Source organism: Zootoca vivipara, chromosome 10, assembly GCF_965207765.1.
Source record: "Zootoca vivipara chromosome 10, rZooViv2.hap1.1, whole genome shotgun sequence".
NCBI lineage: Eukaryota > Metazoa > Chordata > Lepidosauria > Squamata > Lacertidae > Zootoca > Zootoca vivipara.
Window position 1 is genome coordinate 6,949,315 of NC_142593.1, and position 288,358 is coordinate 7,237,672.

Consider the following 288,358-nt stretch of genomic DNA (forward strand, 5'->3'; position numbering starts at 1 on the left):
TGCAGACAGACCGTAGCTGTCAAGTTCCCCCCTTTTTAAAGGGAAAATCACTTATGCTGAATAGGCTTCCTCGCGAGAAAAGGGAAAACATGACAGCTATGAGCCAGACACCTGAATGGGAATACAGACAAAATGGCTCTGTCCCCTCCTTTCATTACACAGTGTGATCCATAGGAAGCTTCTCCAGCTAAGAAACTAGAAGGAGGAAAACCGAGAGAGTATCATAAATCTCTCCGCTCGCTCACTAAGCATAGAAGGAACCAAAGGACTAATGAATATGTAATTATTCACTGGCAAAATCTGGCAATTAACCAGCTACTTCTGTTTCCTTTGTTCACTGAGCCAGGGGCCCACCTGCTTCTCTCCCACCCAGATATATTTTTGACATCCTTTCCTATTAGAATTCTGAACCAAAATTAAACCCATCTCACAATTGAGCCTTGTTGCTGAGGAATGCTCCCACGTCATCTGTGTCATGACAACAGATGATAGAAACACAGCTATTCAGGATTCAGAGTGTGTATGTTTTTCTTTCCCTCCCTCCTCCCTCTCTTCCCCCCTCCCCCCCCCTCTCTCTCTCTCTTAAAACAGCTTTAAAAAGACTGGATAACAAAAGTGATTACTTAGTGATGCTGTGCTGAGCTATCTAAAGCAAGGGGCAGGTAGACAGGAGACAAAAATAAGGTAAAGTGGGTGACACTTCCTGTTGAGTTGCGGGGGTGCAAGAAAAGGCACTTCCAGGGGAAAGAAGGTGGCCAAAGAATAGGGGTGCAAGAGGAAAGAAAGAAAGAAAGAAAGAAAGAAAGAAAGAAAGAAAGAAAGAAAGAAAGAAAGAAAGAAAGAAAGAAAGAAAGAAAGAAAGAAAGAAAGAAAGAAAGAAAGGTCATTAGAGGAGAGAAACACAGCCAAAGCTGGGGAAGATCTAGCTATGGTAGAAGTGTCAGTATAAACATTTCAAAATATATATTTTTGGCCATGTGGGCTGGGTGTTTTTTAGTTCTCTGTCAAAGCTAGGCAAGAGGCGAGCTTATATATGTATAGCCATTTGCTTGCTTGAAGGTGATTAGCAATTCTGTGGTGAGAAACAGTTAGTTTTTCTCTGTTTAGGAAACGTGCAATTCAGTAGCCTTGGAAAGATACGGGGGAACATGCCCACCTTCTGCTCTGCTCACCCTGACCACTAGGGATGTGCAAATTTGTCAATTTTAGTTTCAGCCCCACATATGGTTTTATAAAATCAATCCTCCAGGTTACAAACACTTGGATAAGGACCCTCAAAAGGACCAGAACCTCTGTAGCAGACGCTTGTGATAAACTTTTGGATGCTGTCACAACCTGTTTCTCCAGAAGCAAAGGAATTTTTGGAAAACATTTTATTTTTAGGAAATTTAAAATTTTAAGAAAACATCAATGCACCAACATTGGTTAGTTTGAGTACCTTTCCAACTTCGAAAGCAAGCATAACAATTCCCTCGGTAACGTTGGGGTTGCTTACTCGCATTGCAGTCATCACGCCTTCGTTCAACTCCAATTTGTTCAGCTTCATTCACCTGTCAGGACTTCCAAACTCTGATTTAGGGCAAATTTCCCTACATTATTGATGAGACCCAAGCCCCAAGATCCAGGTGCTCTCTCACAACGATGTCATATAGATGTTTAACAACACTGGTGAGAAGCCGTTATATGTCAATCCTTCTTTTGCAGAACTAAGTTCACAAATAGAAATGATAGAAGCATATGGGGCATCAGGCCTGATTGGGGTAATCGGATGTTGAAGTCAGTCTAAACCAGGGGTAGTCAACCTTTTTAGACCTACCGCCCACTAATGCATCTTTCTTGATGGTAAAATTTCCTTACCGCCCCCCAGTGTTCGATGGAAGGATTCAGCTTGTGCCGTAGAACCCCCTACCACCCATCTAGAATCCTAGTGGGCGGTAGGGACCAGGTTGATAACCCCTGGTCTAAACGAAGGTTATTTTCCACAATAGAGAGTGGCTGATCTTTTTCTTGGCCTCCAGGGTCCACATGGGAGTTGTAAGACTGGCCACCAGTGTGGGTACGGCCACCCCGTATTCTTGCATGCACACACAGGATGCCCTAACCCACCCACCCCCAATCTGATCCATGCAGATGAGCTGAGAAACTAGCTTGTAACGCCATTCATCAAATAAGTGATCTGACCCCCAGGGAAGGGGTGATTTGGATCTCCATCAGAGTGCAGGACTAGGTGGGAAGATTTAAACTTCTCAGTGTACCCCAGCGCTGTGTCTGCTTTACACCCCCCCTCCCCTTCTTTTTGCTGTTGCTGCCAAAAGTCAGTGAGATCTCGAAGGGAAATTTGCTGCTTGGGCTCACTCAGGCCTGCAGGTCAGAGGTTAACCACCACAGTTCTACAATCTCAAAAGCTACGAAGAGGTTTAACCATATCAACAGGGAAACGTTTCCCTATAAGCCCTGAGGAAAGTCAAATTATTCATCAGGGCCATCTATCTCAGTCCCATATAACCAAGTCAGGACCTAGGCTGAAAAGAGTTTTGGGGAGGTTGCGTCATCCAGAAATGAATGAAGTTGCACAATCACCGTCCCTAAAAAGGAAAGGTAGGATATTGGTTTAAAATTGAGGTTTGCATCTTGTCAAAAAAATGTTACAGCTTAGGAAGATAGACATCTGCTTTAATTCAGGGGGCACCTACTGTCGAATGATTTCTTTAAATATTAAGGTTTATTATTGTTTCACAAGATGTGTATCTCTTTAAAAGACAGAGTGAATATCATGACCTAGTTTTACAGCTGTGAAGCAGTATAGCAGGTGCTATTAAGTTGTGTTAATTAAGCTTTGTCAGCAATTGGGTATAGTATATAAAGACCAGCATGCACCTCTCTCAGTACCCTGGTGAATGGGTGGGTCTTAGATTTAATGTAAGAGGAATTTTTGTTTTTGTAATTAAAACCAAGCAAAAGATATTTTTATTTTTTATTTTTTATTATTTTTAATGAAGTTACGTGGTAAGTGCAGGTTAACAGTTACAACATTTGTTCGAAAGGATCAGGTTGGAATGCTTTTACAAAAAGAGCACCAGGGGTGGAGGAGGAAGGTTTGACCTGTAAAGCTGCCTTTTCAGTTAGCACTCCATGTCTGAAGTGCCGCTATGCACGAACACTCCTGTACGTGGTTCTCTGCGCTGTTGTCATTTGGGGGGTATTGCAGGAATCAGCTTCACGCTCACTTGAAAACCTGCCTGCTTACTTGGTCTTCACATCGGAGTTCCAGGTACAGGTCATCTCCTTCAATCCAGTGGGTCCAGCCTCTGTTCTTCTTCTCTCCAGTCTGGACACAAACAATCTTGTCGCCATCCCAGTTAACCACACTCTTGCATTTTCTATTGTCCAAGCCTTTGTTGTCTTCTTCAAACTCCTCTCCAATCCTGAACTCGACTAAATAGCTGCGGAAAGTGCTGGTTGTGCTGATGGAAAACGAGTCCCCATCTTGTTTGAAGACCTTCTGAGGCTTCAGCATTTTGGCTATCTTGCGAGTGGCAAAATCGATACCTAAGGCCACCATGTAGCCTTCAAAGTTGTCACTGCTGACAAGGTTCCAGGTGCCACTGAAATCAACAGGCATGGCTGAAGTAGACAAATCTAATATGTATAACACCAAAGCTAGCTGAACCTCTGCTGACCCTCCTCCAGCAAAAGATATTTTTGTGTTTCTTCATTGTTTCCTGAACGTGTGGTCTCCCCAGCACGCTTTCTGCAGCGCAACTAATCTGCTAAATACACAACATCTACCATCCTCTACAGAACAACTTATTATCCTAACTGGTTGGTTTAAAGATGCGCCATGGCTCTGTTATGCCTTTTGGAGTGCAAGGTGTTGGTAGTTAGCTCTCAAAATAGCTGCAAAAGCTGGGAGCAGAACCTGGGTTCGTGACTCCATTCAGAAATCCACTCATGCTTCCATACAAGTCATTATGATTTATTACAAATTGTTCTGGGTGCAATTAACCTCTATTCTCTTCTGTCACCGATCCAATTGATGAGAATGGATTTGATTTCTAAACGCTTTTAACGTGATAATTTTGAAACAGCTTTTCCTTTTACATCTGCGCAAAGTTAAAACAGCCACAAGAAAGCGCAAGCAAGTTGTGATGTAATGATGTGGGAAATGAAAACAAAAGCAAACTGTACTGGCAAAGACATAAACTGGATTCGACTCCAGTAATTAAATGCGAGCAGTGGAAGACGGAGAGGAAAACCAGAAAAACATGTAAAACAAATTGCCAGAAAAGAAAGGGAGAAAGATAAATGAGGAATAAAAGGCCAAAAGATTATAAACAAAGCATCATTATATGAAAACAGGAAGACTGTTTTCTCTCACTTATCAAATTGTACACAAGTATAAAGCCACTTTTCTCTTTTAAGGGTAATAAGATTAAGGTCTCATGTAAATATAACTCAGTGCCTTTTTATATAAAATACTAGCTGGCCCTGCCACGCATTGCTGTGGCTCAGTTTGTTAGGGGGACTATCAGAGTCCCCCTGTTTTTCATGTTATGTTTACATAGGTGCATCCCTGTGTCTCTCCTCAACCTGTACCGATCCATTACCTATCCCACTCTCCTATTCCACCCCCCTCACCCCACCCAGGGAAGGGTTACCTATTTGGGCCCCCTATTCCGCCCCCCCCGGGAAGGCCTTACCTATCCCTGTCCGCTATTTCAACCCCCCCACCCCATCCAGGCCAGCCTTACCTATCCCTGCCCTGTATTTCAAACCCCCCACCCCACCTAGGCAAGGCTTTACCTATCTCTGCCCCCTATTCACCTCCCCACCTAGACAAGGCCCTAACTCCACTCAGCCTAGTCTGGCGGTGGCACAATCTCTGGAGTAGGTACGGGTTGTGGAGCGGCCTGCTCCGTGGACGGGGTGTGATCTCCAGGGTGGGCAGGGGTCCCTGGGGAGCGGCCTGTTGTTGGGATGGCCTGCTCCCTGGTGGTGGAGATATCTCCGGGGCGGGCGGGGACCGCGAATTGGCCAGGATGGGGAGTGGTGTGGTCTCGGGGCGGCCTGCTCCCTGGCGGTGGCGGGATGTGCCGGGGGGGACACGGACTGTAGAGCACTCTGCTCCCTGGATGTTCCGGGTCTTGTGGGGGGGGTGAGTGCACTGTTCTCGGGGCGGCCTCTTCCCTGTCGGGGGTCCCTGGGGAGTGGGCTACTCTTGGGGTGGCCTGGTCCCTGGCAGAGGCCTGGTCTCCAGAGCAGGCTGGCTCCTGGGGTGGTGGGGCTGGATGGGGAGTGGGCGGGATTGTGGCAGTATTTTTGTCCTTTGTATGTTGAGTGTCCACTGGAGGGCGCACTTTTTGTACAGAAATCCAGGTTTCTACCTGTCCTAGGTGTGTCATCTGATCAATGTAAGTGGATAGAAACACTCCCACGTAACAGGAAATCGCTTTATGCTAAGTCTGTCCATTGTTCCATCTAGCTCAGGGGTTGGCAAGACATGGGCCAGATCACTCCCATGGAGATCCTCTGTGGGACGGGCCAGCGCAGTGCGATGCCGGAAATCACGTCTGCACATGCCCAGATGCCGGAAATCGTGCCTGCGCAGAAGCGATTTCCGGTGTCTGGGCATGCACAGAAGCAATTGCGTGTCGAGGTCCCCAAGCCATCCTCAAATAAAACACAATTCACACAGAATTTTTGTTTAAGATTTTTGGCATAATTTTTTGGCCACAGCTTTATTGATTACAGAATGTGAGTGGTTGCTTAGATATTGGTTCGCAACTCTCTGTTCCCACCTAGAGGTAGGAACAGAACTGACATCCGAAAGCCTGCGAAAGTCAATAAGAGAAAACATTTTTGGGGAGAGAATAGAGCTGGGTGCCAGGCCCTCACCTCTCCCCAAATGCTCCCAGGGGCTCTTGCCCTTGACAGGGGTTCAGACAAGGGCATGGTGAGCCCCAGGAATCCTTTAATGGAATACTCTTGCAGTAGCAGCATTAGAGGGGCAGGCACAGCCAACCATACCCCCTCCACCAACCAAATTTAACCAATGTCATGCCAAATTTAACCAATGCCTTACAAGTTGTGACGTTTTGCTACACCGTAGGCAAAAACCAATTGGCACCGGCCAATCAGCCAAATGGAAACATTCCTACCAGGCCCCTGCCCCAAAGCAGACGACTCCATGACAGCCATAGCAAGGTCAATGCGAACAGCCCTAAATATAGGGAGGGTGGGAGGGTGATCTGATGCGTGCAGCAAAAAAAGGCAGCTCAACGCTAAATTGCAATATCAAGTTCTCCCCAATGACCAAGAGATGCCCAATAAGATTCGTGGCCATCCAAACTAACCTGCCCAGCAAGAGGGACGTCTTGTTTGCTCCCACTGCAACACGTGCTCTCCATGAAGGAGAACACGCTTTTCCGGAGCCGCGGAAGAGAGTCCCCGTGCCGCGCTGTGCCGGTTTAGCGCAGCCCACGGGAACTCGCCAAGTGGGCGGTTCAGTTTGGGGACGGCTCATGGGCCGGTTAAGCGGCCCTCATAGGCTACTTCTGGCCCATCGGCCTTAGGTTGCCGGCCTCTGATCTAGCTCAGTACGGTTCACACTAACTAGCAGCCGCTCTCTGGGGGTTTAGGCAGGGATTGGAAGTAGGTCCTTCTGCATGCGAAGCAGATCCTCTCCTCCTCATTTAAGCAGGGGGATGTGATTCCAAAGTAAGCTGGCTCCTTTACAGAGGGAACTCCTCTATTTGGAGTGCTGTCTGCTCCAAGTCCAGTTTAAGGAGAAAGAATCATAAGAGTCCCAGAAACGTGGGTCATCTTGTACATGGAATATAGCAATTAAATATATAAATAAATATGGTACTTGCTCTGGCAGTCGCAGTTCCTCGCAGTGGCAAGCTGGGGGACCTCCATAGTCTGCTTACCTCCCCCCCCCACTCAGCCCGCCCTACAGCTGGGAGGGAGGCTGTAGGCAGTTCGTTTTTGCCCTGCAGCGTCTTTGCGCAGCTCTGCAAACTCTGCAAACTAAGGGGGAAGGGGGGGGAAGGCCGCCTGCAAAGCGGAGCTGGCGATCGAAGATATTTCTCCCCTCTGTGCCTTTCGCAAGGAGCAAAGGCACAGAGGGGAGAAATATCTTGATCAGCAGCTCCGCTTTGCAGGCGGCCTTCCCTCTTCCTTTACAGAGTTTGCATGGGAGCCTACGGAATAGCGGGTGGGCGGCGCAACGTTACACAAGAGGAGCCGCAATTTTTTTTTTGCATTGCTCCTCTTTTGTAGCGCCTGCCCGCTATCCCGTAGCCTCCTCCACCTATGCAAACTCTGTAAATGAAGGGGGAAGGCAAAGCGGAGCTGCCACCATTAGACAGTCACAGTACTGTACCACAATGTCACATAGCAATAACATTTACAGTAAACTTCACATATAAAGAAAGTTCACCACTCCCCCCTAAAAAAAGCTCATGGGGAACCCCCCCCCAAAAAGCTCAACAGCTCTGGGCAATCCTCCTCTGTTGTTGTTTAGTCATTTAGTCGTGTCAGACTCTTCGTGACCCCATGGACCATAGCACACCAGGCACTCCTGTCTTCCACTGCCTCCCGCAGTTTGGTCAAACTCATGTTCGTAGCTTCGAGAACACTGTCCAACCATCTCGTCCTCTGTCGTCCCCTTCTCCTTGTGCCCTCCATCTTTCCCAACATCAGGGTCTTTTCCAGGGAGTCTTCTCTTCTCATGAGGTGGCCAAAGTATTGGAGCCTCAGCTTCACGATCTGCCCTTCCAGTGAGCACTCAGGGCTGATTTCCTTCAGAATGGATTGGTTTGATCTTCTTGCAGTCCATGGGACTCTCAAGAGTCTCCTCCAGCACCATAATTCAAAAGCATCAATTCTTCGGCGATCAGCCTTCTTTATGGTCCAGATCTCACTTCCATACATCACTACTGGGAAAACCATAGCTTTAACTATACGGACCTTTGTCGGCAAGGTGATGTCTCTGCTTTTTAAGATGCTGTTCCTCCTCTAAAGCTGCAGAAAAGCTGTGCCCCACCCCCATAAAGCTCAGGGTTTCTGTAATCATCAAATCAAGTTTAAATCCAAGCTCTAGGCTGTAATATTTGTAATGAGAAAGGTCTTGCTTTCTGATATTTCTGGGGGCTGAAATGGGGATCAGAGGGAATAATGCTGTGATGCCCCAGCATGCACTCACACCACCTGCTGTATTGTGGGAGCTGTTGTCTCCCAGCATGCACTGTGGAGCCATTACTGTAATTTTTTATCACTAACCCATAAAAATGTCAGAAAATAATAAAAAAAAGTGAAATATACTCGGAGTCAAGAGTGAATTTCATGCTCTTTATTCAGCTCATAGTCATCAAGGAGGAGAAGAGAAGACGAATGGCTCTTTTCCCCAAACCGTCTGCTTATATACATTATTTACACAATGGGCCTTGCGTGATTGGCTACTTCAGGGCTACACCTGTGGGCCAATTATATTGTGGATTGACTTCTGCCTGCAGCCTGATTGGCTGCTCCTACAGGCCAATCAGGTAGCAGATTCACTTCTGCCAGCCGCCTGATTGGCTGCTCCAGCAGGCCAATCAGGTTGAGGATTCACTTCCACCTGGAGTTGGATTGGGTAGCTCCCGCTGATTCTGAATCCTATTGTTCTAGGATTCAGCTCAGTACATAACACCCCTCCCCTCTAAGTTCCAGTCCTGCCCGGGAAGTTGCATTCGTAGTCCCCAAGGTCTGCTGGCCGCCTCCGTGTGCGTTGTGGCCTGGGGTGTTCCTTGGTCAGGGGTTCTGGTTCTGGCTCGTGTTCCGAGGCTGCTGGCTGTGCCAGGGCTGTCTGGTCTGGCGCCACTGAACCACTAGGTTGTAGCTCTGGTTCCGGTGTCCTTCCAGCCTCGGGGCGCCCCTCTGTGCCTACTGCTTCTGCTTCCCCTGCCCACCCCTCTCGCTCTACAGGCCTCACTGCCCTGCTGTCCCCTTGGGACCCCTCTGTCCCGCTCTCCTCCCGGGTTCCTCCTGGGAATCGTCGCCGTAGCTGGTCGCAGTGGCGGCGCCAACATTGCCCCCCTTCTGTTAGTACCTCGTACGACACGGGACCGGTCACCTTGGTGACTGTGGCGGGTACCCATGCTGGGCCTGCCCCAAAATTCTTTGCATACACTGGGTCCTGGGCCACAAATGTCCGGGGGTTCCTGCCTTTCCCCACCACTACCTCATCCTGAGCTCTGTCGGGGTGAAGTCGGTCCAGTCTAGTTGCAAGGCGCCGGCCCATTAGTAATTCAGCTGGGCTCCGGCCCATCGTTGTGCTTGGGGTGCTGTGCTGTGCTAGAAGAAATGCGGCAAGGCGGTATTCCCAGTCCCCTTGTGTCATGCGGCGGAGGCTGTCCTTGGTGGTCCGCACCATGCGCTCCGCTTGGCCATTGGTGGCAGGGTGGAATGGTGCTGAGCGGATGTGGCGGATGGCGTTCTGCGCTGTGAAGGTCTGGAACTCCTCTGACGTGAATGTGGTTCCATTGTCCGAGACGAGGGTGTCAGGGAGCCCGTGGGTCGCAAACAGCTTACGTAGTACCCGGATGGCCGCCGCCGTAGAAGTGGATGGTACCAGTGCGACCTCCAGCCATTTGGTGTAGGAATCCACCACTATGAAGAATGTTTTTCCCTGGAAGGGGCCAGCGAAGTCCACGTGCAAGCGTGACCATGGATGTCGGGCGGACTCCCAGGGCTGGACTGGGGCCCTTGGGGGATCCGGGCGGGATTCTTGGCAGGTCTGGCAGTGTTGGACCCAGGCCTCTATCTCTCTGTCAATCCCCGGCCACCACACATAACTCCTGGCAAGGGCCTTCATCCTCACTACCCCTGGGTGTGTCTCGTGTAGGGCTGTGAGGACCCTTTTGCGGAGGGGCTGGGGAACAACAACCCTGCTTCCCCATAACAGGCACCCCTTGTGGGCCGACAGTTCATGTTTGCGGTTTGTGTAGCCAGCGAATTCTGGCCCGGGGCTGCTGCTGGGCCATCCTCGCCACACCCAGTCCAGGACCCGGGAGATGACCCTATCTTTTGTGGAATGGTGCGCAACGTCTTGTGCCTGAATGGGTCGGTCGGGAAGCAGCTCCAGGGTCATAACCTCTTGCGCAGGCGCTGGGTCGGGGCCTGTTTCTGGTAGTGGTAGCCTGCTGAGGGCGTCTGCGTGGCCCATCGCCTTCCCAGGGCGGTGGATTAGTGCATACTGGTAGCCGGCAAGGAAAATTGACCACCTGAGGACACGTGGAGACAACACTTGGGGGGTCTGCTTCTCAGGAGCAAACAGGCCAAGCAACGGCTTGTGGTCAGTCACTATGGTAAAGGGCCGCCCGTACAAGAAATCATGGAATTTTTTTACGCCCTTCACGATTGCCAGACCCTCCTTGTCAATCTGTGAGTAGTTTCGTTCGGCTGCAGCAAGCGTCTGGGAGAAGTATGCCACCGGCACCTCTCTTCCATCCAGGAGTTGGTGTCCCAGGACAGCGCCGATGCCATAGGGAGAGGCGTCGCATGCCAGCACCACTGGCAGCCTCTCGTCGAAGTGTGCTAAGACCGAGTTCGAGACGAGCAAGTCCTTGACTGCCTGGAATGCGGCCCTTTGTCGCTGGCCCCACACCCAAGGGGCCCTTTTATCTAGGAGTCTGTGTAGGGGCTCCGCTACCGCTGCCTTATGGGGAAGGAAGGCATGGTAAAAGTTCAATAGTCCCAAGAATGACTGAAGTTCGGGCTTGCTCTTGGGCGCTGGGGCCTCACAAATGGCCCGTACCTTGTCACCGGTTGGATGGACCCCTTCTGCGTCCACCTTAAATCCCAGAAAGTCCACCTGCGGCACTCCCAGTAAACATTTTTCCCGCTTCACCTTGAGGCCCGCCGTCTGGAAACGGTGCAGGACGGAGCGGAGGCGGTCCTCAAATTCCTCTGGTGTGGGCCCGGCGATCAGTACATCATCGAAGAAGGGGGTGACGCCAGGAATCCCTTTAAGGAGAGAGTCCATTAGATTCTGGAATATGCCTGGTGCCACGCTAACGCCAAATTGCAGCCGCTTAACTCTGAATGCCCCTCTGTGCGTCACAATCGTCTGAGCCTCTGCTGTGGCTTCGTCCACAGGCAACTGTTGATACGCTTGGGCCAAGTCCAGTTTGCCAAAGATTTTTGACCCAGCCAGGGTGGCGAGGACATGGCTGACCACTGGCACTGGGTATGCATGGGCCGTGAGAGCCTTGTTTATGGTGCATTTGTAGTCTGCACAGATGCGGACCGAACCGTTAGGCTTGACGGGTGTGACAATTGGAGTTTCCCAGGGGGCGTTGGGCACCGGCTCCAGCACTCCTTGCTCCACGAGCCGGTCCAATTCCTCGTCTATGCGGGGTTTCAGGGCGAACGGGACCCGGCGGGCCTTGTGCCTGATGGGTCGTACAGCGGGGTCTAGCTGTAGGGCAATGGGGGGTCCTGTATATCGTCCCAATGCCCCATCGAAAACCCCTGGAAACTCTTTGCATATGGCGTCCACGTCCACTTGTAAGCTAGTGCGGTTCACCCCGGTAACGGCTAGCCCCAGAGGTCCAAACCATGCCAGTCCCAGTAAGCTAACGTAGGGGCCCTTAACTACCAGCAAGTCCAATTGTTGCTTTCGCCCTCGATATTGCACCCTGAAGGTCCCCACCCCCATAGTAGGGACCTTACGTTTCTGGAAGTCCCGGAGGGTGAATGGGGCCGGCCTTAGTTTGGGACCCCCATTAGGGCACAGTTCCCTTAATGTTCGGGCCGAGATTATGGATAGAGTTGAACCCGTGTCCAGCTCCATGCGGCATGGGGCTCCCTCTATCTGTACCTCTATATAAATTTTCTCTGTGCTGGGATGGGGCAACTGGAATACCTGGTAGTCCGTGATCTCCGTCGAGTTGCCTTGGTGCATGGTGCCGTGTGACCTGGGGCTCCTGGGTCGGTCATCTGATGCTTGTCGACGGGTGAGTCGAGCCCGACACACCCGGGCGATGTGTCCCAATTTTCTGCACTGCCTGCACTCTGCGTTGCGGAAACGACAGGTCCTCCTCTTGTGGTTCTCCCCGCAGCTTGCACAGTTCCCTCCTTCTCGTCGAGGCTGCTGTGGTGTGTGTGCTGCTTGAGTGCGCCGCTGTACTCTGTGTACTTCCTCCCTGTCAGATTCGGATTCGTCGGTGAGGTCTTCGTGGTAGACCCTCGGTTGGGATGGCGGGGCCGGTCGTGCCTCTTGCGTTGACCTCTCGGCGGCTTCGGTTGCCAGGGCTTCCTCCAGAGCAATCTGGAACGTGAGGTCTTTTTTGGCGTAGAGGCGTCGTTGCAACATCTCGTCCCTCAGGCCACCGACGAGGCGGTCACGAAGCATGTTCTCCAATTCTGAGAAGTTGCATAACCGGGCGGCTTGGCGGAGGGAGGTCACAAACCCAGTTATGGTTTCCCCCGGGGCTTGCCGCTTTGCGTAGAAGGCATTTCGGCAAGCTACCACCGAGGGCTGTGGTGAGAAGTGCTCCTTCAGCCGTTCCATTATTGTTTTGTAAGAGACGGTAGCGACATCTCTAGGTGCAAGGAGAGCCCGGGCGATTTCAAACGTCTCCTCTCCACAGACGCTGAAGAATGTTGCCCTCTTCATGGCATCGTTGGTGACTTCTTTCGCTTGCAGGAGGAAGTTGAAACGGGCGGCGTACCCTTCCCAGTCTCCTGATGCTGGTTTGAATGGCGAGAAGCTGCTGTCGGTTGCCATTCTGGGTTCCTTGGGTCCTGGAGCTGAAGCCTGGATGCACGGTGCGATGCAGTGGTGCAGCAGGTGGCGGTGCTGCGGTGCAGTGCGTGGTGGCGGTCAGCTCAGCAGGATCCCATCCTCGTCGCCAGTGAAATATACTCGGAGTCAAGAGTGAATTTCATGCTCTTTATTCAGCTCATAGTCATCAAGGAGGAGAAGAGAAGACGAATGGCTCTTTTCCCCAAACCGTCTGCTTATATACATTATTTACACAATGGGCCTTGCGTGATTGGCTACTTCAGGGCTACACCTGTGGGCCAATTATATTGTGGATTGACTTCTGCCTGCAGCCTGATTGGCTGCTCCTACAGGCCAATCAGGTAGCAGATTCACTTCTGCCAGCCGCCTGATTGGCTGCTCCAGCAGGCCAATCAGGTTGAGGATTCACTTCCACCTGGAGTTGGATTGGGTAGCTCCCGCTGATTCTGAATCCTATTGTTCTAGGATTCAGCTCAGTACATAACAAAAAGACTGGCGTATTCTGCAATATTCAAGTTAAAAGTAATCAATTATGCAAAACAACATGGAAATAAAGCTTCAGAGAGAAAGTTTGGACCGCCTCCCACTGAGTGCATGGCTATGAGAACACGAACCATGTTAGCACAGAAAATGCCAAAAGCTTATGAGGATAAAATTCAAGCGTTTCACTCCTATGTCATCAAACTCCGGAAAACATATGCTTTTGAACCAAGTCAGATTGCAAACATGGATGATGTGCCTCTCAGTTTTGATGTGCCTACAAACAGAACCGTTGACACGAAAGGGTTCAAAACAGTGGCAATCAAAACAAGTGGTCATGAAAAGACCCACTATACTGCTGTACTTTCATGTTGTGCGGATGGTACCAAACTGCCTCCTATGCTCATTTTTAAGAGGAAAACTTATCCTAAAGAGACCATACCACCTGGCGTTATTGTCCAAGTTCATGAGAAGGGATGGATGAATGAAGATTTGATGGCTATTTGAAGAAGCCAGCTCTGCTTGTGTATGATCAGTTCCGTGCACATTTAACGGAAAAGACAAAAAGGGTTGCAAAGGATTTGCAAACACACCTAGTCGTTATTCCTGGTGGACTTACAGGTCAGCTACAGCCACTAGATGTTTCAATCAACAAGCCATTTAAAGCACTGATGAAAGAAGGATGGAATAAATGGATGCAAAAGGCAGGTAATAAGTTGACACCAGTGGGAAGAGTGAAAAAAACCAACCATTACTGAGGTCTGCAAACAAGTCATAAACTCATGGAGTGCAGTCAAGGAAGAGGTGGTTGTGAAATCCTTCAAGAAATGTGGAATCAGCAATGCCATGGATGGAACTGAGGGTGATCTCATATATAAAGACAGTGACTCAGAAGACAGAAGTCATGCAGAAGAGGTTGAAGAAAGTGGTATGTCTGGAACTGAGAGTGATGCATAGTTTTTTAGTGTTACCTACCTGTATGCACTCTTCCGTTTGTGCCATAGTTTTATATGCATATTCACTAACTACCATATTACTAGTTACAGGTAGGTAGCCGTGTTGGTCTGAGTCGAAGCAAAATAAAAAAAATTCCTTCAGTAGCACCTTAAAGACCAACTAAGTTTTTATTTTGGTATGAGCTTTCGTATGCATGCACACTTCTTCAGATAAACTTGAAACAGAAGCAACCAGACCCTTATATATATTCAGAGGGGTGTGTGTGTGTGATGGGAATGGGTGATGGGCTGTAAGAGTGGTAAACGTGTTGATGGCTGTTAACGACTGCTGATTACTGCAATAGGTCCTGCGGGGGGAAAACAAGGGCTGAGGCTAAAGAGAGCTTGATCATGCATAATGAGATAAGAATCCTATGTCTTTATTCATCCCAGGTGGCTCCGTGGTTTTAAGCTCCGTGGTTTTACCATATTACTGACACTTAGGACCTCTGCAAAGGTTCCATTGATTTGATTTTGCCTTCTGTTGACTCTCTATGCCTCTGTGAGGCAAATGTGACATTATCATCCTTGCTGGCCCTATGGCTGTTCTTATACTGCATGTTATAATGCCGACTAGCCCCCCAAAATAAAAAAAATACCTACCATAATTACAATACTAAATATTGTAAAGTTGTTCTGTTTGATGTTTGAATATACGGTACTAAATATCCTGGTGTTTTGAATATTTAATAAAATATCCAAGTTGTTCTGTTTGGTGTTTAAAATATTTATTTCTTAATTTTGGGCTCCCAAAATAGGGGTCATCTTATACATGGGGGTGTCTTATACACGGAAAAATACAGTAAGTGGCCACTCTATTCCAAACAGGGAAGATTTCCCCAGTCACAGTCTTCTTGGATACTAGGCCAAACCGTCTGTTTCTGCTGGATATTAACAGAATGATGAACTGCAGCAGAGTTCCCGTCTAATGAGATTTTGTTTATGAAATCCTTTAATAAAGCTACAGAGAGTATATTTTTGTTCCCACTAGCTTCCAGCTCTCCTTTGAAAGGCAAAATTACCACAATTAATAATACTCTGTTTTGCTCTATATAATTCCTGCAGATTGCATTCTTTGTTCTGCTGTTTATCATCTGGAATTTTTAGTGTGTGCGCATCAACTTCAGATCCATCTCTACACCCACTGGTGCTCTTTAGAAACAGAATACATTTCATGGATATTAAAAATAGTAAATGAATCCCATGTTTTCTTCTTTCTACAGCGTTTTGTACCATGTAAAAGAGATGAAGCATATATATTTTTTACTGCCGTCTTGGCACCATGCCTCTTATATAGGGATAACACACACACCAAATTCACTTTTCTCTACTTTATAGCTGCAAGCATTATTTCCTTTTTAGGTTGCAGAATTTTCACTCTAGGAATTTCCACAACAATGTGCATTTTGACCAATTATTATGAATGTACGAAGCGACCTTTTAATGGCACAGACCAATGGGCAATCTACTACGATTGTCTGCTATGACTGGCAAGGGTTACCAGCTCTCCAGTGTTTCAGAAAAGGATCTTTCTTAGCCCTATCTGTAAATGCCCAAGGCTGAAACTGAGATCTTCTGCATGTAAAAAATGTGCCAACTCCTAGAGGCCAAGGTCCCTTTGGGCTCCCCAATAAAATATTTGAGGGGGCCAGCCATTCAAACGGGGTGGGAGTGTGGGTGTGCGTGCGTCAAGTCTTGTGATCAATTATGTGAGATGTGACTATTCTGCCTCCCCCCAATATTTTATTCAAGATGGCACCCCTGGCTCCACCACTAAGTTTCACTAAGTTACACCTTCTTCCCACAATCTTGTTCTGTCATACGGGTTTAACAGTCAGGGCATTGAATCGTTAGGTGGTTTTTATTAAATGTTCATTAAATGTTCATTGGCACTCATGCTTCCACAAAACTTAAGAAAATCACCATTTTGACTTAAGAAAATCACCATTTTATAGTTCAAATTGGGGAAAATAAATACAGTAAATGGACAAAAGTACAAAGAACACGCATTACACTGGGGAAGGAAATGATGCCGCCATTGGAGGTGGTAACAACAAAACTGACCAATCACCGTGCTAGATTCCAACTCCTACTTCACACATTAAACGCTCACTTCCATCTGAGACTCAGGAAACACCATGACAGGAAATGAGCCACCATCGGAAGAAACTAAAATTTTTAAGAAATTTAGTTTCTTCTCGCATTAGATTCACAAAGTGTTTAGGGGTATGTGTACCCCTGCGTCCCCCCATAAAAAAACCCACTGCTGCATAGAAGCCTTTAATCATAGAATTTCCTTTAGATTTACATGGTTCAGTGTTTTGAGGTTTTTAAATGTATTCAGCTGTAATGAAGTATGATCATACTTGCTGCATAAAGCCAAGATATTTCCTGAAATCTGAAAGGCTTAGGAAATTGGTTTTCACATCTCTTCAAGCACTTGTACTGACAAAATCCAGCAGTCCAAAGCCACATGCACGAGAAATACTTTACTGCTAAAGAATATGATCCATCTTGTGTTTTGTTCAGCCATAAAGTTAGAATTTTATAAACATAAACACAGAATCATAGAACCGTAGAGGAATATTTTGCCCACCGTGGGGCTCAAAACCCACGACCCTGAGATTAAGAGTCTCGTGCTCTACCAACATCCTAGTATTAAGTGTTAGAAGACACTTAAATACTGAGTTGGATCCTGGCTAAGGCTGCAATTCTAACCCAATTTATCTAACCCAATTCTAACTCATAATAAGCCCCGTTGAATTCAGCTTCTGAGTAGAAATGGTAAAGGATTGAACTGTGCTAGTTAGCTCCCCTTTGTTCCCTTAAAATCAGCGAGACTGAAATCATGGCTAACTTTTTCAAACTGATTTAAATGGGACCCAAGAGCAACTAGCTTATTTGGCTCTAACCCACTGTCTTTATATTCCCACATATTATTATGGCGTACATGACTACTCACAAGATTTGGCATGAAGAGTGGCGAACGGAAGGGGACTTTGTCACATTAATCAACAAAGGACAGACTGACAATATATAGAATCTAGAAGGCTTGACGTTTACTACAACCCTGATAACGATGCTTTATTGAGATATATAATGAATTACACAGCAGGATCCTTGGGGGGGGGGATAATACTTATTTGCAGAAGAAGACCTCTGTATCATTTGTCTTGTTAGCAAGCATATGTATAATTGCAGAGCAAAAGCACCCAGATTGTCAGCCAGCTTGATGCTAAAATCTGCATTCAGAGGTGAAAATTCTGCAGTTGTGGATTTGCAAGCATGGCATTTTGTGAGTAAAATCTGAAGTTTGCAACCTAGAAAATGAAAATTTAAGAGGCAACATTTCCCCTCCTGAAACCTAAACTACCTTTTTATTTCCATAGCAAACAAATTGTATTTCCAGTATATTTCTTTAAATCTGTCAATGTGGATTCCTGATGTTCACTGAATGCAGTCTGAAACTGTAGGAGGAGGACTCTAATTGGTCAAGCTGAGCCTCATAGGAACATAGAAAGCTGCCTTCTACCAGGTCCATCTATCCCCAAATGATATTCTCCAGGGACTTGGGTGGAGAAAAACATTTCCATCACCTGGTACCTGATCCTTGCCTTAAACTGGGGAGGCAAGGAATTGAACCTGCAAACTAGGTGCTTCACTACTGATCAGTCAACCTTCTCTCATTTTTAATTTTTCATTAACAACCTGGGAGCATGCATGCTACTTTGGGAAGAGGGTGGTTGCACCTTCACATATTTTAGAGAGATAAGTGACCATAAATCATTTATTCCATTGTAGGCCCATGGAACAAGAGATACAATGCCAAATTGAAGAGGGTAGAGGTGAAGGTGCAGAGATGCCCCAAGCTAACCAGTTGGTTCGTTTTCTTTTTGATATTGGTGACATTCCATGGGAATACTATGTGCAGTTCTGACTGCCCCATCTCAAAAAGGACATAAGAGACTAGAAAAGATGGAGAGGGGGAAACCCAAATGATAAAAGTGTTGGCACATCTTACCTTCAAAGAAAGACCCAAGCATTGTGGCAACCATGTATCCCTTATTCCTCTCTCACAATACCAAGCCACAGAGTTACTCCATGACACTGATTAGGTTCAGAAAAGATAAAGGAAGTACTTCTTTGCATAATACAAATTGATGGAATTTGCTACCACAAGATGTGGTGATGTCCACAAGTTTAGATGTCTTTAGAAGGGGAACAGACAAAAGTTCCCTTCATGCATAATCTGCTTTACACCCAGAAGAGGCCAGGGGAAGGTGCTGCAGGTCCATCCCCCACATCATGTGGCAGCCTGCCTCGGTGTCCGTTCATTGAGCATGTGCATCTGAGCAGGAAGCCTTCAATCATACAGCACTATGCATATAGTCTTCCCACACAAGTCTTTCTCTATTCAGCTCCATTTGCCCACAGTCTTAGTATCTTCATTTCCCCTGTTGTTTCCCCACTGTCTATTTTTAGAGTGTAAGTTATATGAGGACAGAGGCCTATCTTTGCCTAGGGCCCGTAAGGCTCAATGTACATGGATTGCATTGAGGACAGAGATGTATGTATACTTTTGCCTAGATCACTGTAAGAGTCTCTGCAACCAATTGTGTTGAATTATTGTTACGATCATTGCATAGAAGCAGTAGAAATGTATTAGTAGTAGCAGTACTTCAGTTTAGGAAGATGAATGAACATAGGCAATTGAGCAGTGTTGGATCAGCTGTTCGGCAGTGGAATTTGCTACCAAGGAGTGTGGTGGAGTCTCCTTCTTTGGAGGTCTTTAAGCAGAGGCTTGACAGGCATATGTCAAGAATGCTTTGATGGTGTTTCCTGCTCGGCAGGGGGTTGGACTGGATGGCCCTTGTGGTCTCTTCCAACTCTACGATTCTATGATTCTATGATCTGCTTTGCAGTGGAAAGGCCTTTCTTTGCTTGAGACGGCTGCTGCAAGCCAGACTTGACAACACCAAGTTTGATGGACAAATAATCTGACTTAGTCTGAGGCAGATTCCTGTGTGAGGTACTCCTGAATACTGGGGGATTTTTCCTCAAAAATAACTCTGTGAATGTGGACCTTAGGGCTCTTCTGCACTGCTCTGAAAAATCCACATTTTTCAAATCTGTTTTGTACATTGTAGCTCTCTGTGGTTCCGTACCTATTCGAGTTGTTTACTTTTCTTGCATTCCATTGTATCTGGACCACTCAGGGTGCCTATTTGTATTTCAGATCTAGATTCTAGAGTCATGTTGCTTATTTAAAAAACCCCACCCTTCACAAGCAAACCATAAAACCCACTGACATTCTCTTCTATCCCTGTTTCTAGCCTGCAGCCGTTACTGACAACTCAGTCTCAGGCACTTCTACTCAGAAGTAAGCCACACAGAATGCAAAGGGACTTCATCTTAGGTAAATATTGTTACACACAACCCCCAGTCTGTGAGCGGTGTGAAATTTCAGGGGTTCCGGGCGTGTTTACCTGGGGTCTGGGTTTCCTTTTGATAATGAGGCACATCAGAGACTGTGGTATCTTTATGATCTATGGTTTATTTGCATATATATACAACCTGAGCCTATGATGGAGAGGTTCCATGCCACAGCCCTGGATTCAAACAGACACCAGCCATTGTGCCCTATGACTCACTATCCAACTTGCTAACTCTCTAAGCTTCTAGCTCACATGGCTTAAAAATTCTCACCCCTAATCCTTGCCTTTTTCTGTAGAGTGAAAGCCAGCCCCCCTCCATTTGCCATCACATGCAAAGTTTAGTGGCTCATCTCCCAGGCTATCACACCATGAGGAAGTTAAAAGGTAAAGGGTCCCCTGACCATTAAGTCCAGTCGTGGACGACTCTGGGGTTGCGGTGCTCATCTCGCTTTACTGGCTGAGGGGGCCAGCATTTGTCTGCAGACATGTGGCCTGGTCATGTGGCCAGCATGACTAAGCTGCTTCTGGTGAACCAGAGCAGCGCACAGAAATGCTGTTTACCTTCCCGCCGGAGAAGTACCTATTTATCTACTTGCACTTTGATGTGCTTTCAAACTGCTAGATGGGCAGGAGCAGGGACCAAGCAACAGGAGATTAGCATTGTATAGCACAATGTTTAATATGCACAGGTCTGTCTTAATGCACAGTGTCTTACACCCAGTCTTAATACTCCAAGCACTGATTAAATTCTAACCTTTGCTTGATCCGGAGATTATAGTGGTCTGGCACCCACAAACTCATAACATTATGTTTCTCCCTGTCTGCTGCCTTGCTTCATGTTCGCAGGCACCCAGTGGCAGGTGTGAGCAATGGCACAGAGGAGGAGTTAGGGGGAAATGGGATAACCCCAGTACTGCGATATGGCAAAGACACATTACGTAGCACAGCAGAATGTAATCGTTTTTTTAAAAAAACCTTTTCAAATTACTACTGATTAGTTGAAAGGCAGATTTTAGCTTCAGAAAAACTGATATGTCACCCAGCTAGTAGAAACAGCAGGTAATTCCTACTCCCCAAATGAAGGAACAAGCAACCTACACAGCCCTAAATTGAGGCTGGAAAAAAAACAGCAACAACTGTTAGTGCCAGAAAATGTGACTTAGAAAACACTAGAGGGCAGTGAATACTGTGCACTGTATCAGAGTCTCCAATGAGCTCTCCATGCACGTGAAGTTACCAAATTCCTTATCTTCAGCAAATGCCAGAGAATGACAAAGAACAGTCCCTTTCATTTTGGAGAAGGGACAAAGTGTGCTCACAGGAGTTTACCGAACCTTAAAGATATGCCACATTCATTGTGCATCACTGTTCTTTTCAAGCTGAATTCCTATGTGTCTGTCTTAGGACATCCCTTTCAGACATCAAAGGGGGCTCTGTAGCAAAGCCACACACAGTGAATGCCAGCAGACAGATGCAGGAGAGACCTCAGAGTTAAAGTCACCTGTAATTACAGAGGCTGTGGGATCAAACAACAGGATTGTTTTAAAAATGCTGCCAAAAAAAGGGTCAAATGAGTAAATAAATAGCCACAGGGAGGCATTTGGGGAGAGGGTGTTTCATTGATTAGCTCTTAAGCATTTGGCAGATATCTATCGATCGCATCTATCACAGCCTTAGAGTCACAAGAGGTGCTTTTCAGTTGCACACAACAAAACCCACAGAAGAAAGGCGATTATTAACTCCCATCTGCTGGACGACGGCTGCTGCTGCTGTAGGGAGAGGTTTTGTTCCTGCAAGCTATGAATATTTGCTGAGAATTAAAATGCTTGTTTACCAATTGCATCCTATATCTCATTATATGTTGGGACACGGGTGGCGCTGTGGTCTAAACCACTGAGCCTAAGGCTTGCTGATCAGAAGGTCGGCGGGTCGAATCCCCACGATGGGCTGAGCTCCGGTTGCTTGGTCCCTGCTCCTGCCAACCTAGCAGTTTGAAAGCACGTCAAAGTGCAAGTAGATAAATAGGTACCGCTCCAAGCGGGAAGGTAAACGGCGTTTCCGTGCACTGTTCTGGTTTCGCCAGAAGCAGCTTAGTCATGCTGGCCACATGACCTGGAAAAACTGTCTGCGGACAAATGTCTGCTCCCTCGGCCAGTAAAGCGAGATGAGCGCCCCAACCCCAGAGTCATTTGTAACTGGACTTAACTGTCAGGGGCCTTTACCTTTACCTTATCTCATTATATAGCTGTCTCAGTATGCAGATTTATTTTTAAAAGAATACTGAGAAATGTTTATAGGAAACAATCCTATGTAGCTACCACTAAAAGAAATTGGGATTGGGCTGGGGAATGGCAATTATTGGTGCAGAGATCCCCGGGTGATCATTGATCGCCCTGGGATCACATGTGAGCAGCTCCTTGCTGAAGGCAAGCAACTCTAGGTTTGGACAGTGCCTGAATGGGTGACTTCCAAGGATTTACTACATGTTTACATGATGGAAGAAAGGTGGGAAATAAATGCAAGAAAGATAGAAAAGATAGAAACAATGGTGCAAATTCAAACAGGAAAATCAAATAATGAGGGATGAAGTGTTGAAATAAGCAAAAATCTGCCCTTATGGGGTTCTCCATCGGTCAGAGAATATAACAGAGGCCAACCAGAGAATTTTGAGAAGCAAAGCCTTTTATTTTTGCTGTTGCAACAGGGTCCTTCCCCTCACGCAGGAGAACAAGGAAGGAACCCAGAACAAAAGAGAACCCCTCCTTTTATCAGTTTTCCCACCACCAAGAAACACCCCCAAAATACATCATTCCTACATCACAGCTACATAAACAATACCTCACAAAAAGGGAGGGTTCAAGGTAGAAATCTGGGCACCTTTGACACCTCTCCTGGTCCTCCTCTTACCCCTCCCAGGTGTGAATTCCTAAACACAAAGGGAAATTAACAGTTTCCTAAAAGTTGATCACTATCTTTTGTTCGGAGGAGCCTTCCACTGTGAATGAGATGGCTAGTAGTCTGGTACCATTGATGGGGAAATGTCCAGTTGGCAGAGCCTCTGGCTTACAGGATTATGGCTCCCAAGTTGATAAGTCATGTGGAAATGTGTGTGTGATTCTGGTCAAAGAGAGTCAAAATGGTGTCAGTCAGGCCTGTCTTCCTGTGCTGTTTCAGACATGTGCCTGTACATTCATGTACATGTTTATAAACAATTATTATATAACCTTAAAATTTGCAACAGTGTGAGGCAGTGGTCATGAAGAGACAAAGGGCTCATCCATACTGGAGTTTAATGTGCATTTGAGGCTCCTTGTGTCTCTATTTTTATTTTTGCAGGTTCCACACAACAGTCTCCTCATCCAAGTGGCAGCATGAATTTCTCCTCCAATAAATTCAGATTTTCTTGATCCATGGATAATCTGACAAGGAAGAAAATGCAATATAAAATCACATGTGAACTAACTGAGGATGCTGTGAAGCACGTTGTGTGGGCAGGACTTTTTAAAACCTGTTTTCCTCAGTGTCGTCTATCACCACACCCCCTACTTCCATCAATACAAAGGAAAGCATGCAGCCTGCCCTTTTCCACAAGTTGTTGCTGAAGGCATGTCTGCTACAGGCATTTTTATTTTTTACTTTGAAAAACTCCTTTGCACAGAAGTATTGAAAAGGAAATAGAAAATTGCCTCTACAGGTACAAGCAGCAGAAAGGGGAAAGGGGAGGAAATGAAGCAGTAGCCTTTTACAGGAATGACTCGTTGCCTGTCGTTAAGCGATACACATTTTATTTTATTTTTAGTCCTCTTTTGTGCAAATGTGGTATATAAGAAAACTTGCATTTAAAAAAATAATAATAAGAAGGTGCACTGGCAGATTTTGGAAGCATAAAATTAAAAGCACACATGGGTGAATAACAGTGACCAATATGTGTACAAATGTGGGCACAGCGGAAGAGAAAAAGGAGGTGCCCAGACCGATCACACAAAAGCTTTTATTTTTTTGTTGACACTGGGGCTGCTTAAATGATGCCCAGCCATTAAAAGAACAAACAAACAACTGCTCAATAGCCTTCAGCATTTTAGAGGAATATGAATATTTCTACGTTGAGAAATCGGACGGCAAGAATGTCTTTAAAAGTCAGAATTCATATGAATAGCAGGGATGAAGAACACCATGCTATTCTTCATTGCTGTGTGATACACGCTAAATATAGCAAGTAGATAAGCCGTGGGGCAGGGAGGGGGGAGAGAAAGTTCAGCGCATCTTTTGTAAAGCCATAGCAGATAAAAGTGGCAGAAGTGTGAAGTGAGCCCATGAGCCAAGAGGGCAACGGCAATATGGACATAGAAGACATCTGAAGGCAGCCCTGTTTAGGGAAGCTTTTAATGTTTAACAGACCATTGTATTTTAATATTTTGTTGGAAGCCACCCAGAGTGTCTGGGGAAACCCAGCCAAGATGGGTGGGGTATAAATAAATTATTATTATTATTATTATTATTATTATTATTATTATTATTATTAGGGAAGGACTGGCCGTGCCAATAACCTTGTGGAAAGAATATTCAGGGTGAAAATATAACCAGTAATAACAAGCTTTTTTATATATAAAAGAATAGAAATGGTTTATTGACTATCTACAACAGATAAAAGACATTGGCAGGATCATTGTAATAACCTGCAGTTTCAAAAGAATACATAATCAAAGTAGATGAGTAAAAGGATTTAAGGAACTGCAGAAAGAGGAGGAAGGAAGTCGAGGTTTGCAATGTTAGAACTACTGTTAAACTATTGAAATGTATATAAATGAAAATTATAAATGAAATTATAAAAAAGAAAAAGAAAATATAACCAGTAGTTTTTTTGTACCTACCTGTAATTAATTAAAAGGAATATAAAGCAGAAATATCTGTATGCAAATTCCATTTGTCCATCCAATTAAAGGGAAAATGGAATATATATAAGGAACCACCTGATTCCTTATTTCACTGTCCAGTCACTGTGCTCTCCAGGGGAGTCACTGTTAGTGGTCCGCCATGGCCGTAGCAGGAGTTGTTCAGTATTGGGGTCCCAGTTCTGCGGAACCTCCTCCCAGATAAGATTTCCGCTCCCGCCCACCCCCACCCCGGGAACTTCCTATGCCAATTGAAGACCTTTTTATTTCAGCAGGCATTTTAAGTAATTTATCTGATTTTATGGTTAGCTTTAACAGCCTTTATCTTTATTGTATCTTTTTAACCCCACTGTGGCTGGATCTAGACACATCAAAGAAGCTTTTCCATTAAACGTGTTGTAAACTCATACAGGGAAATCCGATTGGGAAATACAGGACTCCACAGCGCCACCTGGTGTCACAGTGTTATATCACATTTGGTGACATCTTTTATGCATTTAATTGGAAAAGCCTGTGAATGCCCCGCCCCTGTTCTGCCCTTTTAGTGACCTCTTTTATGACGTTTCCGGGTCACTTCCGGGTTTGGAGTGATGCATGTATATATGCATAAATGGGGTGTTGCTTTTAGAAGCTGACTGTAGACAGATACTCCGGTGAACATTGTACTGTTTCTATACTGGAAATAACTTTAATTAGGAATATCCCTAAGGACACCAAAGTAATACTGGGCTGTGAAGTTACTGTGGAAGGTCAGATATCAGAGCTTACTGATGGTAAGAGCTGTTCAACAGTGAAACAGACTCCCTCCAGAGATGGTGGACTCTCCTTCCTTGGAGGTTTTCAGGCAGAAGTTGGATGGTCATCTGTCTTGGATGCTTTCGTTGAGATTCCTGCATTGTCACTCCACAATTCTATGATTCTAGGACACCTTTAAAAGCATTCTTACTCTACTTCAACAGTCATGGCTCCCCCCCCCCCAAAAGAATCCTAGGAACTGTAATTTGTTAAGGGTGCTGAGAGTTGTTAGGAAACCTCTTTCAGAGCTACAATTTCCAGCACCTTTGACCAACCACGCATGGTGTGGATGTGGCCTACACAAGTGACCTTTTGACACCATTCAACTGGCTGCAGTACATTTTTTCAAATCAGCATTGATGCCACATACTGGGAGAGGGTTGTATCTACTTCTGCCACTGGTTCAAAGCCACACACTGGGCTTGCTTGTGTCCCCCACCCCTGACATATACCCAACATGGTGAGGGAAAAGGAGAACCACGCCTGCCAACTTCACCCTTGGCATGGGAGAACTCTCAGCCCTGACATCCACATGATGGGCAGAACATCAGAAAGAAGTATCTGTACACATCGACCACCTGTGCTCTCAGGAATCCTAATCATGCAGGAGTGCATGATTCTGAAGAAGTGTGCATGCACACGGAAGCTCATACCAATGACAAACTTAGTTGGTCTCTAAGGTGCTACTGGAAGGATTTTTTAAATTTTGTTTCGACTACATTAGACCAACACGGCTACCTACCTGAAACTAATCATGCAGGGTTCTGGATGGTGTGCACAGCCTGAATATATACACTTGTACACACATTCTGCTTGACATGGATGTCTGTGGCATGTGAACACTGGGATGGGAGCAGGAGGCAGAGTCCCCCTTCTCGCTTCACACATGGATTACATGCACTGAGTGGGAACTGGAGAACTGCCCTAGGTCCTGGATTAGCAAAAGACTATAATTCCTGGGTCTAGAGGCTTTGTTGCCAATGCAACAGGCCACAAAATCAACCCATAAAGGAGCTATAAAGAGGGATATGCATGAGAATAGCAGGTATGAGTCACCTCTGTGAATATTCATCTGTTGGATCAGATATCCATTTAGATGCGTTGTTCTCCTCCCAAGGAGCCCATTGTGTTGAGGTCTGTTACAAGACTCTGCCAGAAATATTCTTAGGTGTACAATAACTATATTGTGATTTGTCTGGCATAGAACAGAGTTGTTGTTTTTTACAGATGTTCCCTTTACTGGCCACTTGTTCTTTTATGTTGCTCATCATGTCCTTCTTCCCTACCTGAGGCCCTCTAAGCAATCCTGTTGTGCTGTAAAGATTCTAGCTGTGTCTTTTCTTGCTGCATAGTAGTTCCATGTAGCTGCAAGTACCGTGCGTGATTGTGCGTTCGTCTTATTCAGAAAATCAAGTTCTCTAGGAAGGAGCCAGACAGCTTTTAACCCATTGACCAGAAATGAGAAAACATGCACTGAAGAATGGACACTAAGAGAAAATGATGATCAGCATTTAGGTAGGGTTGCAGCTACAATATGCCTGTTGTCTTTGTCCATGGAGTTTTCTTGGCAGGGATACTGGAGTGGCTTGCCAGTTCCTTCTCCAGGTGGATCACGTTTAGTCAAAACTCTCCACTATGACCTGTCCATCTTGGGTGGCCCTGCATGGCTCAAAATTGGGAAAGGAGTACGACAAGGTTGTATATTGTCTCCCTGCTTATTTAACTTATATGCAGAATTCATCATGTGAAAGGCTGGACTAGATGAATCCCAAGCCGGAATTAAGATTGCCGGAAGAAATATCAACAACCTCAGGTATGCAGATGACACAACCTTGATGGCAGAAAGCGAGGAGGAATTAAAGAACCTTTTAACGAGGGTGAAAGAGGAGAGCGCAAAATATGGTCTGAAGCTCAACATCAAAAAAACCAAGATCATGGCCACTGGTCCCATCACCTCCTGGCAAATAGAAGGGGAAGAAATGGAGGCAGTGAGAGATTTTACTTTCTTGGGCTCCTTGATCACTGCAGATGGTGACAGCAGTCACGAAACTGACCGAAGGGCCAAATTGACCGAAGGGCCAAATTTATTACCAATGTTGGGGAGTAACAAGTCAAGCACCTTTTGGGTTTTCAGTGACTTCTTCAGGTAGAGGCTGCATAGCAGCCATCTCAACCTCCCCTTCTCACTTTCAGGAGCAATTCAGCAGGGAGACAGGGAGGCATGCTCCATTCATTTTCATTCTCACCCCATCCTGGAGAGAACCTTAAGTGAGATGAACAGCAAAGCTGCAGGTGAGTGGATGGAGAAAACACAGAGGCTTGTATCCAATGCAGGCACTAAGCATCCTGTCAGCACAAGGATTCCCACTTGTGCAATGGGCAGTGACTATGGGCAGCTCCCATTTAAAAGACTAACATTGAACCATGACCTACGGCTGTCGGTATTTTGTGGGAGGAATAATTCAAGTGCACACTGGAAATTTTAAAAACTAAGATGAACAACAGCCCTATTTATCTGCAGCTAGAAAACTGACAGGAAAATATGGGAGATGTACAGATGATTAGTGGAAAGACATATAAAAAAATCCCCAGAGCATATCAGGACGAATGGTTGTTGCTGTACTGTATAACCACTCTGCAAACAAATTGGGACGAATGCACAATAAAACTGGATATAGTCTAACTTCCTTGTGAACTTTGTGTAAGAAAATTAGGATGAATGTTCAACTATTAGATCGTCTGGAGGAACGATCCTGCAGTTTCATCTGTTCTCTCTGGCACATTGATCTATTGGTTGGTGGCTCATGATGGTTCATCTTATAGGCCAATTGTGCAGCAGGCAGTTTGCACTGTGTGTTTTCCTCCCTAGTCAACATCACGAAGAAGAGATTTCATCTACAGGACACAAGATGGAAATGTGAAATGCTGTGCATATTTTTGGCTGTGGCCAGGCTAAGCAAATGAGAAAATATGGCTCACATGATTTATTTATATAATTTATTAGTCACATTTCCTCAGTAAGCCCATGATGAAGGTGACAGACTGATAAATTATATCTTAAAAAAACAAAAAAGCTAAAAACCTGCACTTGGGTGCATAGCAGTGATTCAAGCTTTAAAGAACTTGGGGGAACTTGTCCCAAGGCCCTGTTTTAGCAACCGAAGTACTTGGCTATCCTGTTTTGCTTTTAATGGAAATTGCTTTTAAAAAGCTCATTTTATAATGTGTAAGATGTCAGGAAAACCAATATAAATGTTATTGCAGGAGGAAACCTGCTTCAGTTCCCATGATTACACTTTAAAGCAGCTGTGCCCCTTGAGAACAATTGAGAGATTTATTTCTCTTATAAATCCTAATTTTATGAAAAGATCATGGTTTCCTTAAATAAAAAGGAATTTGTTGAAAGCTATAGGAGGAATGGCCTAAATTATATTGTTATGAATTTGTGGGGAAGTAAGTAAGTTGCATGCAAGATCCTTCTAACCCCTGGATCCAGCCAGGGCCGTCTTAAGCATGTCGGGTGCCCGGGCGCCGTGGTGCACAGATTGCTCCAATGCCCCCGCCCCGCTTCTTGCCGCGGCTGGTAGGCAGGCGCAGCGTGGTTGCCGTGCGGCTCCCCCCTGCCGGCCCGGCGCCCTGGCGCCCCACGCCACCCAGGCTACCCCTAGAGCCGGCCCTGGATCCAGCAAGTGTTAAAATGTAAGCCAGGCCAGCTTCCTGTGTTGAGGTGATCACCTGGGTGATGGGCCATTATGGGAAACAAAGGTAAGGGACTTTGTGTGAGACGGTAAATGGGTGAGTCAAGGTTAGTTAGAAGGATGAAGCAGAGTTGAGAGTTGAGTTGGAGTGATGTGACCTAGAAGAAAACCAGCAAACTGGGGGGAGAGAGAGGGGGGGGGAGCCACGTTTGAGGGCAAAGTTTGATTTCTGCTTGAGTCCAAGTCCACAAGACCCTATTGGAGTGTTAATGCGGCGAATCCTTCCATCACAGGCTTAGGTTACATCTGTGTGTAAATAAACCATCTATCCTAAAGACGCCACAGTCTCTGCTGTGTCTCATTTCCAAATGAGAGTACTTGCTTCTACTGGGTTTTATATATATATATATATATATATAGAGAGAGAGAGAGAGAGAGAGAGAGAGAGAGAGAGAGAGAGAGAGAGAGAGAGAGAGAGAGAGAGAGAGCGCTTTGGATCTCTGGTGGCACCTTTTCATTCCCCCCCCCTCTCGCTTTAAACTTCTTATTCATGTCTTTGCTGCTTCTGCATTGGCTCTGCAGTTTTGTGCACATGTAGTGCTACTTCACGTTTGGAAGTACTCAGAGTTGGAGCTGAGCGGGTCAGACAGGGCCAATCAATGCAAAATATTTCCCTTTGGGACTGTCTTTGTGAGTAGAATGCGTGGATCACTCTAAAAGTGGTTCTGTGTGGCTTTCCCTGGTACATTTTAGAAGTTATGGAATAAAGGATAAAGGTCTGCTGTCAACATCAGCTAGCAAATCACACAGGAATTCAGCAAGTACAAGAAGATCTTCATATTCTGCCACCAGAAAGCCTGACTTCTGTGTTACAGATGACAGCAGCAAACCTCAGCCGCACACCAAACAGAAAACAAAGTTGGTAGCGGCCAAGTATGAGAGAAGATGGGTAACAGATTAAAAGAATGCATATGTCTTGGTTTTGGAAAAAGTGATTCAAGCAGGGGTATTAATGGCATTGAATTCCAGTGGCCCTGACATATGCATTTGGTCAGACAAATGTTGGTTTTCCAATAACATTCTTTGACTTTAGACTAACTTGCCAGCAATTTGCCAAACTATAAAATCACAATACCGCTTTTGACAACTCTTGAAGCAACTCTTGCACAACATGAGTTTCAGACAGTGTGGTGCAATCCACTTTGCTTGCTCCTGATTTCTGACAGATTCATACTCTGCTCTGCAGAATATAGTGATATACAGTAGGCATTGGGAAGCCAGGAGGATCCCTAGGATCCAAGCATGGGACAAGAGAGAGTTCTCAGCAAAGTATTAAAATCACAGAATCACACAGCACAGTGAAGTGTGAAGAATAATAGGCTGTTAGACCTTTTAAATATTCTGTTTAGTCTGCTTACAGTGGTTCCCCTGTTTCAACCTCTCTCATGATGAACAGACCACACCATTTAGTAAATTCAAATGCTGTACTTACAAATTCCAAAGGTCAGATTCACACATTATTCCATGCAGCAGCAACTAAACTCAGGCAGAAATCTTGGGGTGCAAAATATAGTGAAATAGCTCTAAGCACACAATCTGAACTAGTAGGGAGCAATCTTAAATTCCTTCCTTCCAGGCAAGGGGTGTTACCCAACTGAGTAGAGGAATATAATTCTGTGGTCTTAACCCCTTCATGCAAGAAGGCCAATTTCAAAAAGCTTAAGGAGCTACTGGGTGAGAGACCATGGTCAGAAATCCTCAGAGAAGGTAGTCCAAGATGGATGTGAGTTTGTAAAAGGAAAAATACTGAAGGCTCAAATACACATTGCTACTATAGTAGCTGGTTGAAAAGTTGGCAGACATTGGGAGGAGAGGAAGTGCTGTAACGGCATCTGTGTGTTACGCAGCCATGAAAAGTCCATTAGACAGACGCATGAACTCATCCAGAACCCCCATGCAAATATTCCCTTAGTTATAATATATGCCTGGCAGGATACAGCCATCTTGTGAAGGAGTCTAAACACACTCACATCTTTGAACTCCAGGAAGGCCCTAGACTAGTTTGCGGTGGGGAGCAGCAGCAACTAAACAATGAGAATGACCTTGGGAAGACAGGAATTTGCTACACATACTTTCCTAAAATCAGGGGAAATAATGCCAGCAATGTTTATTTTCTTATTGAAATTGGCTTCTAATGCTCCCAGATGTCCAGGATTAAGTAATGAATGGTAATGGGAACTGCTCTTGTCCAGGTCATCCTTTTCCCTGGATGAATAATGTCAAGAAAAACATTACAGAACATGCCGGCCTTATATGCTTATACTCCCGCAATAGGGCAAAATAAAGGTTTGTGGGAGCTCCAGGGCAGTTTCTCTCTCCCTTGTATTAGAGGGCTGCCTAGAACAGAGGAAACCCTTAACCAATTTCTGTGTCTGTGTTTATAAGGCTTTCTACACCATACATGAAGCGGGCCAATGTGAGACAAAATTCTGCAGCTCCTGACTGACTGCAAGAAAGTGATGTACAGTGGGATAGACAGCATGTCACCCTGGCTGCCCACATGCCTGTCAATACCTCCTATGACACCTGTTAATGGTTTCAGTAAAAAATCTCCTCAAAAAGCCACAAAGCATGAGAGACTGTTTGCTCTTCTTGCACTGAACACACAAACTGTTAAACATGTCAAATTTCACTGGATACCAGCATTGGAGACCTTCTTATCTCTTCTGAACAGAGGAGAGGGGCAAAGAGCTTCTCTTTGTGAGGAAGAACTGCGGGGGCAAATGCTGATGGCTTTCCCCCTTCATGTGTGTGGGAGCAGGCTTATGGAAGCCATGCCCACCATTTTCTACTTTACTATTATTATTATTTCATTTCTTATTTATACCCCGCCCATCTGTCTGGGTTTCCCCCGCCACTCTGGGCGGCTTCCAGCAAATAACAAAATACATTAAAATATCACAGATTGAAAACTTCCCTAAACAGGGCTACCTTTAGGTGTTTTCTGAATGTCAGGTAGTTGTTTATCTGCTTGACCTCCGATGGAAGGGTGTTCCACAGGGCGGGTGCCACTACCGAGAAGGCCCTCTGCCTAGTTCCCTGTAGCTTTGCTTCTCGCAGTGAGGGAACCGCCAGTGTCCGGGCAGAACGATGGGGGTGGAGATGCTCCTTCAGGTATACAGGACCGAGGCCGTTTAGGGCTTTAAAGGTCAGCACCAACACTTTGAATTGTGCTCAGAAACGTACTGAGATGTGTCAGCCATTTTGTGTTATACCATGGCCCCACAGCAGTAATCTTTTGCTCTGTCATGCCATAGTGGCAGCCATTTTGTGATTGGCATTCACAGCACTCAAAATTATATATGCGCCCACTGGATCAAACATATTGGTGATCCCTGGTTACATATTATTGTCAGACAGTTAGGAGAGATCAGGAGATAAGAAACAAATAGTAATGGGGCATGGAGCTATTATTCTATGCTCCCTTAATGGGGAGGGATTAATCTTTCTGTTTTGGTTTCTCTCAATCTCATATATGCCACATTTCCACATCAGTTTGCGATGATATTATTATTATTATTATTATTATTATTATTATTATTATTATTAGAACCCACACACTTCATGAAAATTCATCAAAGTTTTGGTGCTCATTTTCTCGAATACAAAAGGTTCAGACACAATTTTGTCTAATATCCACATGTTGCAAGTAATATTTCTTAATACAATGCAATTTTGTATGTTATTTTCTCACTATATGTACTTTTGCACACACTTTCCCCCACTATATGAATTTTTGTGCCCATTTGTTGGCGAAATGTATCACAAAATTCAGAAGTGTGTGGATTTTTAATAATAGTTTGACTAAAAGTTGTGCCCTTGCTTATGTATTGTTTTGGAAAGTGCAAATTAGGTAGGTTTGAATTAAAATGAGAACCGGACCCAATTTCAGTCCTGTTTCCAAGTGAAAACATTGTGCAGTAGGGCCTTTCCCTCCTTTCTTCTTTCCAACACCCCCAAAATTGGCTCTGAGAGAACCCCCAGAACAGCATACAGGGGGAGAACATTGTTGAATTCGATCCAAGTCCTTCTGATTCCAAATCATTCAACAGCAGCAAGTTTAAAAAACAACAACATCTCTCTGCCATGGCTGGCCTAGTGTTAATTGCTTGCCTCAAAGCTCCTTGCCTGTAAAATCTGAGTATTGATTGGTTGCCCTTGATCAGATCTTTATGCAGCCCTGCTTGCTGCTCTGCAAGAAGAGGAATAACCAGGCATCAATATGACATTAGAAATAGCAGCATTCAGACACCGGCGGGGGAATGCTGCAATCTCACAAGACACTCTGTTGCTGACATCGAAGTTGCCATTCTCTAGCTTGAAATTGCTGAATTACTCAAGAGGGTTGATTCCATTTGATTAGGCTTGAATGAAGTCAATTGTTTCATGTCCCCCGCAAGGGGTGTTAATTAACATAGCAGAATTAGGATGGGTTTTGTGATCAGCAATTACTGCTGTTGTGACCGGTCTCTTTGTTTATCTTGAAGTTCACAAAGGACTGTCGCAGGCTGTACTTTTGCATTTCATTCCCATTTTCCCACCTCCCCTGCATCCCGTCCCCATGTATTTTGACATATTTTGTATGGTGTGTGTGTGTGTGTTTATATATTACAGTTATATTTTGGCCTTCCTCCACGGACTTGAGGAGGCAGGCATTATTCTCCGCCCCTTCTTATCCTCACCACAACAACCTTGAGTCACTCAGTGGGTGGAGTGGGGATTTAAACCAGAGTTTCCACAGTCCTAACTTGACTCTTTAATCCATCTTGGAGTCTTTTTTTTTCTAGGCCAAAAGCCACATTATCCCACAAGAATGTTTTCAGGGGGTACACTGAAGTTTTGGGGGGTGGCCAACATGTTGCCCTCCAGATGTTTGGATCACAACTCCCTCCAGCCCTACAGCCAATAGTCTGGGGAGGGTCCTGAGGGCCGGATAAAGAGGACTAGGGGGCTGCATTTGGCCCCACAGGCTTGAGGTACGCCACTGCTGCCCTAATCCAAGGGATTTATTTTTGCTTCTCATATTTAGCATTCAAGAGCCATGCTACTTTTGTGTTGCAGACCATATTAAAAGAATGTTTTTCCCCCACTCTCTTTATCCCTAGGGACTTTACCTTTCAAGTAGGTTAACAAATGCATTTCTGGATCAAGAGGGATATTAATTTGCAGAGTTTTATCATTAAAGAAATCAATTGCTGACACTGTTTGACCTCTGAAGAAATCCACCAATACGTGATTTTGCAAATCTCAGAACAGGGAGCCAATTGCTTCACCTCACTGGCAATGTGCTACCTGACAGTCCATTGAGCGAGGGCAGAATTTGCTATAGGACAGCCAGTGTAGTCTGATAACCTCCCTCCATGCTATTCCCTCCTTTATCAGTTTTCTCGACTCTGTCAGTGGATCCCTGGTGGAGTCATCGAAACCCATCAATTCTGAAGCTGATTTTTAACTAGCGGCAGAAAGCAATGCATCTGAAGTAACCATAGAAACCACAGCAACTAGGACACAGCTGAAGGTTGCCATGTTTTGTTCTACCTCCCCCCCCCTTAAAAATGTTCCTCATCCAAAGTCTTTTTTCGCTTGCCATATAATTTCTGCTGGTTTTTTTTAAAAAATAATAATGCACGGCACCCTACATAAAACCACCAAAAGAAAAAAAGCCCTGTGTTCGCAGGCTGCCTCTTGTGTTGTTGTCCAAGCAGCAAAATTGTGGGGACGATAATGACTTGCATCTGGTGGTCTCATATGCATTCACATTTGCTTCATTGAATGATGAGTGTTCCTCTCCCAACCACATGCAAGAACTGGATGTCTCCCTCCCAGATTACAAGACATTGTCAAACTTGAAGGAGAATGTCATATGTTATAAACATGAGCACAAGCTCGCCTTAAAAAGGCCTTCACTTTTTGAAATACAAGAAGACGGCTCTCTTATGTTCTCCTGGTTTTTCTGGGATGTGATGGGAGTCTATTGTTGAGCTGAAATTACCACCTGCTCCCATAGCCCCATTCATAGGTCATGAAAGTGGGGTTGAACATCAGTCTCCAGTGCTTTCTTCAGGGGAATAAGACATATACAGTGGTAACTCTACTTACAAATAACTCTACTTACAAATGTTTCTACTTACGAATAGAGCTCCGTCCGCCATCTTGGATGCGGTTTAGATAGGATTTTTTCTACTTACGAATTTTTAGATAGGGTTGCTTCTACTTACGAATTTTTTCTCCCAATGCATTCCTATGGGATTCGACTTACAATTTTTTTCGACTTACAAATGTGTGTTCGGAACACATTAAATTCGTAAGTAGAGGTACCACTGTACAGTAGAACCTCAGCTTACGTTACCCTCGAGGAACGTAAACTTTGGGTTATGAAAGCGGCAAACCCGGAAGTATTTTTCCAGGTTTCGCCGCTCATGCATGTGCAGAAGCGTTTTACGCTCCGTGCGCATGCGCAGAACAAGCACCTCTGGTTGCGGAAACCTCAGGATCCGACCGGAACTCTGGAATGGATCCCGTCCGCAACCGGAGGTACCACTGTATATATTATAATGTTTATTTTTTTCTCCAATTCATAGAGACCTTTCTATATGGCAGTTGCATTCAGGGTGAGACACAGCTATCATAGGCCTTGTGGGATGGGGGAAGAGAAGTTTTCAGTGCTCAAGTGCTTACTCGGACAAGTGGGGATGACCTGCCTCTGCTTGTTCTCGTGTCAGACATTATTTCTCTGCCTTCAGGGACAGGTGTCAGTCCTGCTATCAGCAATCCAGAGGGCTATCATGCTTCCACTCCATGTGCTGTTCCAAGTGAGGTATTATGTGGAGGGAAATATGGTGGCTCCCTGGCAGTGGCCAAGCTATAGTTTTGAAGGGGTGAGAAGGACACAGCAGCTTCTGTCACTTCTCCTACCTTCCAAATTTTCTATAACTTCTTTCTGTCTTCCTAAATATCCTCCTCTCTCTTTTTCCTCTGCTCCCTTTTCAAATAAAAATACAGTGGTGCCTCGCTAGACGAATTAAATCCGTTCCACGGGCCAATTCTTATAACGAAAAATTCGTCTAGCGAAACCCATAGGAATGCATTGAATTTTATTTTATTTTATTGCCCATGGGAACGCATTAATTGAATTTCAATGCATTCCTATGGGAAACTGTGATTCGCTAGACAAATTTTTCATAAAACGAATTCGTCTAGCTAGGCAACCTCCGCTCGAAAAATCCTTTCGTTAAGCGAAAAATTCGTCTTACAGGGCGTTCATCTAGCAAGGCACCACTGTATATTATTTTGGGCAGCCCTGGGTGGGGCTTATTTTCCTGTATCAGATTCCACTCCTAATTGTCCTATTAATTTTTCTGAGTCAACTGATTATATGTGATAGAACTTGAATTTTTGCTAGTAGCAAGTAATGGAATACTTTAAATAATTGACAGTTTGCTGCCCTTTAAAGGTTCCCAAAAAGCTGCCACCACACCCAGCCTAAACTGGGCCCTGTGTGAAATATTTTACCTCAGAAAAAGGTACATGGGATTAAGGATTAGGCTTTAAAGCATGCTCCCAAATCAACCCATCTTTTATCAGTATTGAACCTCTCTCTCTCCTTCCACAGCAAGATAGTCATGATAGTGTGAGGTGGAGTGGTGGGAGTTATACTGTTACTGAATAGCTTGGCTTCCATTGGTGCTGAATTAGGTAGTATTTGATGAGCTCCTTCATCATTTGATGGTGTGTCCATTTTCTCATCCCTATTTGGATCATGTCCCCAGGTCATTTACAGATCACCCAGGTGGTGCTGTGGTTAAACCACTGAGCCTAGGGCTTGCTGATCAGAAGGTCGGCGGTTCGAATCCCTGTGACGGGGTGAGCTCCCATTGCTTGGTCCCTGCTCCTGCCTACCTAGCAGTTCGAAAGCACGTCAAAATGCAAGTAGATAAATAGGAACCGCTACAGCGGGAAGGTAAACAGCGTTTCCATGTGCTGCTCTGGGTTGCCAGAAGTGGCTTTGTCATGCTGGCCACATGACCTGGAAGCTGTACGCCGGCTCCCTCGGCCAATAATGCGAGATGAGCACGCAACCCCAGAGTCGGTCACGACTGGACCTAATGGTCAGGGGCCCCTTTACCTTTAAGCCCTCTGAGATGTATTCTTGGAGACGTATTTTGCAGAAAGTGTGCACAGCATCAGTCTAAGGCTCATGCAGTCCAATCTAATTTTAGGAAGGACTGTGGAAATATAACCACAAAAGTAGGAAGCTGAGCTGGCAGCAGCAAAAAGGGAAAGAAACGGAAACCACAGAAAGGAGGAGGAATTCTCTAGGATCCAAAACGTCTCCTCTGCCCCAGACAATGTCCCACTGGGATCTTCATTTTCTGAACCATCAGCAGTCAGCAGACACATTTTCAAAGCTGTTAGTAAGGCACAGAACATTTGTTTTGGCGTTCTATTGAAAACAGTTGCGCGCCTCTCTTCATCCAGTAGATTCCAGGGCGGTGAACAATGAGCATATAAATATATGTCATAGAAAACACTAAAATGTACAATAAAACCACAGTGCCGATCACCATACGAAGCGGCAGGTTAAAAGCATTCAGTAGGCATTACATGAATTAAAATGCCTCGGAATATAGACATGTCTTAGACTGGTGTCCCCCTCCCAAAAGTGTAGCGGAAGCGTATCTGTTTAGTGCATCCAACACATGGAAAACATGGCAGTTCCGAAAGTGCCCCCCCCACCCCAGAAAAAGACAGAGATCCCAATCCAACTATGTCCACATGTAGCAGCCAAACAGTGGACAGCTGTGGGTGTTGCTGGATCGGGAGAAGCTCTGGAAATTGGGGAGGGGCGTGGGGTTCCATTTTGCAAGTAATGGTAGCACTGCCTGCGTTAGGAGCCTGTTCTGCTTGCCTATTTGGAAGCAAACGCATATAACAGGCATACAGTAAGTCTCCAATGCTTTCTAGCTAGATCCTGTGGAATTCTCATTGCTGAAGGAAATTTGTGCTGTACGATGATACACCGCTGCAACAGCTCAGCGGAACTCTAGATTTGTTGTTGTATCGGTTATATAGACTTACTGAACTCACTCACTGAGCAGAATACGTCATGTGCTGTCAGTTTTCATTCCAGGTATCAGAGTTACAAGTAATCAAAACCTTACAATTTGGTTTGGGGGTTGTATGATGCAGATGAGCAAGGTTGCTATGATGATAGGTAAAGGCAAAGGTAAAGGGACCCCTGACCATTAGGTCCAGTCGTGACCGACTCTGGGGTTGCGCGCTCATCTCGCATTATTGGCCGAGGGAGCCGGCGTATAGCTTCCAGGTCATGTGGCCAGCATGACAAAGCTGCTTCTGGAGAACCAGAGCAGCACATGGAAACGCCGTTTACCTCCCCGCTGTAGCGGTTCCTATTTATCTACTTGCACTTTGACGTGCTTTCGAACTGCTAGGTTGGCAGGAGCTGGGACCAAGCAACGGGAGCTCACCCCATCACAGGGATTCGAACCGCCGACCTTCTGATCAGCAAGCCCTAGGCTCAGTGGTTTAACCACAGCGCCACCTGGGTTCCTGATAGAGGAATGCCTAAAGGTAAAGGGAACCCTGACCATTAGGTCCAGTCGTGGACGACTCTGGGGTTCCGGCACTCATCTCACTTTATTGGCCAAGGGAGCTGGCGTACAGCTTCCAGGTCATGTGGCCAGCATGACAAAGCCGCTTCTGGCGAACCAGAGCAGCGCATGGAAATGCTGTTTATCTTACCTATTTATCTACTTGCACTTTGACGTGCTTTCGGACTGCTAGGTTGGCAGGAGCAGCAGGGGTGTAGCCAGGATCAAAATTAGGGGGGCAAGGGGCGGGGGCAAGGGGCGGGAGGGGAGGGGCCACAGTGGAAATGTGGGCAGGGCCATGTGGGGACAAGGGGCGGGGGCAAGGGGCGGGAGGGGAGGGGCCACAGTGGAAATGTGGGTGGGACTACGTTGCCTGCGCCTCCCCGGTCTTCTGAGGAGGCGGCCCCAGGCTCCCGCTCCAGAGTCGCGCAGGGAACGCGGGCCTGTGGCTGCGTCCTCCGCGCCTCCCAGGTCTTCGGAGGTGGCCCCAGGCTCCCGCTCCCAGCGCGAAGCTCCAGAGTCGCGCCGGGAACGCGAGCCTGTGGCTGCCTCCTCTGCGCCTCCCAGGTCTTCGGAGGAGGCGGCCCCAGGCTCGCGTTGGGAGCGGGAGCCTGGGGCCGCCTCCTCCGAAGACCTGGGAGGCGCGGAGGACGCAGCCACAGGCTCGCGTTCTCTGCGCGACTCTGGAGCTTCGCGCCGGGAGCGGGAGCCTGGGGCTGCCACACTGCTGCGCCCCTCAGCCTTTGCTTCTAGGGGGGGGCAATTGCCCCCTCCTGCCCCCCTGCCTACGCCCATGAGGAGCAGAGACCGAGCAATGGGCGCTCACCCACTCACGAGGATTCGAACCGCCGACCTTCTGATCGGCAAGCCCTAGGCTCTGTGGTTTAGACCACAGCACCACCCACATCTAAGAGGAATGCCTACTGAGAAAATATTCCAGTTCGTAGTCTACGTATTAGTAATCTTTGAACTGAATCACATTGTAATTTTCTAAAATGAATGGGTGACATGAATGCTCCAAACGAGCCTGAAGTCCTATACCAACTTACCTGGGAGTAAGCCCTACTGAAGTCAGTGGGGCTTGCTTCTGAGTAGGCATGTACAGGATTGTGCAGTCAGCTCAGCTACCTTTAAGGGTGCATCTAAACTGGTGCCAGACAGAGAGGATTTGGGAGGTATGGCTTCTCTCATAATCAGGCATTTTGGGGGTAGGGATTTGGCAACCTAAATAACATGGATCTCCATTTCATTAGAACTGCCTGCTACACTCTGTTCTCCTCATAAAAGCAGAATCTTGCTGATGTGAAGCACCAGACGGGAAGATACTGCCACCTAGAGGAGGAGATGCATCAGTACATATCTGCAAAAGAGTCATTATGTTAAAGTCATAATACACTTCAGAGATTTTATTTTTTAAAACGTATTTTTATTAACGATTTATTGGCCTACAAAAGTATGTGCAATGTCTTTTTTCAAGTTACATTTTCTAGAGATTTGGAACCACTTTTGTCTTGCAATAATGTGCATTAGGAGTGGGGGACAATTCTGTCATAGGCAAACATGTCGACTATATCCTGTCATAACCCAAACCCTGACTCACTCTGCGATTCAAGCAATGCTACTGTTATTGGAAGCTATTTGACAGGGCCTGTGGTATCTCTGATAGCAAAAGAACATCCCTCTCCCCGAGCCCTAGATTTGAAGCAGTTTTAATAGGCTCTTTTTCTTTGTATTTCAGATGAGCATAAAACATGTGTATCACCCTGTCTTACCACGTAAGCAGCCCTGTAGCCTGAGAAAAAGAACCACAGAAAAAATAGCGAAAGCTTACTGTTTTCTTTGAGCAGTGCTGTCATTCAAGAACTGTTTTCATATATATAATTGCTTTTTTAAAAGTGATGTATATAAATATTCAATCATCACATTCAAGAACTGTCTTTATATTTATAATTGCTTTCTGAAGCAATTAGGCTTCCTAAAATTGTTTTTATATATGCAATCATCATTTTAACTGTTTTTGTATATGTAACTTTTATATATGTTAATATATTGTGAATTGCTTCAGGATGCCTCAAGGGAAACTACTCATAAATAAAATAAGTATTAACAACTCTAATAAGAACATTTCCTTCTTTGAAAAATGTGTGCTCTCCCTCTTGCCCAGCACCAGACTACGCATGTCCTTTAATAATTTTTTAAAAAAGAATATAAAACAAGATTCTCTCACAAGCAGGTCCGGGTTCAGGCAAGACCCTTTCAGGAAACACACAGGGAGTGTACAAAAACACACACACTGCTGCTGAATGGCTGGGACTACAACTACCACCCGAACTATAGCAGCATGGGAGAAATTATCCCAACTGATCCCAAAATGATCGTCTTAATTCTACAAAAAACAATGTTCTGACTCTTTAGAGACTTGGTCTCATGATTGACCCATAGCTGTCAAGTTTTCCCTTTTCTCGCGAGGAAGCCTATTCAGCATAAGGGAATTTCCCTTGAGAAAAGGGAGAACTTGACAGCTATGGATTGACCAGAGAGCTATTAAAGATGATTTTGTCGAGAGTTTTCTTCCTCCCCGCTCCCTCGCATGTTCTATGCAAAAGTGGTCATGAGAAATAGGGTAGGCCCAGAGTGGCCATGGCCTTACATGATATATTGGAATGAAGAAAATACTAGCTTACAGTGCAGTGCTGTAATTGTCTGTACAGAAGTAAATCCCACGAGACATATTCCCACCTAAACGCTTATAGGATTGTAGCCTTAGGCAGGCAAATACCATAATGAGACCAGTGAGAGCCGGAGAAAATGCACATTGTGGAGCCAGCAGTGAATGCCTATTGCACTAGACTCTAGAGGGGGGGGGAATTGCTTAGTGGGAGGCCAGAGGGACAGTTTTTATTTCTTACATTAATAGATTTCCTCACTATCTCTAACCTTTGGCTTCTGCAATTCTTTTGCATCAGTTTCAGAGCTCCAATGACAAAAGGATTGTGAAAACAAAGAAAATTCATCTTTGGGTGTTTAATTCACAATGTCCTTCCCCAAATTTTTACTGTTATTGAACAGTCAGTAAAGTAAAACTTTAAGTACTGATGGTTAACTTCAAATATATATCTGTTTAAAGTATCAAGTGAAACCAAAACAATACACGCACAAAATGCAGGACAAATGAGAGGCATTAAAGATGAGCATAACTTACTCATTAAGGAGAAGAAATGTCTGTAATGTTTCAACACAAAGTACAATGGAGCACATTTATTTCATGTATTTGTACAAAAAAGCTTTTCTTCCTTTTTTGTTGCCCACCAAAGGCATTTTTTATTATTTGTTCATTTTTCGCTGGTTATTTATATATTTGTATCCAATTCAGTGAGTATAGTCCAAAGGTTCTATCCATCTATTAATTTTGAAATAGATTTATCAAGCTGAAGAGATCAGTATTTTATATACAGTGACAGGTAGGTAGCCGTGTTGGTCTGAGTCGAAGCAAAATAAAAAATTCCTTTAGTAGCACCTTAAAGACCAACTAAGTTTTTATTTTGGTATGAGCTTTCGTGTGCATGAAGAAGTGTGCATGCACATGAAAGCTCATATCAAAATAAAAACTTAGTTGGTCTTTAAGGTGCTACTGAAGGAATTTTTTTATATACAGTGGTACCTCTACTTACGAATAACTCTACTTACGAATATTTCTACTTACGAATGGAGCTCCGTCCGCCATCTTGGATGCGGTTTAGATAGGATTTTTTCTACTTACGAATTTTTAGATAGGGTTGCTTCTACTTACGAATTTTTTCTCCCAATGCATTCCTATGGGATTCAACTTACAATTTCTTTCGACTTATGAATGTGCGTTCAGAATGCATTAAATTCGTAAGTAGAGGTACCACTGTATTAATGGAATAATGTCTAAAAAGCTACAAGCAATGAAAAACAGCCCAACAGGCAATGGCAATGAAGCTGCCTTTAAATTTTGGAAATGCATGGGTATTTGGGCTTATTTTCTCTCTGCATGGTATATGCAGAAATACACAGAAGAGGGAACAGTTACCACATCTATAGCAGTAGACCGCTTATGTAGACTTGTGCCTTCTTATAGGATATCCACTTTAAATGCATGCATCGACAAGAAAACTACAGTGGTACCTCTGGTTGCGAATGGGATACGTTCCGGAGCCCTGGATGAGCAGTATGTAACCCGTTTCTGCGCATGACGTCATTCGGCGCTCCTGCGCATGCGTGAACCGCTGAACCCAGAAATAACCTGTTCCGTTACTTCCGGGTTCGGTGCGTTCGTAACTCGTGTTGTACGCAACCCACAGCATTCGTTTCTAGAGGTATGACTGTACTGTAGATTCATGTTGACATGAAGCAGAATTTGAAATGTATCAGATTCATTGCTCTTCGAGTTTAACAGAATTACAAAAATGTCTTAGTAGCAAGAACACTAGTAATCTGTACAATGTCTTTGAAAACATGCCCAGATTTTCTCACTTTAAAGATTCTTTACACTCTCCACACAGCAAAAAGAAAATGTACTGAAACCAGATGATAGTATTTTTTTTTATTATACACTTACTTGATAAATAATATATCTGCAGGGGCATGCACAATAATATTGCCACAATTTATCATTACAGCATTACATTGAATAATTATTTTAAAACCTGGGCTTCCTGACTTTTCTACAAATGTTTTTGTTTTGACAGCCCAATTTGAGTATTTGCTGCCTTTCGTTAGCTAAGAGAAGTGTAGTATTTCGCATGATACAGTGGTACCTCGGTTTATGAACACAATTGGTTCCGGAAGTCTGTTCATAAACTGAAGCGAACTTTCCCACTGAAAGTAATGGAAAGTGAATTAATCCGTTCCAGACGGGTCCACGGAGTACTCATCCTGAAGCTTACTTAACCCGAAGCATGGGTGTAATTGGTTCCGGAAGTCTGTTCATAAACTGAAGCGTTCATAAACTGAAGCTTAACTTTCCCATTGAAAGTAATGTTAAGTGAATTAATCCGTTCCAGATGGGTCCGCGGCGTTCGTAAACCAAAACTTCGTAAACTGAGGTGTTTGTAAACCGAGGTTCCACTGTACTAACATCTGAAAATTGGCACAAATGGCAACCTTTGCCTGAGAGGTACAATACTTTAAAAGGAAGATTCCAGCATTCATTAAAATGTATTACTGGAAAGATACACAATTTTCTCTCTTAAATTCAGGAAGTCCTCAAAAGTTAATAGGGAAGTACAACCCAAATCTATATACTTGTACCATTTCAAGCTTGCATCAAAAATCACTTTGTAAAATCAAAATTAGGTTAAAAGGCTTTTATAAACACAGGGATTTATTCCATAACATTCACAGATTGCCTGCAAGATTGTTAAATCCTCATAGATCAAGGAGATGGGGAAAAGAAATGAAGTACTGCCAACGTAATTTATAAAGCCCCATGTTCACAAGTTGTTTGTTAGGACAATGCAAACAGCAAATAGGTACAGAATAAATTAATTCTCATTTATCTTTATGGGAATATATCCCCATCATCACTTCTATAAGTCACAAAAGGGATGGATCAAGGTTCTGATCCACAGTTTTACTGAACAACAGAGCAACAGATACTGGTTGAGTGTTAGCTCCTCATACAACTGTTGAGGAGAAGGGAATGCTGGAGCCTGGTTGCGAGGATGTTACTGCCGCCAGGAGGAGTCATTGCATGCCCCATCCTCCTAGCCAGAAATTTAATATCACCACTAGGAGAGTATTTCTGTATACCTGGGTTGCTGCAAAGCGTAGCAAAAGTGGCAGGTTGGGCCCTTAATATTTATACTGGTTTTGAACTACGATACTAATTCTTTGTTCTCAATATTTCTGTTCAAAGCATTTCATAAATTTATTCATTTCACCTTACAATGTGAAACACTTCCAAGCGTTTTTTAAAAAGATCATTTGACAAACATGCACGAAAGAATGCTTTGATTGTGCCATTTCTTTTTGGAAGTTTCCTTGGTAAGTGAAGGACCAGTTACAAAATTAAACCAGTTCCTCTTGACCAATAAGCAATTGATTTAATTTGCAAAAACAAAAACAAAACAAAAATGCAAACCATCTCCATTTCTAATGCTCCCCCCCCAAACCAGACAGGTGTTTGTGAGGGCGAACAGGTGTGTTTTATCTAGGAAGATGCAATGGGGAAGTAACACATGGAGTTCTGCCCTCTCAGTATTCATGTCTTGATACCAATTTTGCATCTGATTTGATCTACAATCTCAAGAAAGTAAGATGTGGGGTGGGGTGGGAGAGAAACAGCAGCTATAATTAGGTATACTCAAGACAAAATGAAAATTTGAGCATCTAGGATTCTAGGGCATCTGCATATTTAAGTACCACATTTAAATATTCTCAATTCTCATTTTAATTTCCTCTGAATCACACTGAATTCCAGTGGTACAACAAATAGGCATATGGAAACGCCATTCCAAATGGACACCAGGGGCACACACAATTAATTTTAGCTAAATGCATGTTAAATGAGGGAAGGACTAATAATAATAATAATAATAATAATAATAATAATAATAATAATAATATATTTGTACCCCGCCCATCTGGCTGAGTCTCCCCAGCCACACTGGGCAGCTCCCAATCAAGTATTAAAACAATACAGCATTACATATTAAAAACTTCCCTAAACAGGGCTACCTTCAGATGTCTTTTAAAAATAGGACTAAGGCATGTATCCAGCGACATTGCCCCATTTGTACAAGGACCTCCTCTTTCACAGCATACCTTTCCCCCCCTTCCCCGTGTGCCCTCTAATTCTGTTCTGTGGGTTCTTCCAAATCCACATATTCCAAACCCACAGGGAGAAGAGAGAGAGGCAAAGTCTTTTCATGAATGGGATGAGGATTTAACTGAATACAACCATAAATCACTAAACTGCTGTTATTGGTATCTGTCACTAAATATACATACAATTAATGTTTATACTTACTAATAAAACAACAGGTTTTCCCCAAGTTTCATATTTACTTCAGGAGGAAGATTACGAATGTATATTTAAAATATATAACTCCTGGAAGGCTTTGTTCTCATAAAAAGCAGGTGAGATGGCAACTGTATGTCTGGACCATACCACTTCAATCTACAATTGGGGGAGAGGCACACGACAGAAAGCTCTTCCATTAAAAAACAACACCACCAAATTGCTGCACATAGAATGCTATGCCATGAAGAACAGACTCCTGCCTGTTTTCAATGGTGATTTCCTGTGCTCAGTAACTGTTTTTATATGGAGAAGCTTGCAACCATGTGAGCTCCTACTTGTTGCATGAAATGGTATAGTACAGGCATAGATTGATGTGTTTGTAAAGACTATCAAAGCCTTTGCCTGGCAAAAGGAATTACTGTGCAAAACACAAATATTTTCTGAATTAGATATTCAGATACTAAAATCATGTAATCACATTTTATTTAAGGCTCAAGATATACATCACTCAGTACATCCATTTTCTTTCTCTCAGTTAAGTGCAAAACAAAAAACTGCAGAGCGAGCCCTGCGCTGTGTTAAACACAAATAGCAAAATATGGAGGGGGGAAGTGTCAGCACAAACACACACAAAACCAACAAAGCTGTGTTTATGTGAGTTTCAGAAGCCAGCTCAGAAGTCAGCATAATAAGGAATAAGGTGTAGCTGCTGCCTTCTGGCACACCAATAACTTCTTACTTAATTTTTCTGGTAATTATAAGGATGAACACAAATAGCCATGCAACAATATTTAACAGGCAATCAAGTGATAAAGCTCAGTGCTCAGGATAAGAACTAAATTCTTTAAATAAAACAAGTGTCAACTCATTTAAAAGCCAGAGACATTTATTGTTTTTGAACTGGACTGACTGCAGTTAATTTGCTTGAGCGAAACCTCAGGATTAAATACCCCTCCGTGTCCATCTTCCATAATCAATCCAGAGAATTTAATTTCTTCTTTGTGCTCCAAGGATGTCTCAAGGCAAATGCGTCCTTGTAATTTCAGAGTCAGAATGTCCTTCTTCTTGGAGACTGGGCTCATAGTCACCAGCATTATTTGCCAGCTCAACATCTGGCTCATCGTTGCTCTCTGCACTATAATCCACTTCTTCGAGAAAGCGAGGTTCATCTTCTTCCAGAACGTACGTAGTGGGGCTGTAGCAAGAACACCAGGAGAGTAGGCTTATCGTCTATTATGTTCAAGTGAAGCAGCTTCCCAGCATGAACATATTTAATGCAATAAAAAAACTAATTAGTTTTTCTAAAATGTGGCCAAGAAGCTCTGGACCAATAACATGATAACTATAGCCATTCATTCTATCATTCAGTGCCAAATGTTATACAGTGGTGCCTCGCTTAACGAATGCCCTGCTTAATGAAATTTCCGCTTAACGAAAGGATTTTTCGAGCGGAGGTTACCTCGCTAGACGAATGCGTTTTACGAAAAATTCATCTAGCGAATCGCAGTTTCCCATAGGAATGCATTGAAATTCAATTAATGCGTTCCTATGGGCAAAAAAAAATTCAAAAAAATTCAATGCATTCCTATGGGATTCGCTAGACGAATTTTTCGCTATAAGAAAAGACCCGTGGAACGAATTAATTTCGTCTAGCGAGGCACCACTGTATAGGAGATGCATTACCATTCTCCCCCAAAATTGGCAACAACAACAACAACAACGTCTTACTAAGCCCTTCATCAATAAAGATGAATCTTATCTTATATTAACAAAACATTCTGAACTCTGAATTTTCAAAACACGCAACACATAGACCTAGAAAGATGAAAGCCTATGTAGCAAAAAGCCATATGCATTCTTTCTATCCTCTCTGCATGTATCACCCCGGTGGCTCCACCTCTGACGCTGCACACTGAAAGGAAGGTCTGAAGGAGGATTCTTGCCTATTCTCTTGAAGCCTCCTGGGAACTGAGAAATCTGTGGGATCAGGGCTCCTGGTTGCAGGAAGGATCCCAAGCACATCCAGCTGGAGATGCGAAGAATCCGAGGCTGCAGCCATCAGTGATGGGGATGTGGGGGCTAGTCATGCCTGCCCGCTCCTCCATCAACACATTTTTAGGCAGACATCAGAATATCACAATTTTATACAGTGGATAACTGTCTCTTTCATAGCATGCCGAACTGCACCAACTAGTTTGTCAGAGCCACAGAACGGAAAAACAAACTAAAAATAGAAAAGTCATTTCTACAGAAACATAACAGAGGCTGGTGTTTATAACAAAGTTATTCCAAGTTTACTGAGATTTCAATGTATTTTTATTAAAATGCAGTCAAGTAAAGAAAAATAAGTAATGTGGTCTGCTAAGGAAACAGGTTTTGGAAATTCAATCAGAATGACATTTTCTACAAGACAAGTTTCTTCACTGAAGCTTTACCTTTCCCATGTGACAGAAGGGTCCCCCCCCCCCGCCCTACAAAACATTTTTGCAGAGCAAGTCAGGTCAACTTTCATATAAAACCTATTAAAGTGCATCACACAAAGACAATAGAAATGAAAACAGTGCATCACTTCACTGTGACAGCACAGCAAAAAGCTTTAAAGCAATTGAAGTAGGTGAGTGAAAGCAGAAAGTGGGAAAAGGGAAGCGTCCTCACATGTCTGAAGACAAAAGGGAAATCTCACCATTTCCCAGCCATGAGAATCTTTGCCCACTATCAATTCTAACAGTGAAATGTGGCACTAGACTTTATCAAAAATCAACCTCAAAACCTATCCAACAAAGATAATTTGAAACTTACCTCTGAAAGGAAGCTGGTCCTTTCATTTTAGGTGTTAAAATGATTAAAGAGCTGAGAAAGCCATAGTTAGGTACATGCTACAAAATGTCTGTCTGAAATTGTGTTCTTTACACAGAGATCCTGATCGAGATTCAGCAACCCAGGTTATGGATGCAGAGTGCTCTTTACATGCACACACAGAAAAACTGAAAAAAAAAAATTCCTTCAGTAGCACCTTAAAGACCAACTAAGTTTTTATTTTGGTATGAGCTTTCGTGTGCATGCACACTTCTTCAGATACAGTGAAATGGAAGTTTCCAGGCACTTATGTAGAGAAGGGGTGGGGAGGGGTGGGGATGGGGAGGGGGGATCACTCAGAAGGGTGGTGGAAATGGGTGATTGACTGACTGATAGCTGTTGATGACCGGAAACGACTGCAAATGGTTTTGCATGAAAAAGCAAGGGTGGAGATGGCTGAAGATCGCTTATCATGTATAATGAGATAAGAACCCGATATCTCTGTTCAAACCAGGTCCCTCCATGGTTTTGAGCTTGGTGATAAGTTGCAATTCAGCAACTTCTCTTTCCAGTCTATTTCTGAAATTCTTTTGTAGTAAGACAGCTACTTTGAGATCTTGTATAGAATGTCCTGGGAGATTGAAGTGTTCTCCTACTGGTTTTTCTGTCTTCTGGTTCCTGATGTCAGATTTATGTCCATTTATCCTTTGGCGTAGGGTTTGGCCTGTTTGTCCAATATAGAGAGCTGAAGGGCACTGTTGGCATTTGATGGCATACACAATGTTAGAGGATGAGCAATTAAATAGTCCTGAGATGGTATGTTGGATGTTGTTGGGGCCAGTAATGGTATTGTCTGGGTGTATGTGGCAGCAAAGTTGGCATCTGGGTTTATTGCAGGCTCTGGTACCAGTGTCCATGTTAAGTCTGGTGGTTGTATTATTGTGGGTGAGGAGTTGTTTAAGATTGGGTGGCTGTCTGTAGGCAATGAAAGGTCTTCCTCCCAGAGCTTGAGAAAGGGAGCTGTCATTGTCCAGGAGAGGCTGTAGATCTCTGATGATGCGTTGTACTGTTTTAACTTGGGAGCTGTATGTGATGACTAGTGGTGTTCTGTTATTTTCTTTTTTGGGTCTGTCTTGCAGCAGGTTCTCTCTAGGTATCTGTCTGGCTCTGTTGATCTGTTGTTTAACTTCATCAGGTGGATATTTTAGTTCTAAAAAGGTTTGCTGTAGATCTCTTAGGTGAGATTCTCTGTCTGTAGAGTTGGAACAGATGCGGTTGTAACGTAAGGCCTGGCTGTATACGATGGATACCATACCAAATAACGTAACGTAAGGCCTGGCTGTATACGATGGATATCATACCAAAATAAAAACTTAGTTGGTCTTTAAGGTGCTACTGAAGGAATTTTTTTTATTTTACTTCGATCCAGACCAACACGGCTACCTACCTGTAAACAGAAAAACTGGTTTGGATGCGTGTTGGGAAGAATGCTTTTCTTTCTCGGTCTATGTTACAGACGTCCCCCCCCCTCCCCACAAATGTGCACTAAAATCTGCCTTCTGCTGTAGTTATTTCATTTTAAATTCCCCGCCTCCAACTACGGTATTTCATATTTTTATTTTATCTAGAGGACATCACTGAGAACTGTTGCCTGGCAAGAGAAGACTTGCCTCCATCATGGACTGGATGAGACCCAGCTGTTCCGTCCACTATCCCTTGTCTCTCAGATTATCAGTGATGTCTGTTGTCTCAAAGGTGGAGGCAGAGGAGCAACACCAGGAAGGGAAGGGCAAGGATGAAAGAAGGAAATGTTAGCTGCATAAACCTGGCACCACAAGGTCACCATGGTATTCCTCTTCCTGTTACCAGATTTGAATGTATTTTTTATGGTAAGAATCTCTTGAAAACAACTTCATAAGTGGAATGTAAGTATTCTGAAACAAATAAACATTTAAAAAAAATTCCTTCAGTAGCACCTTAAAGACCAACTAAGTTTTTATTTTGGTATGAGCTTTCGTGTGCATGCACACTTCTTCAGATACAGTGAAATGGAAGTTTCCAGGCACTTATGTAGAGAAGGGGTTTGGAGGGGTGGGGATGGGGATGGGGGATCACTCAGAAGGGTGGTGGAAATGGGTGATTGACTGACTGATAGCTGTTGATGACCGCAAACGACTGCAAATGGTTTTGCATGAAAAAGCAAGGGTTGAGATGGCTGAAGATCGCTTATCATGTATAATGAGATAAGAATCCGATATCTCTGTTCAAACCAGGTCCCTCCATGGTTTTGAGCTTGGTGATAAGTTGCAATTCAGCAACTTCTCTTTCCAGTCTATTTCTGAAATTCTTTTGTAGTAAGACAGCTACTTTGAGATCTTGTATAGAATGTCCTGGGAGATTGAAGTGTTCTCCTACTGGTTTTTCTGTCTTCTGGTTCCTGATGTCAGATTTATGTCCATTTATCCTTTGGCGTAGGGTTTGGCCTGTTTGTCCAATATAGAGAGCTGAAGGGCACTGTTGGCATTTGATGGCATACACAATGTTAGAGGATGAGCAATTAAATAGTCCCACCCCTCCCCACCCCTTCTCTACATAAGTGCCTGGAAACTTCCATTTCACTGTATCTGAAGAAGTGTGCATGCACACGAAAGCTCATACCAAAATAAAAACTTAGTTGGTCTTTAAGGTGCTACTGAAGGAATTTTTTTTATTTTACTTCGATCCAGACCAACACGGCTACCTACCTGTAAATAAACATTTAGTACAACAATATTTTAAGCTCGTACTACCTTGTCACTTTACAATTGGATTCAATCAATTCATTTTCAATGTCAAAGAGTGTAGATGGCAGGTTGTATTCTAGTGGTGATGTCAACCTTTTCAATCGCAATAAACCGTAACAGAACTTGGCTCCCATCTCTTCGAGTTCACGTGTCCCAATTTGTAAGCCCTAATTAGAGAACAACATATTCACCAAGTGGTTAGTTTAATTATGTCTGGTGCTATTGCTGAAAATAACTCCTGGCACAGTTTGTCTTACGAAGAGATGCAAGACCAGCTAATTAAAGTATTAAAGCAAGGAATGCAAAAACGAATGCAAAACCAAAGTTAATATCTTTACTAGTGTATTTCAGCCCGTTCAATAAACGAGAGAGAGAGAGAGAGAGAGAGAGAGAGAGAGAGAGGGAGAAGCGAGCGGGGCTTCTCCGGGACGCACTGCCTGCGTGAGCGAAGGGGGAAAGAATCAGCCGTGAGAGGGGCGAAGGGAAAAAGCAGCCGTGAGAGGGGAAAGTTGCTTAAGGTGGTTTTCTGTGGCGGCGGGCGGGCGGTTTGTGTGTGTGTGTGTGTGTGTGTGTGTGTGAGAGAGAGAGAGAGAGAGAAGCGCACGGGTCTATCTCGCAGCCTCCTCCTCGCGCTGCTGCTTAGAAGCGAGTGGTTGGCGGCCGCAGGTAGGTAAACAGTAGGCAGAGGAGTTGGGGGGGAGAGCGCTCGCGTGTGCGTTCCAAGTCTCTGGTCCAATCCCTGTGTCCGTGGGGCACATGCGCAGTAGCGCGGAAACGGGACACACGGAATCTGGACGCAGAGACACAGGGACTTTATTATATAGGATTGGATGGGTTTGGGGTCCAGAGTACAAGCAATGATAAACATGCCATTCAAAAAGTATGCTAAACTGGCCACTTTATTTTGAAGAAAAAGCAGTTGCGGGACACCATTCTGAACATGCTTCTGGCCTATTTTTTGCTTTAAAATCTCCTCTGCTATTAGCCCCCAAAGGTACTGTTTACTGCAAAGCACATTCAGGGACAAATTACAGGCATGGTTGGGGTCCATTTTTTGCAAAAAAAAAACCTTTGCAGAGACACAATCCCGATCAGTGGCATGTCCCAGTTTGATACCTGACAGATTTTCCCCTTCCACTCCCCTTTTTTTCAGAGAAAGTGGCCATGCTGAACCATTTTTTTAAAAAATGTTTGTTTACCCTAATATGTGGTTTGGCCCTTAGATAATACATATTTCAAAGTGTTCAGGCAATGCACAAGATTACTTTTTCAGACTCATTAAATATACAGATGCCATTTTTACAATTCAGTTTTATTTTATACCTTGTACTTCCCCTGGTCACATCCACATAATGTGCTTTCCATGGTGTAACTCCTCTGAACACCTATTTCTCTCCAAACAACAACACGTGCTGTAGATTCCTTGGACTTTTCTACCACAAAACTGCAGCTGCTCATGCAGAATGCTGGCGCTGTCTGACTCAGAATCTTTGGAAGAGTCTAGAGGAAGGAAGTATTTAACAGCGCTGAAACGGTTAAAAAGTTTAGCAGGTACAATGTCAAGAAGCCACTGAATATTAAAAAGTGCATTACAGTACTTGGCCCACTTTCAATATTTGAAAAAGTATATAACCGGAGCTGAAGTTCTGTGGATTTCAGGCTATGTATTATTTAGATGCAAATAAATAAATAAAAATTAAGGATAGAAGAAGTTTGCATTCCAATAATTTATATTGAACCCCACCCTTCCCCCAAAAGCGAGCCCAGGGCAGTTAACAAATATATAATTATAACAACACAAAATACAACAGCAGCAAAAAAAACCTCCACTTAAAATACCAATACAAACACAGAAAACTTCCATAATAAAACAGCAGGATGGTTAGCAGAAAAATTATTATACCACGAAGACTTGGCAGAATAAAAAAAGTTCTCACCGTGTGCCTAAAAAGGAAAACTACACAAAAAAATGAGAGGAACTTTTGTGATGTAGTGGCCACTCACGAGAATACCACCCAGCTATTTTTTTTTTAGGCATTCCCTATTTACAGTTTGTACAACCAAATGGAAATCCATGATGTGAGAGGAACAGCAGTATGAGATACAACCCAGCGTGTGGAGGCTGTGATTTTATATCCCACTGCAATGATACCAGATGTCGAATGGAGGGGAAGGAGCTTCTAGCTTCATGAGAGTTGTCCAAACTGTTGAGGATCTGGCTTGCCAATTCTACAATTGTACTATAAATAGACTTCTATTCTTTATCCTTTATAATTCTGCTGTCATCATAAAACTTTATTAAAGCGTTCTCCTTAGTACACTAATAATATATTATTGGGGTTTTAGGCTATAGCTGTAGAATGAACAGACATAGAAAATTAATTAAAATATATTTACATATGATGCATATCAACTATAGAATATTTATCTGTCTATCCCCAATGCTTTAATAGTTTCTTACATGAAATTTTACTGGTTTTTTTTAAGGAAGCTGCTTTATGTTCACTTCACTAATTAAAAACCAGATAGTTAAATTTTCCAAAACAGTGGGTTGTATTCATGTTAGTCAAAACTCATCGAGTGGACCCACTGGAATTTGTGGATACTAACTTAGGTCTTTCAATTTCAATGGATCTCCTCTGGGCAAAATACTACTGGCATACTACTGGCAAACTTGAGGATTAGAAAAAATAAATAGAAATTATGAATCTGTTGTAGCCTTGTTTGGATTTTTAAAGAAACAACTCACCCTATAGCCAAGGTCTTCAACCACATCACCAGAGGCAGCACTAAGATTAGTATGCCACATGGTTTCCTTGATGCTGCAGCCATACATAAACACGTTTTTCTTGCGAGAATGACCATGATAATCACAAAAAACCTATGAGAAACAAATTTTTCAAAAGTTGTAAAAGATGCAACTTTCTTGTATCTGTAGTGGGGCAGAAATATTGTCTTTTTTTGTAAATAAATTTTATTAGTTTTCAAATATTCCCCCAATAATAGCCAAATTATAACAATATCAATTAGTTGGGGCAGAGATATTTTCACAAATATTCCAGCTCATCAATTATATACCATTTGTTCACTTTCTGTGCTGTCTTTTATTACTCTGTATGAATCCCATTTCTTCAAGGAGTCAAAGGCAACGTTCTGATGTAAGGATCCCAAGGTAATAAACTATGGTTTATTGGCTCAGGAGCTAACTGTACGCTCCTGCCTTCCCTCACATAAGCAACTTCAGTGAATCTATCTGTTTGCGCTTTGAGGCCCCCCCCCCCAGCCCACTCCCGAGAAATAAAGACACAAGGACACAGAGATTAAAGTTAATGTTGGTGGGTGAATTTAGGCCACAACTTTATTGATTACAGAATGTGAGCAGTACTGGCTTAGGCACTGGCAAGCGAGACTATAACTGACTTCCTGCCCGCTTTGCTGTAAGTCTGGCAAGGGTAAACTCCTGAAGAGGTAGCCTGGCCACCATGAACTGACTTAAGCACCTCAGGGTTCCCTGGGTCGTGGTATGGCCCTAGCCCCTTCACGGGCTTCGGACAGGACCCAGACCCCTGGATTCCTTTAGTGGAATACCCTAAAGCATGAAGGGGCAGGTGATGGCCACACCTCCCCTCCCCCATACACCGCTATGCCAATGCCTAACCGCCACCTTACAAAGTTGTGACGATTGCTGAGAGGTAGGAGAAAACCAAGTGTCCAAGCCAATCTGCCAAATGGAAAAATTCCTACCTGGCCCCCATTTCAAAACAGGCGGCTGAACAAAGTCTAAAGCAAGGCCAATGGGTCAGCCTAAAGGAAGGGAGGGAGGGTGGGAGAATTGCGACGCGAGGCAAAAGGGGCCGAGCTAGCCTCCCACCGGAGTTTAAATTATCCTGGTCATGCCCCCCAGGAGCCACCGGATTGGTGGCACTGGCGGTGGGGTGGCCGGAATGTTCCCCCAGCGTGACGCGGGATGCAATCCCGCCCACGCTGAGGGGAGGGGGTGCGCTCAGGGGGCCAGAGCGCAAGGCTGGGAAATCGTTAGTAAAATGTTCCCTCCAAATGAGGATATGAAACCAGGATCAGATCCTGCTTTTAATCGGGAACTCTTAGTCACAAATTCTCAGTTTGGTTGAGAGTTTCACAGGGTGCGAAAGAAGAGCTTTGCAACTTGGCCAGCAGAGAAACCACATGCCTTGCGCCCCTCCCACCTATCTCTCAAAACAAAGGGGGCAGGAGATCGGGGGAGGCTTGGAGTCACGGGTGGGTGGTGCGCCATTGCTCAGGAGGGGCACAACGTGCACAGTTTCTCTGCCGGGCAAAGTGCAAAGCCCTTCTTTCCCACTCTTCGATCCCCCCAACCACCCCTGCCTGCACAAAAACGATCTTCCCACCCCTCTAGCTGCATATTACTCCAGGAGAGCAGGGTGTCACATTTCCTGGGTACATTTAATGAAATCTGGGGACCTTCTGGGGACGGAATTTGTCCGGGAACAGATTTGCAAATCCAGGGACTGTCCCCAGGAAACGGGGACGTCTGGTAACCGTAGTCTACATATACAGTGGTACCTCTACTTACGAATAACATTGTCAAACTTGAAGGAGAATGTCACATGTTATAAACATGAGCACAAGCTCGCCTTAAAAAGGCCTTCACTTTTTGAAATACAAGAAGACGGCTCTCTTATGTTCTCCTGGTTTTTCTGGGATGTGATGGGAGTCTATTGTTGAGCTGAAATTACCACCTGCTCCCATAGCCCCATTCATAGGTCATGAAAGTGGGGTTGAACGTCAGTCTCCAGTGCTTTCTTCAGGGGAATAAGACATATACAGTGGTAACTCTACTTACAAATAACTCTACTTACAAATGTTTCTACTTACGAATAGAGCTCCGTCCGCCATCTTGGATGCGGTTTAGATAGGATTTTTTCTACTTACGAATTTTTAGATAGGGTTGCTTCTACTTATGATTTTTTTCTCCCAATGCATTCCTATGGGATTCGACTTTTTCGACTTACAAATGTGCGTTCGGAACACATTAAATTCGTAAGTAGAGGTACCACTGTACGCATGCGTGCATGCACACCCATTGGCCGCACACACTACTGACATGTGGCCTGTGGGGGTGGTGGCAAAGCGCCAATATGGCTCTTGGACCAACAACAGTTAGTCACTCCTGATCTACAGAAAACCACACCTACAGAAATGTCACATCTGTCAGAGGCTGCTAATAATACTGACCACATTTAAAAGCAGAGCATGGGATCTGCGGAGGTAGAACTAGAAGTTTCTGAGGAGAAACATCTGTCAAAAGGGTTCCCTCACAGATTTCATATTTTTTTTGAGGGAAGGGGCATTTTCATGCAATGCCAGAATGACTACCAATGCTTTTACTCCAGTGGAGTGAAGTGGGTGAGCACATGGATATGAACACTTACCAGGGGCAAACGTTTTATAGTAGCCAAATACTGCAGCAGGCCTTTGGCATGATAAATGGTGGGGTGCAGATCTAGGTTGGGGTTTTGCCATTGTCTGTTCAAGTCCTCCCCGCTTAAGGAACAGCGATGACTACAGGAGAAAGACATTCTCAGTAAGTTCTTACTGTCCCAAACAAAAAGGCTTCCCCCTCCAAGTAAGTTTGTGAGACAACTTTTGTGGATATTTTGTACAATTTTATTAAGACAAAAAAGGTGGCTCTTTAAAGTCTTGTTTTAACCATTTGATTTTTTAAAAAAAACAGTTCAGTGAAAATGAATCAAGATATTAGAAAGTTAGCCTGCTTGTATCAGTATTTGTCTAAACTGGTGGGAATCATTACATTTTGTGATAGTAAATTCCACAGTTTAGCTATGTGCTGCATGAAGAAGTGCTTAATTTTGTCTGTCCTGAATCTCCCACAATAAGAGCAAACTCCTATAGGCCGAGGTGCCTTTGCCCCCCCCCCAAAAAAATATTTGAGGGCACTGTCCCCCAAGCTGATGGGCATGACCATTTAAATGGTGTTTGTGTGCTACATCATGTGAATGATTATGTGGGGCAGGGCTTACCTTGGGCCCCCTCAATATTTTATTCAAGTTGGCACCCCTGTCACCCACATTTCAGATTCACTGGAAGACACTGGGTTCTAGTGTTATGGCAGGGAAAAGCCTATATACTTTTCCCACACCATGGATAATTTTCCACAAATCAAACATGTTCTCATTTAGTTTAGGAAAATGGCAAGTAACCCCAAATGCTGTAATCCTGCCTCATAAGCCAGTTGCTCCAGCCCCTGATAATTTTGGTTGCTCTTTTCAGACTTTTTCTAGCTCTACAATATCCTTTTTGAGGTGGGGCAGCCAGAACTGTACACAGTATTCCAAGTGTGGCCACACCATGGGTTTGTATAAAGTTATTCTGATATTATTTTTTATTGCTTTTTACTGATCCCTAACATGGAGTTCACCGCTGTTGCATACGGGGCTGACGTTTTCACTGAGCTGTTCATTGAGGCAAAAGGACAGGAGGTCGATGGCCTAAACTTGGTTTGGAAGTGCATAAGAAGCATTATCTTTGCTGCTGAATACACTTAAAAACTTACTTTCCATTAATGACCCCATCAGGATTAAGCATTGGTAAAATTTTAAAAATATAGGATTCTCGTAAACTTTGGGCAGCAGGAGTATTACTCATGAGATATTCCAAAGTTCCCTTCATAACCCAGCTTGCGTTAGTCTCTCCAGGATGAACACGAGCACATAAGAAAATATAAGGACGGTTTCCTAAAAAAAAAACCACACAGCACAAGCAAAACAGCATGATACAATCATAAGTCACAGCAGCTTATTATGAATAGACACATATGAACTAGAACATGAAATGCATATAATTAAAGCCCTTGAATGCATTAAAGTAGAATATATATATAAAGTGTTGAACAGGTAGATGTGGCTACCTGGCATGTTTAATTAGGCCCACAAATTATGCTTTCCGGAACATCTATATGCAATTCTTGTATCTTTTACAAAGCAGCCTACATTCAGGTATATAAATTCTCAGTGAGAAAGAAAAAAACGTACTTACTGAACTGACAGATATGTTCATAGTAATCTGATTCCGGCATGGCTGTTATAGTTACTATGGGACAGCTGTTTCCAGAGAGTGTCTCACATAAAACATCTTGTCGAAAATATATCTGCTGAGGATTGTGTGTGGAGTCCAGTTTTTTGAGATGCATCTTCATGACAAAAACAATTAGATCATAAGCCTACAGCCTTGTTTCATATTTTACCATAACTACAGGTTTAGCTTTTACTGTGTTTAAAAGACAGCAGACACCACCAGCAGTTCTAGAACTGTTTTCCACCAGTATATTTGTAAAACAATGCAGTTTTATTTCAAAACAGCATTTTTCTGAAGACCGTCCCCCCTCCCCCGACAGAAAACTGCTTCCTCTGTTATTAGGGGCCACTGTACATTGGTTGAATTTTTTGGGGGGACGGGGACGGGGACGGGGACCGGGACCTGCTTGACATCTGTAAAGTGTTATATGTATTCCTACATTTATGGACCATAACCTCTTGCAAACTAAATGTATTAAAGCTTATATTTATTATTTTTTTACCAACATCATTTTGTCAAATCCAGTCTCTAATCTGCATTGCTATGCGCCTACAGCTGAAACAAATCAACAAGAGTTGTGCTCTACATATGCAAAGTCCTGGTTATTCAGAATCAATACTAAACTTTTTACCACATTAGTTTGCAGGAGGTTTACTTGTAAACATTTTTTTTTTACTTTCCTAAACTTTATGTATGAATATTTCAGCTGTTTTCAAACAGAAAGTGCTTTTGCATCTAGCTATTTTTACTATCAAACCATGTAGTTAAAATACTTGAAATCGTTAAAAGTAAAAATGTGCATAAACAAATTATGCCTCCCCCTAAACTCAAATTAGCTCACCATTAAAGCTGAGTAAGTATATGGATAATGATAAGCAAAGTAACAAACATCATCCTTATGCTGGAAACTGACTGTGAAGGTAATTGTGTAGTAGGATTTTCCCTTCTGGCCACCAGCTGCAATGGAACTTCTTGAAAAGTGATTCCTAGAAGCAACATTTTAGAATTAGCTTAAAGATGCAATGCATGCTACAATTTATGGTAAATAATCTGCAGAGATGCATCACTCACTCAAGTATTACCTTTAGTACAAATTAACAAAGATTGAAATATGAATTCTTAATTTCTATTTTTAAATATTTATTGGAATTTTATTTACAACATAACACAACCCCCACCCCCACCCCAATACACAAATCCACCCTCGTTAAACGTGAACATAACATACAACAACGCAAACAACCAAATAAAAGACTTCCTTTATCCTGTACAGTGGTATCTCGGGTTACAGACGCTTCAGGTTACAGATGCTTCAGGTTACAGACTCCGCTAACCCAGAAATAGTACCTCGGGTTAAGAACTTTGCTTCAGGATGGGAACAGAAATTGTGCGGTGGCAGCCCGGCAGCAGCAGGAGGCCCCATTAGCTAAAGTGGTATCTCAGGTTAAGAACAGTTTCAGGTTAAGAATGGACCTCCAGAACGAATTAAGTTCTTAACCTGAGGTACCATTGTATCTGGCCTCCTTAGTTACTTCTTATAAACTGTTTCCTTTATGAATTATTATTAATATTTTTCTAATTATAACTTAAATATCCACAAAGTCTCCTGCAGACATTAATCGAAACAAGTCCAAGTATGTATTTTAGGGCACTGTTTCGTGAAGGATTTTCTGCATTTCCCCCATGCTTTTTGAAACTCTTGTCTAGTGTGATCTCTAATTGCCTCTGTTAATCTAGCCAGTTCAACATACTCTAACAGTTCTGGTTACAGGTAGGTAGCCGTGTTGGTCTGGATCGAAGTAAAATAAAAAAAAATTCCTTCAGTAGCACCTTAAAGACCAACTAAGTTTTTATTTTGGTATGAGCTTTCGTGTGCATGCACACGAAAGCTCATACCAAAATATAAACTTAGTTGGTCTTTAAGGTGCTACTGAAGGAATTTTTTTTATTATACTCTAACAGTGTTAATTGCTAATATAGTTAAGTTAGTTTTTCAGCCCATTTAATTCAATGTTTTATTTCCTCCATTTACAGTTATACTTACTTGTAGTAACAAATATCAGTTCCTACACGAGTCCACCAGGGTCTACCATTTAGTGCATCTTGAACAGAGTACATAAGCGGCTGCATACCTTCAAGCAAAATATATTACGTAATTCAACATGGTTGCATGTATTCAGTGAAGAAATGTACCCGTCTAGAGCATAGAGTTAAAGGAAAACTTAACTTTTTAATCAAGGAAATCTAATATATTAAAAAGTTATCATTCTGCATTCTGAATACGCCAAGATAATTTATCAACTAAGCTTGAGTGTCATTTTGATTTCTGATAGTCGATAAAACTCCGTTAACAATCCAACCCTTCAAAATATATATTTCTTTATCACTATGGGGGAAAGCACTGTGAAGGTTTTGTACATCTGAATGAATCCACATACTTCCTAGGCACTTCTTTTGAATAAGAGAAGAAAAGCAGGTCTTACCATAATTAAACTGACTATTTGTCTTTTCACAGTTGATTATATTAAATCGGTAGGCAACACCTGCTCGCATTCCGCTGGCCTCAAAGTAAAACCACTGGTGATAATGATTGCTGTTTATGTCAGAGTTCAGAATGAGATCATACTCATTTCTAAAGATGAACAGAAACAAGTCTTAAAATGAAGAACAGCTTCAAAATTAAAAACCAAGTAAAACAAATGAAAACATCTTACTTTCTGATCTGTATAACTTTGCGTAAATTTCCCGATTCAAATCTGGAGTTAAATTTCAGGACGTCTCCTTCATCTGGCACTGGACAGCTTAAAGAAATAAAATCACAGGGAAAGGAAAGTTATATTTATATTCATCATTCCAATTTTATACTATACTTTAAATATTGCTGGGTGCATAAAATGAAGAGGGTGATGGGAAATAACAGCTCCTCCTTACGATGGCTACAAATATCACTTTTAGTTATATGACCTTAATTATTCAGGGCTTCAGAATGCTGGTTTCTTTTGAATCTGATTCAACCAATAAGGCAGAGCCTACAGGAGTTTTGCTGTTGCTCGTCAGTAGGATTATTCTAGGGTAAAGAACATCAGCACAAGTGAAGTATCTATGCAATGCTCAGTTGTCATATAGCAGTCTTTCCCAGCCTGGTGCCTTCTAGATGTGTTGGACTACAACTCCCATCAGTCCCAGGCAGTATATGTCTGTGTTGACACAGCCACATGGAAGTTGTAGTCAAAAACATTTGAGGCTGGGAATGGCTGCCATACATTTTACCGGTACTTTCCCCAACATTTCTGGTCTTCTTACACAATACGGTAGCACAACCCACCATGATGTGTGTTCACCAGAGAATAACATTTCTCCAATCTTATTCTCACTGAATTTACAAAGAGTTTTGCAAAAACCTCAAACAGATACCTGTTATTTGCATAAATAAAATATCCAATTAACTCATTCAGGGATTTCCTTAAACCCAACGAAAATGTTTAAGAAGATGTTTAAATATTAAGAGTATTCTTTGTTTCTCTTGGAGTGACTCCCAGTGGAGTCAACCTGCTGATGCAATGGACCTCTTCTCACACAGATGTTGGGGGCCTCTACAGCAGACTGCAGGAGGGGACGTGCATAGCTACGCAGGGGAGGTAGAGGAAGGGGAAACCCTGTCACATCCATTCATGTGACGTTGGAATCACCCATAGAGATTTCGTTAAAAAAAGTTTCTTAACTTGACAAAAAATAATGGAATAACACATTCCATATAAACAAGAATATGGGAATATTTGGCATAATGAATATCTAAGCGTGCAGTTAAATCGGCACACATTAAGTTATTTAATTGCTTCAGTTTGCTACTCCACTGGCTAAAATTGGTGTTTTTCAAGTTTCCAAGGTGGAATAACTTGGAAGCTTTTATGGAGTTTGTCAAGGAGAAGACTAGTAAGAGGTAGAGAAAGCAAGCTTTTAGAAGTTTGTTTGCTCACTAACGCCAATCTTCACCTGCAGTGTGCATTCATAGGAGGGGGTTAGGTGAGCTCTAGGGAAGTATTTTCAATTCACATTTCATGGAACAATGCTGAGTTACTTTCCCAGAATACTCTGCAACACACAAGTGTTTCATTGCAGGCATAGAGAAGTTCCTCAGCTGATAAGGAGGCACATAATGGGTCACACGAAACTGCAAAATTTGAAACCACTTGAAGTAAATATAATACAGTAATACCTCGGGTTACGAACGCGATCCATTCCGGATCGCAGTTCGTAACCCGAATAGTTCGTAAACCGAACGCGATGGGCGCCGCCATTTTGCGCATGCGCAGATCGCGCGAACGCGCGTGTGCCGCTTCTGCGCACGCGGCGAAAACACTTCCGGGTTTGCGCAGTTCGTAACCCGAACTGTTCGCAAACCGAGGTGGTCGTAACCCGAGGTACGACTGTAGTGAGTTTTAGGTTCTTTTAATTGTTGTTTAAATACAAACAATTACAACTGATATTTTAAGCTTTAACTGCCTCTCATTTGAGCAGGAATTAACTCCCGAAACTTTACAACTATAACTTACTTATTTTCTCTAAACCAGACCAAAAGAGAACTTTACCTGTGAAACCTACCTGGGATTATCAAGGTCATACACAACTCTGTCTATGATATCATCAGGGTGAATCAGCCTTTCAATATCTTGGGCAATTTTTGTCCTATAAAATAAAGAGAGTCCTTAGCTCATGTTTCACAACGAGAAAGGTACAGCACCAGTTATTAAAAATATATCATAAGGTAAGGAAAGTCCATCAGATGAGGTATCTAATTTTGCACAGAATGCGATTATCTATCTGGGGGACACATCCCAATTATTTTCCTTATGGAGAGAATCAACCTGTACAGAAGACATCAGAGATTCAAGATCAAATATTGGCTTCCTTTTCCTTCCAAAGTGCATAATATCAGATATCAATTATTATTTCAATTAGTATTATTAGTTTAAACTAATTAAGTTTGAGAACAATTAAGTTATATTAGCAATTCATGCAATTACAGCTGAAGTAAATAAAATTTCAAAGAGTACTGTGCAGTGATTGGGTTAGTGTGCGAGCTTCTCACCTACGAAAACCTCTACTTAAACATGAGGTTATAAATAAAAAGTATACTTAATGCAAGATTAACCATGTGACACGACTATCATTTCTGCGAAAATAATTCTGTAATCCCACTCTGTGGAGCAATATATCTGGTGCTTTTATCTGCCATGTATAGAAGCTGTAAGAACTCTTGAACCAGATGCACAAGCATGTCCGTAACCATGTGCACAAAAGACACAAAATTCCCTACACAAATGTGTTGTCCATGTCAGAAAGAAATCTTCTTATGCCTCATGGCACAGAAAGCCTATACAGTTGGAAATACCTGCTCAGAAAAGTTGAACACCTTGGAAATTAGCTTTATTCAATAGCTAAATAGTAAAGAGTGAAAAGCACATACAATAATAAAAACAAAGAGGCAGATTTTGACATTGAAAAATATTTCTCAATTCCCATTCTGTGTCTGAAAATATATCCCAACTGGCCTTGATGTGGGATGTAGAAGTTGTGCCAAAACAGAATGGAGTTATTGTGTGGTAAGCTGACACATGTGAACAAAATGAAAACCTACTGTAAACTATCATTCAGAAGACATACTAAGCACAGGCACCAAAATATAGAAATGAGTAGTCAAACTAATAACTAACATCTAATTCACAGCTTCCCTCTTCTACTCTTTGTCAAAAGTATTGTTTATACAATGTCTAGATAGTACGTTTAGAATTGTTAGCAAGTAAAACCTAGGTACACTTGCCACAATTTAGTTTTTTTTAATGTCACCGTTTAGTTCATCTTAAGGACCCATCTGACGACTGACATTTTTTTAAAGATCCACTGCTACGGAAATTAGTCTTATTTTCTCCATCAAGCCTAACTAGACTCATATAAACTTGTTTCTTAAGACAAGCCTGATATTTAGCATTACAGGAATAATATAATGTAATAATAATGTATAATATAATGTAATGTATAATATAATATGATGTTTGGAATTATTCTGGAAATAATGTTTTGTTTGATTCAGTTCTTATATATTAAAATTATCTTAGAATATTTCTTTCTTTACAACTAAACAAATTCACTGACATACATATTCTAAGTTTGCTTCCCTGTTAATTTTATTATGCCTCAATATATTCTGACTTCCATATATTCTGCATATTGGTAAGTAACCCAGCTCGCACATAACACTAAGTCAAAGTTTGTTTAGCCAAAGTGTAATTTATTTTGGCAACAAACCACAATGTGAAACCATGGGTGGTGATTGGCTTATGAAGTACAGTTTGCTTTAACTATGGCTTGGCACTATGTCTGACCACAACAACTATAGTCTATTTGGCAACTCCACCTCAGGTACATTCCAGATTATAAAGGTAGATGGCAAGAGCGTGTGTGTGTGTGGTTTTTTTGTTTTTTAAAAAAGCTTAATTTGTTTGCTTCTCTGCAAGATGCCCCTTGGCTTGTTGAACAAACCATAGTTCAGCATTCTGTAAACACAGTCATTTTATTAAAATCGTTTCAGAGGGAAAGTAGGAAAAACACATATTTTAATGGAATAGTTTTGGCACATGCTTTAAAAGTCTACTTGTGACGCTAGTCAATTCATTTTTTAAAAAAATTATCTTACCTATTTTTTCTCAATACCAGAGACCAACATTATCTGATTTGGGGGTATTGCCAAGACCTGAAAAATAGCATTAAGCTAGACACTGAATATCTCTCAGTGGTCAAGTTGTAATTACACTTATTATTTTGGAACTTTGATTCTTTAGAGCCATGACTAACTAACAAACAGAAGCTTCAACACTTCCAGTACATCTTTGAATCTTTCACTCACTGAACATACAGAGCAAGGCAAACCAAATCTTTAACTATGAACATTGCTACATTTATCTGTAACTCGCACAATGTTAACATGAAATTCTCTGGCACCGTTACCAATGTGGTGCTGGAGCCATAGTTGTCACTGTATTTCTAATGGCACAAGAAATATGCAACAAGAAGCAATAATGTCAAACCAAAACTGAGGTGCGGAGGGCATCCCCATCGCATTTTTCTAGCTCTGGCCCTTCCAGTAGCAAATGGAACCTGATCTAATTTGTAAGGCAAACACTTCCTTTCAAGTAATAACCTGAGCTACAGTCCACCTTCACAATAATGTAATCCTTGTTGTAGTCAAATTCTAACCTTAAACACGGAACCAAGGATGACAGCGCAAAAATGTTTAAAGATTAGGACATCAGGACATTTGCATCTGGTGCTCTATGAACAAATGAAAGCAGGATCTTAGGGTTCCCCAAAGTCTTTCTGAGTGTTTTGTCAACAAATTGCCAGCATCAGTTGCTCTACTTATCTGCACAGCATGCTGGGACTCTGGAATGACTGTAGATTCTACGTAGCAGCACACCACAAGCTTTAGTAGCAATTCACACTGTGTATTAGAGCAATCCCGTGTGTTTTTGATATTATGGGAAAGGAAGGAAGATTTTGAAAGAGAAGAGAGAAACCAAGATAGTTTTTTTAAAAAAATGGATTTTCTGCCCCATCAATTTGGAATAAGGTTCAAGGAAACTGCACACACCCATTCACTGCCAACTATTGCCAAAAAGGAGTTCAAGAGACCCCGATGTTATGAAGGAGAAATATCCAATATTTCTTTCACATACATCAGAGTTCGCATGTGACTGCCAGCCATTCTCTTCTTCCTTGTGGAAGAAAGGGAATAAAGTTTGAGATTATGAAACACTTGGGAAGTCCAAGACTCTTTTTTTTTTTAAACAACAGCAGATCTTAGCATTAACATAGTACTTTAGCATGTTCAAGGCAATTTATATACATTAACCCAGTAAGCTATACCACCTCCCTGTGAAACGGGTTGTTGTTATAATCAAATACTGCAGATGAGGAAATTGAAGCTAACAGATTACTTAGGTCCATGGCAGAGTGAGAGCTAGAAAGGGGGCTTTTCCCAGCTCAGCTCACAGTTTGCTACTGCACCACATAATCTATCTCCTGCTTTATATACTTCAGAAGATTTATTTCAAGTTCTCAGTGGGCTTCATTATTGTTAAAGGGGGGAAGCTTAAGAGAAAACAGAATTCTGTATTCAAAAAAACATTTTCCCATATTAGCTAAGAGCAACAGTCTTAAAGGGAGTTCCCACTCATGGAACAGGGTGTTATCAGCTCTTTGCTTCCTCTGTAGCCCTTCTAAATCCCCAAAGACAGTTTCAGGGAGGTTCGCAAGAATTGTGGGGGATACAGGGGGAAATGGCATCCCCTGCACTGGCTCAAACTCTCTTCTATTCACAAAAAAAATCCTCTGCATTAAACCCAACACTATTTTATTTAGCTTTACTGTTCATTCACAGTAAATCGTAGCTTTAGATAATCCTTGAAACATGTTAAGAGAAATTGGAAACTCACCTCTGCACACCGTAAGGCCTTTCAAGAATAGGCTCTTTAAGCGGAGGTGGAAAGTGTCCGAAATAATCAGGATAAGCCACTTCTGAATATTCAGGAACAGACTTCGTATTTTTCACTACCTCAATGTAAAGTTCTGGGTCGTGGAGTTGTAGCTTATCAGGTACCTCGAGCATCACTTGGTCTCCCAGAGAAATGGAACAGGAAATTTCCTCCTCTTCAGGCTCTGCTCCAGAACAGCACAGCTTTCCCAGCTGGACAGACCGTCCTTCAAACAACACACTTCCACAGGGTGAAGAGTGTTGAAAAGGTTTATTACAGGCAACTTCACTGAGGCTAGTTTTACACTCTTTTTTGGTCATGGCCCTTGTACTATAAGAGTGCTCATTTTTGGAAGCATTTTGCAATGAAATTCTGTCAAAGTCTCTAACTATTTCATGGTTTAGGCACTGGCATGATGAAAACAATTTCTTGCGATCGCTTTGATTCTGTAAGCTATTGTCCGTGTTGCTATCACGGTTTACCAGACCCAAAAAGATGGGTCTTTTGTTACAGTCCTCTGTTTGTAGAGCAGGACCCTCCCTCACAGGAATTTCTGTTGCAGGGTTTGCTGGAGATGGCTCCTCTCCAGCAGTAGGGACAACAATAGACCCTCCTAGGGTTACATTGGGTGAAAAAGGCTTTGGTTCCTTGGAAACTAAGTCACACTCCTTAACATTAAGGAGAGAAGGGAAAAAGAGAAGGGAAAATCATTATTACAGACATTTAGACACTTGATTTAACAATGCATAAATAACACCAAAACTCCTGCCCAGAGACTTTACAATCTTAAGTTTTCAAAAGTGGAAAAATTAATCAGAAGGGAGAAACTTCCAGGCAACAGCAGCAGAATACCTAGAAGCGGAATAAAAAAAGGAGGAGCCAAATGCAGGTGAACCTGTTTGCAAGAACAAGCAGAATGTGAAAAAATGAGAATAAAGATGTATTTATAAAGAGCTTACACAATAATGCAGAAATGGAAAATGAATCACTTTACAAGCATAAGAAACAATTTAGCAATATGTACAAATAGCAAATACTGTATCTTATCCTACTTAGCATTTCTGAGAAGGGAAAGAGTAGATCCTGACAACAGGCTACATTCAGGGGAAGAGAAGACGCAGTAGGGGAGAATATCTCTGAGTCTGACAGCAAAGGGTATGTTGGACTTTGGTAGGACATGAAGAGCCCCACCTTTGGCAAGATCAGTTTGATATCTGTAGATTTAAAAATTCACTCAGGAGCTGCTTCCAGTAAGATGTGAAATAGGACAGGGGATGAAAAAGAAGTGGAGAGAAAAAGAAAGAGTCAGAAATATAAAGGTGCTTGGTGAAGCCTTAGGAACAAAATGGAAAAATAAGGTCAAAAGACCGTTAAAGTAGGGGAAATCATCAGAAAGGGACAGCACTCAGAAAGACATCGAGAGAACCAGGAAGAAAAAGTGTCACAGAAACCAAAGACAAAACAAATTAACAAAGGCAGCAGATAGCTGAAGAAGAAACAATTAGCTGGAAAAGGGTTATTAGAAATCTTGGTTACGGTGCATTCCATTAAGTGAAGGCCATTCATTCAAGGAGTCACGTAGAGAAGATGAAAGTGTAGCAGCAAAAGAAAAAGAGAGGTCTAATTAGGTGGTTTTTCTTTCAACAAGCCTGAAATCAGACGAGTAGAAAGTGAGCAATGTTATGAAGAAAAAGGAGGGGTATGCAAAAGAGGCATTCTAACAGCTTATGGGAGAGGCAGGTGCTGTTCCCTCCAGATGTTTCTGACTCCAGCTGCCATCATCCCTGACCATTGGCCCTAAAGACCTCCACTTTAACTTACAGAAATGTGTAGGTTTATTTACAGGCAGCAACCAATTCATGTGGGGGTTCTGTTCCTGGCCCCTGCGAGCACTGGTGCCCCGTCCTGCCTTCTTCTGGGTGCCAAAGGACCTACACATCAGCAATCTTGCATCAACTGCACACACCTAAAATGGTTTTTGCCTGTACAGTACTTACTGTGGCAATTAATTTTCTTTCTCCAGTTCAGTTGTTTGAATACAAAACTTTGCAAGCTTTGAATGCCGATTTGTATTTCAATAGAAGTAGCAGCCAAAGAAAACACATCTTAGCAAGACTCCTAAACTATGCTTTTATTATTATTATTTTAAAAAGATACCGATGTCTGTACCTGAAAGTCCTCTATAAGTTCTGGGAAGAACTGTTCATACATTTTCAGATCTTCCACTGATCGCCCCAATTCCTGCTTTGGTTTCAGTTTGTTGATATCAGTCTCTATGTCATCATTCTGTAGGGGAGGAAGTGAATTTGCATTATTAAAAGATTTGTGGGACACAAGATACTATTTCCAGTTTAAGGTTACTGAGAATGTCTAGTTTTTTCTTCATACTGCAAATAAGGTTCTTTTGCACCTCAATAGAAAATACACAAAAGCTCTTATTGACTGGCGAGCTGATACCGGAATGGATCCAAAAAGAAGGAATCTTCCTCCGTTCAACCCATTAAAATGATTTTACAATAAGATGCTAACATACTGGTTAATGCCCTGATTTGTTGGAAGCATTGTGATGTGTTGTGAGTAAAAATATACACAGTGAGCAGGTTCACATGTCATGCTAAGGTTTGGTTCAGTGTGATATGAACAAGCATGAGCAATGCTTTAGCTCACATGATCCCCCTTCTCTCTTCTTCTGCATGGCCGTGGCTTTCTCTTCTGCTCTTGTTAAGTGACAAAGAGTAACTGATATTAGGCATCTTGTTATGCTGGGGAATAGAGCCCTCTGCATGACGGGAGCATCTGATAAAGTTCTCCTAGTCTAATAAAGATCAAATGAAGAGAAGAGAAGCTTCCTTTGTCATGCACAATGATGTTGGGCTGTGGCTTCCATGTATATATCACTACCCCCCACCCACACAGTGAGAGTTCAGACAACGCGCATTTTCAATATGCATTGCTCAAAACAACACAACTCAACACCTGTCCCTTCCCCGATTGTTTCTACAATTACAGTGGTGCCTCGACTTACGAATTTAATCCGTTCCGAAGGCACCTTTGTAAGTCGAAAAATGCATAAGTCGAAAAACGCCATTGGAAACGTGATTTCCCATAGGAATGCATTGGAAACGGTAAAATTCGTGAGTCGAAAAATCCCTATCTAAAACCGACACGGTTTTTTCCGGATGTCGAGACATTTGTAAGCCATTACCCCCATTTGTAAGTCGAAAAATTTGGTTGTTGAGTCGTTCGTAAGTCGAGGTACCACTGTAATTCACAAGCATATTTATGGTTTGGAAAACACGATGCACGCACAAGCAATTTTTCTGAAAGCTAATGAAAATAATTGCGCAATATCTGAGTAGTAGGCCCTCAGTTCCACTAACCTTAAAATCTATGTCATCTTCATTATCATTTTCAATCTCAGACTCTGTTTCGGCGTCATCATTGTCATCACTTTCATCTACTACGTCATCCACTGTGATATAAAATGCTCTATAAGTAGGGCAGATGTACGTTTTCTACAACATGTACATCCCAGAAAAGAAATGATGCATGTGAAACTTTTCACTCTCCAACTGAAACCTAATACTACTTATGAAGTTAAATGCCATGAGACCACATGCTGCATATGTAATTACACAGATTCCCCCAATGTTACAAAAACAAATCTATTAGACATAAGAGGACATGAACAATGTAAGGTAGAACAGAACAGCCAAGGCTATGCAAGATATCGAAAGTTGTTCTCTGTATCATCCAGAGAGTAGAAAGAAATCTGGTAGCTTTTGCCCTTCTGAGGCACTCCAGCATCCTTGAATAGGGCGCCTCAAGTAGAAGTCCAGGGGAGTATAGAATAGACTTATGTAACTGTTCCTATTCAGTTATTTAAATATGAACAAATTTGGCAGTTTTAGAGCAAGGCCTTTTAAGGGTGGAATTACATTTATCTTGACAAAAGCATGTTCCAAAACCTGTACTAGTTGTGAGTCCTGGAAGACCTGCTCCCTGCCTTGCAGGCCTTTTCCCACCTGGCCTGGGAGGGAGGGGCCCTGATGGACTCCAGCTACAAAAGCTGAGGCTGCTGAACAGACTCTTCAGGGAGTGTGTTGCGGTGGGTGGTTGTTGTGGTTAGTGGGTTTTTTTGTTTTTTGTTTAGTATCTGTATGTTTAGTGAAAATTGTTCAATTTGGTTGCGTACGTTTTGATGTGTTTTATTTATTGTTTAGGACTGCATTTGTTATATTTGTAACTATGTAAATGTTTTTCATGTTATAAGCCACCTTGAACCTAGTTTTAACTAGGGAAAGGTGGCATACAAAGAAAATTATGTATGTGTGCATGCATGCATGTACCGTGTTTCTCCAAAAATAAGACACCGTCTTATATTTATTTTCCCTCAAAAAAAAAAACGGTGGCTTATTTTCAGGGGTTGTCTTATTTATTTTTTATTAAGTATGGTACAGTTTAACCTACAAGGTTAATCTGCCTATCACTATGGCTTATTTTCGGGGTATGGCTTATTTTCGGGGTATGACTTATTTTTTTTGAGAAACACGGTATTTGTGAGAAAAATAGCCAGTGGGCAGGAGAGGTGCTTAACCCATTCCATGGCCACCATTTCTACCCTTGCATTCCACTCAAACCCTCAGATGTTTTTCCTACCCCACTGCTTACTTCTGGTTTTGAAATGAGTGGTGAGATCTATACATCTGCCTGTTGGGGCACTGAAAACGGCTTGATGGATTAAATATTAAGCACTTCCCTCCTGCCTCTCCCCTACAAGGGTTCCAAAATGTATGGGCGGGGGGGGGGACCTACAGCCACATGCACAGCCTTCAAATTTAGCATGCGGGGATGGTCATTTGCAAGAAGTTTCAAATGTCTAACATGTCCAGCATCACCGTAATGGCCACTGGCAAAGGATCCAGACACACACACAGTCTCCACAAAGCTCTCATTAGTAACTGATCTTCTAGATTCAGAGTCAGAAGCATAAGTGTTGGCACATGAAAGTTGTGCAGCAAGCAACTATTATAGCTGTGGGTTAAAAGATAGTTCTATAAGAACTACATCCACAAGTATCTCTCCCTCTGTTGTTGGTCTTATGTTCAGACAGGCAACTCCCCATAGGTGAAGGGCAAAAAGCAGTGAGAACAGAACCAACAGCATGGAACTGGGTAAAGTAGTAGTATGGATAAATGGGGGAAGAGGCAGACAAGTAGTGATTGTTATGCCTGAATTCTACAAGCCTGCATTCTTTTATTGTTGGCCTTCTTTGTCTCTGAAAGCATGTGTCTTCAATTCATGAATGGCAGCACACCTTTTTATTTTAGATACACTGCAAGAAGACCGGTACACATGGTTGTACACTAGACCATACTCCCCAATGCACCCATCCATTGTCAACTTCAAACCTTAAGTGGATGAAGTGTGAAAGTACTTTCACTCATGAGATATACAAGCAAATTATAATTTTAATGTTTTGAATGCTAGATTAATAAAATGAATTCAGGATATACAGCACACATTTTCAGACTCATTCTTTTGGATCTGTCAGGTTTATTATATATTCTAAAGACTTCAAAAGGCAATGAACTTTGTTGCAAAACTTATCTCTGTGCAATAGATCATTTCATTATTTTACTTAATCAAAATGAAAACTGAGGCGTCACATTTTGATCTCCTATTTATGAGGCATAAATTTCAATCATCTAAATATATAATCTTTTCTTTAAAAGGGGGATATAAGGTTGTTGTTTTTTAAAAAAACCCAACAACATTCTGCATTGAACTGTGTAGTATTAAGACTTCAAAAGTAGGCTGCTAGAACAACCAGATAATTGTAAGCTTCTGTGTCTATGTTTTTTCCTAATTCTCATAGGAAAGCAGATATACACAAGACCATGATGTTTCAAAATTAAGCATACCTTCAGGAGGCAAACTATACAGCTGATACACTGGACCATTAACAGGGATGACAGGTAGTTGGAAATGGAAAGCACTTTTAATGGTTGGCAGTGGAAGACGGTTTTTAGGATAACATTTTCTCATGATTAGACTGGATGTGTTGACCAGTGGATCAAGCGTCCTTACTGCAAGGCATTCCTAGTACAATAAACAAGCATTATAAAACAAAGCACTGCATGTCAAATAATGTCATTGTTTGTGCACTATAGTTCTACTGTAGTAAACTGCTAGGAATAGGAACTCTTGAAGGAATCTCTTCATTTTATGATAGAATATTTGCCTTGATTATGTATTGTCATTACAGTGGTACCTCTGGTTGCGAACAGGATCCATCCCGGAGGCCTGTTCGCAACCTGAAAAGGCCGCATCCTGAAGCGGTGCATCTGCGCATGCACACGACGCAATTCGGCACGTCTGCACATGCGCAACAAGCAATTTAGTGCTTCTGCGCATGTGTGCAGGTTATGGACGCACCGAACCTGGAAGTAACCCATTCTGGGAATTCCGGGTTCAGCGCATCTGTAACCTAAAAAGACGCAACCTGCAGCGGACGCAACATGAGGTATGACTGTATTAATATACACACAGCTTCAAATATTCTAAGCAGTTCACACAGACAATATACAGAATACAATAAAAGACAGTTACAGATACAAATCACAAACTTCAGTATACAACAGAGTAAACTTAGAATGGAGATAAAATACAGTCTAATCAAGGCCTGAGAAAAAAATGAAAGTTTTCAGTAAGTGATGGGAAAATATAAAAATTTGGTGCCTGTGCAACACATACAGGGACAGAGCTCCAAAGAACAGGAACTGCCAACCCAAATTTCAGTGACACATAACTGCTAACTGGAAACTGCTAACTGCCACATAACCGTGGGGCTTGGAGATATCAGTAAAAATTGTAGCATAACTCTAGTGAAATGAACAACATTCATGAACTATTGCTCAAGTTGAAAGGGCGCCATAGCCCAAGGAAGCTGGGAAAGAACAAAGGTAAATCCCATGTCCTCCTGATGATACAAGGTTGAGATGCTGGAATTACTGAAGCACAACTATTGATGGAATTAAAATCAAAGTTCAAGCAGCAAGCAAGTTTTTCCAAGTGGGATGTTCAAGAATGACTGCAGTTTACCAACATACTGAGTGCAGAATGTTGCAAAGGACATATGTTCAGTCTTGGTTCAAATGCTTCTGCAAAAAGTCTATGACTGAATTCCTGATTACGTACATTAACCAACTTCAAGTAGGTCAAGGAGGCAATAATGTATACAATCCAATTTCAAGACAAATGGCCTTGCATAACTGTAAAAACTAGAACGTCATAATTCAGTTTGGAACAAATCAATAGCAGCCCAGGTGTAGAATCTGCTCCCAAGAAGATTGAGGGAAGAACTGCCATAACATTCTGCAGATATTTGCATTTCATTTTGCTGCTGCATTTGCAGTAGATAGAGGTGATCTGGTTCAGCCTTAGCACCAAGAACACTGCAGACATTGATGCCATCATACTGCTTTTAAGCACAGTCATACCTTGGATCTCAAACACCTTGGCTCCTGAACAAATCGGCTCCCAAAAGTGTTCTGGTTTTCGAACATTCTTTTGGAAGCCAAACGTCCAACAGGGCTTCCGATTGGCAGCAGGAAGGTCAGAAGCTGCACTTTGGTTTCCGAACATTTTGGAAGTCAAATGGACTTCCAGAACGGATTCCATTCGACTTCCAAGGTTCGGCTATACATTGAAAACAGTTTTTTGTCTCCAATTGGTTTAAATCTCCAGATGAGTCTCCCTCAAAAACTATCTGAAGTTCCTCGCTAACCCTTTCTAAGATACAATTCTTTAAAAAATAGCTTTAAAAGATTTTTTAATGTACCTTCTCTACGCATACTACTTCCCTTTCTTAAAATCCACCACCACCCTTTTTTTGAGCATGATTCCTTGCTAGTGATAAAGATTCACAGAGGACTAAACAGATTAATACAGAACAGGGATATCAATTGTTAAGAGATGAGGTGATTGGGTAATTAACTGTCAAGTACAGATTAATTTAAATTTATGTCAAAAGTAGTGGATGAGATTGAATGCATTTCTTGTGAAGTATGATGATTCTTCAGTTGATGAAGAATAGCAATAATACAACTTTTAAGATTTTACCCATGTATTGGGACATGCACACAGGCAACTTTGTATTATCATCTTAATGGTACATATAGATAGGCTTCGCTGTGGATTCATAGCAATATAAGCTTTTTAAACACTTACTTGTGAAGTGTTGTACAGAATTTTCATCCCATTGACATCAATGAATGCTTTTCTTCCCAACTTGATGTTTGTAATGCTCTTTATAGACTGCAAGATGCCCTTGCGGATCAACATGTGTCTATGCCGACTATCATGGCGATGCCAGTCGACGTAAATTGATAAAAGCATTTGGACATAGCCTCTGTCTACAGCTTTCCTTGCATTTGTTTCTTGGAGGGAAACAAATCAAGAGATCTCAAGAAACCATAAGCAGTTACAACATGCCAAAATGTACCAAAATATGTAAATCTTTTTTTTTTAAAAAAATGTCTTTTAGGATAAAATACATTTAGAAATGCATACACTGAGATTATCTTGTATTAAAATATGCACTTAAATATTTTTGCCCTACATATGCTTTTTAAAAAATCTTTGCTGATTCCTGTGATTGCTGTGAGAACAGGATAGAATGGACATATGAACATATGCAAAATTGGCACAGACAAGAAATAGACTTATCTGCCCATACCAAGCTATAGCCATGAACAGATATTACATACAGAAGTCAGTGTGGGGTAGCTATCAGAGTACTGGACTTAGACTGGGGACACTTGAATCAAATTCCCATTTAAGCTATTAAACTCACTGGGTGCCCTGGGACCATTTAACATTCTTTCATCCCAACCTAATTCACAGAGTTGGAAAATTAAAATGGAGGGCCAGGGTGAATGTACTGTATACATTTCTGAACAAACTGGAGAAAGTTTAGGAAACAAACTGTAATTTTTTTAAAAAAAACCAAACCCATCCATCAATAAAAATAGATATTGAAGCAATTCCAAATAGTATGATGAGTATTGCAAAACAGAGATTAATCCAAAGTGTGCCTAACTGATGTATGCGTTTTCTGCATATTTTGTTTTAATCCCTCATCAAAACAGCTCACTGATATAATAATCATGGAATTGCTGAGTCTTTCAATACACAATATTGGCTACTAAGCTGCAATTTTTAAAATGTTTATTTTCTGTGTAAACACCGGGTGACTGCCAGCAAAACTTTAATCTGCTCACATTCCATATCTTCTGAAATATTAAGGCATACACTTACTTGATTTTAGCAATGCAGTAAGGGTGTCTAAAGCAACTCTGTTAATATAAATATAAACAAACAAAAAACAGACAAACTATTAGATTTAGGTAACATTCCTGATCATTGATAAGCATCCTAACTCTGCATGTGACTGCAATCCTAAACATGATAATGTGTTGAAAATGAATAGTAATTCGAAGCTATTTTAATTTGTTTTATATTCCGTAAGTTTGGTCTACCTGCAACAGCAAGTATCTTTGGGGTAGTGTGAGTAGAATGGCTAATATGCACAAGAACAGGGCACAGAGCACATTCACATTCACCATGTTTTCCCAGCTGCCATGCCTCCCCTCCTTGCCCCACTCCAACACAAAAATTCAGCACAGTGGAAGTTTTTTAAAGCTTACTTTGCTCATGGGAGGACAGGGCAGAGGAAAAGAGGCCACAGACAGGATGGGGAGGGCCCGAGTCATATCCCACCCATGGGCTAAAAGTTCTCCACCCGTTTTGAAAGAACTTTGCTCCAGAAACACTGTCTGACAAGTTTGTTGACTACTTCAGCTATTTTGGAACTTTGCAATAAGACAAGTTCGCTGACTACTTTAGCTACTTTGCAACTTTGCAATACAGTCGTACCTCGGGTTGCGAACACCTCGGGTTACGAACAACCCGGGTTACGAACTTTGCAAACCCGGAAGTATTTTCGCCCCGCGCGCGTGCGCAAAGCGCAAAAATAGCGAAAATAGCGCTTTGCGCATGCGCAAAACAGCGGTTCGGGCCCTTTTCGGGTTACGAACTTTTCGGGTTACGAACTGCGACCCGGAACGGATCGCGTTCGTAACCCGAGGTACCACTGTACAAAGCTTTTCAACTTGTTTCTTATTGAATGACTTTCTGCTGTTTGGTTCCATTCATATCAACAGGGACTTTCAGAGACCTATAGGATTTGTTTTCATGTGAATTATAGTAGATAGGTTCAGTTACCAGCCTTGTTTTTGATATTACATATGTTGTAAATACATTCTGTTCATTTGAATTTGATCACGTGTTGCCCAGTTTTTGGTTTCATTTCAGTGTTTGCGACACAGGGGTTTGATTTGTTGCTTACCAGTTAACAAAACAGCAGCACAAAACAGCAATGTAGTATTAAAATAAACACAATATTTTATTAAAAAAATCAATTCAGATGTTCTACTTACTTCATAAGACTGGTGTTCTTTTTGCTAAAAGGACCAATTATCTTAAATATCAATTCCACGAGTCCATTCTTGCCCAAGGATACAGCATTTACAGCTGAAATTTTAAAAAAGTTACACCAAAGTGCAATGTTACTGATGTAAATGCTTACACTTGAAGCAAGGCAAATATAACCAATGCAAATATAATCAAAACACTGTCTTACCTATTAATATTTCACTAACTTAGCATAAAAATCCCAAAACTAAGCATTCGACTTGAAATTCTGTATGCACACGTCTAGTGAAGTTTCAGGATACCTAAATGCTACTTATATGTATAAACTCTAAGGCAGAACATCTGCTATTACACTGGAATGTTAACTATGTTTTGCAGATTACAGTATAGTACGAGTGTTGGCAAACTACACTACTTCAGTGCATTTGTTCACTTCCTACTCTCAAAATTTCTATGATCTGAGATGCTTTCCCATGCATCCTTACACCTGCACAGCCTAAGAATATCAGCAGAAATGAGTCAAGAATTGATAAGCAACATTTACTTTTGGGTTGTTACAAATATAACTGGACTCCGGAGATGTAAATACCAGGGGAAAAACTGGGTGTGTTGTTTATTTTTTTTGGGGGGGGGGGGAATGGGGACAGGTTTCTTCCATTATTTCTAAGGACATTTCCCCAACAAAAAAAATGGCAATTTGGGGGAACTGAAAGTAACTTCCTATGAAATATTTTTCCCTTTTGGAATGAGTGCATTAAAAAGGTAAACTGCTGTGTCCCATGTTATTCATACTCAGAGTAAACCTATTTAAAATATTAGGTCTTCCCCCCCTTCCATCACCCATAGGAGTGAGGTCAGCTGATTGGTAGGTGGGCGTGGTTTTTAAAAAGTGATGTCACAAGCTAAATTTGACACACAGGATTGGCTTGCCAACTGGAGGTTCTTCAGCCTGCTCTCCAGCATCAGGTATCTGCAGCTTGCATAAAACTAAGGCAATTACATTTTAGAGGCTGCAATTCTATGCTTACTTAGGAGCATGATCCAGACTAGGCGATACTTTTGAGGAAGCATGCACAAGATTGCATTTGGCATATTTATGAATGTTACAAAGCAATGCTCTATGCCAGGCATCCCCAAACTGCAGCCCTCCAGATGTTTTAGACTACAATTCCCATCATCCCCAACCACTGGTCCTGTTAGCTAGGGATCATGGGAGTTGTAGGCCAAAACATCTGGAGGGCCGCGGTTTGGGGATGCCTGCTCTATGCTAAGTTATAAGTAAGTTCACAGTGGGCTGCTCTGACCCCTTGAAGTTCCTCAGAACACCAAGCCACTCTTGCTTCAGAGAAGACATGGTTAAGTCATTTGTTTTCAGAACTCTGGAGCCCACTTCAACATGGGACCCTCCTACAGGCACCTCCTATCTTCCTGTGCTTGGGTTCCTCACTTCCTTTAGGCTTATTGCTGCATAGAAGTCACTACCCCTCCTTCCCTCATTACCATCCTCCTATATTCACCCCAGCAGCCTTCCACCTGGCTTTTAGGAATTGAGGTGAACATGACCCTACTTAGCCCATGCCCAAATGTGCTCATATAGTAAGCGTCAGAACCTATAAGGCTTTTCCTGCAGCCCCACCTCCTCCTCCTTCCTCTCACCCTGTCTTTTGCCCCCATGCCCACACTTCCTTCTCAGCGCTTCTGCTTTATCTTTGTATGATGAGAGAGGCTGTATGCCCTCCAACCTCGCCCTGTTTCGTCCTGGTGGGACCTCTTGCAAGCACTCAAAGAAGCACACTATCACTAATGCCTCCTCACAGTTGTAGTATCACCCCATTTAGGCCTATATGAAAGTAAGTTTCCATTTCCCCCTAAAATTGGTGGGGTTTTTTGGGAAAACGTTTTTTTTAAAGCTTCAGCATTTCTGGAAATTTTACTATGCTAGACACAACTCTTGCTTAATTGTGATTAAGGGAGTGGCCCTGGGCCAAAGGACCCTAACTCTAAGCCCCTCTCCTCCTGTTACTGAATTCCCCTTGTGTTTAACCACCCTTGAGGGTTACGTTGGCAGTAATTTAACACTGCCTAACACCAGTGCAAGTTTGCTGGCAAATCTTCAAGGGAATCCTGGTTATCATTAAGTATGGTTAATGTTAGAAACACAACATTTAACTAAGGTGGAGCCTTATATCAAATTGAATTCAATGGGGCAAAAGTACACATATGCAGAACTGAACTTTAAGACTGGCAAAAACTTCCTCCCTCTACCCACTAAAACTGCTAGATCTACATACCTAATCAGCAACGTTCCATGCTCAGGAGTTAGAAAGCTAACATACAGATTTTTATAAGAAAAGAGAATGCCTACTAGCTTTCAGCATTTACAGTTACAGTTAAACTTTTTATTGCACTAGCCATAGGCCATGGCATCATTCAGGAGGAGAGCAAAAAGACAACAATAACCATAAAAATAACCAGGCACCACACATACACTAAAACCACGGTCGCAGCTACTAAAATTATTTGTTGCATTAAATAGAATAGTAGAAGATTCTCAGGTAAGATACTAGCCTTCAGCACTAATGTAAATGGGAGATGAAGGTCCTTTGATCTTTCATATTAAACATCTTTGTAAACTGAGATACACTGAGAGAAGAATGTCACAGTACTTACAATTAGTTGAGTAGACTCGTAAAACTTGGAGACAAGGTAATATTAACCTTTGATTCTGCAAGTTCTGTTTCACTAGGTTAAGAGTTATATTTAAAGCACCATTAACTCTGGCTTTTACTCCAAATTTTTTATCTGGAAATTCAAAAGGAACAGCAGCAATATTAGAACCCATGCAAACTATAATCTGGGGTGGGGGGTTAGCTGGCCACAGCTTTTTAGATTAAAAAACGGCAGTACTTATTTACTTACTTATAACATTTTCTACCTTTCCCCCATAAGATCCAGGGTAGGTTACAATGACCTTAGTAAAGATATGCAACTTCAGCACATAGAAGCAGCTGAATAATGATGGCGGTAGGCACACCTCAGTGGGAGGGAGGTTCCACAATTTAGGGGTTGCCACAGAGAAATCCCTCTCCTCGGCCACCATTCCCTGAATTTTTTGGGGTGGTGGAACTACTACAGGAGCCCCATCAGGGGCTCATCTTTCAGATATTTGGGGGTCTAAGTTATACAGGGCTTTAAACATTGATGTGAACGAATGAACTGAACCGAGAAACAAACTGGCAACCAAAACAGGGAGACTACAGTGACAGAACCCACAAATCACACGACACGGGACAATTAATTGCCCACAGAAGGTGGAAGATAAGTTCATGTTAGTCTCTGAACAATATTCACTTGATTTGTTTCCCTTCCAGCCCCGTGCATGGGTCGATCTCAGTAACATAGTTTGGTACAAAGAAGGCCCTACATATGGCTATTGCTCAGTAGAACAGCCCAAGCTAAGTAGAACCCCAAGATTCAATTCCTGGCCATGGACTTTTTGGGAAAAGAGACCTGCACAACCTACAGCCAATCTGTGCAAATGATGCAAGAACCAATTTACTAATTCAGGTGCCTCAAGTGGCGCCCAGTTTAGCTTTATCTTGCCAAAACTGTTCCCCATATGAATTTGAAAGCCTCTTTCAGAGCCATGTGGTTAGAGTACCTTCAGCTTATTTTCCCACCTGGCTATCCATTTCCCCACTTCCACTACACAATCTCACTGCATACATCTAGTTACAGGTAGGTAGCCGTGTTGGTCTGAGTCGAAGCAAAATAAAAAAATTCCTTCAGTAGCACCTTAAAGACCAACTAAGTTTATATTTTGGTATGAGCTTTCGTGTGCATGCACACTTCTTGGCATCTGAAGAAGTGTGCATGCACACGAAAGCTCATACCAAAATATAAACTTAGTTGGTCTTTAAGGTGCTACTGAAGGAATTTTTTTATTTCACTGCATACAAACGGTATCACACCTGCAGTAGTCACTGGAAGGAGAGCAAGGTGTTGGCACCTCCCCACTCAGATCTAACACTGTTCTTCCAATGGTAGGGTGCAGTTTTGTGAGGAGGGAACCAGGCCCAGTTTGCATTGTGTGTCCAATCCTGAACACAATCAAAGTGAAAAACAAGTGGCTTGTGGGAATGTAACTATCTGCTCTCCTTAGTAGAACAGACCTGCAGATGAAGCAAGCAGTCACAGTTTTTATTGAACAGTGCCAGTAGCAGAATGAGTTCTGTTTTTGCAGGGGTTCTGAGCCTGGGAAAGCCACACGACGGCAGGTATAAGTAAAGCACAGGAATGCACTGCATGCTGTGTCAGCACTTTTCTTCCAGCTCCACAAAGACAACATGTGCAAGAGGATTTTAGTTAGGTTTGACTTACCTTTTGGGCCAATTTTTGCGAGAAGAGAATGAAGCAGCACCATTAATTCTTCATTTGGTGGGGATTCTTTGCTGACATTCACAAGCAATTGCAATAAAATCTGTGTCCCTCCTCTAGAAACAAGAACACTTGTTCTTCTGCTACTGCCTAGAAATAGAACGTAAGCCATCAGCAGCAATGCTAAGGTATTCAGATTTCACTACCAACTCTTACTTTTTAATAATATAAGTCACAGGTATAAGGCCACATGTATAAGGCCAATCATATAAAAGGCCACATGAAGTATTTATTCTCTTCATGGCAGAAAACCTTAGCTATGTAAGTGTTTCTAAACTATTTAAGAATATAATAATTCACATTTATTAGATAAAAGACACTGCAAGTCTAGACAGATGTTACAAATTTGCAATTCAATATAAAAGCACACCTGCTGCCACCAGCTCAGTTAGGATGTTCAAGATATTTAGTGTAGTCTGAAGATCTTGGGTATTCTGAAATGAACAGAGTATTTCTTAATTATCATATTATACCTTTCATGATACATCTATACAAATATGTATTCTTAAAGCACTGGGTTGGGGATCCTGGTGCCCTCACAATGTTGTTGGGATTCACAACTCCCATCTGCTCCACCATTATGGTCTACGGACAGGCATTATGGCAGCTAAAGTCTAACAACATCTGGAGGGGGGCCACACACTCCCTTGCCTTGACTTAAAGCTTTAAAAAGTACAAAAATTCCAGAATCAGGACCATGAACATAAATACAGTAATATTTTAGATCAGGCATAGGAAAACTCCAACCCTCCAGATGTTTGGGACTACAATTTCCATCATCCCTGACCACTGGTCCTGTTAGCTAGGGATGGTGGGAGTTGTAGTCCCAAACATTTGGAGGGCCGGAGTTTGCCTATGCCTGTTTTAGATATAAAAAAGGACAGCTCTATCTCTGACATCAATGACCTACATTAGGTTTTCAAATCACATCTTAACAGTGGCACTGGCCAATTAACCAAAACTGTCAATTCTTTTAAATGCCACAGATTTGGAATGCCATCAACTTTATGTTAAGTTTTGAATTTTTCATTTAAAAACAAGTTGCTATAGCCAAAATCTCTATCATCTACTTTAAAGGAAAGCAACAGACTTCTTAAGGGACCCCTGACCATTAGGTCCAGTCGTGACCGACTCTGGGGTTGCGCGCTCATCTCGCATTATTGGCCGAGGGAGCCGGCGTACAGCTTCCAGGTCATGTGGCCAGCATGACAAAGCCGCTTCTGGAGAACCAGAGCAGCAAAAACGCCGTTTACCTTCCCGCTGTAGCGGTTCCTATTTATCTACTTGCATTTTGAGGTGCTTTCGAACTGCTAGGTTGGCAGGAGCTGGGACCAAGCAACGGGAGCTCACCCCGTCACAGGGATTCGAACTGCCGACCTTCTGATCAGCAAGCCCTAGGCTCAGTGGTTTAACCCACAGCGCTACCTGGGTACTCTATCCCAAACAAGAAAATCCAGTGAACAGAGTGACTACTCTGACTGAGAAGCAAACTTTAGAAATTCAAACTGTGCAAGAAACTTAAGTCATACTGACCCACTATTTTACCATAAATTAGTTTCAAAAATAAAAATAGTACCTCTAAAGTTGATAGAATAACTTCTATTCCAGTTGAACCTTTTGCAGTCATTTCCTTCCTGATTTTTTCTGAAAGTTAAATACATGTGAGCACTTGATAAACCAGGAAACTAATTTCAAATTTTGTTGTTGTTGGTTAGTCATTTAGTCGTGTCCACGAAGAGTCGGACATGACTAAACGACTAAATAACAACAACAAAATTTCAAATGTGGGCAACCAGACAGTGGCTGCTGAAAAGCATAAAGTGCAATAGTAAAAAATGTTTTTAAATCACCAATGGTAATTACTTTAATTAATAAATAACAATCTACATTGCAAAAATAGCAGATGCTTGAAATTATTCCTTTTAACAATGACCACTCCCCCGGATCCCAGTGTGGCTCCCGGTAGTTCAGGCTGGCCTCACTCTCCCCAGGCTGGATATCTGGAGGTTTCCGCCTACCTCAGCCAATCGTCCAATCCCGCCTGGGGAGGTGTTGCCAGGGGATCTGCCAGGTAAGCGGAGGGACCGCCCTGCCCACACGACAGAAGGTGAATCTTACCTGCTAAAGGTCAGTTGGCTCCAGAGCTTCTCCCACCCTGCCCTCCCTCAGTTAAGTCCTCTTTTGCAGGTTAACCTCTTCTGCACAGGTACACAGGCGCTGCTACGTCAGGGCAGCTGTTGAAGGGCCGGAAAGGAATTTCCCCGCATTGGCAGGTTTTGCCTTTCCCATAGCAAAATGTCACAACTTTGGTGGTTTCAGGCCTTGGGCGGAATCATTTAGTCTATCTTCCTAAATGGGGGGAGGGGGCGTGAAGCGGTGACCCACCCACCCCTTGAGGCAGTGATCCCAGGGTTCCCCGTTAAAGGGGTCTTGAGGGGAGGCATTGGCTATACGCCGAGAGGTTGTCATTGCCCTCCCCTCCGACGGCAGCAAAACAGGGGGCGGGCTCTCTGCTTGAACATATGTTCTCCAGAGCCAGCCCAATCCCCACACATTCTGGATAACCCTGATGTCTCCCAGATCCCCGGCTGGGGACTGGGAAGGATAAACCCCCAATGCCTGAGCTAAGGTCTCCTTAACACCTGAAACTTAATAAAGTTGTGGCCAATTTCAATCCCATAGCACGTTGTCTCGAGTCATTATTCTGCTCGGGGGTCGCCTGGGGTTGGGGGGACTCCGCCTGCCCATGCAATGTAGTAATTCCTACCTATCCACACCAAAAGAAATTAAAGTAAAAGAAGACTAATATTAGGAATGAACCTCATTATAAAACGGGAAGTTTTTAAATACTGAGAATTCAGCTAGACTGGTAAAGAAAAAGCATGCATTATATATGTGATATGACATTGTGCCACCAGAGGGCGATGTGGAGTCCCATTTTTCTCTACCCGTTGCCCCAGTTTAAATTTACAACCCTTTAAACTGAAAGGCTTCTTTGATGTGTCTAAATCCAGCCTGAGCTAAGTGACTACATCTTCTAAGCAAGAAAAAAAGTGTTTCATTCTATGTATGCAAGTATACTGACTACAATTTACAATCAGAACATAACTCTGTACCATGACATATGGGATGACATAAATATATTATATACAGAACATATTCAAGAGTAAAGTGCATATAAATTTAAAGGCTGATTTCAATGTACAAATATTTACCTTGACTCTGAGCCAGCTGAAGAATTTTTGATGTAACATATCTGGTAGTTTCTGGTTCCACCAAACATTCTGTGTTGATTTTTTCCAGTTGCGACAGCAAACTCAGAATCCGAGAATTGTTTGTTAGACTGGAGCATATAAACATCATATTATTATTATTATTATTATTATTATTATTATTATTATTATTATTATTATTATTAGAGATTCACTTTAAAAATTGCATTTTAGGAATGCTTAACATTAGGGCGATGATCCAAAAATTAATAAATAGTTAATTACTCTCAGGTAAGAATGTAGCCTTGGTCTTCGTTTAAGGTTGACACTGGAAAAACAGGGTCCCTGGGCCTTTAAGGGCTGTATGAGAAGCAGATATTGAACAAGTTAAGCCCGTTCACAATCAGGGCCAGAAGCTGACTTCTGCTGATAACCATGATGTTGTTGGGGCAAGGGAGTAGCAATTACTGTACTGTCTCTAATTTTGTGTTATGCCATGCCACCCTATCACAGCCATTTGGTGTGATAGTACACCCCCTTGGCAGCCAACACCCTCTCAAAATTTGTGATGCATCCATTGGTCCAAAAAAGTTGGGTGACTCCCTGGCTTAAAGGTTCCACCAACTGAGAACAAACCACAAGTCCCAGTTATCCATTGTGACATCACACTCTTAGCCAGGGCTACCATCCTAGAATCCATTACACCCAGAATTTCTGATGGGAAAACAGGAGAAATCCTTCCTTTTGCCTTTTGACATTGCTGCTGCTTTCGAAAAGGCATGAAACTTCATCTTCTAAGACGTCCTGAAAGCTCAGGAGAGGAAGGGTAGACATTTGAATACTTGTTTCCGGTTTGGATTCAGGTCCTATTAACACCTTGGTTTCTATTCCAAGCCAGCCTCAGACAAACTTTCATACCATCTCTAGTTGAGACAAGAAGAATTTCCCATCTTGGCAGAATTTCAGTTCTGTCTAGTATCAAAAGGTCCATTAATTAATCCATTATGTAGCCTTAACATACCTCAAGAGAAGAAATATAAACTGCAAAAAAGTGGAAGTTTATTCAAGTAAATTTTAGCTTTATCAGGCAGCCCAGTGATTTACATTGGCTTCCAGATTGTGCTGCGGGAATGTGACTAAGCAACGTTTTTCATTTTATAATACATTTAATTAAGAATATTTATAACGGAAAATGTTTTCACTTTAAAGGAAAGTAATTCTACTCTCTGTCATGGATCCAGAGGCAGCTGTTTTTGAAACTCTCCAACTAAAATAGGTCAACTGGATTTCACACCAGGGGCAGACTCAAGTATCACTTAACATCTTGCTTTACCTGGCCTGAAATCCAGGTGGTGAGGATACCTCTGTGTTTACCTCTTTCTCTCACCCCAGTTCAGGACAAAATTCATTTTGCCTTGTCAGGCTAGGCATATGTCTCTGTGTTTTTACCAGTTGCCTTTAAGGCAGGGGTAGCTCACATGGTGCCCCCTCCAGTTGTTGCTGACTCCCAACTCCCACCACCCCTAGCCAATATTCACTCCTTGGGAATGAGTGAATAGAGAGGACCACAGGCTTCCCATCCCTGCTTTAAAGCAAGAAGATACTAGTACACAAAATCACCCATGGAGACAGGGCTGCACTGGACTAGTTACAAATAGCACTTTAGGTTTGTTTGTTTGTTAGTTAGTTTGAAAGAAGTGTTCATTTTGCATAGATTGAGATAATCATTGAAATGTTCACTGATCAGTTTCAACCCAGGATAGTCTTTTTAGGCAATCGAGTTAGTATGAGGTTGTCATGAATTCTAGACCTATTATCTGAAAACAGATTATTTTATTTACTGGAATGCTCAAATGGCAATACTCCTAACAAGTCCACTGAGTCATCATCGGGGCTCAGATCAGTCATGGATCTCTTGCACACTTTTACACACACACACCTCAACTTACCTCTAAGCATCTACAGTGTAACACAATCTGTAAGCCATTAATGACACCCAAAATGCGACTCCACTGGTAAAGTACACACATTATTTTTGGAGTGATATAATTATGTAACTTTCCTTTGCCATCACCTTTCTATAGTGACAACATGCTCCTGTTGCATTTAACTGGCACCATAAGCCATTCTGCTTGTCAGCTTACCATAAAGCTAGCTTATACAGCAAGAGACAATTTGTTATACACGTTACAATGAAATATGGTTAGCTGCAATAAAACTAAAAGGATATGGCACTAGTTTAATAAATACTGCCACTGTTGGTTTACCAAAGATATGATAAATTACTATTCTTTGTTCAGCAGCTTGAAAACAGTTCAACTGCAGTTAGAGTATGATTCTGTATTTATCACCAAGTTGCTCTAAGACAGAGATCGTCAATGTGGTGCCTTCCAGATGTTGCCAATAGCCAGGGATAGAGGGAGTCAGAGCCCACCAACATCTGGAGGGTAGTGTGCTGGCTATCCCTGCTGACATATGGCTGTATACTTCTAAGATGGCCCAGGAACTTGGTGGAGGTTGGGGTATAAACAAGCCTCATCTAAAATTCACAAAACTATTGTAGTAAGAGGCAGCCTCATACAGTGGTACCTCTGGTTACGAATGGGATCCGTTTCGGTGGCCCAGCCGTATCTCGAAAATTTCGTAACCAGAGGACTGCTTCTGCACACACACGAGCGGCAAACCCACTTCCGGGTTTGCCGCGGTCCTAACCCGATGATTCCATAACCTGGAGGTTACGCAACACGAGGTACCACTGTACCTCCTGCATAGATACTGCAGTAAAACATGCAGCAACACAGAAACTGATACACTGTCACACATTCAAATAACCAAGGGTCAGTGTAGCAGGTAAAAGCTACCTCAAGGTTCCAAGCTCTATTACATCACGTCAAAGCTGGCAACTTCGCACAACTGGCATAATTCTGATTACGAAATTGTATGTGCCACTTGCACAATTAAAACCGCTCACCAATTTGGCAGGATGACATCCATATAAACGTAGGTGTGTTTTGGAAAAAAAACCTCCAAACTATATATAAACACACATTATTATTATTATTAATCTGAAAGTGGAGTTGAGGTGGTTTAAACAGGCAAACTATTCTGAAAACGGGGTGCAGCTTTGTACATTTATAGATAAAATATTTTAAAAGTTTAGAGGAAGGAACATTCTCACTTATTACATCCTTCGAAAAGATTAATCTCTTCCATGTGATATATCGAAGTTTGTTTTGGGACCAACAACTAATAGTATAAGAAATAGGAACTTTCTAGAGAATTACTTTTAGGATACTTAGAGCACCAGCAAAACTTAAGTAACTGGAAACAGATACCCTGTTAGGACTAGTCTTAAAATAAATTGTTATGGAGATCCCAGTTACTCTCAAGGCTGATATGAAAATAAACTGAGCAGCTGGAAGCAAAAATAGATGTTAAATAAATAGTAAGTATAAATAAACGTTAAATAAATGGTAAGAATGTTTCCCTTAGTATTAACATCATTCCAGAGGCTTTCCCACTCACCGGGGATTAGTTCCTACAGGCCAAGGATGAGAGTTGTTGTCAGATGCTACCCACTTCCCAAGTGGTCTAAACATCCTGACTCTGATATGAATCCGAGTACCACGCCTCATGTTTGCATTATTTCCTCTAATAATGCCTTTGACCAAGCTATAAACTAAGTGCAACCTACGGCTTAACCATTTCTTACATAGTGACCTTATTCTAGAGCCCAACCCAGACACAATTGCATCCTAGGAAGTTACCACGGAAACCATTTTGAGTCATAAGGCTACAATTCCTCTAAGTTTACAACCAGAAACTTCACTCTCAGAGAGTTTTATTGAATTCAGTAAAAATAATTCTCGGATAAGCATAATAAATGGTTAAATTTATTTGCAAGCAAGTTTCCATTAAAAATATATGGGGTGAAGAATGGCCTCACAAAGTACCAATTCCAAAATAACTGGCACTTCAATGGATGACGTATTATATAAATTATATGTGGAGCAGTTTAATTATTTTAATCACATGTGCTTAGTCCTACTGGCATAATGTAAGCCCCACTTACATTCTTACATAAGAATGTAAGAAAAACTTGCTGGATCAGGCCAACATTTGGTTCTCTGTTCTCATAGCGGCCAATCAGACACAAGTAGAACCTGAGTACCAGAGTATTCTCCTTTCTAGCACCCGGCTAGTAGCTTTCATTTCCTCTCGTTCCACTGCACATCTGAACCATCTGGAGCTGATTTTGAGGGTGTGCAGGGAGCCTGAGCAGACAGAAGAGGAAGTTCCACTGCGCACACAGAAGTCTATTATGACAGCAGAGGTGCATCAATTTCCATTGTGTTTATTATATCCAAGTGAAATCATGGCTAACTGCAACTTCTAAGCATATGTTTGCTACTAACACAAGCCAGTGATAAGCTCAACAGTGATAAGCCCACATGCAAGATCATAGGAAGTGTCAGTTTATAGGATGCCATCACTAATTTCTAACCAGAAGTGTAGTATGTAAAGCAGTAAGGAAAGGAGGGGCATCAAAAGAGCAGCCGTCTGCTCATGCAACCCTTGGATCCAATCCAATCTCCCAGTTCACATACCGGTATCATGGTGAACACAAGTTAATGGTTTATCGCAAATGTTGAGGTGGTTCCCACTGTGATCCCTATAGTGAGTCTGTGACCATTGGTGGATTGCATGATAATCCCTATCTTAGCATCTACTCCAAACCAGGGATCATGGTATGTTTTGTTCAAACAAAAAACAATGGGTTATCGTAAAATTACATGGATAGCATATAAGTACTTGTATAATTCATTAAAATATCAAAGCGGCAATTATATGCACACAATAAAAACTAAATAAAATTTATAATTACAGGTCACCAACTATTACGGAAAATCTTTTTCTTTTTTCCCTTATCCTTTTCCTCCTCATCGGGGCACCACGCCCCTCAGAAATGGGAAATCTTTTTCTTAATCATCTGCATAAGCCTGATGGCTTTGTGTTCATTTACAAGCTATCTTCAAGGAATACAAACCTAGCTGTTGAAAAAAAAATCCTGCAAGTAAGATTAAACAACCTCTGCATCTCTCCCCAATCCCCTTACCTTTTTTCTGATGCCATTTTTATTTTATTCATCATGTAAAGTTCTTCATATCAATCTGGAAAGCTTAGTTCTTCACACCAACATCTTTAATGATCGGCAAAAATGAAAAAAGAAGAAGAGTGTGTAAGTATACTCAAATTCTAGTATAAGAATCAGGATGTTTGAGAAAACACAGGAGAAATAACACCATCTGCAGAAACCAAGATAGCCAGCAAATACAGCCTTATAAGGGCCTGGGAACAAAAATGTCAGGAAAAAATGTAGCTGTAGCCATTGGTTAAGTCAGGCATCCCCAAACTTTGGCCCTCCAGATGTTTTGGACTACAATTACCACCATCCCTGACCACTGGTCCTCTTAGCTAGGGATCATGGGAGTTGTAGGCCAAAACATCTGGAGGGCCGCAGTTTGGGGATGCCTGGGTTAAGCAAAAAGCAAAGGTGCCTGCTAAAGAGGGTGTAGCAGTGACAAAGATGGCAGAGACTGTGGGAAAAGACATGGATAAGCAATCAGTGGAAAATATTGCTAAGGAGAGTAATAGGAGACTATTGTGCCTCTTGGCAATAGGGAGGTTTTGCCATGCTGAAGTTTTTCACTCATTTCTGGCCCAAAATAGTAAATGTAAAAAATTGCAGCTCCGTACAAAATCCTGAAGAAAATTAGAACTTTTCATTCAGGAAATGCCATATGTAATATTTTCTGACCACCCCTCATAGAAGCTACTTGATATTAACATTACCCAATCAAATCAATCTATATAAATAAAAATGTAAATGTCCATCTGTACATAGCCAAAAATCTCTGAAAGTGCTTGACCGATTGCCTTGAAATTTTGACATAACATTGCATGCGAATTATATAGATGTCACACCTGTGACAGGTAAAAACATGATTTTGTGGAAAAACAGCGCCATCTGTTGGACGTCAAAGCAACAGACACTATAGTACATTCTTTACTCCCAGGACGCCGCAGGGAACACGGAGGCGTCGTTCCGATGCGAGCGCACAGAGGGTACTGGGAGCGGGTGGCTGGCTGCCCCCTCACCCGCTGGGGAAACTGGGCAGACCCTCCCCAACATGTCCATAAGGTATGCGAGGGGGAGAGAGAGGGCTCAGGGTGGAGGGTGACATCACGCGATGAGAATATGACGTCACCCGCCAGGGCAACAGAGGGAGGGGTGTCGTTGCGTCATGCGTTTGTCCTGGGAAACGGGGGCCCTGACGGAGCCACAGCAACGCGTGGTCCGGTACAGCTAGTTATATATAAGAAGCTATTAGTACCAAAAGCTTTTCCAAATTCTAGTCCATGTTTTCAGCGAAAAAATCCAGTTTTTATTACTGAATGCATACCTGCTTTAAAAGGAAAATGTTTTGCAGAATACTGAATTTTCCATCTTTGTGAGCAGCTTATTTTTTGTTAATAGGTGCTAGTATGTTCTCAACTATATTACTAAGTAAAATCAAAATAATTTATTTTGCTGGAATAATATGCTTTGCTTTCATAACCACCCATAATTTCTATTCACCAAAGATTTACTTATAATGGGGTCTCTAAACTCATTATTCTTTAAATGATTTCATAACAGACACCAAGTTGTCATTTGCTTGCATTTATCATTACTGGAAAATCAAGGTTTTCATAAATTGGAACTAAGAAGGTGCCACCCATGTGTTCCTACTAACCTTTTTAATGGATAAGTCCCTTTTTTTACTGGAGAAACATTACTTCAATGGTTGTGTACCAGGGAGTTGTTATCAGTTACGTACTCATCTCATTTAGTCTTCAGTCTACTGGGGGGGGGGGGAATCCGTGTTCTAGTCCAAAAAGTTCTTAGCTTACTTAAATCAGCAAAACTGGAGTTTATAAACTAAAGACACAATCAAAAAAAATATTATGTTGTACTGACATAACACAATCCGTCCTCAAGGCCTGGGGAGCTTCAGAAATGCCTGGGAACCAGATATCGTGCAATCTGCGTGCTCTGCATCTACTGGCTGCACAACCCCACTCTTTTGCAGGAAGAATTCTCCCAGGTCCTGCAGAGCATGTCCCTTATTTACTCTGATCCTTGATCCTCACTGTCAGACAAATTGCTCTGAAAGCAACTCAGTGCCCTCTGAGGATCATATCCTGGCCAAAAACAAACAGTATGGGTCTTCCTATGCCCTGTATATCACTGCCCCATACGGAAGGTTCATGACAAGGAAGTCAGTTGATATCAGACATTGATATCAGATGTATGGTTTCTTGAAAAATAAATGAGCTGTGAACTCAAATGTTTCCTCTTTCCTCACACTTGGCTTCAGAGGAAACTTCTTGGTTTATTAAACCACATGTTTGCCATGACAACCAAGCACAGAAAATGTGGTTTAACAAACCAGGAAGTTTCCTTTGCAGTCAGATATGCAGGGGGGAGGAAGAAGTGCTTAAGCTCCAAAGGTTGCTGGCCAAGAAATGCTCGACCCATACATGGCACTGTTTGGTAACATCTTTGGCTAGCCACCCTTTCCAGCTATATTTTTATTTTGGCTGTTGTGTTATAAAACCAATTCATGCTCCAAATATATCAAACACTGTTTTGCTTTTTATAGTATCAAATACTTAAAATCGCATTTCACTTTTCTAAATCATAAACTTCATTAAGACCTTTCCCAAAATAGACCAACTGTTTTGGAATGTATAGTATTGACACTTCCACATAGGACTAATAACATTTTAAAATGAAGGTGAAAACTGGAGATACAACACTCACCTGAATTTACTACAAAGTAAAACTTTAAAATGCAAAAACATCCACTCAACAGATATACCGGTAATCAAAATTCTGCAGTATAGCTAATATACAGAAAAATACTACAAAACAATTAAGCAGTTCCCACATTCAATCCCCAGCATCTCAAAGTAGGGCTGGGAAATAACTTTGTCTGAAATCCTGGACAGTCACTGTCAGTCAGTGTAGACAATACTTAGCTATATGAACCAACAGTTTGATTACCGGTAGATATAAACAACTTCCTATGCTCCCATAGTTTTTCCTTAGAAAACTCAACAAACTTGCTGTACCTGGAAGTGGATGTGCACAGTGCAGCTAAATGGGACGCAGCTGTGGGCAGTATAAGAAAGTACCATCCACCTTGGGCATGTCCCCAAGAAGCAAGTCTTAAGTGAGGCACTGGGGTGATGTCTGCTGTTTCCAGAAACTCTTCTTCTGAGACTTTTGTGGGTGAGCTGAGAGTTTGTTTGGACCCTGGGTGGGTGAACCTGGAGGCTGAGAGGGTGTGTCAGAAGGAAAATGAATTGCTATTGATTTAGATACATAAATATATAGAATTAATGTCTATGTAACTGTGTGCTTCTGTGATATTTTAAGTTTCTGTTGTTGCATCAATTTCTTCTACAATTTTTAACATATTAAGCAGTATAGAATAATCAATCAAAGGGCCCACAAGACAGACCCATAGGGCCTGACCTGGCTGATTTGAGGAGGAGTGCCATCAAGTATTTGGGCCTTACGTCATTTAGGGCTTTCAATGTTAAAGTCAACACCATGAATTGGGCCTAGCAGCAAATAGATAGCTAGTGTCTTTCATGAGGACTGATGTTATACTGCTTACAGTTCTTACATCATTCCCATTCCTTCCTTCTTTCTCAATTTTGCTTAGTCCAGAATATCTGTTTTCTGCCTAAAGAGGTCCTACAACATTTGCTATATACAAATATCAACACTCACCAATTCTCAGAGACCTTTTATAATTGTATCCGTAGCATGGGAGTCATTTTTCTATGACATTATTCCATGCTGCTGCTATTCAACAGCAAACATGGAGAATTAAGCATTAATTCTCACTGGGTAGCCACTGCATGAGAAGAACCCGTGAAATTTAAGGGCTTTAACCATACTCAGGATCAAACATTTCAGCAGAATAATGAGATGGAGACACAAAAAAGCATTTCTACATAGCTGCTGTAAGAAATAAAGGGCAAATGGCTCATTGCTCATATGATAATATAGAGGAATAAATCAGCTAAATCTCTGGCCAAATACAACATGAATTATCTTCTTGCAGCCACTCAGTGCATCAGTCTCACAGCAACATGGAGAAATAAAAAAGCCGCTTTTGACTTCTAGTGCGCTCACACATGCAAAATGACAGTAGATACCTTCCTGGAGACCTTTACATGGATCAAGAACCGTTATCTCAGACAGACACATCCTGTACTAGGGTGGAGTGAGCAAGCTGTCTTAGTGATAACCAAATGAAGCATGGTAAGACTCTCGCTTGTGCTTTTCCTCTAACTTTTTGAAAGATCTGAAGCTGACATGTGAAAAACACTATAAGGGAAATTCAGAATAATGAAGAAAAACAAGGTGGCATAAAATATCTCAGAGAACACAGTCCATTTGAAAAGGTAACCATCTCTCTAGTTGATTTTGACAGAATAATTTTTTAAAATGCTGAACAAATACATTTTGGCTACGGTGAGTTGATGGAAACTAAAATATTCAGAATTCCATAATCAGTTCATTTCAATGCTTATAAAATTAAACCCGTAACTACAGATGAACAAAACTGCCTATTGCAAACTGCAGACTTGACGCTTTCCCTCTGTTGGGACAAGGGGATGGGCTTAGCCAAGAGCTTAAGAGCTTTGTTAGCAATGCAAACCGTCTTGGGTGGTTGCCAACAAGTGATGCTAAAGGGCATAGGCCTAGTTTGTTGGTGTCCTTTTGCAATGCTTCTAAATCCCAAACGTTTGCAATCCTATATAATAATGTGCAAGTGTCTCTGCGTCCTGTCCCTGTGTCCGCGCTACTGCGCATGTGTCCCACGGACACAGGGACTGGACAAAGAGACTGCACGCACACGCTCCCCCCCTGCCTCCTCCAACCGCCGCTCCCGGCCGGACACCGCCTCACTGCAGGGCACGTCGGGGAAGGGAGGGTGGAGGCCGGCGGAGGTGAATGGCGGGAGGAAGGGCGCCTTTGAGGAGTCCGGTCCGGCTCCCGCAGCCGCCGCCCCGGAGCCCTATGGAGCCATCTTGGTCCTCCTCCTCCTCACAACCCTCCCTGGCCCGTGAGATTAGCGATGGGTCCGCGGCGACGGCGGGAGGCCGCGAAACAGTGGCGGTGAGGTAGGCGTTTGTGTCCCGCGGAGAAACGGGGCTTCCCGCCTTGCCAACGCAGGGCTCGCGGCCGCCCCCGGTGCCGCCTCCAGCCAAGCCAAGCCAGGCCAGGCCAGGGCGGGGAAGGAGCCTCTCCTCCCCGGCGTAGGTCCCGGGGTTCGGAGAAGCACTGCGCAAGCGCTTCTACGCACCCCGGGATGTCTCCTTCCTGTCGGCGGCTGGGGGAGAGGAAGGAAGGAGGAGAAAGGGCTGCTTTCTCCTCCTTTGTACCTGTCCCCCTGCCACCGACAGGAAGAACAGGTCCCGGGGTTCGGAGAAGCGCTGCGCAAGCGCTTCTCCGAACCCCGGGATGTTCTAGCGCCCGTTTACTCAACGGGCTGAATTACACTAGTAAGAAATAATGAAGGAGGTAAGAGGAAGCTTCTTTTTTTCCCCTTCCTGCTCCTCAAAATTACTTTGTGGTGAAGTAAGTGGAAGGCCATTTCCCCATGTTTTCCCCATTCAAAACAGTGGGCCCGAGAAACCACATTTTTTGTGTACCTTGGACCTTCCTTGTTTTGTCTTGGTGCTGTTCCTCTCCTACACAAGCAATGAGCTGCACAGGAGGCCCATGCAGACAGATGGACTGCACTGCTTTGACTTTACTATGAGGCTGTATCTAACAATGTTCTTCCATTCATAGAAGGCTCATGGGGTCCAGCAGACTCAGTTCCAGATAGCTGTTGATGAGCCCTCTGGGAAAAGTATAGATGGTGCTACATCAGACAGCAGTAGAAAGGTGAAATTTTTTAGAAATCTCGCTCCTCTCCCTTCAGTTCAGGGAAATCTCCAATGGACAGAAGTGGCTTCTGTGAACAGCAACTTTATGAGTTGAACCATTTTAATAGTATTTGACCTAATTTTAGTTGCACTTACAATGTAATTTCAAGACTGGCAAAATAAAATACAAGCAAGGAGCGAGTTATTGTTTATACTGTAAATACTTTAGAGAAAATTAATCAATTCCAATTTAAACATTTTACATTATAGTTTTACTACATAAATTCAATTTGAAAGTGTGTGCAAAAATCCAAACTTGTTATGAGAAAGTTTTGAAGGTCACACAAATATGGCTTATAGTTGCTCAAAGACAGCATCAGTCTTCCAAATCAGTTTTCCAGAGTCACTCAGGTTTGCAACTGCTCAAAATGCAGACCTTCAGCCAAACTGAATCTCTGTGCAAACCATGGGCTTCCTAGATCTTTGAGTCACTCCACCCTTTATCATTTGATTAGTCATTTTACCAAGAAGCTCAAATCTTGAACTCAACACCATTACGGGAAAATGATTGCAACCAATCTTATTATTCTGTCGGCCCCTCCAGATGTTTTGGGACTGCAATTCTCATCATCCCTGAGCACTGGTTCTGTTAGCTAGGGATGATGGGAGTTGTAGTCCCAAAACATCTGGAAGGCCGAGTTTGGGGGTGCCTGCCTAAGATCTCCAGCTGAAGCCCAGAAGGGCAGGCATTGATTCAAAGTGAAGCTTTTCCAATAGTGACACCTCATTTGTAGAAATTCTCAACTGCAAAACCTAGTGGGCTAGATCACAAAGCCCTTCTGAACCATCCTGTTTCAGGCGGCCTTTGGAAAATAGCATGATGAGACCTGGCTTTTCCTCTGGCTGTATATCAGGGGCTTGATTGATTCATAGTGAAGGCACAATCTGCAATCAGAGGTTTCTCCTATGGCTCACTAGAGCCACTTTTGTCTCCTCCCTTGCCTAGGCACACACAGAGAGGTAATGGCCATGGGAATGAAAAGCTTGTACACACTTCCCATATCCTCCGCACAAGCTTCTCATTCTCCAGAATACACAGCAGACCTGCACCAGGCAGAGTGGGTGAAGTGGCTGGGGGTATGGGAGGCTCACACAGGCCTGGACAAGTAGTAGTGACAAGAGGGTTCTATTTTGTTCTATGGGAGTTCCCACAACACGGGTGCCCGTGCTGCAAGTGGCTGGACCCACCTGTGCTTTACTGGCCGGCTCCCTTTTTCAAATGCTATCCCAATTTGCATTATCATATTGCCAGCGCAAACCACCCCCAGTTTCTCGTGGAATGGAAAAGCACAGGGGCCGAGAATAAATAAATAAATAAAAAATCAACCACCATTAAAACAACAGCCTCGCAGCAGCTTATGAGGCCACTAACAATTAATCAAAGTTTGCTTACTAAACAGGAGCGCCACACGGAAACTCCCGCATTGAAACGCCACGGGGCCAATTTCAAAGCTACCCCGGGGGAGAGCAGCCGTGGGAAAGAAGGGACGACCAACTTGTCGGGTACGGGATGGCCGTGAAGCCTTTCGTTAAAAGGAGGTTTTTCCCTGTGAAAAGAAGCTGCAGGGACCAACAAGGCAGCCGCTTCCCCCCCCCCCCATCCCTGCGCTAGGCGCCCCTCTCCTCCTCAGAGGGGTCGCCGCGACCTCCGCCCGCCAGGCAAGCTCTCTTTCCTTCCCTCACCTCCTTTTCGGCAAGGGCGGGCGCCGCTCCTCCTCAGCGCCCCCCCCCCCCTCGGCCTCAGCGTAGCCGCGCCCGGGCAGGTCCCGCGGCGCCGGCGGAGGCTCTCTCGGGCGGGCCACGGAGCGAGGCAGGTGAGCCGCGGCGGGCCGGCTCCGGACAACGCAGCCGCCGAAAGCCGCACGGAGGGAACCTCGGGCTCCGCCCCCAGCTCAAGCGGCGGCGAAGGACGCGGCAGGAACCTGTCCGCATCCTGGAGACGTCACCGCGCTCTCCGTCCCAACCCCACCCCGTCCGCGCGCGCGCACGGCCGCCGCCGCCGCGCGCTCTCTGTGCCCGTCCCTGCGCCCCTAAGAGTCGGAGGGCAAGTGGTTCTCCTGCGCACTCGCGACCGCGTCGGCCTCAGGCCGCAACTTCCTGGGAGCCAAAAGCTGGGTGGGCCTCCAGGTTCTCCTTCAGTTATAAATAATGTTACTTGTGAAGAAATAATGTAAATAAAAAATAAGGACTTAGGTTCACATGTGGTGGGGGGTGTAAATACCGACAGTTCTTTTGGCAAATATAGACAAGGAAGCATGGGAATGATTGTGGAATATAGACAGGGTGGATAAAAATCAGTGGGATTAAATAATAATAATCGGATTTAAAAATAAATAAATTGGATTTTTAAAATGAAATGCTTCTGGAGGAAAAATCTATTTAAATTGCATTATAGTCCAAAGGCTATTTATCAGGAAATAAGGATTTGTTTTAAGTTTCTCATCTGTGAGCTAAAACTCAGTCTAAGGTGGGTTTTTTAAAAAATAATAATAATAGTTTAACCACATCAGTTAACATGGTGTTAACATGGAGCAATATGCTATAATGTTACAATTTAAATTGTTTAAATTGTTATTAAGGAAATGATTCTTGAACATGATAGCCATGTTCAAATATATAAATGAATGTCATATAGAGGAGTGAGAAAGGTTGTTTTCTGCTGCTCCAGAGAAGTGGACTCAGAGCAATGGGTTCAAGCTACAAGAAGGAAGATTCCACCTAAACATTAGGAAGAACTTCCTGACAGTAAGAGCTGTTAGGCAGTGAAATTTGCTACCAAGGAGTGTGGTGGAGTCTTCTTTGGAGGTCTTTAAGCAGAAGCTTGACAGCCATCTCTCAGGAATGCTTTGATGGTGTTTCCTGCTTGGCAGGGGGGTTGGACTGGATGGCCCTTGTGGTCTCTTTCAACTCTGATTCTATTATTCTTTTTTATTTTTCTCCTTCCAATAAAGTACAGCAGAGAAGTTGTCCAAATATAAAGTTAACTTATAAACCTCACAGTAATTTCATACTGTATTTATCTGTCTATGTATTTCTAATAGTATAACCAAATCCGTAATTTTTGACATAAGTGTAAAAACTACTCTGAAAATATATAATTCCAAAAATGAAACCTTCATCTGGTTGTTAATATTAAGATTATACCAGCAAGAATGAGTCTTTCTGTAAAAATGAGAGAGAGAGATTTAAATCAAGTCTTACTGACTAGTGATTTAAATCGATTTGATTTAAATAAAATCCACCCAGAATATGGATAAAAAAATTTATAGCATGCTATGGTCCAAGAGAAAATTATATGAAAATGATATATCAATGGTATCTAACACCGAGTAAATTGGCAAAAATGTATAAATCTAAATCAAATAAGTGTGGGAAACGTAAAGAGAAGGTTCTTTTTATCATATGTGGTGGTCTTATAGTAAGGCTAAAGCTTACTGGGAAATGATATATAATGAATTGAAAAGGATGTTTAAAAAATGTTTGTAAAGAAAACCCAGAAGCTCTTTTGGGAATTATAGGGACAGAACTACCCAAACTGTATAGAAATTTATTCATATATGCTACTACAGCAGCAAGAACGTTACTCGCCCCAAAATGGAAAGAAGCAGAAGTCCCAGCAAAGGAAGAATGGATACAAAAACTAATGGAATATGCAGAAATGGTGAAATCAAGATAACAAACTTTTTATAAAAGAATGAAAATGGTTTATTGAATATTTACAGATAAATGGTAAACAGATAAGAACATTGGCAGGATTATTGTAATAATCTGCAGTTTTATAAGCGTATCAGGGCAGTCTCGAGCAGGTCGGACGCAAGGTACCCAAAACGTTAGTTCAAGATTATATACACCGGTATTTTAAAAAATATGGAGTTCAGGTTTTCAGGGCTGCAGAAAAATGTAATTTAAAATGTATGCCACTTGGAGTGTGGATCAGCTCTGACTGTCCAATAATGCTAAATATGCAATGCTACAAATTACACACTTTCTTCAAGGTCAATAAAAAAACCCTAAATGTAGTATTGTCTACTGTATATTCAAGCTGGTAGCAGCCCATAGCAAAACCTACAAGGCAATATGGGAAAGGAATAATATTCATATATAATAATAATAATAATTTTTATTTATACCCCGCCCTCCCCAGTGAGAGCCGGGCTCAGGGCGGCTGACATCAATAAAATTACAATTACAATAAAACGTAAAAGAAAAAAAACCAATTGATTAAAATGCGGATTAAAATACAATTTAGATGTAAGATTTTTTTTTTTAAAAAAAAACAGCCTCATTTTAAAATGGCCCAAATCAAAACCATAAGGGAGGAAAAACATAGTGGTCAGACTGAGTCCAGCCCAAAGGCTAGGCGGAACAGCTCCGACTTGCAGGCCCTGCGGAAAGATGTCAAATCCTGCAGGGCCCTGGTCTCCTGTGGAGAGCGTTCCACAAAGTCAGGGCCAATACTGAAAAGGCCCTGGCCCTAGTTGAGGCCAATCTAGCCACCTTATGGCTCAGGATCTCCAAAATATTGCTATTTGTGAACCTTAAGGTCCTCCGCGGGGTATACCAGGAGAGGCGGTCCCATAGGTACGAGGGTCCCAAGCTGCATAGGGATATATGACTTATCTCCTTTCAGAACATTGGAAAAAAGGGAAAGGCACAACTATATGGGTGCATATGATGTCAACGTTGTCCATTCCCAGTTAAACCAGACATCATTAAAATGTATAAAGCATCATAACCATACTCCTATCAAAATGTTCATTGGGTATGTAACATGATTAAGAATTTTACTGCAAAAGTAATAACAACATTTAAGGAAAAGAGGATAATTACAAGGACAACTTTATGCTATTTCTTTATAAATAATTGCATGCAAATATGAAAGTATCAGTGTAGTTTCACTTGTAGATGTGCTCTTGGATAAATGTCATAATTCAAGAGGTCATCTGTTTTATATTGTTTCAGGAGACATTAATAAAATGAATCACTATTCACATACGTCAAACTAAATTGGTCTCTTTCTGTGCATACATAAACAGAATGAGCAAACGTTTGGTGACTATCCAAGAGAGTATTAAGAGCACTTAAGCCTGTTGAAATTAATGGTTTTAAGTGTACTTGACTCTATTGGATTGTGGCCTTTATTTTGATGATGACAACTGGAAATGTTGAACCTCCTATATTGTGGCAGTAGACATTCCAAATTTAGTATTCCAATGAAAGTGGATCGAAACACAAAGTACAGCATGTAACAGAAGAAATGTTTGTGAACCACAATCCTGCAGTTTGCTTTATTTATCCTCTATATTTACACAACCATACCACCCATTCCTAAACACACATACTCCATCTATAGGCTTTTCTTCCAAATAAATGTATTTAGTATTGGAGTCTATAGTGGCTCTAGATTTCACAGTTAATAGCTTAACAAAAACAATTTTTGTATTCTAAAGTCCAGTCCTTTCTCCATCCATCTTAACTGCTTGTCACTAGGTGACACAGTTTCCTTTGTTGGAAGTCCTGTACAATTCCATACCTGCTTGCCAGAATGTAGGCCCCCTTGAACTCTGAAGTAGTCTTGTACAGGATCACACTGTCAGATGTTATTTACTGGCACACAGCATTAGCAAGTAAGGTAATGGCTATTCAAGTAAGGCAAAGATGAAGTGATTTGTACATTCATATACTGAGTTTTAATTGTCATCCTTACTGGGGCTAGGTCTTTGATCCTTGCCTTCATTAAACCCTTTTGGTGCAACTTCTGGCAGGAGGATACAGCTTATCTGGTGTCATTTCCATCTGGCTTCCAAACTGGTTTTGAAATGACTTTGGCAACTTTTGTGGATGGCATGTCCCGAGACTGAGTGCATCCTTTCTTATGCTTCTAGCTTTTGTCTGGAATGGGGGTTGGAAGCACCATGCCCGGTGGTTCTGTTCATATCTTACTGGTATATTTCAGAAGTTGCTCAGGGACTAATGCTCAACTCTGTGGCATTTACGCTACATGGTTCTGTATCATTGTCTTGTTCCCCAAGCTATCTATCATCCCTCCTGCTAGGGCCAAGGTTTAGTTTTGCTGCACCATCCATATACCGATTTCTGCCTTCATTTATTCTCCCTGCCTCATGGTGCTGCCGGAAGAGTCAATCATAGGCAAGACCAGGGTGGGCTTCAAGACCAAAGAGGGCATTAAATTTAGATGCTTATTAGTTTTTGACATTTGATAAGCTTCACAGCTTGTTTTTATGTGCATTGAACCAAAAGGTGACACACACTCTCAGCTTAGAGTTGCAGATTCAAGAGACAGGATTTGGTAAGAGTTAGATTTGATCATATTAAACCCTTTATTAGTTAAATCGATACCAAATAACAAAAAATCCCTATCTGATCTGTTGGCACATAACCAGGAAGTGATCAATGCACTCTCTTAGACCAGCTGTTTCTATAAAGAAACAACTTTTTTTTTAAAGGAGGTAAAGGTAAAGGTACCCCTGACCATTAGGTCCAGTCGTGGACGACTCTGGGGTTGCGGCACTCATCTCACTTTACTGGCTAAGGGAGTCTGCGTACAGCTTCTGGGTCATGTGGCCAGCATGACTAAGCCGCTTCTGGTGAACCAGAGCAGCGCATGGAAACACCATCGACACCGTGGTACCTATTTATCTACTTGCATACCTTACTACTGTATATTTAAATGCATCATCATTTTTTATTTTTATTATGGCTAAGGGCCTCCAAGGCTGGAAGTAGCTCAGGCCTCTCTGAATCTGAGGGCCTGGCTACCGGAAGCAGGCTTCCCCGTGCTTGCATGGTCTGTCTCGTCCTTACCCCAATTGTGAGATTCCCTGCCCAGACACAATCTCCTGCCATCTATGCCCAGTGATACTAATGTGTTTAGATATTACTACCGTAGTTTTAATTGCTATTCATGTCATCTTTACTGTACGTGCATTTACAAACTGCTCATTTCTGTTAGGGGCTTCTCATAATGTGTTATGGTGGCTTACAAATTTGACTTGAATGTCTGTATAGCAGAAAGACAGGCTATAGATTTATTTTAGGTTAAGAAGAATTACAGAGAGTATCCCAACCCATAGGAGATTGGAATGGTTTGACTTTGATTCTGAATGCTTCCTGAATAGGAAAAATGGCAATCTTTAAAAAACAAATAGAAATAATCTAGCCTTTGGGAATTAAAATGAACATACTAATAATAGACTGTGTAGCAGGTTATCGTCTTTCCCACGCTTGTACATTTTTCTTGGAGCCTTTATACACATTCCTCATAATTTCCAAATCCAGTATGCATAGTTGTTCTTCATACTTTCTACAGTTAAGAATTCTACACATAATTAACTATTGTTATTCATCACAAATTTTTTGGAAACTCATTTCTTGTTACCACGGTACATTAAAAATGATATTCCACATTGCAATTTATTAATACCATTAAAATGTCGCCAACGATCAAAAAATATAGAAATGGTTCATGGCCAACTAAAATAAAAGTACATGAAAACCAATACGATAAAATGTACATCAGAATTCACAAGTAACTAAAATGCAGTAAACTACTTCATGGGGACCAAAGGCTGAGTGAATGAATAGGTCTTCAACCAGTGTCAGAAGCACATTACCATCAGAGCATGCCTAATCTCTGAGGGGAAGTGATTCCATGGAATGGCTGGCATGGCAGAGAAAGCCCTCCCGCTAGTTACCAGAAGATGAATATGTACAGACTGCGGTATTGTTAGGATTCTTGCTCAGTGTTTGCAGTCATGGGATTGTTGTCTATCACATGACAGTGTATGTTTTCATTCCACAGAGTGGGAAGTGACGGAGACAGGATGTTTTGTGTTAGTTACTGTGTTTCGGAATGTAGGATTACTGGCCTTTGTTTTTCTTTCTCTTTGCTGTCTGATGTGAAAGAGGAAGGAGCTAATTCAGAATGCTCCGAGTGTATTATATGTAAATAAAGCAGATTAGCCAAAATGCTGAGCTACTGAGTCTGTTACGCAAACCGCCAATACTCTGCAGGATTGCAAGTGTGCCGATTCTTTTTGATATCAGTCGCTGTGATGTTTGGGCTGAAGAAAGCTTTTGAAGCTCCCAAACGATCGACCAGGAGGGAGAGAACATGCCAGTCGGGCATGTGTCTCTACCAGGGTCCTACACAAGAGTAGGGACGAGCCTAACGGGTATAACCAGGAGGGCTTCACTTACAGATCTCAGTGGTTGGGCAGGTTCATACGGAAGGAGGTGCTCTCTCAGGTAGCCTGGCCCCAAGTTGTTTAGGACTTTAAACAGCATCAGCAAAACCTTAAATACAACCAGCGCAGATCTTTCAGAACTGATTATCATATGCTCACATTCAGCAGCACTACCTAACAACCTTGTGGTGATATTCTAAGATTGCAAAACTCCACTACACTACTAGGTGGCTGAACGCCTCCCTTTTCGCCTACTTGGCAGGAAGGGAGACGTTCTGCAGAGCTTTGCTGCCAGTCCATCTGGATGGCGGAATGGGGGTGGGGGTGGCTCCCCTTGAGGGGGCCACTTCACCCTGTTTGGGGCTTGGGTCTATATGTATGACCCTTTGGATGAGCAGCAGCCTAGAATATTTCTTGATAAACAAAAAGCCTCTCCAAAGTGCAACAGAAGTGTGCACTTGTAAGTCCTTTTACTTTTCAATTATGCTTTGTGTGTTCTAAATGAGGTTACCGTATATATTTGTAGCTCTATATCAAGTTTAACTTTGCCTTTTTACATGACCAAATGGGATATGCAGCAAAAATATACAGAACTGCTACTGTAAGCATTTTATGAACACAGTTTATGAACACCTCGGTTTACGAATTTTCGGTTTACAAACACCGCGGACCCATCTGGAACGGATTAATTCACTTTCCATTACCTTCAATGGGAAAGTTCGCTTCAGTTTATGAACGCTTCAGTTTATGTACAGACTTCCGGAACCAATTACACCCATGCTTCGGGTTAAGTATGCTTCAGGTTAAGTACTCCGTGGACCCGTCTGGAACGGATTAATCCACTTTCCATTACTTTCAATGGGAAAGTTCACTTCAGTTTATGAACGCTTCAGTTTAAGTACTCCGCGGACCCGTCTGGAACAGATTAATCCACTTTCCATTACTTTCAATGGGAAAGTTCGCTTCAGTTTATGAACACTTCAGTTTATGAACAGACTTCCGGAACCAATTGTGTTCATAAACCGAGGTACCACTGTACCGAGAAGGAATTTAAATTGGTTTCTATGGTGCTACTGGACAATTTTTAGTTCTAGCCTCGTTTGCTGACTCCTGGACAGTGTTTACATTTGTCTATAACTTAAATTGCTTTAATTCAGTGGCATATTTCTCATTAACTCTTAGAATCCCTAATCAATTAGAGAACTTACTACTGAAATTAAAATTTATAAGATTTAGAGTTTACTAAGGAAGATATGTAAAGAATAGCAGAAGGAGGTGGAATGAGGAAGTCAATAGATTAGAAATAAGGGTTAAAAGTTTTTGTATTTTTGTATTTTTTGTACTTTGTATTTTTTGTGTTTGTATTTTTGTATGTTTTTGTTTGAAAAAATCTTTAATAAATACATTTAAAAAATAAATAAATAAAAATAAAATTTAACATATGACATCTCTCTAATATCCTTCAATTCAAGGAAAAGGTCTCACTAACTTCTCAGTTGCTAGACAGTTAAAAGTTAGCATATTATATGAGGCAATTTCTTCCCTGTTGCCTTACCTTGCACATGAGACGAGATGTGCTCTTGTCCACTTCATTGAAACACTCCAACTTTTGTCGAGAATAGCACCTAAGGTGTCTCTGTGTTTTTTTATTCTTTAACTTATTTTTAAATTAATTTTTCTTAATTTAGGAAGGAAGAAATAAAGGAAAAAATAAAAATAAAGATTGTTAAAAAAATGAAGAAAAAGAAATAATTATTTTGGTTGCATTTGTTCTCTGGTTATGTGACTTGTAACATAGTTGCGAGATGCCTTGGACACCTTTTGTGGTGGAAAATGTGGGCTTTAAAAAGTATATTTATCTGGTATTGTTCCCTCTAATTCAGATATCCAGGTATGAGTTCCATTGTCTGGCACTACACATATGCAAGAGGGAAGTATTGGCAGTCTTGGGGGACCCCCAAGGTATGTGGAGCATCCAAAATACAGTGGTACCTCGGTTTATGAACACAATTGGTTCTGGAAGTCTGTTCATGAACTGAAGCGTTCATAAACTGAAGTGAACTTTCCCATTGAAAGTAATGGAAAGTGAATTAATCCGTTCCAGATGGGTTGCGGAGTACTCAACCTGAAGCGTACTTAACCCGAAGCATGGGTGTAATTGGTTCCAGAAGTCTGTTCATAAACTGAAGCGTTCATAAACTGAAGCGAACTTTCCCATTGAAAGTAATGGAAAGTGAATTAATCCGTTCCAGATGGGTCCGTGGCGTTCGTAAACCGAAAATTCGTAAACCGAGGTGTTCATAAACCGAGGTTCCACTGTATAAGCTTTCGTGTGCATGCACACTTCAGGACAATTTTTTTTATATATTTCCACAGCTACCTACCTGAATCTAGAGGCTAGAACTAGCTGTTGAAGAGGAAGTACAATAAGTACAAATTATTTATGCTGTGCTGGATGGCCTGATAAATGACAATAAAGTGTATTTCTATGCTCTTAAGGATATCAGAGTTTCTGAAATGATATCAAAACTGACAGAGCTGGGCTGCAAGAACTCTATTAGCCCAAAAATGGAAGCAACAAGACATACCAACAATCAAAGAATGGCAGATGAAGATGATGGAGTATGCAGAAGTGGCGAGGCTGACTGGGAAAACGCGAAACTAGCGTGATCAAGCTTTCCAAATACATTGGAGCGAATTTGTACAATATTCGAAGGACAATTGTAAACAATTACGGTAACAACACTAGCAGCGTTATTGTAAGAAGACTTGTAATGTTAATGTTTATTACCATTTTACATTTCTTTAAAATATGTGATAAAATGAAGGAGAAAAACATAAACTGGAAAAGGTACAAATGCTATGACATAAAATTGGAATTATGAATATATATAAAAAATATTTTTTAAAATGTCCAGTAGCACCTTTTCGTGTGCAAAAGCTCATACCAAGAACAAAGTTAGTTGGTCTCTAAGGGACATGGGTGGCGCTGTGGGTTAAACCACAGAGTCTAGGGCTTGCCAATCAGAAGGTCGGCGGTTCGAATCCCCGCAACAGGGTGAGCTCCCATTGTTCCGTCCCAGCTCCTGCCAACCTAGCAGTTCAAAAGCACGTCAAAGTACAAGTAGGTAAATAGGTACCACTCTGGTGGGAAGGTAAACGGCATTTCCGTGCGCTGCTCTGGTTCGCCAGAAGCAGCTTTGTCATGCTGGCCACATGACCCAGAAGCTGTATGTGGACAAACTCCGGCTCCCTCGGCCACTACCAATAAAGCAAGATGAGCGCTGAAACCCCAGAGTCGGTCAGGGGTCCCTTTACCTTTAAGGTGCTACTGGACATTTTTTTTAAAAAAAAATTATATACTGTATATATTTCTACTGACTCAGAGCAACACCGCTACCTACCTGAATCTGGAATTATGAAAACCATCAAGCAGGATGGAGGGAAGTCGATAGCTCGCATGAGCAAATAATGAAAAGAGTTTCTTAAGGATGTATTTAATATTATAACATGGAAAACTTAATAAATATATATTAAAAAAACAACCCGACAGAGCTGGAGCCTTGGCCGCACCGTTAGGAGGAGCGAGGTATCTCTGCCCTCAGGTTTTACCACACTTCCAACCTTTCTCAGCTTCCTGCACCCCAGCCATAGGACCACCCTTGATCTATCGTCCTGGTCCGCCCTCCATTAAGGTCGCCCCTGAGCGAATGCGGCCCTCGAGACACCCCCCCTCCAAAAAAAAGCCTCCCCGCCCCAGGAGCCAGCCGCCATTCTCGCGCACGACACTCACCTGCAAGAGCGCCAGGAACAAGCCCGGGGCGATCCCTGAGGGGAGCCCGTCCTGCATCTCCCTCCATAAGGCGGTCAGGCGGGTGCGAAAGGACAGGAAAGCGCGGGACACCCGAGCCCCTCGCGCGAGACACGCAGCCCCGGTTTCCTCCAAACGCTTCCAGGCGCAGCTTCCCCTGACGCGCACCCCCCCCCCGCTCCGACAACGAACGACTTCGAAGGAAGCGACCCGGAAGTCCGGTCCCAATCTCTTGGAAGAATTTCTTATTTCTTATCTCTACGGCCAAAGGAAGTACGCGACATCCGGCGTCCGTCCAACAACGGGTTGGTTGCGGGGAAGGGGGCAGGTGCGCGCGCATGAGGAGGTGGGGAAGGATGCGATCCTGCGCACGCGCAGCAGGCGGGCCGGCGCTTTGGCGTTCTCTCTCTGGTCCGTGTATGAGAGTGGGAGGGGAAGCGGGTTCCTTCGGCTGTGCTGCGCGAGGTGAGCGACTCAGGTAAGGCAGCCGCGGAGAGCGGGGGGGGGGGGAGAAGGTCGGCCGCCCCGCCCCCCCGCTTTCCCTTTTCAGCCGTTACGCTCCGAGGCGGGACAGGGAAGTGGTCGTTTCGGGGCAGGGGAGCCTCATTCCGCCGCCCGGCAGAGCAGGTGGGAGGAGGCACCGCCTCAGGATTAAGACGGGCGGCTGCTGAGGCGTCTCTCCTCCAGCCTCCTTGGTCGTGGGGGGCGGTGTCAGCAATTAACACGCCACGGCCAGGTTTTAAAACTGGATCCCTCCCCCCCATGATAGTCTTAAAACCTCATTTAAAACAACAGTGACAGGACAAATGAGCACAGTTAGGCCCCTTTTGAAATAAAGCACTTCCATTCCTCTCCCCGGTTCCGAAGGACCAGGTTTGAATGATCTCTTTTTCTGCACCCCCCCCCCCCCACATCCTTGCAGGTTAAGATCATGGTTATGAAGGCTTCAGTAGAAGATGATGATTCGGCTTGGGAGCTCAATATACCTGAGAAGATGGAAAAGGGTAACACAAGCTGGATAGATATCACCCAAGACTTTGAGGACTGCTGTAGAGGTAAATTAAACCCCCCCAGAAAGGTTTTTCTCTCTGCACAAGTTGATGCTACCGGTATAACCTCAAAACGTCTAGAGGGCAGATATGATACATTCTCTGTAACTGAAAGATACTGTCCTTGTAATAATAATAAAAAAGGTGGAGTCTGTGTCAAATGAATTCTGCCGCCGCCCCTGCTGACTTGCCTCTGCTTTGATGGGGAGGCATGCCAGGTGGAAACTTAAAAGAGAGTTGTGGAGAGTTGTGGACTTGACTTGGACCAGTTTGAAAACTCCCTTCCCATTCCCTCCATCACTCTCTCACCCTATGTGTCAACGATCCACTTTAATTAGTGGCAGCAGCTGCTTTTTGCCGCTTGCTGAGATTAGGGGGTTGAAGCCCTCTTGGGGGCTGCCAAAAGGCTGTGTGTGTGTGTGTGTGTGTGTGGATAGTGGGAAAACTAGAAAGTTGAAAAATCAGGATTTCCCCTTTTTCTTGTGCATCAAAGGTCCAGAGCAGGCATTCCCAAACTGTGGCCCTCCAGATGTTTTGGCCTACAACTCCCATGATCCCTAGCTAACAGGACCAGTCGTCAGGGAAGATGGGAATTGTAGTCCAAAACATCTGTAGGGCCGAAGTTTGGGGATGCCTGGTCCAGAGGTTAAAATGGGTCCCCTGGCCCAGAGATTTTAAAAAATCAGCCATGCCAGATTCTGTTTCATGCAACCCTCTTTCAAAAATACTATACCGGTACTTTCTTCTTGGTTATTATTATGATAGAGGCACGAATGGCTTACCTTCCTCTTTTTCTGAGAAGGGCGACGTTGACACTAGATGTGTATATATGTGTTGAACCTGAGCCCTAATTTCGATGAATTGCTCAGTGTATTTTGGTAAAGGTAAAGGACCCCTGATAGTTACTGGTAAGTCCAGTCACAAAAAACTCTGGGGTTGTAGCACTCATCTTGCTTTACTGGCCGAGGAGCCGGCATACAGCTTCCGGGTCATGTGGCCAGCATGACTTAGCCACTTCTGGTGAAACCAGAGCAGCGCATGGAAACGCCATTTACCTTCCCACCGGAGCGGTACCTATTTATCTACTTGCACTTTCACGTGCTTTCGAACTGCTAGGTTGGCAGGAGCTGGGACAGAGCAACGGGAGCTCACCCCGTCGTGGGGATTCGAACCACCGACCTTCCGATTGGCAAGCCTCAGCTCAGTGGTTTAGACCACAGTGCCACCCGCATCCCAATTTCAATGAATTGTTCAGTGTATTTTGTTATGATTCATTAAAACCCTGGATTTAAAAGTTATTTTCTAAATATTGATTTATGCTTATTTATCTTCATCTTTCTACTTATTTCTCTGAGTCCTGCAGCTCAGTTTAAGGAGACAATCAGAAGATTCTACTTCTCTTTTAGATTAACTGCAGTATAATATGTCTTCTAGATCCTAAACTGTGGTTAGTGAAAATAAGCCAGAATTGAAAACTCATGTTGCTCACAAAGTATGGGGAAAATGTATGAGCCAAGGTTGGGGAAAGTTAACTTTTGTTTTAATATTAAACTGTAGCTTACCATTACATCAAAACCAACCCAGTTTATTTTTCTTTCTCTTTTATTATATACAGTATAATAATTTTTGTGAGTAGTTATGTAAAGTTTTTGAGTTGTTCTTTTTTAATTTCCTTGTAGAATTGAAGTTGGGCGAGTTGCTTCATGACAAACTGTGAGTGAACCATTAAAAACAAGTTCCCGTAATGTATTTCTCGCATCTTAATCTGAAACAAACACTTAGGAGTGTCTTCTACTGGTTTTTGTGGTGCTTACTTTTAAGCATGTGCTCTTGACAAATCTGTTAGCTATTTAAAGAACATTAATTAACATTGTTTTATGCTATCAATCTGAAAACTGTTTAAAGCAACCCAGAGCTTCAGCATTATGCACACTTACTTGTTGAGCTTGGGAGGACTTAATTCTGTATAAATATGGTATAGTCATACTTGCAGCTAATAACCTGCTCAGGAAAAAAATCTGTTTAGGACTGGGGTATTCGGTTCCTAGATAAACCAGATTCTTATGCCTCAGCCACAAACATGCTTAGTCAGAAATAACTATAGATAAAATATTAATCTCTGGAACTGTTTTAACTGGCCTCTTTCATAATTCTTAATTCTACTGCTTAGTTAAGTCCTTGATTTCTTAAAGCTTTGAAACCTCAGAAAGCTTGGGCACATAACATACATTTGTAAAAGTTTTGTAAATGTAGATGAAGATGATAATCATTCAGATTATGGAAAACAATTAAACCCATGCTCTATATTTGTTACATTTGTTCACTCTATTTTTTTCACTGCGGATATGACATTCACAGTCATTTCAGTCCATCTTATATGTATTTTACGCATGCATGGAATACCTAAGTCCGTTAGCAGATTTGATTTCAATGTAAACTCTGACATCTGCGGACATAGATGAAGTCTCCTCCCTGAGAATGCTAATTCCTTTACATCAGTGATAAGAAACCTCTGAGGCCCTCCAGATATTCCTGGACTACAGTTTCCATCATCTCTGACCGTTTGCTTTACTGTTGGGGTTGTTGGGAGCTGAAGTCCAAAAACATCTGTTGGGCAACAAATTCCTGATCCCTATACCAGGGAAGGACACTTGCCAGTGTCACAGTGGGACTTCTGTGTGGTCATGAATACGATTGAACTGCTAAGGTATATCCATAGTAATGAATAATCTTACTGCTTCATTAATTCTGAATTTAGCTGGTATTTTGCTTCTCAGTGTGTGGAATCTCCCAATTCCTTTCTTTAAAATGTTTTTGAAGACTTCATATATACGTTCTGCATCTTACTAGGGCATCTTACTATTCACTTAATTTAAGGTGATTACTCACGAGTTGCATGATACAAAATACATTGCATAAACTCTTTGATTTTATTTCACAGTATTTCACAGTTACGCCTTGAAACAACTTTTGCCTTATATATGAATTGATTAGTTCCAGCCTAGGTTTTCTTTTCTGTTTGTGTTGCTCTCCTTAGTTTTGGTCTTTTTGAAGCAATGTCTGCTATTGAAATGATGGATCCCAAGATGGATGCTGGTATGATTGGAAACCAAGTTAATCGAAAAGTTCTTAACTTTGAACAAGCTATCAAGGTTGGCACACTTTGTGTTTTTGTCAGCTGCTTGGTGATTTGTGAAAATGATTATCATCATTTAATGAACTCTAATATGCTAAACTTCAAATTTAAAGCAGTGTGTAATTTCAAGTGTTGGCTGTAAAAATACAATCCCATTTCACATGAGTGTAGCTCTGTTCCACTATTATTATACCCGGCCTTTTTCCTCAACAGGGACTAAAGGTGACTTATTGTTAAAACAGATACAGTTTAAAACACAGGGGATGGGAGCAATAATTTAAAAAAAAACAATTACCAGTAAACATCAAGACTTTCTATCTATCTATCTATTTGTGTGTGTGTGTGTGTGTTTGTTAATTATGTATTAAAACATACAAACCATTACAATAAAAGTACACATGGAGGGGAGGTTCTACAGGAGAAGGCAGAGAGGACTGTATGGAGTTACATACATTACTCTTGTTCCATCACACAGCACTACAAACTCAGCAGAAAGCTGCACACTGCTTCTAGAGTCTAACTTCCAATTTGTGCACATCACTTTTGCCTCCGTGCCCCCATACAGGTGTTTTTTGGGTAGACTGATGAAATTTAATTTGCCAATGATGGAAATTCATGTGTGCTCTCTCTCTCTCTTTAAGGATGGTACCATTAAAATTAAAGATTTATCATTACCTGAGTTGATAGGGATCATGGACACTTGTTTTTGCTGCTTGGTAAGAATATTATGTTTTTATGTTTGATTAGTATGAGTAACAGTACTCAAGGAGTGTTTTGATAGAAGTTCCCAGTCAAGTTACTAGTTAGAACAGCTTATCAATTTTAACTCTACAGAGTTTCTGAAGATGCAGTTCTAAACACAACTACTAGATTTCTATTTATGTGGGTAGGATTAAACATGTATAGGAGTGCACTTTGAATTAGGGTCCAGATTAGAGTTATGGTATATTTCCTCCAAACAAATAATTTTTAAAACATGGCTCAGTTTGGATAATCAAACTTCTGAAAAATGAAAAATGTACAGTATTACATTTCATCCTCCCAGATTTTGTTTCCTTTGCAAAAATAAATTTATAAATGTAAACTAACATTGGGTAAAATTCAGGAAAACCAGCCATGCATCACCCACTATGCTAGTGCATCCTATGGAGGGAAGGTGAATTCCAAGCCAGGTAGATTACAACCCTTACTGGTGCTCTTGTAATAAATAAGGCTGTGTTTGGAGATCTGACCTATTTGGCCCTGGTCTGTCTGCCAGGCCACAGCCTCCTACATACAAGTGCCTTGATAAGATTAGTAACAATCTCGCAGCTGCATTACTCGTGAAGAAACATCCCCTACACAGATCCTGACTGATGTCTAGATGCTTTCCTGTAGGACTTGGTAGGGCTTCCGTTGTTGGGCCAAGCTTAGTGTGCTGTTTTATACCTCGAGCATACCGGTATGTGAAAGAGCAAGTGGAAGGTCATTGTACCTGACTTCCTTTGGATTGCAGTTTTCTGATAGTGGTTCTGACGGGGCTTCCGTTTTAAGGCCCAGCTTATTGCGGCGTTTTATACCTGGTGAAAATGGGGTAGAGCAAGTTGGAAGGTTAGTGGGCCTGAAGTCCTTAAGAATTAATGCCATTTGCTTGGTGGCACCTCTTAAGTTGCCACTCAAAGTTCATTTGTGCATGAAGTTTCTACTCTCTACTCTGCCTAGGATTCCAGATTGCGTCCATGAGCCTTACTACTTTATAGAACCTATTTGGTGCCCAATATTTGTTCACTGAAGTATAACGGATGTAAGACACATTAATGACGTGAATCAGAGCATCTTTGTTTTTTTTCACGCGGTCTGTAGAATGGAGTAGGTAATATTCAAATCAACATTTTCCCACCTCTTTTGGATCGTGGAATTGAAGTTAAATATTTAGTTACTCTTTAGTAGAAAAAATATGAATTGAGTAACAGAATTGGTCCCCTGCCCTTTTCATTCTGTAAGCTTGATTTCTTTTTCAGATAACTTGGTTGGAAGGCCATTCTTTGGCACAGACGGTATTCACTTGCCTTTATATTCATAATCCAGACTTTATAGAAGATCCTGCCATGAAGGCATTTGCTCTTGGGATCCTCAAAATCTGTGATATTGCTAGAGAAAAAGTGAACAAAGCTGCAGTATTTGAAGAGGTAAGTCATTGTTCAGCTGACGATTTCTCCTGCCCATTATTAGTAAATACAACTTGCCTTGTACAACTTTTTTTTTAGTTTGCTGCTGTCTTCCAATTGTAGTTTCTGGTTTTAAACTCATAACTAGTTCTTTATTTAATAATTCTTTATTTCATTAAAAATTATATACCTTTCGATTGGTTTTTTTAAATCTCATTGCGGCTTACAAAAGAAATAAACAATGAAATTATCATTGGGAAACTGATTTGTTAAACAGCTTCCTGGGCAGCAGTGTTTTGTAACACTATGTCAAGGATAGGCAACATGATGGCTTCCAGATGTTATTGACTACAAGCCCCAGCATCCCTGATCATTAGCCATGTTGGAGTCTGTAGTCCAGAACATCTGGAAGGACACTAGACTGCCTATACATCAGCTATATTGTTATTCCAGGAAATTATATACAGCCTAGAATAGTTATCTTTGTTCCCCAGTACTTTGATAGAATGATGATTTTAACATTTTACTTTTTAAAATATATATATATATATTTATTGGGGTTTTTCTGACAAACACAAAACTGACACACCAAAATAGCAAAAGAAAAACAAAAAAGAAAAATTACAGAAAAACAAAACAATAAAAAAGAAAACTATCATTATATAAACTCATTTCATGACACAATTTCGACTTCCCCGTCCCTCCCTTTCCTAGCCTTTGTACTATCCCAATTTACACAGCTTTCAAATTATGACCATCTTACACACAATCATTATACTTTACAATTCATTTATATTAATCCCTTATTTTTTAAAAAAGAAAAATGTCCAGCTAGCTTTAATCAAATTTCACTTCCAATATACATCTCTTTCAAATTAAAACCATATTCTAATATATCATTATACCATCTTTCATATTTTACCAACTCTACTAACTTCCTTTAGCCTATTATTTTTCTTTAAAAATACTCTATCTTACTCGATCTAAAACTTATTTCTAACCCATTACAATTCCCATTACCCCCCTCTATCCCCTGGTTAGCAATTCCCTAATTGACAATCCCTCATACAATCCAATTTCAGACCATGTAATCCGTCCCATTCAAAATGCCTCTTCGCTCTCAACCCACACCATCTCTAATCCACTTCAACCCACCCTCCTCTCCCCACCCCTTCTTCTGTTGTTCCAATTTCTTAGCCCCCTTCCACCTCCATCTTTTCCTTTTCTTATCCTCCCAAGTGTCTTGGCTTTTGCCTGGTGTTCGCCTCCCTCCTCTCACTAGGAAGGCTCGGACCCAGGACATGTCTTGGTCCTTTACCACTGCTTGGTTGATTTTACCAGGAGCCTGGTCCCTCTCTCTCACTGAGGGATCAGCATCCTGGATTTTTTCTTCTTTTAGAGCATCCTGGTTGTAGTCAATGCTTTGTGCAACTTCTCTCACTAGTTGCACTGTTTCCACATTTTGTCGCTCTTCTTGTCCATCCTCTATTAAAACTTTAATGTTTTTAAATTCCAAAACCTCTGCATGTGGCTCCTGATTGTCTTTGAGAATAAGTTGTTGTAGTGTTTCAGTAAAGATCTGTGTATTTCTTCTGTATATCTCCAATTTTCCTAGCACTTCTTGGGCTTGTTCCAAGATACACTGTAACCAGTTCTTTTCCATCTTGTGACTTAATGTTTTAACTGGCCACGTCCTTTATCTTCTCATATTACAATATGGAGCTTGGGCTGCTGTGCCAGAGACAGTGCCTTATCCTTTTTGTCCACCAGGATCCTTTCAATCTGTGATCTAATATAATTCCTTTGTCCCAATTTTAAAGTCCGATCTTTCTTTCCAATTTCACAATCATAAAAAACCAAGTCCTCCTAACATCATCCACCCAATTAAATCTTTATTTCTTTATTTTTTCCAAGTTCAATAGTTCACTTAATAGGAAGCTTCCTCGGCTGGTGTCATCACAATGGCAGTTAATCAGTTTCCAGTTTCCTGTCCCCAGGGTACCAAAGGGCTCATTAATACACCTTATACGCTTTTACGGATTTCAACAAAAAATAAATTCACCTTCCCTTGGCTCCGCTGCCACAGGGAAGGGTTTCAGCTTAATTTTGAAAGAAAATCAGAGTCCCGTTCCAGCTCTGTTGCTGCAGGCTCGGTAGCTGCGTTGTGATTTTCTCGGTGTGGGGGGGAACGACCTCCGTTTCCTCTTTAAATTCCCCTCCCAGGGCCAAATTCTTTTGAAGTCCGAATCCAAGAGATGATTACTCACATGTCCATTTTATGTATTGGAGGTATCCACCGCTCATTTGTCGCCGGCACGGAGCTTTGCGCCTCAGAGGTAGCGAATTGACCCACGGCTCCGTCCCGCTCTTTCCGCTCACGGCGCTCCAAAAAAAGAGCTCAGCTGGGTGCCCCACGTCCCCGGAAAGCACAATCCGGGGGTTCTCCGGGAGGCTGTGGTGTTCCTGCAGCCTTCCCCCCCCCCCCTGTGGCGCTGGGGACCTCGGAGACCGAGAAATCCCCCACCGATCAACAATGGCGGTAAACCGGAAGTCCTCTTTTAAAGAATGGCAAACATTTTAACATTTTACACATCTTGCATTTTTTTAAGCAATCTTCTGAAATTATCTGTAGGCATAGCTTCCACCTAAAACTAGAGCCGGATTTTCAGTGTTTTGTGCATAAAGTTGTGAAGGAAGCTGTTGTTGTTGGTAGATACACCTTGATTGTAGCACTTAATTTTTCTTTTTTGTCTTTAGGAAGATTTTCAGTCTATGACGTATGGATTTAAAATGGCGAATAGTGTGACAGATCTTCGTGTTACAGGTAAGAGCTGAAACAATTCGGTCCCTTTTCTGGGAGAAAGTTGTGCTTCATAGGTTTTAAAGGATAAGGTTCTAGTCCTAGGATCCAGTTCCATCGAGCTCCATTGAACTTTGACATAAGTACTAATGCTCAGTCATTATGCACAGATGGTCAAGAAATTAGCTGTATTGAGATGGTCCTCCAAATGTTTTGTCTTATCAAAGCCAAGCTTGCCATTATGTCCAATCTTGGTTTGGATTATTTGAAATACAGTACCTTCAGAATAAGAATGCTGTCATTAAATTTGTGAAGGCAAATCAAAATAATAGATTTAGGGTTCTGAATTTTAATATTTTAAGGGCTAAGGAACCTATGGCCTTCCAGATGTTGTTGGGTTGCAACTCTGGTCATCATTCTTAATAGTGGGGAATTATCAAAGTTGTGCTTCAACAACATCTGGAGGGACACAGGTAACCCCTCCCCTATTTCGTTAGCATGACTGCTGCATGTAGCATGGAAATATTCACTTAGATACACAAAGGAGTCTGCCAAGTGGCATTTATGCTTCTAAACTGAATTCCATTTTTCCAGGTATGTTGAAGGATGTTGAGGATGACATGCAACGGCGAGTTAAGGTATATTTCTTTTGCTTTCCCCACCCCCTATTTTTTTATATATATAGAAATTTGTAGCACAGTTGTTGTTGTTGTTGTTTAGTCATTTAGTCGTGTCCGACTCTTCTTGACCCCATGGACCATAGCACGCCAGGCACTCCTGTCTTGCACTGCCTCACACAGTTTGGTCAAACTCATGTTCGTAGCTTCGAGAACACTGTCCAACCATCTCGTCCTCTGTCGTCCCCTTCTCCTAGTGCCCTCAATCTTTCCCAACATCAGGGTCTTTTCCAAGGATTCTTCTCTTCTCATGAGGTGGCCAAAGTATTGGAGCCTCAGCTTCACAATCTGTCCTTCCAGTGAGCACTCAGGGCTGATTTCCTTAAGAATGGATAGGTTTGATCTTCTTGCAGTCCATGGGACACTCAAGAGTCTCCTCCAGCACTATAATTCAAAAGCATCAATTCTTTGGCGATCAACCTTCTTTATGGCCCAGCTCCCACTTCCATACATCACCACTGGGAAAACCATAGCTTTAACTATACAGACCTTTGTAGGCAAGGTGATGTCTCTTTGTAGGCAAGGTGATGTCAAGGTGATGTAGCACAGTTAATGCAAGCTAAATATAGCCTTAAAATGGTAAAGAGTACAATCAAATGCAGCTAATATAAAACACAGAATCACAAACTTCAAGCTGTAGTTGCTGACTCTTAGTAGATCTGCAATATGAAGTAAAAATCTGGTGGCTCTTCATAAATTCTGTCATAACAAAATGTGTCTTAGGTTCTGACACCAGGCAGTATTTATAAATATAGGCCAACTTCACATGTACGAGCATCTGGCAAGGAGATCATGGTGGCTTTGCTCCTTCGTGTTTGTTTTGCTGCTGCACAGATCTAAGCCATTGTTTTGCTTATTGTGTTCTCTGAACCAATCTTTATCTTATGACTTGTCTTAGTGAATAAGGACATAGAGTGCTCTCATCTAAACAGATTACTGGGAAGGGATAGGTAATGGAAGACACTATAAACTACTTAATCCAAAAAATTCTAAGCAGTGTTTATAAAACAAAGATCTATAAATTATAGATACAGGTGAAACTCGGAAAATTAGAATATCGTCAAAAAGTGCATTTATTTCAGTAATGCAACTTATTATTTTTTATTTTTCCTTTAATTTTTACAAATGCTTTCTGTTGTAAATTCCACAGTAATAAATCAAATAGCTACAATGATACAAAAATAAACATCGCTATTACATTTCATTAATTACATTCCATTTATAATTGACCCACCTAACGACAAATAATTACAATTACAACAAATAAAGGCTTGACATATCTTGCTTTGCATGTCATGCATCTATCTCATATACATTGGTGTCACCTTTTTTAAGTTGCATTACTGAAATAAATGCACTTTTCGACGATATTGTAATTTTCCGAGTTTCACCTGTAGAATCAGCAAAATCTGAAAAGTGAAATTTGTCCTTTACTTAATATCCAATTAAATTGTTTCTAATGTGTGTGATTGTAGAGCACTCGAAGTCGACAAGGAGAAGAGAGAGATCCAGAAGTAGAACTTGAAGTAAGGATGGTTGCATGCTATTAAAGATTGTAAAAAGGTTACTTGGGCAACTTCTAGTGACCTAGAATATGCTCTAAAATAAAATATTTCTCATGAAACTACATGGAATTATGCAAAAAGACCAATCGCACGGTTGTTTATTTTTGTTTTGTTTTTTTACTGGGCTTGAATTACGTGCCAGATTATCTAGTATCTAAATATATATTAATCACATAAGATGCAATAATTTAATCTTATCAGTAGTAAAGTCCCAGCAAAACTCTTGTATATATGAATAGTAAATGTGCTTGTAGCATTTTGTCTAAACGTTATTTTTCTTGAAATTTGGAAATCATTAATTTTTGGATTGATTTTTCCCCACTATAGCATCAACAGTGCTTTGCAGTATTCAGCAGAGTGAAGTTCACCCGAGTATTACTGACTGTATTAATAGCTTTTACCAAAAAAGAGGTATGATTGCTACAGAGTGTTGCTGCTTCAAGCTTTAAAGGCAGAAACCTTGCTTTTCAGTGGCCTCCTATGGCTGAATAAAGATACTGGGACCAAAGAATGGTCGTGCTGGACAAGAGGCTGCTGTCTTCATGTCCTGCTTATGAGCATCCGAGGGGCAGGTTGATGGACAGGATGTGCCCTTCATCTGTCCCAGTAGCCGTTTTATGCCACACTAATGAAGCCAATAGGATTATTTTCTACTGGTTACATGGCTCATAGCTATCCATTGCAGCATGTATAAAACAAGCAAAGCTTTAGAGATAAACTTACAATTATATAACATATATAACATTTTTGTTGCATAATTTTGTTGCTTTGCGACTGGACCATATGGTAGACATTTATCTGTTGCTCTTGAAATACTAGTGTTATTTTATTACCTAGTGTCATTCACAGAGATTTTTAAATTGCTTTTTAAGACTAGTGCAGTTGCAGAAGCTCAGAAGTTGATGACTCAGGCAGCTGACTTGCTTTCTGCTATCCACAATTCATTACACCATGGCATTCAGGCTCAGAATGACACAACAAAAGGAGGTAAGCAATTATCTTCAGAAGTGTTCTCTGCCTTTGTTCTCTGTTAAGGTATAAAACCACTCAGTGGCCTGTTGCTATGCTCATCTAGGTTGATCTATTACTTTACCTTCTAGTTATTCTAGACATAGATGTTTTTATTGAAAATCTTTATAATATGTGGTTGTTCAGCTAATGCAGTCTTGTTCATAGCTGCAGAACTCTTGTCCACAGAATGTAAAAGTTTGCAAAATTTTGTGGATTAAGAATCATTCAGGCAGCTTCCCATCTTGTAAATCTCCAAAGGCCACTCTAAATAAATGGATATTGGAGCTATTTCAAGAAGGAGAAGGAGCTAGTTCACATGTCATTAGGGAAGTTATTCTAGTGCAGGGTTATGGAAGCTTTTTAGCCCAGTGGGTAAGATTGTTATATCTCCCACCCTTGTGGGCCAAGTGTGACAGATTGGCAGAGCTGCCCCCCAATCAATCACCTGTTGGCCCAAGGATGTCAGGTAATCCATATTGCTTTTCTTCAGAAGCTCCTTTCAAAGCACTATTGCTCAGCAATTTGAAAGGGGCTTTTCACGCACCACTGATTTGCGGTACAAACACCCTGTCTGCTGAACCAGGTTTTAAACTGCCCCACCCCCAGATGCTTGCCCCCTGCACATAGGTGGGGCGTGGCAGAGCTTTCGTGGGTATAGGCCACTTGGCAACAATCTCTTACCTCATTTGCCCTCTGAATGTTATTGGGTGATGCTATACCATGCTTGATGGCATAGACATCCCATGATACAGTCAGAAATTTGCATAGATGCTGTGAAAAAGCAATCATCTGGCTCTCATTGATAACAATTCACTAGCTGCGATTTGACAAATATGTGTTTTATTAGTGAATCAGTACAAGGTTCTTTCTTAGAACACCCCACTGATGAGTCATAATGGGCTGTGGCCCTCTTAAAAACTCATGGCCAAAATCCAGTCACGTTGCATGTAGCTCTGAGACAGCTTTATCCACACAAAGTAAAGTATATATTAATACACATAAAATGGTTTCCCTTCTGAGAAGAAAAATGCACAGTCATAATTCATAGTCACTTATTTATATACTGGGTTTTTTGCAGGTATGCTACTGCTCAAAGCAATTTGCAAAAAAAGAAGCTGTCTTAATACAACAGTACAAATAATCATAATACATAATAGCAATTACAATGCCACTAACAAGACTAAATTACCTTGAGCATATTATTTTTCTAATAGTCATTTTAAATTGCTTAATTGACAAGAAGAAATTGCTTAATATTTTGAATGCCTTGTTTCCCCCCCACACACACACCCTAATTTTTCCTCCTAGATGAAGATGTATGATACAGCACTTAGTTGGGATTAAGAATAGTAATTGAACATTTGCCTTTTTTTTAATAGATCATCCTATTATGATGGGTTTTGAACCCCTTGTTAATCAGAGATTGCTTCCTCCAACTTTTCCTCGATACGCAAAAATTATTAAAAGGGAAGAAATGGTCAACTATTTTTCAAAACTTATAGACCGAATAAAAACTGTCTGTGAAGTTGTCAATTTAACTAATTTGCACTGCATACTGGTAAGTATCGACACTGTTAGCTTTTTGTTCATAGGGACATAAGAGAATGTTACTTGAATAGCTCCTGGGACTTGTGCACAAATATCTGCATACTTTTTCTTTGATTTTACTTCTTGTTGTTTCACATACGGAATAAATGTAGAGGAAACTTAGAACATAAAACTTAGATTAAAACTAGGGAGAGAACCTTGGTGTGAAAACGGGTGTATTCAGTGGAGGCAGACAGAAGCGTTTCTTCTCACAGAAGACAGGTTTTTGCTGATTTCCCCACCACCACCCATGGCAGTCCACCTTGTTATATTTGTTATACAAATCCCCCCCCCCAACCCTCAGCAGCAGCTTTTCAAGGGGTGCAGGGAGTGTGGCTGCAGTATGTAGGGAGGGTCTGTGACAACGATGTTGGGAATCTGAGGCGAGATGCCCATGTAGTGGAAGTTGCCCTCAGTTCCAGTCATCATACAGAAGTAGCTTAAAGTCCAAAATCATAGTTTTGAACACTGATATATTCATACAGCTAATTATTATTATTTATTTATTTGTTCCCCAGCCACTCTGGGCAGCTCCCAATCGAGTGTTAAAAACAATACAGCATTAAATATTAAAAACGTCCCTAAACAGGGCTGCTTATTTCCTTGACATCTGATGAGAGGGTGTTCCACAGGGCAGGCGCCACTACCGAAAAGGCCCTCTGCCTGGTTCCCCGTAACCTCGCAGTGAGGGAACCGCCAGAAGGCCCTCGGCGCTGAATCTCACTGTCCGGGCTAAACTATGGGGGTGGAGATGCTCCTTGAGGTATTTGCAGATACAGATATATACAAGTTCAAAGTATTTATGTTGCTCCAGCAATTCAGGATGTAACACAGACTCCACCTCACTTCTCATGGCTGACCCTGACACACTAGGACTCTGACACAGACAGCACAAGACCCCAGACACAATGAGCTGATGCTGGCACTGGGCCATTGTCATAGCAACTGGCTTGGCTGACCTTGCACCTGTTGGCTTACAGTGGAACCTCGGTTTACGCCTACCTCCGTTTATGAACGCCGCAGACCCGGAAGTGTTTACATCCGGGTTCTGCAGCGAGCGAACGCCTCTGTGGAACGGATTGCATTCGCAAACCGAGGTACCACTGTATCTCATACGTGGGGTGATTTGTGCTCATGAAGGAAATTAAGCCCTTCCTCCTTTTCCACTTCCTCCAATAAACTGGGTGTCCAGTCTTGCACAGGCAGAAGTGCTTCCACTTCATGCCACTGCTGGCTACAACCCTATAGTTAATGCAGAACTCAGGGAAGTTTTTATTTTTCGTCTCATTCTATCTGCCAAAAATTTCCCCATACCAAATGGTGATAGTAAAACTCACCCAACTCTTTCACCACCATATGTGTTAGAGAACCAATACCCTCTTCCTTTCAACATTTTAATAGTATCTACATCAGCAAAGTGGTCAAGGAGTAGACAAACAAATCGAATTATAGGCATTTAGGAGGTTATTGTGGGTGACCGAGAGTCCTTTCTAATAGACTCATATTCAGCACAAAGCAGAATTTTATTTCTTTATGGTGTAATTCTTTGTGTTATACTAATCATAATTTTCCTCACATTCTGTTTATAAATTAGGATTTTTTCTGTGAATTTAGTGAACAGTCACCTTGTGTTCTTTCAAGATCATTGTTACAGGCAAGTAGAAAATGACATATACAGAAAATACATTTTAGGTGTGTGAAGTAACTGCGAAGTAACAAATTTACTGTTTGTTGCAGACTACTTTTCTTGTGGATAACAAAAAGGTATTTGGTACTCATCTCATGCAAGATATGGTGAAGGATGCCCTGCGATCTTTTGTCAGTCCTCCAGTACTTTCACCTAAGTGAGTAACAAAATCTAGTTTTGATATTGTAATTTATATTGTATATAATAATATGTTTACCTCATATCTCATTATTTAACAAAACCACACAGCATCTGACTAGATTCAGATAAATGAAAATTGTTCATGCTATGGGGTGTATAAAAGGCAATTCTTTGCAGGCTGTGATACCAGAATGGGACTTAGATGCTACATTCTACTGCATTGTAACTTGGTATGTGAATAATGGCCAATCATTTCCCTCTCCTTGAATGTCTGTAAGTAGGCCAAAAGAAGATTATATTTACAAGGGCTTCGCAATGGGGGGCGATGGGGGCGGTTCACCCTGGGTTCCATTGGGGGGGTGCCACTTGGCACCCCCACCCCTGTGGCTCCCAGGCCAAGCCTCCAGCCTCCCGGTCTGCTCGGCGCACCACACTAAGCGGACTTTTTACCAGGAGGCTGGAAGCTTGGCTTGGGAGTCACGGGGGGGGGGGGTGGGGGTGCCAAGTGGCACCCCCCCCCCACTGCGCCAAGTGGGCTTTGGGAGTTTGAAGTTGGAGGCGCGTAGCTTTGGAGGCGCGGGGGGACGGGACAATACCCTGCCATGTAACGACCCATGCGCAGCGCGATGCTGCGCATGCGTCGTTACGTGGCGGGATATCGCTGCGCCTCCAGCGCCAAACTCCAGATAAAAAGCCCTTGAGCTTGGCACTGGAGGCGCGGGGGTGGCGATACCCCGCCACATAACGACGCATGCATCGTTACGTAGCGGCGACACCCCCCCCCCCGGGTGCATGGCAGTTTGTTGCCCCGGGTGTCACGGCGGCTCGCTACGCCACTGTATATTATCTTCCTCATCAGGCAGTCCAGCATGACTACAGTTGTTCCCATGTGATGCCAAACTTTTAAAGAGGAACACAAAATGGTAGGTGTAAATCTGCAAGGAACACTTAGAACCTAAAATAGGTTTTGACTATTTTCCCACTCAGGATCATGCAGCTTTTTATACTATCAGCTACTTCATAAGAATGGAGTCATTAATGAACACAATCTCTCACTAGCTTTCAATGCTTTTGGTTTACACATCCCCTTAGAATGGTTCTGAGATCAATATTGCACAGCCATATTCATGATGGCAAGCCAACCCCTTGATTTTACATACAACACTGCAGGATTTTCATTTACAACCATTTTGTCTCTCCTAGATGTTGTCTATATAATAACCACCAGGCTAAGGACTACATTGACTCCCTTGTTACGCACTGTGTTCGGGTGAGTATTGATGGCATTACAGAATATTTAAACACTTATGCACATTAAGTATAAAAGATGGTATAAAGGTAAAGGGACCCCTGACCATTAGGTCCTGGCGTGACCGACTCTGGGGTTGCGGCGCTCATCTCGCGTTATCGGCCGAGGGAGCCGGCGTACAGCTTCTGGGTCATGTGGCCAGCATGACAAAGCCGCTTCTGGCGAACCAGAGCAGCACATGGAAACGCCATTTACCTTCCTGCTGTAGCGGTTCCTATTTATCTACTTGCACTTTGACATGCTTTCGAACTGCTAGGTTGGCAGGAGCTGGGACCGAGCAATGGGAACAATTCGAACCGCCGACCTTCTGATTGGCAAACCCTAGGCCCTGTGGTTTAACTCACAGCGCCACTTGCGTCCCATGAAAATGGTATATTTTCATGTAAAAAGAGGACTGTGGGACCAAATGTTCATCTAGTCCATCATTCTGTTCCTACAATGGCCAACCAGATGCCTATGAGGAGGGCAGTACTACTCTCTCGCTTGCATTCCCCAGCCATTGGCATTTGGGTGCAGGCTGCTTCTGCTCCGAGACGTAGTCCATGACTACCATGACCTTTGATGGCCTTATTCATTGTCTAGTCCCCTTTCTAAACATTCCAAGTTGGTGGCTGTTGCTACAGCCTATGCGCTGTGCAAAGAAGTACTTCCTTGTTCGATGATGGATAGAATGTTAAGGTTTTAAAAAGTTTGGAGAGATCCAAGCAGAGGTTTTCATAGTCTGCATGCTGAAGAGCAATCCTAACACAAACGTGCCCTCCTTCATCTGATACTGTCTTTGGTCTGTCATAGACCTATCAAAGAAAAAGTGTCTGCCAAATCCTACTTTTTATCCCTGTGATTTCTTTGCTAGACACGTGCAGAAGTTGTACCAAGTGTGTCCAGCTGCATCTAAAGCATCGTCTTTGAAATGAGTGGCATCTTTCTACACCTGTTTGTTTTGGCAATATGCAGAATGTTTGGCTCTGTATTGTCCAACCAGCACATAGACTCAGATAAATAGCACCCTGACTGCCTTAAGTCAGAACTGCAATTGAGCCAAGAACTCAACCAGGTTTCCTTTGTCGGTATTTCAAAAGGGTCAAGTTGGGCACTGATGGGCACAACAAAGTGTCAGCCTATCTCTGGTTAACTTAAGGAACGCAGCCTTATGATGTGTAATGCAAATAAAGTCTAGGGTGTGAAAATGAAGTACAAGTCTAAAAATTCACCAGACTTTCTTTCTTTTTTTCAGCCATTCTGTAGTTTGATTCAGATTCATGGGCACAATAGGGCTCGTCAGAGAGATAAACTTGGCCATATTCTTGAGGAATTTGCTACTTTGCAAGATGAGGTAATTCAAAGGCGGACACAATACTGTACAGAACGTAAGATCATGGACACTGCTTTGTAATTGTCTAATGTGTAAGCTGTGCAGTCAGCATTAGAACTTTGGACAGAGTTTCTAATGGCCAAGCTATCTGCTGCTGCTATTCCTTCCTCGTGCCTCCAGGACCCCATTTGCAGGCTTGCTTTGTTGTACTTTCCTTGCTGTTTCAAAAAGCATTTAAATTTATTCCAGATTTCATTGTCCAGGAATATTTACCTTTAACTTTGGGGGGAAATATTTTTTTCTTTACACATGGCCATACTATGTTTTATTGACAAGTGCTTTATCTCCTTAAAATGATGTGGCATAAGAAAGTACACAGGTGTATTAAAGTAGAGAATATGCACTGGGATTAGTGAAAGGAAAAGCATTCCACAGTGGGGGAATGTTGATTATAGTGGTTAAGAAATGTCTAGGTTACACAAAAAATTAATGTGTCTAAGAAACAAAGTTCTGGGGTGTGGCATCCTCTGGGAAACAGAGTGCTTAATTTAATACAAATTAGAATATTTTGAGCATGACCTGCTCCTTTGAACGCTTCTTCAATTTTGCTGTTTCAAGTATATGACATTCTTGTCATCTAGCTTCCAGCTCTGGATCTGGAATGTGACTGTGGGCATAAATCGTGACTCTTGTCAATATTGTTTGGCAATTGACAGATGTGATACTTGAGCATAACACCACTTCTTTCAACTTGTTAGGCAGAAAAAGTGGATGCAGCACTTCATAGTATGCTGCTGAAACAAGAACCCCAAAGGCAACACTTGGCATGCTTGGGCACCTGGGTCCTTTACCATAACCTTCGCATCATGATACAGTATCTTCTGAGTGGGTTTGAACTGGAACTCTACAGTATGCACGAATACTACTACATATATTGGTAAGAGGAACAAGTTACTTGGGAGCAGGGAGGAGGAGATATTGTTGTCAGTAAAAAACGATGCATCCTGTAGCACAGGGGTGGCCAACTCTCAAGAGACCAATCTACTTTCAGAATTAAAAACTGGCAGTTATCTACCCCCGTTTTTTAGGGGTTCAGCTCAAAGTTGTTGAGCTTTTTTAGGGAGGAGAAAATCCCCCCCCTTTTTAGGGGTTAAAAAAAGCTTTTGGGGATTAAAGGGGTAAAGTCACTCACAAGAATATCACTATGGATCAAAACAGCAGCACAGAGAAAGCTCCGTCTTCCCTTCCAGAGATCATAAAACAATGGAGGGCGAGGGGGCGGGGCAGGAAAGGGAGCCAGAGATCTACCAAAACCTCACAGGATTATCCAGTAGATCGCGATCGACCTGTTGGACATCCCTGCTGTAGCAGAATAGGCAGTGCACCATAAGTGCATTATTTGAACTGCTATTTATACTGTACAAGATTTACAAGAATGTACCATAAATTGCAAGGCTGCTTGTTGTAGGGCTGGGCAATATCTGGTTTGATATATCGTCAGGTAAATACAACAATATGCTGATGTATCATGATGTTTGAAATGTATCTCATCAGCTTCTTCCTCCCCCACCTTTTTTAAAAATAATAATTTTCTCATCACCAAAAACATTGCTCAGTCTGAGCTTCGACTTCCCCCCATCCCACTCTCTGGTGTTCCTAAATATTCACTTAAAACTTAGCATTTCCATAACAACCTATTTACCTTCTTTCCTGTCTAAATAAAAATTTTCCTTATTAATTGTAAACCAGTTCCACATACAGTATTAACATTACAAAATATTTTAACTCAAACCTACAAGCATATGTGTACAATGTTCTTGCATATATTGTATAAATTTAATCCAGTCCTTTTGGAACGACTCATCGTGCTGGTTTCGGATCTTCCCTGTCAGCTTTGCCAGTTCTGCATATTCCATCATCTTTTCAGCATCTTTTTCATTTTTTAATATATTTTTTTCCAAAACTCGTGAATTTTTATACATTGCCACCAACAGTGGTAATAGCTTCCCACTTTTTTATGGCACTTCCAACAGTTATTAGATTTTGTTTTATAAATTTTGGCCAATTTCTCTGGTGTTAGGTGCCATCTGTAGACAAGCTTCATCGTGTTTTCCTTAATCACTGTGCAAGCTGTAAATCTCATGCTTTCTATCCATAATTTATCCCATTGGGTTATATATATCGGTCTTCCTATATCTTGCACCCACTTTATCATTGTGCTCTTCACCTCCTCGTCTTTCAGCTCCCATTCCAATAGATATTTGTATAGCTTCACTAGTGGTTTATTTGTATTGTCTATTAATAATTCTTGCAATTTGGATTTGTTTTCTATAAACCCAATCTCTTTATGTTTTTAAAACACACTCTGTATCTGGTGATATTGGAGCCAGCTTGCACAGTGATTTTGAATTTGATGGTATGATTTTAATATAAATTGATCTTCTCCTTTAATTAATAACTCTTGATATGTTAGCCATTTCCCTCCTTTTGATTGGCTTCTCAATGCTGTCATTTCTAGCGGGGAGGCCCACCACGGTGTTTTTGGTTCTAATATATTCTTATATTCTTCCCATACTTTGAATAAAGATTTTTTAATTATATGGTCTGTAAATTCTTTACAATCTTTTTTCTGTTCCTGTAGAACAGGCATGTCCAACAGGTAGATTGTGATCTACCAGTAGATCACTTGATGTCTGTGGTAGATCACTGCTAGATCACTGGCACCCCTAAAAAAAAGCTCACCCAAAAATTTCCTCCTTCCTAAAAAAAGCTGAACTATGACCTGAAGCCCTAAACAAAAATGGGCCTCCCTCCCTCCTAAAAGAAGCTCAACAAGTTTGACCTAACCCCCCCAAAAAGGGCTTCCCTTCCTTAAAAAAAACTCAACAGCTTTGACCTGAACCCCCCAAAAGGGGGTAGATCACTCCCAGTTTTTAACTCTGTGAGTACCGTAGATCAGAGTCTCTTGGGAGGTGGCCACCCCTGCTGTAGAAGATATGTATGCCATCCTGAAATATTCCTAAAGCCTTCTAAATCCAATAATTCCTTATTTTCTAGCACCATCCAGTCTTTAATCCAACGGAGACATGCCGAAGCGCAATATAATTTAGCTTTAATTTATTTTCCACTTCTATCAGCAAATCTTTATATGTAGCCCAATCACTTCCCATATTTTTCTTCTTTACCGCAAAAGCTGGTGAAAGCCACCACGGAGTTTTGCATTCTAACAACGTTCTATTCCAAACCTCATAAATTGATTTCCTTATAGTGTTGTTTAAGAAGCCTCTATAAACTTTAACCTTGTCATACCACTAATAAGCTTGCCAACCGAATCTGTTGTCATGTCCTAAATCCAATACATCTGTATTGTCCAAAAGTATCCAATCCTTTAACCAGCAAAAACAGGACACCTCATAATAGATTTTAAGATCTGGCAGTGAAAATCCACCTCTTTCTTTCACATCTGTCAAAAGCTTGTACTTAATTCTTGGTTTCCCCCCTGCCAGACAAATTTTGAAAGTCTCTTTTGCCATATATTGAATTGCCCTGTTCCACAGATAATCGGGATTGTTTGAAATAAAAACAACAATCTCAGTAGCACGTTCATTTTCAGATTCTTCCTTAGGGTAGGAAGAAGCAGCCAAGATACATTGCCCAGCCAAGCCCCAATACCTCTCTGGCTTGTGTGCAAGCCAGAGGGACATCTTTAAACTGCTCAGCTGAGTTGAGCATGTCACGTGATAGCTAGAGGAAAGTTCCTGGTCTGTGCCTGCTCTGTGGTTTGCTGCCCCCTGCAGGAGGCAGAGGAGAGCTGGACCGGCAGAGCAACAGACAAGAGCATTCTCTGGCTTCAAGCAGTCGTCAGGGCAAATATTTTGAACTGGTTTATCACAATGTGGATTCAAAACTAGTTTTCAACAATCTGTCACCATATTACCGAGGCCTGGTATGTTGCTTATACTGAAAACCTGTTTTTGTATTTAAAGCATTTATGGTGGTGCTCCTCAACTACTCAAGAATGAGGTCTTGGCCATACCAGAAATGTAACCAAGATTCGCCTAAATTTAGTACTGTTTCTGCTGTAGGTATCTCTCTGAGTTTCTCTATGCATGGCTAATGTCAACACTCAGTCGTGCTGATAGCTCTCAAATGGCAGAAGAAAGAATAATGGAAGAGCAGCAGAAAGGCCGGAGTAATAAAAAAAGCAAGAAAAAGAAAAAAGGTATAGCTGCTTTTCAAATGTCTTGCAAGCTGGTTTTTATCACAGCTTATGTTTCTGTTAGAACACTTGAAATTGATGTTTTTCCTGTGTTCAGCCATCTAAATAAGGCTGTTGTTGTTCAATAGTTATTTCACTTATCTTCATATAGTATGAGTCTAATGTTTGTTACTGACCATTTTAAAATGTAGATTCATAAGACTGTTATGTGTGACTGAATGATGAAACTGAATGATGAAATTCAATATAACTACTTATAGTTATTTTCCAAAATTGGTAACCACTGAATAAAGTGTTTTATTCTCTGTAGTCTAGTTTAGGGATTACGGAACTAGATCTCACCAGTAGGCCAGATCCTATTTCTCCTACTACCCCACCCCCAAGCCAGATTTGTAAAGTGTGTGGGGGATCCATCTGTTAATCACCTTACATCCCCGTTGATTGAAACCTTACTAATCGGCTAAACATTGGCACTTCACTTTGATTGTTGGATAATAAAACTCCTAATTCATCTATCATCCTATTTCAGTTATTTATACAGCAATAGTGATCCCCCCCCCAAGTTCTTCTGCCCCTGAGAAGTCATAGCATGATATTTGTTGTGGCAACATGAATCTTGTAGTTAATTTTGGGTTTTGCAGGATAGGAGGTCTGTCACTTGCAAAAACTGCCTTAGTTGTTTACATTCTGGATTTTTTAATTCTGGTGAAATCAACATTACACGGTAAAATATTTCTGTTTATGAAATTTGCAGCTCGTCCTCTGAGCAGAGAGATCACCATGAGCCAAGCCTATCAAAACATGTGTGCTGGAATGTATAAGGTGAGTGATGTATTGTGGATTGTGGTTGTAAAGCTAACTTAAAAAAAAGAAAGAAATTTGGATACTTTTCAGAATTAAGGCAAGAAAGCTGTACTTGAACACTTCTAAATGACTGCATGTTTTCTTAAGTAATGCTATGTGTAGGAATAGTGCAAACATAGCTTAACTATGAAACAATTTCAGTTGTTGGGTAAATTGGATCCCAGACTAGTTAGTACCGTTCTTTCAGCTCAAAAGCTAGCTATGAGTTGGGCTTGGCAGAGGAATTTCTGCTGCTGGGAGGGAGAGAGCATGTGATCCTATAGTTTAAGAATGAGCAGTGTTCTGCCTGCATTCCGTAGCACTTCCAAATGAATTAGTGTGTGGATAGAACTATAGTCAGCGTGTTGTGCTGGTAAAAACAAAGATTATGATCCAAAGAAACTGTGTTTGTCCTCAGTTAAGATGGGATTCATTTTATATCCCAGATAGTACCTAAGGAAATGTTGGCATTCTTTTTGTTTTGTTTTGTGATGACAAAGCATAACTAGCACACAGATTTGTTCCATACAACTTGTATCGGAAGTTCCTCTCCTTAATACTGGCATAATTTGTCTCCAAGGTGTGAGACAGATTAGTAAATACATTTCAGTTGTAACACCTCTTTCAAGAGACCAATGAGTGGAAACCATATGTGTCACGTTTCATTGTGTTGCAGCTACATTTATTTTTCCTCTGGCACCTTTCTGGAGACACATGTGTCCGTATGTGCACCAGCACTTCTGTTGCTGATACACTGCAATAAGCAGATTTCTCATTCTGTGCATTTCTCTTCCCTTTTCCCTGTTTCTCCTGAAGACTATGATTGCTTTTGATATGGATGGCAAAGTGAGAAAGCCAAAGTTTGAGCTCGATAGTGAGCAAGTTCGATACGAGCACAGGTTCGCCCCTTTCAACAGTGTCATCACTCCACCACCCGTACACTATTTGCAGTTCAAGGTGAGCCACAAGAATATTACAGGACATGTGTATATTATATAGTTTCTTTTCCCTTCCTCTTGGATCTTTACCAATTTGATGGGTTTCCCTCCATTGTAATGGAGGCAGGCAATACTCTGTTCAGTAAGCAAGGCACATCCCAAGGTTCCTTCTTTATTTGCTTGCCTACCTTGGGGAAAGACCCTGATGTTGGGAAAGATGGAGGGCACAAGGAGAAGGGGAAGACAGAGGACGAGATGGTTGGACAGTGTTCTCGAAGCCACCAACATGAGTCTGACCAAACTGGGAGGCAGTGGAAGACAGGAGTGCCTGGTGTGCTCTGGTCCATGGGATCACGAAGAGTCGGACACGACTAAACAACATCATCACCTTGGGGACATGCCATAGTTAAAACCAAAGCAAATGAAATAAAAAGCCATTTCCCAAGTGTTCATTAGTTGCAAAGCATTCAATCTTTTAAAATTATTTAATACAGTAGATTGTTTAATAGATACAAAATTATTCAAGGAAGAACTAGGGAGTAAATGGGTAGAAACTATTTTGCTTCATTGTGCTGTCACCTCTGTGCCTTCATAAAGTGTAGCCTCAGTCAAAAGAAGGATCTTTCTGGGGGATTTTGGCTATTCTTAAAGGTTGCTTGTTTTTTTGATATTTAGGAAATGTCTGACCTAAACAAATACAGTCCTCCACCTCAGTCCTCTGATCTCTACATGGCTGCTAGCAAACACTTCCAGCAAGCTAAAATGATCCTGGAAAATATCCCTAACCCAGACCATGAGGTGAGATCCTTTCTAACATATTGCTAAGAATTGGGTGTATAAATTGCTGGCACTTGATTGGGTTTTTTTTTAAACGGTGAGCATTTAACATTGCTTCGGTTACAGAACTGGAATTATCTTAGTATGCAAATAGTATTGGGGATTGCAAAGTACATTCAGTGTGGCCAACTCTGCTAGTATATATCCTTATTAGCATCAAATGTATCTGGCATGCCCTAAAATACCTAAAGTCTGTTTGAGTTTATGGCAGAAAGGGATTCCTCTTTTAGGTTTCCCTTCAGCTGGCAAATGGATTGTAAAGTACCTTTTCTTCCTGTCTGTGAACTATATCAAACTTGAATATTTCTGTTTAGGTCAACAGAATTCTTAAAGTTGCTAAGCCCAATATTGTGGTCATGAAGCTGCTGGCAGGCGGTCACAAAAAGGATTCTAAAGTAAGCAGATTGTTGCTAAGTTAATATAACTGCTTTTGAAACATAGCATTGGACTATCAGAAGAGGTAGATGTATTGCAAATACGTCACATGCTAGTGGGCCATGATTAAATAGTATATTTTTAATGGCATACTCAAGAGAATTGGTACATAGTTTCAGTTAAAATGGCAGATACCAAACTATATTGGTGGGGCATGTTGCTGTAACAACTTAACAGTATAATCTTTAAAAATACATTTATTCTAAAGGACATTGTGCTATGTTGTAATACCTTAAAAGTCTTGATTGGGCTGCAGCACTTTACCAACTTACTTGAGAATTGAGCCCCATTGAACTCCATGTCCTGTTTCGTACATACACACCCCATCTCCACTTCCCAGACTAGTGTGCAGATTGGAATGTAGTTCTCTGTAGGAATCCTCATGCCGTATTTGTATGATGTGGCGAGGACTGATTTCAGTGCTTTTGTATAGAGGAAAGAATGGCTTCCCCCCCCCCCCCCATGCAGTGTCCCTGAAAGCCTCCCAGGATCATTGTATGGTTGAAAATGACAGCTCAGTGGGTTTATCATATGCTGCTATTCACAGAGCCAGTTTCGACCCCATTTTCAAAATGTGTGGCAGGAGCTGTGCTTTAGTTATTCCAGGCAGTTTGCACCTATGAAATGGGGGGAAAGAAAGTCATCCCTTGTATAGCAAGTACGTTAAAGACCCCAAAAGCAAACCCTAACAAAAAAAAAATTCAGAAAAAGCATGCACATAATCAGGATGTATTCAAAAGGCACATGAATTGGATAAAGACTGACCCATCCATCCCTAGCGCACTTGGCAGTGTATCTAATATTTGCATAAGTTCTGTAATTGAGAAGCACTATGTCTGGAAGAGATGATAAAGGGTGCTTTGTCTCACCTTGTTGCTGTTCATCTTCAGGGTTTTCTCACTCTTGGAATCCAAAATGCTTAATTAAGGAGTCATTTGGACATGCTTTAAAGTATCTTTCAATGCTTTTTCTTCTAGGTTCCACCAGAATTTGACTTCTCCCCTCACAGATACTTCCCAGTAGTGAAGCTTATTTGAGGCAAAGGATTAGGAGAACAAACAATCTATAATATGTACAACAGAGCTGCCTTGGTAGGCTCTTTTATACTGTGCTCAAAAGGGACATAGTTCACTTGGACAAAAGTACTATTGGGAGTAGCTTTATTCTGGCTTCCACACAGCCTGAGTGACAACTGCTGTTTTAAAGTGGTTTGTGTAATGTTTTACCATTGGACCTGATTTTAACAACTTCATTGTTAAAGCATTGTATGTTTTGGTTTTACTGCGGTTTTACCCATAAATCGTTTTTATGAATGGCTTTTGAATATTTGTAAGCATTTCAGAACACACTTGCCCACTTCAAAAGAACACTGTAGTAAGGGAGTGGTTATATTTTGATGACTAAAAAACAACTCTCCTCTGAAGGAACACTGGTAGGCTCTGCGGATGTGTATTAGGCCTCATATGAAATGTTCTTAACTCATGCACACGCAAAATTGCATTGGAGTTTTGCTAAGCAATAATTTGGAAGGCATACCCTTTTAGAGTGTAAAATCTTCAAAAGAAGGGGGTGAAATTTCTGGCCACTGGTTGAGTATTCTAGATAGATGTCTTTGGATTTAATTGCTGAGAGTTTGCATTCAGGACTTGACATTATTTGGCCAGCCTTTATACATACATGGTTGCACCTTCCTCTCCACTTGTTTTAAAGGCTGCCCTATACCAAGTTATTTCTGTAAATTTTAAGACTTGAAATGATTTGGACCACTTTTATTTGGTTAAGTAAATGTTCTGTGCACTGTTTTCATATTTCGGTTTTTGAAGCATAATACAGTTGGGGGGTTTGGGATTTTTTTGTTTACACATGTTTGAAGTATTAACGGCAACATTAAAGGTAAGGGTATGTCTATGCAAATAAAGAGCCAGCTAGTTTTATGGAATGTTCTGTAGAATACGTGTTTCCTTTTTCATAGCTTAAGTAGGAGACCTAAAATCTAGACACACTGTACATTTTGTTTCCCCTTGAAGTGGGTTTTACTTGGAATAAGACACCATCAACCAGGCTATTCGGGGTTTTTTATTCTTTAATTTAATCCACCATTGATCGAAATAGGTTTTCATTTCACAAAGACTAGGCTGTTTAATTGAAGTAATCAAAATCAAATACGTAATGGAGTATCTAATTGGTTAGCCTTGTGCTTATGCCACCAGTGGAAGGTGATTGCAAAAGAAAGGAGGCATTTTTTTTATTACCACCAAGCATCCCCAAGACAGTTCTGGAAGGTTAGGGGATTCTCCAGAGATTTTCAATAGCTGAAGGAGGGGATAGGATTTGGGGGGGGGGATCTACCCCCTGCCTCAAAGGTGCTTGTGAAAGGGCACCAACTGGATATAACCATTAGCTGATAAGCATGAAAAAAGATTATGGAGCAACAAACTTGTACCACATTTACTATGTGCCTGGTATTTTTAAGGGTCACCACTACGGTCAAGGATGAATTTGAACAGCTTCTATGACCTATACTGAGGCCACTGCAGTAGCATGCTCTTTCCTATTCGTGTGATAAGTACTGAGCTTTGCTTTGCATTAAGATACTTCATACGAAATAAGTCAATATATGAGGCTTGTAGATTCATCAAGTTGCAGAAAGATTATAAATCATGCTCTTGGCTACTATTATGGGCAAATATTTCAGTGTTTAAAAACTGGTTTATAGTGTATAACCCTATCGCTATCTTCTTTCTGGAGGAAATTGCTATGGAAAACAAGTACAAAATCCAGTAATAATTGGGAAGAACAGTCTTTCTTTGATAGCTAGAGAAAACAATGGGATTTCTAAAGCTAAAGTTTTAAGAAATTCCAGTTTTGGTAGCTAGACAACTTGTATTTCGGGGCTTTTTTGTCGCAGTTCAAGGAGAACCAGAAGAACAGGTACAGATTCCTTTTTTAAAAAAGGCTTCCTCCTGAAATGTTTTTATGGCACACTTCATAGGAATAGTAAGAACATTACATCAGGAGACAAGTTAATAAGGTCAGAAATAATTTAAATAAATTGATCCGCTTCAGTTTCACATTTCAAGCCTTGAAGGTTTCAAGCCTTGTCTCAGTGTTTGTAGTTGTTTCCTGCAACAACTCATTATTCACAGCCTCTGTTGATGCTCTTCGCCAAGCTTAAATAAGTGGTTTTGCATGTTGGAATCTTCAAGTTTCTGGACTGAAAAGAAGAAATTTTATGAAATCCTAAACACATAGAGTTTGGTTAATTAGATATTTAATCACAGAATATTTACACATAGACAACATTATGCCTGTCTATTGATTGTGCAAAATATACATATTTTCAACTGACGGTTTTTCACAACATAATGGCAGCTATCAGCACGACGTCCCATGTTGCTAAATCAGGACAAAGTTTGCTAAATACCCAGTTTGAAAATATTTGTTTTAAATGTCACTGAACTAACTAATAAAAAAATCTGACTGATCACTGTGCAAAATAGTTTTAAGGTACCGGTATTCTAGAATATGTATGAGAACCATGACCTTCGGAAAAGAAAACGCAGCACTTACCATTAAAGTTACTTTGGTTGTCAACAAGAGCAGCTTGCTTATCTGTTTCAGATTCCGCCTCGTTCATTTCTAAATTGTAGTCCACTATGTTATCCTGGTTTACTTTTTTGATTCCAAATTCACCTGCAAGGAAAAGGCAGAATAATTCTTTTTATGAATCTTGTTGAAGTAAAAGTTGCCTTTTACTGTAGACCATTCAAATATTTCAAATATTAACACCGAGCTTTCTTGGCACATTACAATCAATCAGTCAACCAACCAACCAGCATAGGCACCTTACATTTTCAGTAGTTAGGAGAGATTACTAATGGTTTTATTTAAATATTGTAATACCTGATAGTGCTCATTTGTCTCTTAACACCTTTATACCCCGGTACTCTTGCCACTTGATCATTTCTTTGAGATACAGGCAATATTTGCATTGGTGGCATGCTAGATCAAACATATTCTCATAGTCACCTCTTTATTTCTTCAAGTTGTCTGTATCATATCTGCTTACCAAAAGGTAAGGATCTTTTAACAATTAGCTAGGGGCTGGGTGGCAGGTCGTCCCTTAGGGCTTGGAATTAGGATAATCTATTTTAGAAACCTGCTGTGCCTTGTCAGTGCAGTAGAATGTGTTTTGGATGTGTAGCATACTGCCCTACTGCAGGATTCAGCACTCCCAAGAAAATTTACGTCCTCCTCACAAAATGTCATCTTAAAAAAATTATTTTGATTTTCTATGTTGTGAGGCCCCCTCAAGGCTTCCTCCACTGGGGGAAAAATACCATTCCTACAGGTCCAAGATGTTTGAGACCTCCCCCCCACACCCCCAAAATCTGTATTTAATAAACTGGCCACGCACACACTTTTGGCCTCTGACCCCTGGCCCGGCAACCCAAACAAGGTTAGCCACTCCTGCCCTATGATAACCTCTAACACAAAGAGGGAAAGTAGTATGTTCAAAGTGAAACAAGCCTACTACTAAACATTGTTTTGGAACTAAAGATGGGCCATTGCGCCACCATTTTGTTTCCAGTGGTAGATAGACAAATACTATACTTCAAATATTGTTTGACACAGTGCTACACCCAAAACATGCAGTTTTGTCAGGAGTGATAGATAATAATAATAATAATAATAATAATAATAATAATAATAATAATAATTTATTTGTACCCCGCCCATCTGGCTGGGTTTCCCCAGCCACTCTGGGCAGCTTCCAACAAAGATTTAAAATACATTAAAATGTCACACATTAAAAACTTCCCTGAACAGCTGATTTATTTTTCATTTTCTGTATATTTATTTATACCCTCAAATATGTCTTCCTGGACAGCAGCCAAGCCTTTATACTAACCAGTCTTTCTGGTCTCCTGTTCATCCTGCTGCAGGTCATCATTTAAAAGGTGCTCTCGTTCAACTTCTTCATCATCTGCTTTTCCATGATTGGCATCTTGATGGCGCATAGCTTCTGCCAATTCCTCTGCCTGCTTTTCTGCTTCAACTTCATACGGATTCTGTTCCTTTCCTGGTTCTGAGGGCAGTCCTTTGTTATCTGCGTTAAGCTTAGCAACTATTTGTTGGGGGTCCTGATCAACAGAGAGTTCCTCTTCCTTGGGTTCATTTTTATTGACAGCAAAAGCAGTTCCTTTTGTAAACAATTGTAAAAGCACAATAAGAACACAGTGCAAGAATGGGATTGGTATCAGAATTCAAATATTTAAATCTTAAGCTGCTTTTCCTTGCCTAACTTGTTTCACAGAATGGGCACAACACCTATTGAAACCAGAAGTCCGTGCACTCGGTTGGTTAAAGGAGCTTGTCATACAAGACACTTACGGAACACATTGTTCCAGTTCTGGAGACCATCCTGAGTTTCTCTTTTAATATATATTCATGGAGTGAGAAAGTATATGGATAGGAAAGATCTGCAAGGCATGCAACCTGGACCTAAACTTTACACTGACTCGAGGTCCTCCATGCCAAAACATTCTTCATTCATTAGGCCCCGTTATCCAGCACAGTCAAATCAAGTATAAAATGGAGGAAGAGGAGGTGTTGGCGAGGTACATGATACTGAGGGATTAAAATGAAACTGGCAATGTGTATGATTTTACTGCTTCCAATGGGTTATATAATAATAATAATTTATTATTTATACCCCGCCCATCTGGCTGGGTTTCCCTAGCCACTCTGGGCGGCTTCCAACAGAAAATAAAACACAGTAATCTATTAAACATTAAAAGCCTCCCTGAACAGGGCTGCCTTCAGAAGTCTTCTAAAAGTCTGGTAGTTGTTTTCCTCTTTGACATCTGTTGGGAGGGCGTTCCACAGGGCAGGCGCCACCACCGAGAAGGCCCTCTGCCTGGTTCCCTGCAACTTGGCTTCTTGCAACGAGAGAACCGCCAGAAGGCCCTCGGTGCTGGACCTCAGTGTCCGGGCAGAATGATGGAGGTGGAGACGCTCCTTCAGGTATACTGGACCGAGGCCATTTAGGGCTTTAAAGGTCAGCACCAACACTTTGAATTCTGCTCGGAAACGGGTTGTGCTCGGGTTGTTCCATTTCCAGAGTTTAGATAGTAACAGTTGACAAATAAAGAGAAACTTTCACCAAGTATATTTTGTGTTGCTTCATGTTTACTGGGCAGGGGTCTAGGAAACAGCATGATGGCGAATGACATGGGACTTTTTCACTCGGTAAAACCTCCCATTGTCCACACCTGCAGTCCCTTAAAAAGGACTCTGAATAAAGATGGAAAATCAGTAAATACAAAGCAGCAAGTGAACATATAGCACAGTTTTCTGGGCAAGCTGGATATTTCTCCTTAAGACCGGCAAGATGGGTGCAGGTTTTTATACCCCTCTCTCATGAGCTAGATGTTCAACATTCATCTCACAAATAGCAGCACACAATACACAATGACACAGTACAGGCATGACTCACCTGAGTCTATTTACCTGCTGTAACCAGATTTTACTACCATCCTCAAGGTAAGAGAAAGTTGGGTGGGGGTGTTAATCAAGGAGGTGTATCAATATCGGGGGGGGGGGGTAGAATTCCCAGGATCTGGAATCTCATTTGGGTTTGGGACACAGTTCCATCTCCAAAGGACAACTTGGGATAGGATATGTCAATGTCCAAACAGTATGCAGGGATACATGAGCAACAGAATGATCAACGAGAGAGGAGTGGAATGTTCCATGCAGTGTCAGGAAAGTAGCAGTGCCGTGTAGCTTGGGATCTAGCAAATTTCTCACCACAACAGTCAGCAAGCATAGTCTTGCTTAGGCCAGTTGGTTTACAACAGAGGTGGTTAACCTTTTTTGGACTGAGGGCCACGTACCAGCAGTAGGTATGGCCAATGGTTTGGTGTATATATATATATATATATATATATATATATATATATATATATATATATATATATATATATATACACACACACAGCTGCACACACGCATGCAACTATGTACATTTAGGAATGAATAAGTTTTATCTGCCATTTTGCCCTCAACTGGATGCTACTTCTCAATGTGCCGCTGCACTTAGCTTGAAAGCCCTTTCCCCCAAGCCTTAACTTTGTACGAGGGAGATAATGTTTGTGATTGTGGTAGTGGCTCCTATGCAGCCATTTGGGGGGTACAGTCTCCTTTCCCTCTATGCAAGCTACCAGAAAGACGATTATTCTGCATTAACCATCTGAACCAGGGGGCACCAAGCCAGCACTGCAAAGGCTTTTTTTTTCATTGGTGCAGCTGGGCAGGTGTCCTAAAGTCTGAGCTTTCATTTAAATAATCATCTGTAGTCCTCCAAGAAAGAAAGTTAAGAGGCAAAATGTGCAGGTACCTTCTGAAACTATTTCTGTACAGTGAGAGTTAAGTGTTGTATATTTTTCCTAATATTGAGGCGTGATCCCTGTTGATTAACTAGCAACTCACTGTGTGTGTAATCAACAATGTAGCACCATGTTGCAGGGGTGGTTGTCTCTCTTAAGTTTGTGTTATGCCACATTCCTCATGGCAGTCATTTTGTGGCTGGTGCTCACAGCGGTCTCTCCAAATTCAAAATGTGCACAGGGGTCCAAAAATGTTGGGAGACCCTTGCTCCACACAGTGGCCTATCAAGCAATAGCCACTTCCACACTACATGATAAAGGTAAAGGTAAAGTAAAGGTAAAGGGGCCCCTGACCATCAGGTCCAGTCGTGTCCGACTCTGGGGTTGCGGCGCTCATCTCGCTCTATAGGCTGAGGGAGCCAGCGTTTGTCCGCAGACAGCTTCCGGGTCATGTGGCCAGCATGACAAAGCTGCTTCTGGCGAACCAGAGCAGCGCACGTAAACGCCGTTTACCTTCCCGCCGGAGCGGTCCCTATTTATCTACTTGCACTTTGATGTGCTTTCGAACTGCTAGGTGGGCAGGAGCTGGGACCGAGCAACGGGAGCTCACCCCGTTGCAGGGATTCGAACCGCTGACCTTCTGATCAGCAAGCCCTAGACTCTGTGGTTTAACCCACAGTGCCACCTGGGTCCTGATAAAGATACAGTACAGCAAATGTGACTTAAGACCTTTCCTGCTTCTTGATGACCTTTGCAATGACACGTAGCATGGAATGGCATTATAAATAAGGAAGAAACACTCTTGTGTTTCCAAATGCCATGTGAGCAGCGACTGAGTTTGTGAAAAATACCAGTGCAGCAATGCCTTGCAAACAAAAGGGTCTTTGGTGTGGATTGCAGACGGGGGGGGGGGGAACCTAGCAGCAAACAGCAGAAGTAAAATGAGGCAACAAATCAAACTCCTGGAAAATGCTTTTAACCCAGCACCAGATTGCCCTGTCCAACATCCCCATCTTTAGCTGTGATCATATTTCATTCATTGGTGAATGAATCCCAACGAAAACCGAAAGCACATTCCTTTGTTTTACAGGCATCGCTTCAAGAACTGAACGCTCACACACCTACATATATTTCTAGCGTTGCTAAGGTCACAACATGACTAATGTGAAGATTGTAAACCGGAGAGCCTGAAAGTGATAGAATCACTGTTTCAACTTTGGCCAAAGTCACAACTTTGTATTGGGAAAAAAAATCTTTTTCATGCAAAGTTGTTCTGTGTTCAGTACTATTTGTTTTAGATGCTAACGCCTAATGAAGAGATTGGAAATTAATGCTAATCTTTGATACAACACTCTTACCTTTTTCTCTTCGATAATCCAGTTCTGCTACATTTTTTATGATGGGTGGCGTTGGCTTTGAGATTTCTAGTTTCAAAGAATCATCAGAGACGTAATGCTTTCCTTGAAGTTCATTTCCCTGTTTTGTCAGGTCTTGCTGCTGGAACTCTGTTGGCTCTTCAATATTTACCTAAAACAACAACAACAACAAAACAGCCCTACTTGATCCATACAATTCTTCAATGCAAATGAATAATCTACTATTAGAATTTTTACTGTGGTTACACAGCAAATTGAACGACAGTAAAACAGACAGCTGTTTTCCCTTCTTGTGGCTGCTTCACAAGCCTGCTATGTTTGGAAGAAGTTACATTTGACAATAGCTACATGCATATATTTCACTGCATGCCTATGGCCTGGGGAGCAGGTCCCATTAATTTCTAGGGGGAAGTTAAACAGTTTTCTCTCCTACTGAAATCAAAAGAGACTTAGGTAGTTTTCAGCTTTACCACATTGTGACAGGATCTGGCCAGATTTGTGATTGGATCTCGCCACATAATTGTCTACTCTTAAGAAAGGCCCATGCAGGGAGATGACAATTTTAATCAAGGCCACTGTATGAGGGGAGTCAGCCTCCCCATAACCCTATTAAGGGGGGGGACCCATAGAGCTGGGAAAGCAAACAAGCATCCTGTATGTTTGGATCAGGTCTGTGGCAGTGGGGTGGGGGAAAAACAAAGCCTTCTTCCTCCCCATGCCAGCTTTCAAAAGATTATTACATTAGGTGATCCAGTCACAGTTCTCTCATATAGTTGGCTTAGTGAGAGCGAGATGAAGGGCAGGTAATTTTGGCTTTAGTGCAAAGTGAACTTTGAAAGCTGTTTGGATACTTGTAAGCAATTTTATTTTTAAATGCATTCTAAAAACTCACTTTTTACGCTTAATCATTTCCTCAAACCTTCACAACTTTAAGAAAATGTACAAAGTACAACTTTTATGTGCCACTCCCTGTCCCCAATGGTGACAAATGATTTTAAGTCCACAAATAAATCTTAGTTAAGCAAGAGGAAGTTTTACCTGTTGGCATAGAATGGAGCTATACTATTTACCAAAAAAAAAAGAGGGTCAAAGGTTTTGAAGGAAGAAGGTGTCAGAAATCTTGTTCAAACAACGGACGTTGAACTGGAAGTTCCTTGTTCTAGTTCAAAAACTTAAATAATGTTACTGAAACAATGTTGATTACTTTTAAGTTGCTGCTGTAACTTAATCCAGTCACCCGACTGGGGAGTTAGATACCCTGTTTCTCTGAAAATAAGACGTAGCCATAAAATAAGCCATAGCAGGATTTTTAAGCATTCAAGGAATATAAGCCATACCCCGAAAATAAGACATAGTGATAGGTGCAGCAGCAATGCCGGCCGCGGCAGGAGGATGGGGGGGGAATAGGACATCCCCTGAAAATAAGCCATAGTGTGTTTCTTTGAGGAAAAATAAATATAAGACAGTGTCTTATTTTCAGAGAAACACGGTAAGCATGCCAAAGTTTTTTTTTAAATTAAACTTTATTACAATATACAACATTTATCACAGAGTAAAATAAACTTCACAATAAAAAATGATTATAACAAATATTACATTTGACTGTTTTCATTTCTGTTTTCATTTCTCTGAAATAGAAATAGCTTCCCCCCCCTTTCCCCCTCCCTCACAATTTCCCCTTACCCTTTGACTTCTCAGCCTGATCCGAACTTATCCTTTATTCTACCAGTTTAACCATTTTCTACATACCTTATTCTACCATCAACATTGTTCCTTTTTATTATATACATACATCATATTTTCTATCATCTATTTCTTTTCATCATTCCATTCCATACCTAATACATATAACTGAACCTTATATAGTGGAGATAAAATTGGAGTTTACTACCCTTGTTTTAATGTAGTCTGTAAATTTTTTTCAACTATTTTCAATTTCCTCCTTCTTTGTACCTTTAATTTCCTCATATTTTTTAGCCAAATTATAATAATTAAATAATTTTTCTTGCCATTCTTCTTTTGTCGGAACGTGAACATCCTTCCAATTTTTTGCTATTAAAAGTCTCGCAGCTGTAACTGCATAACTTAGGCAACAGCTATCTCTAGGGTTAACCTCTTTCGGCACCATTCCTAATAGGAATAATTTGGGGCACTTCTTGATCGGGTATCTCAATATTTTCTTTAGTTCATTATATATTAACTCCCAAAACCTCTTTATAGGTTTACAGTGCCACCACATATGAATGTGGGTACCTCCAGCAGATGTTGGTTGCTCCTGCGTAAATTTTTGCCAGTTTCGCTGGTGTTAAGTACCACCTGTTTTGCATCTTCATAATGTTTTCCTTTATGTCATAACATGGTGTAAATTCAAGGCCTTTCGTCCACAATTTTCCCCATTCACTCATTGTTATGGGTTTCCCTAGGTCTTGGGACCATTTTATCATATAATCTTTTGTTAATTCCTCCTCCGTTTTCCACTTCAATATAATTTGGTATAAATTTTTTATAAATTTATCCTTATTAATAAATAAGATCTCTTCTAATTTAGATATTCCTTTATCAAAGCCAATTTGTTTATCAATTTGTAACCTTTGGTTCACTTGAAAATACTGTAACCAGGAGGTGAAATGTCCTTTTACTTCCGCATATTCCTTTAGGTGCCAAATTCCTTCTTTATTTTCTATTAGCTGTCTATATGTAGGCCACTTTGTTTCCATATTTTTTCTTCTTACTGCCACTATCTCGAGGGGAGAGATCCACCAAGGCGTCTTCGGCTCAAAGTATCTTTTATATTTTTGCCATACAAGATATAGCGATTTCCTGATAACACTGAGCCGAAAACTACTCCTTTTTTCAATTTTCTCCCTCATCAAGTACTTGATGAGCATGCCAAAGTTTAGGCACTTCTAAACTTAAATGAGCACACTGGAATTCCAAAAGGTCAAGACAGCAACAAATGGAAGGAATATACATTCAAAAAATGGAGATGAGACGAGAAGTGTTGTATTCACCTTCTTACTACTTTGGGCCATCAACAATTGTAGTTGTTCAGCCCCACATAGAGGTCTGGATAATGGCCTGAATCGGTTCAGCCTGGTTCACCTACAATTTGTGTATAAGTACCCCTCTAAAACAAACTTTAAAAACTTACTTGATCATTTCTCTCTAATATTTTTGAACTATTCTTCATGTCTTCTGGTATCTCACTGCCTTTTTTGCAGGCTGCTTCTATCCTTTCTTCACATTGTTCTTTCAGTTCCTTCATCTGACTGATGCACTGAGTCCTTGAACCAAGCAACAAAATGTCGTTTGTAAAATGTGTTCTTTAAAACAGGAACGATCTGCACAACTTGAAACCCACGAAGTTAAACACAGCCTGTCAGACAGACACATACTCTTGCATTCTGCCTGCTTGACAACCTCCTTGTTTTTGTAGTCCTAGAGAGATCATGAACTGGAGGTTTATTGAGCCCCTGGCGGGCTGCTGTTCATGGGCTGGTGAGCTACCTTTGGCTTGTACAGTCACAAACTGTGCAGGCCCAGTGGTGGATTTATAGCTTTGCACAGTAAGTGCAGAATCAGGGCCCCGTGCTCCTGAGAGGCCTCCCATCTAGTAGTGTATATTGTTAACCGAGAGGATATATTTGAAACATGACTACCAACAATGTATTGCCAACTGCTGAATTCAAGTATTTTAGTTGGCTGCATTGCTTCTGCTTTTCGCTTCTCCTACTCCCTGATTAAAGTTAGTACAGGCTGGTCCATTAGGCAACTAGGGCTTAGTTCAAGCAATTGAAAAGTGTTCAAGCAATTTTTAAAAAGTTCCCAAAAATCTTAAAGCCGCACTTGTTCCTGTCTGACCCTAGCAGACATTTCTGCCAATCTCCTGAGACAAACAGCTCTCGGCACCACTCAGCCAATTGCAGGCCAATTGTTGTGATGATGACAATCCAGCTACATTAGCAGATATACTTTTCTGGTAGACCCAGGAGCCAGTAGAACTGAGGAGGGATGTAGGTAAGGCAAGTTAGAAATATCCTATATTTAAATGCGAAATTGTACCCAACCTTTGTCGTTTTGGTTTGTTCAGTACTATAAACCAAATTAAGTTCTTAGATTTGTGAGCCAGTGAAGCAAAATATTTAAAACAGCAAATCTGAATTTTATATTATTTAATCCCATTGACTTCAATGTGGGAAACATATTGTTTAAAATCTAAATAACTTGGATTGTGGCCATTTTGCCTATGCAGAAGCTGGCCAATCGTTACATACTTACATGTCAAATGTGATTTTTTTCTGAAGGTTTGTCTGGTTTTTCTTAAACCTGTAAATGTCAAGTTGGAGCCTTCCACATTCCTTCTGCAGACCTCTCAAGTTTTCTGAGTAAAAATTAAATTTTATTAAAAACAAACAGAAAAGCAGGAAGGAGAAAATAATGAACGATGAGTAGGAAAGAACATTCTTATTTCTTTCACCAATTATTCATAGTAATTAGATTAAAACACTGCTTCGGTCTTTTTGGTTTATGTGACCTGTGTAGCTCAAACATATGCATGTTTTGTAAATTCCACTACATTCAATGGAGTTTACTGCCTAGTAGTGTCCGTGAAATCCATACTGTGCAAGCAGACTTTCATTTGCTCACAGCGACTTCTCCTTCCTTCTCAAAATCTGGAGCAGGTTTGAGGGCAGTAGCAGGGGGGGGTAACAGAAGTTCTGGTGTGCAAGCAGAAGTCTATTCTGCTGGTGAACAGGCACAACTGAATATCACCCTATACACAAATTGATAAGGATTGCAGCCTTAGAAGTATTATTGCAAAGGGACCATGAAGCGATCATCCCAACTTCCATCTGCAAGAAGAATTTTCTGTTCACCTGAGTGCAGACCCACTTTTCCCTCCCCTACTTTTTCAAAGCTCCCCCTCCACACACACACCCAAAAAAGAAATAGCACTTTGGGGTTTTTTGTTTGCTTTTGCACTATAAAATACTGGGAGAGTATTGAAAATGCACATTTTTAAAAGAAGAGTATTAACCGTATTTTCCTCCATGTAACTCTGAGTTAATCTTTATAGACTTGCATGATTCTAGCCTGAAATCCAGCAGCCTATGACTTCCATTCCTATTCCACCTGGTTCTTTCCCCTTGAGATTTGTGGACCTCACCTCCTGCAACAATCTTTAAGTCCCTCACAAATCAGTGGGTTTTTTTAAGATGAAGGTTCTTCTCCCTGGATACAGTTATTTATTCCTTGATGTCTGGTTAAATAATATTTATTCATTTAGCTCTCTCATCAAAGTTCATATCATTACCTACTACATTAGAACTATAAAAAGGTAAAGGGACCCCTGACCATTAGGTCCAGTCATGACCGACTCTGGGGTTGTGCTGCTCATCTCACACTATTGGCAGAGGGAGCCGGCATACAGCTTCCAGGTCATGTGGCCAGCATGACAAAGCCGCTTCTGGCGAACCAGAACAGCACACGGAAATGCCGTTTCCCTTCCCGCTGTAGTGGTACCTACTTATCTACTTGCACTTTGAGGTGCTTTCGAACTGCTAGGTTGGCAGGAGCTGGGACCAAGCAACGGAAGCTCACCCCGTTGCGGGGATTTGAACCGCCGACCTTCTGATCGGCAAGCCCTAGGCCCTGTAGTTTAACCCACAGCGCCACCCGCGTCCCTGGCTATATTAACTATATTAAGTGCATAATTAGATGAGATGTTGGACAGCCATGTCTAGCTCTCTTTAAATTTTTGAAAACACAGCCATAAGTAGCCAAATTTGAAATGAGGCTATTGCACTGGGGATAGGGGGAGGAGAGAGGGAGCTAACATTTCTACCATGGAATTGATGATTATTCAATTTTTCCAAAACTATCCCCAATTGAGCAAACAGCAGCCAGCAGGAGCACCATGGCAATATTAATAAGAAAAACAGCATTGAGAAAGGTTTTAAAAAAACAAAACCCTCCCCCAGAAGGACAATCTTGATCTAATAAAAGCTACCTTTGTGGTAGCTTTTAGGAAAATAAAAAAAGGATTTCCTAGGTTGACTCAAGGCTCTGTCTTCAAGTAGTAAGTTTCTAGGTCCCACAGTTTTATACTGTCTCTGTTTAAAGGCGGGTTTACATTCTGAAACAGCTACAGCTGCCCCCATACTTTCCTACTATTCCAGCCTGGAGGAAAATGTATCAGTAGACATACAATGGGCAAAGGTATAAAAATAAGCAAACTTAATTGCTGTGCAAATGGTCCTTTACTGAGATTTACCTTTCAAATTCTGGATCAGTCTTTCATTTGTTGTAATGTTATTCATCAGCATTGCCTGAAAGAAACAAGGAATTGTTTGAGTGCTTGAAAAACAATGGTTTCCATTTCTACATTATCCCAGTCCTGTGCATTTGTTGCCTATGTTCAGCAGGTAAAGGTAAAGGGACTGCTGGTGGTAATTTCCTGGAGAAAGAACAGCTATATAAAAATAATCAATTCAGAACATACAAACTACTTCATTGTGTATCTGATCAAGGCTGTGCTGGACTACTGTGCGAATACAGAATTATAGGTATTAGATGGATAAGCCATGGTTTGCCCAACCCAGACTCATGTTTAGACTCCCCCAAACTACAAGCAGTACAAACCTTGGCATACAGCTCATGTTTTCCCTATTTTATCGATTGTATGACAAGCGTGTCTTGTTGTGTTTACAGTGGTGCCTCACTAGACAAAATTAATTCGTTCCACAGGTCAATTCATGTAACGAACTTTTCGTCTAGCGAGTCCCAGTTTCCCATAGGAATGCACTGAAACTTAATCAATGCGTTCCTATAGGCTCTGGGGGACTGGCAGCGGCATGCAACGGGGCTTCGGAGAAGGTCTCCGAAGCCCCGTCCGATGCCGGCTGTGTGCAAGGCGGCGGGGGGGAGAAGCTCTCTTCTCCCAGCCACCGCCTTGCCTGCCTCCCCCGACATGGAGCGCAACTTCGGAGGTCTCCGAAGTTGCGCTCCATGCCGGGGGTGCGGGGCAAGAGGCGGGGGCAGGGGAAGACCTTTTCCCGCTTCCGCCTCTCACCTGCCTCCCCCGACACGGAACGCAACTTCGGAGGTCTCCGAAGTTGCGCTCCGTGCCGGGGGTGCGGGGCAAGAGGCGGCGGCGGGAGAAGGTCTTCCCCCGCCTGCCTCCCCCGATACGGAGCGCAACTTCGAAGGCCTCCGAAGTTGCGCTCCGTGCCAGTGGTGCGGGGCGGTGGCTCCGGGGGACGGAGCCGAATCGCAGCGACCGCTGCTTGCTCCCGCCTGTCTTCCCCGAGCCAAGGGGAAGACAGGCAGGGGCAGCCGCCACACCGCCGTGTTTCGGCTCCGTCCCCCCTGGCAAAGGAAGATTAGCTGTCAGCTTCCCGCGCTGACAGCTGATCTTCCTTTGCCGCTTTCTATGGCTGCGCTTCGTAAGACAAAGCGGCGGTCATAGAAAATTTTGTCGTCTTACGAATGCCTCGCGCAACGCAAAACTCTTTCGTCTAGCGAGTTTTTCATTGTGCAAGGCATTCGTAAAGCGAGGCACCACTGGATTTTATGTATGAGCTTATAGCTGCAATAAAGGTATCTATCTATCAGCTCATGTTTTGCCTGGAGCAATAGAGATTGGCTTAGCTCCAGGCAGTTCAACAGTAGCAGGATGACCAAGCAAGGAACAAAATGGCTGCAGTTTTTACTATGAGCACCTGTGGCTTCACACTCTGGCATGGTTTGGCTTGGTGCTGCCTGTGAATCAAGGCCATTGAGTTGTATCCATTGGTTGCATGGGCAGAAGGTAGCTTGCCCGTCCAATCTTTCTCTTCCTCTTCTCCCCGATGTAGACACCAAGGACCCTCTCTAGAGCAGTGGTTCCCAATTGGTGGTCTGTGGACCCCAGGGCACCCATGTAACCCACCCAGGAGGTCCATGGCACAGTGGCACCTTTCACATAACAAAAGCTTGGCTTTTGAAAAAGGAGAGGTCTGCAGTACTTAGCTAATTGGTTAGCCACTGCTCTAGAGCGTTGGAGGACCCTCCTGAGTGTATGGTACGCAGTTGCAGTACAAAGGAATTGGCCAATCCTTCCATCCAATTTGGGGCAAATCCCCCTTCCCTCTGCAGTGGAGAAAAGGCACACCAGGTTGTGTTTGCAGGTACATTTGTATGCAGCCCAAGAAACCAACCAAAAACATCACAAGGGCACTTCCACAGCAGACGCTCTGCTAAAATATGTACATTTGCATGTACCTTTTCAGGATTTTTCTAGTTAATGAGGTTTTTCTAGGATGAAGTCACAGCTATGACTCAACCACTCAAAGGACAGTGTGCTACAATTCTTCCACCGTGGAGAAACGGCTAGTAACCAGCATTCAGACGGTTAATCCAATCTGCCAGTAGATGGAAATGATCCCAGCAAGCATGACATTTCACATCCCTTGCAATGTTGAAGGAGCTGCTTGTCAGTCTCATAGGTTGTCATACCATTTTCACAACACTCCACCTCAGTTTTCCTCTTACTTTTTTTCTCAAGAAGCTGCATCCAGCACAAGGTGCGTAAGTAATAATAAACTCTCTTTAAAATGTTTAAAATGCCTTTTTATTTTTAACCTCATTGTTTTGAATGTTGCGTTTGCCACCCTGGGCTCATTTGGAAGGGTATTCTTTCTTCAATAAAGAATAATTTAATATTAAATAGTATTTCTACAGTTTTAAGGCACCTTCCCTTTCACAGACAGCAACAATGGCAAGGCCCTCTCCATTACAGTGGGAAAGAGACAGTACTGGGATTTTTTTGACCCTAACAGAATATTGGATAAATCCGCAGTCTCTTTTGCAAAGAAAGACTTAGCAGCAGTTGGACAAAGGAGGAGCTGCAAAGAGAGGCCCAGAGCAGAGCGACAAGGATAATAAATAGTTCTTACCTTCTCATCCATGTGTATTTTGTTAGTGTTTTCCATCTGGAAGTTATGCAGGCTCTGAATTCTGTCAATCTGCTCCCTCTGTTTCTGCAGCTCTCCTTGGAATTCATTTTTTTTAATTTCTACAGCACCTCGTTCTACAGCCACCCGGCGGACTCTTCCTTCCAGCTCCATTATGCGGTTCTAAGGGGCAGCAGATACAAAAATTCAGAAGAGAATGTTTGCAATCTCTGCTGTAAATGCGTGTAATCAAAATCTAACTTCCCATTCTATGCTTGCAGAAAGCAAACTGGACACTGCACAAGTCACCTGTTGAGCCCATGCTAAATGCTCCTAGAACATGGGATAGGGCAAATGGTAAGGGGAAAAAATCTCTAGGAATATTGATCATCATTGCAGATGTGAGGAAAGATTCTTCTTCCTTGGCTCGGGGAGAGACAGGATTGTGTGTAGTTAACAGGGAGTGAGGCAAAACACTGAGTAGAGAGAGAAGGGACACAGAAGGAGCTATTTGCTCTTAAGTAGGAAGTAAGGCAGAAAATGGGCCAAGGGGCAGAGGCATTGGGGAGCTGAGTGATTTTTCCACACACCAATTCAAAACAGCCAGTCCCAACTTTTTCTCTGGGTCTGTGTTTATATATGTGTATCCATAGGCATGAGACAAACAGAAAGAGTTTTTTTACATTGATATAGCAGGCAGCAAGGGTAGCAGAAAGCTCCACAATTTCCTGGTTGAGCAGGATTCAATATTTAACTACGATAGTCACAACCTTTTCCCAAGCACTTCTCTATTCTCTCACTATTTGCTCTCCTGGCCAGCATCCAAATTCCTGTCAGGTGTGACTATTTGGAAACCCCGGCGTGCTTTTAAAACTTCAATAATTCACTGCAATTCTGAACAAAGGAAAACATCGTTGCTGATTCCGTCAAAGTGGAAAACCAATAGAAGAGGAATACGTACCTGCAAATCAATACTGCGGGAACTTGCAATCCAGTAATTGAATCCCAGAACTATTATACAAGCCACAAGGGCCGCCACTAGGAGGGGTGGAGACTTCATCCCGCGACGGCTGTTTCCTAGTCCCACCATCTCAAAGTGAAGATACTAATATCTGTTGATTGAAAAGAAAAAAAAGGCATATTTACATTTCCCTTTGCTGAACTTGCAATTGCATCTAAGTCACACCAGAGACACGAACAGCCCAGTTACAAGCTCAGAAGAAAATCCTGTTGATTTCAACACTTAAATCTTATAAATTCCAGTTCTTTTGTTCTACAAAGATGGATAAACAAAACACAAATATAATCTGTAAGCAAACGAAATAGTCTTTAAAAAGTCTCTACCATTTGCTTTATGTAGTATCCCCTATTAACATCAGTCAATAATTATTTTTTTAACTGTTCATGAAACCTTGAGATCTTTTAAAGATAAAGGTGGTAGAATGAATGAATGAATGAGACAGAAAAGGTTTTAGTTACTGAAGCTGATATACTTATGTTTGATCATCTTCAGTTGCATCTCCTTGATTGGCCCTATGGCAGCTGCTAGGGAAGAGGAGAGCTGCCTCAGCTGGAACACTCAGAGAGCAAAGTTGGGTAGGTCATGTCGTATCAGTTCTGAATTTAACACTGGAATTATCTAACACAGGCACCCCCAAACTTCGGCCCTCCAGATGTTTTGGACTACAATTCCCATCATCCCTGACCACTGGTCCTGTTAGCTAGGGATCATGGGAATTGTAGGCCAAAACATCTGGAGGGCCGCAGTTTGGGGATGCCTGATCTAACACAATAGAACTTCAGTTTTTGAACGCAATCCATTCCAGAAGTCCTTTCGGCTTCTGAAACATTCTCTTTCTGCATGTGTTATGCTTGCATTTGCATCTACTTTAGAGAAATATTTCCTTGCCATTTAGGCCTCACTCTCAACAACCGTGTGGCAACATGAGCAAACCTCCACTTCAACAAAACCTGCCATGCCCTGGAAGAAGCAGTGGTGAATGAAAGTTTAGGTTTAACAAAAGTTCTTACTGTCACCCATTACTATAATCCTCAGCACAAACATTATAGAAAATGTAGGAACAATTGTGTTCATTTATTGCCTGGCTTCTCTCTAAAATAAGATATCTCAAAACGCAACACAACCAATAGATTATACTAAAGAATAACAATTTACTAATGTGTTCAGTTGATTGCATTGTGTTAAACACACCATTAAAACATGATACATAATGGGAGTTAGCAAATATATAGAGCTGAATTAGTACAAGCCTCAATGAAATTAACAAAGCTTGAACTAAGTAAGCAGTATTAATATTCAATATGCTATCTTTACCAGTCAGCCAGACACATTTTTATCCATTCCACATTGGGTGGGTCTTCACAGAGAAGTCCCTTTGAGGCAAGAGCAAAGTGCTCCTTCTATCACTGCTGTGGCAAAGATTTCCCCCCTGGTTCAGATCACATATCTTTCGGTTTTTAAATTAGACTACATCTTGCATCAGGAATTATTAAGGCTGCTCTTTAAAACTGTTCAGTGGTACAGAATGCAGCTAATCAGCTTCTGGAAGGCAGGAAGATTAAAGGTAAAGGTAAAGGGACCCCTGACCATTAGGTCCAGTCGTGACCGACTCTGGGGTTGCGCGCTCATCTCGCATTATTGGCCGAGGGAGCCGGCGTACAGCTTCCAGGTCATGTGGCCAGCATGACAAAGCCGCTTCTGGTGAACCAGAACAGCACATGGAAACGCCGTTTACCTTCCCGCTGTAGCGGTTCCTATTTATCTACTTGCATTTTGATGTGCTTTCGAACTGCTAGGTGGGCAGGAGCTGGGACCAAGCAACGGGAGCTCACCCCGTCACAGGGATTCGAACCGCCGACCTTCTGATCAGCAAGCCCTAGGCTCAGTGGTTTAACCACAGCGCCACCTGGGTCCCTATCAGCTTCTGGAAGGCAGGAAGATTAGGGAATGCAAATTACAGCAAGGTTCCAAAGTCAGCCTTCCAAGCACAGACCAGGATGATAAACGTAATCTCTAAAGCCAAGGGCGGCTAATTTGTGGCCCTGCAGATGACAGCTCCCATCATCACTGACCATTGGCCATGCTGACTGGGGCTGATGGGAGTTAGGAATCCCACAATATCTGGAGGGCCACAGGTCAGCCAGCCCTAAATTGCCCAAGGACCTTGTTGTTATTGTTTAGTCATTTACTCATGTCCGAGTCTTCATGACCCCATGGACCAGAGCATGCCAGGCACTCCTGTCTTCCACTGCCTCCCACAGTTTGGTCAGACCCATGTTCATAGCTTCGAGAACACTGTCCACCCATCTCATCCTCTGTCGTCCCCTTCTCCTTGTGCCCTCAATCTTTCCCAGCATCAGGGTCTTTTCCAGGGAGTCTTCTCTTCTCATGAGGTGGCCAAAGTATTGGAGCCTCAGCTTCACGATCTGTCCTTCCAGTGAGCACTCAGGGCTGATTTCCTTAAGAATGGATAGGTTTGATCTTCTTGCAGTCCATGGGACTCTCAAGAGTCTCCTCCAGCACCATGGGCCCTACATACCTTGAATAGCAGAGCAACCTAGCAATAATAAACAAGTAGCTGCCCAGAGGAAATGGCAGGCATTATTTTTGCTTAGCATCATATTCTATTACTGGTACCACTTAAGACATATAGGAGAGACCTATTAGCATTGAATGCCTTTGCTTTCTCATACAGCTCCTTTCAGCAAGTATCTCAATCACTGCAAAGCCAGATAAGGAATGCCATGGAATACAATGAAAAGATAGTTCCACCATAACGTGTTCCTCCCCTTCCCTGGTGATGATAATTGTGTGACTGAGGATAGGCTGGTCCTTGAGCAACATGACAGGGTGGATGCTAATCATCACTATCCTCTCCAATGCTCCAAGGCAATCTTTATGTTCAACGAGGGACGCAGGTGGTGCTGTGGTCTAAACCACTGAGCCTAGGGCTTGCCAATAGGTCGGCGGTTCAAATCCCTGCGATGGGGTGAGCTCCCGTTGTTTGGTCCCAGCTCCTGCCCACCAAGCAGTTCGAAAGCAGATCAAAGTGCAAGTAGATAAATAGGTACCGCTCCAGCAGGAAGGTAAACGGCATTTCTGTGTGCTGCTCTGGTTCGCCAAAAGCGGTTTAGTCATGCTGGCCACATGACTTGGAACTGTCTACGCCGGCTCCCTCAGCCAGTAAAGCAAGATGAGTGCACAACCCCAGAGTCGTTCATGACTGGACCTAACGGTCAGGGGTACCTTTACCTTTACCTTTAAGATCAACAAGAGCCTCAAGGAGGATCTTGGTAATACTATGTCAAATATAAAAGGAAAAGGGATGAAGAGATACTGAATGCTTCTGAGCTTCATCAAAGCCAGTTCTGGAAGTCCTCCAAACAAAGTGTTTTTTTAAATAAGGAACACATCCTTTTCTCCCCTTATGATTTGTACTGAACCAACAGCGTAGGGCAGAAAGCAAATATTCCACATGAGTTAAGCCCGAACAACAATAAAAACTATGCAAATCAATTCTACTCTTGTCTACTGCATGCTGCAAATCATACTTGGAGGAAGTGATGCCACAAATAAATGCTATTTATCTGATGAATTATCTGAAAGTGTAATTCTGACAGCATACGGCTGGTAGACATTGCTTGCAGATGACTTGCTTCAGTTATCAGGAAAACCAGAAAGTCTTTCCCTAGAGGCACAGTTTCCATATGGTAGGAAAAGAGGCAGGACCGGTAAATACATGCTGAATCACTAAACAGAGAGACTCATGTCAAGAATGGATAAATCTCTGTGGGATCTGTGTAACACATGGCAGAAATCACTGGGATTTCTATTTTAACCCAAATACAGCAGGTTAATGTTTTGTTTATTTATTGCAGGCATGTCCAACAGGTAGATCGTGATCTACCGGTAGATCACTGGATGTCTGCGGTAGATCTCTGGTAGATCATTGGCTCTGCTCAAAGAAGCTGAACAACTGTGGCTCCCCTAAAAAAAAGCTCAACATTTTACCTCCTGCCTGAAAAAACTCAACAACTTTGACCCGAACCTCCCCAAAACGGACCTTCCTCCTTCCTAAAATAAGCTCAACATCTTTGACCTGAACCCCCAAAAGGGGGTAGATCACTGCCAGTTTTTAACTCTGTGAGTAGATCGCAGTCTCTTGGGAGTTGGCCACCCCTGATTTATTGAATGTATATAGCCACCAATCAATAAATATTCTCTGGACAGCCTTACACCAAAACATTCCTAAAATATACAAAAATTAAAGCAGATGAAAACAGAGGAAACTTCCTTAAAAACAGAAAGAGCATTACAAAAACGTGCAGCCCAGACAACAGTTTCCAACAATTCTGTGAACCACCCTGAGATCTTATGATGAAGGGAGGTATATAAACAAAAACAAAACAAAACAAAAAATGTTTGTAAGGAACAAGAGGCAATGTTGTTGCCAGTTCACAACCCTGAAAATAGGAGTATATTCCTCAACGCAGGAGGGGGAAAAGGGTGGCTTCTACTCCCTATTTCTGCCCTGGTCACATGGTCTGGCTCACTTCTGTCTGCTGCATAGTCTTCCAACTATTTTGAAAGCTATTTCTAGCTTTGAGTCCTGCTCAAATCAACAGGCAGGGAAAGGGGTTCAAATGACAGGAGAGGACAACTGGAGGAACAGTAAAGAAAAACCTTGCTGCACTGGGAAATTTAAGGTTTGCACACATATTTTCCTGGTTTGGGACTCATCCAAAACCCTGTGCAGTACTGATTGTATTCAAATAGGAGGTGACAGGATTTGTCCAGCTCAGATACCATATGTTAAATTTTAGCAGCTAAAACAAGCCACAGTGTACTCACTGGTCTCTTAAGATTAGGAACATGGGAAGCTCCTTATATCAAGTCCATGTAGTTCAGTGTTGACACAGACTGGCTCAGAGCAGCTTACAAAAACTAATACACTAAAAGGACCTAACAAAACAATATAAAAATAATTTCTTCAATAAGCAACATTCTGGGGGCATGCCTCCGCAAAGTGATGCCTAAGAAAGGAGTATGCTTTTTAACATAAATTGTTAAATTATAATTCGTGAATGATGTATATCTATATATATAAAATGTAGACACTGCGTGCGCGGAGGTAACAGCCTTGCACCATAACCGCTGAACCAATTGCATCAAATTAGGACAAAGTGTACCTTGCCCATCAGGGAGGGATCTGGCATAAAAAAATTATCAAAAAACCACACCTTTCACACCTAAAATAATAATTAAACGCAAAAAAGTGGCGCCCCTATTAGACATCACCAGCAAAAGCTCTGAAGACTCCAACAGCATCCAATAGAAAGACAGATTGCACGCTGCTGCCTCCAAAGCCACGCCACCAGATGACAACACAAAATTCCACAGCAACCAACTGAAAACAGGCCTTTTGCAGCAACAAGGACAACATTGCCCAACAGACTGGATAGGCCGCAGCAGACTAGGCCGCTTTCCAGACTACGCCAAGTGGAGGTAGGGGCCTGCCGGGGGGGTGAATAGGGGGCAGGGATAGCTAATGGGTCAGAACAGGGTGGGAGGAGACACAGGGATGAAACCTGCCCTCTCCACAGTATCTTGCCTCGGCTTTGCAGACTAGGCCACTTTCCAGACTAGGCCAAGTGGAGGTAGGGGCCTGCCTGGATGGGGGATGGAGGGCGAAAAGGTCGTAGGTTGGGACAGGGTGGGCCCAATCACAGGGATGAACCGGGGGTGGGGGGAGGAGAGACAGAACGGGGGTGGGGAGACATAGGGATGTGCCTATGTAAACATAACACACACAAAACAGGGGGACTCTGAAGGTGAGGGGAGTCTGAAGTGGGACTCTGAGGCTCCATTTAACAAACTGAGCCACCGCAATGCGTGGCAGGGCCAACTAGTAAGATATATGATCTGAATTATGGTTTGTTTGTTTATAGTTGTTCTTCAGTGCAACCTGAAGGTCTTTACCAAAATGTGTTGACCACTGTACCATTTAATTACATTAAATATTTTCAGTAACTACTTTGAGGCTTTGCTGCTTTTTGCTCGCTTGTTTAACCCAGAAGCCTGCTCTTTGTGATCCAAAGATAAAAAAATTAAAACCTGGGGTGTGTCAAGGGTTGCTAAAAGGAGCATTTACACACTATTTGCTTTAACAGTCAAGCTTCCTTTGTGAAATATAAATGGGATGTTAATGAGTAACACTTATAGTAGTACCGCTTTACAACCACAATTACAGTGGTACCTCGCAAGACGAAATTAATTCGTTCCACGAATTTCATCTTGCAAAGCTCAGTTTCCCATAGGAATGCATTGAAATTTAATTCATGCGTTCCTATGGGGGGGAAAAGAAGCACACACAAAAAAAGGTGCTGACTCACCCGCCACAGCCAGAAGTCCTCAAGGCTCTGGGGACGGGGAAGCAGGAGGAGGGCCTGCTCCTTCAGGCGCCGCCACTGTTCCCGCCACGGGCCACCTGGCGAGCCCCACTACTGCTCCTGCCGGATCCCGCCAGCTCGCCGGGAGGAGCCACGGAGGCCGCCATGGCGGGCAAGGCCGGAGCCGTGGAGGCCGCTGAGGAGGGCAAGGCCGGAGCCGCGGAGGCCGCCATGAGTACCACGCCGCCGCAGGAGGCAGAAGCGGCGGCCATGGACGTCACTGGCGGAGTTTTAAAGGTAAGCGGCGGCAGCTTCCCTTCCCCTTGCGAGGCTGCTTCGTCTTGCGAAGCACAGCCATATACGGCTTCATTTTGTGAGTCGTCAAGGCATTTTTGTTGCACAAGGCATTCGTCTTGCGGGGTACCACTGTACATACTTCTCTAACCAAACCAAGAATTTGGTGGTACTGTAAGTCATACTGAAATTGGTTATCTTTACCAAATAACTTTAAAAAAAAAAAAGCATCTGTCTTTTGCTGTATTATCAAAGATCCTGCCTGGAATGGATGGTTGCTTTATCAGCAACATTCCATTATGTTTGTTTGTCACTTTTATAAGCAAAACATCAGAAAAGAGTCTAATCTTGACAACTCAGAAAAGTAGTTGAGAAGTTTAAACACCCTCACCAAACTCTGCATATGGTTGAGGATGTATGTGCATGAGTGTGTCTGTGCAAGAGAGCATACATGCATGCTGTTCTACAAACTCTCCCCCCCCCATGTTCCCCACTTTTCCCACAGACCCCAGGGAAACCTTTGCTACTTTGTTTCCATAATTTGGGGTACAGTAGATTTTAGAGGCACTTATTTTACATATCCAACGCCTATCTATGCACAATGCAAAACAAGCACACACAGAGAGATAAGTTTTTGCGTGGAACCTAAATTAGCTTAAGAAAATTCCCAGAAGATCGCCATCTCTCTTTCTCCCTGCCGCCACCAACATCCCCTGAAGTCTTTTTTTTGGGGGGGGGTCACACACTCCTGAGGGGGGGCACTGATGGGCAGAAGATAGGGCAGGACTTTTCTTCCCTGAACTTTATCAAAATTAAATTATTGTTATGACATTTTGGGGGGGGGCGTCAGAGCCCCATAAACTCTACATTCAGGGAAGAGTCAGAAATTGAGCAAACTCAAAAAAGTACAGTACAGTATGTTTTTTTTGTTTTTTTTCAAGGGCTGGGAATAACTTCCTCATGAGGCCACCTGGTGATGGTGGGTCCTTGAATAAACTATTAGCCAGCCATTAGCCCCATAGGCATGGGACCCAGGTGGCTCTGTGGGCTAAACCACTGAGCCTAGGGCTTGCTGATCAGAAGGTCAGCGGTTCGAATCCCTGTGACGGGGTGAGCTCCCGTTGCTCGGTCCCAGCTCCTGCCAACCTAGCAGTTCGAAAGCACGTCAAAATGCAAGTAGATAAATAGGAACCGCTACAGCGGGAAGGTAAACAGCGTTTCCATGTGCTGCTCTGGTTTGCCAGAAGTGGCTTTGTCATGCTGGCCACATGACCTGGAAGCTGTACAGCGGCTCCCTCGGCCAATAATGCGAGATGAGCGCGCAACCCCAGAGTCGGTCACGACTGGACCTAATGGTCAGGGGTCCCTTTACCTTTACCTAGCCCCATAGGCAGAAGGCACAGAGGGAGAAGTTGCGAGGGTTACAGGAGGTGTGATGTCATCATGGGAAAAAGTGGGTTTTTTTGCAGTAGGCTTTTGAAACTGAGGTTAGAGAGACGGGGGATACTGGAAGGCACTGGCTGGAGGAGATGGGGGGGGGCACATGGATGGCTGCTGCTTTGGATCCAAGCTTGCTGAAGCTATTAGGGGCGCAAGAAGAAACACTCTTAGGCCATAATGTTCTGCATGCACATTCTCCACAGAAGGCTTTAGATGTAAATATGTGTAAAATAAACCCTATTTCCGAAAAAGACACTGGTCTCTGCTGTGCCTCTTTCCAAAGGACCACAAACCCTAGTTAAATGCCAAGACCCCTGGAAACTCTTGCTCGGCAGAGATTGGGGTGGCCTGAAACATTATGTTAATATCCAACATTATGTTAGTATCTAAAAAAGTGTAGTATAAACACCGACAACTGGGAAACACTGGCCTGCAAGCGCTCCAATTGGAGAACAGCCTTTACCGAAGGTGTCGTGGGCTTTGAAGACTCAAACTCAGGACGCAAGGGAGAAACATGCTAAGAGGAAGGCACGCTTGGCAAACCATTGCCATGATCAACTCCTGCCCAGAAACCCATGTCCCTACTGTGGAAGGACGTGTGGCTCCAGAACTGGCCTCTACAGTCACTTACAGACTCACCGTTCAGACCGTGTTCATGGAAGACAATCTTACTCGGCTACAAGTGATTGCCAAAGAAGAAGTTAATATCCAAGCCTTCATATATATTCCAACTGAAACCAACTATATTTGCCCATCAAAGCATAATAAATTACACTACAATAGTTCTGTTTTTTCACAGTCAACGTGTAGAGACCTGAAGTCGCAGTCTGCATGAAGTTTACTTCTAAGGGGACAATCCTGTGCTCAGTATAAAGTCAGCTGAGTGGTTTCCAGGATGCCACATTAGTGCTGTTCCACTGCCAGAGAAAGAGCTGCATCGGTTGGGCAATCTTATTCCCTTGCCTGTATCATCAACAGAAGGGAAGAAGTAAAAGCTTCTCACACGCCCTTCCCCTACTGCGCGCAGCAAAATGGCAGGGCAACGGAAGTGGCTATTGCCTTGCCTTGTAGGTTCATAAATATGCCGTGAGATTACTCTGTAAATGATTTAAACCTGATTGTTGAGTCATAATTTGCACACCGTCTAACAGCAGAAATAAAATAAAGCATCACTAATTATCATAATCACGTGCAGCAGTGTAATCCACCTATAGAATAATGCAACTCGCCAATAAATAACTCCCCCTCAGGTGTCACTTACTATTGATACTTGTTTGGAAAATGGGTATTTATTTGGCAATGTTTTTTTAATACACCTAGAGGGCCGTATAAAGGTGGTTGACTGCAGCCCACATGATGAGGGTAACTCGTCTTTATCATGAGAAGTGTTTGTTTCTGAATTGTTAACTTTTCCATGTACTGTACAAAATAATGCTGAATTGTTAAGAAATTCCCTGTCTTCTCAGGTGGTATTTTTTAAAGCTAACATTAGTGTCATCTTTAGTGTACTGCATTTCAATTCCTTAAAAGTACTGATACTAATATTATCGGGACAAAAAGAGAGGGAGATTAAGCAATGCACACAAAATAACCACCAACACTTTCAGTGTTTGCAACACAAGCATTTTATACCCAAATGAATAGCTAACTTAGCAGCAAATCAAGTAAAAACTAAAAAGGGGGGTAATTTTGAGTGAACTAATTAGATTTTTTTTCTATCTGCATAACTGCTGTACGAATAGCCCAACTGAGCAATCAGAAGTTTGTGTTTTTGTTAAAGATTAGATATACAGAAATTAGATACTTCGGTAGATATGAGAATCTGATCAAAGAGGAAGTACTTCAAAGATATCATGCAGCAATTCAACATTTTCAACTCCCCCGCAAAAGCACAAAGACATATTAAGAAATGTCACAACCTGAAAAACTCAGTATATACTACTGTATCTGAATCAAGAGTAAATCATTTAACCACAGGGTCTTAATCTCAAGACATTCCCTGGGCCCTCTTAAAAATCAACAAATGACTTCCGCTTAACTGGATTTGTGGCAACTTGAAATATCTCAAACATAAACCAGAACTGGGAATTATTCTGCATTTATGGGGTGACTTTTACAGTAAGTACAAGAGATCCCACAACCTACAGTACAGCAGTCTTCTTTCCATGCCCCTTTCAGAGGTGCCAACGTCAACAGTGGTCTCTTAAGAGTAGCCATGACTGAGCAAGTTTAATTTTCCAACCACCATGAGCTACTTCACTCCCTGGAAATGTCAAATTGCAACCTTCTCATGCCAAAAGTCTTTTTAAGGGGTGAGGAGCCATAATCCTGCTGGACTGCGTTTCTTGACGACTTTTCGATGGGCAGGAAAGCCTTCTGGGGAGACATTCCCAAAGCACAGGTGAGGCTCCCCGAGAAAGGGAAGGGCGCGCGTTCCGACTGTGCCCGCCCTATCCTCACCGTTCTCTCGTCTGGTGGGAGAGAGGGGGGGTCTGCTGGGGACACCTCGATTGGGGAGGGGGGCTGACCTCGCTTAAAAGCGCCATCGGAGCCCCTGGTAAAGGCAGACCAGAAGAACGCGGGGAGACTTCGGAGCGCGTCCCCACACCCCCTCGCTCCAAGTGGGAAGGTCGGGGGGGGTGGGGCGCAGGGAGAGGCGCGCCCAGGGGACCCTGCCGACGGCAGGGCAAGCGCGCGCGCCCTCTTCCCACGAACTTAGGGCCGCCCCGAGGAAGACCAGCGGCGCTCCTCCACGTCCCTTGGATCGTTCAACCGCGCGCGCGAGAGAAAGAGCCGGCCGCGCGAGATGCGCCTAGAAGCCCCGGCCTGCATGGAGACGCCTCCTGCCCCCCTTTCATTCCTAAGGGGAAGAAAAGGGCCTTTTTCACGCGCGGCGCTGTCCCTTCCTCGGGGAACGAGCGCGCTCGCCGTGGAACAAGGCAGGGTCTGAGGAGGCGCAAGACGAAAAGGGCCGCTGCTGGAGGAGGCGCGGCACAGATGCAAGCGCCGGGTTTGGCTCCTCACCTTCCGCGCTCCACGCCGCCTGTCCTCACCGGCGAGCCAGGCCCGCTCCTCCTCCCGCGGGCTGCCCTATGAGCAGCCGGGCGAGCGCAGCTCCCTGCCCCCGGGGAGAAGGCGAGGAGGAAGCTGCCCCGGCGGGTAAGGTTTCTTCTTCCCGGCGCCTTTCCAAACCTCCCCGCCTTCCTTTCAGTAGCAGCAGCCGCCGCCGCCCGGAGCGTCTGGCTGAGGAAGAGGAGGCGGCGGTGGGGAAGCCCAAAGGCGAGCCGGAGGAGCTGGCGCTGCTGCTGCTGCTGCTGCTGCAAGGAGGCACTGCGGGCAGAGCAGGAAGTGCAGCAGGCGGCAAGGAAGCGGCGGGAAGAGCTCCCGAGGTTGGCCGGGCAGGTTGCGCGCCAGGAGCTCTTCCCCACCCCCCTCGCCGCCGCCGCCCCCCCCGGCAGCTGCTTGTGCGCGCGCTCCGCCGGGAGACGCCGCGCGCCGAGGAGGAGGAACCGGCTCCGTCTTGCAGGCTGCACCTGCTCCCTCTCGCCCGCCGCCCGCTTCCTGTCTGGGGAAGAGGGGTCCGCGCGAACAAAGGCTCCTCCTGAGAAGGGCGAGACAGCCGCCGCTGGATCCAAACGACACGAGCATTTCTGGGGGTGCCTGCAGCGCTCAATAGCATGTGCGGGTGGTAGTGGGGGGAATCAAGTTACCCAATTTAGGGCGCACAGAAGGAGCATTTTATTAAAGGAAATGTGGGGGGGGGGAGAGACGCTTCCTCGAGAAAGTGCACAAATGCAATAGTAGTACGTAAGAAGGAAGGGCCGTAAGTGGTTTGCAAAAACGAAATATTTAGGTTTAGAACACAGTATAAGTGATCCCAACCGTTATTAACACACTGCAGCCGCCTAAAAGTTGCATGATACAGCAGAGAAAATTAGCCCTCAGTGATGCGTATCTTCATAAAATAAACATGAAATGGGATGGCTGGCAAAATTTCAAACTATGCCTTCCATGGGAAGCCTATTCCCAAACGACCCAAATGCTCCTAGTGGTTTTTTTTTCTTATGCAAGAACAAAGGGATCAAATCTAAGCTAGATGTTTAGTATTGCAGATCTGTTAACATAACCTTAGCATACCAGATTTGTTCAGCCAGTGAAGGGAACTTTGTTTTCCTTTTCTGTTATTTGCCTATACAGTGGTACCTCGGGTTACAAACACCTCGGGTTACAAACACTTCAGGTTACAGACTCCGCTAACCCGGAAGTAGTATCTCGGATTAAGAACTTTGCTTCAGGATGAGAACAGAAATTGTGCTCCGACGGTGCGGCAGTAGCGGGAGCCCCATTAGCTAAAGTGGTACCTCAGGTTAAGAACGGTTTCAGGTTAAGAATGGACCTCTGGAACGAATTAAGTTCTTAACCAGAGGCACCACTGTATTGGCAAGGAATACATTGATCTTATTTTATATATTGATTTTATTTCATAATTTTTATGCTGAAGGGAGAAGAAACATCTAATATTCCCTTCATCTTGTTAGATGCAGAGCATCACTATGTCAGGGATTAGATGCTCCCTGAGGTATTCTACTTTTCAATTTTGATTCTTACCTCTAGAGATACCTAGCCTGGATCTCTGTATCCCAAGAGAGTCTGAAATTATATTCTACAATTACTCAGAAGATACTTGCTCCTTTGGTACGTCAGTACCAAAACAGGAATGACATCTCAAGGCTGCCGGAAAAAGTATCTGTTTCTTCACATGTTCAGGTGCCTTTTACCAACATTGCATTAAACATTTTCACCTCTCCACAGTAGACAGGTCTAGTTAAGGTGCAAAAAGCCTATGGGGTTAAAAAATCTGCCAATGTGATAATACAAATGCCTTGTAGGTCGACACATGTTCCCTTCTGCAAGGAACCATTACATAATAATAATAATAATAATAATAATAATAATAATAATAATAATAATAATAATATATTTATACCCCGCCCATTCTGGGCGGCTTCCAACAGAAATATTAAAATACACTTAGGCGCTTATAGAAGTGCTGCTTCAAGCTGGTGGGCACCAAACAGATGTATAGCAGGCCTTGCACCTGACTTTTTAGGGCTCCTCCACAGCCTGTTTAATCATCCTGGTTTGCAAAGCTTACTCAGTGTTAGACTATGTCTTTACCAAGCATTTATTCTTATTTGTCTAGAGGGGAGTTCTAGGACAATGAGCATTCATCCTGATTTGCTTGCAGGCTGTTTGCACATCTTCCCACCAATTATTTGTTCATCCCACATTTTCAGTGCCTCTCCCCATCCCCAGATGCTCACTTAACTTTAGTAACATTAAGCATGGTACCTTTAGAATAGTTATTTTAAGGGTGCACCTAAAGCAGGAGTCAGCAAACGTTTTCAGCAGGGGGCCGGTCCACTGTCCCTTGTGGGGGGCCGAACTATATTTTTTTGGGGGGGGGTGAACAAATTCCTATGCCCCACAAATAACCCAGAGATGTATTTTAAATAAAAGGACACATTCTACTCATGTAAAAACACACTGATTCCCAGACCGTCCACGGGCCAGATTGAGAAGGTGATTGGGCCAGATCCGGCCCCTGGGCCTTAGGTTGCCTAAAGGTAAAAAGGGGTCCCTGGCCATCAGGTCCAGTCGTGTCCGACTTGGGGTTGCGGCGCTCATCTCGCTCTATAGGCCGAGGGAGCCGGCGTTTGTCCGCAGACAGCTTCCGGGTCATGTGGCCAGCATGACAAAGCTGCTTCTGGCAAACCAGAGCAGCGCACAGAAACGTTGTTTACCTTCCCGCCGGAGCGGTCCCTATTTATCTACTTGCACTTTGATGTGCTTTCGAACTGCTAGGTGGGCAGGAGCTGGGACCGAGCAACGGGAGCTCACCCTGTTGCGGGGATTCGAACCGCCAACCTTCTGATCAGCAAGCCCTAGACTCTGTGATTTAACCCACAGCGCCACCTGGGTCCCTTAGGTTGCCTACCCAGGACCTAAAAAGCAAGGGTATTGCTCCACTGTTCCCTTTGGAGGGGTAGATTTACTATAGCAAAACTCCCTCTGGCAAGGGGCAACCACATTGCAGGTGATTGCTGGAGGCAGCATAAAATAACATTTATTTATTTATGTATGGATAGTTTCCATCATCCCTGACCATTGGGCATGCTGGCTGGGGCTGACGGGAGTTGGAGACAACATAATCAGAAGGGCCATGGGTTCCTTATCCTGGTAATAGATGGAGCCAATGGGAAGCTGGCCAGTGTCGCGGAAGGCGGTCCCTGCTTTGCTCCACGCTGGTTTTGTGCGGCGCATGGGAGCCGACCGAGCAGGCGACGGGGGTCCATGGGCCGGTTAAACGACCCCCATGGGCTGCTGGTGGCCCATGGACATTGGGTTGCCAACCCCTGACAAAGCAAACAGGACTAGACACAGCTTAATTGATCCATTACTGACCTTTCTCTTGTAGCCTGGCCATAACCCCCCCCCCATTTCTGCCATCTGAGTGGCAGAAGCCTTGGGTGCAGCTGTTGTAACCTGAGTTAATGTATCAGCCAGTGCGACAACATCTCAGATGTTTGGATATCAGACCAATCTTACGCGGTTTCAAAGTGGTCTCAAAGGCCACTGACTTTAAGGGCCATAGCCTTAAAGGACACCAAACCGCATAGGATTCGGCTGAGCATGGGTGCAATCACAAAGCACAGCATTGCCTTCATAAGGCTTAAGAGAGCAAAGGTGGTTTCCGAATAGGAATGCCATGAGGCTGCTGCCATCTTGTGGCCATTTCAAGACACTATCGGTTCTGAGATTTGTCTCATTAGCCATTGCACCGTGACAGATGGTTTTATTTAACTATTCTATGCTAGTCTGGGAATCAGTTGTGTTGATTTATTTGCACTTTTTATTGTCTTTGCTCTTTGCACCTGCTTCTTTATATATCTGCATCACAAAGCAGATTGTTAGATTGGGCAGCAACACCTTAAAGGAAGATTCTCCATGGTTCTTCAAGTGTAAAAAAATGCATAATGAAAAATCATTAAATAACTTTTGATCATTAACAGATTATTAATGATAACTCTGGAACTTGATGGTTCAGTTGCAATATTAATTGCTTTGTTTCTAGTTTTCCAGTCCATCAGTAAGACGACAAAGTTACGAGGCCTCTCACTTCCAGGCTATATATTGCTTCCATCATGTTCATGACTCAAGGACTTTGAATAATATATTTGGGGGGTCCCTTAGAGGTCATTGAGCCCAACCCCCTACTCATTGCAAAGGAAACTTGCCTAGGTGGTAGAACTATTGCTCTGCAGCAGTTGCAATTGCATGAACAAGCTAGCATTGGAACTTCTCCCAAGAACAAACTAGTCAACGTGTTTGTAAGTGACGTGGCTGCTACATGGCAGTGTTAAGTTCTTAAAACAAACGCCTATATGTAGGGAGTAGGGCTGGGCGATATCTGGTTTTCAACATCGCAATATATCAGCAGCTAAATATGCAGGGACCCAGGTGGCGCTGTGGGTTAAACCACTGAGCCTAGGGCTTGCTGATCAGAAGGTTGGCGGTTCGAATCCCCATGACGGGGTGAGCTTCCATTGCTTGGTCCCAGCTCCTGCCAACCTAGCAGTTCGAAAGCACGTCAAAATGCAAGTAGATAAATAGGAACCGCTACAGCGGGAAGGTAAACGGCGTTTTTGCTGCTCTGGTTTGCCAGAAGCGGCTTTGTCATGCTGGCCACATGACCTGGAAGCTATACGCCGGCTCCCTCGGCCAATAATGCGAGATGAGCGCGCAACCCCAGAGTCGGTCACGACTGGACCTAATGGTCAGGGGTGCCTTTACCTTTACCTTTAAATATGCAATATGCTGATATATCACAGTGCCTCTTCACTTTGCACTTTTCAGTGCCCTCCTCATATATATGATGCTATATGTACATGTGGAGCTGAAGCTAGCTGGGGGGGAAGAGGGCAAGTCAGGGGAGGGAGGGCAAGAGGGAGAAACAAGTGGTTCTGTTTGGGGTCAGATTTTTGGCAATTTGATTCTCCAGAAGGGAAATGAGAACAGCAAACTCTCCCCTTGGTTGCGCAACTGCACTGAAGGTGGCTGCAGCCAGATCCAAAATATTTCTGAATGTAAAAAGGTGAGGTCTTTCAGTGATCAGGTGGCCCTACAGAGAAGTGTTAATAAACCAAACACAAGATTGCCACAGGATAGAGGCAGCAGCAAAGGATTATGCTTGGTCTAGGATGGCGGACCTGTGGCCCTCCAGATACACCTGGACCGCAACTCTCATCATCCTTGACCATTGGCAATGATGAGAGTTGGAGCCCCACAACATCTGATCCCCCGGTCCTGGTCATGGCAGATGCCAAAATGCCCACAGACACAAACTCAGCCAAGACTAAAAGGTGTTTAATGCCATTTCAGACAGATTTTCTCCAGACTGTCAGACACTGCTCTCCATTCATGAAAAGTCTTGGTTTTGTGCAAACAGGACAACCATATTCTCAGAAAACTTGAGAGAGTCGTCAACTATCCAGCCCTTAGGGATCAAGGGGAGGACGTACTCTGTAAACCTGGCAAATGTGGTTCCTGTGACTCCGTAGCTGTAAGACAATTTCCTCTCCACGCCAATTGTTTTGGGTTTCCGTTTTGCAATGCCTTTGTATAACTTCCACTGTAGATCTTTCAGGCAATCAAAAGTTACATAGCCTGTTTCTTAAAAGAGAAAAAAAGAGAGAAGAACATCAGATGCAAACATTGCTTTTATTATTCAAAAGGTTGGGGGGGGGTATGGCAGAAATGGATTAAAAAGCAACCATGGCCAGGCCAAGCCCAAGAGTGCCAAACATAGCCCAGGGAGGAGGACTGAGCATGCCGAATAGGCATGGAATGTTGAGTACTTGTTGGAAAACAAAAACAGAAATTGGGAGAAAGGGAAGGGAAGGAAGTGGCCTGGTTCTGCCATTTACAGCTTACATTATCCTGGAGGAGGTCATGTCTGGCTAGCTGAACCCCTGGAATAGGACCACTCCTGCTGAGGAGAGAGGATACACGGCAACATTTTGTTGCAGCTCCCACTTCCACTACTACCTCTGCAACAATTACTCCTACTAATTATATATTTGTATTTTCCCCTTCTGCCCAGTTAAGGGGGGACACTTTTACAGCTGATTAATTAATCAGTATATGTTTAGTAGGATTGTATGGCATGTTGGGGATGGGGCAGTACCTCTGGTGGGGGACACGTCGTGCTCTTCCTAGGGTAGGTTGTCCCCGACTGTGGCTCCTAGAAGCTGTCGGCACGCGACAGTGGCCGCACCCTGCGAACAGCTTCGACTGGCCGGCTAAACCAGATGAAGGTAGCTGATGGGTATCAGTGAGTTGGAGACTTCCCCTACATGTGAAGACAGGCTCCGGCAGATTGAGCAGACAAGACCAAGAGTGGGTCCAGCGGTCAAGAAGGTGGCTACTGCATGTACTGTAGAGGGAAATGAGGGGCAGATGGGGCTCGCCAACCTGTGAAGGTACCCCCATCTTGTTGGCATCTGTCTGCTTGAGAGAGACAATGGATTTTGCCTCTCGGAGTGAAATCAAACTGCTAAGTTAGCAGTAGTGAAGCGACCTCCCTGGGGCGCAAGCCTGTGCAATGTGTATGGAGGTCCTGGGAGACAGAGTTCTGTTCGAGAGATAGGGATGGAGGTGGGAAATAGGATTTGTCTGAGGGAGAACTGGTTCTGATTTGAGTGGAACATCCACAATGAGAAGACTATAGCAAGAGGAAAGAGCCTCGCAGCTTAGATGGGAAGACTGGGGAAAGTATACAGTACAGACAGGAGTTAACTGGAGGGCTGGGTTTGAGTCAGGAGAGGTAGAAACTGTGAGGATACTGTCTACTTAGGTCTCATTCCAGTCAGGATGGGAGAGTTCTTCTAAGAAAATAAGACTCCCAAACCAGTAACAAGGGGTGAGATGATTCCCCTGGGTCTATAATACTAATTGGAATACCTCAAGAATGGGATTGCTAAGAGAGTGGGTAACTGGGGGGGAAAGTGTTCCTCGCTCATGAAATTGTAAATTGTAGACATTCATTTAACGGAAGTACCATGAGGTGGGTCTGCTATACTTAATTGGGGGCAGTTAGTGGGGTGGATCCGCTACATATTAACTGGTGTTAGTGGTGGGATCCGCTACAGGGGTGCTTTCATCCTGGTAGCAATCAGGCCCAAATGGTTTTGAAAATCCACTTCATAGTCAGGGGTGTGGCAAGGGGGGGTGCGTTGGGGGCAGGCCGCCCCGGGTGCCACCCTGGGGGGGACACTCGCCCCCCTGACTCCCAAGCCAAGCCCCGCCGCCCAGTAAAAAGCCTTGCTCAGCGGCTTGCTCACGGTTTGCCGGCACCACCGGTCCAGTGCCATACGGATGGTGCCGGGATCCTCCGTTTATGATCTGAACTAAAACTTTAACATCCAGTCTCTGCTTGCCTGGAGACTTCATGTCATGCTTTTTCCATTGCCAGCCATAAACTATTTAATTTTCTATACTTTCACTTAATCCGACCCATTTGACTAGGCCAGTGATGGTGAACCTATGACACGCGTGTCAGACGTGACACGCAGAGCCCTCACTGCTGGCACGCGCCCCATCGGGCAATTCGCGCTGTTGTTGTCCCCCCCCCATTTGTTCTCCTGCTCCTCCTACAGCTTGTCTCCGCTACAGCTTGTCTCTGCTGTTAAAACCCGGATCCTTTTTTGTTGTTGCTGCTGGTAGCCAGAGATTGGTTTTTTTAAAACTTTCTGTGCTGTTTTTTTTTTTCTGGCGCTTTGGCAGACTATGATTGGGTGTAACAGTGTTCGTTTTTTAACCCATTCTGTGCTGGGTTTTTTTGGCACTTTGGCAGACTATGTCGGTGCTGTGTGTTAGTTCCAGCGAAGGTATTATTCGTTATTTATATCTGTTCCCTTCCCCCCCCCCAAAAGCACAGCAGCTTTGGAGCATCCCCCCAAAAAAGCAAAGCGACTTTTGCACACACACACCCAAAAACCTCCAAAACTTTGGTCAGCAGCTCCCCCCAAAAAGCTCACTTTGTGATAAATAAGGGTTTTTTGGTTTGGTTAAATAATTAGTTTTTGGTTTATTAAATACAGTTATATATTACAATTATACATTTTTGTTATTTAAACTATAAATATCACGAAATTATGGGTGTTTTTTCTCGAAGTGACACACCACCTGAGTTATGCTCGGTTTTTTGGCGAATTTTGACACACCAAGCTCAAAAGGTTGCCCATCACTGGACTAGGCTGTAAATTGTACTGGAGTCCAAGAGCTCCCTTCATTCCTACTTGTACATAACTGAATAAAATTTGCTAACCTCGAACTGTTGGTAGCCTATGAGTGGGTTGTTCTGCTAATGCAGGCCGAGACGGTGGTTTCTTCTTTTGCAGCTTCAGTGTAAAATACTGTATTCTGCACAATATCTCTCCCGAAAGACACTGCTTTTGAATGGCGGAAATTGGCAAGGACATGACCCTCTTGATTAAAACCAGGTAAGGAAGTAGGTGTGCTGGCGGCAGTTCTATGAGGTAGCGTTTCTGTTGCGTTCCAGAAATAATGCTTTTGCTTTTTAATTTAGACTGACTGGAAGGCACAGGTACAGAAGTATCTTTGGCTTCTTGGGAGTCCTTAGCCAAATCAGGATCCAGTGAATCTTTTGCCAAATCAAGATCCTGCGAGTCTTTAGTTGAATCAGGATCCCATGAATCTGGATCTTGTGAGTCTTTAGCCAAATCAGAATCCTGTGAGTCTTCAGTCAAATCAGGACCCTGTGAATTAGAGTCCTGTGAGTCTTTAGCCCAATCAGAATCCTGTGAGTCTTTAGTTGAACTCGAATCAGAGTCCAGAAAAGCTTTAATCAAATCTGGATTCCATGAGTCAACATCCCATGAGCCTTTAGCCAAGCCAGGATTCCAGGAGTCAGGATCCCAGGAGTCCTGTGCCAACTCAAGAACCCACGTGTAAGGATCCCAGGAGTCCTGTGCCAACTCGGGACCGCCCGAGTCTTTGGTCAAATCACGATCCTGTGATTCTTTATCCAAATCAGCACCATGTGAGTCCTTAGTCGACTCGGAATCACGTGCATCAAGATCCTGTGAGTCCTTCGTCGACTCAGAATCCCGTACGTCAAGATCCTGTGAATCTTTAGCCAAGTCAGTTTCCTGTGAGTCTTTAGTCAAATCAGAATCCTGTAAGTCATGATCTTTTGAGTCTTCAGCCAATTCGCGATCCTGTGAATCTGTGACCATAACAGGATACAGCAAGTCAGAATTCAATGAGTCTTTATCCTGTGAATCTTGAGCCAAATCAAGATCTTCCTTTATAACAACCTCTTCCTGAGATGCGCCGAGGTCAATGTGACGACGTTTCGTGACCTTCAAGGTTATGCCGCCTTCATGCTCTCCAAACTGTCTAATAGATTTTGTGATTGACCGGATGGCATGGAAAAGAGATGCATGGGACTCCATAAAAGGCAGCCTATCGACATGCTTTGCTTGCCCTTGTTTAACGCTTTTAGGGGTCATTACCAGTTCCGACACCTGCACACACAAAAAGACATGATGCCCTTATATCAAGCAATGGCCAGAGGCATGTAGTCATAGATTAAAACATTTCTACCCTACCTTTTGATCTATGGATTCTACAAGCCAGTTAAGGGCAGTGCTTGAAAAGAATGAAGACGAAAACCAATAAAACTGAATAAGCACAACAACACACAACGCAACAAATCGAGAAACGGCAGCAATATCTCAGTGAGCCTCGGAAGCTCTCCAGGAGAATGCTCCACCTTTGGTTGGAACCTAAAGGAAGGGATGGGAGTTCCACCCTTCTGGTGCCACGGTTAAAAAGTCTCTGCCCACTATGGTCACCAACCATACATCTGACCCGGGGGAGATATAAAGCAAGGCTCCTACCTACCCCTGTTCATTCGTCATGCTGGTTGGGGATCATAGAAGTTGTATCTCAGCATCATCTGGAGAGTATTCCAGGCTGGGAGCAATCAGGGTTCAGCTTATCACTTCTTTCAATGGTTTTAATGTAAGGAAAGGAAAAAGGAAACAACAAGCAAGTGTTTTTGTTCAAGGTCCCAGCAGCTCCCTTTATTCCCCCTTACCAATTTTCCACTCCTCAACAGCAATTCATGCCCCCTGAGGTGAAGGTTTTGTGTTTGTATACACTGGTGTCTGTGTTAGGATTCTTGGCCTGTGTTTGCAGTCATGGGATTGTTGTCTATCACATGATATTCCACATAGTGGGAAGTGACAGAGACAGGATGTTTGGATTACTGTGTTTCCGTGATGCGGGACTATTGTCCTTTGTTCTTTCTCTTTGCTGTCTGATGAAAAAGAGGAAGGAGCTGAAACTACAACTAATCCAGAATGCGGCAGCTAGACTGGTGACTGGGAGCGGCCGCCGAGACCACATAACACTGGTCTTGAAAGATCTACATTGGCTCCCAGTATGTTTCCGAGCACAATTCAAAGTGTTGGTGCTGACCTTTAAAGCCCTAAATGGCCTCAGTCCAGTATACCTGAAGGAGCGTCTCCACCTCCATCATTCTGCCCAGACACTGAGGTCCAGCACCGAGGGCCTTCTGGCGGTTCCCTCGTTGCGAGAAGCCAAGTTGCAGGGAACTAGGCAGAGGGCCTTCTCAGTGGTGGCGCCTGCCCTGTGGAACGTCCTGCCACCAGATTTCAAAGAGGAAAACAACTACCAGACTTTTAGAAGACATCAGGGAGGCTTTTAATGTTTAATAGATTGTTGTGTTTTATTTTTCTGTTGGAAGCCGCCCAAAGTGGATAGGGAAACCCAGCCAGATGGGCGGGGTATAAATAATATATTATCATTATCATCATCATTATTATTATTATTATTATTATTATTATTATTATTATTATCAGAATGTTCCAAGTTTATTATATGTAAATAAAAGTAATCTAGCAAAGATGCTGTGCTACTGAGTTTGTTACGCGAACGGCTAACACTCTGCTGTTCCTAAGTGTGCTAATGCCACTTGGTATCAGTCACTGAGATGTTTGGGCTGGAGAAAGCTTTTGAAGCTCCCGAACGATCAACCAGGAGGGAGAGAACATGCCAGTTGGGCATGTGTCTCTGCCAGGGTCCTACACGAGAGTAGGACGATCCTAACGGTCTGTTTCCGACATCATGAACAATTGGGGCTCTCCCCTTGATTTCTATGGGTACCCTTCGCTTCCATCTCTGGACACATTTAAAAATACCTCCTCAGGGTGAACCATGAAACAACCTGCCTAAACAACGAAATGAGTCTTCATTGGGCTGCTTTGGGGTTTTCCCCCTCCTTCATGCATTTATTCCTGCTAGATCTGTTTTTCCCCAGTGAAAAACTAGGCTTCCTGTACATCAGTGGCAAGCTTTAAAAGTAGTTTCTAATATATTTGCCTTCCTAAAAGTAGTTTCTAATATATTTGCCTTCCTACCATCCTGGCCCTGAACTGGAAATGCATAAAGGAGGAAACAGCCGTGCTAAGATCATTGTACCTGTGCCAAGCACAGTTGCCACAGATACTGTTCCAGAGAGGAAAAAAGCATGCTCTTTTAGAGATGAATTATCCCAGCGAAACCTGCTCTGGAAATGTCATTTTATGTTAGAAAGCTTGTGACAACTGTGATCATCTGAAAAGCACCAGATCAGGGGGGGGGGGGGGGGACTGGTGACTCTCCATAGATGCTGCTGAACTACAACTCCCATCATCCCTGACCACTGGTCCCACTGGCAATTCCTTTTTCTGCTTTTATAAATCTTCTTTTTAAAGGAAAAACATGAGAAGAAAAAGCTGCAGAACGGTCTGTTGCTTTTTCATTGTCAATCACTCACATTGCAGCTCCTCCTGGCTGGCTCATAATCCGGACTCGTTTCAGCTGCACTTTGCTGAAAAAGAAAACAATTGAGCTCTGGGAGGCAGAAATCTGAAACTCTCTCTCTTATAAAAGGCCTAAGATAGGGCTCCCCACTTTCACCTTTTAATTTAGTATATAGCATAGAGAGGCTAGCTAACTTGGATTACACCCAAGTATTTATTTTGACAAAGTTTATATACTGCTTGATTGTAATAAAACCTCAAAGTGTTTTGCAATAAGAATAAACAATAAAACTATCCGTTAAAAAAAACCCAAAACCAGTTGAAACCAACTATTTAAAATATTCAAAATATAATTAAAAGCAAAATAAGCTAAAACTGGATTTAAAACTGTGACAGCTTCTACAACACAAGATGCGGCAATATGAAACTCTCAGAATTAATGGTTGGTTTACTTCTCTGTATTGTTAGGCTCTTGCATTAATGGGTGTTTGCTACACTTTTAGCTATTTATTTAGCTATTTATTATTTAGTTATTATTTCTGAGATTTAGATCCCTCTCTTAACCATAGATGATCTCATTCCAGTAATAATATAGAATGCAATAAAATATAAGATGCAGTTAAAATCAGTAAAAAACAAAACAAAAAAACAACATAAAAAAATTCCTTCAGTAGCACCTTAAAGACCAACTAAGTTTTTATTTTGGTATGAGCTTTCGTGTGCATGCACACTTCTTCAGATACACAGTGTATCTGTGTAAGTGTGCATGCACACGAAAGCTCATACCAAAATAAAAACTTAGTTGGTCTTTAAGGTGCTACTAAAGGAATTTTTTTATTTTGCTTCGACTCAGACCAACACGGCTACCTACCTGTAAAAAACCAACAGTTATAATGGAAAAATAAAACACAGAGCAAAACACTGATCACCACCTTGCTGTGCAGGTCACCTGCACACATATTCAAAGCGAGTGGAAGAAGCTGGCACCCAAAGAGAGACAGCATTGGTGCCTGCCAAACCTTGGGGGCAGGAGGCTGGTGAACAACCAAGGGGCCATTACTCAGAAGGCCCTTTGGTGAGTAATGGGTTCTCTGATCTCATGTGTTGATGTTATTATCAGAAGTGCTTTCTTAGCAGGTCACAAAGGACAGGCAGGACAGTACAGGGGCAGGGGCTCCATTAGGTAACTGGCTCCCAAGCCATTCATTTTCATCTCTCCAATTGTGAAACATGACAGGTTTCACTCTATAAATGGTGCCATTTAGAATTAAGTTTGATCTGGAATTTGTGATTTTTTTTTAGATTTGCTTTATCATTTAAAGTCACCCAGAGAACTATCCTTACTTGGTGACTGATAAATAGAACTGATGAATAACAGATTTCCTAAGGAAAGCCTAACAATGGAGATGTTGCCAATTTTATCACTATAATCCGTGTGTGTGTGTGTGTGTGTGTGTGTGTGTGTGTGTGTGTGTGTGTGTGTGTGTGAAAACCTCTTTTTCAACAAATCAGTAATAATTCTGTCTCTTAGCCATTAAAGTTACAATCTCTTTTTTGAATTTAGTATCTACATGCTTTGGTTTTCATTTGTTTCCCAGGTAAGTGTTTTGTCTATTCCCCCCTGACTCTGATAAAATAAAAGACAAAAAAAAAACCAGAAAGGAAAGCTATAGATAAATAAAAAGATGGATAAAGTGGAAGCGACTGCAGAATTCTCTTTTGCTTTTTCATTATGAATCACTCACTTCGTAGCTGAAGGGAAATAGCTCATTCTTCTCCCCATCGTCTATTCCCTCGCAATCCTCAGCTTGACTCATCATGGCTGCACTTTACTGACAATACAAAACAACTCTGTTCCGGGGAGAAAAAGACAAAGAGGGATATGCAGACTTCTTGAGGGATATGCAGATGTTGTTACAAGGCCAGAGGAAATTTCTAGTTGCTGTTTCATATTCTTTTAAACGCAATGTTGGGTTTTCTTGACTGGGCTTAACATGTTGTGAACTGCCAAAAAAAAAAAAACCACAACCCAGAACTAGAGGGGCAAATAGAAAAATATAAGTGAATACCGTATATAAATAAATACTGACAGGGTTCGCGGATGCCAAAATAACTTGGCATGCCTTGGGTACACTACATCTTAGGGTAGCATGACTTGGGCAGGCCATCATTTGCTACCCTGCCTCTGGCAGCAAAAGGTTTGGTGCTGGCCCTGGCTGCTTACCAATTCAGGATTATGCTTCATGCATCTGTTGACCAATGAAAACCCATGCCAGAATACATTTGCAAGTCTTTAAGGCGCCAGAAAACACTTTTGTTGCATTTAATGCAAGAGATGGAAGGTTGCCTCCATTTCTCCTGATATGTTTGCTCAAAGTTTGCAGTATGATTGGAAGACATTGGCTATATTTTGAGCACTCTTCCTGACTTGCTTATGGGGAGGTTGTGTCAAGCAAGTGTTATCCCATTCTTTCCAGTGCATTTTCTCCTAACTGCCCTCATTGCTGAATGCCTGATTCTTTTTGGGGAGGGTAGAGTATTTGTCGCTCAAGAGTTCCAAGTCAACTTCAATCGCACAACCTGAATCTGCCAGTATGTGGCTGAATCCCACCTGTTTGGAAGTGTCCTAGCATAGGAGCCCCTTCTGTGAAATGCACCCATAATCCTCTTTCCAACATGTGCACAAAGGTACTTCCAGATGGTCTGCTTATTCACACAAAATTGTGTTGCTATCCCACCTATTCTAGCAGACCAATTATCCCATCAAAATTACAAAACATACTTCATGCAGTGCTCAGTTGAGGCAAATTAATGGAGGGCCTTCTGGTGGTTCCCTTGCTGCAAGAAGCCAAATTACAGGGAACCACAGGCAGAGGGCCTTCTCGGTGGTGGCACCCGCCCTGTGGAACGCCCTCCCACCAGATGTCAAAAAGAAAAACAACTACCAGACTTTTAGAAGACATCTGAAGGCAGCCCTGTTTAGGGAAGCTTTTAATGTTTGATGGACTATTGTATTTTAATATTTTGTTGGAAGCCGCCCAGAGTGGCTGGGGAATCCCAGCCAGATGGGCGGGGTATAAAAAGAAATGTTGTTGTTGTTGTTGTTGTTAACCTATCAATGGCTACTAGCCACAAAGGCTACGCTCTGGATCTGGTTGGCCTCTGTGAGAACAGGATGCTGGACTAGAGGAGCCTCTGGCATGATCCAGCGAGCTCTTTTTACATTCTAACCAACCTTATTTGTGGAATCTGAATTTGCCTCTATGCAACTGAATCCCTACCCCCCCCCAGTGCGCAATTGGCGACATCATCCTCTGTTTGGCTCTGTCTAGCACAGAGGTTTTCAACCTTTTTGAGTCCACAGCTCCCTTAGCCAACAACATTCTTTCTGTGCACCCCTGTGGGCAGTGATTTTTTTTCTTTCTAAAAAATGTTTAGGGGTACTCTCATTTTGGCTCAAGAAAATCACCATTTTATAGTTCAAATAGGGGAAAATAAATACAGTAAATGGACATACCCCCAGAAAAAAGCACTGCCTGTGGGGCTCAGGAGCCCAGTTAGGTCACACCTTGCCTGCAGCCTCTCACCCTTCTTCAAACCCCTTCCCTTGTGGATTGTTCCCTCAACCTCCACTCCTCTCCCCTCTCCTTGGGAGTCCTCTGGGCAGTCACTGCTGCCACCCCTGGTCTCTGAACTGCACCCCAACCCTGCCCCAAAGAGAGGTGCCTCCCATAGACACCATTCGCTTGTGGAGCTTATAGCCAGGGCTGCTGTAACCTACAGCTGTGCAAGCCTTTGGGAGGCAGAGACTCTGTGAGAGGGCATCAGAGGAGGGAGAGAAGGAAGGACAGAGGCTAGTGCCATCATTCAAGGCACCCCACGGTGCCATGGCACACTGGTTGACAACTACTGGTCTAGCAGTTTGGGAATGAAATGTCTCAATAACGGTTGTTTTAGATTTCTTTTGACCTCAAGTGCTCAGAAAAATCTGAGCACAATCTTTCTACAATTTCTACTTTTAGTTACAGTCATACCTCGGGTTAAGTACGCTTCAGGTTGAGTACTTACAGGTTAAGTACTCCGCGGACCCAGAAGTACTTACTTCCGGGTTCCACCGCACGCATGCGCAGAAGCTATCTGCGCACTTCACGCATGTGCAGAAGCGCTCTGTCGGCGCTTTGCACATGCGCGCTATCGCCGCTCGGGTTAAGTACTTTTTGGGGTGCGAATGGCACTCCGGAACCAATTAAATACTTAACCCGAGGTACCACTTGTAAATGTTATTTTTTTTCATCCACAATACTGTCTTATTTATTTTATAGTACAGTACATTAATTATTGCCTTCATTTTATGGCTCAATGGTCTCATTAGACAGTAAAATTCATCATCTGGAACGGATTGATCCACTTTCCATTACTTTCAAGGGGGAAGTTCGCTTCAGGTTAAGTACGCTTCAGGTTAAGTACGGACTTCCGGAACCAATTAAGCACTTAACCTGAGGTACCACTGTATTTTTATTTGAGGGGGGGGGGCCTCCCCCTGGCTACATGGGTGACAGTGAATCCTCCTGTCCAGTCTGGAAGCTCCCCAACTTTCCCGGCTGCGCTAGGAGTCTTCTTTATCCTTCACACCTGCCAGCCTATATATATATAAGCATCATCGTTACTCACAGGATTGATGCAGAAAGCAACTTCCAGGAACACCTGATATCTCGGACGAGGAGATTTCAGGGCAGGTGCATTTGGGTTGCTAGGAGACGGGGCGGGGGCGGGCAAAGGACGCTGCCTCCAGCGTTTTCAAAAGCCTTGAATCCTTGGACTGGGTGACGGGGCGGAGCCAGAGGAGTCGCGGCTGCAAGAAAAAGACGGGGAGAGTCGGCGCTGCAGAAGGCGCCGATCCACTTGATCCGCGTTGGGGTTTTACAGGCCCGAAGGGAACCCGATCGGAAGCAAATCGTGCTACCCAGAAGAGCAGCAGCGAGCCAGCAAGCGCTGCGAGGCCGGCAGCCGCGCCCCCGTCGGCGCGGGGAGAGGTTTTGCCGGCGTTTTCATAGTGACCCCATTATCACGCCACAACTTTTCCTGCCGGGCGGCGGGCGGCACCGAGGAATGACGCTCGGACGCGGGGAAGGGAATCGGGCAGGGGCTGCTGCTTCTTTCAAGGATGCATCTGCCGTCGCAAGGTTTCCGGGCAGCGAGCAGGGCTTTAGGAAACCCACCTGAGCGTTGCCCTTCTCCAAACGGAGCTCCCAGTGCGCCGAGTCCTGCCCGCCAAATGCAAGAGGCGCGGAGCCCGGCGCCTGCTATGTATCCACCGAGGAGGCAGGAAGCAGACCCGGGGAGTCGCAGCTCGACCGGCAAAATAGTTGCGCTGCGAGGGATCTGGGGATTCCCTTAAGGGCCAACCTTCCAGTGGAGAGGGCTTGTCCTTGCCGTCGCTACTTGCTGCGCGGGATCCCGAGCAGTGCCGGATTTATTTATAAGCTCTTGGGCTCCCCCCAAAAATTTAAAGGCCAAAAAAACCCTGCATGTTATAAGATTAAAAACAAATAAAATAAAACCTACACACAGCAAGAGTGTTTTGTGTTGTGTATTACTTTGATAAACTACACATTTTGTTATGTGCAAATGGCTTTAGATACCTATTAGGTCCATAAATTACCATATAGCATATATTCAGCACAAAAAGCAGCGACTTGTTGACAAAGGACAGCTGAACATATAAAAGGGCCTCATTATCTTCAGTAGCTTAGGGCCTCATCAAACTTAAATCCGGCCTGATCCCGAGTCAGACGTTTTAGATGCCAAAATACAACCCAGACCCAAAGTTTTGATGTTTATTTAGCTTTGCGGGTGCCTTATAAGCCAGGTTTGCCTTGAGGTTGGTGCTATGTCTTTATTAAATCCCTTGTTGTTGTTTAGTTGTTCAGTCATGTCCGACCCTTCGTGACCCCACGAATCCCTAGAAACCCTCAAATCTCTACACTGTAATACAGCAACCATGAGAACAAAGCAGCGGGAGATGGGAGTGCTGGGTTTCACCGTTGGCTCAGCTAAGAGATCAGCAACTTTTGGCTCTTCCACTCCTTTTAACTTTTTCCATTCTGACTCATTGTGATTGGGTTTCCTTTTTTTCCTCCTCCCTACCAACCAATTTTCCTTGAGTGTTGCTTTTAGATTATAAAATGGAAGGCAGATTGTCTTACAGATATTTGTAAGCCGTGCTGTGAGGAGCCTTGCTTTGGTTGAAGTGTAGGGTAAAGATCCTTAAAATAAAACAGAAATCTAAAAAATTCATTTAGGATTTGATGTAGAAACTACAAAACATGTTTTCCATGTTTAACAAAAGGTAATATTTATTACAACATGTCAACATTATTGCACATGTGATAGATGATTAATAATTACAATCGCTTAAGCTACTGCTAACAAAAAATTACTTCCAATTTGCCCATTAGGTGTTTAAATACAATGTACTTTCATAGTACTGAAGTGCACACTTTCATAAAACACAGAATATACAACATTTCTAAAAATATTAAGATGTAAGAGTACAGCAATACCATTTTTACACAGTACTGTCTACATTCAGTGTCCTCTCTTCATTCATTAAGAAGCAGTCAAATACTGGGGCTGTTCATATGGAATTTTTGATTGCACTAGCCCAAAATTTCCACAGGGTAGAAATGCAGCAGTCCTAAGCAAAGGTTCTAATAGTCTCAGACATGCTCTTAGTCACTGGCCTGGTTTGCACAATACATTAAGCCATGGTTTAATGCGAATTTCACACTGGTACACACTATGTAGTGTTTATTCTTCATTCCTGTTCCTGACACACCAAATGAAACAAGCCAGAGTCTAACTTCTTGTCACCCAAACCCAGCATCACAAGTTTCCTTCAAACCAACCATAATCACTAGATGAAAAGGAACCTTGGCGACTGCTCATTTGTTTGGGAGGAAACAAACCCCAAACCTGTTTAGAAAAATTTCTTGAGTCCTGAATCTTTCAACATACTGCTTCATAAGATGCACATGAGTTCTAGTGCACGAACATGCCAAGGTTGCACCGGCTTTCCCTCTTGTAAGCATTTTTTAAGTTGCACATTTGGTTAAAAAAGAGGCAAAGGACCCCTGGACGGTTAAGTCCAGTCAAAGGTGACTTATGGGGTTGCGACGCTCGTCTTGCTTTCAGGCTGAGGGAGCTGGTGTTTGTCCACAGATAGTTTTCCGGGTCATGTGGCTAGTATGACCAAACCACTACTGGCGCACAGAGGACCGTGACGAGTGCCAGAGTGCACGGAAACGCCGTTTACCTTCCCGCCGCAGAGGTACCTATTTATCTACTTGCACTGGTGTGCTTTTGAACAGCTAGCTTGGCAGGAATTAGGACAGAGCAATGGGAGCTCACCCTGTCCCGGGGATTCGAACTAGCAACTTTCTGATCAGCAAGCCCAAGAGGATCAGTGGTTTAGACCACAGCGCCCCCTGCGTCGGTTTAGTCATGCTGGCCACATGACCCGGAAAACTGTCTGTGAACAAACGCCAACTTGACCATCCAGGGGTCCTTTACCTTTACCTAGTTGCACATTTAATTTACTATGTAGGAAAAGCCTGCTTTGAGCCTTTTCAAGGAAGTCTGCAAGGCAGGGATTCCAGAGCTTACCGGTTTGCTCCACTGCTGAACTGTCCTCAGTCAAGATTCCTGCACTCCCAATGTTTAAACTAAATGCCAAGGCCTGAATGGGTAGAACTGTGGCAACTGATAAGGTTATTGCACTAGTAATCTTGCACTGAAACACATGTACCATACCATCCTCCCAACACTGCTTATCCCTTTCATATAAAGCATAGCGTGAATGCCTGTCTGTATAAGATAACTGCCAGTGTTAGAAGCCTTATGAAATACTGGGGTGAAAAAAATGGCTCTGTTTTCTCAAACTAATAAAACAGCCACCACCTTCTTATGTGCAACAGTATGTTAGCTGAAAGATCATATAAACAGGCCTTTTTTAAAAAAAAAACCATTCATAATATGAAACACAATCTCATTAAAATAAAAACAGTAGTATTATTTTTAAAAAAGAAATTACTCCTCCCTCCCTACCTGAGCAGTCGTTATCAAAATTCAAAGTTGGTTTTACAAGTAAGATGTTTTGTTCTTATTTGGTTGAAATTTGAAGACTTCTTAAAATTAACTCAGGCCACAGGCTGTTAGGGTATCAAAATCTCATCACCCAGAAAAAAATAGTGTCCTCTGCTGCTTGACAGGAACATAAAAATAAAATAAAATATCTAGACCTAGGAAATGTAGGGAGTGGTTTTAGAATTAGCTTCAGAATATTTTTAAACTGATTAAAACAAGCAATGTCAAAGATACACCCACAGACTTCTGCATTACCTTTTTTAAAATCACAGTGACTACATTGTTCCTTAAAATATTAGTGACTTTCCTAGTGGCAACCAAAAATTATTAATGCCTCTTAGAATAACATAGGATGGTGGGAGAGAAGAGGGGGCAGAATATCTGCGTGTGTATGCTGTCAGAAATGCAGATTAGATTGCAATCCTAACCCTACTTACTTGGGAGTAAGTCCCATTGAATTCAAGAGGACTTACTTCAAAGTAGCTATTGTTAGGATTGCACTGTGACTCACCTCAACTCTATTAGATCATATGCCCCTGAAAATTCAGACTAACATTTGAAGAGAAAGTACTAAAAATAAATACTCTGTAAAATTCTGATACATGCTAGGATTATTTTTGCCTTAAATATGCATTAATGCGAGGCCTACAGTACCGAAATTCCTTCCAATCCGAGATTTAAAAAGTAGCCATATGGCCTTAATACAATATTTGTCAGTCTTGCAAAGAACTGACAGGAGCTTTTTGCAGATTGAAATTTGAAGAGGTATCTTACAGTAAACCTAAGTGTTCTGAGCTTCTGCAGACCAATTCCTCTCCACACTCTTAAACCCAAAATATGCAAGGGCTGGAATTTAACACAGAGATTACACTTTCAAAACACAGTACTTTTATTTTCCTGGAAAGGGAGCCAAATATTACAAAGCCTAAAGATGTGAAAACACACACACCAAGTGATTACTTCAGAAAGCAGTTTTGTGGTCTTAAAAGTTATAGTCCTGGTGTTTTAAATGTTAAAGCTTTCTCCACAACCACACGTTCCTTTGATGTTTGGGTTATTGAAAACAAATTCACTGGACAGTTTGTCTTCTATATAGTCCATTTCAGTTCCTAGAAGTGTGAGTTGCGCTTTCTTTTCAATAAACACTCTAACACCTTGACAAAAAGAAGAAGAAACAATTATGAGATTTGAAAGAGAGCAAATTCTGGATTCCCCCCCCCCCCACTACGCAAAATATTTGTGAGCAGCTAATCCTTGTCCTAGATTACAATGCATGATGCATCAAGACACATTATTTCACCCAGAGACAGGCTACAAACACCTCAGGCCTGTTGCACTACAGTTTAATACTCCCCTCCACAAATTAGATTGTCTCCGGCTCTGGATTACTTGGCTTAACTTTGTACAGTGGATGCTCGGGTTGCGAACGTGATCCGTGCAGGAGGCACGTTTGCAACCTGCAGCGTGTGCAACCCACGTCTGCACACGCGCAGGTCGCGATTTGGTGCTTCTGCACATGCACGATTTAGTGTTTCTGCGCATGCGCCGAAACCCGGAAGTAACCCGTTCTGGTACTTCCTGGTTCGGCACGGAGAGCAACCCGAAAAGATGCAACCTGAAGCGGCTGTAACCCATGGTATGACTGTAGAACCATTGCATGGTTGCCCTGCTCTAACTGCAGAAAAAGTGCTTTCTTCATAATTCAGCATAATTCTAGTCAGCTTGACCAGATGCCACCTGTTAGTGATTTCTTTTCGATCTCTTTAAAATGTCTTGGTGGTCTCAATTCTGATGGACCATTTTTGTCATTTAAAGCGGTGATTCAAAGCATAATCTTAGAAGTGCTGCTCCAGTATGTGAAACTTACCACATAAGAAGCACATTCAAATATTGGAAATTTAATGGCTAGATACAGAAATCAAGTCTCGCTGGTGACAGCACCAAGTTTATTTGAGAGAAAGTCAATTTATGAATGAAGTGAATTAGGGTTACCTTTTAATCTAGTGAGAAACCTGCACAACTGTGATTAAATGGCATTAACAATACGGTATTTTAAAGGAGAAGTAAAAAAGGACTTAAAATTATCTCTGGGATACCAAAACACACTTACCATCCTGTACTACTTCCTCATCAGAGTTCCCCTTTGATTTTGTGTATTCGAGTGTATAAGAAAGTCCATTACAGCCTCTTGTACGGACACCAACTTTAACGCCTACCTGAAACATTAAGTTTAAAAAACCGATAAGAAAACATTTGTATTTAATCTAAAAATTTCAGCAGAAATAGAAATTGTTTTCAAACATGCATAACCTCACCAGAATTATTGCTTTTAACACAAATCAGCTAATATGATCAGTACATTTACACTGCTGCACAGAGTAGAATTATCAAATATAAAAAATGTTTTTTAAAATGGTACAGAATGTTAATAAAGCAAGCCTACAAGTCAACAGTCAATTAATCTACTAAAATTTCATGTCTGCATAGAAACAAAGGCCTGACATTCTCCGGTCTCCCAATCAGGAAAAGGTAATTAAGTTTCAGTGATGTCAACTGCACAATTTGTACAGTACATGATTCAAGCCCGATAGATTTCATAAGTGGCATCCAACCGTATCCATCTGCTGACAGGTCCCGTGTCCCCCCCCCCCCCCCGGAGATGCTTATCTAAGTGTAAAAGGGAAGTGGTGATATTTTTTGCCAATTCTACCTTTCCCTTAAAGTAGGCATCCCCAACCTTCGGCCCTCCAGATGTTTTGGACTACAATTCCCATCATCCCGGACTACTGGTCCTGTTAGCTAGGGATCATGGGAATTGTGGGCCAAAACATCTGGAGGGGCGTAGATTGGGGATGCCTGCCTTACAGTCTTCAGCACCCCTTTCCCCAAAATCTTCTGCAGAAGTTTGAAATACCCTTTGAAACAGCATCGGAGGTGGTGCAGGGGGTTATAGGAACATATAGGAGGTTTCATAAAGAGTCAGACCATGGTCCATCTAGCTCAATATTGTCTACACTGAATGACTGCAGATCTCCAGACAGGTTTCTCTCCCAGCCTTAACTGAAGATGCCAGGGACTGAACATGGAACCTGCATAAAAAATAGATTCTCTTCCACTGAGCCTCAGCCCTTCTCCAATGGAATCTGCAAGCAAGCAAGCAATCAATCCACACATTTCCTGCTTTCAAATGGAAGCTTTTGCTGGATCTAAGAGCCTTCTAGCAGCAGTGGGACACAACTGGATACATCCCAACAGCACTAACTTTTTGAGGATTGGGACAATGTACTTAATAATGAATGAATCGCATGTTATTCCAGACATTCTCACATGATATCAAGAAGCTCAGCACATTTCACTATATTTTTAATACATGTGAAAAAACAACAGCTTCATCACTATCAACGTGCAACAGACTCTAAAACCATTTCACCAGGAACAGCATTGCCGTTCTCCACTGTTGAACAAGCAGTTGCTAGATTAGTATAGTTTCAAATTTAAAATACAAAGTCCGTCATTCACTCTATTTTACAATGTATTAATTCACAGGGTATCTGCTAGAGGGGACCCAGGTGGCGCTGTGGTTAAACCACTGAGCCTAGGGCTTGCTGATCAGAAGGTCGGCGGTTCGAATCCCTGTGACGGGGTGAGCTCCCGTTGCTTGGTCCCAGCTCCTGCCAACCTAGCAGTTCAAAAGCACGTCAAAATGCAAGTAGATAAATAGGAACCGCTACAGCGGGAAGGTAAACGGCGTTTCCATGTGCTGCTCTGGTTTGCCAGAAGCGGCTTTGTCATGCTGGCCACATGACCTGGAAGCTATACGCCGGCTCCCTCGGCCAATAATGCGAGATGAGCGCGCAACCCCAGAGTCGGTCACGACTGGACCTAATGGTCAGGGGTCCCTTTACCTTTACCTTTTTATCTGCTAGAACTACAACAAACAGCAGCACATTTAAACAAATATTAAACAGATGAGTAATGTCAGGCATACTCTCCATCTCTACTTACATGGTCAGGTTTGTCTTTAAGCAGTTGTTTTATCTTCTGCACAGCAGATGGGGTCTGAAAGGTTTTTAGGAATAGCTTTGGATTAGAGGAATACTCAGCTTCATCTTGTTATCTTAAATCAAAACCTGTTTTCCCCCACCACTTTCAGAGCCTAGGTTCAGTACAAATTCTCGTATCGCCACAATCAACGGCTCATACTAGCAACGAACAGCAACTATTTGATTTCTTGATATTTTAGGATCAGGTTGTAACTAGAGATCTGTGTACTTCACTCAGCCTACTTCAAAACTGGGCTCAGCAAACATAGCACTGCTCAGCAACTCCAGTTTTATCAAGCACAAACCCAGAATTTGGTTGCCAGACTTCCAACGGCATAACATGGTCTCAATCCACCCCCATCTTTGTGTCCAGCCCAATGTCTCCTTTCCTTTCCATTTCCCTAATTTGATGGCAACTGGGATAGCTCAATCCCTGGATGCTGCAAGGCAACTTCTCAGGCACCTGAGAAAAATAGTTTCCCCAAATCCTTAGTATAGACATCAGGTGTCCTGGAGAATACTATGTTGCTCCTGTAACACACTAAGTGCACAGAGGGAGGCATATCAGCTCAGACAATAAACAGAGCACAAGAACAACTTTCTGGAGAGATGTCACTTTGTTTGAAATTAGAATCAGCATTAAGAATTGGATAAATTTGTAATCCAAACCAAGTAACCATGAACTTAGGTAATGCCACTAGTTCTAAACATCTTCAATTACATACATAAGGCGACTTTCTGGGATGGATTCTACTCTGATAAAGTACAGATCCAACCCCTAATGGTCACAAACAGTGCAGCACAGAAACCAATGCAAATTTCTGAGAAAAACATAAACTGCAGTGACAGTAAAGTATAAAAAAGTAATCAACTGTCAGAAATAAATCACCCAGAGTAAGTGCAGCTAACTCTTCATCAGAAGAAACAAGGTCAGCTCAAAAGTGCTAGCCTTAATGAGCACAGCAATTTTTTGGTAGGTCTTGCCCCCATGAGGCAGTTGCAGAGGCTAATGATCCCCACAACTGCCTAAATCTCTTCCTCTCCTGGGTCCTTCCCAAGCAATCTGAAACTTAGCCGCTGCACCTGTCATTGTTCCTCCCTTTTCATACCTCTTTTGGTCCTGGGAGACCAGGGGAGGAGGGCAGCCTGTCACAGCAGCAGCAGGAGACACCCTGGATTCTTCACCAGCCTGACTCATCTCTGCCTCTTGGCCTCCATCCTCTCCTGCTTCCACTTCTGCTTCTAGACTTCTCTCTGCCACAGACTCTCCCTGCTCACTAAACCCTGTTCCCTCTTCCAATATCTCTAACCAACTGAGCAATCCAAGCTGACATCCTCCTCCCAGTCTTCTCCCTCTTTACCACTCACTGTCATCCCACCACCAATCCCCGGGCTCTGAGTCTCCATGCCTTGGGGGCCCTCTAGCTGGTGCCTCCCAATATTCCTTGGTGTCTAGCCAGTCCATGACATCAACCACACAATATGTATATGCTAACCATAGTTAATGGCTTACCACGAAGAACACACTGATCTTGACCACTTTGCTCCTTCCTGCTACCAAGTAGGAAAAACAAACCACAACCCCTGGCATAGTGTTACATACAATCCAGGGGACAAAACAAGCTACATTTGTTCTTGCCTTACTATGGTTGCTGACTACCCAACCAATCTGTTTAAGTTGGCAGGGGGAGAGAAGGGTCAGGCACATGGAGGCCAAGGGATGAACCTAGCAGGTGCCATCCTGCTCCCCTGCATGCATTCTTCAAAGTCCAGATTACGAGAAGAAGGTTTATAAAGAAAAAAACATGCCATGCTACTCATACTGTGTTTGGCCTATGAAAAAAAGTCCTTTCTCATATACTTCCCCCACTTTGTAAAAAGAAAAATAGATCCCAATGATCGGACACAGAGGACAACAAGGCTACATCTTCAATGGTTGCATGTAACATATTCAGCAGCTGGAACTTGTCTGAGGAGCCCTATGAGCTTTTGTATCTGGCCCACCTTAGCGGAAACAGGACTTTTCCAAGTAAATTCATTTAAAGCAGGCACCCCCAACCTGCAGCCCTCAGATGTTTTCACCTACAACTCCCATGATCCCTAGCTAACAGGACCAGTGGTCAGAGATTATGGGGATTGTAGTCCAAAACATCTGGAGGGCCGAAGTTTGGGGGTGCCTGGCTTTAAAGCAAAGGCTTGGGAACCAATGAGACTGCATTGGGGGGTGGTATGCCTAAATTATATAATTTGGTATCTGCATGATTGGTATTAGTAACTGTACTATAATTTGGCATTGTTATTATGAGGCTATTATTGGACTGTAACTGAAAACTAATAAAAATTATATTATATATACACACACACACACACACACACACAAGATAACCTGCAGGAGCAGAGCAAGTTCTCCCTCCCTCCTGTGGCGAATGGCATCTCCCAACAGAGGCGACGAGGGGAAACGCTTCACCCTACAAACTTCTGCCTGCCACCACAGTTCTAGTTACAGGTGGGTAGCTGTGTTGGTCTGACGTAGTCGAAATAAAATTTAAAAATTCCTTCCAGTAGCACCTTAGAGACCAATTAAGTTTGTCATTGGTATGAGCTTTCGTGTGCATGCACACTTCTTCAGATACACTGAAACAGAAGTCACCAGACCCTTATATATAGTGAGAGGGTGGGGAGGGGTATTACTCAGAAGGGTGGTGGGAATGGGTGATTGGCTGATAGGTGTGGAAACCCAACTGTTTACGACTGCAATTGGTCTTACAGGAAAAAGCAAGGGGTGAGATGGCTAAAAATAGCTTTATCATGTATAATGAGATAAGAATCCAATGTCTGAAGACTTCTGTTTCAGTGTATCTAAGAAGAAGTGTGCATGCACACGAAAGCTCGTACCAATGACAAACTTAGTTGGTCTCTAAGGTGCTGTTGGAAGGAATTTTTTAATTTGTTTCTGCCACCCACAGTTCGTGATGTGGCCTCTAAGACCTGCCCCTCCCCCAGACCCACTCACAGCCCCTCCAGACGTCGCGCGCAATAACACGCCGCAACTGCGCCTGCGCAGCCCTCTTGTTTATCGGCCAGCGAAGGGTCGAGAAGCCCCGCCCCCAAGCGAAAAGGGAGGCGCCCCCCCCCCCCAGGACTGACCAGTGTAAGGGCGGCTCTAGTGGCCTGAATCTTCCTCTTGCTCACGGCCCGAACGGTGGCTCTGACCATGGAAGAGGCCATCTCTCCCGCTCCGCCCTTTCAGCCCCGTCCTCCGAGGTTGTCCATGAACACCGCTGACGAAGCGACGCACAGCTCGACGTCACGGCGCGCGGGTGGCGTCACTCGAGGGGGCGGGAGCTTAAGGATGGCTCGCTCCTATTGGGTACGCAGCGGGCCACTGGGAAGTCTGCCGTTAAACAGGTGTCTCTCTCGCGCTCTCTCCTCCCCCCACGTCCTTCTCAGGATGGCTGACCAATCAGCGGAGAGAGGAGGAGCGGAGAGGCGGGAAGAATTCGATTCCAGCACTTGGGGAGAGAACGGCTAGCCCGCTGCGGAGGGACGGAGGGATACGAGGCCGAGGGTCGCCGGGATTAGTTCTCTGCGCGGAGGTGCAATACTCAGGGTGATGTAGTTGGCGCAATAACATTAGCAAAAACAAAACATTTGCTTTGTCTTATTTAAAACTCTCTCCCCACCCACACTGAGATCAGTCAGAAACTCAGGTTGCATTCTTTTATTTTGCGGTGCCTCAATCTTAGATACACTTTACTTGGGAGTAAATCCTATTCAATGCAGTGAGACTATCCTTTGAGCAAAGGTGGAATGAGCTGCACTCTTAAAGACATAATTTGGCGCCTCGTTCAATAGGATGGTTGTTTGTTGTTGTTTTCTATTACATTTTATTGTACAGTAATTCATATTTGGTGTTAGGTGCCCTGAGCCCGGCCCTGGCCCGGGAGGGCGGGATATGAATAAAAATTATTATTATTATTATTATTATTATTATTATTATTATTATTATATTTAACTGAGAGGCCTGTTGACCAATTGCAGTAAAAAGGCAAAGGACCCCTGGGCGGTTAAATCCAGTCAAAGGCAACTATGGGGTTGTGGCGCTCATCTCGCTTTCAGGCTGAAGGAGCCAGCGTTTGTCCACAGACAGTTTTCCGGGTCATGTGGCCAGCAGGACTAAATCGCTTCTGGTGTACGGAGGACCGTGACAAGTGCCAGAGCGCACAGAAATGACATTTACCTTCCCGCCGCAGCAGTACCTATTTATCTACTTGCGCTGGTGCGCTTTCTAATTGGTAGGTTGACAGAAGCTGGGATAGAGCAACGGGCGCTCACTCTGTCACAAGGATTCGAACTGCCGACCTTCCAATCAGCAAGCCGAAGTAGCTCAGTAGTTTGGACCACAGAGCCACCTGGTCCCACTGCCAATTGCAGTATCATGAATTCAGCATCATTACGTTTTGGCAGACTGATTCCATTCCTCAGGTCTGCTGTTGTTTTTAGTTCCCACAGCTTTCCGGAAAGCAGTCCCTGTATTAGTTTGCACAATCCATCCAAGATGAGATTCAAAAAAGTTATTTGACCCCATTTGCAATTCCTGCTAAACTATTCTTGATGTAGGTGGGGTGGGATACTTTCTGGGTTCTGGAACTTGGCCTCTCAGAACCTGGTGCCTTGTTTGGAGCTAAAGCTCCCATTCTTTCTGATCAGCACCTATGCTGGCTGGGGCTAACAGGAGTTGTGATCTAAAATATTTAAAAGACACCAGGCTGGGGCAGACTGCTGTTAACAGACACCCTTTATTCTACAGCTATCCTTGAACCATAGATTCCAGAAGAAAGCCGGTTTGCTGGGTCATAAAGGAGCTTATATGAATAAGGTTTTACTTTTGTAAGTACTACTTTGAGGGCATCTGTCAAAGGTGGTGTGAAAACCTATTAAACAGAACCAAGTTCTCTTATGATGTAAAGATATTGGGGATGTGTGATTAGAAATGCTTCACAGTAGTTTTTATACTTCCACCAATTGACCAGAGAGATTTCAACATACAGCACAGTGACTAAACTTGCGCAAATTATAGAACAAGCACTGCAGAACAGGTCAACTGCTCAGACGCTTACTTAAATGTAGAGTGTCAAGAATTGTGAGGAAAAGCCTGAAGTACAACCAAATGCAGAAACTGTCTACCTGTGCTGTAGTACTTTAAACAGCAAACACTTGGATGCATGCTGATAGGAAAGTGATATCCCAAGGGTGAGTAACTTCTGATTTCTGTCCACCTGATTTGCACTGACTAATCTCCAGATCAGAGATTGTCAGTGAAGCTGATTACTAAACCTTTTACATCTTTTGAAAATCCAAACCAACTCTGAAAAATTATTACCTTCAACTGGAATACCTGTAACAGTTTATAGTGCAAGAGGGAAGCAGGCTGCTCTTACTGGACTTTTCCCTCCCCACCACAAGGCCATTCTACCACCAACTGCCCTGTAGGAACGATCCGGATGACTTGTTATATGAGGACATTGTTCTCTTTATAAAAAATATAAAGTCTAATGTTTTGTGCAACCTGCCTTAGAAGGATACATTGAAAGGACAAGTAACTAATAAATAAGACTAAATCTTCTTTATGATTCATACAATACAAAAAGGAAAAACTTTTTAAGTTTTCACTTGGTTGGTTTATTTCAAGGTCATAAATAACAGTGGCTTAATTTTTTGCGGTATATTTTTCCTGGAAAGGGTATGTTGTACCATATCCAGAAAACCTGACATTAAGCCTTGATGACAATAAAAAAAGCAAATCCTTGTCTACTTCATGGATCTTCTTCACTTTTCAATAAAGCAGAAGTGGATTCATTTTAACTGCCAAATATACCTCTTGTTTCCTTATAGGAGTTTTATGGTTTTTTTTGTGTTGCAGACAGTGGGAAATATTACAGCAGCAGCAAACAGAACCAGCCTCTCAAGTCTCTCCGTACAGAAGCACAGCAGCATATCAAACCATAAAACAACAAAGGGAAGAATTCATTCAATGGCACTGCTTTTCTACAGAGATTTTACATAAAAGTTTACTTACGTCCATGTGTTAGCTCCCCACAGATTAAAATATTTGCAAATACAGCAGTAGCAATCCAGAAACATTTCAAAACACTTTTACACAAGGAATCAGTAAATGATCATAATTAATAAATACCCTTTTAATCCTCCAAATATAATATTTTGAAGGAGACACTATATTTGGCTTGCACATCATTTAAGTGCACTCAAAACATTCTGATCGAATGTAGAAACTCTTAGAAGTGGTTTGAGTTAGGAACCTCCCTGATCTACATGTTTTACCTAGTAAATACAAAAACATGGTTTTCTATTAAAATGCTCATCTATTAAGAGCTGGGATTCATGGTATGAACATTAAAATCCATTGCTTTTTATCTTTAGCAATTTAATTAAAATAAAATGTGTTTTCTTTAAACTTATGTTGAAGAATGTTTGTGCTGCTGTTTTGTGAACCTGGAGGCTATAAGGAAAATAAACATTTAAGGAAATGGACGGTCTGTATTGCAACTTAAGATTGCTTCAATCCCTCATGAATCTTGATGAGGCCTCTTCTGTGAAGCTTTTCCCTGAGTCATATATTTACTGGAAAGGCTGCCTGTATATGGGGAGGAAGACCACAAAAATGAGTAAATAGGTAGAAACCAAACTAGTTAACTTTTTAGTAACATATGTTTTTAGTTTACAATGATGCAAACTCAGCAGAGCCAAGAAAAACGGGGCACTTGGACACTTCCAAGTCTATTCCAAGCTATCCACCATGACTTTGACTGGAACCTCCTGTTACACATCTACACTAAAGCACCTTCTTTGTTTTCTCTAAGCATGTCTCTCTGTCATGATCTCAAGGTATATTTATCACCATCCAGCGGCAACAGCATGCCTCCGTTTCTGTATTCCTTTCTTTGGCCTGTTATTTCAGCCCATACATTCTGTCACTAAATTTGTTTCTCTTAAAGTTTCCAATCTAGCGCTTCATACAAAGCCTCTGTAGATGTCAAATATTACAGCAGCTAGTGGAAAGCTGCAAGTATCCCATTCTTTGTTGAAGTGCTTGAGTGGTGACGGCCGTGCAAGTGCAGGCATTCTGGAATAAGACTTTGTCTGGATCTATTTCAACTGGTTTAAGGCCTGATTTTGTTATTTACTAGTGCTGTCTTGATCAGCTGATGTAAGGAGACGGGAACACAACTCTGTTGGTTCTTCTAGACCAGGCTTCCTCAACCTCGGCCCTCCAGATGTTTTTGGCCTACAACTCCCATGATCCCCAGCAAGCAGGACCAGTGGTCAGGGATAATGGGAATTGTAGTCTTAAAATATCTGGAGGGCGTAGGTTGAGGAAGCCTGTTCTAGATCAGGGTGGGGAACCTCTGGCCCACCAGACTTCCCCATTTGGCCTGCAGGGCTATTTTTGCCAAACCACACCCGTCTATCCCACACCTGATACACCAAGAGTAGGGCAGGTAAAGATGTGACTGGTGGAGTGCTATGCAAGGGACTTGTGAAGTCCTGTGAAGAATGCTCCAGGACACCAAATGACCAGCTGATGGTCATGCTTGCAAAGTGCTATGCATAGGCCAAGTCTAGTTCACAAACCTGATTGGGGACTCAAGAATATTCTTCCTTTCTGTTTCTTTTTTTCGTCTTGTAAAATCAGTCCCTTAAAAAGAAAAGCCACGGGCGACCATTTGAAGATAGTTATTGCAATATGTAATAGGAGCATAACATTTAAAATATGAATTGTGCTACAGACAAAAGTTACTTTTTTACTTAAAAAATAAATAAATCACATGTGGTAACTGTTTACCTGATTCAATCGACCAGAGTGCTTAACAGCACTGGGTAAAGGGGACCCACATGGACTTTCCAACTTCAAGGCACCTAGGAAAGTTAAAATCTAATGAGATTAAAATTTTTCTGTTACAAGAAAAATCTACTTTGGAAGGTTGAGATGATATCCAACAATTGCAGTCCTTAAAGGAGGGGGGGGGAATCTACCTGTTAATTGGAACAGTAAAAAGCATGTCAACATTTCAAGGTGTTGTTTTTTCTCCCTTCAGGGCAGTTCTGATTAAAAAAAAACAAATAAATAAATTTCCTCACCCCGTGGCTTTGTATTTGACAACCACCAAGGCTGCCATTTGAAGTAGGGGCTTTCCCTGCCCCATGCTCCCATTGAAAATATCACATATCTTAGGCTGCTTTTTTACACACACTCTCTCTCAAGTAAAAACCCAAGTAGCTATATATTTTCCCAAGGGGGAAAAAACAGCTTCGGTGGGGGAGCTTTTCAACAAAGAAATGGCATAGAGGGAAATGGTTAAAAAGCTACCAGCCACTCCTAGGAATTAAACAAAACATCTGAAAACATTTACTCTCTGTTGAAAAGGATTTCAGAACCACAACTTTAGGAAAAGTTTTATGGGACAATTTACTGCATTCATCTGTTGTGGGAGGAAGGGGAACTAATTGTTTTGATAGAGTTACGCTTAAGCTTATATCCTGTTTCTTGAAAATTTAAAAAACCATCATATTGGTTGTCCTCGTCTGCAAGTGTCATTAAAATCACGTGTCATTTAAATTCCCAGTTGACCTTAAAACATATTTTTAGTACCATTAACACTATTATTGTTGGGCTGGTATACCTGCAGCTCCTTTGTGCTGAGGGCACTCTTTTTTAATATGTCCTTCCCTTCCACAAATAAAGCAACGCTTTTCTCTGTCTTCCTGTCGCTTCCATTTCTCTATTGGCTGCTTGGGAGTCTTCTCTTTTGAAGTTTCCATTGCTCCTCTGCCCAATTTGTTTTTGTTAGGTGTACATATCTGCAATCTCCCATCTTTTAGCAAGACATCTCTTTCTGCAATTTTAACAGGGGTCTCTTTTTCCTCTTTACTTCTTTTTTCTTTGTTTTCTGTGTACCTTTGGTTTTTAAGATCTTCACTCTCATGCCGTCTTCTGGGTCTAAGAATGCATGAATCACAGTTAAATGACTCTTAAGGCAGCCTGAATATGAAAAAATGTACTAAAATCCCCTTAAGGTTTGCTAAATGTCATACTAAAGCATTTATATGTGCTAAGAATTACTACACCAAGGGGCTACACCCAATGTTACTACACCCAATGTTACACTCATAAGATTTCCAATCCGCTAACAATGGTTAGGAAACGGGGAACATTATGTCTGTACTGCAGTCAGTGAAAACATTTGCAAAATCAGAGGCGTATTATCCTTCAGCAAGGCAAAGTGTACTTACTTTCTCCGCATAGGACAGTCTTTCATGAAATGCCCAATTTTACCACAAATTCTGCAACATCTATCATTTGGGGCCAGTTCGCCTTCTGTCAGCACTTCTGGGTCAAAAAAATATTCCTAACAAAAATACAAAATGTGAGCATTCAACTGAAATGGGCAATTATTTCTGACTAATGCAAATAAGCAAATACTACTGGTTGCATATTCCTTAATTTTTAAAAAAAATGTTTTAAAATTTCAGCAAGGACTAGTCAAACATCTAAGACAGGGTTCCTAAAGTGTGGCTCACAAGCTGAATTCAGGTGGTCAGCAGTGTGTCCATATTATATGTTCATAATGATTTTTAACTTTATTTTTATAGGTGCTTTTAATTCTTATCTATATAATTCCAATTGTAATGCAATTCAATACAGCATAGAACATCTTAATAAAATGTTGTTAGATTTCTAACACACTCACCATTTTTGAAGAATATTCTTTAGGAAATCCTCTTACCGGGGTGCCAAACACCCTCCTACCATTTATAAAAGCCTTCATTATAAAGTTTGTCACTAGAGTAATCAAAACAAAAGCAATTATCAATTAAATGGAAACAGAGTCAGATAAAAGTATATCTCTGTACAACATAATTTATGGCAATCACTTACTTTTTCTTGACAAACCAGCTCCAAGATTGTGATTCAGGTCGAAAGGATCTGCAAGAAGAGTGTTGTAGGTTTTAACAAACTCCATATTAAAATAGCTTGTGAACAATGGAATCGGGCTTGCTGAGCGGAAGGTTGGCGGTTAGAATCCCTGCAACCGGGAAAGCTCCCGTTGCTCTATCCCAGCTTCTACCAACCTAGCACTTCAAAAGCACGCCAGAAAGTGCAAGTAGATAAATAGGTACCACTCCGGCGGGAAGGTAAACGGTGTTTCCGTGTGCTGCTCTGGCTTTGCCAGAAGCAGCTTAGTCATGCTGGCCACATGATGCAAAAGCTGTCTGCGGAGAAACGCCGGCTCCCTCGGCCATTAAAGCGAGATGAGAGCCGCAACCCCAGAGTTGTTCGCAACTAGACTTAACTGTCAGGGGTCCTTTACCTTTACCTAACTTGGGGTCTATTGGTGTTTCCTTCCCCCTGTATCTCACATCCCATTGTTTAACACAACGCCTAGCCTAAAGGTAAAGGACCCCTGGATGGTTAAGTCTACTCAAAGGTGACTATGGGGTTGCGACGCTCATCCCGCTTTCAGGCCGAGATAGCCAGTGTTTGTCCACAGACAGCTTTCCAGGTTATGTGGCCAGCAGGACTAAACCGCTTCTGGCGCAACGGAACACCATGAACACCAGAGCGCACAGAAACACCGGTTACCTTCCCGCCACAGCAGTACCTATTTATCTACTTGCACTGACGTGCTTTCAAACTGCTAGGCAGGCAGGAGCTGGAACAGAGCAACAGGAGCTCACCCCGTTGTGCAGATTCGAACTGCCAACCTTCTGATCGGCAAGCCCAAGAGGCTCAGTGGTTTAGACCACAGCGCCACCTGCATCCCTATAATGCCTAGCCTACTTCAATCTCAATGTATGGGGCAGCTTTTTCATGGACTAGAAGTTTCCACAGCTGAGTGTCAAAGAATAAAAGGGAATGTGGTACCCTTCCCAGAAGGCATCAGGAAGCATACTGTGCAGGTGCATTACTGCCAAGTGGACAGCAATGTTCTGGGTAAGTCAGTGATCTCATCTGTGCTCATGCCAGGTGGGGCTCTCCACTCAGTGCTGAAGCAGCAGACCTGGGGTGTCTGCTGTCTCTTCCCAACCCCTGCTGGTAAGGGTGCTAGGTCCCCCCCCCATATTCAGCAGAGCAAAGTGGCAGTTGTGCCAAGGCACTGCTAGTCTACGGTCGGCATGCAATAACTACAGTATCACAGCTCATGATGCTGCGTTCATACAACAGCTCGTGTCTATTTTAAAACTTATTTGCCAGTACAACTGCTTTTCGAATCAGGTTGCTAGAATGCAAATTCCTTTGAGCAGTTTACTGTGACAGACCTGGCCCTGTTGTACAAATATATTTGTTAAATGATGAATAAAGCTCTCATAATTTAGAGTAATACCTTCAATAACTATGTATTTTGAAGTCCACTGCTTCTTGAATGTTGTAAGCAAACTTTTCCTTCGGATGCAGATAACGTGCTCTTTAAAATCAAATTCTTCAGTATAGAAACGGAGAAGTCCTAGCCATAATTCACCAATGGATTCTTTGTTTTTACCAAAGTCTGGCCAAACTGCAGGCTGGAAGTGAAATATATATATATATATATATCTTTTTCAGGTGTAGACAATAGCATGCAATTTACTGATCTCTTGTCACTCTTTGCCTAGATGTGTGAATTGTTCCAAACTTGTAGAAGGGTCAATTGCCTGTTACCTGGGGCTGCCAGGCTAAAGAGAAGCACATCCTAACTCTATCCAGGGAGCTGCTGGGCTGTGGATTTGTTTATGTAAATTATTACAATATATACTGTAAGCCGCATTGAGAATCATTCGATTGAAAGAATGGATACAAGTCTTCTACTAATTAAATAAATTGGAGGGTTCCTAATTGAGAGCTGCTAGTAAATCTTGCGTCTACTGAGATCCTTGGATCTGGCTGCAAATATCTTGCCAATCAGGAGCTACCAAGTAAATGATGGGTTAAAATGACCCCATCTATTTGATTGGCAAGCATTTCCAATATGAATTCTGCAAATAGGTGTGATAAGAATGAAACATTTTTGATGGTTCATGTAAGGAAGGTTCCAACTCCTAAATATATACACCACAATTCAGGTTTGTAAGGAGTTTTTTAGGGTCTTGCTTTTATTAACTCCCCAAAAGCCCCTGTAGTGATATTTTTGCACACACATAAACTAATACTTAAGTAAATCAACCATGTTCTGTGGGATAATCTGCCTCTCATAATCAACACGTTTAAGTCTAATTAATGCAATGATGGGGTTAAGACCATGGAGTAAGCTGTCCTGCCAGTGTTAGCTCACCTTGGGAATTACTAATAAACAAGCCTTTGTTTCCCTCTAGCATACATGTGAACTCCATCGTGCAAAGAGTTCTGAGCTGCTGCCTCCAGCCACATGGCTCTAACAAGCCTCTTTTAAGTTCCTGCACCAATAATTTAGGAACTTTCACCAGTTTGGAATTAAACTAAGTTTTAATGCTTATGCAACATGAATCAGACCTCTGGACAGTTTATGAGTAAACCATTTTTATCTTACCAAACATGTGGTCTTTTTCTATGCTAGGGAAAGAAGGAAACTTTGGAAGGAACTTAGAAGGGCATATTTCAAAGGTCTAACAGACTCTATTTCCACACTTTGTTGAATATTTTTTATTTAAAATCTCTGCTGGAGTTCTCTCACCAAACAAGACTTGTCCCAAACTCCTTTTATATCTATTTTTTTCCCCTTGTCACCAACACATTCCACATTTCACTGTGCATGCTCTCATAATGTTTTCTTTCTATCTTGGCAAAAAGGCAGTAGATAAATGCAATGAATGAAGAAAATGAACAGAACTGGTTCTGATCTAAGTATTGTATTTTAATTTTTTGTTGGAAGCCGCCCAGAGTGGCTGGGGAAACCCAGCCAGATGGGCAGGGTATATATAATAAATTGTTGTTGTTGTCTGCTGACATAAATATTAATGAATAACTTAAACATCATTTTAAGAGGCAACTAGACCTTTAGGATCTTATGAGCACAGTACTGCCCTTTTCTCATTCCAAACAATTGAAGTAAAAATGACCAACAATGTCACAGTGTCCTCTGCAGTTTATAAACAAAAGGTAACATACTTCGTTAAGTCTGAGCAAACTTACTGATTTCCCCCCAATTTCCCATGGTCAGTTTGACCTCATTAAAAAGGTTAGGAGTGTAACTTTTCTAAGATTACATAGCAGAGTTGTTTTCATACTAGCCAGACTCACCAGTTCATCTGTTTTGTCAAAGAAATGGACATTCCAGCCATCAACTAGAATTTCGGGTTTCTTTGGCTCTTGGTAAATCTAAAAAAATAAATATTAAGACTATCAGGACAGGGGCATAGTGCTTTTGAGATGTTTTCAAGTGAGTGTGCAAGCATAACAGGGTAGAATCCAATGCTGTGCAAACAAAATTCCAGTCCTGCAACAGGACTTCACTCTCCTCTCTTCCCCAGCCCCCACCACATTTCCAAAATCTGTTCCAGAGGGTCTCCCAGCAGTGCAGAGCAGTTTTTGAGTGTTTGTAGGGGCTATAAGGAGGGCAAGGCGAAGTCCCTGCGCGTGCATGTGCACACACACACACACAGGCTTAAATTGTGTACCTCTTGAAGAACAGGAATGACAGGAGGGTTTCTCTGCTGAAGGAAGTAGAGCACCATAAGAGTATAGGCATAGGAAGATAGGCTGCCTCTAGATGCATCACCAATATCACACATCTGAAACGGGGAACGGGGGTAAAAATTAGTGGGAAAACTTGACGGGTGTCACTTTTTCTCCCCCAGTTCACTAGAACATCGATGTACCTTTGTGAATACTTTCATTGTATAGCAGAGATATTTTACTCTTGGATCAATAGCTGCATAAGAGGACAGGAGTCTTGTGTTATGCAGAGCCTAGAAAGAAATGAGATTAGGATTTTGAGATGGATTGGTGAAGGAGAGGAACTGTATAACTTGGAAAGCTCTCTGAAATACCTCAATCAACAGAAACAGAGCATTATTTCAGAAGCATGCAATTGGAATGTGAAATGTGCATGTACACCACAATTTTAATTTACTTGCTATCTAAAAATTAAACAACCTTGTTTTAAAAATACCAAGTGAATAAAACACACAATTTCAACAAAAATATGCTCAAAATCACAGTGCATGTTTGGACAGATTTTAATATCAGCCATTTCTACAAGGCACTGAAGTGACTACCTTGACAAATTTACTTTTTTGATTTCCCAAACTCTGTTGATCTGTTGTCCACATGAACCCCATTTCTGTTAAACATGAATACGGAACAACTCATCAATGTAATTTGGAAAGCTGTTTTTCCGCCATAACAGACACATTAGCCCCACATGCCATTTGCTATGATCTTCAGTGGCTATTTGAAGCACTGCTTGAATTTCAATTAGGATATGTTATGTTCTTACCAATGTATTATACAAGCTGATGTCTACTTCAAGACCACTTCGTACGTGAAAGAACTTGACAATTGGCACTTTCGCAGTTGTTATCGGTAATATATTCCTTAGACCTACGGAAGTACAAAAATAAAGATTTATGCCAGTTGAACTCCATGGGAATTATGTTGGCTGAAATTCAGCATTGTTAAGTACACAATGATACTTAGGCCACAACCCTATACAGTTATTCAGGAATACATTTCACTGAACTTAACACGTCTCATTTTCGTGCAGTGGTTTTCAACCATGCTCCAAGGCACACTTAGGAAGCCTAGGGTTCCATGGAAGCTTATCAGGGATTCCTCAATGTGAATAACAGTAACAGAAGACAAGACAGCTGGCCACTACTATTGATCTTTCTCTGCAATTTACACCCACAGGGGAGTGCCGAGTGTGTTCTGGAGCACACTCAGTTCAGGAAAAGTGATGGCAAGGCCTCAAAGCCCTGGCTAGCACACGCTACGAATGCCTTATAACATGCCCCAAAATCTCTACAAATCACCTTATAATGTGCCCCAAAATCTTTGATGATGCACAGGGGTTGTGGCAAACAATCAATGTGAAAACAATTCCCTAGAGACAGAAAGCTAACAAAGCACTGTTTTGGTGGGTCAAATTAAATTGGAAAGCTGTAATAAAAAGCTGCAATTGAACCTACTTTGCTTAATTAACTATAGGGTCGTCAATCCAGACACAAAGTTGTTGGGTTTTTTTTTTTTGCAAAATCCAAAAAAAAGAAGAAGTTTTAAAGCTATGGGCTACAATATGCCTGGGTTTCCCCATACATTTTGTCCAATTTTCGACAATTCCATCCAGAGGCCATTTTCAGCAGACAAATCCTGCCTATGTCTGGGAGATTCTGGACGTATGGCAACCCTAAATTAACTACTGTATGACCAAGCTGGCAATGACAATGTTCTTCCAAAAGATAACAACATGAATCGACACAGATCTGTCTAGTGTACTTGTTTTTAGCTTTAGAAATATATATGAAGAGCTAGCAGCCTGGCTACAAGACTTCATTATTATTATTCCTCCTAAATTTATTATCTTCACCATTTTATGCAGACAAAGGGCTACGTAAATTGTGCTATATATTTTTGTTAGGTTTATCCCATCACCACCATTTTAGGTCATTGCAAGAGCAGATTTGCACACTTTATGGCAACTAACTTGCATGTTTTCATTTTGATTGTGGGCCAATGGCTAAGGGCAGACAGAGTTGCAGATATGTGGGCTAACAGACTTTAAGCATGCATTGTTATTATTTATTAAATTTGTATATGGGCAGGTGACTGCAAGCTGATGGCACTTAAGTCATGAAACACACAGAAGCTACACGGGCCATTTGCACATGGACCAATACTATCAAGTATTGTGCATCCAGGAGGGTTTGGGAAAAAATAAAATAAAATTGGATTGTTACGATTCTGTACCAAAAATCAATTGAATGCATGCTAAATCAAGAAAGATGGTCAGTCCACCAATAACTAAGCTAAACACCAGATTTCTCCATTCATTTATCACATAAATGATATGCAAAGAGAAGTCAATGCAAGTGGCTTTGTGGTTTTCAGACCTACTAGAAAGCTCTTGTGGCTAAAGTGCATCAAAGGCCTGATCCTAAATTTAAACTCCTTTTGTGAGTGTTTTGCATCTGCAGAATCTGAAATTCACAAACATCACCACACAATTCATGTTCCTGTGTGCATGGTTTAAAAACAACAAAATACAAACAAACAAACAAACAAACCACATTTTCAGCAAGTTACCTGAATGCTTCTTGAGCACTCTTGCAAGTTCTTCAATAATCCTTATACAGTCAAGTCCCTGTGATAAAAAAGAATACACCAGAATCCTTTTGTAAAAAACAAAAACAAAATTTACACCTGCAAAATGTAACTTCTTCACCACATATGCTCCCCCATCCCTTCAGAGGCCTGGTAGAACCCATATAATGGATTTGGGAGGGATGCACAGGGAGAGGAGAGCAAGACCAAGACCACTCCCAATGTGTGAATAGAAGTCCTTTGCTTACAGGACAACTTCACTGGATGTAACCCAGTGTGTGTATGTGTTTTTTTTAAAAGGTCCTCTCATTCATATTGCACTTTTCTTCTATCATAAACCTGACTGTGCAACAGATCGATCCATATGGCTTTTACCACCTCCAATTTAGAAAATGGCAAACATAAACTTGCTTAGTTCTGGTTACAGGTAGGTAGCCGTGTTGGTCTGGATCGAAGTAAAAATAACTGAAGGAATTTTTTTATATAAACTTGCTGTTGCACTCAACATCTCACAGCCCCGGTCAGCTTTTCTTCTGGCTATCCAGATAAAATGTAACAAGGGGCTTCCCAATGAAACCTTTCATAATTCCAGTTTCCTGTTAAGGTTAGGAGGGAGGGGAGAACAGTAAAGATTCTTTTTTCTGTTTCCTGCAAGAGACAGACCACGGCCAATCTCCTATTGGGAAAATGCCTCAAGACTGGCCATCCTGAACATGGAACAGCACTAACGTGTACAGCTTGCCCGCAAGACACAGGTGTCTTTTTTTGCCTTCCCATGCAATAGGTTGCTGTACCCAGCTACACCAGATTTACATAATGAATAGGCTGTTGTCAAGCGCAAATTGTTGTGACTTCGTTAATTCTCCTTCCCACTTCACACATCTGAAGTAGTTGTCAATGAAAGTTGTGCAATTTTTTTAAAAAACCCAAAATAAACAGTCACCATGATCAAGGTGTCACTAATATTTTAGGAGCTATGTTGGTGGTTTTATGCTGGTATTAATGTGACAACAGCATTGTATTACTGAATACCCACTTGATGTTAAAAACAGTGGCTTTATCTGGAATCTATCTGGAATCTATAAGAGTGAACCTGCTCATTTATCAGCCTCTCTTGTTTTCTTGTACTGAATAGATTATGATTAACCAGACATGTCTGTGTGTGCATGTGGGACATTATCAGCTTGGGGGGGGGGAGAACCTCAGAAAGATGCTTAGTAGATCAGCCTATGCCTTCCAGAGGAATGGGCTTCTGTTGGCACAATGGAATCTCCCCTTCTTCTGCCCCCTGCACTCCCCCCCAAAAAATCTATACTGGAGGAAGGAACAAGAGGAAGGGGGAATAGCCCACTGTGCAACTGAGTATCACCCATAAACACACTTATTTGGATTGTCATGTTGCTCATATTAAAAAGCCTACCTCAGCTGTTTCCAGACCATCAACTGTCATACAAATATCAAGATCACTTTGCTTGAAGCCAAATCCATTCTTTGAAGAGCCAAATAAGTTTAATTTAGTGCCTGTAAAGGAGGGTGTATTCCAGAGAATTATTTGAGCACATTAGCATTCGTTAGTAATAAATATTGGACAATTAGGCAAAGGATAAAGAAAACGAGCTGTAATAAATGTAAAGCATGCCCTTAAATTTTCTGCTAGGTAACACATTCTGTAGTAACTGGATTGAGATTAGTGACCTAAGGACATCATAAAAATTACTTTAGTACTTTGAAAATAAATATAATCACAAAGAACACCTGGAAACTCTTGTCTGATGAAATTTTCAAGATTTTGCCGTATATATTCACGAGCCTGGTCTTCTATAATGTTTGGAGCAAAGTCCTCTGTTGAAGAGATAGCATGTATTCATTTAGAAGCAGAACTATGATAGCAAGTAGATGCCCTAGACAGATAATTTCTTCTATAATAATAATATTATGCTACACATTAATTGACTGATGGTGTATCTAGATAACTTGAGGCATCAATATGAAATCTATAATGCAATACCCAGTGCTGCTAGCCTAAAGTAACAGAACCAATTACAACTTATACATCTACATTTTTGGACAAAAGTTTGTGATTAGACTGTATCTTATATTGTGGTAAGCAGGGATGTAAGAACAAAGACATATGTTTTACATTTTATATTAAATGCTAGTTAATATACAACTTCCCAATGAATGTGTATTTTAAAAGTGTTTCGTGGGTTTTAAGCAGTACGCATTAATGTACAGCCTCAGCAGTGGACCTGGTTTGGAAATTGCCAAATAGCTGCAAAACAGTGAGGAATGGCATGATTGGCAGCAGAGAAAATTGTAGGTAGGTAGAGGCACAACCCTACCTCTAGAAATCATTTTCTCCAGTGATCTGCAAACGCACTCCCAAACTCTAACATGGTAGAAGATTGTTGAGGGGAAAATAGCCCGATTTTGGGAAATACTAAGAAAAATTACTTGACCCTGTTTGTTTTGTACAAGTAATAATTTCCAAAAACTTCAATTAAAATGAAGTTTAGTCAACTTACTATAACACTGGATGCACACTTGATCCAAAGTATTTAAGAACTTGGGTGTTAATGGTGGCAAAGGATCTAGCTCAATTTTTTTGAAGTCTTCTGGACAGTCTCTCTTTAGATGACCTTCTCGCTTACAGAGGCTACACACAACTGTAGGTGACTGTATCAAAGAGAAAGGAAGACATACTTAAAACTTTTCTCTTCTCTGAGCTAAATTACACTCTCAAGCTGGCTAAATGATGTGGGGAAAAGTCCTGGTAGGAGACAGCAAACATCACCTAGCTTAAAGTATAAATGGGGAGATAATGAATATATCTGTTATCAGGAATGGCCAGACTATGGTCAATGACACTCTCTGTACATCAGTAACAGCTTATCATATTATACATGTCTGACTGCAACTTCCAACATTCATGTCATACTGACTGTGTTTAAAGCCTGCCATGCTATTTGCTCAAACCTGTGAATATTTTGACATGTGGCAGAAACTCAAAAAACAGTCAGCTTGATTATGGATTGTAGAAATTAAAAATCAATGGGATTTTTATTTATTTATTTTTAAAAACTCATTCCTCTAGTCCTGATTTATGAATCTGGAATTAAATGACGTTTGTAGGACCAAACACATAGCCTCTAATGTGGATTAGTCCTACCTCTACAGATAAAAATGCAATGGAATGAAAGAACTGCAGCATAAATAGTATTTTACCATTTTGATTCTTATTACCTTGCCTTTTGTGAAAGAATATTTATTAAACTCATAGAAGAATTCAGATTTGCCACATTGGTCTATAAGCATGTTGCTTTCCAAAGACACTTCTTTTTCAGCATTATCTTCTTTATCCAAATCTGCCCTTGGAGGTTCATCTGCATTCTTCCTAAACTCACTGTCTTCATATTTGACAGAAATAAACAATTCTTCTTCTTCTGATAGAGGCTCTTCAACGCCAGATCCAGTGTATGTGTTATCCAGCTCATCTTCAGTATTGATAACATTACCAAGTTGTCTCTGGTTTATGATACTGTGAACTTCCTCCTCCTCTTCCTCTTCTTCCTCCTCCTCTACTTCTTCCTCCTCCGAATTATCCATTTCAAATACTTGCTCCTGAGTTGCTGGTTCCAGTTTGATCAGGGAATCATCCAGTTCATCAGTTCCTTCTGTGCTCTCCTCATCCATGTCAACCTTCTCATCTAGTCCACCGCCACATTCTGAACCAAACTCATCAAGAGCAGCTACTGTATTTTGAAAATTCTCCACATCAGAAATGCTATCAGTTTCAACATCATGCTCACCAGCTGGAACGGCAAGATCTCCACTTTCACTGTCTTCATCCAAACCTTGATTGATACCCAAACGTCCCTGCCATTTTCTATCATGTTCGTGCCCATCTTCTTCTTCCTCTTCATTTCCACTCTCAGTCTCCTCACAGCTCGGTTTATATTCCTCGTTGTCACCCGAAATAAATTCTTCAATTATGCAGTCCGAGTCCTCATGGGAAACACCTAAATGCTCTATATCATCTGCCAACTGCTCTTCCACAAAGCTTTCAGCACCAAACACCTGAGAAGTATCCAACGCAGGCTCCTGAGGAAAATAAGAACTTTTCATGCTAGCAGTTACACAGCTGTCCATTGGCGATTTCTCTGCCTCATCATGTGTATTTTGTATGTCAGGGGTGCCATGTTTAAGAGTACTCTTCTCTGGCTCCGAGAGTACCAAGGATTCAGCAGGTCTCTTTTGGTTGTTTTTTGTGCTTTGTTTATGGGGCAAGGCAAAATACTTGTAAGTTGCCCGTAAGCAGTGAAGAATATATTCATAAACTAGTTGACTATTAAGGGTTCTTGCCACATTCCTCTTCACAGAGTAAGGATCTGGGGAAAACAAGAGTCAAAGTCAACTATATCTTACTGAAGGTGTTACAGTAGGTTTTAATACAGTACTATCATTCCCCCCAAGGTCCAGGTCAGGCACCCCCAAACTGCAGCCCTCCAGATGTTTTGGCCTACAACTCCCATGATCCCTTGCTAACAGAACCAGTGGTCAGGGAAGATGGGAATTGTAGTCCAAAACATCTGGAGGGCCGAAGTTTGGGGATGCCTGGTCTAGGCGAATAATAAGATTTCCTCTTGGCACTAAAAAGATCACCAAGTGAGGCATCAAGCGAGCATCTCTGGGAAGCCCCTCTCAACAGCAGACAACCACTTCACACATTTATCTATCACATCTGAGGCATGAATAATACACACTTAAAGTGACATAAACAGATGGCTATTAAAAACCCACAGGATTTACTTCAATCACTGAACTTAAGAGAAACCACTGAAGCTTTTTAGCCAATAAAGCAGGAGTGGCTAACCTTTAGCCCTCCAAGATCCCATTGAGAATACAGCTGCCACCAGTCTTGACCACTGGCTACTCTGACTGGGGCTGATAGGAGTTGAGTCCCAGTACAATAAAACCTGTCCACCAGGTGATATGGGTCATTATGCCCAGACTGTGAAAATCTGCTCAATGCCTCATTGACAATACATTTTCATTTAGGTGAGCATGCTTGTTGAGTCCAACTGCCCTGGTTTGGGAAGGGGGTGCTACTATTAGTGTTCATGGAATGTAGTTATTACTTGAGTTTATTCTGCTTTTGATGGTTTTATTGTTTTATACTTGAAACTGTAAGCCACTCCGCGGGTTCCCATAGGGATGGAAAATAAGAAAACTATTGTTATGAAATAGATGTTTATCAGAAATATTTTGTAGCAAATGATTCTCTCTAGGAGCTACTTTACACAGATGCTTGAAGTGAGGTGGGGAGGTAAACCACCTAATCTACACCCTTGAGTGATGTAGTGATAAAACTGCTTACTGTGTTGGCCCAAATAGAAGCTGCAATTTTTTCTAAATTCGGGGCATGAAAAGTTAAAGTGTGGCTTATCTTCGCAACCTTATCATGCGGCTCCCCCCCTCCCCCCACCTCTGCTGAAGCAGCCCGGGAGCACGGAACAAAGAGATTCTTGCATTGCACTGGGTTGGACTAGATGACTCATGACCAGCAGGTGCACAGAGGTGGCTTGCCACAAAGAACCAGTAGTAATGGAAACCAATGTAAAGGCATGCTCAGTTGTTCCATATTGTTGTTCCATGCGCCACAGCCAAACCAAGAGTCCTTAGACAGTCATAATGAACACAAATAAAGAAAACAACAAAACAAAACTTAGTCTGAGTTTTCTCAGCTGTAGCTAATACTGACAGTAAGACCTGTTTGGCAGTGGAGCAAGGAGGTGGTGAATCCTCATCCTCCTTGGAGGTTTTTAAGCAGAGTTTAGATGGTCACCTGTCATATATGATTTAGCTGAGATTCCTGAATTGCAGGGGGTTCGACTAGATGACCCTTGGGTCCCTTCCCACTCTACAGTTCTAAGATTCTATGATTCGAGTAGTACCTGCTTAAGAAGAATATCAAAAGGGCGGGGGGAGGATAGTCTGCTTTAAATGCCAAACGGTGCACATTTCTCCAACAGGTAATACAAACTGGGCCTTCCTGAAACGAACTACTTTCAAATACCTTCCACAGCAATTCGCTTTTTAGGCCAGTCCTTAGATTCACGAGACACTTTTTCTTTGAGGCGTATGCTGATGACTAAGTCAGCCAAATTAAACTCCAGGGCGTAGAAACGAAGCAGTTCAACCCAGAGCTGTCCAACTGGGACTGAACATTGATGATCCGAATCAAACACTAAAGGAACCTGCCAATTAAAAGAAAGGCTGAATTATTTGCCTAGCATCTGCACCCCAAAGCCGAAAAAAGGGCAGTATCACACTTTGGCCTAGATTTTGAAGATTCAAGTTCAAGTGAAGCAGGAGAAAAAGAGCCATAATCCGGCCATAATTTACCACATATTTCCCTGTACTGTATTTGCATTCATCCACTGTCATGCTGGGACCAAGTAAGCATGCACCCCAAATGAGCCTACCAGGGGAGTGAGCAGGTGGCCTAGGAAGGTCTTCACACACTGGGGAATGTGTGAAGGCCTCCCTCCCCACCACTGTCACCAAGGAAAGGAAGCCTGCATTTAAAAAACAGCAGACTTCCTTCTCTGGGAGGCAGCAGAACAGCACGGGGAGATGAGGGGGAGACACAGGGATAGGCAAGCTGTGAGGTGATGCTTCTTTTGGCCGAGCTGTAAAGAAAAATGGGTAGAGGCAGCAGCCCCTATACAAGGGCTAATACATTTGCAGCTGTATAGTACAACCCCATACTCAGATCAGCAAGATGTACCAAAAAAATCATGGGATTAGATAATACCTAAAAGGTCCGTATAGTTAAAGCTATGGTTTTCCCGTGTGATGTATGGAAGTGAGAGCTGGACCATAAAGAAGGCTGATCGCCGAAGAATTGATGCTTTTGAATTATGGTGCTGGAGGAGACTCTTGAGAGTCCCATGGACTGCAAGAAGATCAAACCTGTCCATTCTGAAGGAAATCAGCCCTGAGTGCTCACTGGAAGGACAGATCCTGAAGCTGAGGCTCCAATACTTTGGCCACATCATGAGAAGAGAAGACTCCCTGGAAAAAGACCCTGATGTTGGGAAAGATTGAGGGCACTAGGAGAAGGGGACGACAGAGGACGAGATGGTTGGACAGTGTTCTCGAAGCTACGAACATGAGTTTGACCAAACTGCGGGAGGCAGTGCAAGACAGGAGTGCCTGGCGAGCTCTGGTCCATGGGGTCACGAAGAGTTGGACACGACTAAACGACTAAACAACAACAACAAAAGTATTTGAGGCACCCAAAGACAGACAACAGAATCTCAATCAAACATCATTACAGTTGGAAGTACCTGACTTCAAACATCAGATTATCAGAGCACAAGCTTCATTAGACAGGATCTATCAAACATTATGACATATTTCTTCAAAATCATCAGTGTACCTTCAACAGAAGGGACGCAGGTGGCGCTGTGGGTTAAACCACTGAGCCTAGGCCTTGCCGATCAGAAGGTCGGCAGTTCAAATCCCCGCGATGGGGTGAGCTTCCGTAGCTCGGTCCCAGCTCCTGCCAACCTAGCAGTTCAAAAGCACGTCAAAGTGCATGTAGATAAATAGGTACCACTACAGCGGGAAGGTAAACAGCGTTTCCGTGCGCTGCTCTGGTTCGTCAGAAGCGGCTTTGTCATGCTGGCCACATGACCTGGAAGCTGTACGCCGGCTCCCTCGGCCAATAACGCAAGATGAGCGCTGCAACCCCACAGTCGATCACGACTGGACCTAATGGTCAGGGGTCCCTTTACCTTCAACAGACATATGTATAAAAAAAAGTGTTTGAGGCAATATAAAAATAGCTCAATAGTTTCTTGTTTAATTCTAGATTGCTGCTCCTTTTAAAAAATAAAAGTCTGTGAAGAGTTTGAAACTTAAATTCCAGTCTTAAAATTGATACCTTTCCCCGCTTAGGAGAAGTTTCCTTTGAAGAGCCAGGATCCTCAACAGCAGGATTGTGCTCCCAGACCACAACGTCATCTTCAACTTCTTTTAGATTGAAGTTTACTAGTTTGTTCAATGAATACCCTCCAATCTAGCAACAGGGGAAGAGAAAATGATTAGAAGTCAAATTCCTTTCAGCAAGCTTTCCATGAGTCTAAGATCCCCCCCCAAACAGTCACTGTCCACTTAGACCCCATCAAGCTTCATAAGAGACTATACATTTTTGTTCCAGTTCCTCATCATTTTGTACATACAATGTTATCTCATCTGACTTTTGCTAGTCACGTGGCTTATAGATGACTTGGATTTTTTATTATGAGCCAATACTGCTACCTTAATTTTTTGTTTTATGTCTCCCTTTCTTCACTGTTCTTTTTTTAAAAAAACAAACAAACAAACAACCACACACACACTCTCACCTTCCTAAATTTGCACTCAAGGTAGCTGGTCAAGATCATCAATATAAATACAATAATCTAAACATATAAAAACAGGAGCCAAACCAACACTATTGTTATAGCAGGAGTAAAATCTTGCACAGAGTAAAATCTTCAGAGACCCTTGACCCAAATAGTTGAGGGTGTTAAAGTTCAACATCAGCACTTTGAATTGTGCTTGGAAGATATGGTCATCATCACAATCCATTAATAACTCCATCACCGTGTTCTGAACCAGATGAACTTGGGAATTCATCCACCCGAATACTGTGATGTCACCTGCTAATCTCACTGTTCAGACAGAGACAGACAGACAGACTCCAGGTAATTTATTAATTTAAGGAGCACTAGTATCAATGCAGGTCCTTGTGGGACCTCACTGTTAACTCTCTTCCACTTAACAATTTGGAAGAGGGTTTTTTAAAACCTCATATAATATCTGCCAGATCAGATGTGAATTGCAAACCATGATTTCATCAGATTGGGATGTATTAAAGCTGTGCATGTGAGGAAAGCAAGAGAAAGCATTTGAGCTCGGAGGACCATCTAAATGCTGCTACTGTTTGAGATGCATTCTTTCTCTCTCTTCACCAGGAAAGAAACAAGAGTGCACTATCTGGAGTTTAAACAACAACAAAAAGAGTTCAATACTTTATATAGATGTTTAAGAAACCTTTATGCAAGGCACGCTTACCCATGATCCTAAATATACCGGCAGAAAGGGTTCTTTCCTCTGTTGCAGAAAGAAAATGACCATTAAAGCAAACACATAAGGTGGTAAGCCACCCTCTTCAGGACGATCTGCACAACAGAGCTATAAGAAAAGAAAAAGAAAACATCCATTGAAGAGCACTGTGAGCAAGCTTCAGAATCCTATTCGATGTGGCCTGCTGTTAAGGCAATGCTGCTATAGTATAGAGATGGAGAGCATCCTGCAGGCTCACATCCTTCTATGTCCCCCACTTTCGATGTGTGAATTCCCCCACACTGCTTTCATGTTTAGGGCAAAGATAGAGAAGTGTTACATATGAACAGGATCTTTCACTCAGACAAAACTGTTTGCAAACCCACTTCTATCCAAGCCAAGCTATAACACGCTGCCATTATCAGCTCTGAAAATGAACAGAATGGGAGAATTTATGCATCAGAGGAGGAGGAGAGGAAGGTGTGTGAGCTCAAAGAGCACTTCCAATCACCTAACTGTGATTATGATATCACGAAACATAATGTCTGTACTTCAGTGGACTTCAGTACTGGGTACAGATCTTGGACCCTTGATTTGAGTTCTCTTTTCTTTTTAAGGAGGCAGGAAACATGGCTTTGAAAGTTTGGGCAATGGATTTTAGTGGACAAAAAGAAGTGTGCTGACTTTGACTCTGCCCATGAATAGTTATGATCACACATAGCCAGGATTACAACAGAATCTATCTATTCCAACTTATGCCGTGACTTATGAATACTTCTGTGCTTGGTTAGAGATAGATACCTAGGTGGAACAAGTCTTACCTCCAGGGCCTTGTCTGATTTGGGCCAAAAATCTCTTACAATCAGGAGAGGTATTACTTGACGCACCAAGCTATATATGCAATAGCTAAACTTGAAGGAGCTGCCTCAGGTTTCTACCATTTTCCAATCACTTGCTATGACTACTGTTTCAGAGTTATAGCAAGTTGGAGGCCACATAAATTCTTCAGAAAGAAATATGTTTCCTAATCCAATATCCAGATGCTACTAAACAGGGTTCAAGTGTTGGAAAATTTAGCTGTGATTGTCTAAAGCAGGCACCCCCCTGACCACTGGTCCTGTTAGCTAGGGATGATGGGAGTTGTAGTCCCAAAACATCTGGAGGGCAGAGTTTGGGGATGCCTGGTCTAAAGCTAACTCCCCACCCCCATGTTTAAGAAATACATTACTGTATTTTCAGATAGTAGGCTAGCTTGCATGCAACATTCAATCATGAATCAGTGTCATGTGCAGAAAGGCTCAGCAAGCTCCAAAGTATTAAGTACCTTTGCTTAAGTTAATTATATATACAGAATAAAGATTTTAAAAAATTAAAAATTAAAGGACAGAGCAGACAATACACACAACCTTAATCATGGCCAGTGTTAGAAACTGAGATATGAAAGCTAGGAGCTAAACCTAGGTTATGGGTGCAACAATGGAATGTCTAGGTGCGCTTTTTAATAACAAGAATACAAAGCTGAAAATGAACGAACTGCAGCTAAAATATTATGTTCATTGTTCACATTGTCTAGGTCCTTTCCCTGCCCTCCCCCTGCTAATATTCTTAAGAGGGTCTCTTCTCCAGTCTTCAGAGAGTAGCTGGAAATGGGGAGGCAGAAAAGGGTCCTCCTTTCCTTCCACTGCAGTTGTAATCTGAAATCTTAGGTGCAGTATTGCGCCCAAAGCTCAGAAACTGCTCACGCTAATGAAATTCCCTGTCGCAAAATGCGCCTAGAACAATGGGATTTTCAAACACTTATCATGGCAAACAATGTAAGTATTTGTGCTTTGCTACAAAGCCAGACTTACCTTGGCCCAGTGTCTAAAGGCAATTACCAGGGACACAAGCGGAGGTTCTAGTTTTCCTAGTTTAGCCAAGTGATTTGTTGTCAGACAAGCATTTTCATTCCCAGCACTTACTCTGCAAACAAGGCCACTAAAATGATAAAGACAGATATGTAAAAATATTTTTACTCCCTAGGAAAAACAAACAAAGGGTGGAACTGAAAATGAGTGGATACTGCAGAAAACAGCATTTCCTCATTTCTCCCAGAAATGTGGCAGAAATAAGCAAGATATGACATCAATGGCTACAATGTTGGTGCAGCACATGCTCTTCTACTAAATGTTATTCAGGAGGTGAGGAAGAGGAGAAGCTGTGAAACTGGTATTTTCAGTGGCAGCCACTGAATGGGTGGTTCTATCTGATGTGTAATAAAGATTTAAATCACAGCTATGAGAGGTTGCTTGAAGAGATGAGATACCTGCTTGAAGAGATGAGTGTGAGATTTTTCTATTTAGAGTTGAATCAGGCGGTTGGATTAACATGCAATAACAGGGGCCAGTGTTGCATATATAACAACCACAGTTGACATACTTGGGAATTATCGGATCCTAACTTATGGTTGCTTTATTATTGTATGAAAGCTCATTTGTATACTATGGTGAATCCTCATTAGCAGAGATTGAGGAAAGACAGGCTAATGGATTGTCATCCTATCAAGGAAGCAGCTAGAAGAATTTCTGCTTAAATGTCTGTACTGAAGCTATAATAAATATATACATTATGACTGCATAAAACTCACTTGATGTGATGTGGATTATGCTTAATTGCAGTCATTACTTGCATTAGCCTCCTAACAGATAATTATGCTTTGGAATAGCACTTTAATGACTCTTAAAAACTACATTAGCCTACTTTTTAATAGACGATTTATTTACTTTGGTAAACAAGTGCTATGTAAATGTAAACCATTTCATTACGCTATGGCTCTTATTAACATATTAATAAACTGTAACAGCTTTAAGTAAGTGGTGCTATGTAAATGGCTAGAAAAATATACCAGAGTGTAGTCCTTTCCCCTATTTAATATTAAAGTTGTGCCAGCTGTTCTTGATGTTTTTCATAGCACAAATATGTCTACTGAGAAGTTCTGAGTTCAATGGGGCTTACTACCAGGTAAGCAGGAACAGAATTGAAGCCTTAGTCACATTCAGAAACATTAGTCACATTGAAACATTAGTCACATTCAGAGTAGTCCCATCAAAGTCAACAGACTTAAGTAACTTAAGTCACGAGTCTACTATGAGCATGACTTAGCTTGATATTGTCTTAGTAAGACTCTAACCCTAAACTTATTTGCCAGAAACTATGGCTGGGATAAGGCTTTATGCTTGCATCACATGTGGAAATTGCTTTTTTTTGTTTTGTTTCTTTGATTCTTAGGGCACCGATGAGAGTGGAAGCAGCAGTCCTTACTGTTAGATTCTAATTTGTTTGCTCACATTACTATGGTAATCAATACATTAGGAATGATTTCATACAGAAGCCAAGATGTGTGGACCTTTAATTTACACTCTTAAATACTATATACACACACACACAAATTTGCTATCAGAGACCTTTGTTTTTCTTTGCACACCACCACAGGCACTCTAGCATGGAAATCTGCATCAACATCAACAAAAGATTCTAAGAAGGGGAAAAAGAAAGCCACATTAATCATGGTACTGAAGAAAAATAAGATGTAAAATCTGTCTCACGCAGAGAAGAGCAGAGGAAAATCTTCTACTTCCTCGCTGGTCTTTTACATTCAAATGTATGCAATTTTCACGTGACAACTGCAGCCATCCCTTTGATGCTATAATGTGCTGGTTCTCCCGAGAAATAACTCTTCAATACATACAGAGTTCAGCTGTCAGTGGGCAAAACATTTGCCCACGTGAATGGAACTTCAGATGGTCATCTGAATCCACTCTTAAGACTGCAAAAATTAAGACCAGAAGAAACCCTCTAATGCAGGCATCCCCAAACTTTGGCCCTCCAGATGTTTTGGACTACAATTCCCATCTTCCCCGACCACTGGTCCTGTTAGCTAGGGATCATGGGAGTTGTAGGCCAAAACATCTGGAGGGCCACAGTTTGGGGGTGCCTGGTCTAATGATACTAAGAAATAATACTAGGTAGCAACAACAACTGTTCCACTTAAGCCACACAACCCCATGTGCCTGATCCTTCACAGCTTGACCAGGCCCTTAAAATGAGATAGAAATACAGCAGGGTTTGCCTGTTCTTTCTCTCTTTTGAGTAAGCAAACAGAAATTTTGGAGCACAGTAGTATCTGTGCCATATTAAATCATATATTTAAAGATTAAGGTACTTATCGAAGTTTCAATTTACACATATATTTTTTCTTCATTCAGCTTCTGTTAATTACCAAGGTATTAAAAAGGGCCACCAGCTGCCTGTTTTTATAAGCATAATGGAAACAGGCAAATGAATATCTTTATCTGGACATGAAGCTTGGTCCGAATGGTGCAGATTAGGTGGCTGAGCTTGAAAAAACACCCGTAAAGCAAAGGCTCAGGAGTAACTGCTAACAGTAGTAGTAGTAGTAGTAGTAGTAGTAGTAATTTTATTAATTATACCCCACCCATCTGGCTAGATTTCCCCAGTCACTCTGGGGCAGCTTACAGCATATCTAAAAACATCAAGCGTTAAAAACCTCCCGATAAAGGGGTGTCTTCTTCAAGTTCTGTAATTCTTCATCTCCTTGACATTTGAAGGGAGGGTGTTCCACAGAGAGGGCACCACTACTGAGAAGGCCCTCTGCCTGGTACTTCAAGAAGCTTCACTTCTTGCAAGTGAGGGAACCAGGAGAAGACCCTCGAAGGAGGACCTCAATGTCTGGGCTGAGCAATGGGGATGGAGCCGCTCCTTCAGGTATACTGGGCCAAGGCTGTTTAGAGATTTAAAGGTCAGCACCAACACTTTGAAATGTGCTTAGAAACTGGGAGCCAATGAAGGTTCTTTAGGACCTTTTTAATGTACTTATTAAAGATGTGAAAGTATGTGATAAGAAGGCAAACCATGTTAAGACAACTGACAAGCAAACAGAACCAACAAAATGACTGGCGAGACAGTCTATAAGCTATGCTTACACTCACAATAAAATGTGTTGCTTACTAGTACGCAGGTTGTACTTACTGATCAGTTTGTATAACTGACACCTCTGCTGGTGTATAAAAATTCAGGAAAGATTGTTTCAGAAAATTTTGCACCAACTAGCATTAATGCCAAGGACTGCCCGTGTTACAAACCTTATTTTAATTATTGGTATTTGTTAGCCAATTTGCTTTATTCAGGGTTCTTAAAAATAGTTACAGTGGAGTTTTGCCCACAATCTTAATGCAGGTTTAGGAGTGAAGTGGCAACTCCTGATTCTAACCTGTGGAACCAGCAGTCAGTATTTCAGATAAATCAAGACAGAGTACTGTACAAGCACATTAGAACCTAAGAGCCCACTGTATCAGGCCCATGTGATCAGTATTCTGTTCTCACAGTGGCCATCCAGACATCAGATCACTTCCGTTTTCCTTCAATCTTCCCTTATAAACCAACTCTTTTAGCCTTTTCCTCATATTCTGAATGAAGCCTTAACAACAAATAGTTGACGTGTTGCGGTTGTGTATGGCCAAGTGCATACTATAGAGGTGTTGCCTCTTTTGCTGCTACCTGACGCATGCTTAAAACCTAGGCCCCATCAGCTCTAAGAACCATTTGGCAATACTTTTCTCCTGTAGCCAAAATGTCTGGGGAGCCACTGTGATCCATATGATTCCTCCATTCTTTTTCTCAAGCTATGGTTTGTTGGGCTTTGAATGAGCTGCTTTGAAAGAAAAATAGATCAACCATCCACCATTCCAATCCAGACATCTATCTAGTACCATCTTCCACCACTGTGCTAATACTCTCTTCTCTCAGTTTCTGTATGAAAATAGGGACAATGGCACCAATCATTGGATACATGCAGTCCTGCCCACTGCCCAACCTCAAGAGATATTTGTTTGGTGCTACTTGCACAGAAATGACATTCTCACCTGATGTGGGTGAGGACATGGCTAATTCGAGATATGAATGAATGAATGGGCCTTACCACTATTCTTCAGGCTCTCTTGTACAAGTAAGAGAACATCTGGTTGGGACATCTATAAAGAACAGCAAAACAAAAACTATAAAATTTTAACATTTACTGATGTTATTCTTTATTTATTATTAGTATACATTTAACGTGGAAAAACTAGCTGTCTGGTGGTACTTTAAAAAGAAGAGGTGGCTTTAATGCAAAAAAATCAAATAAATTATGATAAACAGACAATCATTCAGGCCATACATCCACAGCATTGACCTGTAATCAGAGGAGGAATGAACGCTGGGAAATATGCAGAAAGAAGAAAGACCATGGTGCATCTGTGTCAGCACTATCAGACACCCCCACTTGCCCCAGCTGCAACAAAACATGTCTCTCCCATATCAGTCTCACAGCCACAGCATATGCTGTAACTCTCCAATGGTTTGACTCTTCCACTGTCTCTGGAGACAGATGGATGCCAACCAATAATCATATTAAAAAAGAGAATCTCATTAAAACTTTTGTTCACATCAATATTTATTTGAGGTTTTGTATATGCATCTTTGCTATGCTTTGCTTTTATAAACTGCTCAAATTTATAACTTTCCCAGAGCTGCAGGCATGCACGTTGTTTTTTATAGGACCATTATGGCTGCTATGAACCATTTAAACTTAATTTGGCAGCAAAGCTGCTAGAATCCACTTTATACAATACTAGCTGGCCATGCCACGCGTTGCTGTGGCTCAGTCTGTTAAATGGAGCCTCAGAGTCCCCCTTAAAACTCCCCTCACCCCCCTCATCCCTTTGATTGGGCCCACCCTGTCCTGACCCATGACCTATTTGCCCCCCAGGCAAGCCCCTACCCAGGCAAGCCCCTGCCCAGGCAAGCCCCTACCTCCACTCGGCCTAGTCTGGAAAGCGGCCTAGCCTGCAAAGTCGAGCCACGATACTGTGGAGAGGGAAGCTTTCCTAGGTGCAGTACCAGTGTAGCCATTGCTAGGGGGCGATGTGTTGCAATCTCTCCTGTACTCCCAGCATGCACTTTCGTATGATTTGTGAGTTCTGAAACACGGAGGTTTGGGGTTTTTACATGGCCCAGGTATGACATCTGTCTATGCAACCTGTATAGGAACCTCCGCACAGTGGAATGGAACATTGTGTCCAAATTTGAACGGAATCGGTTAATTCTGAGAAAGGTGGAGTGTCACCTACATGCACCTTTTACATTTATATATAGAGAGAGATTTCCTGAAGAAAATGATTACTTACATTAGCTGGAAACTGGATATCTAGATTTACATCTGAGTTTTTGAAACCAAATCTGCTGCAAGAAGAGCCATACAGTCTTAGAGAACAATCTATAGTGAATGAAAATGGAAAAGTTCAATTTGAAATGCAGAACAGGGGAAAATACTTTCTTCGCCACAAAGAAGTCTTGACCAGAGCAGATCCAGGAACAACAGGAGTTTACACTCCCCGCATCCTTTCCTGGTTAACCTATGCTCTATCAATATTTAAAGGACATGAATATTAATCTGATTTAGCGATCTTTAAGCACTGGTTATTTTTAGCCATTATGCTGGCTTCTCCTTTAGCAGTTCATCTATTTTACAGCTTCGGGTCCATATTTTGCATCAAGTAACTAGGATACCATGGAAATACAACCTGGCTCACCATTTGTTAAAGACAATTATAATAAAATGTTACCTGGCAATTTCTGATGCAATACACTTTCCATGGCAGTTTCAACTCCAAGCCGTTGTTCAAAGTCTTCATTGTTTAAACCAAACTCCTGCACTACTTTCTCAATGGCAACACCAATAGCTTCAATCTGCAAAGGCGTTGGTGGAGGTAGAGCAGTCAGCAGTTGTTGTTCTTGCTTTTCCTGTAGAGATAATATGCAAGAAATATTTCTCTCTCTCTCAAAATCATTTTAATAATGTAAAAAGTATATACTCTGGCACAGTTTACCTACTTTTATTTCTCCATGTTATATTTGGGGGGGGGAGAAAACCAATTCTAATGTCCCTGCAAAGAGCATTTCCACAAATATGTCCTCTTACTAGCTAAAACATCACAGATAATATTTACTCACAGAAAGGCATTTCTTGTGCAAGAGAAAACAAATGTTAGAAGATGTACTCCTATTTGTATCGCGGTAGTAATATGCATAGCAGTTTGCAAAACAAAAAGGTCCCTAACTAACCCAAGGAGCTTACAACATGAATTCAACATTGTTTAGAAAAATGACAGCAAGGGTAACAGGCATCAACTTGGCAAGCCAGATGCCTACAAGAAAAGAAAGGTATTTATGAGCTGGTAAAAAGGTAAAGGTAAAGGCACCCCTGACCATTAGGTCCAGTCGTGACCGACTCTGGGATTGCGCGCTCATCTCGCATGATTGGCCGAGGGAGCCGGCGTATAGCTTCCACGTCATGTGGCCAGCATGACAAAGCCGCTTCTGGCAAACCAGAGCAGCACATGGAAACGCCGTTTACCTTCCCGCTATAGCGGTTCCTATTTATCTACTTGCATTGTGATGTGCTTTTGAACTGCTAGGTTGGCAGGAGCTGGGACCAAGCAACGGGAGCTCACCCCGTCACAGGGATTCGAACCGCCGACCTTCTGATCAGCAAGCCCTAGGCTCAGTGGTTTAGCCTACAGCGCCACCTGGGAGGAGGGCAAGGCAGGCCATCTTAAGCAGGGGATTTCAAATCCATACCTTGGCTTCCTGCTCATGCCCAGATCCAGCATGGACCAATTGCCCTAACTTGAAAGGCTTCCACAACCTTGCCCCTTTCTGAGCTTGGCTCTCTTACCCAAGTACACCCCTGGCTACAACATTCGCTCCTCCATTTCAACCTCCCTCAGCTGCCTGAAGGTCTCTGGCTTCCGTAAATGGCCTTGGTATTTTCCCCTTGCACCACCATCCGAAGACATATTTTCCGGTAGGGATTTGGACTGCTGAGTTAACGACTTTTCTAATTAACTCCCCAGAGCAAGCACGGCTCACCTGCTTCAGCCAAGGACTGCATGAGCTGGTGCCCCCGCCCTCCTTTGGCTGCAGGCCACTTCCTCTTGCACACATGCAGCACACACACAGTTCACAACAAGCACCTATTATCCCTCCCTGCTTCATCTCTATTGCTCCCTCCCCACTAGTTACAGGTCCCAAGCACAGAACATCCTGCCCTGAAGCTGGAAAGGTTGGAATAAGGTTGCTGGGAGGGGGAAATGTAGGGCCCCCCATGTTTAGCTGCTGCTGCTCATCAGCTACCATACTGGCATGTGATATTTTGAGCTCTCTCTAATAAGCTGCACAACAAACACACACACAAAACCCCTGTGATGCTTCTATAGCTTTGACCAGCCACTGACTCACCTTTATGTTTTTCTTGTGTCTTTTTTCTTTTATATGCTTATGAGCAAAGGCCACCGACTCCATCAAAGTATCGCATAATTTGCAAGTATACTTGGCTGTTGGGTAACTTCGAGGGCGCTAAGGAGAACACAATGTATTAAAATGTATTGATTTTAATTTATTTATTTCATAAAATTTATTTACCACTAGATCGTAGAAAAAAAAACCTTCAAAGTGGTTTATAGAAAAATTTCAACTGTAATTTAAAATACAGTCGTACCTCGGCTCCTGAACATCTTGGGAGCCTAATGTTCTGGCCCCCGAACGATCGAAAACCAGAAGTGAGTGTTCCGGTTTTTGAACGATCTTTTGGAAGCCAAACGTCCGATGGGGCTTCTGCAGCTTCTGATTGGCTGCAGGAGCTTCCTGCAGCCAATCAGAAGCCGCGCTTTGGAAGTCAAATGTTTCAGAAATCAAACAGACTTCCGGAACAGATTCTGTTCAACTTCCGGAACAGATTCTGTTTGACTGCCGAGGTATGACTGTATACAAAAAGTTTAAACCACAATAAAATAGACTAAAACAAATTAAAGCTTCTACAAATATATCATTTCACAATGTTCCTGTCAAGACGAGTCACCTGGACTCAAGAGTCAAATCATTTGTCAGAAAACATCTAGGATTATTTAAATAGCACTGAGAACTAGCATTTCAGTCCTATGGGAAAGCTATGATATGTATCACCATTCATGCTGAACGGACCTGATTTCCAGTTCACTTAACAGCATGGTCTTTCCTGCACATCTATGTACTACCTATTAAATCAGGCAGCGATCCTGACTCTAAAAATTGCTTAAGGTCCAATTTGATTCAGATTTGAAATGATTTTTACATATTCATTCCTTGGGCCTAAATCTGAGCTGCACATTGATCACTTCAATATCTGTGATGACAAGTGAGAATTTTATTAATTTTTTAAATAAAAATTACCCAGACATTTCATATTCCTGGATCAGCTCAACATTTAAGTTATGTTAATGGTTTCGTTGTGTGATTGGAATTTTTACAAGAGACTATGGATATGAGAGTTAACCACTTCAAAGGAATTCTTTCCTTGAGAAAAGAGGAGAGAATTAGACCTCTTGACGGACTAACTCTCAACACACACCCTCCTGAAAGTGTCAGCAACCCGACAGAGAGATGTGACTTTTAAGAAGGATCTGGGTAAGCCTTTCCATTTTTTTATTCTAAGGATAGTACCGTGGCCTATGATGTTTAACATGAATTACATCAGATCATCAGTGTATCACAGAAATGGTAAGAATAAGAATACTTGCATATAGCATTCCAGCTATGTCTTTGCTCTTTAGATTTTCTACCTATTGACCATTTTGCTGATTATTAAAAAAAAAAACCTTCAAAAATTAATACAGTACATCTACTCTGTCCAATGCAGGATTTATTAAACCCAAGTAATAAATTTCAGGTGTTCATCCAAATTATTGCTGCTCATCATAATGAACAAGCAGCACTATCCCCTTGTAAGCATTGCCAAATACACATAAAAGTAATCTGTGGTTAAACATGTTCCTTGCTTTCCCAAGCCCTTTCCCACCATTGTTGCTCTTCTCATTTACCAAGCATATTCCTAACTGGTATCCTTCAGTACCAATATTTGCACAGTTCACCCCAAAAGAAGAAATTTATTGCAGAAATAGCTACCTTCCTCAGCCTGTAAATGAAGTCTCGCTTAAGTCGTTCTTCAGCCTGTTGAAGCCCTAGCAATTCTTTTGCTGACAGTAAAGACTCATCTATAACCGGCCCATCCATATCCTCGTCTTGATCATTTTCTTCTTTTCTTATCCGTCTTGATCTTCTTGGCTTCCTATGTTTCTTTGTTTCTTTTGAACAGTTATTAGAACAAAGTTGCTGTAAGTGCACGGCACAAATAACGACTGTGACCTCAAATAACGACTGTGACCTTGGTGCATTTCCGCACCTAAACAAACCATTGCTGAGAAACCCCGAAGGATGATGAAGAAGAGGAGGAGTTTGGATTTGATATCCCACTTTATCACTACCCTAAGGAGTCTCAAAGCAGCTAACATTCTCCTTTCCCTTCCTCCCCCACAACAAACACTGTGAGGTGAGTGGGGCTGAGAGACTTCAGAGAAGTGTGACTAGCCCAAGGTCACCCAGCAGCTGTATGTGGAGGAGCAGAGATGCGAACCCGGTTCCCCAGATTACGAGTCTACTGCTCTTAAACACTACACCACACTGGCTCTCTGTAGATGGAATCTACAGTTGCGATGCAAGAACTCTTGAGTCTGCAACCCAACAAGGGAAGGCACAACATAACATAACATAACATAACATAACATAACATAATAACATAACATAACACAAGGCACCTAGAATATGAAAAGATGTGCAGTACAATCCAATGCCCCCATTGTACCCAGCAAGACTTCAATTGCAACCCTATCCTTTGCTCACTTATCTGGGAGTAAATCCCTTTGCCCTCTCACTAGCCAAATATAGAACCGTGCTGTTACTGTGCATAGGGTTGCAGTCTTAAAAGTATCACTGCTTTTATCTTCCTACAAATGCTGTTTGGGGAACTATTTTTAATGTACTTATTAAAGAAGTGGAAGTACGTGATAAGAAGGCAAACCACTGACAGGCGAACAGAACCAACAAAATGATGAAGTACATTCGTTATGGAGCGGATTTTTTAGTAGCACTCTAATGCCAATAGGGTTGCCGTGGACCCCAGAAACTGTTTGAAATACAGTAAGCCCTCAACGTACACAGGGGTTACTTGCACTTAAAGCCAAAGTTGCATATGGGTGGGACTGCCAGTTTCCCCCTCCCCCGACACCTGTCCCCTTTAAAAAAATTTAAAAATTATTTGCCAAGCACATAAAGCTGAATGTGCACAAGTTAAATGTGTGCAAGTTGCCGGGCTACTGTATTTGCAAACCGTTTTTTGCCATGTGAACCACTTCACACTCTGTGTGTTCCTCAACAATTATGGGGTCAGTTGTCCTGTGTCGTTTAATTCCACCCCTGTTTTTCAGTTTTTAAAAAAGTTTAATTTACTTATGGGTCCAATTTACCTATCTGGACAAATGGGAAAGTGAAACTATCAATGCCTAAGCTCACTGAGACCCACCCCATCCCCAAGCAACTTCTCAAAATAGGGTAGGAAAACCTTAGCATTTTGCCTATATCAAAAATTCCATTTTTTGTGCTTATACCACTTTAAGAGCACTGAAATAGATTTTTATGTTTGTACGTATATATCATACATACACACACAGAAACAGAAGAAAACGTATGTATGTTCCTATGCACACACAAAACTTACAAGGACTCCAGGAGTTGGAGCCCAGGAGTCAATTTTAACACACACACACACAAGTTAATTCTGCTCCAAATTGGCTTTTATCTTAACATAGTGCAGACTCACAACGCTGATTTCTTTTTTTGTAATATAGGTGGTGATCAAAAGGACCCACGTGTCAGTGATCAGACATCAATTGGATGCACTTAAAATGGTTTTCATCTGCATTCTTTGGAGGCAGGGAGGGCAGGCCTCCCTATTAGGCTATTAGGTACATTGGGTTCCTTCTATTATTTACTATGAGTCCAGTATTTCAGACAGGCATCGTTTTGCTTTCCCTTTCATTAACATTTAGGCAGGAACCAACAGTTTGTTTTAGTCTAAGTTTTCGAAGTGTGGTACCACATCCTGTATTGTTAAAGTAGAATAGTGTTGAAATCAATCTCAGGATAGTATTCAACTAAATTTTACTCAGAGTAGACCCACAGAAATTAATGGCCATAACTAAATTAGATCCTTTAATCTCAGTGTGACTACTCAAAGTAAAACTTAGTTGTCAAATCACCTTCATCCTTTATTTTCAGATACAACTTTAAAAGGTCTACTGAACCCCAATAGCAGATAAGCACTGTCAAAAAATGGTGGAAAAGAGTTGATATATTTTTTTTATTTTTTACTTAATCATTTCCATACCACTTAATATCTCAAAAAAATCTCCAAGTGGTTTATTTTTCTTTCCAAAGTTTCCCAAACAGCTCCTGGTCTTTTGAATTGCATTAAAAAAATTGAGATCACCTTGAAATTCTCTACCCAACCAGGCACCTGTATGTTTTGCTTAAGGTGTGGGAGAAATCTTGGTAACAGCTAGGCTTTTTGTTTAAAAAAAATGGGAGGCAGCCAATGCTTCTTTAGTCCAAAATCCTAGGTGTGTAACCTGATCTATGTAGCATCTAGCAAAAATTTATTCAGCCTGAAATCACCATCTTGGAAAGGATCTACAAAATCGCCTTACGGCTACAGCACCTGGCCCACTTTTTGCATGTGTGTGCGTGTTGTTTGTCCTCCCCAACCAACTCTTTTATACAACACCTTACTTGTTGAAGAGTTCTGCAGAACTCAAAACCTTATTATTATTATTATTTTGTAACATTCTGATAGATCCTACGAAAGGTATTACCCAACTGTGACTTTTGGGAATTTAAGCATGTGTCTCTTAATATTTGTGTCACCAAACAGAAAACAGCATTATCCAAAGCATCCCCTTATCATGCTGCATTAACTTACAGCCATGAATGCAGGTGGCGGTAGAGGAAATCAAGTAGTCTTTAAGATAGGGATGGGGAACCTGTGGCCCTCCAGATGTTGAACTACAATGCCCAGCATGCTAGACGCAGCTGATGGAAGTCATGGTCCAACAGCAACAGAAGGGCAGCAGGGTTCCCACCCATGCCTTAAGCTGGAAATCAAGCTTTTACTTAAAAGCACATTTTTATCCCTTAAGCACACCCACTCAGGGCTTTGGAAGTAGCCATATGCCTCTGGCACCAGTGCACATTTGAGCTGGCTAGAACAGCTGGATGAAGATGGAAAAATCTCATGCGCATGTTTTACTCAATCCATGTAGGGTACAATACACCTCAAAGTTCTCTTGTGTAAGCTGGGCATGACCATCACCATTTCAGTAAGGATTGTGTCCATTAGATTCTGTCCCCAAGTACTGATTCTGCCACATGGACATTTGTGCAATACTTTGTAAATTTAAGGGCCTACTGTTCTGCTGTTTTACATTTTAGATTAAAAAAAATTCCTTCCAGTAGCACCTTAGAGACCAACTAAGTTTGTCATAGGTATGAGCTTTCGTGTGCATGCACACTTCTTCAGATATTGGGACTACTGTTTATGAATCTGAAATATTTTTCCCCAACCTTTTCTGGAGGGTTTCATAGTTATTGGGAAGGCAGATAGCAACACAGCTTTTAGCCACTTACCTCATACAGGATACAACTGTGATTGCTACAAAGAAAACCCCACAATAGCTAAAGCAGGATATAGGATTGATATCAACCCAGTCATTCTTTGGTTGTTTTTAAGACTAGCACGTTTTGTGCCATAAGTTAGCAATAGAGCACTATCTTGAAATGTTGTAGCATGGTAAAATTAACATTTTCTAAGGTAAGAAGATACCTAAAGATAATTCTTAAGACTACAGTCATCCCAAAATACTTGAACACAGTTTAAAACACAAGAAAATGATCTAAAGGTGTTTATATTACCAGAATTTCCTTTCCTATCTGATAAATCGTCACTTGTTAACGGTAAGTCTCTCTGGAGCTGCTTTCTTCCATTTCTGTTTCCTTGGCTCTCACACTCATGAGAAGGATCCTTCTTTGTCCTGATAACCACAGGAACCCGGGGTGTAGATCTGTACTCTCTCCAACTGTCTAAATTAGCATGATGGTTGTCAGACACCCACTTTTTAATTTGGTCTTTTGAGGCTTCATTTATTCTCATACCTTGATTGTGAACAGTGTTTTTAGAAGAATTCGGGTGATTTGAAACACCGTGTGCTCCCTTTCGGGGACTTGTTCCATAGTGACCCAGTGCTCCCTTCCTTTTCTCAATCCCTATGTCCATCTTGTTGCCGTGTCCATTTCCATAATCATCCATTACTTGGTAATCGTGACGCAAAGCACACTTCTGGAAATCCTCCTCATTTAAAATCCCCCGCTCCTTATTACGTCTGGCAAAGCACGGTTTTGCGGCATCTCCCATCATATTAGCTGTTCGCTCTTTCCCTGTGGGATGGGGAAAGAAATATATGTTCAAAACGGGACAAGCAGGATGCCATGAAGAGAACAGTGGTGAGTTTGACTATGTGGGAGACTTAGGTTCAAATTTCCACTAACCTTACTGGGGCACCTTGGGCAAACTACTCTCTCTCACCCAGCCAAGCTTTTATTAGTAAACATAGAATCATAGAATTGTAGAGTTGGAAGGGTCATCTAATCCAACCCCTAGCAATGCTGGAATCTTTTATCCAATGTGGAGCACAACCCTGAAATTAAGAGTCTCAAGCTTAATCTCCCAGCCCAAGACCAGGCCAAAGGCCCACCTAGTCCAGTACTCTGTTCTCACGGTAGGCACCTCAATGTCTATAGAAAGCATGCAAGGGAGAACTTGAGCACAAGAGCACTCTCTCCACCTGTGATTCCCAGAAAACCGGTATTCAGAATCATACTGCCTCTGACTGTGGAGGTAGAACAAAAATATGTTACCCCTACATAAACCAATTATCAGATTTTGAAATATAGCATGAAATGTGTGAGAGAAGAAAAATGGGTCACAGACCAAAGTTTATGCCAAGTATTGTGACCATCCAAGGTAGTCACACTAATACAGTACTGTAATATATAGAGATTTATACAAACTGCAAAGAATTAGCAGCTCAGCAAGACTATTGCCTTTAAGAGCTCTTCTGAAGGGTGTGCGTGGGTACACAACCAACATTCCTCAACCTCCATCATTCTACTAATGACCTAGAAAACATATGCAACACCCAACAACGAGCACTGAACTGCAATGACTAGTACAGCAAATAAGAAGCTGATGAGGCAACTACACAGCGCTAGCACTTTGTACTTCAAATTACAGGACTTGCCTCTTGCTCTTGTATTAACAGAGGCAGAAGTTGGAGAAAAGGAGTGGCATCAGTCTTAACTCATCCTATGATGAGTGTGCATGGCTTGTAGCTGTGAGAATTACATACATCCATAGCTGTCAAAATTCCCCACCCCTCTGTCTGACAGGATTACAGAAAGCAGCCAAAATAACAGCAACAGAACAGATAGCACCTTTGGAACATGTATTCAAAGTGTACTGCATAAAATGGCAAATAGAAAGAGAATTAAGTGGAAATAAAAGCAGCCAGCAACCAGACATAAGCATTAAATCTATACATGCACCAAAACGGTAAGAACCAAAACTGTTCTATAATTCTTGAGACTGAGGGCACTTTATCTTCACACATTCTTAAGGAAACCATCACCTGCTAAGTAATATAATAATAATAATAATAATTTATTATTTATACCCCGCCCATCTGGCTGGGTTTCCCCAGCCACTCTGGGCAGCTTCCAACCGAATATTAAAACAGTACAGCATTAAACATTAAAAACTTCCCTAAACAGGGCCGCCTTCAGTTGTCTTCTAAAAGTAAAATAGTTACTTATTGCCTTGACATCTGCTGGGAGGGCGTTCCACAGGACGGGTGCCACTACCGAGAAGGCCCTCTGTCTGGTTCCCTGTAACCTCACTTCTCGCAATGAGGGAACCGCCAGAAGGCCCTCGGTGCTGGATCTCAGTGTCCGGGCTGAATGGTGGGGGTGGAGACGCTCCTTCAGGCGTCTCCATGCAATTTCATGTGCATGCAACTTACAATAAGTATGCATATAAAAGGTAGGGTTATTTTCCTTAAAAAGCAGGACTTCTCTTTCATCTTAAACTGGTATATCAAGTTAGCTGCTTTGAACACAACAGTGAATCTTTCTGTGAAACCATCACACCAGAACCTTACACGGGAAGGGACCATAGGTCACAGCCACACAATACCTTTAAAGCAATCCTATTCCACCGTAAATCATGGCTTCACCACAAAATCCTGGGAACTGTAGTTTGTTAAGCGTGCTGGGAACTGTAGTTCTGTGAGGGCTCTCCTAATAATTTCCAGCACTACAGTTCCCAGGATTATCTGGGAGAAGTCATGACTGTTCAAGTGTTTTTAAATGCACAGTGTGGCTGTGACTCATCCCTGGGCAAGCAGTATTTGTGACAAACTTGCTTGTTGCCAGAGCTTCTTGCTAGCTCTTGCAAGTGAGCAAACTAGTGAAGGAGGGTTGGGTTGCTTGTTGCCCATATACCAACTGAGATGATTGCTGTGCTAGCTGCGAAGGAACAGAAGTGTATCCCTCCACATCCAACATGGAAACACAGAAGACTAGCAGTGAGGCGACAGATCACTCTGTCCCTCTTCCACAAGTGTGTTTGACAAAAGGCTCCCTCAAAAAACTAGCCTGCTAAGACCCAGTTACTTGTTGGTGTTTCCATTTTGGCTGCAGATGAGGGGGTTTCCCCTCCATGGCCAGTATGGAAATATAAGTTACTAGCCTCTTTAGAAGCCAATACAACAAACAAACAAAAATCTACAGGCTAGGTACTTTTGTGAACTTCATTATAAGGTTGACACTTGCTCTTTCCATAGGTCATTCAGCTTCTTTTTATGTACATTAACAGATTCTCCATGAAGATGAGAGAATATCATAAGGATATTGTCAACACTTCTGTTTTCTAATCATGTCTGGGGTAGATAATATGCTAGGAGCTGACCACTATTTTAATTGTCACACAAAAAGGCACAGTGATCGGGAAACATAATTTCCATATTTCTGCTTCATCCTCAGTCCATCTACTTTTTCCCTTTAAAAGTGCTGGTGGTTACAGCTGCCAAGCAGCGAGAACACCACATGCTATGTTTGAAAGTGTCCAACCAACAATAAACTCCAGCAGTCACCACTCACAAAGGAGTTGTTCCCTGGACCCATCAAATACACATAGCTCAGTAAATATGTAATTACCGAAGTAGAAGCTAATAGGCAGAGCTTTTTAACACAGAACACTAAAGAGCACCTCTGAAACTTTCCTGCTTTGTCTTTCACATATGAACGCTACAGCAGGACAGAATGCGGATAAAGCCTATTACTTAATCAAATCTACATTGAGGCCTACATTGTTTTATAAAAATTGTGTGTGTGTGTGTGTGTGTAAGCAAGTAACATTTCAGTCCCTATCGCAAACAGATATAAAAATCTCTTTATGAAAAACAGCAATGAACAAACCGATTCCTGTAAACCTCGCTGAGCCCCTTTAAGGATCGATGGCCTCGGTAGTTTCATCCTCCCCAACATCTCCTTAAGGCGAGTGGTGATCACATTTGAGTATTACTCGCCAATTAAATGCTTGACTACACAGCCCAATCGATTTTTTTTCCTGCGGCCAGGCGGGCAGATTTTAAGCTGAAGTCAGTGAAACAACAACACACGGGAAAACGCCTAAGGGTGGTGGTTGTCGCCGTGGGCTCCCCTCCCCTTGCCCAGGCTGAGGTGACGGGGGGCAATTTGGGCCAAGCGGAGGCCCAAAGGGAGGGGGGAAGAGCCCTTCAGGCCCACAGAAGACCCCCCCCTTCCACTTCCCCCCGGCGCAACGTCGGACCGTCCGATACCGGCGGCGGGTGCCCGCTACCCCGTCCCCATCCGGGACCGGGAGCCAGTTGGTGCCTCATTGCGGGTGGGGCGGGAGGGGGAAAGAGGCGGCGGCGGCCGGACTGCTGTGAGGATGAACTTACTCGGTAACCGATCTAACCGCCCTTCAGGCCTTAGCCCCCTCGCTTTCGCCTCCTCGCCCTCGCTGCCACGGCCGTCGCACCCGGCGCCTTATCGCCGCTCCATTGTACCGAGGCGGAAGCCGCCAGCAGCAACAGCAGCAGCAGCCCCCGTCGCACAAAACCGTCCGAGATCCTTGCCCCCCCCCCTCGTTCCTCGTCCTTCCGCCCTCCAGCTCCTCCTCCTCCTCCTCCTCCTCCCTCTACCCCGCCCCTCAGCAGCGCCCGTCGCGCCGCCTTCGCTCCATCCGGCGCGCGGTGTTTACCTCACGAACTGCCGGCGCCATGACACGAGAGGCAAGGGAGCCGCCTCTCCCGGCCGTCGAGAGGAGCCTCGCCGTCGCAGGAGGGCTGAGAAGGCACGGAGGCGCGCTGACGAAACACAAACAAAGCGCCCCCACCTCCCGGGAAAAACAACAGCACACCCACACACTACACACGTACAACCCCAGCCACATGGTCGGGGTATAAATAATAAAATTATTGTGAATTGTTCTACGTAAATTTATTTGTATGCCACATTTCCAAAAGCATGCTCAAGGCAGCTTACAACATGGGGGGGGGGAATCGCATAATATTATTCATTGAATAGATTTCCAGTCTGCTTTTTGAGGGGGTTACAACCCCTCACAAAGCTGTTAGGTGAACAAATAAGATAGTAGAAAAAGATATAGAAGGACAAGTGGGGAGGACAGATTTCTCCCTGCCATAGCTTTTTAAAGGGAAATTCCCTTATGCTGAATAGGCTTCCTTGCGAGAAAAGGGAAAACTTGACAGCTATGCTCCCTGCCTGGCCTTTCGGTGTGGGTTTCTCTGGATAACTGAGGGGTAGAAGGCATTCATCTGCCCTTCTTATCTAATGGCATCTCATGCTATCAGGCACAGAAACATTATTAAAAACATTCCCTGCCTTAGTGTCCATACTTTCAGCAGAATATATGTGACATATATGTTTGCTTCACAGCTGTTACTTCAAATGCAAGGTCATCAGTGGTAGGTGGGTATGAGGCTGGCAGGGCACATGGCTCTGCTCTTTGCTCCACATTTATTGTCAACTTGCGCAGGAAATGTACCCGTGCTTTAATTATTGTTGAAATATTGTTGAATACTGGCCACAGTTGGCTAAAGGGGTGGGAAGGGGAGAATAATCATCAGTAGTTGCTGTGCCAGTCGTGTGATGGCAAGCCGCAGAATTCTAAATTATCATCATAATGCGGCTGTGGATGGGATAAAATTGTATTTCACCATCACTCATTGTGATTTATGTTCAGGGAGACTTGTAATTCCCGTGGAAAGAAGGCATGAGTTTCAGTAATGTTGTTTGGTTGTGTTCAACAAATGGCAAAAACTACAAACATGGCAGGTCTAGAAGGGCCATAGAGTAGATGGAGTCCAGTATTCCAGCTTTACTAGTTGTTGCTGTTTTTTAATAGGATTGCCAGATGGCCTTCTGATTATTATTACTTGAATGATTTACAGCCTCTTCATCTACATATTAAAGTAGGAATAGCACAGTAATCTCTTCAAAACAAAGGTCTTTGCGACTTAGCACCACACCCAGGCAGAAACTAGGCCAAACTAGCATATATGAATCACTTATAACCTCATCTATGGACTGATTAAAAGTACTTAGATGTGACAGTGTCTCCTTGGAAATAATTGTCAAAATTGCTTCCAAAACATACCGGTAATCTCTGCTCAAGGTGTGTTTATAGCCGGCTTTTCCTTTACATCTGCTGTCAGAGCATGTGTGAGAAGGCTTGAGATACTGACTAGTACACTTTTATCCAAGGGTGCAAACCAGCGCACAGTCTCGACAACTATGTTGTCCTGCCTGAGATTAAAACAGTTTTTGATGAGTTCTTGAAGGTAAAATCTATGTTGAATGCTCATTTGCATTCTCCCCCACCTCTTCTGAACAATTACATTAACATGAAAGAGAGGGACAGGTGCTTTAAGCCTCGTGTATGTAAACACTACAACCAATAGGCAAAGATAGGCTTTAAAGCCATTTAAGACTCACACATGGGGTGGGGGTGGGGCATACAATTTAGACTTTTTGATTGAAATACCCAAAAGTGGGGTTTTGCCACCACATGCAAAGTGCAAGTATGGCCATTTAAAACTGAATAAAATTATTATTTCCAATGCATCAAACATGAGATTGAAAAAATGTACTGTATTTTTAAATATAAAATAAAAATTGTAGGTGTGTGGCCAACTTAGAAAAGAAATCTTCTTTCTCTGTCACACCGTAGGGAATGCCCCTTCTAAAATGATGTCTACTGTGTTGTGCTTATAACTCATTCATTCATGTGCAAATATATGCAGATTTAGTTGATTGTTTATTATTTATTAAAACATGCACTTAATACTAAAAAAAATAATAGTCAGGCAATAGCTGAACTATAGCTGTTCCCTTCAATACTAGCTGTTCCCTTCAATACTAGAAATGCAGACCTAGATTAACTTTGGCTCTTCTAAGTTCTGCTTCTTCACTCTCTGTAGTGGTTATTATCAGTGTTATTTTTCTAGAAAAGAGGTGCCAGAACTCACCATGAAGGCTTCCCTTGTTCTCTTTTAATGACAGTGGTGCCCACCAGAGCTGCCAGAACTGAGTTCCAGTGAGTTCCAGCTAGAAAAAAAGCCCTGGTTAAAATCAATCAATTTTTGCCAGGAATGTTTCCTGAACCAGCAGCAGAGTACTAGAAATATTCAAGGAATATTAAATTCCAACATTAGATTTGCTCTCTTGCTCACATAGGGTACATTTGATGCTGATGTGTTCAGATCACTACCTTGAGCAATGAAAAGTCCAGAGGCACAACACTTATTGATGTTCGATTTCCATTGGAGTGCTTAAGCATAGGTTGGGTGGAAACAGGAAGGAAGGAAAGAGGACAAGGCTTCTGTACCTCCTGTCAAAGAGGGAATTTCCGTAGGTGATTACAAGCGAATTCCTCCTTCTTCACAGCTATTAAAGGTGCAGAACTATAAAAGGCACTCCTTTGCATTTGGTTACCCATTGAGTAGGGCCTGCATTTAAATTGGAAAAGTAGAAGAGCAGTAGAGCTGTCCTCTTTGGTATCTGGCCACCCCACATGTATAGGGAGAGGCTGTATGAGGATGAAGACAGATTTCAATAGGATGTCAAGCTAGAGATACTGGCTGTCTTGAAACATCATGTTTTGTGATATGAAGGGGTGAGGGAACTGCCCCTCCATCGCTATTCAGGACCCCATACCACTACAGTGGTACCTCGGTTTACGAACATAATCCATTCCTAAAGTCCGTTCTTAAACCGAATCCATTCTTAAACTGAGGTGTGCTTTCCCTAATGAGGCCACCCACTGTTCAGTTTCCGTTCGTAGACCAAGGTAAAGTTTCCAAACTGGAACACTACTTCCAGTTTTGCGGAGTTCGTAAACCGAATCGTTCATAAACAGGACTGTTCTTAAACCGAGGTACCACTGTAAAACATAAAAATATATTACAGTGGTTTACAACATTCATAAAACCTATGTGATAGAAGCATTAAAAAGTTTAAATAACATGTCCAGTAGGTTTGTTTCAGCTCACACTCACACATCCCTCTTTGCTCTCCATCCAGAGTTCATGGACTCATTTTAGCCAGACAAAAATATTTGGGGGGCAAAACAGGACCAGTCTTGGGGAGATTTCTGAAGGCCAGAAGTCTGCATTTGGACCTGAAGTTTCCTACTCCCCCAATTGCAAGAAGATGGTGGACCATGGAATAAAATAATGGAAAACTGTAAAGTATAGGTGAGGGACAGAAGCAAAGTTGCGACTGTTTGGGGATGGTGTTCCCAGTTTCATTTTAATGGTAATCATTATAGTATCACAACATTGTTGTGAGATAATACAGAAATTTCAAGAGTTGTCAGCCTCTTTCTGTGTCTGCCAACTCACTTGCTTTCCCACTAAGCCATGCAACTGACCTACAATCTGGGTACAAATCTGATTTAGAATGGCAAGAGTTTTAAAATCAACAATTCTCACTAGATGGCAGCAGATTCAAGTTAATATGTTACAAGGATAGTAGCTGCAGCCCAAATTTCTGACATATTCACATCACCTTGTGAAACGGCCCCTCCCATTTTATACACAACACTATTTCTTCTCAGTAGTCAGTTTCCTATAGGAATAATTATATAAGCCTTTTTTGTGAATAGCTACTTGTCTTCTTCTTCTTCTTTGGCGATCACTCGTAGCCGAGTAAGATTGTCTTCCATAAACACAATCTTAACAATGAGTCTGTAAGTGACTGTGGAGGCCAATTCTGGATCCACACGTCCATCCACAGTGGGGACATTGGTTTCCAGGCGGGTGGCGCTGTGGGTTAGCCATGAGGGACGCGGGTGGCGGTCTAAACCACAGAGCCTAGGGCTTGTTGATCAGAAGGTTGGCGGTTCGAATCCCCACAATGGGGTGAGCTCCCATTGCTTGGTCCCTGCTCCTACCAACCTAGCAGTTCGAAAGCACAAAGGGCAAGTAGATAAATAGGAACGGCTCTGGCGGGAAGGTAAATGGTGTTTCCGTGCGCTGCTCTGGTTTGCCAGAAGCAGCTTAGTCATGCTGCATGCAGGCTCCCTTGGTCAGTAAAGCGAGATGAGCGCCGCAACCCCAGAGTCGTCCGGTCAGGGGTCCCTTTACCTTTTTACCTGTAGCCGTAACATATGTGCTGAAAACAGTTGTATGTAAACTTGAAAGCCGCTCTTGACCAGACATTCTCAGTATGTATACATACGAATTCTCATATTTATGAGTTTGTTTATTACTTTATTAAATTTATATTCCACCCTTTATCCCAAAGGAGCTCAGGGTGGCAAGCAACAAGTGACAAAACAATAATAAAAAATATTAAAACATGCATGTAAAACTAACCTTCATTAGAATCCTGATATAAGCAGTGCTTTTTTTCTGGTGGAATGCACCTGAACGCAATACTGGGACCATTTCTTTGGTCAAATCCAGGAAGATGGGATGAATGAGGTGCCACTGGGCTGGAATTAGGGCGCCTCCTTTCTCCGGGGGAAGATGGTGCTCATCAAGGAATTGTGAATGGTGGGAGTGCCAAGGGAGGGGAGGGAGTCCTCTGACATCGTCCCCCTCCCCTTAGCGCCACTGTATGTGGCCGCCCCTCCACATGGAGCCCGGAGGTGCAGGCCATGGGCATCCCTCCTCTCCAGCCGCTCCCTGCTGGGGGGATAAAAGTGTGTGAAAGGCCAAAGTTTGTGAGGGAGTTAAGGAGAGCCGTTAGTCCACATTGGGGAGCAGCAGCCTGGGTATTTCACACTCACACCTCTCCACCACTGCCTTGTAGTGTTTTTGCGAGGTTGGGTGAGGAGCTGAGGAAGCAATGGGGAGAGAGAAAGACCCCTTAAGCCAGGCATGGTGAAACTTGGCCCTCCAGCTGTTTTGGGACTACAACTCCCATCACCCCTAGCTAACAGGACCAGTGGCCAGGGATGACGGGAATTGTAGTCCCAAAACAGCTGTAGGGCCAAGTCTGGCCATGTCTGCCTTAAGCTGAGGGATGCTTTAAAGCTGTGTTTCAGAGCGCTGAAAACTTTGCGCAAAGTGAGAGCCCGTTGCTAAGAATCAAGCAACAAGGTCAAAGAATTGTAGAGATGGTAGGGATCCCTAAGAATCATCATCCAGTGTTTCTCAAACTTGGGTCCACAGCTTCTGGTCTACAACTCCCATAATTCATTATGCCAATAAAGCCTGGATGAATGAGCTCCCATCATCCACTGGTCCTACTAGCTAGGGATGGTGGGAATCTGCAGCTGATAACAAAAAGCAGGAAGCGATTTGGAGAAGACGAGGGTAACATCTTCATGGTGAGTACCGCCACCTTTTATTCTTTGAAAAAAGCGCTGGATATAAGATTCACACAAAAATCCTGTGCACTAGTTCCATGTAGCACTTTCTTCATAAATCAGGCATCCCCAAACTGCGACCCTCCAGATGTTTTGGCCTACAACTCCCATGATCCCTACTAAGAGGACCAGTGGTCAGGGATGATGGGAATTGTAGTCCAAAACATCTGGAGGGCCAAAGTTTGGGGATGCCTGTCATAGATGAACAGGAGGGTTTTTTTGAGTGAGAAATAAACTGTGGCTTTAAGCACACTGTGGCCTGTGCTCCCAGTGGGCTCACCACAGCTGAGGCTGCTAAACAGAGACTTGGGCTGGGGTATTGTTGGGAGTTTGCCGTCGGGGTTGTTGCTCTTGTTGCTGTTGGCTTTTTTTTTTTTTTGTATCTTTAGTCTAGATCTTGTTGTGATTCATGTGGAAATGGCTCTGTTTGCTTGTGTATTCGTAATGTTTTATTTATTGTTTATGACTCATTTTGTTATGTTGTAGTTAAAGTATTTTTCTCATTTGTCAGCTGTCTTGAGTTTGAAATGTAGAACGGCAGCATACAATTAAAATTACATATAAGTATGTATAACACCAAGAAGAGATTGTGCTGTTCTTGTTATTTTTCTATTCCACTGAAATCAATGGGATTTGTTGTGTTGTAAGGTGTCTATTTGTGAGCTTGATTACAGGTTGTGTTTTGCTTTTGTTTTTGTTTAAAGGCACAGTGGCAAACATTTCTGAGATGGTGGGGCAATGGTTCCCAAATGCATCAGTTCTGACAGTGGCAATGATTTTTCAAGATATGTCCCCTCCCTATAAAGCCTACCTCTCTTTCCTTATAGCAGCTGATTTATTCATGGAAAGTTGCAGCTGCAATGGAAAACCTTAAGTCATAACTCCTTCCAGCCATCTAACTGAAGCACATATGTGTAAACTAGATGCAATATTTTATTACGGTTTTATTTTGCCAGACAGTTTTTGCAGACCTCATTTTCATTTTCTTTGCTTCTCTTTTTGCCCGTTGCCATGTTATCTAATTTCTCCAAAAATATGGCAGGTTAAACACAAGGTGTTAAAAATACATTGGAGTGAGTGTGAGTCATTTTCCCCACTGCAAAGTATATACAACTGGGATGGGAGTAGGAAAAGAGCTAATTAAGTATAATTCTTTCTAGCATGTATACACAGCCAATGCTAATTGGTTCTGCTGTAATGGACTGTGTTAGTTCACTTTGGCCAGTAATCTGGCCCATAGTTTATTGCAATTTTGCTTTGGTGGTGGAATCATCATTATGGATGTATATGATTAATTACTACAAAACTGCACAGTCATACCAGTTGATAGTAGAGCCTTTGGGGCCCTGATCCTGCTAAAGTTAGTACTCGCAATGAAGCCCAACTGGAATGAAAGGAAAGAAGTTAGACATGACTAACAAGGCCCATTGCTTTCAATGGGAAATGCAGATCTGGGATGGGTAGTCCAGTTGTTATTGGACTATAACTCTGAAAGTCTTTTACTTGAAAGCATTCATTTCAGTGGTACAGACCCTCCCAAGTGTCCCTGTTTTCCAGGAATGTCCCTCATTTAGAGAAGCCATCCTGGTTTCTGATTTGATCCCGGAATGTCCCACTTATCCTCAGGATGTCCCCATTTTCGTTGGAGAAATGTTGGAGGGTGTGGAGTTATCCAACCCCCAAGCCTTCTGAAGGCAATCCTGTATAGGGAAGTTTGTTTAATGTTTAAATATGTTTTTATATATGTATGTTGGAAGCTGCCCAAAGTGGCTGAGACAACCCAGTAAGATGTGTGGGATATAAATAGTAAAATTATCATTATGGAATGGGACCTCCTTATTTGCATTGGAGAAATGTTGGAGGGTATGGTGGTACTTTCTATTACAAAATTTATCTGGATCTGCAGAGGCTAACCAGATGCACATACACCTTTCAAAGTTTTTGAGGAAGAGGTAGTCGGGCAGCTTCCTAAATACAGTCATAAATAAATTGGCACTTGCCGAAATTCCTTCTTGTTCAGTATTGGTTTTTTAAAATTATTATTTACTGTTCTTGTTATGGTTGTGAGTCATCTGGTTGCAGAGTCACTGAAAAGTAACAACACTTGAAAATGCAAAGCAGCCAGTCCTATCTATGTTTGTTGTTGTTTGGCAGCGATGGCTGGGGATTAGAGCATGCATTACCACATAGGTTGCTGCTGGCTAGCTCCTCTTCACAGGTCCCTCCTGGAAAAAATCACTGCGAATGAGTTCTAGATGCACAATATTTTCCAGAGGAATTATTCCCAAAAATACTGCCATGGATGGAAATGTTTCACTGGAAGATCACAGTGTTCCATTGCTCTGCAAAGGAAGAAGGGACACGAAAGAGACAATGAGGAATCTGTGGCTCTCAAGATGTTGTGGGACTCCAGCTCCCATCAGCGTAGTCTCTGCTCATGGATAATGGGAATTGTAGTCCCTGGAGGGGATGTATACCATAGAACAGGCCTATACTGCTTGAGATCTATCCATCTAAGTCAAACATGCCCCACTAGGGGGTGAACAAATCTCCTTTGTTTTCTCCCTGCATCAGTCTGCAAAAACAAAGGTTGTCAAGCACTTGGCAGGCGCCATAGTAAATGGCTGGAGGGGTTCGTTAGGTTTAATGTGTTAACAGCCGTGCAGACCTTTCAAAGGCATAGCTGCCAAGTCTCCCGTATTCTCCGGGAAATCCCCGTTTTTCCAGCTGTTCTTAGCTGAAAAAACGGATTTTTTTGTTTTTCCCCAGTTTATTCTGGTGCAGTGGCCATTTTGGAACTGGGCGGAGCATGCTCAGAAGCGACTTTTGATGCTGCTCTGCCCAGTTCCAAAATGGCTACAGTGCGACTTCCGGTGCGACGGCCATTTTGGAACTGGGCAAAGCAGCATCAAAAGTCACTTCTGAGCATGCTCCGCCCAGTTCCAAAATGGCGGCAGCGCTACTTCCGGTCTGCTACTTCTGCCCTTATTTCTCGGACAGCAACTTGGCAGGTATGTTCAAAGGCCATCTATAGTTTTGGTGTAAATGCAAGCCCCTTATTTGATCCATTTTTTTCTGGCCAATAGGACGCCGCCACCACATTTGATAGGACCCACGTAGTATATCCACTTAGAAAACAAACTTTGGTCAAAAGGGGTAAAGCTATGACAATGTGAGATTACCAACCATGAAGTTGAAATGCCAAGGTCTTCCCCATGCTTCATTCTTCCTGTAATGGAAGAAATTCCAGTATCATTAAATGAAGAATTTGACATTAAAAGGTAAATATGCAGTTATGCTGACCTGATCTGAGGAAAGTAACAAGATTCGGCCTTTACTTAGTTTGGCCTCAGGTATAAAATACCAAGAGGCTTTTGTTTGTAACCTAGGATTTGTTTCTGTTTCCACTGCCTCCTTTCTTTGTCTCCAACATAGGCCTTTAGGTAAGTGGCATGAGAATACAGTAAAAACACCACTTTTGAGATGCAATTGAAAGTAACCTAATAGAAAATTCTAGGCTGTGGGGCTTGTGACAGATTCCCTAAGTCATTCCCTCATTTTAGGCACTGTTCGAGAGCAGCGTCAGGGCATTTACAGTTTGCGCATGCATTCTGATTTGTTTTGAGGGAAAGTAGACATTGGCTATTTAATGAGCATTCATTCTGAGTTGCTGATGGAAAAGTTAATGACATTATGTCAAAGCAAAACTTAGCACTACACTTTCCAATGCATTTCCCCATCACTTTCCTTGTTGCCAAAAGCAGGTTTTGGAAAGCAGGTTTGTTGGGCGAGAGCTCCAAATCGACCTTAATTCTGCAGCCTGAATTTGCTAATATGTGATTGAATCCCACTAGAAAATAGTGACTAGTCTGTAAGTGCCCTGAGTCAAGGCAGGCTAAGTAGGGATAGGGAACTTGTGGCCTCCACAAGCTGTTGGACTCCCACCAGTCCCAGGCAACATGACCGATGTTAAGGAGCTGGTGTACAGCTTCCAGGTCATGTGGCCAGCATGACAAAGCCGCTTATGGTGAACCAGAGCAGCGCATGGAAACGCCGTTTACCTTCCCGCTGTAGCGGTACCTATTTATCTACTTGCACTTTGACGTGCTTTTGAACTGCTAGGTTGGCAGGAGCAGGGACCGAGCAACGGGAGCTCACCCCGTCGCAGGGATTCGAACTGCGACCTTCTGATTGGCAAGCCCTAGGCTCTGTGGTTTAGACTACAGCGCCACCCACTAATATAGCCTCTAGTTTAAAAGGTTTGCTGGGTTTTAGATTGCAAGCTATTTGTCTGCTTAAAATTGACCCTCCAACTGCCTTCCCATTTATAGGGGGAAAGATTGGGGTTGCTTCCAAACAATCTGCTTATTAAGAATTTGAACTGATTTATTTGCACAGAGTTTCTTGGCAGGTTATAAGGTGCCAACTGTTTATTGAGCATTAATTCTGATGTTTTTGTGGGGAGGTTATATGACATTGTGTCAAGCAAGTGTAACTCCACACTTTGCAGGGCATTTTCCTGTCACTTATTGCAAAAGATTCGTGGGTAGTCAGTTTGTTGTTATGTTAGCTTTAATTATGCAACCTGAACTTGCCAGTATGTGATTGAATCTCACTGGAGAATAGCAACAGTCTGAAAGTTTCTTGCTTTAGGATTCAGCTTCAAACATCACTAGCCTTAAGCTTGTACCACCAGGGGGAGCAGACAAGACATAAAATTTACATTTCTGTTACGTTCTTCTGTAAAAATGGAACATGGGAATTGGTTTTGTTTGTTTTATTTAAAATGTAACATTGGGGTTGTTTGTTTTTTCTGAGGGGGGTGTTGTTTTCTGAATTGCATGTATCTAATTACCAAGTGGTTATCTGCAAGGTCTGTGAGGGGAAAGACAAAGGAATCCTTCTGGATTTTGAAGGCAATACCTGAAAATCACTGGTAAAATGTGCATCCTTGAAACTGTAGTCAGAGTGCTGTAGTCGTGTCAGTTATGTCCTTGCATAAGGGTAGATTTGTATTCAAATCCTGATTTGGCGATGAAGCTAACTGAGTGATCTTGGCTGAAGTCAGTATCGCTCTTCCTTCACTCAGAATGAGGAGCTAGGCTCACTTGGAAGCACTGACCTGCTGACCTGGCACTGTGGTGTACATCCATTCAAGACGGCTGCTTTAGCTAGTGCTGAAGCTAGTTCCTTTCCATTCTGTCCTTTGACCCCAGCTAGGTGGTGTTGCGCAGGCTGAGTCCAGGTCTGGTATCCTTTGGTCGTTGGCTCAAAATGGACTTGAAACCCAACAACTTACCTCTCGGGGTTGTGAGGCCTTCAGGCAGGGCCGGCCCTAAGGCAAGGCTGGCTGGTGCAATGCGCCGGGGCGCCAGGGGGCGCCGTGCTGTGCCCACCAGACAGCTGCGCTGGGAAATGAGGGGGGGGGGGGCGCCGGAGAGATCTTCGCGCCACGGCACCACGGCGCCAGATATCCTTAAGACAGCCCTACCTTCAGGCACAAACTGTTTGTGAGCCACCACTCCTTTCTTGTGGCACTTGCCCCCCCCCCCCAATTCCAATTGTGGCTCCTTTCCTCTCCATGCTTTCCCATTGTTGCTGTCATCCTGCGCCCCCCCCCCCGGAAGGTGGGTTTTTTTTTTTGGTTCAGTCTTATCAGCATGATGGTACTAAACAAATCTGGAAAAATGGGTGGGGGGGAGTTGCTCCAAAGTTCCTGTTGCCATTGCAGGAACCTTGGAATGAGTTCTCATTTTCCCAGTGAGAGAAGTGCCTGGAGGCCACAAAGTACAACTCCCTCTGGCTCTTATAGTATGACGAGGTCGCTACTCTTTCCAAGTGGTGTGGGGATGTTTAGGGAGGCAGGAGAGGATATATTATTTTATGATATCCTTCCTAACTTGCGCCAGCAAGTTCTATAACTTAGCAGGGTTGTTAAACAATCCCCCTTTTAAATTACACAGCGGTTAGCTAGTTGCAGGCTCGTCTGAGCCTCACTATTTGGGATGCCTGGAACGATCCCTTTTTATATCCCTCCTAAAAGAATAGACACGACCATCTGATTAAAGTTAACATAAAACTAGTTTACTTACAACCATCCAGTTCACAATAAGATCCCTGAAGGCAGACTTAATTTACAGAACAACATAGAACTAGGAGAAGTGACTGGCACTCAGCAGCCACTTCTCCTAATGCTTAGAAACACAAAACGGAGAACAAGAAGAGCAGAACATGGAGGCCGTGTGCTCCTCTGCCCAAGAACAGGCCACACCCACTTTAAATCACATGCAAATGAAGCCTGTCCCAACTCAGGAGGGACTAGCAAGTTTCCTCCTGAGTGATACAAAGCATTCCCCAGCATGTGCATTGTAGGAATGTTGTACAGTACTTGACTGCAATATGTTTTTACATCCCACAGGTGCTTCTCACTCTAGGAAATCATGAGATGCCCCAAGAGGCCTTCTTGGTGATCTCCCTTTTCAAGATGCCTTCAGACAGTGAAGTGCAACTCTCCTATGCTCCTAAGGAACTACCGTGTTTCCCATATTTTAAGACACCGTCTTATATTCATTTTACTCAAGAATTTTCGGGTGGTGACTTATTTTTTTATTACTGTAAGTACATCCTTACCACAGCCAGCGTTGCTGCTGCTGGGTCCTGCTGGCTCAGGGCTCGGGGCACGCAGCAAGCCTCCTCCTCCTCCTGCCGTGTTGCTGCTGCTGGATCCTGGAGGCTGCCTGCCAGGTCAGTGCCCAGCAGCACCGCACAGAGCACTGGATCAAGGAAGCGGCCTGCAGGGTCAGTGCCCAGCAGCACCGCACAGAGCACTGGATCAAGGAAGCGGCCTGCAGGGTCAACACCCAGCACCACCACACTGGATTTGAGGAGGCAGTGCTCTGTGAGGCACTGCTGGGCGCTGACCCTGCAGGCCGCTTCCTTGATCCAATGCTCCGCGTGGCGCTGATCGGCACTGACCTGGCAGGCCGCCTCCTCGATCCAGCGCAGCGCTGCTGGGCGCCAACCCTGAAGGCCGCCTCCTCCTGCTGCCGCAACCTGCATGCTGGGTCCCGCTGGCTGGCTGGGGCGCTCGGCGGTCTTGCTCTGCGCGATGCGGAGGTATGTCTTATTTTGGGGGTATGACTTATATTTCACAAATCCTTAAAAATCCTGCTACGGCTTATTTTATGACCACGTTTTAAAATAGGGCTGTTTCCTCTAGCATTTATCCCATCAGGAAATCAGAGATCATCCCATACCACAGGTACCTCTGGGATTATCTCCCAATTTCTTTCTTTTCTCTCTCTCCCCCCCCCCATTTCATTATGCTTTATTATACTTACTTACAACTGTACCACATAAACTTGAGTTCATAGTTACCAATAAACTGATACAAAAAATCCCAACGTTTTAACAATAAATTTTCTTCCAAAGCATCAGACTTCCCGTCTTTTCCATATTGTGTTCTATTGAAACCTATCACATAATATTGTCCATTTGTTTAAACAAATGCAAATAAAGTACAAATAATTATATCATTCTCTTTTTTTACGAATTGTTTACAGAGGTTATTTAAAGGCTATTACAGAATTTAAATCACAACAACTGTTCTCAAGATATTTATTGAGAACTTCCCAATTTGAGATGAACTCCTGCTTTGGCTTATCTTTGATCCTTCCTGAAAGGTTATCTAGCTCAGCATATTCTACGAGTTTCAATAGCCACTCTGATTTGGAGGGGGGTATTTTGTTGTTCTTCCACTGTGTAGCAATAAGTATCCTTGCAGCTATTGTAGCATATAGGAAAACTTTTGGATTATCTCCCAATTTCTAATGGAACAACAGGCGACAGAGTAACTCTTTTTAGTTCTGTCTGTCTCACAGATGACCTTCTCTGGATCAGTGTCTCCAGTTGATCGATGAAAGATAAGGCTACCTGTATCTACTAGGCATGACAGTTACGCTCTATGGAGACATACTGCCACTGTGGACCTTTGGCCTGATCCAGGAGAGCTCTATGGACCTCAGCAGGTGCCCAAGCATGCCACCACTTGATGCCAACTTTGCACTGCTGTTAGCTCTGTGGAAGAGATGAAAATGTAATAAATATTGTTGAACCTGACGCTCTGCACAGATGCTTTCAGATGCCCTGGGAAACAACTAATCTATCAATGATGATAATAATAATAATAATAATAATAATAATAATAATAATAATAATTTATTTATTTATACCCCACCCATCTGGCTGGGCTTTCCCAGCCACTCTGGGCAGCTTCCAACAAAATATTAAAATACAGTAATCCATCAAACATTAAAAGCTCCCTAAACAGGGCTGCCTTCAGATGTCTTCTAAAAGTCTGGTAGTTGTTGTTCTCTTTGACATCTGGTGGGAGGGCGTTCCACAGGGCGGGTGCCACCACTGAGAAGGCCCTCTGCCTGGTTCCCTGTAACCTCGCTTCTCGCAGTGAGGGAACCGCTAGAAGGCCCTCGGCGCTGGACCTCAGTGTCCAGGCAGAATGATGGGGGTGGAGACACTCCTTCAGGTATACTGGACCGAGGCCATTTAGGGCTTTAAAAGTCAGCACCAACACTTTGAATTGTGCTCGGAAACGTACTGGGACTGGGAGCCAATGTAGGTCTTTCAAGACCAGTGTTATGTGGTCTCAGCGGCTGCTCCCAGTCACCAGTCTAGCTGCCACATTCAGTGTTCAAATCATAAATTTAGGGAAGGCGGAGAGCTCTTAAAACCGAACATTGCAATATATGTTTAGCTTCAAATTTCCCCAATTTGATATTGTTTCTAAAGTGGTAGCCCAACAGGCAACTGTACATAGCTTGAGACATTTTAACAAGGCAAAGGAAAATCTATATAAAAAAACAACACCTGAATTTGTCCCCAAAGTCTTATTAAGCATAATTGCCACTTAATGGCCAGCTGTATTAGTGAATCCTGTACTTCTATCCCTCCTGCTGGCTCCTTCCCATATAAAATGCTCACTTCAGGGAATTAGGGGAGGCTGTGGCTTGAACATCACTTCTAGTGCACAATTTGAATAGCAGCATCAGAAACTAATGATGTGCTGATTCAGAAAATGCATTGCACATGTGGCTTCTTGTGAGCTAGTGACAGAATTTAAAAAGATTGCTCCGCTACTTGTCCGCCCTGGGCATATCTCATGCCACAGAAAAGCCAGGGAATGTGGTTGTCTTTGGCCTGTGTTAACAAGTCTAAATCCGTTCTCCAATTTCTGTGTCTGTCAGGGATGTGTCAGGCCTGGCTAACGTGAAGGAAAACCCATGATTTCATCCAGTTTGTTTCCAAAACAGGAGGGACAGGAATCATCCTAGGCGAGAACAAGCCTACCAAAAAATCTTTGAAGAGGAGTCAGGAAATACTTTGCGCCAACCCAGTAATTTTGGCTGTAATCCTCTGCACGCTTACTTAGGAGCAAGTCATGCAAGAGACACCTGCTGAAATTCCATATTCTATACAACTGTTAAAGACGCAGAAGCCCCCTTCTTTTTTGTATCTGGCAAGCCTACAAATAGCCATTCTTGTGTTCCAGCAGGGAGCCCCCCCCCCTGTTCCTGAAATATCTCAGGATGACTTTTTACGATCACACAGTGAGAAGTAGACTTACGGTACTTTTAAGGTTGCCAGACTCAATAGAGGGCAGGACTTCTGTGCCTTTAATTGCCCTGCTCTCTTTTGAGTCTGGAAACCTTAAAGAGAAAGCAGCAGACCCTTTGCTTGGAAATTAAACAACCCCCGCACCCCCATCGTTCTGCCCAGACACTGTATACCTGAAGGAGTGTCTCCACCCCCATCGTTCTGCCCGGACACTGGGGTCCAGCGCCGAGGGCTTTCTGGCGGTTCCCTCACTGCGAGAAGCGAGGTTACAGGGAACCAGGCCGAGGGCCTTCTCGGTGGTGGCACCCGCCCTGTGGAACGCCCTCCCATCAGATGTCAAAAAGGAAAACAGCTACCAGATTTTGAGAAGACTTCTGAAGGCAGCCCTGTTTAGGGAGGCTTTTTAATGTTTATTAGATTATTTTATTTCATTTTTCTGTTGGAAGCCGCCCAGAGTGGCTGGGGAAACCCAGCCAGATGGGCGGGGTATAAATAATATATTATTATTATTATTATTATTATTATTATTATTATTATTATTATTATGTCCTGTCCTCTATTGAGTTTGGCAACCCTAGGTACTTTCTAAGGCTGCTCTGATATTCTCAGAACTTGACTACACAGTACATTCACCATGCAATGTCTATTTAGAATTCTGCAGTCTTTGGTCCTATTCAGTCATCACTGCTTCCACATAGGGTGGGCTAAGGAGGTAGCAGACATGTTAGAGTTGACAGGAGTTGTAGTCCAAAATATAAGGAGGGCACCAGGTTGGCAAAGCCTGATGTAGCCAAATTCTGAGGAAATTACACCAGTTCCTGTAGTCCCGCGGCTGGATTGTTTCTGTTTGCAAGCCATATATTGAAACTCTCAGGCAAGTGGGGGCTTTTTCTCTATGCCCCTGGGATAAGCACAAGGTGCCTAGCTTAAGTGAGTGACAGTTGCCGACACGGTGGGTGGGGGGATAGGAAGCTTCCCTTTTCCTTTTTTGCTCTCTCTGGCAGCAGTCGAACATGCACTGACAACACACCTCCCATTACCAATATTTTGAAACCCCAAGGAGAAGAGCACCTCATACTTGCAGCCCTCTAATGTAATGAAGAATTCACGCAGCTGCAGTAACAACCATGTAATTATTTAATTAGTTTTTGACAGCTTCAAATTGCACGTGCAAAGGAATGCCTCAACCACATTTGGAAAGCAGCCCAAAAAAGATTTCTTTCCTTTCCTTTCCTTTCCACACATGACTTTAGCAATAGTCAATGCAAAACTTTGAAATTTTGCTGTATATGGAGACTTTAAAAAAAATATTTCTGCTACATCCTCTGTTTGGTTTAAATTTCATCTGTGCATTCTCTCGTCAAGTCAAAACCTGTGCGATTTTTCTCCTATTTCTTCTGATTGTTGAAAACTCAATATAATTATTTGTAATCATTGTTTATATACTACTTCATATCTTGACATTGTTACAGTTCAACCCATTCATTAGCACTTGTGAAATACCGTAATATATTAGGGCCTCTCCAAATTTCTTTTTATTGTGTGTTCATGACGACTTGTGCTCATGATGCTATTAGGGCAGTTATACGCAATCCTGTTTTCAATACTATTAATGCCTGGGACAGTCATACCGTTTGATTTCCTGTCAGTGCATATTGTGTAACTTCCTGCTGAAATCCCATTACTTTTCATACCACAAGTTTTCTGCGGTGTTTTCCCCCTCCCACTTTTATTGCTCTATAACCCACCCGAGACTATATAATAAAGCAGTACCCCACCTCACCTCACAAACAACAAATCAGGTCTACAAAGATCATAGCTGCCAAGTTCTCCCTTTTCTCGCGAGGAAGCCTATTCAGCATAAGGGAAAATCCCTGTAAAAAAGGGATAACTTGGCAGCTATGACAAAGATAGTAGCAAGGAGCAGAATTGTGTGACTGTCAATTTTGGTTTCTCTCCATTTCTTACTTTTCTACTTTTAGGTTTTCTCCACATTTCCACATCTGTTTACTATATTTTAAATATATAAAAAGTCCCCTTGAGAATTTATCAGCATTTTAATGTAAATTTATCCTAATATACACATTTTTTGTCTGCAATTTTGGCTACCATGAACATTTATGCAAAGCAATTTTCCATAGCATGCATTTTGCATGATGTTTTCACTGATATACAGTGTGCATTAAATATGCACACTTTACACTAGTACAGTGGTACCTCGATTTACGAACGACTTGACCACCGATTTTTTCAACTTACGAATGGGGCAAATGGTGTACGCATACAAATTTCTCGACATCCGAACGGAAACCGCGGCGGTTTTAGATAGGGTTTTTTCGACTTACGAATTTTTCTGTTTCCAGTGCATTCCTATGGGAAATCACGTTTCCAATGGCGCTTTTCGACTCACAAATTTTTCGACCTACGAAGGTGCCTTCAGAACAGATGAATTTTGAAGGATGGCTGTGTTTCAGTTTGCATATTGTTTTGGAACATATAAATTAGGTAAGCACATCTATAAAGATGAATGGAATCAAATCCCCACCCTCCCCTCCAAAAAACCCAATGCATGGTTTCACTGAACTAAAATGGGACATTCTACTCAACTCATGTCCTAAGAACTGCAGCTTTAAATAGCATTCACTTAATATGCCAGTAATCAGTTCTGCCCCAATATTGCCTTTATTCTGTATAAGGAATGATGCCTCAGTTGCATTTCCACTCCTTACACATAATAAATGGTTATTATTCTCAGTGCTGTATAGCTAGGAAATGTTCCCAGCAAAAGGCCAAACCATGTGGAACACGAATGTCTTTATATTTTGTAAGAAATGCAAAACTCAGAACAGGTTTGTTGAAAGGTTAAATAGAGTTTGAAAAATGTTTTGAGTTATATTAGGACTAATTTCAAGCAAACCAGGACTGGTTCATGGCTTCAAATAGAAGCCACATACAATTTGTGGTTTGGCAGCGCCTGAGATGAAGTCTAGTGGTTCCCTGCGAGCTTCATATTTGGGGTTTATCACAAAGAACCGTCTTGTTAACCTGTCCCTAAATCCATATATTTTAACCCTGCGTAATAATTGTGGTAAGGGGGAAAAAAGTTTGGCAAGGCATTCCCAAGTGGAAAACCCCAGTTTTGATTCTATTACTATTTTTGACATCACCAAAACTGAAGTGATATCCTCTCACTGGGGTGTTTTCTCAAGGTTTGTACTGTCAATTGCTGTAAGTAACTCACAAACTCCACACCTAATGTCATGCCCTGTCCTGTGTAGCATTCCAGTTCTACATTTCTTAGTGCTGCCATTAGTGAGTCATAATAATAGCTACTAATCTTACTGTGACTTTCCTTATAGCTAGAAGCGGCTGGCAAACTGACCAGCCACCATCCATCAGCCATTGAGAGATAGTGTATTATAGTTGCCAGACTCTTTGATTTGGACCCAGGACAATGTGGGTTCAAATCCTTGCTCTGTAGTCAGTGGCGTAGTAATGGGGGTGGGGGGACGCGCTGCCCCAGGCTGGGTGGGGGGCAGCAGGCTGGACCACCTCCAACAGCCGCCGCCATCGAGGAGAAGCCCCAATGCAAGCGAGACTGCCTCACTCCATGGCTTGCTCGTGGGGTTTGCCGTGTTGTCGCGTCGCATGCCTCCTGTGTGCGCATGTGTTGTGCGCCGCATCACGCGTGACGGATGCGCACGACAGACACCTCGTCCTTCTTCGGGGTTTGCCGCCCCAGGCAGCCAGGCGTCTAGCTACGCCGCTGTCTGTGGCTAGCCTTGGGTAAATAACCACTCTCTGCCTAACTTGCCTCATAGTGCTAAAGAAATGTTTACTGGGGGGGGGGGAACACACCACATTTGGCCATCTTGCAATAAAGCTAAGCCCCTAACCCTGTACTCACTACTGAAATGCTTAAAAAAATCTAAAGTGCCCTGAGAACAATGCAGAAAAACGGAATTGCCTTTCACAGAAGAAGAAAAGGTTGAAAGAATTGGAGGACAGATTTTGGCACAACACTACCGTAGCACTATGCACCTTGACTTATGCGGGGCACTATTTGCTCCTCCATATCAAACACCAAAACATTTGGCCCTAAAGCAAGGATGGGAACCTGTGGCCTTCAGATGTTGCAAAGACTGAAACTATTGTCATCCCTGACCATTGGCCATGTTGGCAGAGGCTGATGGGAGCTGGAGTCCAACATCATCTGGAGGGCGATAGGTTGCCTATAGTGAAACTAAGTCTTCTTCTTCTTCTTCTTCTTCTTCTTCTTCTTCTTCTTCTTCTTCTTCTTCTTCTTCTATCACTCAAAGCCGAGTAAGATTGTTTTCCATAGACACAGTTTTAACAATGAGTCCGTAAGTGACTGTGGAGGCCAATTCTGGATCCACACGTCCTTCCACAGTGGGGACATTGGTTTCCATGTGGGAGTTGATCACGGTGTGGATTTGCCAAGCGTGCCTTCCTCTTAGCACCTTTCTCCCTTGCGTGTTGAGTTTGAGTGTCTTCCAAGCCCATGACACCTTTGGTAAAGGCTGTTCTCCAACTGGAGCGCTCGCAGGCCAGTGTTTCCCAGTTGTCAGTGTTTATACTACATTTTTTTTTAAAGATTTGCCTTGAGACACTCTTTAAACCTCTTTTGTTGACCACCAGCATTACGCTTTCCATTTTTAAGTTCAGAATAGAGTAGTTGCTTTGGAAGACAATCATCAGGCATCCACACAACATGACCAGTTCAATGAAGTTGATGTTGAAGAATCATTGCTTCAACACTGGTGATCTTTGCTTCTTCCAGTACACTGATATTAGTTCACCTGTCTTCCCAAGTGATGTGCAAAAATTTTCGGAGACACCGTTGATGGAATCTTTCGAGGAGTTGGAGATGGAATTTATAAGTGGTCCATGTTTCATAAGCATATAGTAAGGTTGGTAGTACAATAGCTTTGTAAACAAGCATTTTGGTTTCCCTGCGAATGTCCCGGTCCTCAAACACTCTGCACTTCAATCGGGAGAAAGCCGCGATTGGGGACCGCACCGAACCTGGAAGTATTGGAACGGGATACTTCCAGGTTTCGGCACTTGTGCATGCGTAGAAGCACAAAATGACGTCATGTGCATGCGCAGAAGTGCTGGATCACGTCACACACATGCGCAGATGCAGCGCTTCGCGTTGCAAACACTGTGGGTTGTGAACACGCCTCCCGCACGGATCACATTCACAACCCGAGGTATGACTGTATAGTAGAATTGTGCAAGTCACCCTGCCCCACAAAAATATCTATTGAACTCAATTGAGAACAAGCATTTTCCCCACTCTAAGCTGTTAGATTTCTGAGCAAAAGTGGGAGTCATAGTAAAGGGGGGGGGGCTTCAAAAGATGTGCATAGAGGAATTGCTGCCAATGATTTATTTGGGGATTGAGTCTCCATGGTTATATTTTCCAGGAATTAGTCAAGATTAAAAACTAAGGGAAGGTATTGCATAGAAGTGATTCAAACCAGAACATTTTCTACTAGGTTTGCCAAAATTTCTCTCTGAAGCATTGGGCCATCTGATTTTCATGATTACCCAAATGGGAGAAGGGGAGAACTAGTCAAGTAAATTGCTTGGCTCCTTCATGGCAATTCAACTAGGCCAAAGTAATATGCCCGTAAAAGAGACAAGGTGTTTATACATGAATGCCAGAAGCCTCTGAGCCAAGATGGGCAAATGGGAGTGCTTTGTGAGTACAGTCATACGTTGGATCCTGAACGCCTTGGTACTCTGAAGTTTTAGCTCCCAGACGCCGCAAACCTGGAAGTGAGTGTACCAGTTTGCAAACGTTCTTTGGGACCCATGGCTTCCGATTGGCTCCTGCATCCAATCAGAAGCCGTGCTTTGGTTTCCGAACATTTTGGAAGTTGAACGGACTTCCGGAATGGATTCGGTTCAGCTTCCGAGGTACCACTGTATAACAGAAACATGGTGGAATGGAGAGAACCAGTAGGACATTGTTATCTCTGGATACTAACTGTATAGGAATGCAGGAAATGCAGGTGATGTTGCTGTGTACAGCAAAGACACAGTACAGCAAGCTAAAAGGAGCAGATTCCTGCACAGAATTGCTGCGGGGGGCAATACCAATCGCCAAGAGTAATTTAGTACAGTATTGAGAGTATACTGTTGCTCCCCTGACTAAAATGCCTATGGTGATCTTGAGATGGGGAATTAAATCAATGTGGCATCCAAAGGTGGAAATATCATACCAGTGGGTGGCATACGCTACCAACATAGACTGGGTAAATGTGTCTTCTGACAATGACAAGCAGGTAAAATCTTTAGCTATCCTAAATGTCTGTGCCCCAGAGCAGCTGGTCACTGAACCTAGCAGAAAGGAAGCGACCTCAGACATAATCTTAAGTGACCTGGTGTGAGATATGAATGTTGTTGAACCTAATGGGAACAGTGACCACACTAAAATAAAAAAAATTCCTTCAGTAGCACCTTAAAGACCAACTAAGTTTTTATTTTGGTATGAGCTTTTGTGTGCATGCACACTTCATCAGATACCACACACACTGTTATCTAATTCAGCATATAATTAAGTGGACGATTGCCAAGAAAAATCCAGAACACTCACATTTGATTTCTAAAAGATCAAAAACTTCTAAAGGAAAAAGAGAAAAAGAGGGGATTGCTAAAAAGGAAGATGAAAGAGAAAGGAAAGTGGGTGAAAGCAGAGTGAAAGAGCAGAATCAAGAAGGTATTCCTAAGCTTCAAATGTTCCCAACAACACTACTGTTCCCATTAGTAACAATAAGAAGGCATGTATCTTTTAGAATTACAGACAAGACCTGGACTTGATCTCAATCAAACTATTATGGTCTTATTTCTAATTGGGTCACAAATAAGAGCATATATATGGCTAGATGATCTCACCTCTTGCCTTATTAGGCCCCTTCATTTAGATGTTATATTATTATTTTTAATGGGGGGAAATAAGTGGGGAAATCTAGTAAAAGTGCTTAATCTAAGGATAATATAAACCTGGTATCCTATATAATAATGTGCAAGTGTCTCTGCATCCAGATTCCCTGTGTCCCTGTGTCCGCGCTACTGAGCATGTGCCCCACGGACACAGGGATTGGACGCAGAGATTGGACGCACACAGAGCCGGGGGGGGCGGAATGTGGTTCTCTCTCCCTCAACGGCTTCCCCTCCAAACTGCCATTCCGTGCCTCGCCTCCCGACTAATGGTGTGAAGGGAAGAGGGGAAGGGACCGTGAGGGATTGAGACGCGAGCGAGCGTTCCCCGCCGTCGCCGTTCCCCACCCCCCACCCCATCGCCGCATCCCAACCCCTCCCCCCACCCGGCGTGAGGCGGGCTCAGCTCTGGGTGGGTTGGGAAAGGCGAGTAGAAGGAGGCTGCTTTCCCCCCTTTTTTTCTCTCCTACGCTCCCCCCTGACGACCAGCAGCAAGCGGGTGTCACGCACACACACGCTCTCTCTCCCCCCCACCCCTCTGCCTACCGTTTCCCTCGCGGTGCAGGGTCAGAGGCAGACAGAAGCGGGGACAGCGCATGGGGGGGAGGAAGAGCATCCCGGGGGGGAGGAGGTGTTTGACAGGGAGCAGGGAAGGAGGGGCGGGTGGCAGCCGCCCGCCGCCCGCCCCTCTTTCCCTGCTCCGTGAAGCATCTCCTCAGCTACTCCGTGCCTCTGCTGCATTCAGCAAGAAGCCGATGGCAGCGGAGGGGTGCTGCTCATTCTTCCCCGCTAACCCTTCGCAAAAGCAGGCTCGAGCCCAGGGGGAGCGCAGGAAGGAAAGAGGGCCCTGGCTGCCCCTACCTTCCCCCCTCCCCTGCCTAGGCATAGACCGCAGCAGTGGAGGAGGAGGAGGCTGAGCAGCGACAGAGGAGCAGCGCCGGTAGCAGCCCAGGAGAGTCCCGGCGCGTGTGGGTGGAGAAAAGAAGGGAGGGGGAGAGAGGGGGGAATGGGCGGGGGGAATTGCATGTTCTAGCACCCGTTAAATTAACGGGCTTCAAGATACTAGTATCTATATATTGGCATACTTGCCTTACAAATTTCCAACTAAAAGTTGGAAGCTTCAATGCTTATACCCTTACTGGTAGTCTAAGCCACAATTCACTTGCGACTTCCTTTGTGAGTAAACATTTATAAGGATAGCGCTGTGATTTAGCAACCTTATTAATCAGTAAATGGGGAAGCATATTTATCTGGAGCACCATAATTGTTACACATGACCACTTTTGCCTCACCATCTGTGGCTGACATTTATTTTGGATTGCTAGCTGGAAGATTAGTTGTCCCTGGTGCACAAGCTGGATCCAACATTTGGCCAAACCATTGTTTCTCAGCTTTGTCAAGATGGGTATGTTTTGCAACGGACACAAAATCCTTCACATGTCTTTAAGAAAGATTCGGCATCATGCTTATTCCTCCCCCCTCCCCCGACCCACTTTAAAGGGCAACTTAGGCATTCAAATTCCAGTCTTCAGTATCGAGCGCCAGATATCTAGAGCTGGTCCTAGGGTGAGAATTGGGGTTAGGGAGGCCTAAGACTTGAGAGCAGTCTATTAATTTAGATTTAAGTGAACACACATACCACATACTGGGTGGGTGTGCAGCCTATTGATAAAATGCAATACCTGTAGACAACAACAGTTGCGTACATTATCATAACATAGTGGCAAGGTGTACATGCTAAGGCCAACCCTAGGCTTCGGGCCTTTGGTTTTGAAGCACTAATTCAGGCATAGGCAAACTCGGCCCTCCAGATGTTTTGGGACTACATCTCCCATCATCCCTAGCTAACAGGACCAGTGGTCAGGGATGATGGGAATTGTAGTCTCAAAACATCTGGAGGGCCGAGTTTGCCTAGGTCTGCACTAATTCCATAGCAGGGGTAACCAGCATGGTTCCCTCCATCTGGAAGGCACTACATTTGCTATCTCTGCTGAAATGGCTAAGGACATTGAAAGCTAAATGGAGCTTCCGTGTTCAGAAAGAGCATATCTGCTGAGATATCCAACGTTGGGAACAAACAATGGGGGGGGACTCTTGTTTTCAACTTCTGCTTATACACACCTGGCTAACCACTGTTGGAAAGAGGATGCTGAACTAGAAAGCCTTACCTAGCAGGGCAGCTTTTACATGCTACTGTCATAATCACATCTGGAAAGTCATGTAATATGTCTATCCTAGGTTACTATTATATATGACAAGTATTGACTTAAATATTGACTCTGGCCCAATCAGCAAACAGTGATGATGGAAACAGCTGGAAGTTGACAATTTTATTTAATGTCAGCCAGTTTTCTGCAGCTCCAAAGTTAGCTTGTCTTGCAGTGGCTGGAAAAGTGCATGTACCCGAGGGAATACCTTTCAAGCTCTCCGTTATTAAAGAACAGCAGCAACAACAAAAGTCACTTTGCATAATCCACCCCTGGATGGAATTCAGATGTTCTTAATGAGCTACAAGTACATTTTGCCTCTGTAGAGTTTTTCACTGAAAATGCCAGTTTAATCCTACTCCTGTTAAAGCTGTCAAAAGTAGAGCATTGCTTAGCATACTGCTGGGTAGATTAGACAGGAGCAATCCCCACGTAAAATGACAATGGCCACGCAAGCCAGTCATTTTTAATCTTTGTGCCATTTATGCTAAGATGGCTCGGTTGTTACAGACAAATATTTAACGGTTCATCACTGAAGGAGAGGAAAATCTTGCCTGTATGGAGGCCTTGAACTATATCTGAAGAAGTGTGCATGCACACCAAACCTCATACCAATGACAAACTTAGTTGGTCTCTAAGGTGCTACTGGAAGGATTTTTTTTTTCCGACTACGGCAGACCAACATGGCTACCTATTTCTTCCAGCAAGTTTCACCATTTCGCACTAAACACTTGGTTCCTGGTAAAGGTTGCTGAACCTCAGGGACAGGGGGGAACACGAAAAGTGTCCCACCAGAAGTTCTCAGGCTTCATGCAGTATACCTTTAGAGCACACTGGAAGCACATTATTTCTCTCAAAGAATTCTGGGTATTGTAGTTTGTTAAGGGTTTCTGGAAATTGTAACTCTTTCAATGGTAGCGATAGAACATAGGGATTGACTCCCTCAGTGTCTCTGAGGTATGTGGTCATCGTGACTAGCTCAGCTCCTGACTGAAAATGGTGGAATCTGGCGTTTCCAAGGATGCTTGGAGCATATTTGTGATTCATACTCCATTTTTAAAAGATTTTTCAGGGTTGTGTGCTTCTCTCCTCCTAGACTGAGAACATATAGGATATGATGGCTAATCTGTCAGCTTAGTTATGGCCGCTCTCTCCTCCCACCCCTCCGATATAACTAGTGCAGAGCCTTGCTCTGCCCTGGTTTTTGAGAGTGATAAAAATAGACAAACATCTGTTTATCTGAGTGTGTGAATTCCTGCATTTTATAGAGATCATTTGCAGGAGAAAAATAAAGATCCCAAGTTGGGCTGAATGGATCCAATCAAACGTCAGATTCATATGGAGGCATTGTAGTCTCTTGAAGAAATAAGGGTAATAAAACAGAACTAGTTAGGCCTAGCTCTCCAAACTCAGACCTTTCAAAGATACTTTTTACCTTTTGAAGACAAAAATTGGAACCTTATGGCCTATTAAAGCGATGTGCGAGAACCAAATGTCAGCATGAATGATCAGTCAAAGCTCTCCCTTTAAAGCCCTTAAGAAAGTTGCATTCCAGTCTCTGAGCTCTTGGGAGAAAAGTTGGCTAAATTGCTTCCCGTTGTTCAGATTTTTAAAAATACCACGACAAGAGGCAAAGTTATTAGACTCGTGGAACTGGGCAAATAAAACATTTTTTTAAGAAGTCATATAACAAAAATACTTTTGCTTCAAACCCTTTATCAGGGGGGGAATGTGGGGGAAAGAGAAAAAAGGCCTTCAAAGTTTTTTGGGTTGGTTTTTTTTTTGAGGGGGGGGGTGTATAGGCATAAATAATGTTTTACAGCATAGTCCTTGTGATAGCATGAACAGCACTGTTGCCTTGACAAGCTGGTGTCCTAATTCAATAAAGGAATTAATCACGTGTATAAATCCAACAGTGATAATAAATCACCCTAGCATTTGCTTAAACATAAACATATGCTTACATTCTAAGGGGTCCAAAGGGATCAAGATAAATTTAAACACGGTTCAGGTTTGCCATGGAGGAAACTGCTTCACGTTTGGTGCCCACTATATCATTCCTCTTCCCACAATGTGGCAAAATAGGGCAGCTTTTAATCAGCTCCATACTGAAGTCTTTCTGGCCTTCTCGCATAGCTGCCAAGTCTCCCATATTCCCCGGGGAAACCCCCGTTTTTCCAGCTGTCCCCAGCCGAAAAAACGGATTTTTTTGTCTTTTCCCGGTTTATTCTGGTGCGGCGGCCATTTTGGAACTGGGCGGAGCATGCTCAGAAGCGACTTTTGATGCTGCTTTGCCCAGTTCCAAAATGGCTGCTGCGCGACTTCTGGTGCGGCGGCCATTTTGGAACAGGGCAGAGCAGCATCAAAAGTCGCTTCTGAGCATGCTCCGCCCAGTTCCAAAATGGTGGCAGCGCTACTTCCAGTCTGCTACTTCCGGTCCAGTCCCTTATTTCTCAGGCCGGAACTTGGCAGGTATGCTTCTGGAGTCCAAAAAACCCCTTGACTATAGCACTGCCTAGGGCCCCGTTGCCATGTCATGTGAAGCCACAGTTTGTTCAATGGGAATGAGCAGCTTGCGTTTCATGGAGTTCCTCCCTGCTTCCTGTTAGTGCTGAACCATAGATAAAAGTAGAGCCTGGCTTGCCATGTTGTCTGAATATGGACTAAAAGCAGTAGCCAAGATACTATTTTATTTTATTTATTGAGTTTATATACCGCCCTGTACCCGCAAATCACAGGGTACTATTCTGATGGGCTTTTACTAGTGATGGGTACAGCAATCCCAATTGTTTGTTTACTTGTAATGTAACCTTTTCCCTAAAAGGGGGGGGGCAGCTTCCAGCAGTTAAAACTAAATACACAAGAAACATAAAACCAGTACTTTTTTTCCTAAAAAAATGTTTAGGGATACTCTCATTTTCCTACTCATATTGAAATACTGCCCCTCAATGAGGCCAAACTTAGATTCACAAAATGTTTAGGGGTATCTGTACCCCTGCCCCCCCAAAAAACACCACTGAATAAAACAATGCATGATAGTCACAATAAAACATCACAGTTGACAGGAGATGAAAAACATGCCTAACCAAAACTGGCTTGCAAGGACGAACAACGGCAGGCTTCTCTGTTAAGGGGGTTATTATTTTAAATTCACTCATCCCATTTTTCATGCAATGAGCCCTTTTTACCTGAGACATGTTGAGTAACTACCACATGGAATAATTTTCTTTGTATCTTTTGCTTGTTCTCGCTTGTTGTTTTACCAGTGAACTGGTGAGAAACCATCTTCTTGGCCTGATTTGGGCAATAAGCTTTTGTTGGTTTCAGTTACTGAATAATAATAATAATAATAATAATAATAATAATAATAATAATAATTTATACCCTGCCCATCTGGCTGGGTTTCCCCAAACACTCTGGGCGGCTTCCAACAGAAATATTGAAATACACTATTGTTCCCTGTAACTTGACTTCTCGCAGCGAGGGAACCGCCAGAAGGCCCTCGGTACTGGACCTCAGTGTCCGGGCAGAACGATGGGGGTGGAGACGCTCCTTCAGGTATACTGGACCGAGGCCGTTTAGGGCTTTAAAGGTCAGCACCAACACTTTGAATTGTGCTCGGAAACGTACTGGGAGCCAGTGTAGATCTCTCAGGACCGGGGTTATGTGGTCCCGGCAGCCACTCCCAGTCACCAGTCTAGCTGCTGCATTCTGGATTAATTGCAGTTTCCGGGTCACCTTCAAAGGTAGCCCCACGTAGAGCGAATTGCAGTAGTCCAAGCGGGAGATAACTAGAGCATGCACCACTCTGGCGAGACAGTCCGCGGGCAGGTAGGGTCTCAGCCTGCGTACCAGATGGAGCTGGTAGACAGCCGCCCTGGACACAGAATTAACCTGTGCCTCTATGGACAGCTGTGAGTCCAAAATGACTTCCAGGCTGCGTACCTGGTCCTTAAGATAAGATAAGATAATATATCTTTATTGTCATTGTCCCCTTGCGGGAACAACGAAATTACTCGGTTGCTACATCCACTCCGATAAAGCAGTGGATGTAGGGGCACAGTTACCCCATTCAGGACCAGGGAGTCCCCCACACCAGCCTGCCCCCTGTTCCCCAAAACAGTACTTCTGTCTTGTCAGGATTCAACCTCAATCTGTTAGCCGCCATCCATCCTCCAACCACCTCCCGGCACTCACACAGGACCTTCACCGCCTTCACTGGTTCTGATTTAAAAGAGAGGTAGAGCTGGGTGTCATCTGCATACTGATAAACACCCAGCCCAAACCCCCTGATGATCTTTCCCAGCGGCTGCATGTTAAAAAGCATGGGGGAGAGGACAGAACCCCGAGGCACCCCACAAGTGAGAGCCCAGGGGTCTGAGCACTCATCCCCAAACACCACTTTCTGGACACAGCCCTGGAGAAAGGAGCGGAACCACTGTATAACAGTGCCCCCAGCTCCCAGCCCCTCTAGACGGTCCAAAAGGATGCTATGGTTGATGGTGTCAAAAGCCACTGAGAGATACAGCAGAACTAGGAAACAGCTCTCACCTTTGTCCCTAGCCCGCCGGAGATCATCGACCAGCACGACCAAGGCAGTTTCAGTCCCGTGGTGAGGCCTGAATCCCAATTGGAAGAGATCCAAATGGTCCGCTTCTTCCAGGCGTGCTTGGAGTTGTTCAGCAACCACCCGCTCAATCACCTTGCCCAAGAATAGTAAATTTGAGACTGGGCGATAGTTGGCCATATTGGCCGGGTCTAAAGATTATTATTTTTTAAGAAGCGGTTTAAGGACCGCCTCTTTCAACGGGTCTGGGAAGGCTCCCTCGTAGAGGGAAGCATTCACCACCCTGCGGAGCCCATCGCCCAGCCCTTCCCAGCTCACTTTTATTAGCCAGGATGGGCAAGAATCACTGGCGCAGCAAGGGGGGGCGATGGGGGCAGGTCGCCCCGGGTGCCATCCTGGAGGGGGGGTGACACTCGCTGTGCCCCACTGGGGAACATTCCCCCCCCCCCGTTGCATGAGATTTTTCAACTGTTCTTATATGTTCTTTCAATGCTGATTTCATATCTGAAGTCAGTTTTGTTCTGTAAGCTCTAGGTTTTTTGCAATTCATGTTTTTCACTTTTCACCAGAGCCAGAGCCGCACCGGGTACCACCTGGGCTTGCTACGCCTCTGGCAAGGATCAAGGAGACAGGTGGGGGTTTCACTCGTCCAAGCAGCCTGTCCACATCTTCGGAGGTAACAGATTGGAATGGATCCCATATAACATGACTAGACAGGGCTCTAGCACTCTCCTGCCCTGGCCCTGCTCCCACGAAGGAGTCTACCTCATTCCGAATCTGAGCAACTTTATCTGCAAAAAAACCTATACATACATACATTTGTATGATTCCTTTTCACAGTTTAAACCATGATCCAGGCAGCTTACAAGAAGAAGAAATACATAACTATAACGTAACAAAAGTAATAATAAACAATAACCCAAAATTTAAAAATACACAATAAAACTGAACAATTTCCACATAAATCACGTCTAAAATAAAAATAACCAACAGCAAAAACTGCCCTCTGCCAACAACACCCCCAAGAGTCTATTCAGCAGCCTCAACATTTGTAGCTGGAGTCAATCCAGGCCCACCTCCTCAGGGCAGGTGGGAAAAGGCCTGCAAGGTCTTCCCAGACTCACAGCCAAGAAGCACGCTTCCTGGAAAGATGTATATTTGAATTAAATGGATCCACTTCTGAGTAGACCAGGTGAGGGGAAACTTTGGCTCTCTTGATGTTGTTGAACTACAGTTCTCTTGGGCCCCAGCAAGCATGGCCAATGGCCAGGGATGATGGGAGTTGTAGTTCAGCAATACCTGGAGGGCAAAAGGTTCGCCACACCCGGATTACACATCCAGTCCGTAATCTTACACACATTTACCTGAGAGTAGAACCCACTGACCACAACAGGCCTTACGTTTGAGTAGACATGCACTGGCTTGTGGTTTAAAAGTGATATTTGTAGTGCAACATCATAGAAGAGTTGCTTTTTTTGTAAAACTAATGAAATCAAATGTTTTCACTAATCTCTACTACAAATGCTCCCCAACAACTGTACAGCAGATTATAAGAGCTGAAATAATTTGACTGAAATGTTTTTTTAAAAACTTGGCATCGTTCCTCACCTTGCTTCCTTGCGTAAAATGTTCTGTACTTGTGCCAGTCAGGAGTGCAAATAAACCGAATGCCGCAAGGGAGTTTGCAAAAGGTTGTCAAAATTGTTCGGTTCAATTTGTTCTCAAGCTACAGGGATGAGTTATGCTTACCTGTTGCTACCTGTGAATGCTTCATACCTGATGGCAATTCACATTGGCTTTGGTGCCAGGTAGGCGGCTGAACGGCAGTGTCAGGTTAGCCGCTTCATTTGCCGATTCCCCCCCCCCCCAAAGAATAACACGGTGAGGAAAAGCCAGTGATGCAACTGGGCCACAATTATTCCAAAGTACCAACCAAACTGGTTCCTCCGCCTGCCCCCAATGAACATAGCTGCCAAGTTCTCCCTTTTTTTAAGGGAAATTCCCTTATGCTGAATAGGCTTCCTCGCGAGAAAAGGGAAAACTTGGCAGCTATGCCAATGAAGAGCATGCGGAATAGTTCACTCACACTGCTGCTGCACATCAGATTAAGCAAAACACCCTTGCACTCAGCATTAGGGATATGCTGCTGTATTATCCAAATTTTGTTACAGCAGAGCTTCCTAAATTGGGGGTGGGGGGAGAGAGAGAGTTTTAGCTCATTGGTAGTGTGGGAAATGGGCTGAGGATTAAATTTGTCGCTTTAGATCTAAACAGTAGGTAGGCAAACTAAGGCCCAGGGGCCGGATCTGGTCCAATCGCCTTCTAAATCCAGACCACGGACGGTCTGGTGATCAGCGTGTTTTTACATGAGTAGAATATGTCCTTTTATTTAAAATGCATCATTGGGTTATTTGTGGGGCATAGGAATTCGTTCACACACACACACCCCAAATATAGTTCAGCCCTCCACAAGGTCTTAGGGACAGTGGACCAGCCCTCTGCTGGAAAAGTTTGCTGACCCCTGATCTAAACCTTCTATCCCAAGTGTGCGGGAGAAACACAGAAGGAAAAAGTGGCTGTGAAGCCTTTTTAGCAGAGTGAAGCACTTATAAATGTTGCAGTTTATGAAAGCTTAGGAATTAAACTGCTTTTATCCCTTTCATTTGTGGTCTGTTGACCTCCCCCTCTTCACCCCTGTTGCAGAGAATGAACCACACCCCTTTTTTATAAGATGAAATTTACATTGCAACGCAGCCAGCAAATACAGTAAAGTAGCGTGCAGGGGAAAGTATTTCTAGGTTGGGATGCTCTATCAGAAAAAAGGGGAAGGGCTGTAGCTCTGTGGGGAAGCATTTGCTCTGCATGCAGAGGGTCCCAGGCCCAATACTCAGCATTTCCAGATATGACTAGGAGAGCTGCTGCCAGTCAGTGTTGACACCACTGAGCTAGATGGCGCAATGGTGTGACTTGATATACGGTATAGGACAGCTTCCTGTGTTCCTAAAATATGTGATGTTTGCTTCCACTAGGTGGCAGAAAACCCATTCCTTACTGATTAAGCCTTAGCGTGCATCACCAATATAATGCTAAACTGATTATGAATACATTCAGTTCATCAAAGTTTTCTCATTATAAACAGGTTTTCTTGTTTTACGGCTGCAACTTTTATTTATTTTAAAATTGTATATTTTATTGTTGTGGCTTGCCCTGCAACCTTATCTTGTGGGTAAAAAAAATCTAATAAAATAAATAAATAAGGAAATGAAATGCGTTCAGTGCCTTGATAGGCATGAAAGCGTTTTCAATTCAATGTTGCATCAGCATACCAAATAGTATGAGAAACAGCCTTACTAGAAAAATTAACCAATAAACTGAACCTGACATGGGGACAAATAGAAGAAGATGGCTTCACCCCGGTATGGCTCCCCTTTATCACACACACACACAGCCCAACAAGACAATGACAAGAATCCACCAACAGCATGCAAATCAATATGGCTAACCTGATCCAAAACACCCACCCACCCCACTCACACACGAAACAAAGACCATCACAGCCAACCACAAATGAACAACCACACCAACCACACCAACAGGCCAAACTGTGGCCCTCCAGATGTTTTGGCCTACAACTCCCATGATCCCTAGCTAACAGGACCAGTGGTCGGGGAAGATGGGAATTGTAGTCCAAAACATCTGGAGGGCCGAAGTTTGGGGATGCCTGTCCTAGGCCAACCCCAACCTCTCTCACCACCAAAGGAACACAAGTGAATAGCAGAGAACCTGCACAAGTGACGCTGACACAAAACCCCACATACAGTGGTACCTCTACTTACGAATAACTCTACTTACGAATGTTTCTACTTATGTACGGAGCTCCGTCCGCCATCTTGGATGTGGTTTAGATAGGATTTTTTCTACTTACGAATTTTTAGATAGGGTTGCTTCGGCTTACGAATTTTTCCTCCTAATGCATTCCTATGGGATTCGACTTACAATTTTTTCCGACTTATGAATGTGCTTTCGGAACGCATTAAATTTGTAAGTAGAGGTACCATTGTATGTTAAGTAAAATAGAAACATCGCCCCTCCACCCCTCCCCCACTCATCTTCCCCCCTCCGCCTCTTTCCCCCTTTTCATCCTAATGTCTCAACAAATGAAACCGATTTGTAAAAAAATGTTACATGGGGGGGGGAATAAGAGAGAGACATTGCACATACTTTTGTAAATCAAGGAAATCTTTAATAAAAATACATTTTAAAAAATGTTGCACCAGCAAATGTATCATGTTCAGATTGCAAGTTTAAGCAGAGTATCTACAAACTGGAATGTGTCCCAAGGAGGGTAATCGAGATCAAGTGGGGGGGGGGGATGCTGAAGTATATCTAAGCCTGGGGAAGAGGCGTTACAATAGACATCTTCAGATATTTGAAAGATTGCATATAGATAATGAAACAAATTTGGTCTCAGTTGCTCCAGTGATTGAAAAGGACCTGAATCGGTTCACATCTCTCTCTCAGATTTCCTGTCTCAGCATGTGGTTGAGCTAGATAACATATGATGATGATGCTGTAAATTCTGTGATACGATACCTTACCCTTACCCCAAAGCCCAGTCGAGTTTTTAGGTAACACAGTCACCCAAGACGGTTGCAGAGTTCTGACCACCAGAGAGTTAATTTGTAGAATAAAATAAAAGTCACCCACAAACATCCTTTTTCTACCTTTAAAGTAAGGTAATCCTAACAAAAACATTGCACCCACCTGTCAGAATTTCACCAAAATTAAGCAGCAACTACAACAAGAGCATACATTTTTATAACATAACATTAGTTCCCTCCCCCCAAAAGACCCTGATCCCCTAGGGCAAGCATCCCCAAACTGCGGCCCTCCAGATGTTTTGGCCTACAACTCCTATGATCCCTAGCTAACAGGACCAGTGGTCAGGGATGATGGGAATTGTAGTCCAAAACATCTGGAGGGCCGAAGTTTGAGGATGCCTGCCCTGGGGCAAAGACTTTTAGCTGCACTGCCCCCATGCCTCCCTAAATCTGTTCTGGATTTCTGGCCTGTTCATCCCCCAATGAGCTACTCTACATAGGAAGCTTTAATCTGTGTCTGAATGTAAAATAATAAGAGTTTCAGTGACTTTAACACTAAGTGAAAAGATACCAAGATTTCAGAAATGCACACACAACATTTCTGCTAGTGATAATTGTCCCATAGCTTTGGGTTTAGCCAATATATTCATGTGAATATACTCATATTCACCCTCCTCTCTCAACAACGGCATTCTCACCAGCTTCTTTTAAACTGAGACCTTTAGAAATGGGTTTCTCCTGTGCGACAGGGTGATATCAATCAGGGCAATCCTGGGGCTGGTGCCTAGGTCCCTATACTTTGGATTACATGGGTTAAACATTACAGGTAGGTAGCCATGTTGGTCTCCTTCAGTAGCACCTTAAAGACCAACTAAGTTTTTATTTTGGTATGAGCTTCGTGTGCATGCACACTTCGTCAGATACACTGAAACAGAATCCACCAGACCCTTATGTATATTCAGAGGGTGGGGGGTGGGGGTGATGGGAATGGGTGATGGGCTGATGGGAGTGGTAAACCTGTAGATGGCTGTTAACGACTGCTGATGACTGCAATTGGTCCTGGGGCGAAAAAGCAAGGGCTGAGGCGCTAAAGAAAGCTTGATCATGCGTAATGAGATAAGAATCCAATGGGTTAAACGCTTAGCAGTGACCGGGTATGTGGGAATAGAATACAGGGCCCTCCAGTCTCTTAGGATGTTTGACAGCAGCCCTGCTCTTGGCTATCTATGTTTGAGGTACAGGGAGTCTGAGACCCTCCAAATGTTGTTGGACTCCAGCTCCCACATGACCAGTGGTAAGGATGCTAGGAGCTGGAGTCAACTTTTGGAAGTCCACAAGTCCTCCATCCCTAATATATGCTACTTCCCTTGATTGTGTGCATTCCATTCTCCGGAATCATCTACCCAGGGAGAAGTACCTGTATGTGACTTTTCAAACCTTTACAAAATAATGTAAACAGTCCAGTTCAATTGAGCTTTTTTGTAGGTTGACCTGTTTCTCAAGAAGACCGGCTTGTTCTTTTTATTCCTTTGCACTGTCTGCTTTTTATAGCATATGGTTTGAAATCCTAATCTGTGCATAAAGGAATAGTTCTCATGGGGAAATCAAGCTTCTGTTCTTTTCTGCATCCATATTTGTTCAGTCATGGAATTAAACTCGGAATATTTATTCCATGTCACCATCTTAAACATAGACAAATCCTCCATACTGTTATTCATCACCCCAACTTCCAGGAACTAATAGATTTTGCATGAAAGTGTGCTTATGCCGCTCTGCAAAATTTCTTCTTTTCAGCTGGGCCTTCATGAATTTCACCAGCCAACAGCAAAGCGCAAACAACGCGAGGAACAGTTCATCTCATTCTCATCGGCGAGGCGAATGGGTTATGGCGGTGTGGGTGAATTCTTGTGTATCAATCGGAACAAGTCTGGTCACTTTCTTCCCTGCTTTACATCTCCTAGGAGCATTTCACTGATAGTGGATTAATGTCCTAACATTTTAGCTAATTAGTGTAAAACATAGTCACCCTTGTGAAATGAGATTAGACAACAGCAGATGAAGTCAATGTAGATGTTCAAAATAATTTTCTGCCCTTCAGAGCAGCTGATGAGCATTGCTGGAGTTTAATTCTTCAGAAGTGGGAACATATGAGAGACAGGTGCGGTGTGGAAAGAAAGAGAGGCAGGGCACTAAGAAGGATACCCCCCCTCCTTTTGCACCCCATGCTTACTTGAAACATGGAGCCATCTTTGAGGAGAGTGACCATCTCAGGTGTCCCTGCACTCTGGCCAGAAGCAATGCGCTTCAGCAGAGAGGCTGTGGCACTATTTCATTTATTTTTTAGTTTGCTTGTTCATTTATTTATTAAACATAATTAGCCAATTGTCACCAAAAGCATCATTGCTTTTAAATTTTTTAACCAGAGAATTATACTAATCCAGGCATCCCCAAACTTCAACCCTCCAGATGTTTTGGCCTACAACTCCCATGATCCCTAGCTAACAGGACCAGTGGTTGGGGAAGATGGGAATTGTAGTCCAAAACATCTGGAGGGCCGAAGTTTGGGGATGCCTGTACTAATCATTCCTCCTTAGCCCTGTTGTGATTAAAAAAACAAAAATCTAATCTGTTTCAATAGTCAATGTATCGAATTTCCTGGTGGCTTTTTATTAAACCAAGGGGATTTTTTTTTTAACAAGGGGGGCACACCCTACATTGTCATATGAACATGCTGCAGAAAGACTTATCTTTGGCATGAACTCATTCTCATTCAGTGTTAAATTGTTTGCCATTAGTTTCAAGAACCAAAGTGGGCATGTTTGTGGGGCGCATTTGTTCACTGAAATTGTGCTGAGTTGCGTGGCCAGATGACCCTTATGCTGAATATTACACACTTTGAACAGTTTTGCATGACATTCGCAAACTGTTCTGCTTTCTCTCTGCTTCCTTTGTGTCGAGAAGTTCTGTAGTCAAACCAAAGATGACTCACTTGCAGCAGCACACCTACATTTAGCAGGGCCCTAAAGCCTGAACTGTTATGGGGGCCCCTTCATAACCAGAAACGAGGTCTGGGTAACCACTGTCACCTTCAGTGGGGTGGTTTAGAACAACCTTTACAACATCTGTGCTACTGGGTCTGAAACCTTTGACAAAAAAATTAATTTCAGTCGTGCATTATTATTTTTAAAACTCACAAGAACAAATGAGGTTCACCTTTCCTTCTCATTGTTCACCAAATCACCTCTTCCCTTTTCCCGGTTCTCACTAAACAGCCCCATATCCCGAACATCCCCTGGAATGCTTCCTAGTTTGACCAAGAATGTATTTTTAAAAGCAATGTGGACTAAAGTTGCTTCTGGGGCCCCACCAGGACTAGGGGCCCTGAAGCTGAAGCTTCATTAGTTCATAGTAGATCCCCTCCTCCTCGCATGTTTCACCTCTTTAGGAGTTAGTCATTCACCTGACTACCAATTAGAGACCCTGAAGAAGTAACACCCAGGTTCTTTGTAAGGACAGGAAAGGGATTTGAAGAACATGACCCTACCTGCAAGTGTGGTCTCTGTGTTACTGCATCGCCAATTACTGTCTTTGCAGGTATGCAAACACCTTCTGTATATGCAAATAACATACTTTTAAAACATGTTTTGTTTTGTTTTTTTGCCTCCCACTTTAGATTATTTTTTAAAAAGTTATTTTGTCCTTCTGCATAGCTAAGGGTTCTCTTGATAGCAGGCCGATACTGTCCTCTTGCTCCTTAGTAGCACATTTTAGCTCTGTTTCTGTCAACACTCAACACATGAGTTTGCTGTTAAAGAGAATGATGTGGCCATGATTCTCAGAGACGAAAGAACAGCAATCTGTATCAGACATACCTAATTGATTGGTCAATGGCTCAATTTAATTATGATATGGACTTAAAAATTCTGAATGCAGGACTGAGTCTTAGTCGGCTTTTGATTTCTATGTCTCCACAATGTCTGTTCGCATGGTTTTAAAGGACATAAAGTAAAGGGTAAAGAGGCCCCTGTCGTGTCCGACTCTGGGGTTGCGGCGCTCATCTCGCTCTATAGGCCAAGGGAGCTGGCGTTTGCCCGCAGACAGCTTCCGGGTCATGTGGCCAGCATGACAAAGCTGCTTCTGGCGAACCAGAGCAGCGCACGGAAACGGTGTTTACCTTTCCGTCGGAGCGGTCCCTATTTATCTACTTGCACTTTGACGTGCTTTCGAACTGCTAGGTGGGCAGGAGCTGGGACCGAGCAACGGGAGCTCACCCCGTTGCAGGGATTCGAACCACCGACCTTCTGATCAGCAAGCCCTAGACTCTGTGATTTAACCCACAGTGCCACCTGGGTCCCTTTTAAAGGACATAGCAGGTGGTGAATGGGAATCCATAAGACCTCAGGATAGGCAGCGTTCTTTACAATCTGATGCTTTCCTTTCCTCCTCTGGCCCAGCTGCCTGCGCACTGTTTTCTTGTCCCTCTTCACTAACAACATGCCATAACAATTTTGTGTTGGTGCTGCAAACCATGTTGGGGGGTGCAGCACAGGGTACACCCAAGAAACTTTGTGGGCTGCATTTGAGAAGGGCCTCATAATTTGGCATGCAGGTGCAACAATGGTGACTTTGCTTTGGAGATGCACAAATAAGACTCTTCTAACTGTGGACTGGCATAGTCTTGACCTGCATATCTTACCGGTAGTTGTTTGCACTGGATCCAATTCCTAATAAGAAAAACAACATCAGCTGAAACAGACATAAACAAACATATTAATTCCAGGGCAGATGTTGCAAAGAATAGTGTTGCATTAGAAATGAGCCAAACTGAGTTCTGAATCTTGGCATACCCACATCCTTCATACGGTATCTTTCGATGAACTAACTGAAGCTGAAAGTGCTGCAAGACGTTTCTCAGCTGCACAGGGCTCTTCCTACTGACACCGGAATTGCAAGCAACTGGTACATATTCAATAGTTTCATTTGCATTGCTTTGCTGGCAGAACTGCTCTTTCCAGAGCCAGCAATAAAGCTACTCTTTTGCCTTGGGGACTTTTGAACTGTTTATGTCAGGAAACGTTACGGCTTCCTGGCACTGTGGAGTAATCATTTTGGTTAAATCTCTGGGCAAGACATAATTATCATCAGGTCCGCCTTAACAGGTGGGAAACCAAGAAGTGCTGGCTTTGGGCCATGGGCTATACTGTAGTTATGCTGATAAAATGCTCATCTCAATTTTGATGGACAGAGGCTCTGCACTTTTAAGCATGAGAGGTTGAAATTCAGCAGATAAAGCCCTTACCCTGCATGCTAAAAGCTGTTTTGGGGAGCAAAGGAGTGGCAAAGATCATGATAAGGGGAACAAAGATGTAATCCAAACTATAACAGGACTAGGGAACCTGTGGCCTTCAAGATGTTGTTGAATTACAACTCCCATCATCCCTGACAATTGGCCATGTGGACTGGAGGTGGTGGGAGTTGGATCATCTGGAGAAGCACACAAGTTCTTCACCACTTCTACTCAGATCTCAATACACTGTGACTGAAAGCTGGAGTAGTGAATGTGATAGTGAGAAATTTGGCCTGCTACCTCTTGGCTTCATCCCTGTTTTCAAAGCACAAAGCATCTATCCGTGATAAAAAAATGACAAGCTGGCAACATCATACAATCAGCGTACTGGTGACGTTCTCGTAATCCAAGTCAAACAAAACGCCCATTGCTCATTTGTACATGAAACAGAACTCTGCCACATTGGAAGGAATAAATGGATAACTATGCTTGTCTTGAAATGTTTAGTAGCTATTTGCCAGCCATTGCTTCAGTCTTTGTTTTAGTCCTACTATCAATTTGATTCCAAGAGGACTACCTTATGAATTAACAAAAAAGACATAAAAATACTGAATTCTGAGTGACCGAAAAGGAAAATCATTTTTTTCTTTCTTTAAATGATTATCTTTAATTATTTACAGGCAGATCTGTTCCATAGTCGGACATTGAAAATACTGGCTGTTCTTTGCACGCACACAAACTTGCAAGGACATCCTATATTGGATCCTCACGCCCTGGGAACTAATGGCAGGACAATTAAAAAATAATGTTTTTACACTGCTGTACAGTGGCCTCACATTTTATGAGAAGGTGGTATATACTTGCTTTTCTAAATGAAGAAAAAGATGAAAATAGCAACATCTAACTACAGTATATTTATTGAAGGCTCTGCAACAAGGACGGGGAACCTGTGACTCTTCAGATGTTGGATTTCAAATCCCATCATCCCTGGCCCTTGCTGGCTTTACTGGCTCAAGAAGATAAGATTGCAGTCTAACAACAACTAAAAAGGCCACAAGTCTACTAATGGTGTAGCCATAAAACTGTCAGCACATTTGCAAAGCTAAGCAGGGTCCAGTATGGTTTCAGATTGGATGGGAGACCATATGTTGAGATTCCTGAACTGCAAGGGGTTGGACTAGATGACCCTTCCAACTCTACATTTCTATGATTCTAAGTTCACTATACCTTCTCTACAGCAACTCTCCCAAATTTTTACCCAAAGACATTCTCCAATCTGAGGGTAATTGGGGAAATTAAGGGAAACACCCCCTGGATTTCTGTCGTCTTTGGAGTGTCTTCTGCTGAGGAACTTTCTAACAGTCCAGTTACCCAATTGTTTGTATTCTAGCTTTGTGAGAGAATTCCCACACAATGAAATTACTGCAGTGCTTGCATTGGGAAGGCAAAATGTTGACATGATTAGTTCAAAATCAAGCCCTTGTGGGATTTTTTTGGGCAATTGCTGTGGGGTGGGAGTGGGGACTCTGGACAGGGAAAAAGCCTTGCCAGAATCTAATGTCTAAATTGGCTCTGAGCTGAAGTGCTTTTAAAGTTACACTGGAACAATTGTGGCATTCCTTCCAGCTGTTGGTGTCAGTGAATGAGGAACAGTAACTTAAAATAATTCTAAGATATGCGCTTTTGTGGCAGAGCTAACCAGTCCTTGATGGAACAGCTCCATCGTTCTACACTAACCAAATGCACTATATTAAAACCAGTCAGAGCAAAAGTAGATTTTTGAAAAAACCCAAACAAGGCATTTTTCTACGAAACAATAGCAGCAGTACAGTTTTGGCACCCCTGCATATCCCTTGTTTGCTTAAATTGTTCTACCAAAGAAAAACAGCCTGACACAGTTAGCATAATGAGAACAAACTTTCCTTTGTTTAAACTCTCTTGCATTCTTTTGCTGAGGAAGTGAAACCCACATTTTCTTCCACGTTACCCTTCCATGTCTCTTAAGAACCACTGAACTCTCTGCTGGATTCATGGCATTTCTCTCCAGTATGCATTGAGGGGTTTTTCAGATAATGTGTGCACAGCGACATCAAGGAACTAGACACTTTCACTCTAGTTCTAAAACATATGAGCTAATGGAAACAGTCAAGCTCATGCTATTCAGCCTGTGTCAAGGAACTGAAGCTAAATCAGAACCAGATGAACCTGGCCAGCTCAACAGAATTGCAGTCATAACCTTTGCTCACAAGTTATTGGGTGTGTTAACTAAATACAGCCTTCATATCACTAGAGGAAGCTGAATATTCAGGCCCATCTTCACTCATGGCTCCAAGTCCCACAAAACAATGGGAATGCCAAAGCCATACATGACAACTCTGCACTTTACTTTGGACTGACACTGTTTTTTGGATCGTTATCCCAGGAAAATTAATGCCTTGGAAATGTCCACATTCTCAGGTTTTAAAAACCTTCTGTAAAACCTCATCAAAACTTTGCATTGTGCACAGGAATGGATGAATCTGCCAATTTGAGTTCCACATTTTCTCAATCTTAAATTTGCCACATATTTGCACCAGTTTACATTCCCCCCCACAGCAATTTAGTGTGCATTCATTCTAATATATGCCTCTTTTTTGCCTAATATTGTTGCAAGCAGTTTCCCCTAATATAATGCATTTTTGTATTCAGTTTTCACTAGCGTTTGACCTTTTAGGCACATACAGTATTCTTCTAACAGACACATTTTTTGTACATGGTTTTTGGTCAGAGAAGTGTGAAGAGTTCCATGTTGGTTCACAGATTGTTTTGAGAAGCGCAGCTTATGAACTGAACTCAATTTCTCCCCCATCTTAAATTTCACTCATGTGGTCACTCTATGAGGACTTTGAATAGAGGGTTGGGAGACACAATTCTGAGATGCTCTGCATACAGAGTTTGCTTCCCAGGAGGGTATAGTTGGGCGGCTTGAATGGCCTGGTAGTGGGAAAAACACACACACACCCTTTAGGTGGCTGGTTGATATGGGTGGCTGGAAGTCAAGTTCTTTTTGTGATATCAAATGTTCTGTGACTGGCTGTGGTTACTCAGCAGCAAAGGAATGACAGTCTGGTCATGTGGAAGATCCTTTATTATAGCTCCACAAGATCTAGGATTCAGACGTGGCAGTGAGACAAGTTCCAAGGTTAGGTCCTGGCACAAGGTAAAGGTAAAGGGACCCCTGACAGTTAAGTCCAGTTGCGAACGACTCTGGGGTTGTGACGCTCATCTCGCTTTACAGGCCGAGGGAGCCTGTGTTTGTCTCCTCTGCAGACAGTTTTTCCGGGTCATGTGGCCAGCATGACTAAGCTGCTTCTGGCACAACGGAACACCGACACCAGAGCAGCACACGGAAATGCCATTTACTTTCCTGCTGGAATGGTACCTACCGGCATTAATCTACTTGCACTTTTTTGGGGGCGTGCTTTTGAACTTCTAGGTTGGCAGTTGGGACTGAGCAACGGGAGCTCACCCCATCACCAACCTTTTGATCGGCAAGCTGAAGGCTCTGTGGTTTATACCACAGCGCCACCCGTGTCCCGTCCACAAATGATGCCCTAAATTGTTCACCCTCTTCACCTGCCTGCTGCCAAGGGTGCTTCCCAGCCAAAGGAATGTATAATAAGAAAGAAAATACAAATAACAAAGAATTTCCCATGAAGGAAAAAGGTAGCATTTAAGCTTACAAACTGCTCATACCTGTATTTTCCAGCGTATAAGACTACTTTTTGAACCAGGAAAATCTTCTCAAAAGTCGGGGGTCGTCTTATACATCGGGTCGTATTTCTTATATGGCGAGTATATCCCAAACTCTATATTTTAACTGGAAAATACGGTATCTATGTTCCAGTTCAATAATCATTGCTACCTACATATAATTTAATATGCCTATATACAATGTAACAAACAGAAAGAAAAATAAATGTGAATACTTCCGATTAAGTCCATCATATTCTTCCTGCTGTAACCATTAGATCCAAACATCGTCCTCCTACTTATATCCATTATTTAATTCCGTCATTATTGTTTTTTGTATTAATACCATATGTTGTTACTCATTCTTCTAGCGTCAGAAAGCCTCTACTATTGCAGTATCCTTTCTATAATAGCAATAGCAGAAAGTGAGCTCTTTATTGTCAAAGATAACACTTGCAGTCATTTTTTTAAGCTCTGGATAACTACGTACATCAATCTAGCGTCTAGGCAGCTATTCCCTATGGAGCGGTTGCAGCAACAGAAGGCGAACCCCCCCCCCCCATCACCAGTTTAGGTATCTTCCCCCAATGGGCTGTGTGCACGTAGCCAGAGACTGCACCTACAGAGGAGCTGCCTCTGCTCTTTCCACTTCAGTTCTCTCCTGGTTCTGGGAGACAGCAGTACAGGGAAAGGTGGGGAAGCACCTGGCCCTTCACTTCCCTGACCTGCCTCTTTATCCAGCTCTGAAGCTTCCCCTGCCTCTGATTCTTGTTTCCTGGATGGTACAGGTCCCCACAAACCATTCCTGAGTCAAACTCCAGCCCCCCTTCCTCCAATGCACCCTCATTAGCATCTTGTCAGTCTCTGACACCTGCCCCTTGGCATGTGGGGAATGGAGTTCCCCCCAAAAACATGCACATTGAACCCTTGACTTCTAGTTCTCAGTTGCATTGCATATTTACTCAGTGGGAAAGAGATACGTGTACTGCATATGCTCAGAAACATTCTGTGCTTCATTTATTAGTTTGTATGTGCCAGTGCTTAGCTGTGGGCACCACGCCGGCTACTCTATCTCTAATCCAACCAGGAATGGCCTCCTCATTGATGTAGAACAGGCGTCAGCAAACGTTTTCAGGAGGGGGCCGGTCCACTGTCTCTCAGACCTTGGGGGCGGACCCACCCACTCCCGAAAGCACCCCCCTCTCCCGAAAGGACCCCGCCGCCACTCACACTGCCACCTCCGCCTTGTCTTTGGCAGTGTCGTCGTCATCCTCTGCCTCAGCCAGGGGTTCGTGGGGCGCAGAGCCCATGCTGCTGGCCTGGGTGGTGGAGGCAGCCTCCCCGCTTCCTCCCACTCAGCTCTTGGCCATACGCAGCTGCCTGAGCAGGAAGGAAGGGGCGTCGCCCAGAGGCGGCTTCGGCTTCAGATTGGCTGCAGGAGCTTCCTGCAGCCAATCCTAAAACGCGCCAGCGTTGCTGAAGTCAGTCGAGGCCTCTGCGCCATGCTGGTTTAGTGCAGGGACTGACTGAGCGGGCGGCAGGATCCGCAAGGTTTGCGGGCCGGATTAACAAGCCTGGTGGGCTGCATCCAGCCCCCAGGCCGTAGTTTGCCGACCCCTGGTGTAGAACATGGCCGTTTTAGTCAAAAAGTGAGTTGGAAATTTGGGGTAGGATTTCTCTTACCTTTAGATTTAATTTTGCAACCTGTTTGCTATTCAAGACAAATCAGGAAAGGAAGTGCAGGCACTTTTGGGAAAAAAAACTGTGAAGCTTTATGTGACATTTATTTTCCCCAAGGGGATTTATTTCCATCCATTCTGCATATGTTAGCAAGCGTGATTCGGACAGCTGCTCCATGTCTCCAGAGCAAGGGCAGCTGAAACTCATGAGAAACAAGAGCCAATCTTCAAATCAGTTATGATAACCACCCTAACCTTGTGTGATCATGTTTCTAACTACTCAGAATGTGTGTGTGACAGGCCCTTTGTCTTGCTGCTTCCTTCAGCCTAAACTGGGATTCAGATGCTTCATGCATGAACTTTAACATCCGGAGCCATTCGGAGCAGTTTCCCAAATGCTACTCGCAGCCTTGAATTTTGCAACAGCCCAGCATAACTCATTGACAATTCCAAAAAGTGAAGGGCATGAAGAAATTATTCAGAGCCATTACAGAGAGTCTCAAAGGGGGGAATACCTACAAAGGTGTACATAAATTAACATAACAAAATAAGCGCTCCTGTGGAGTGAGAACCACAATGTTGTAATCAATATAGAGGCTGCATGTGGCGCCTCAACACTTTCTATGCTAATTTTATCCCCGAAGGAATTGTTATTGATTTGGTGTTAAAGAAGGAAGACACAGGAGACTTCTTCAACACAGCACCTCAGTGCAACGTTTCTGTAGCCACACCTTCCTCTTTCACTCATTTGCTTTTCTACTTATGTTAAAAATGGGGAAAAAACAGTCACACTAGGTTTGGCGAGGAATTCGTTGTAGAGTAGAATCTAGACATATTTAAAAAAAAAAACGTTGTGAAAATGCTTTTTTCAAAAACATTGTGAAAAAGAGATTGAATTTGCCATAGCTCACCATCGCCATCTAGTGTCATCTAGTGTATAATGCACTTCACAACACACTTAAAATGTTTTATTTGCAGCTGTATAGCTTAGTCCTAGCACTAAGGAGATTGTTCCATCAGGCAAACATAAATGCTTGTGCTGATGGAGCGATCTCCGCTACCCTCGGCTTGTGCACTGTTCTGGGGGTTCTCCCGACCCCTCTGATCCAATTGGGGGAAGGCACAGGGACACATGAGGGCAGTGTTGTTGTGGTAGCAGAAGTGAGAGGTTTGGGGTGCAGGTGCTGACATTGACAGCATCATTCAGATTTTTTTGCTCTTCAGAATTGTTGTTGTTGTTGTTTAGTCATTTAGTCGTGTCCGACTCTTTGTGACCCCATGGACCATAGCATGCCAGGCACTCCTGTCTTTCACTGCCTCCCGCAGTTTGGTCAAACTCATGTTCGTAGCTTCGAGAACCCCTTCATGGATCAATGCCTTGTCGTGGCGAAGGGGCTTTAATAACTGAGAGAAGCTATGAGCTATGCCATGCAGGGCCACCCAAGATGGACAGGTCATAGTGGAGAGTTTTGACTAAACGTGATCCACCTGGAGAAGGAACTGGCAAGCCACTCCAGTATCCCTACCAAGAAGACTCCATGGACAAAGACAACAGGCTCTTCAGAATAGGGGTGGGCAAATCTGTTAATTTTAGTTTCGCATTCTTAAGTGCAGTTCTCCACCTTTCCCCATCAGACCGTGATGGTTATTTTTGTGAAACATTTGCCAGCATTTTTAGTGCTCGTCAATATATGTATTTTTAGCACACTTTCTGCCAATATACTCTGAACAAGGAGTCAATATTTTAAAAATCCAGATTGAGAGAGAAGAAAGTGTGGGAAGGCACACTTCAGAGGAGAACATCGTATGGACAATGGAGAATGAATGGAGATACTGGAATCTTACTATCCACATTAAACAACAGCATGGATAAGCCCTAAAACTGAAGAAGTGTGCATGCACATGAAAGCTCATACCAATGACAAACTTAGTTGGTCTCTAAGGTGCTACTGGAAGGAATTTTTTTATTTTTTGTTTCGACTACGCCAGACCAACACGGCCACCTACCTGTAACTAGAAATATCCCATATAGTAGTTTTAAATTGAATTCAATGCCAGACAGACCTTGGGCAGCAAGGGAGTGGAAAATGTGGTTTTTAAAAATGCAACAGTTACTCAGCTGAGGTTTCTTCACTGTGTGAGTACGTGCATCTGGTCACATAGCAATTAAGAGCTGGCAACATGCCCAGAAGAATGATTCAGCAATCTCCAGGGCTGGATAATTTGCCTAGTGATAGAGCCTTAGCAACAGCTTTGTGATTGGTGCAGTAACCCTATTAGACTAAGGGTGAATTTGTGGGGTTGTGTGGGGAGTTGGTGGTGTGTTTCTGATGTGGTTATTGTGTTGTAGAGAGATAGAGAGAAGTACTGATCTATGTACTGTTTGTTATTTTTGTTCTTGTAAATAAAGCTGTATATAGTTACACGGTACTAGTGGCAGTGAGTTTCTGTGTTCCTGCAACTTGCCTTCATCTTGCAACCAAGAAGTTTCCGCTGTGCCTGCGCTACTCTGCTGAGTTCAACTGGTATAGTTGGCATTTACATACAGCCAGGTTCAGCCTTGCCGGTCTTTAACAGTATTTTACTGTTTATGCCTTGATACCTTGCATGGGTACAATTGATGCACTATGAACTGCCATCTCCTGTGTGGAGGGTGGCGCACACAGCAAATGGATAGGCAGCTTGTCAGTTGCCGGGTAGATGGCAATGCATGCACATTGCAGAAACTGCAGCCACCAATTTTGCTGCTTGGCTGCACATACCCAGTTCTCAGCCTACCTGTTCCTCCACCCTGGGTTGACACTGGGCCTGTTGGGGGGTGGGGGAGAGAGAGAGAGAGAGAGAGAGAGAGAGAGAGAGAAGAAATTTGATACATTTGGAAGCTTCACATGCACAAGCCCCAGGGAGTTATGCAAGAACATCTGTGCCTTGTGCAGCTGCCATTCATTTCACTGGCATTCAGATGGAGGAAGCTGTTGTGAATTCTGCCCTGGTTTTTATCGCTTTCTTATAAACAAGGGGAAAACTTTAAGCCAAGCGGTGCGGCACAAATTTAAAAATAAATGCGAATTGTGATATACTTTCTTGCATGTTAAATTTATCTTTCTTCTGCATACCAACAAAATGCTGCAGAAAGTTACAAAAACAACACCCCTCTCTCATCTAAATTTTGCATCAAAATTGAAGCCATACCAACCCCTATCTTTGAACATGGGAACAAATCTTTCACTATTATTTAAATCTGAAAATAAAACATCCCAACAATTTATGAGTGGAAAAATATCTACCAGGATCCAAAAAATCAGAGTGGGCAGATTGCAGGAGACTGGAGAAAGACTTAAAAACGAATTCCAGATGTTTATGCTATAACATTTGAGCATTGTTTTTAAAAATCTAATTACTGAATATTTGCACTGGGTTATGGTATTGGATATGTCAGGGGATTGTTGCGGCTACTCTCGAGTAAAGACTCTCCAGTCCGCACTGTCTTTCAGAGTTTTATTGTGCATACTATTTACAGTGCAGAGATAACAGAAAACATGACCGCCTAGTCCGATTCAGAACCCGTCAATGGCTGCTGCCTGCTTTTCGGCCAGCATAAAATCCTGGGCACCCCAAAACGCCGCCCCTTCGCCCTACGTGTGGGCGCGTGCCTCAATTTGGGCGCTGGAAGGAGAGGTCTCCCCTCTTGCTGGCTGGGGTGGCTCCTGGGCTCCGACGTCTTGCTGAGTCCCTCATCCGCTGACCCTTGATCAGAGCAGTGTCAGGGCTCTGACACATCTCTGAGCCCTTGCTCTGTTCTGACACATCTCTGACCCCTTCCTCTGTTCTCCATAGCGTTGCCAGGGCCCTCTCTCCAAACCGCTCCATTCCTCATTCCCTCCTCCTGACTCGCTGCTTGTGCTGTCTCTGGGTGAAGTGCTGGTCAGGATGACCGGGGGGGGGGGGAGGCTGACAGGATCATAGCTGTCAAGTTTTCCCTTTTCTTGCGAGGAAGCCTATTCAGCATAAGGGAACTTCCCTTTAAAAAAGGGAGAACTTGACAGCTATGCACAGGATAGTATATGACTGTGTTTTCCTGAGAACAAGCCCACTGAAATGAATGACTAAGTTAGAGCCATGAATTTCAATAGGTCTATGCTGAATAAAACTTGATTGAATATCACACAAGGGATTTAGCTGAGTATGACTAAACTTGGATATCACTAAGAATATTTTAAAAGCAGTGCTTTTAGAAATCATATGAAATATTTGCTTAGAAAAATCTAGGCTTTATCCAGATCTAGTCTGGGTACTGCTTTGGAAATAGCTTTGTATTTTCTGTTCTTGGCAAGTTATTAGTGTACTCTTGTACTGATGTAGTCACAGGTGGGTCTGCTCAGAAATTCAATTCTCATTTCAGACCGATTAGTGATATATAAGGTGAGGTGAATTATAAGCTACTTTTGGCCATTGCTGGAGATTGGCAGTAGCTTAGTTAGTGACCAAGCATCTGCTTTGTTTCCCTTGTTCCTAAATCAGCATCAGTGGTGAGCTCAGTTTCCTTATTTAAAACCAGGCTTCTTCAGACCATCTAGCCCAGGCATAGGCAAACTTGGCCCTCCAGATGTTTTGAGACTACAACTCCCATCATCCCTAGCTAACAGGAACAGTGGTCAGGGATGATGGGAGTTGTAGTCCCAAAACATCTGGAGGGCTGAGTTTGCCTATGCCTGATCTAGCCACATTTGGCAAAGGTGTTGCCTCTTTGACCACTTCAAGTTTCATCCTAAACACGTTTCCCTGGAAAGCCTGCAATACTAAACAATGATACTTAGGGAACCCCCGAATAAACATCTCACAGGGAGAGCATCTGTTTTGCATGCCCAACGTCCAAAGTTCAATCCCTAGCATCTCTGGGTAGGGCTGGGAAAGACTCCCTGCTTGAAAACTGGAGCACCTGGGTTCTTGCAGTATCTGGAGTCCTCAGAACAGATGGTTGTAATTAGTTTTTTCATTAATGCTCTTGTGCCTTTTAGACAGTCTGCCATACAGAAACTTAGCACGTGGTGCTTCTGTAACACAGGCATGGGAATTCTGCGGCCTTCCCAATATTGCTGGACTACAACTCCTATCTTCCCATCAGCCCATGCTGCCTGAGGCTAATGGGAGCTGGAGTAGCATTGGGAAGGCTGCAGGTTCCCCCATAGCTGCCAAATCTCCCGTATTCCCCGGGAAACCCCCGTTTTTTCAGCTGTCCCCAGCCGGAAAACCGGATTTTTTTGTTTTTTCCTGGTTTATTCTGGCGCGGCAGCCATTTTGGAACTGGGCGGAGCATGCTCAGAAGCGACTTTTGATGCTGCTTTGCCCAGTTTCAAAATGGCTGCAGCGTGACTTCTGGTGCGGCGACCATTTTGGAACAGGGCAGAGCAGCATCAAAAGTAGCTTCTGAGCATGCTCCACCCAGTTCCAAAATGGCGGCAGCACTACTTCCGGTCTGCTACTTCCGGTCCAGTCCCTTATTTCTCAGGCCTGAACTTGGTAGCTATGGGTTCCCCACTCCTGCTTTCATGATCTCAGCCATGCTGAAATATAGCAGGTGAAATTTTCCCCAGAGATAGATAATGCAATGGGAAAAGTCCCCCCTGCTCCATTACAACATTGGAGGAGGCCAGTAAAGAAAAAGACAATGGTAATCCTAGGACTCAGGATGGCACCACCACCACCACCAAGGTGCATTGTCTCCACAAAACCTACTCTAAGTTTTGTTGCACTGCATACAGCTAGTCACATTGGGCAGCCTTTCCTGGGCCAGGGCCTGTGTGATCTACGTCAGGGATTTGTGAGCTGAGTCTACTATGAGCCCGAAGTCTAGTGCCAGAAAACATGGGCCCATGTGCTTATGTTTATCTATGTGTGTGTGTCTGTAATTATAATATTTAAATGAAAGAGCATACAGTGTAATTAAACATCAGGCAAAATCTACTGCTATAAAAACAATGTTTTCAATTAACTGTGAATTTATTACTTCACATAAGAGCTTTGTGGCCCAAATGGTCAACACATTGAAGACTTAAAAGTGCTTCCAAATCCAGCATTTGAAGCCTTGAGTATTTCTGGCATTCTATAGATGCCCTTGGATTTGCGTCAACTCATAAAACGCTTTCATGGGGGGGGGCATCTCTTATGTGTTTTTTGAGGTACAAATCGTCCTTAGAAGAAATGTCGCTTTTCACTTTGATGCAAATTAAGAAGTCCTGTCTTGTTTGTTGATCTCTTTGATTTATGGGTGCCTTTCTCAGGCAGTCGAATAAAGACTCTTCAGAATAAATTATCATCCAAAATATACTTTTTTATAGATCTCATTGTTTGGAAGGCTGCCTGGAAATGCTTTCCACCATTTGAGCTTAATATTGTGGGAGACAAACAAACAAACAAACAAACAAACAAACAAACCAAATGGATAAAAGAAACCAGAGCAACTCAGTTGCCTGAATCTTTTCTGCGCAACAGTTTGAGGGAAGTAAAGATATTTTCAAAACAAAGTTAATTGAACTCAGGAATCAATGAGACTTAAGCCATGACGAATGCGTCCCACTGATTTCAGTTGGAATTAACAAGCTGCATACGCACTAAACCTTTAAAGCACATTCAACCCACATTATTCCCCTCAAATAATTCTGGCCACGGTACTTTACTCCTCACAGTTACCGTTCCCAGCAACCCTTAAACTACAGTTGTTCTGAACTGCAGGCCCAACGGAGGACTTTAGGAATGGTTTGGGGCAGGGATACCAAAGAAGGATGTCATAAACATCAGTAATGCTAGTGCTTTATTAAAAAAAAGGTGTAGACTTACAGCAAATCAGCCTGCCAGGTCTCCTAGGCTTTACAGTTGTGGGAGGGACACTTCAGCAAGGAGGTGGCTTGTCTGCACCCAAGCAAACACATGTATATTCTTTATACACAAAGCAGCATACTTGCTTTCGTCTAGGGCTTCCCATTGTTTCGCCTGCCCAGGTGAGGGCATAGGTGGCAAATACCCAAGTCTTACAAACAGTTCCTCCTTTCTAGGCTCTGAGCCCAGCACCCAAAGCTCACAGATAAGGATAGCACCAAAGCCATCCAATTAGCCTATATCTTTTTTTATTTATTTTAAGTTTATTAATATATTTAAAATGTTACAAAGAGAGAAGATATGGAAATCAAAATCGCGTCAGATCTTACAAATCAAAACAATTACCCACAATTATGCGAAAGAAAAGAAAACAGAAGTCAAGAGAAAGTATTATGCATACATATGTATATATTTCCCCCCTCCCATCCTCCCACCTTCCCCCCTCCCATTCCCCTCGTTTGTTTATGTCATACTATACATTGTGTATGACAACACTGGAACATGGAGAGAGAGTCCAATGGAGGTCAATAAAGTGGAAAATGTTGAAACAAAAAGGGTCTATCTGATTTTTTCTTTTATATATTTCTTTTCTTGTCAAACTTCCTGCCAATTTCTAATGTATTTTTAAACTTCTGCGAACGTACTAAACCCAGTATATTTCTCTAATACACATATCTAATACGTTCATTCCTCTTCATGTATCAAAACCTTGTATATAAGTTTTGTTTTTGTTCCCCCCCTCTTTTTATTTAATCGATTATTATCCTATTAGCCTATATCAAAGCAAGTGAACGTGAACTCATTGCTACAGCAACTACCTGTTAACTGGGGGGGTTATTTGACTACCAAGATGGCATTTTTAGCAAAGCTTCCAGAACAGTTCACCTTTGGTTCAACATAGAATTCTTTCTTTGGGGGGGGGGGATGCGCTTCATATGTGCTTTTAAAATAAACTGTTTATGTGGCTTAAGTTCAGCTATTCTGGTTGGGATGGAAAGAAAGTTACCTGAAACTAGCATAGCAATCAGGTCCACCTTGGGCCCCAAGGGATCCTGAGCTAGCTGAGCCCCTCCACAGCCTTGGAATGCTCCATTTCAGGGTCCCCCACTGGCTGCCACTGTGTGGGTGCATGCAATCTCACTGGTGGCCCTTACCCACCTGTTGACCAGGAGAGGTCAGCAGCGGTGGTGTCAGGATGCTGTCAGCAGCTCCCGGCTGATTGCCCAGGAAAGTATAAAGGCAAGGAAAAGTATCTTACTGTAATTTTTTATTTCAATATTACAGAGAGAGGCTTCTTGGATAATGGCATTGTCCCGAGTGAATCTCCACCCCCCCATCTCTCCCACTTCGTCATTCATCTCTTCTACAGGTGCTGCTATGTGCCCTCTGTCTTTGAGCTCTTTACTCTCCTACTTTTAAGGCTTGCCGGGTTCTGGGAGATGGGGAGTCTGGAATGCTTTCTAAAGACACCGTGTCAGCCAGCTGCCGTTCCGGTCCTGCCTCCTCCTCCTCTCCCATTATTTCCCAGCTTTCCCGCCTCATCTGCCTCTGAGCTGTGACTTCCCTCAACCCCCTGTTGTAAATCTAGACCAGGCACCCCCAAACTTCAGCCCTCCAGATGTTTTGGACTACAATTCCCATCTTCCCCGACCACTGGTCCTGTTAGCTAGGGATCGTGGGAGTTGTAGGCCAAAACATCTGGAGGGCCGCAGTTTGGGGATGCCTGGTCTAGACTGTCTCCCTCTTTCTCCTCCCTGGAAGGGTCAGGATGGGGAGGCCATCTCCACCATTCCTCCTCTGCTCAGTCCCTGACAGGTGGGCAGAGGGATATCTCCAACCAATCCACATTCAGCTGCCAGTCATGAAGTAAATGGTAATAGCTGATGTAGATCACAGCTACATTACAGACTGCAGCCTTGACTTATCCACACATAAGATTTTCCTGCTCTGGTTCCTCTGCTAGACTTCATAGTAGGTGAACCCTTAAGTTATCACAGGCCAAAGACATGCAACCTCTGTCATATCGCCAGCCATCCACACGAGCCCTGATCATGAGACACAAATGCATTCGTGAAAGGAGGAAGGCAGAGTCCAATCGCTGCCACTAACCAAGTGCGTACAAAGAGTACGTGTGTCAGGGATCCGTCTTTTCTCATGGTCCCTGACCAAACAGAGAGAGAGCCCATGAGAGTACAATTTGTATGTGTGTACAGACCAAGGGTCACCGACACTTGCTTCCCAGCCCCCCACCCCAAGCTCCCGCAAAAGGTGTCAGTAAATATACCCTCAAAAGTCTACAATGTACAAGAGACTGTTTGCTTTTCTTCCGTGGTTCCTGTTTGCAGTGGCTCATGCTCTTCTGCACTGAACAGGCCCCCTTAAACACATTTCATAAGATGCCAGTATTGGGCACCTACCCACCATTCCCTTCTGAAGGGAGGAGAGGTGCAAGGAGCGTTGCTCTGTGTGTTGGCAGGGTGGTGGCTGATGTAGGTGCCTTTTTCTTTTTTCTTTTTTAAAAAGACAATTTATTAAATTTTCCAATTAAACACATTTAAACAAAAACAAAACAAACAACCACAAACACAACAACACATAATAAACATAATCAACACAAAAGTTTTCTTCTAGGCATCTTATCAATTATTACATTTTTCTTTGCTCTGCCGAGCTTTGACTTCCCTCCTTCCCCCCATTCGGTTTTCTTATCCACTCCTATCTCGCAGTTTCTTTATTCCTTCTACCTAAAGTCAATTCGTAGGATTTATTTCAGTCCTGCAAGTGTCTTTAAACTTCTACATTTCTTCTCCATATAGTCCACAAATTTAGTCCAATCATTTTGGAACTTTGACTCTCCCTGGTTTCGGATCCTGCTAGTCAGTCTTGCTAATTCTGCATAGTCCATCATTTACGTCTGCCACTCTTCAATCGTCGGTAACTCCTGGGTTTTCCATTTTTGGGCTAACAAAGTCCTAGCCGCAGTTGTCGCATACATAAATAATACTTGATCTCCTTTCGCTATCTCTTGTCCTATAAGTCCTAATAGAAAAGCTTCCGGTTTTTTTGGGAAAGGTATTTAAAAATCTTTTTCAGTTCATTATATATCATTTCCCAAAATCTTTTGATTTTTTCGCATGTCCACCACATATGATAAAATTCACCATCCTTCTCTTTACATTTCCAGCATGTTTTGCTACTCATCCTAAACATCTTAGCCAATTTTACTGGTGTTAAGTACCATCTATACATCATCTTCAAAACATTCTCTTTCAGGGCAGATGTAGGTGCCTTTTCACCATTGATGAAGATGGTTGATGGTGAGGGCATGCCCACACTCTTTTTGGTTCCTGTCTTTCCCCCCTGCTCTTTAAGGTGTGGCAGCCATTTTGTGTTATGTCGCACACCACATTGGCAGCCATTTTGTGACTGGCACCCATGGCACTTTCTCAAAATTCCAAATGCGCCCACTGGCCTCTGAAAGTTGCCAATCCCTGGGGCAGATAGTCAAGTGAAGGTGTGTAGCTCTTTTGTTGTGCTCCCTGCCATTCTTCAGTTCTTGTCCCATGTGTGTATATTGCACAAATGTTCACCATGCTCCTGAAACTGGGATGTACCCGAGACGTGTTATTTCCATAGGAGAACCGAGATTCACAGGTACGTGTTTCAATATAACAAACCCCTAGCAATTCCATTTGTCAAATATATATCGTCAAGAAATTATGCAAGCTGTTTCCCTTACAAAACAATAGCACCGCATCTATTACGAAAGCTAACCAATGTGTTCCTGAATCAAATTCTTATTTGCTACCAGGCCTCTGTTCATTTTCGGTGGAGCTCTGCCAATCTGCCCAGTTCTCCTGCTTTGCTCTTGTGCAGTCCCTGAAAGTGAGCTTTTCATGGGCTGTCTGTGATTAGACAGTAGGGTCTCTGTAAGTGTGGTCTCATGTGAGCAGCTGTACGGGCTTCCCCCCCTTTCTGTAGAGGGAACTTGTCATTAAAGAACTGAGAAGATGAGTGGGTGTTACCTTGGGCTGTTTTTCTTTTGCTTTAGACGCTATGATGGCATTTGCGCTCGTTGATGGTGCCCGCAATTCACTTGTGCCGATGAAGGCTGCTTGACAGCTGCATAAATCACACTGCTAGATGCCCCAATAGATTGCCGCATAAGAATTTGTACCAGACCACCCAAGCACAGAGCTCAGGGGCGGCCCAGTCACACTAGCCTTGCACAGAAGTACAGTAATGCAATTCTCTTTAACCCTTTCTCCTTTTCACTTGAACTTCACATCGTTTGCCTTGTCAGGGACTCAGACTTCTTTCTGAACTCTGCGTTGGATTTCAGGGCCTGTCAGGCAAAGGAATTGTGCTTCCCTGATCATCTGCCCTGAGCCTCCTGTTTTAATTGCTGTTTTAACTGTGCTCACCATTGTGCTGTTTTAATGGGTTTGTCTTATTGTGGGTGTTTAATGTTTTGATGGAATTATGTACTTTAAGTGTGTGTGTGTGTGTGTGTGTGTGTGTGTGTGTGTGTGTGTGTTTAACCACTTGGAAGCCACATTGATGCAGCATATAAAATAATATTAAAAGTCTC

General features: G+C 42.8%; 7 protein-coding genes and 2 long non-coding RNA genes across 29 annotated transcripts; 1 reads left to right on the top strand and 8 right to left on the bottom strand.

Moving 5' to 3' along the window:
* Positions 1–2,988: 2,988 nt before the first annotated feature.
* Positions 2,989–3,681, bottom strand: LOC118076856 (retinoid-binding protein 7-like). The gene has a single exon (XM_035099996.3). The coding sequence runs from the start codon at positions 3,620–3,622 to the stop codon at positions 3,224–3,226; it is 399 nt and encodes a 132-aa protein (XP_034955887.1). The 5' UTR covers positions 3,623–3,681; the 3' UTR covers positions 2,989–3,223.
* Positions 3,682–46,210: 42,529 nt separating this feature from the next.
* Positions 46,211–108,438, bottom strand: AGTPBP1 (ATP/GTP binding carboxypeptidase 1). Of its 14 annotated transcripts, none has more exons than XM_035100145.3 (28): positions 108,154–108,291; positions 104,374–104,469; positions 90,212–90,295; positions 85,099–85,226; positions 83,460–83,527; positions 82,254–82,317; positions 81,827–81,973; positions 80,117–80,248; positions 77,452–77,545; positions 76,271–76,308; positions 75,182–75,390; positions 72,874–73,051; positions 70,330–70,421; positions 69,119–69,235; positions 66,911–67,617; positions 66,152–66,190; positions 63,021–63,104; positions 61,133–61,219; positions 60,902–61,050; positions 60,463–60,550; positions 59,260–59,404; positions 58,380–58,533; positions 57,898–58,078; positions 56,756–56,885; positions 54,073–54,204; positions 52,647–52,823; positions 51,330–51,490; positions 46,211–46,939 (listed from the first exon to the last, which is right to left on the bottom strand). In XM_035100145.3, the coding sequence occupies exons 3-28, from the start codon at positions 90,244–90,246 to the stop codon at positions 46,762–46,764; spliced, it is 3,714 nt and encodes a 1,237-aa protein (XP_034956036.2). In that variant the 5' UTR covers positions 90,247–90,295; positions 104,374–104,469; positions 108,154–108,291; the 3' UTR covers positions 46,211–46,761. The 14 variants fall into 14 exon arrangements, with proteins under 14 accessions (XP_034956036.2, XP_060136080.1, XP_088509160.1 ...); XM_060280097.2 differs by having other exon boundaries at positions 46,211–46,996; XM_088653034.1 differs by lacking the exons at positions 104,374–104,469; positions 108,154–108,291 and adding exons at positions 91,893–92,077; positions 93,274–93,478.
* A 137-nt stretch (positions 108,439–108,575) lies between these two features.
* On the top strand, positions 108,576–136,714 carry NAA35 (N-alpha-acetyltransferase 35, NatC auxiliary subunit). 3 transcript variants are annotated; one of them, XM_035100156.3, is made up of 23 exons: positions 108,576–108,798; positions 109,094–109,226; positions 110,900–110,933; positions 112,258–112,372; positions 112,998–113,072; positions 114,357–114,524; positions 117,261–117,327; positions 117,898–117,941; positions 119,456–119,506; positions 119,873–119,956; positions 120,418–120,532; positions 121,936–122,114; positions 123,738–123,797; positions 123,881–123,987; positions 125,175–125,241; positions 126,515–126,613; positions 127,351–127,529; positions 130,678–130,814; positions 131,566–131,633; positions 132,471–132,611; positions 133,268–133,390; positions 133,744–133,824; positions 134,842–136,714. In XM_035100156.3, the coding sequence occupies exons 2-23, from the start codon at positions 109,103–109,105 to the stop codon at positions 134,899–134,901; spliced, it is 2,178 nt and encodes a 725-aa protein (XP_034956047.1). In that variant the 5' UTR covers positions 108,576–108,798; positions 109,094–109,102; the 3' UTR covers positions 134,902–136,714. The 3 variants fall into 3 exon arrangements, with proteins under 3 accessions (XP_034956047.1, XP_034956046.1, XP_034956048.1); XM_035100155.3 differs by having other exon boundaries at positions 108,576–108,649; XM_035100157.3 differs by having other exon boundaries at positions 108,576–108,636.
* GOLM1 (golgi membrane protein 1) lies at positions 135,923–164,040 on the bottom strand. Of its 4 annotated transcripts, none has more exons than XM_035100158.3 (10): positions 163,733–164,040; positions 152,526–152,676; positions 151,568–151,747; positions 148,906–148,960; positions 146,910–147,012; positions 145,783–145,915; positions 142,614–142,782; positions 138,777–139,067; positions 137,435–137,557; positions 135,923–137,078 (listed from the first exon to the last, which is right to left on the bottom strand). In XM_035100158.3, exons 2-10 carry the CDS (start codon positions 152,652–152,654, stop codon positions 137,005–137,007), a joined length of 1,257 nt encoding a protein of 418 aa, XP_034956049.2. In that variant the 5' UTR covers positions 152,655–152,676; positions 163,733–164,040; the 3' UTR covers positions 135,923–137,004. The 4 variants fall into 4 exon arrangements, with proteins under 4 accessions (XP_034956049.2, XP_034956050.2, XP_088509171.1 ...); XM_035100159.3 differs by having other exon boundaries at positions 162,854–163,753; XM_088653045.1 differs by lacking the exon at positions 163,733–164,040 and adding an exon at positions 163,237–163,488.
* Positions 164,041–169,117: 5,077 nt separating this feature from the next.
* LOC118076959 (uncharacterized) lies at positions 169,118–181,089 on the bottom strand. Of its 2 annotated transcripts, XM_035100196.3 has the most exons (5): positions 180,295–181,089; positions 177,369–177,474; positions 175,638–175,691; positions 172,098–173,319; positions 169,118–169,441 (listed from the first exon to the last, which is right to left on the bottom strand). In XM_035100196.3, the coding sequence occupies exons 2-5, from the start codon at positions 177,441–177,443 to the stop codon at positions 169,188–169,190; spliced, it is 1,605 nt and encodes a 534-aa protein (XP_034956087.2). In that variant the 5' UTR covers positions 177,444–177,474; positions 180,295–181,089; the 3' UTR covers positions 169,118–169,187. The 2 variants fall into 2 exon arrangements, with proteins under 2 accessions (XP_034956087.2, XP_088509207.1); XM_088653081.1 differs by lacking the exons at positions 177,369–177,474; positions 180,295–181,089 and adding an exon at positions 173,699–173,801 and having other exon boundaries at positions 175,638–175,657.
* An 863-nt stretch (positions 181,090–181,952) lies between these two features.
* On the bottom strand, positions 181,953–191,092 carry ISCA1 (iron-sulfur cluster assembly 1). 2 transcript variants are annotated; one of them, XM_035099615.3, is made up of 4 exons: positions 190,959–191,092; positions 187,774–187,827; positions 185,879–185,984; positions 181,953–184,922 (listed from the first exon to the last, which is right to left on the bottom strand). In XM_035099615.3, the coding sequence occupies exons 1-4, from the start codon at positions 191,037–191,039 to the stop codon at positions 184,774–184,776; spliced, it is 390 nt and encodes a 129-aa protein (XP_034955506.1). In that variant the 5' UTR covers positions 191,040–191,092; the 3' UTR covers positions 181,953–184,773. The 2 variants fall into 2 exon arrangements, with proteins under 2 accessions (XP_034955506.1, XP_034955507.1); XM_035099616.3 differs by lacking the exon at positions 187,774–187,827.
* A 2,377-nt stretch (positions 191,093–193,469) lies between these two features.
* TUT7 (terminal uridylyl transferase 7) lies at positions 193,470–232,475 on the bottom strand. Its single transcript, XM_035099617.3, has 29 exons — positions 232,281–232,475; positions 228,157–228,678; positions 224,260–224,438; positions 222,559–222,675; positions 220,884–221,061; positions 220,446–220,534; positions 219,200–219,251; positions 216,666–216,735; positions 215,073–215,199; positions 213,232–213,351; positions 212,057–212,191; positions 210,182–210,362; positions 207,349–208,493; positions 206,631–206,781; positions 205,861–205,947; positions 205,526–205,626; positions 204,088–204,145; positions 202,283–202,386; positions 201,663–201,752; positions 201,462–201,575; positions 201,085–201,162; positions 199,217–199,394; positions 197,770–197,817; positions 197,582–197,673; positions 197,124–197,239; positions 196,514–196,830; positions 195,676–195,749; positions 195,465–195,528; positions 193,470–194,466 (listed from the first exon to the last, which is right to left on the bottom strand). The coding sequence occupies exons 2-29, from the start codon at positions 228,656–228,658 to the stop codon at positions 194,399–194,401; spliced, it is 4,635 nt and encodes a 1,544-aa protein (XP_034955508.1). The 5' UTR covers positions 228,659–228,678; positions 232,281–232,475; the 3' UTR covers positions 193,470–194,398.
* Positions 232,476–240,241: 7,766 nt separating this feature from the next.
* Positions 240,242–263,444, bottom strand: LOC148684358 (uncharacterized). Its single transcript, XR_015946030.1, has 3 exons — positions 263,342–263,444; positions 241,406–241,448; positions 240,242–240,561 (listed from the first exon to the last, which is right to left on the bottom strand). It is a non-coding gene; the product is annotated as an uncharacterized LOC148684358 (long non-coding RNA).
* Positions 263,445–279,457: 16,013 nt separating this feature from the next.
* Positions 279,458–283,864, bottom strand: LOC148684359 (uncharacterized). The gene is made up of 2 exons (XR_015946031.1): positions 283,729–283,864; positions 279,458–279,699 (listed from the first exon to the last, which is right to left on the bottom strand). It is a non-coding gene; the product is annotated as an uncharacterized LOC148684359 (long non-coding RNA).
* Between the last annotated feature and the right edge of the window lie 4,494 nt (positions 283,865–288,358).

Bases quoted from the DNA above. Each gene is read 5' to 3' on its own strand.
- LOC118076856 (XM_035099996.3), bottom strand. From the start codon at position 3,622: ATGCCTGTTGATTTCAGTGGCACCTGGAACCTTGTCAGCAGTGACAAC.
- AGTPBP1 (XM_088653043.1), bottom strand. From the start codon at position 88,730: ATGAGGCGTGGTACTCGGATTCATATCAGAGTCAGGATGTTTAGACCA. The intron at 82,318-83,459 runs GTACTATTTTTA...TGTTCATTTCAG, and splicing joins TTATTCTATCAACTTTAGAG to AATACCCAAGATCTTCAGAC. The intron at 80,249-81,826 runs GTAAGTCAAACC...TTGAATTTCCAG, and splicing joins CGCAAAAATTGGCCCAAAAG to ATAAAAAATTTGGAGTAAAA.
- NAA35 (XM_035100156.3), top strand. From the start codon at position 109,103: ATGGTTATGAAGGCTTCAGTAGAAGATGATGATTCGGCTTGGGAGCTC. The intron at 119,507-119,872 runs GTAAGGATGGTT...TCCCCACTATAG, and splicing joins ATCCAGAAGTAGAACTTGAA to CATCAACAGTGCTTTGCAGT. The intron at 133,391-133,743 runs GTGAGATCCTTT...ATTTCTGTTTAG, and splicing joins TCCCTAACCCAGACCATGAG to GTCAACAGAATTCTTAAAGT.
- GOLM1 (XM_035100158.3), bottom strand. From the start codon at position 152,654: ATGGTGGGACTAGGAAACAGCCGTCGCGGGATGAAGTCTCCACCCCTC. The intron at 148,961-151,567 runs GTAAGAACTATT...TGTTTCTTTCAG, and splicing joins AAATACACATGGATGAGAAG to GCAATGCTGATGAATAACAT. The intron at 142,783-145,782 runs GTAAGTTTTTAA...TTGTTGTTTTAG, and splicing joins TATTAGAGAGAAATGATCAA to GTAAATATTGAAGAGCCAAC.
- LOC118076959 (XM_035100196.3), bottom strand. From the start codon at position 177,443: ATGATGAGTCAAGCTGAGGATTGCGAGGGAATAGACGATGGGGAGAAG. The intron at 173,320-175,637 runs GTGAGTGATTGA...TTGTGTGTGCAG, and splicing joins CAGCCAGGAGGAGCTGCAAT to GTGTCGGAACTGGTAATGAC. The intron at 169,442-172,097 runs GTTAGCAAATTT...TTCTCTTTTAAG, and splicing joins TAGGCTACCAACAGTTCGAG to AAACAGGCTATGTAACTTTT.
- ISCA1 (XM_035099615.3), bottom strand. From the start codon at position 191,039: ATGGCCTCTTCCATGGTCAGAGCCACCGTTCGGGCCGTGAGCAAGAGG. The intron at 187,828-190,958 runs GTCAGTCCTGGG...AAAACCTTTCAG, and splicing joins CTAGAGCCGCCCTTACACTG to ACCCCATCTGCTGTGCAGAA. The intron at 184,923-185,878 runs GTAAGTGTGTTT...CTTTTTGTCAAG, and splicing joins TGAGGAAGTAGTACAGGATG to GTGTTAGAGTGTTTATTGAA.
- TUT7 (XM_035099617.3), bottom strand. From the start codon at position 228,658: ATGATGGGAGATGCCGCAAAACCGTGCTTTGCCAGACGTAATAAGGAG. The intron at 220,535-220,883 runs GTAACATTTTAT...CATTCACTATAG, and splicing joins ATTGCATCAGAAATTGCCAG to ATTGTTCTCTAAGACTGTAT. The intron at 202,387-204,087 runs GTAACTTGCTGA...GTACTTCCGTAG, and splicing joins AGTGCTCAAGAAGCATTCAG to GTCTAAGGAATATATTACCG.